General features: G+C 44.9%; 3 protein-coding genes across 4 annotated transcripts in view; 2 read left to right on the top strand and 1 right to left on the bottom strand.

The window, feature by feature from the left end:
- Positions 1 to 34463: 34463 nt before the first annotated feature.
- On the top strand, positions 34464 to 36291 carry LOC309540376 (ferritin heavy chain A-like). Its single transcript, XM_082237145.1, has 4 exons — positions 34464 to 34591; positions 35173 to 35319; positions 35453 to 35578; positions 36097 to 36291. Exons 1-4 carry the CDS (start codon positions 34490 to 34492, stop codon positions 36250 to 36252), a joined length of 531 nt encoding a protein of 176 aa, XP_082093271.1. The 5' UTR covers positions 34464 to 34489; the 3' UTR covers positions 36253 to 36291.
- Positions 36292 to 49951: 13660 nt separating this feature from the next.
- ADAMTS3 (ADAM metallopeptidase with thrombospondin type 1 motif 3) lies at positions 49952 to 192996 on the bottom strand. Its single transcript, XM_082236327.1, has 22 exons — positions 192411 to 192996; positions 187730 to 187757; positions 179931 to 180337; positions 150103 to 150259; positions 108012 to 108211; positions 103638 to 103721; positions 99814 to 99970; positions 98925 to 99030; positions 97763 to 97906; positions 96039 to 96171; positions 93997 to 94110; positions 91896 to 92041; positions 90464 to 90639; positions 89288 to 89421; positions 87362 to 87485; positions 85506 to 85586; positions 77729 to 77892; positions 75535 to 75700; positions 74000 to 74132; positions 72540 to 72747; positions 69430 to 69547; positions 49952 to 54516 (listed from the first exon to the last, which is right to left on the bottom strand). Exons 1-22 carry the CDS (start codon positions 192477 to 192479, stop codon positions 53951 to 53953), a joined length of 3615 nt encoding a protein of 1204 aa, XP_082092453.1. The 5' UTR covers positions 192480 to 192996; the 3' UTR covers positions 49952 to 53950.
- Positions 192997 to 272496: 79500 nt separating this feature from the next.
- The window catches only part of SUCLG1 (succinate-CoA ligase GDP/ADP-forming subunit alpha), a gene marked incomplete at its 5' end in the record, with an annotated part of 19997 nt that continues 4135 nt past the window's right edge, over positions 272497 to 288358 (top strand). Inside the window, 7 exons of one of the 2 annotated variants that reach the window (XM_082236603.1) lie at positions 272497 to 272649; positions 278249 to 278347; positions 280678 to 280794; positions 280991 to 281203; positions 283154 to 283211; positions 284817 to 284900; positions 286676 to 286827. In XM_082236603.1, coding sequence (XP_082092729.1) covers positions 272497 to 272649; positions 278249 to 278347; positions 280678 to 280794; positions 280991 to 281203; positions 283154 to 283211; positions 284817 to 284900; positions 286676 to 286827 — 876 coding nt within the window. Of the gene's footprint in view, positions 272650 to 278243; positions 278348 to 280677; positions 280795 to 280990; positions 281204 to 283153; positions 283212 to 284816; positions 284901 to 286675; positions 286828 to 288358 lie in introns of both variants that reach the window. The other variant, XM_082236604.1, reaches the window with a different exon arrangement.

The raw sequence follows: 288358 nt of genomic DNA, 5'->3' as shown, positions 1-288358 counted from the left end.
TCATTTAGAAGTTGCTGAAATAATTTTGGACATTGGGATGCAGAAAGGGGAGGTATGGGGGAGTCTGGGAAACGAGGTTTATGGGGAAAAAAGGTTATGAAATTATACATGTTTGTATGTCTTTTTATATGTTTGTATTGTTTAAAAACTTTTATAAAATCAATAAAAAAAATTATATATATAAAAAAAGTATACTGAGGTCCAGCGCCGAGGGCCTTCTGGCAGTTCCCTCACTGTGAGAAGTGAGGTTACAGGGAACCAGGCAGAGGGCCTTTGGAGTAGTGGCACCCGCCCTGTGGAACCCCCTCCCATTAGATGTCAAGGAAATAAATAACTATCTGACTTTTAGAAGGCATCTGAAGGCAGTCCTGTTTAGGGAGGTTTTTAATGTTTGAAGTTTATTCTGTTTTGAATGTTCTGTTGAAAGCTGCCCAGAGTGGGCGGGGTAGAATTAATAAATTATTATTATTATTATTATTATTATTATTAAATTTTGAAGGCCCTGTGTTGTCATTTCCTGAGTATTGTAGAATTGTAGTGTCGGATTAAATTATGCAGGAATCTTTTGCCCAATGAGGGGCTCAAACCTACGACCTTGAGATTAAGAGTCTCATGCACTACTAGAAAACTGCCTCTTCTCCTAAAAGAAATGACACTACCTTCAAGAAAATTTCCCTCAGTCTATACACTGCCTGCCTACATGCCAAACATTTACAACACACATACGACCTCCTCAAAGAATCCAAGGAACAGCTGCTCCTTGAGGGTGCTGTGAATTATACCCCAGACAGAGGGCCTTCTCGGTAGTGGCGCCCGCCTTGTGGAACGCCCTCCCTTCAGATGTGAAGGAAATAAGCATCTATCCTATCTTTAAAAGACATCTGAAGGCAGCCCTGTTCAGGGAATTTTTAAAATTTAATGCTGTACTGTTTTAAACACTTGATTGGGAGCCGCCCAGAGTGGCTGGGGAAACTCAGCCAGATGGGCAGGGTATAAATAATAAATTATTATTATATTATTATTATATGTGAAGGGCAGATTGCAGCTCCCAAGATTCTTTGAGAGAAGTCATGTGTTTTTAATGTACAGTGCACATGCAGCCATTGTTCACAACAATGCCTTTCAAATGAGCATGCCACGGCACACAAAAAATCCCACCAGCGGAACAAGAATCCTGCTAGGCAGGGGTGCTAGTGTTTAGGGAAGTTTTAAATGTTTGATTGCTTTATTATCATGGCTAGGCAACCTAAGGCCCGGGGGCTGGATCCGGCCCAATCATCTTCTAAATCCAGCCCGTGGACGGTCCAGGAATCAGCATGTTTTTACATGAGTAGAATGTGTCCTTTTATTTAAAATGCATCTCTGGGTTATTTGTGGGGCACAGGAATTTGTTCCTTCCCAAGAAAACATATAGCCCAGCCCCCCACAAGGTCTGAGGAACAGTGGAGCAGCCCCCTGCTGAAAAAGTTTGCTGACCCCTGCTTTTTATTATTATTATTATTATTATTATTATTATTATTATTATTATTATTATTATTATTATGTTGGGAGCCGCTCAGAGAGGCTGGGGAAACCCAACCAGATGGGTGAGGTATGAATGAATGGATAAATAAAGACTGATGAATGCTGCTTGCATGGTACTGAATTAAACCCGAGCTACAGAGGAAGCTGCAGACATGGTCCAGTGTTCAGTAATAGCCTCCCCATTAAGCCAACATGTTCTGCTATGACTTATTGTACTGCCCATTAGGTGCCAGATTTGCTAATGATGCTTGTTTGCTAAAAGCCTCACAAGGCTGTTTTTTTTTTGTATGTTTGTTTGCTTGTTTGCTTCCTTGCTTTTGAGGTTGAGGGAGAGCAACTGTGGTGCTCATTATGAACAATTTGCTTGTAATGTGAGCACCTGCTGTAGCTGCTGGATGTACCTGCTCCTCTGAGGTTCTTACAAGCTGAAGATCTTTAATGAAGGATGACAGTGAATTTGGGAGGTGGGGAAATCTGCCAAGTGTCAGCAGGAATATGCTTCTCCGTGCTAGTTGCTGGAATCATAAGCAGGGAGAGAGACCTCACATTCATCTTCTGCTTGCAGGTGTCCCATTGGGGCTTCTAGTTGGCCGTTGTGAGAACAAGATGCTGGACTATGTATGATGGGCCTGATCCAGATGGATTATTATTTTTTAAGCTCCTAATATTTTAATAATGATTTTATTATTTATACCCTGCCCATCTGTCTGAGTTGTTCCAGCAGCTCTGGGTGGCTTCCAACACATAAAAACACAATAAAACCATAGCTGTCAACCGTCCCTTATTTGGCGGGACAGTCCCTTATCCCAGCACCGTGTCCCGCTGCTGTCCCTTATTGATGATGTCCCTTAAATTTGCCGGGTTTCAAAGGAAGCAGCTCCTCTCCCTCCCTCCCTGCCAGCCAGGGAGGAGGGAGGCTTCAACTGTGTTGCTTGGCTGCGTTGCTCACCCAATAAGGAGTCTAAGAACGACTGGGAGGTGGAACTTGCACGCCTTGTGCTGATCAAATCGGCTGGATTGCCTGGGAACTCGCCTTTGCTCAGCTCTTCCCAGCGGAGAGGTGACGGTGGTTTTCCTTGCTGCATCCCCTTTGCCGGGTTGCTGCGCTGTGGGAACCACCGCTTGAGGCTTCGTTTGGCTACTGACTGGGCTTTCTGCCTTTGGCTCGGAGGGGCTCAGAAGTTGAACATACCTGTGCTCGCAAAATCCCTTATTTTGGCTGCTGATCCCTTATTTTCGAGGCTGCTGGTCCCTTATTTTCAAATCTGTAAGTTGAGAGCTATGAATAAAACACCAAACATTTAAAAACTTCCTGATGTCTTCTAAAAGTTGTGCAGTTAGTTATGTCATTGACATCTAATGGGAGGGTATTCCACAGGGTGGGTGCTACCACTGAGAAGGCCCTCTGCCTGGTTCCCTGTAACTTCACTTCTTGCAGTGAGGGAACCACCTGAAGGCTTTCGGAGGTGGATCTCAGTGTCTGGGCTGAATGATGGGGATGAAGACGTTTCTTCAGAAATAAGAGGCTGAGGCCGTTTAATACCAACACTTTGAACCGTACTCAGAAACGTACTGGGAGTCAGTGAAGATATTTCAGGACCAGTGTTATATGGTCCCGGTGGCTGCTCCCAGTCACCAGTCTAGATGCCGCTTTCTGTATTAGTTGTTTCTGAGTCACCTTCAAAGGTAGCCCCACACAGAGCACATTGCAGTAGTTCAAGTGGGAGATAACCAGAGCATGTACCACTCTTGTGAGACAGGGAGCAGGCAAGTAGGGTCTCAGTCGGTGTACCAGGTGGAGTTGGTAAACAGCTGCCCTGGACACAGAATTGACCTTGATTCTGTATCATTCCTTTCATTCATTTTTCTATTGAAATGAAAGCTGGACATCTTGTCCTCTCTAGGGGTTATTGAAGAATGATACGAGAGCCATGCCACCAGCCACACAGCCCTCCCCAAAGGAACACAATGCTAAAGGAGTGCCAGAATGCACCCAAGAGGTGCTGGAACTCAGTTCTGGTGAGTTCCAGCTGAAAAAAAGCTCTATCACTGCCATCCTAACCATGTCTACTCAGATGTAAATCCCCTTGCATTTAATGGCGCTTACTTTCAGGTAATTAGGATGCAGGTCGCACTGTGGGTTAAACCACAGAGCCTAGGACTTGCTGATCAGAAGGTCAACGGTTCGAATCCCCGCAACGGGGTGAGCTCCCATTGCTCGGTCCCTGCTCCTGCTAACCTAGCAGTTCGAAAGCACATCAAAGTGCAAGTAGATCAATAGATACCACTCTGCCGGGAAGGTAAACAACGTTTCTGTGCGCTGCTCTGGTTCTCCAGAAGTGGCTTAGTCATGATAGACACATGACCTGGAAGCTGTACGCCGGCTCCCTCAGCCAATAAAGCGAGATGAGCGCCGCAATCCCAGAGTCGGCTATGACTGCACCTAATGGTCAAGGGTCCCTTTACCTTTACCTTTACTCCCAGGTAAGTGGGGTTAGGTTTGCAGCCTAAATTCTGATCCATACAATAATTTAGATCAGTTCTTCCTGAAATGTGCAAATATCACATTTCTAAAGCATTCCTCTCAGGTGCCTTTTCATATAAGGATGGCTTTCTGTCTCAGCTTGTGAATGGAAAGTAAACAGAGTATGACCTGAATATATGCGGCATTATTTGTGGCTCACTGCTAAGTAAGACTGGTAATAACAGGCAAGCTGAAACTAGTCTGCCATTACTGATCTCCACGCTGAGAAGCCCTTGCTCAGCCCCTAAGTAACCCCGGCATATTCTGGGAAAGCACATTCGGAAAACCACTGGGTGATTAATTATCACAGTTTGAAATAGTGGTGGCTATAATTAGGATAACAGCAAAATACCCTCATTGCAACAGGCCAGAAAGCAGGGACTCTGTGAAGAGGGAATGGAGATGAAAGAGGGCATCGTTTTCCTTTTTGCCCTGTATTCACCATATGCAACACTGTTTCTGTCCTGCTGCAGTTCTTCTTCTGCCAGACACTACATGACTGTTCTCACTGTCTGCTGTGGTGAAATTATGTAGCTTACCAAAATAATAACCAGTTGCCTAGTATTTATGGACTGAAAGCAACAACAACCTGACCATATTCACTGGGTTGATAGCCATTATTGGGATCTTCCACTCAAAGAGCAGGCTCCTTGCTTCATAAGAGCTATAGCTCAGTGGTAAAGCATCTGTAAAAGATCTTGGGTTCAATCCTGGTTTCCCAAAGTAGGGCTGGGAGAAACCCCTGTCTGTAACCCTGGAGAGTCACTGCCAGTCTGTGTAGGCAATACTAAGCTAGATTGAGCAATGGTCTGAGTTGATATAAGGCAACTTCCTAACTTCCAAAGTTATGCCCCAATACAGTTGGTGGCATGGTTGGGATGAGTCACATGGCTTTTGGAGGAGCTCTCAACATATAACCCCACAGCCTCACTTGCCCTTTGACACCTCAAAAAGACTTGCAGTGAACCAGGTCTGGAGTTTGTGTTTGGAGGGGATGACAGAAGAGATTGCTTGGAGTATAGAATGTCAAGGTTAAGTGGGGATTGAAGGGAGCATAGAAAGACAGTTGGGCTGGTGGCGAGGATTTGGTCTAGGGCAGTGGTTCCCAGTATACCTGAAGGAGTATCCCCACCCCCATCATTCAGCCCAGACACTGAGGTCCAGCTCTGAGGGCCTTCTGGTGGTTCCCTCACTGTGAGAAGTGAGGTTACAGGGAACCAGGCAGAGGGCCTTCTCGGTGGTGGCACCCACCCTCCCACCAGATGTCAAGGAAATAAACAACTATCTGACTTTTAGAAGACATCTGAAGGCAGCCCTGTTTAGGGAAGTTTTAAATGCTTGAATGTTTAGACTTCCGGGGAGGCGCCTCCGGCAATGGCTGGATTCCTCTGATGGGGAGGAATCAGCTCAGTGGAAATTTGGGTCTGGCTGCCACGGCGAAGGCGGAGACCCGTTAAAAATCACAGGCGGGAGAAGCCTGTGAGCGTGGGATTCGGCGGGCACCTTTTGCGCCTCCCCCACTCGCAGGGAAACCCGGTTTCGGGGATCCGGAGCGACGTGGGGTGAGCGGCGCGGTGCTTCGAATCATCTGCTTCTTTCACAGAGCGAAGCCACAACGCTGTTGTTGGAGAGCGCTGACTTTTGCCTGTGGACAATTTGACTCTAAAGTAACTACCCATGAGTAGAGCTTAATCGGGAAAATTTGATTTTTTAAAACGTCTAATTTGGCATCGAAACGGGGAAGGTTCAATACAGGAAGTCCGCCTTCCCCTTTTGTAAATAGACTGAAGCAATTGAGGCTGCAAGCTGAAGTCTTGGAAAGCCTTTTGCAAAAGACCAAATTTCCATAAGTAAATAATATAATCCCCCCCTTGGAGGCAGGAGAAGAGGGGGGAGGGAAGTTGTGAACTGAGTTTGCCTGCGGAAGAGACCAAGAGAGGTAAAACACCGCCGCTCGGACCCTGGGAACGGACTGCTAGAAGGTCCAACGTTTTGGTGGGACATTTATTGACAGCGCTTGGATCGTTCATTGACAGCTAGCATAAGAGAAGATACATTGTTTCTACTGTTTCCAGCAGTGAAAGTAACTGAAAATCAAAATTAGTTTTGGGTTGTTTGAACTGTGCCTATAAGAGGATATTATTTATCAATACAAATAGAAACTGTTTCCCTCTAGTGGAAGCTCTTGAAACTGGCGACTACATAAGATCTGGGCTGGGAAATTTCTACTTGTAAGATAAAAACCACAAGACTGTGAGTTGACCTTGAATCTATTGAGTGTTATGGCAGATGGGAAAGACGGAATGTCGCCAGAAGAGGCCTTAGTGGTTGTATTAGTGAAAATAAATGATTCGCTGGAACAGCTTCACAAGAAAATGGATGTGACAAATATGAAAATGGATGCTGCAAATATTAAAACTGATTTAATGGTAGAAAGTCTAAATAACCTGGAACAAAAGGTGTATACCAATACAGAAACCACCCAGAAATTGATACAGGAATCTATCCTGATACGGCAAACTGAGGATGAAGTTAAGGAGAAAACCCTTGCTGCTGAAGTTAAAGTAATTCAACTGGAGAGAGAGAGAGTCCCATCCATACAAGGACGGTTTGAGGAATACAAGCTGACATTTGATATGACTGAACTTAAAGAGAAACAGATGAAATTGAGGATCAGAGCCTTACCTGAGGAAAAGGAAACCTTGATAGAGTTTCAGGAGGAGATGGGACTAACATTGGTTGAGAAAGAGAGGTATTTGGGGGTTAGTACGACCGCCAGAAATGTGAATTTATTCAAGGGCAACTGTGAAGGACGTTGGCTTGAAGAGAAGGGGGATTTGGAAATAGGGTTAAATTGGAAGTTGTTATTGTTGGGCCAAGTTGCTGTGGTGGGGATGAGGGTTGCTGTGATGTCGGGGATGTTGCTTTTGTTTCAAACATTGCAAGTTTTGGATGGGAGGGACTGTTCCAGGAGGTGGCAGAGGGACGTCTCTAGATCTGTTTGGCAGGGCAGGAAGTCACGAGTAAAATTTAAGATATCAACGGATGCTAAAGAAGGAGGTGGACTTGCCCTGCCAGACCCCTAAATTTTGTTGTGAATCATCTGCTTTTTGCTGGCTGAAAGAATCGGCAGAATCCGAGACCAGGGAGAAGAGCTGGTGGAAGAAGACTAGAAGTTTAAAGACTATTTATAGAAATACTGCAAAATTAATGAATGTTAGAACAAAGTTGGAATGAAGTTATATGGCTTTAGCAGAAATGTTATAAGGAATTAAGTATAAATAGATCAATTGAGCATTAAAGGGAATAAAATAAGGTTAGAATGTGTTAAGATAATTATAGGATAGAAAACAGAGGAAGATGGAAAGGAATTGCTGATATAATTAATTGATGTGGAATACAAAAAGGGAGGTGTGAGGAAGTCGTGGAAATAAGCGAATGAAAGATACGACATTGAAATTGTTTAAAATGGTCTTTGTTTTGTTTTATTTGTCTTATGTGTTAGTGTTTTGTCGTGTTTTTGCATTGTACTGTGTTGTTTTTTATTTGTAGTGTTTAAATTTTTGGAAACTCAATAAATATTATTTTTTTAAAAATGCTTGAATGTTTAAATGTTTTAAATGAATGTTTACATGTTTTAAATGTACATGCACATGAAAGCTCATACCAATAACTAACTTAGTTGGTCTCTAAGGTGCTACTGGAAGGAATTCTTTTATTTTGTTTCGACTACGGCAGACCAACATGGCTACCTACCTGTAACTGTGACAAGAGTAGTTCTCTTCCTCAAGCCCACAACTCTCCCACCCTGAATTTCTTCTATTTCTGTACACTGAGAGAGTCATGCCCTCCAGCCAGACCTTGGTTGCTGAGGAAACCTCCAGCATGTATTCACAACAGCCTGAGATGATGACAGGCCCTGTCTCAAAATATTCTTAACGGGTTGCAGGGTGGCGACAACACCCCAACTTTAACTGCCTTCTTTTTTCTTTCAGTTTCAGAAGAAACTAAAAGCCACATCACCTCAGGAAGTGTCACCGGCAGGCCCTTCAGACGTACAGAGAGGCCCTGATCACTTCCAGCATTTGAGGCCCCTTAGGCAAAGCGTCTCTAGCTGTTTTTGGACTTCTTGTTGTTGTTGAGTCGTTTAGTTGTGTCCGACTCTTTGTGACCCCATGGACCAGAGCACGCCAGGCACTCCTGTCTTCCACTGCCTCCCGCAGTTTGGTCAGACTCATGTTTGTAGCTTCGAGAACACTGTCCAACCATCTCGTCCTCTGTCGTCCCCTTCTTCTTGTGCCCTCCATCTTTCCCAACATCAGGGTCTTTTCCAGGGAGTCTTCTCTTCTCATGAGGTGGCCAAAGTACTGGAGCCTCAGCTTCACGATCTGTCCTTCCAGTGAGCACTCAGGGCTGATTTCCTTAAGAATGGATTCGTTTGATATTCTTGCAGTCCATGGGACTCTCAAGAGTCTCCTCCAGCACCATAATTCAAAAGCATCAATTCTTCGGCGATCAGCCTTCTTGATGGTCCAGCTCTCGCTTCCATACATTACTACAGGGAAAACCATGGCTTTAACTATACGGACCTTTGTTGGCAAGGTGATGTCTCTGCTTTTTAAGATGCTGTCTAGGTTTGCCATCGTCTTTCTCCCAAGGAGCAGGCGTCTTTTAATTTCGTGACTGCTGTCACCATCTGCAGTGATCATGGAGTGCAAGAACGTAAAATCTCTCACTGCCTCCATTTCTTCCCCTTCTATTTGCCAGGAGGTGATGGGACCAGTGGGCATGATCTTCGTTTTTTTGACATTGAGCTTCAGACCATATTTTGAGCTCTCCTCTTTCACCCTCATTAAAAGGTTCTTTAATTCCTCCTCACTTTCTGCCATCAAGGTTGTGTCATCTGAGGTTGTTGATATTTCTTCCGGTGATCTTAATTCTGGCTTGGGATTCATCCAGCTCAGCCTTTCACATGATGAATTCTGCATATAAATTAAATAAGCAGGGAGACAATATACAGCCTTGCCGTACTCCTTTCCCAATTTGGAACCAATCAGTTGTTCCATATCCAGTTCTAACTGTAGCTTCTTGTCCCACATAGAGATTTCTCAGGAGACAGATGAGGTGATCAGGCACTCCCACTTCTTTAAGAACTTGCCATAGTTTGCTGTGGTCGACACAGTCAAAGGCTTTTGCATAGTCAATGAAGCAGAAGTAGATGTCTTTCTGGAACTCTCTAGCTTTCTCCATAATCCAGCACATGTTTGCAGTTTGGTCCCTGGTTCCTCTGCCCCTTCGAAATCCAGCTTGCACTTCTGGGAGTTCTCGGTCCACATACTGCTTAAGCCTGCCTTGTAGAATTTTAAGCATAACCTTGCTAGCGTGTGAAATGAGTGCAATTGTGCGGTAGTTGGAGCATTCTTTGACACTGCCCTTCTTTGGGATTGGGATGTAGACTGATCTTCTCCAATCTTCTGGCCACTGCTGAGTTTTCCAAATTTGCTGGCATATTGAGTGTAGCACCTTAACAGCATCATCGTTTAAAATTTTAAATAGATCAGCTGGAATATCATCACTTCTACTGGCCTTGTTATTAGCAGTGCTTTCTAAGGCCCATTTGACTTCACTCTCCAAGATGTCTGGCTCAAGGTCAGCAACCATACTACCTGGGGTGTACGAGACATCCATATCTTTCTGGTATAATTCCTCTGTGTATTCTTGCCACCTCTTCTTGATGTCTTCTGCTTCTGTTAGGTCCTTTCCACTTTTGTCTTTCATTATGGTAATCTTTGTACGAAATGTTCCTTTCATATCTCCAATTTTCTTGAACAGATCTCTGGTTTTTCCCATTCTATTGTTTTCCTTTATTTCTTTGTATTGCTCGTTTAAGAAGGCCTTCTTGTCTCTCCTTGCTATTTTTTGGAACTCTGCATTCAATTTCCTGTATTTTTCACTATCTCCCTCGCATTTTGCTTGCCTTCTCTCTCCCACTATTTGTAAGGCTTCGTTGGACAGCCACTTTGCTTTCTTGCATTTCCTTTTCATTGGGATGGTTTTAGTTGCTGCCTCCTGTATAATGTTACGAGCCTCCATTCATAATTCTTCAAGCACTCTGTCCACCAAATCTAAATCCTTAAACCTGTTCCTCACTTCCACTGTGTATTCATAAGGGATTTGACTTAGATTGTATCTTACCGGCCCAGTGGTTTTTCCTACTTTCTTCAGTTTAAGCTTGAATTTTGCTATAAGAAAATGATGATCTGAGCCACAGTCAGCTCCAGGTCTTGTTTTTGCTGACTGTATAGAGCTTCTCCATCTTTGGCTGCAGAGTATATAATCAATCTGATTTTGATGCTGCCCATCTGGTGATGTCCATGTGTAGAGTCGTCTCTTGTGTTGTTGGAAAAGCGTGTTTGTGATAACCAGCTTGTTCTCTTGGCAGAACTCTATTAGCCTTTGCCCTGCTTCGTTTTGATCTCCAAGGCCAAACTTGCCAGTTGTTCCTTTTATCTCTTGACTCCCTACTTTAGCATTCCAATCCCCTATAATGAGAAGAACATCCTTCTTTGGTGTCATTTCTATAAGGTGTTGTAAGTCTTCATAGAATGTTTTTGGACTACAACTCCCATAATCCCTAGCTAGCAGGACCAATGGTCAGGGATGATGGGTATTGTAGTCCAAAACAGCTGGAGACCCAGTTCTGGAAACCCTGGTTTATTTCATTAGCTGATCTGCAAGGAGCTGCTCATCACAGTCTATTATTTTGCCCCCAGAACCAATATATTGTTTATTAATATTTGTGGGCATTTGTAACTCTTTAACATGACAAAATCTATTTCCACCAGGGACGTAGTGGAGTTTAAAGACCCATGACTCTTTCTGCAGCATGGTCCCAGTTTCTAGTCCTAGAGCTGCTCAGTCACCATGAAAGGGGAGATTTTCAGCCACTGAGAAGACATCATTTCACCCTTTGTGTGGATCTGATCTGAGTCAATCTGAGTGAAAGGAAGTGAGTCAGCCATGGAGGTTGGGTCCGAGGGTCAGAAGGCACTCAGGAAGCATAGCCGTCAATGTTTTCCTTTTTTAAAGGGAAATTCCCTTATTCCGAATAGGATTCCTCGCAAGAAAAGGGGAAAGTTGACAGCTATGCAGGAAGAACACTGAGGAGCTGTTCTCTATGCTCCAAAGCTAAGCATTTAGGAAGAATGAAAACACAGGGTGCTTTAGTTTCAAGAGAAAGATGTGCAAGTTCTGTTGCATTCAGTGGAACTTTGTGAAAAAATCAACTTAAGCCACCCCCTTTAAAAAGATACTGGAGCACTTCAAATAATTTGCACATTTATGTGTGCAGAAAATCAAAGATCTAGTCAAAAGGCAACACATGGAGATCTGGGTTGATCATTGCAATGCATCCCTAATTGTCAGTATTATGCAAATATAGGATTATTGTATAATCTTAGAAGGGGTGTGGCTGTGACTAGGATGAAAAGACCTTGCATTTCTGAATTTGCCACTACACTATCACAGTTAATAAAAAGACTATGTCTTTTACCAAATCACATCTCTTGCTTGCTAAAATTTGCCACTCTAAGCTGAGGGAGGGTCTTACCCTTTGGTCTGATGCACATAAAAACAAGTTGTGAAATGAATTAAATGCCAAAACAATGAATTTGAGGTCCCAGTCCTCCCCACAACCACCACCAATTGTCCCTAGTCATAGGGGAGCACAGCATCTATGTTTCTCAGCGATTTCACCTTCTGAGTTCTGGCACCAGTCCAGGCACATTTGCGAAGTGTTTTGCAATTTAAGCAGGCTTGCTCTCCTGCTGGGAATGTATGCTGAACTAAAATGTATTTGATACGCTGAATTCTCTGGGAACAAAAGAAACACACTGTGCTTGCAGCCCATAAACACATGAAAATATAGTACAGCGACAGAGAACTGTTGAGCTCTTTCAAATTCAGGAAAGTAACAATTGCCATCCAAGAGGCAAAAATCAATGCCAGATAATATCCATACCGGGTACTCCTACCACATACAGTAATCTCTTTGTTATGTAGCTGAGTCAGTTGCCATTTGCGATATGTCAGTTTGGAAGGTAATAATGTTAAAGTCTTTTGTCTTTTAGCTCAGATCCCTTCATTTTAAAATAACATTTTCCTCCTTATTCCAGTTATTGCCATATTTAATCTCCCCAAAGGTTTTAATTCACTGGAGTTTTGGGTGTACTAAATGCTTTTTGGTATTGTCCCTTCCACTGCTTTTTTCTGGGTGTATTCAAAAGTATGCAGTACCAGCAAGTTCTTCTCCCTACAAATGTTAAAAGTGTGGCGCTTGCTATAACAACTTCATGGTGCGTATTGGCACCCTTTTCTACTAAAAAGAAAAGGAAAGAAAAAAAGCACTGGTCCATTCTGTGCCCTGAAATATTAAGCTTCACTTCTGTACACAGTTACTATGGAGTAAGCGCAACTGAGCACAGTGGGACTTATTTCTGAGTAAGCATGAGGATGATGAAGAAACTCATCTACAATGACAAGCTGTCTTTATATGTACATGTACAAGTGCTTTTGTGAAAGTGCACATGCTTGTTGATTTGTACAGTTCAGGCTCTACACTCGTTGCATGTTACTTTTAAATATCTGTACATTTGTACAGCTCAGATATTGAATTCAAAGTCACAGCAACTGCTCCTTTATTCAGTGGCATAGTGTGGGTTGCTGGTGCCCAGGGCAAGGCAAGTGTTGAGCACCCCTGGTGGACTGGGCAGCTGGAGTAGGGGTGCATGCCAGGGGGGGGGTGTGTGGAGCCCTCATGGAGGGTGAACGGAGCCCCCTTCCAACAGGGTCCTCTCTCACTGCCTCCATCCACCTGCCCACTAGACCAACTCACCTGCCACCACACCTCAGCTGTCAGCCACTTCGTGCCTGTTGTGGGGGCACCTGATTGCACCCCCTCAAAAATGTCTGCTGAGGGCCATGGCTCCCTGCCCCCCATGCTATGCCTCTGCATTTCTTGAAAGCACCCTGTGAATGCTTACTTAATGTGTGCTTACAAGATGTGCTATTTGCAGCTGTAATGAAGAGAATGTAAATAGGTTTTCACTCCCCACTCTGCAGTACTGGCATTGCAGGGTCTTTCCAGATTACTGCTATACTAGCTGGAAATACCATCCTTTTTATTCTGTATCTTGCTGAAAATAAGATACAGAATTCTGCCTCTTCAGAGTGGATCCAGGTGTCATTATAACTATGTCAAAATCTTAGGAAGCTAATATTCTTGTCCCTACCCTCCAATAAAGTCTGTATTAGACAGTCTAATAAGCAATGCCATTAAGGGAATGAAAAGACAAATCAATCAAATTGATCAGGGAATTAGAAAGTACATTCCAATTTCATTTATAATTCTAAATGTCACAGTAAGAAGTAATTACTAGTTTCTGCCTAGGATGAGATCTGCCAAGCAGCGGAAATGAACACAAAGAGCATTGCAAGGCTGGTTGAAAACAGATCATAGTTTTGTTATTCCTGTTTTACACACACACACACACACACACACACACACACACATACACACACTCCTCCTTCCGTTCTGGATATATCCAAAATGGCAAGTGTTTTCCATTCCCCACATTTTACTATTGGCAGTTATGTGGAAGAGAGTTTGTGGCACTGCCCAAATCTACAATCTATAAACAGCTTCAGCCCATTGGAAGTTGGTCTGTGTCACAGGATTTGGGCAGCATTTGGGCACGAAGAAGGCGGGTGAAGCAAAGCAAGCAGTGCTGTCAGTGCCAGCAAAGGAGAGCCTTATAGATTCTACGTCAAGCATTTGTAGTTTCAGAGCCTTGCTTTTCCTTTTTTCCAGTTTTCCCTGTTCACTGGTGATGGAGGGACTCCAGAGTGGCACATGACATTTGGAACAGTTTCTTGCCAAATCTACTGGAATCAAGGCTTACTATATTTTTCTGTGTAAAAGACGCCCCCATATATGACTCCTAATTTTTTAAACCCAAAATTAAGAAATTAAGTTGTTTAGCTTTTTTTTGTGGCGTGGGGGAAGTCACTTCCGCCAATCGCTCACACGCCTGCCCGCCATTGCAGATCGCTTGTCACAGCCTCTGCCGCCCGCACACCTCGCTGCAGCTGCCAATTGTCTGCCCACTCGCTGCCACCAACAGCCCACCCGCCCACTTGCTGCAGCTGCCAATCACCTGCCAGCCTCACCACAGCCACCAATCACCTGCCCAATTGCTGCAGCCACAGGCAATCGCCTGCCCACCTTGCCACAGCCACAGCCACCAATCACCTGCCCAATTGCCGCTGCCAGTCTCCTGCTTGCTGCTGCCACTAATTACACGTCCCCCACTGCATTCACTATCTGTGTATAAGACAACATCCATTTTTTGTCCTTTTTTTAAATAGCAAAAAGCATTGTCTTATACACAGAAAAATATAGTACCTATTGTGTGCAGCCTTGTCATAGTGATCCTACCAAACACAGATATCCTGGAAGTGTTGCAGGATCTTGCTTTGATCTTGGGCCCAAACAAATGTGGTGGAATAAAAGATGGGTCTTTTAACTTTCTCAACAAACTTTATCACAGCTGCTGTGGGGTGGCTGCTAATTTGACTGGAGCAGATTGGCTGGGGGAAAGCGTTTAACCCTTCCCTTTACTTCTTAACAAACTCAGCCAGCAAACACATAAATCTGTCAGAAGTATTCACTGTAGATAAATTTCTTTAAAAAATATAAAATACTATTAAACACCCCCTACCTTTTACAGCAGGCAATATAAAATGAAATATGCAGCATCCATCACAGAGTTCAGGGGTCCACTGGAAAGAAAAACACATCGCCAGGGGGGAAACTATAAAAATGATTCATCTCAACCACATACATTTAAAAGCTTTCGGTGGGGAAGTGGCAAGCTCCTGGATGTTAACATCAATCGTAAAATCATACCAAATTAAACTTACCACTTTTACACGGGCCTCTAAGTGTCCTCAGTTTGTGTGCCATTTCTTCTTATAATGCAAAACTAATGTAACAAATAATTCTCCTTTTGCATACCAATCATCTGTATCTGCTCCCACCTTGTCTCTCCAGACTCTTGCAGTGGCTACTTAGTGAGTAAGTGACTGATCAGTTCCCTGCTACAGAGAACAGACTCTTTATCTGTGAAAAGGTTTAGAAGGGCTAATTGCAGGGATGGCATCACTGTGCTTTTCAAAACAGCATTTCAAAACAACTTGATACATGGGCAACCCTCTCCAATGTATCGTTTATCTTGCCGGTAGCCCAGCAAGGAAGCAAAACAGGAAACTAGTATGTAGTACAGTGGTACCTTGGGTTACAGATGCTTCAGGTTACAGACTCCACTAACCCAGAAATAGTACTTCGGGTTAAGAACTTTGCTTCAGGATGAGAACAGAAATCGTGTGGTGGCAGCAGGAGGCCCCATTAGCTAAAGTGGTACCTCAGGTTAAGAACAGTTTCAGGTTAAGAATGGACCTCCAGAACGAATTAAGTTCTTAACCCGAGGTACCACTGTACATCAATTTGGGAAGGCATATAACATAATTGGCAGTGAAAATGCTATTCTCTGGTGATATAAAAACTTTGCTGTCGTTTTTAAGAAGAGAGAGAAAGAACAGTGGCAAGAAAACTGATGAGCTATGCGGAGTTGGGTAAATTGACATATAGACTGTGTGAAAAGGACAATTGTGACTTCAAGGACGAATGGGAACTTTTTACAAATTATCTAAAAAGACAACAAAATGACTTGGACTCCTTGGCAGGTTTTGAATAATCATCCACAAATTTATTAGCTGAACACATGACAGATAAGGCAAGGATATGTGCAATTTTATAACATGCAGAGAACAATATGTGCAAAGAAATCAGGGAGGGGAGCTGAGGGAAGTCCTTGGTGGGGCGGAGAGGGAGGAATGGGGGGGAGGGGAAAATAATGCAATTGATTATTTGGATTGATAATTTGGTATGTTGAAAGTGTTTAATAAATTTTTTTTTAAAAAAAAAACAGTTTCAGGTTAAGAACGGACCTCCAGAATGAATTAAGTTCTTAACCAGAGGTAAGGTAAAGGTAAAGGGACCCCTGACCATTAGGTCCAGTTGTGACCGACTCTGGGGTTGCAGCGCTCATCTCGCTTCATTGGCCGAGGGAACCGGTGTACAGCTTCCAGGTCATATGGCCAGCATGACTAAGCGGCTTCTGGTGAACCAGAGCAGCACACGGAAACGCCGTTTACCTTCCCACCGAAGCGGTACCTATTTATCTACTTGCACTTTGACGTGCTTTCGAACTGCTAGGTAGGCAGGAGCTGGGACCGAGTAACAGGAGCTCATCCCGTCGCAGGGATTCGAATTGCCGACCTTCTGATCGGCAAGTCCTAGGCTCTGTGGTTTAACCCACCACGCCACCCGCATCCCTAACCAGAGGTACCACTGTATTATTATGAAGGTGATTTTCTGTTCCATCCTTCCTTCCAAAGGAGCCCAGGGCAGGAAAGTAACAAAACCATACAATTAAAACAAAGTTTAAAAAAGCATATTGAAGACTCTATTAAATCCCACCTGGACTACCATAATGTGCTCTACATTGGGTTGCCTTTGAAGATGGTCTGGGGGCTATACCTAATGCAGGGCTAGCCCTATAATGAGGCAGAGTGAGACAGTTGCCTCAGGCGGCAGACGTAGGGAGGGGACAGAGCTATGAATGCCATGTGGCCCTCACTGTACCCTCTACGCTAGCCTGATGCCCTCAAGTGCAGTGGAAGACAGTGTGCTGTCAGCAGTATTGGAGTAAGATTCAAGTACTGGTCCCGTTGGCTCTTGTTAGGCGCCATTTTGTCCTTTGCCTCAGGCAGCAAAATGTACTGAGATGGCTGTCATGCCCTCCAACATTTCTTCAATGAAAACAGGGATGTCCCAGTCCATAATGAGAATTTCACTATTTATACCCCACAAATCTTACTGAGTTGCCCCAGACACTTTGGGCAGCTTCCAACATATATAAAAACATAATAAAACATTAAAAAACCTTCCCTATACAAGATTGCCTTCAGACAGCTCAGCTCCATACCCTCCAACATTTCTCTGATGAAAATAGGGACATTCTAAGGAAAAGCGGGACATTCTGGGATCAAATCAGAAACCGGGATGGCCTCTGTAAAAATAGGGGATGGTTCCCTAGAAAATAGGGACACTTGGAACATCTGTAATAATAACCCCCATTTTACATTGAGTGTTTTTGGGGGAGTGTGTGTGGCTTAAGCATCCCTCTCTGAGCTGAACAAAGTGGGGTGTAGTAGCTCTCAGCTCCTAGATTCCTACATAGTACTGAAATCTATAAAGGCAATTTGCCTAAGGTAAGGCCGTCGTCGCAGAATCCACTTTTACAGTGGAGGAGTACATCAATGTACCCAGGTGGCTGCCTGCCAGCAGAACAAAACGGCAGTATAATGAATGATGCTCTTGACACCTGAGGACTTCAAGGACTAGCAATGTTCAAAAATTGATGTTTAGCCACCAACAAATCTTGTACATGACAAATTAATGCTAACAGCAATTGGAGAGGTATTAGTTTTATGGCAGTGTTGACTGCTCACTGACTGATTCACTAAGACCAAAAATAATGTTGTGGAGAGTATGTATTGGGAAAGGAGGATATCCCAGGGGTTTCAGCTCCACTTATGCATTATTATTATTATTATTATTATTATTATTATTATTATTAGTTGTTGTTGTTGTTGTTTTACCTTTTCTGCTAATGATTTCTAGAGAGCTATGAAAAAAACATGTCTTGGCAAGCACAGACAGAAAGAAACTCAGGAGAGAAAAGCTTTTCTCCCTCTCCTAATACTAGAACTCACAGATGTCCAAGGAAAATGAATGTTTGGAGACAGAGGACAGGCAAAGGGAAGCAAAATGTAAACAGTTATGTGACCCCTCCTAGCCAAGGAGGTGAATAACTATATAACCATGGGCATAACCAAGGGGGTCAGGGGGGCAGCTGCCTCCCCAAAATCAAGTAAATAAATAAAAATACTTAACTAACTATCCAATTGTGTCACAGATAACTCAATTCTGCCTCCTCCATAATGCCTGCCCACCCCCTAAAATAAATCCTGGCTACTCCCATGTATACAACCTTTAGAAGACATCTGAGCACCATGAGTACAGGTTGGTGGAAAAGGTGGGGAGATGCAGCAGGGTCCTTCTTAAATCCATATACCGCAGCTGCACTATACATTTAAAGCAGTATCGTATAACTATAAACACCTCCCCTTAAAGAAACCTGAAAACTGTAGTCTATTAAGGTTGCTGAAAGTTATTAGGCCTGGAAACGATGCCTTATGAGGAACGGCTAAGGGAGCTGGGCATGTTTAGCCTGGAGAAGAGGAGGTTAAGGGGTGATATGATAGCCATGTTCAAATATATAAAAGGATGTCACATAGAGGAGGGAGAAAGGTTGTTTTCTGCTGCTCCAGAGAAGCGGACACGGAGCAATGGATCCAAACTACAAGAAAGAAGATTCCACCTAAACATTAGGAAGAACTTCCTGACAGTAAGAGCTGTTCGACAGTGGAATTTGCTGCCAAGGAGTGTGGTGGAGTCTCCTACTTTGGAGGTCTTTAAGCAGAGGCTTGACAACCATATGTCAGGAGTGCTCTGATGGTGTTTCCTGCTTGGCAGGGGGTCGGACTCGATGGCCCTTGTGGTCTCTTCCAACTCTATGATTCTATGATTCTATGATTAGGAAACCTCTATCCCCCTCACAGAGGTGCTAAACCACTCTGAATATTGTATCTCTCCATGGCGAATATGATATTCCTGCTACTTGGGCTTCCGAAACAGCAGTCAAGCTACAGACCATTTACACTAGCAGACTCTTACAATGTTGGAGGGTATCATAGGACGTCCCTTTTTTCACTCCAGAGAAATGGTGGAGGGTATGGAGTTATGTGACCCCCGAGCCAAGGAGATAAATAACTATACAACCTTTAGAATACATCTGAAGGCATCCCTGTATAGGGAAGGTTTTTTTAAAAAAAGTTTAATCTTTTATTACATTTTTATATATGTTGGAAGTCACCCAGAGTGGCTGGGGTAAGCCAGTCAGATGGGTGGGGTATATTAATTATTATTATTATTATTATTATTATTATTATTATTATTATTATTAGTACCCCACCCATCTGGCTGGGCTTCCCCAGCCACTCTGGGCGGCTTCCAACAAAGATTCAAAAATAGATTAAAATGTCACACATTAAAAGCTTCCCTAAACAGGGCTGCCTTCAGATGTCTTCTAAAAGTCTGGTACTTGTTTTTCTCTTTGACATCTGGTGGGAGGGCGTTCCACAGGGAGGGTGCCACCACCGAGAAGGCCCTCTGCCTGGTTCCCTGTAACTTGGCTTCTCATAGTGAGGGAACCGCCAGAAGGCCCTTGGTTCTTCTTATTATTGACTAGAACATCCTTATTTTCATCGGAGAAATGTTGAGGCGCGTGTTACTATGCATGTGCATGGAAGAGGGTCTCAAATTAGGGCTCCTTGCACATTGGTATCTCAGCTCCTGTGCCAGCAGTACTGTAGTACCTTGTCAGGCTGGAGGAATCCTCTTCCTGTAGCTTCCAAAGAGGAGGAAGGCAGTCTTGGATTACAGCAGGGCTTTGAGGAAGATAACAGTTCAGAAACGGACAAACAGCAGAGTTATGAGGTGTTAGGAGGAGGAGGGAAGGCAGGGCAGCTAGCTTATCTATCGCTGGACAGCCTAACCAACCCTCCTCCCAAAACGCGTCGTTTGTTACGTGTGCAAGAACAAAGGGCACAGAGGCAGTTGACCACGGACAGACGCCATAGAGGCAAGTGTTGTTGATAAAATGGAGTAGGGGAAGCGCAGTGCGAGCAACACCATCATTGAGGAATGACTGAATTCTTTCAATGTGATAACTGAAATAAAATCGTAAGTGTCAGAGCCCTGACAGTAAGTAAGAACTTTCTTGTTTCCTCCCTGCTTCGTGGTGCCATTGGGAGAGGGAGAGTATTCCGCACGCCTGACATTCAGTCAGTTTTGTGCTTCGGCTCCACACTTTTGACACCTGGCCCACACCATAACATGGGGGGGGGGAGAGGTATTGGCCTCTAGAAGCCAGAGAAGAAGAATTTGTATTTGATATCCTGCTTTATCACTACCTGAAGGAGTCTCAAAGCGGCTAACATTCTCCTTTCCCTTCCTCCCCCACAACAAACACTCTGTGAGGTGAGTGGGGCTGAGAGACTTCAGAGAAGTGTGACTTGCCCAAGGTCACCCAGCAGCTGCATGTGGAGGAGCGGAGACGCGAATCCGCTTCACCAGATTACGAGACTACCGCTCTTAACCACTACACCACACTGGCTCTGAGGTGGAGCTAGCTGATCTGGCACCTGGAGGCGGGGCTACCTGCCCGCGGGGGTGGGGCTAGTCACCTGCAGTGAGTGGTGAGTGTCCTAGGGGGTGCCGCCCGTGGCGAGAGTCCCAAGGGGGCGGCGCGCCGATGTCACCCCCCTGAGGGATGACATCTGGGGCAAACGCCCCCACCACACACCCCTTCCTCTGCCACTGCTAGAAGCAAGGCTGCTTCTATAGTGGCTTCTCAACAAATAGGAAGTGCTGCTGGTTTCCTCCCACCCCTAGGGAGGAAATGGTGGGGGCTGCCCTCTGGGGTCTCCTGTGCTCTGTACCCGCCTGGCACTGTTCCCCACTCCCCACCCCATGACGACCTTTGAGTGCAACGCAACTTCAACTGCCACGTAATGTTGATTTGATTTCTCTCCCCGCCCCCCCCATTCCTGATGTAGATAATAAATAATAATAATAATAATAAATTTTTATTTATATCCCGCCCTCCCCAGCTGAAACCGGGCTCAGAGCGGCTAACAACAGTTAAATGATACAACATTCTAAAATCATTTCATTATAAAATCATTTCAAATCAGATCAATGGCAACCATTGGGCTAGAGTTCTGTGAGGATTGCCAAAGGAGGGGGTCAGGCTGTGCCTTGGCCAAAGGTCTGGCAGAACAGCTCTGTCTTGCAGGCCCTGCAGAAAGATGCCAAGTCCCACAGGGCCCTAGTCTCTTGTGATCTTTCCTCACCCATTTTTCCCCCTCCCCATGGGTGGGGGTAGGCATTTTGTGGTTTGCCTCAGGTGGCAAAATGTCTTGGGCTGGCTCTTCCATTAGGCTTATTGGCTGGGGCAGATGGGAAGCTGCTCTGACAACTCATTTTGCATTCAGGAGGTTTGTAGAAACTGATTGTGTTTTGTTGAACACAAATCGCCTGAGTGATATTCATGGGCATATGATTGCTTCATGCAACGAGAACAAAAATAAAAAATAAAAATAAAAAATCTCTATAATTGAGGGAATTGAAAACAGACCTAGCGGTTTTCAGAAAATTATAACTGCCTCATTTTGAATCAGATCTATCATGGAAAGCGTCAAAACAAAAAATAAAGAAGAATGGATTATAAATTGCTTTTATTGCTTTACAGCTTAATAGGGCTGGTTTGTTCCTTGCAAAGCGTTGCTACTTACATTGTAGAGCAGGCATGATGCAGCATTAAAGAATGCTTAGTTCATCAATCATACAGCTTTTAAGCAATTAACTGAGGGATTAGGCGATTGTATTCAAATCAATGCACATATAACCAAAGCCTTAATATAGATGTTGAATGTGCCCTTAACAGATCGCCTCATTCTTTAAAAATTGCACTTCCCATGTAATCAACCCAAATTTTAGATGAAGGGTTCCCAAATGGCATCCTCCAGATATTGTTGGACGATGGTACTCATCATTCTTAACCATTGGCCTTTATGTCTAAGCCTGATAGAGATCCTATTTCAAAGTATCTGGAGGGTACCATGTTCTTTCAGATGATAAACCTACTGATTAAAACTTGAAGTCTCAGTTAATTTTAATCATTCTTTTTTTAAAAATAGTTTTCTTATCCTCAAAAGGTAAGCACAGGTAGCCATGAATATCTGTCTGTCTGTCTATGTCAAATATGGAAAACATTAGGTAAAGGTAAAGGGGCCCCTGACCATTAGGTCCAGTCGTGACCGACTCTGGGGTTGTGGCGCTCATCTCACTTTATTGGCCAAAGGAGCCGGCGTACAGTTTCCGGGTCATGTGGCCAGCATGACTAAGCCGCTTCTGGTGAACCAGAGCAGCGCATGAAAATGCCGTTTACCTTCCCACCGGAGCAGTACCTATTTATCTACTTGCACTTTGATGTGCCTTTGAACTGCTAGGTTGGCAGGAGCTGGGACCAAGAAACAGGAGCTCACCCCATCGCAGGGATTTGAACCGCTGACCTTCTGATCAGCAAGTCCTAGGCTCTGTGGTTTAACCCTCAGTGCCACCTGCGTCCATTTTCTGTCAAAAACCCATCTGCCTACTCAATTTTGGCTGGTTCCCTATGCTTTCAGTGTTCCAAGTTCTTACTTCACTGTAAGACTCCTGTACATCAGTTTCAAACAAAGTTGCACAGCATCGTGGATTTCAAGTATCATATTTTGCCAGTTTTCTTTCCTCTTGTTGGAAGTACAATAGCAGGGATCCTTCAGTGTATGACTTAATAGTGTTGTAGGCTTGCAGTGGCTAGAACATAATTAAGACTTGAGTGTCTGAATGTGATTAAGACCCGTGTGCATTAAGGTGTGTGCTAGATGCTTTTTAATCCTCTGGAATTAGCATGTGTGAAAGGCCAATTAAGCTAGGCAAACTTTCTAAACTGTATATTAGATTCCCTTGGAATCAGCATTGTTGGAAACTAATTAGACTAGTTTCCTTGGTGGGGCTAATGAGCTATTAGCAAAGCAATGAATCAAAGGAAACTCTGTGTGAGGAAACAATGAGGTGGGGCCCCCTTCACTCCACAGATAAAGGAGTGTGGGATAGATGTGCTGGGAGGAGGATATTATTTGACAAGTGGAGAGTAGGAGGCAGAGAAAAATGACAGGTGTCTGTGTTTATGGGGGAAGCCTCTTGGGGTACAAATGTTGTGTACTCCTTCATTGTAGGCATAGATAGAGGTGCACAAAGTTGTTGAACTTTTTACCTTTTTTCTTTTTAGGAAAATCACAAAAAACCCCCAAGACATTCAACATAGGCTGCCTTGGTTTCCCTGGACATTTTAGCTGCTTTGCGAATATTGTACCCAGATGCCATTTTCGACAGACAAATCCTATCTATGTCCAGGAAATTTCAGACGTATGACAACCATATATCATAAAGACACCACAGTCTCTGCTGTGCCACATTTTTCAAAAATGAAACACAGACCCTGGGTCAAGTGTGCCTGAAATTCCCTGGAATCTCGAGGAAGATGGTTGCGTTTTGACAGCTGAGGGAGTGTCAGTATATGGAAACATCACAGCTGCAGACACCCAGATTGTTGACATCACATGATGTGCCTATCCTCTGCTACCATTTGTTGGTTTGCAAGCCCCCTCCATAGAGGTTGGCCCCTCTCACTGTCCTCGGAGCTTGCTTACCGGTAACCTCCTCTGGCTGATATCCAGACAGACCAGGGAGATTTTGATAGGCGACATTTTCCCAAGCATGGGCAAAATGCACAACCCCTCCCTCTTGCTTCCGCAGGGGAAAGAAAATAAGTCAGAAATCTATTTACATGATGTTTATTTCTGACATTACAGCACTAGAGAAAAACACGTCCTTTCAGTTCAGTTCTTCCAGCAAGTCTGACAAACTTCCTGAACATGTGCAGTCGGAAGGTTTCAAATTACACTCTACACAAAGAAGAATTTCCCAGGACGTTCACAGGCTGGATAAGTCTTTGTGAGAACAGGATGTGCTACTCAAAGGGCCATTGGCCTGATCCTGAAGGTTCTTTTTATGCTCTTATTTGTAAGTGTGTGGTTTGCGAGGGTAAATCTTTCCCAGTGCGGAAGGGTTAATATATAGTGAGAGCTGTAATAATATGCTCGAGTGATTTGCAAGCACATCCATCAAACACAAGGATTATGAAAGGGCTGTCAGACAGTTTGGATCAGTAGAGCTCATTAAGAGCATGTTGAATTGGATTGGAAGGAGTGGTGCCTGTAAGTGACTGGCTGCGAAGCTTGGGAAAACTGGGCCGACCTTGTGACTCCATCACTAGCATCAAGCTTGCCTCTGCATTCCTGCAAACTCATTCCTGTTTCTATGTCAGAAAATGAACGGCCTGCTATGGAGACACCAAATCTTCAGGATTCTTCTTTTTTTCCCAATTTTTTTTTCATTTTATAACACAAATAAAGAACACAAACAAAAAAACAAAACAAAAAAGTACAAACAAATTATTGTCATATCCTTATTTTTCTAAACATTGTTAAGTGGGCTTCCCCAGGTCGCACCTATCTGATTTTCATTTTACTTCATCTTTAGCAGTTTACTTATATCATAGTTTCTAACCATCTTTTTTTAACACACTTAAAATAACTTCACATTTTATCACTTACAAATAATGCTATTTTAAAATACCCTATCTTCTACTTCTAACCCTACAGCCTATATCAACTTCCAAAGCTATTCAAAGATTTAAATATTAACATATATTTTTTCAAATATTCCTTAAACTTCTTCCAGTCTAAATCTTCAAGATTCTCAAAGAGAATGGACCTTGTACGAAAGAAAGATTTGTACTCCACTCATCGGGAAAGGAGGAGCGTGACATGAAGAGCTGTAGGAGTGCAACCAAGTGTTAATACCTTGCCCCTGCAATTGAGGGGGCTGGGGTCGCATGACGTAAGCATGCATGTGTCAGCTGACGTCACTCACACATGCTGATGTGTGCTGACATGTCGTGCGCACACCCTGCAGCTTGGGCACATGATGTTAGCATGCCCTGTGTGCATGGTCACCATGGAATTTTGAGGGGGCCAGCCCCTCTCCTTGAAAATGTTTGGGTGCCCTAGGCCCCCTGTTCCCCCCCCTGATGTTGCCCCTAAGTGAAACCATCTCTGGGTTAATGCATCTTATTAATTTCCTTTCAAGAAGCTAACATCAAAGTAAAATTTACAGCATTTTTTTTTTAGTCAATAAATAAATTAATTAACAGAGGGCCTTCCCGGTAGTGGCGCTCACCCTGTGGAACGCCCTCCCATCAGATGTCAGGGAAATAAGCAACTATCTGACTTTTAGAAGACTTCTGAAGGCAGCCCTGTTTAGGGAAGTTTTGAATGTTTGATGCTTCATTGTGCTTTTAATATTCTGTTGGGAGCCACCCAGAGTGGCTGGGGAAACCCAGCCAGATGGGCGGGGTATAAATAAATAAAATGTTGTTGTTGTTGTTGTTGTTGTTGTTGTTGTTGTTGTTGTTGTTTAATAAAATAACCAGTTAATACTACTAGGGCAGGCATAGGCAAACTCGGCCCTCCAGATGTTTTGGGACTACAACTCCCATCATTCCTAGCTAACAGGACCAGTGGTCAGGGAAGATGGGAGATGTAGTCCCAAAACATCTGGAGGACCGAGTTTGCCTATGCCTGTACTAAGGGCTGCCACCACTGCTCAACTCCCATCAACTCATGTAAAGAGGAATCTTGCCTCTGACAGATGAGGTAGAACATAGCCTTTTCGGCTAGTCGCCAATCCCATCCTCCATTCATTTGTGCAATTATTTTAAAAGCCATCCAGGTTTGTGACCAGAAGGTTAATTCACAGGATCTCTACTTCCCCTCCTCACAGCTTGGAGAATACCTCCTTAATGACCATTCCTACAGAGACATGTGTATTTTGATTTTGGAGCTGCCTGGTATCAAGCAGTAACAAGCAACCTGCCTCTCACTTCCAGCTGAGCCTTTGCACATTAGCTTTGCTCGGCACACTCCCCCCTTGGGGAGCAGGCGATTTGCACTGCAACAATTTTTTCCTCCACGCCGGCTTCTCAGTTTGCAGGGGCTCCAAGCAGTCAAATTGGTTTGAGCCATCGCAGGTGCAAATGCAAACACTGATTGCCTCCCTCTAAGGGGAAAGGAGCCAGAGTGTGTCCCAAATTAAGCGGCAGGAACCAGTGCAGCCAGGGACCGGTAGGACCGGAAGAGAAGCAGGTGCATCACAGGGCATGTTAGCAATAAAAATCAGTGGCAAAATGCCCTTTTTGAATGCGTGTTTCTTTTTATTTAAAGCACTACACTGAGTTTGTGAGCTGATTGCTCCCACTCACTCCCATTTGCTGATTGCCTTCATGCTTTTATATCTCTTTTTCAGATGTATTCCAGGGCACATGAGTAAATAGTAGGAAGGGCAATCTGTAAAGGTATTGCATAGTGCTAGGGTGGGAGAACTCATGCCCAGGGGCTGAATCATAGCTGTCAACTTTTCCCTTTTCTTGCAAGGAATCCTATTCGGAATAAGGGAATTTCCCTTTAAAAAAGGAAAACATTGACAGCTATGGGCTGAATGTGGCCCTCCAGACTTTTCTGTCTGGCCCCCAAGGCTCTCCCTGAACCCCGTCCTTCACTAGACCTGCTTCTTTCCCTCCTTGTTTTTTTAATTCTATTTTATTAAGTTTCAACGTTTTTAACATATACAGTCAAGATGCAAATATTATAAAGGCAATGCTTATGCCTTTGCACTGCCCTCACCCCTTCCCAAAAGAACTTGGGAACAATCCCTGCTGTGGCCTAAGCAGGAGAAAATTGTGCTGATATATTATAAGATGCATAACAGTAGGCAAAATTGCACACAAAAATGTATCTATTACTATAAAAGCAGAAAAAAATGAGAATTAATTTTCATGAGGACTATCCTCCTCTGGTGGTTCCCTCACTGCAAGAAGTGAGGTTACAGGGCACCAGGCAGAGGGTCTTCTTGGTAGTGGCGCCCACCCTAAGCAACACCCTCCCATCAGATGTCAAGGACATAAAGAGTTACACAACTTTTAGAAGACATCTGAAGGCAGCACTTTATGGGAAGGTTTTTTATGTTTCACATTTTTACTGTTTCTGCATGTGCTGTAAGTCGCCCAGAGTGGCTGGAGAAACCCAGCTAGATGCGTGGTATATAAATAATAAAATTGTTGTTGTTGTTGTTGTTTAGTCGTTTAGTCGTGTCCGACTCTTCGAGACCCCATGGACCAGGCCCTCCTGTCTTCCACTGCCTCCCGCAGTTTAGTTAAACTCATGCTAGTAGTTTCAAGAACACTGTCCAACCATCTCGTTCTCTGTCGTCCCCTTCTCCTTGAGCCCTCCATCTTTCCCAACATCAGGGTCTTTCCCAGGGAGTCTTCTCTTCTCATGAGGTGGCCAAAGTATTGGAGGCTCAGCTTCACGATCTGTCCTTCAGGGCTGATTTCCTTCAGAATGGAGAGGTTTGATCTTCTTGCAGTCCATGGGACTCTCAAGAGTCTCCTCCAGCACCATAATTCAAAAGCATCAATTTTTCGGTGATCAGTCTTTTTTATGGTCCAGCTCTCACTTCCATACATCACTACTGGGAAAACCATAGCTTTAAGTATACGGACCTTTGTTGGCAAGGTGATGTCTCTGCTTGATTAAACAAAATGTTAACTGAAGTGGCAACCTGGTGAACTGAAACCAAGAGGAACTAAAATTGATGGATTTGACCATTCCTACTTGTACCTGCCCGAGAAGCAAATTGATGTGCTATTTATTCTGCCAGAACATCATGAGAACATTAATATCTATTCTACAATCCATTTTCTTCTCCCCCACTTAGCCAATCCCTTCAATTAGGGGCACTGCTGGAAATTTAATTAAAATCTCTTTGAGGTGAGAGGGGGTGTCTGTTTCATTTTCCTACCAAGATGCTCTAATGAGCACTTCAAGATGTTGCCTCCTAGAGATTAGTTCTACTGCCCCTCTTCCTTTGCTTTACTAAGAAGGGAAAATAGATATTGATACAGAAGTGTTTAGCCACAGACTACTTAATGAGCAAAGGAGCCATGGTTAATTGTTGTGCAGATGTCTGTGGTGTCAAGTGTGCCATGAATCCCCACAGCAATGATAAAGGTAATGAAATGTGGGTTGGAAAGAAATGCAATCGGTCTTTCTTTGGAAAACAACAACACACAAAAACCCTCATAGGGTGAAATTCAATATAACTTTAAGTGGAGGGTGTGAGTGAGTGAGTGGAATGAGGCCTTCTTGTGCAACAGGGTTTTGCTCTTCACCTGCATGCCACACAGTTTTCCCCTTGAACAAGAGGAGATCATTCACCTCAGAGCTTGGCCAGAATCATAAAATGATGGGCACCAGCAGAGTTGTGTATTTATGTCCCAGCTTGCTGGCTTCCTGGGCGCATCACTTGGGCCATTTCGGGAGCTTATAACGTAGCAGGGGAATGGCAACGAACAATAAAAGCACACTGTGAAACAGTTGGCCGAGCCAGCGGAGTGAAATACGTCGACAGAGGCAGAGAGCATACTGTATTTGTCTTCGGTCAAAACGTTTCCGTTAATCCGATTAGCAATATTTCACAGGATTATCTCTCTTCTCCGCCCCACCACTCTCCCCACACAACCCCACTGTGCCCTGACCTTTACATTAAGCCTGAGCAATCGGATATCGGAAGCATCTGCAAGATCTCTTGCTGCAGCGACAGTGACTAGGACTGGTCGCGTGGGAGACAGACAAATAACATCTGACAAAGTGATAATTCAATCCGTTGCAGGTAAAAGGAGAGCAGCAAAGGAAATCAACTTCCCTTTCCCTCTGAGGCAAAGAGCTGTAAAGCAGGGCCCCTTGGGTAAAATGAAAGAAGAAAGGGAAGCCGTGGGTGGAATGTTATAGACGCAAATGCTTTTTCTGACAGGCAAGAACTCTATGCATCACCCTTGCTGCTCCCCATATTGTTATGATTTGTAGAAGTCAGTTGGCCCATAACCTGCTAGACATGGGCCCAACATTGTGTTGTTGTTATTGTTTTTTTAAAAAAAACCTATCCTTTTTTGAGGTGCTCTCCAGGGAAAAAGGATGAGCTTAAAGCAGTATTCCTTCAGCCGCTGTACATTTGCCTGATCAACAAGTTGGATCCTCCTAACAGAGTGTCCATGTTGTGCTAGGCCCTAGAACTCTTACCCAACCGGCTTGCGGGCGGGGCTTGCCCCGCTCCAAGCTGGTGGTGCCACAGTTATGCCACTGGCCTTTAGGCAATCAGCAGCGTGGCAAGGTTGGGGGTATTTATTTGGCAGCGTGACGTAGGGACCGCATTTTGCTTCACGCTGCCGAGCACCCGCCCACCCACCCGTTAATTAGGTCGTGTTTGACCTTGCTTTGGACTTTGGTTGGTTGCCTGTTTTGGACCGGGGGCCGGGTAGGAATTTTTTCCAGTGTGGCAGATTGGCTGTGGCCACTTGGTTTTTGCCTACCTCTTAGCAATCATCACAACTTTGTAAGGTTTGGTGGTTAGGCATTAGTTTTGGGGAATGTGGGGAGGGGAGGTGCGGCCATCACCAGCCCCTTCAATTAATAGGGTATTCTGTTAAAGGAATCCGGGGGTCTTGATCTCGTCTGAAGCCCGGAGATGGGCTAGGGCCATGCCAGGACCCCTGGGAACCCCAGGGGTGAGCACCAGTCAATATACATTGATGGAGCTTCCCCTGCTGGTTGTTTACTCTTCCAGGCTTCCTGCGGGGGGGGGGCAGGAGCCAGTTATAGTTTTGATACCAATACCTAAGTCGATACCAGTCACATTTGTGTATTTAATAAAGTTGTGGCCAAAATTTGCCCATTAACAGTTTAACTAAATTCTGTCTCCACTGTGTCTTTATTTCCATCGGGGGTGGGTTTTGGGGCTCAGAGCACAAAAGGCAACACATGGGCTAATACCGTATTGGCAATATTTATGAAACACTATCACTTGTTTCTTAATTAATAAACAAAAGCCATATAATACGCACAAGAAGTCACAAACTAATAGAAGTCAAATAAATATTCCATCAACAGGAATGCTTCGAATGGTGTGTAATCACAAAGAAACACTGAAGTTGAGGCAAAAACCCTTTCTATATCAAAGTTTGGTTGAGAATGAACTGGAGCCGGGTGGTGCTGTTAGCACAGCAGCAACAAACAGCAAACAGAACAGTTCTTCTGGGATAATGAACTGTTTCAATGATATTTCTTCATCAGTAAGTTAATACAGTGGTACCACAGGTTAAGAACTTAATTCATTCTGGTGGTCCATTCTTAACCTGAAACTGTTCTCAACCTGAGGTACCACTTTAGCTAATGGAGCCTCCCACTGCCGCACGATTTCTGTTCTCATCCTGAAGCAAAGTTCTTAACCTGAGGTACTATTTCTGGGTTCTGGGCTCCAGTAGGTTCTGGGCGTCATGCGCTTCTCCCAGTCAAATGGGTATTTTGGGGATTCCCAGCAATTCTTCACATTTGCAAACGTGTCCCTGGATCCAAAAACGTTGGATAGCCCCGAACTGTGTGATTATGTCTTTCTCCAGCTCCACATCATTCTGTAAAGCACTTTGAAGCCTTTGGCACATGGGTAGGCAAACTAAGGCCCAGGGGCTGGATCCGGCCCAATCGCCTTCTCAATCCGGCCCGCGGACAGTCCAGGAATCAGCATGTTTTTACATGAGTAGAATGTGTCCTTTTATTTAAAATGCATCTCTGGGTTATTTGTGGGGCATAGGAATTTGTTCATTCCCCCCCCCTCAAAATATAGTCTGGCCCCCCACAAGGTCTGAGGGACAGTGGACTGGCCCCCTGCTGAAAAAGTTTGCTGACCCCTGCTTTGGCACATCTAGAAGTCTGAAAGTTGCAGTTGTGCTTAAGTCGCTGACAGCAATTTCTACAAGCAACAGAAACGCATTAAAAGTTCATCTGAGCATAGAGAAACTATCTCCTCCTCTCCCTCCCCGCACCCACCCTCTTCCAGCATTTTTAATTTATGAGTTCCCCCAACAATAAATTCCAATTTCAGTTTGAAAGGCTGCCTGTAATGTAAAGATACCGAACAATATTGCTTTGGGATGGTGCAACACAATTACTCTTCCTTCCTTTTCGTTATTATTTTTCTAAACTATTGATTTTACTGTACTTTCTTTGACTGTGTTGGTTTGTAATTATTATGTTTTTTTAAAAAATTAATAATTTAACTGTCTACCTACAACAAAGTTCTTTGACCACTTTGTTTTCAAGCTGGGTTCCTATGTCTTTAAGAAAACAGCTGGTGCAATTTCACCCATCAACACACCCACATAGCTGGAAAGATTTCACTTGCAGAATTTCTGCTAATGAAACATCCGATGAAGTCACAGGTGAAAATTTCTGGAAGGCGATTCTGGCCATTACAGGAGTGCCAACTTGGCCCCGTGACCATGGGAGCCTGGAGCTGTGGGTGCCATACAGCATGCATGGCCCTGGCACTGAAATTTGTGGGTACTCAGCCTCATTTTATGGGGAATTTTGTGGGTGCTCGGGCACACAGGGCCCCAGGGAGTTGGCACCTATGCTGGCCAATGTGAAGTTCAGTGAACATTGTGGAATTGCTATGCCCTATTGACAATCGTATGCTCAATCTCTTTCAGTACAATCTATATCTATATATCTGCTCAGAAGAAAATTCCAGTTTTTCAGTGGGTTTACTCTCAGGTATAGCAGTGCTCTGCCTCCATGTTTGGAGACACTAATGCAGGCATCCCCAAACTCAGCCCTCCAGATGTTTTGGGACTAGAACTCCCATCATCACTAGCTAACAGGACAAGTGGTCTGGGATGATGGGAATTGTAGTCCCAAAACATCTGGAGGGCCAAGCTTGGGGATGCCTGGACTAAAGATTTTGAATCCCAGTTGCTCCAATTCACAGGAGGGAGAGTGCTCTTGCATTTGAATCCTGCTTGTGAGTTTCCTACAGGCATTTGGCTGGTCACTGTGAGAACAGGATACTGGCCTGATCCAGCAGGCTCTTTGCATGTTCTCATGCTCTTACAGTTTTATTAATGGCACTTCAATCTCACTGTTCCTCTACAGAGGTATATATATTCAGATTTCCACACTTTATCCTTACAATAACCCCGTGAGGTACGGTAGGTTCACCTGAGACATTTTCTCCTAAATGCACCCATTGATCAGAATGGCATAGTGTGGAAGGAGAATCCAGACAGGACCAACATAGGGTGACTGGGAGTAACCCATCCCTGGCATCAGATTTTGGGTACCAATAAAGGGCAGCAGATCGCCATTATTTTTACCACAATGCAGGGCTTTCTAGAAAGGCCAGTGATGTGCAGGATGTCATAAGCTAGTGCTGTGACATAAGAACATAACAAGAGTCCTGTTGGATCAGGCCCATGACCCATCTAGTCCTGTTCTCATAGTGGGCAGCCAGATGCCTGTTGGAAACCCATAAGCATGACCCCATCATCCCAAGCAACTGGTATACGGAAACATTACTGCTTCCATCCATAGAGGCACAGCATGGCCATGGTGGCTAGCAGCCATTGATGGCTTTGTCCTCCATGTTTTTCTTTATTCCTCTTTTAAAGCCATCCAAGTTGGTAGTCATCATTGCCTTCCATAGTTTAACTGCATGAGAAAGGACTTCGTTTTATTTGTCCTGGATCTTCCAACATTCCTTTTTATTGGATGTTCTTGCTCAAACTTTCCGAGCACAATTCAAAGTGTTGGTGTTGACCTTTAAAGCCCTAAACAGCCTCGGCCCTGTATACCTGAAGGAGTAATCTCCACTTCCACCGTCCAGCCTGGACACTGAGGTCCAGCTCCAAGGACCATCTGGCATGTCCCTCATTGTGAGATGTGAGGCTACAGGGACCAAGGCAGAGGGCCTTCTTGGTAGTGGCGCCCACCCTGTGGAACACCATCCCATTAGATATGAAACAGGCAAACAACTGTATGACTTTTAGAAGACATCTGAAGGCAGTCCAGTTCAGGGAAGCTTTTAATGGTTGATCTTTTCTGTGTTTTTAATATTTTGTTGGGAGCTGCCCAGAGTGACTGGGGCAACCCAGGCAGATGGGTGGCATATAAATAATAAAATTGCTTTTGCTGCTGCTGCTGCTGCTGCCGTTACTCTTCAAGTGCATGCTGAAACATTAAGAGGAAAACACAAGCCTGTCTATGTGTGCTTGTTCTATCTGTCACCTGACAATTCACTACCTCTGTGTGTGGGGGGGGGGGGAATAATACAAAATCCTAAAAGGGAGCTGCACCAATCCATGCATGGTGGTGTCACTTGTAGAGAATGGTGCTTTCACGGCTCATGTTCAATGGTAATCCACATGGGTGATGAATTGGTTTCCCCCTGTCCTGTTCCTTTATTGATCTCTGGTTTTGGCAAGGATGCATAGCTGTCAACTTTTCCCTTTTCTTGCGAGGGATCCTATTTGGAATAAGGGAATTTCCCTTAAAAAAAGGGAAACGTTGACAGCTATGCAAGGATGGGGAACCTTTGACCCTCCAGATGTTGTTGAACTCCAGTCTCCATCCGCCTAAGCTAGTGTGGCCAATAGACAGGGGCGGTGGCAGCAGTAGTCCCACAACATCAGAAGGGCAACAGATTCCTCATCCCTGCATGAGAGGAAAGGTAATAATGTATGGGTTGCATGAATAAATTCCTATGTCCAAACCCCAGCATCTCCTGAATGGGCTAAGAAAGACTCCTGTGGTCCTCCAGATGTTGTTGGACTCCAGGAACATCTAGTGGGTGCCATGATAGCTACCCATGCTTTTGTCTCGCTACACCACACTGGCCCTCAAGGCTGAGTACAATACTTTACCTTATGTATCTCTTACTGAATCTGAGGTTATGATGAATAATTGTGAAATTTGCACACACACCCCAGTTCGATTTTCTATATGCTCGCCTTTCACTTGCGCAGGAGAATGAAGAAGGTGACAGATTTGCTCTTATGCATGAATTCACTCCCAGCTCTGCATATCTCTTCAAAGTTCATAGTCTAGTCCTATGCATGCCTACTCAGAAGCAAGTCCCATTGAGTTCAGTGGAATTGTTCCTGTGTAGGCATGCCCTAGGATTGTGCTGTGAGTCTTTGCTCTTTCCTACACATTCGTGCTTCTTCCTTAAACTCCTGCAGCTGTGATGGAAACAACCCACAAAGTAGTGCAAAAAAAACCTGATTAAGTATCCCCCCTCTCTCTCTTTAAAAAAAAGGGACGAAAATGGTCAAATAAGCCTTGATTACTAGGTGGAGACCAAATTGTCATCAGCTGCTAGCTTTGTCCCATTCTGCTGAGTCATTCTCCCACCCCCAGAGCCAACTGGCATTTCTATTGGATGATTCTGCTGCTAATCACAAACAAGTTACTTGCCCCAAATGGTATAAAAACCACTAGGGCTGCACGTTTTTCTACACCACCAGCAGTGTAGGGCTTGTAGTGTTGTTTGGTCTAAGTTTATTTTGCTAGGATACAGAGATGTCTTCTCAGGTGTGCCAGAACTTCCATGCTGACTGTGAAGCTACCTTGAACCAGCTGGTGAATCTGGAGTTGAATGCTAGCTATGTTTATCTGTCTATGGTAAGTGACTTTTGGCTATCTAATGGGAAGAACCTGGCTGCAACTTGTTTGTGTAATTTTAGATTTACCCCAGTCTTAGGTATGTTTGTTAAGCTTCAAGTCTCATGTAGCTTATTGGGTTGTGTGCAATAGGTGGGAGTATGTGCATCTGATAAACTGTAATAGTTACAGGGTTTGGAAGACCCTTGATGCTTTACCATGTATTTCAACTCCAGACCTGTTAGAACCATTAGTGAAATAACCATGCTGAATTGTTATTAGCATTCTGCACTGTAAGAATGTAGTTATTATGGTAACTAGGAAGCTTTTCCAGTACACTGTAAGGGGTTTTAGTTTGCTTTTACTACTTCTACGTGAAGGGTGCTTGTGGAGAAGCTCAGGTCTGGGGGCTGAAGGTGGTCAACCAACTCTCTATCTGTACTACTGCTACAGTAGGCCATCTATTCAAGTAGTATCTTTTCAGATGTTGTGTCAATGCAAAGTGGAGTACATGGACACATCTGGGGTGGGAAGGGATATGCCTGCATATTGGCGACATGTCCTCATTTGACTATGACCTTTATTTTTCCTTCCCCTTCCAGTCCTACCACTTTGACAGGGATGATGTTGCCTTGTGTCACATGGCCAAGTTCCTGAAGGAGCAGTCCGAAGAAAAGTGGGAGCGTGCAGACAAGTTCCTGAAATACCAGAACAAGAGAGGGGGGCGCATCTTGCTGAAGGACCTCAAGGTAAGTGAACGTGGAAGATCTTTAGCTGGGCTTCATTTGGGAGGAGAGTGTGTGTTGTGATTTGATGGTGCTGTTTGCATGTAGCAAGACACAGGCTGGTGTTCTGAGTCTCTGTATCTGATTTTTGGCACAGAAGCCAGAGAAGGACGAGTGGGGCAACAGCTTGGATGCCCTGCAGTCGGCCCTGCAGCTGGAGAAAAGGATGAACCAGGCCTTGCTGGATCTGCACAAGCTGGCAACAGAGAAGGGAGACCCTCATGTAAGTTCTCAACAATGCTACATTCTCCAGAGCCTTCCTCATGCTTCATAGGATTAGGAGGGTTAGTTAGCTCTGAACTACCTGTAAAAATGCCCATCCCACGTGCAAGGTTTGTTTCCTTCCATAAAACCAGTACCAATGCCTAGTATATCTTTAATTTCTCTGTGGCATTCAAAAACTGGAAGGGTGTAGCCTTGTTGTAGCCCTTCCATGGTTTGACACAATTGGTGGCTGTTGGTTTTGGTTCAGCTTATCTAGAGAAGGTTAAAGCTACATGCCTTATTCCCCTTGTGACCCAGTTCTTAAACAAGATGTATACAAAAGTTTTAATCCACTGGTAGGAAATCTGTGACCCTCCAGATGTGGTTGGATTGCAGCTATCACAAACTCTCTAATCACTGCTCAGGCAGGCTGGTTTGATCTGAAATCCAACATCTGGAGGGTGGCAGATTCTCTTTGTCCATAGCTTATGGTGAATAATATGTGCAGTTGACCAGTGCTTGTCTTTCACCTTTCAGCTGTGTGACTTCCTGGAGTCTGAGTTCCTGGAGGAAGAGGTGAAGGTCATCAAGCAGCTGGGAGACCACCTCACGAACCTGAGGCGCCTGGGACTGCCCCAGAATGGCACAGGGGAGTACCTGTTTGACAAGCTCAGTTTGAAGAGCAGCAGCTGAATCCTCTCATCACTTTAGAAAAAGAGAAAAATTTGTAGTCAATTTGTGTAGTGTAATGTTCAAGAATAAAATAAATTATTGGCATGAATCTGTAGTCGTGTGGTGTTCTGGTTAGGGATGAGAACTTTTGTTAGAAGCTCTTTGGCAAAATGGAGTGGGGCAACCCAAATGCACTCAGGCCAGGGTGTGGTCTGAAGGTACACAAGTCCACTACTACTTTGAAGTAAAGCAGATCTGGGTCTGGTACTTGGATGGGCAGCTACTTCAGAACCACATAGGATGCCTTGGTTTCTAGGATGGAAAAGAGGTTGGATATAAATGTGAAGAAATTACACTTACTGCCCTGTAGCCTTCTTGAAGATTTTATGGTTGGCCTAAAATGCATATGAACCATAGACATTTGGTTGGTCAGATAACTAGGGGCTGGACTAAATGGGCCTTGGGTCTGGTTCAGAAGGTCTCTCAAGTTCTTAAGCCACCTTGAGATTGGAAACTTCGATAGTAGTTGCATAAGATACTGAGAACTTTCATGGTGCAGCCAGCACACTTCAGTTCTCTTGTTTGCCTGAAGCAGTCTCCCCAATCAATCAGTGTTGCGTTGTTTTAGAAAACTAATGAACTTGCAGAATAAACCCAGTTGGTATTTACAGAATGCTTTATCCTCTACCCAAGAGTACTTACTCTCCATGAGAATATTCCCTTCGGAAGGCTAAATATTTAAATGTAGAAATACAAAAAGAAAATGGCACACATTCCCCATGCATCCTTTTACTGACAAGCTCATCACTTCAAGTTAAAAACAACTTAGCCCATGAGCAAAATGTTCCAGGAGCAGTTCAAAGCTCCCTTTGAAGCTTTGCTGTGGCATTCAAAGTTTTCTTTTAAACTTCGCCCTCCAATTATTGTTACCAGTTGGTCACTTCTGTCCTTCCTGGGTGTCCATGAATGGTAGTTTCCATCTGACTTTGAGAGCAAGAAAATAAAGTTGGACAGAATGACGTGTCTCCAGTTAACAATTTCCCACTGCAATATGGAGCAATTGATTGCTTGTGGGAAATGTTGATAGACCATCGAGTTCGACTGCATTAGCAAGAACGTCTGTAAATAGGAACTAGGTGGATTGATTTCCATGCCAGCAGGGCTAATCGCCTCCAAAGTGCAGCTCCTTTCCTTGATGTGGAAGGAAACTATATCATAGGAAGGGGCCTTACACCAAGTCAGATCATTGCTCTACCAAGCTCAGTGTTGTATACACCAACCGGCAGCATCTCTCCAGGGTTTCAGGCATGAGGTTTCTCCCAGCCCTGCCTGGAGATGTTGCCGACTGAACCTAGGACCTTCTGCATGCAAAACAGGATCTCTACCACTGAGTTCGTTTCCAGTTCTTTCATGCAGTTGCTGCAGAACGTGCTTGGGATCCATGGTAGAACATCTGCTTGGTATGGAGAAGACTCGTGGTGATGGAGGTGGTCCACGAGGGCAAATGGAGCACTGCTTCATCGGCCTCAGTCTGCTCACAGCCAGCTCCCACCCACCTGCCTCCACCCTCATATATTCCAACAGCTTGTTTGCAGGATTCCTTTAGGGTAGCCTGATGGCAGGCAACTCCCCACTTACACAGGGGTTGTTTCAGGCACTGGGTTCTCAGCATTGTGGACCTCCTTCAGTGGTCCTTCCCTGTTGGAATTCATGTGGTTGACAATCTTTCGATTTTGCCAGGCACTATTAGGAAGTTTTCTCTTCTACAATGAATTTCATCCATGATATGCTTCTTTTGCCATCCTGACATACACCACGAAAAACCTGGGTGATATAGAAAGCTGAAATAAATAATTGTTCAGTCTCTGACATGTCCACACACTCCATCATTTCTCCAATGAAAATAGGGATGTCCTATTTATTTATTTATTTATTTATGTGTTTATTAATTATTATATTACATTATTAAATAAATAAATAAATAAATAAATAAATAATACCCCACCCATCTGTCTGGGTTGGCCCAGCCACTCTAGGCAGCTTGCAACATATATAAAAAACAGTATACAACATTTTTTTTTAAAAAAAACCAATGCCTTCAGACATCTTCTAAAGGTTGTATATTTACTTACCTCCTTGGGTCAGGGGTCGCATAGCTCCATACCCTCCAACATTTCTCCAATGAAAATAGGGACGTTCTAAGGAAAAGTGCGCCATTCCAGGATCAAATCCGCAATTGGGATGCCTTCTGTAAATCCAGGTCAGTCCCAAGAAAATGGGGATACATGGGGGGTCTGCATGTCCAGGGAGCGCTAAGAGATATCCTTGTCTGAGGCCCTGGAGAACTGCTTCCTGTCAGTGTAGACAATACTGAGCTGGAAGGACCAGAGGTCTGACACAGAATTCCTATATCTCTGTGGCAACAAAATGCACATCTGTTATGTGAAACTGCCTTATCCTGGGCCAGATCATTTATACTGCATCTGATTTGTATGCAGAAAACCCCAGGTTTGATCCCTAGCATCTCCTGGTGGGTCTGGGAATGTCTCCTACCTGGAACCCTGGAGAACCATGGACGGTTGCTCTCTTGAACTAAGTGCCTTAGAAAATGGAGCTGTGAGGGTGCAGGTTGATGGTGCTTGAGTAAAAGACACCAGGAGAGACCACCAGATACCCACAGGCATGCTAGTCTTAGGGATGTGGGTGGTGCTGTGGACTCAACCATTGAGCCTCTTGAGCTTGCCGATCAGAGGGTCAGCGGTTTGAATCCCCACAATGGGGTGAGCTCCAATTGCTCTGTCCCAGCTCCTGCCAACCTAGCAGTTCAAAATCACACCAGTGCAAGTACACAAATAGGTACCACTGCGGCAGGAAGGTAAATGGCATTTCCATGCGCTCTGCCTTCCATCATGGTGTTCCATTGTGCAAGAAGCGGTTTAGTCCTGCTGGCCACATGATCCAGAAAGCTGTCTGTGGACAAACACCGGCTCCCTTGGCCAGAAAGTAAGTGCCACAACCCCATAGTTGCCCTTGACTGGACAGCTGAGGCTCCAATACTTTGGCCACATCATGAGAAGAGAAGACTCCCTGGAAAAGACCCTGATGCTGGGAAAGATGGAGGGCACAAGGAGAAGGGACGACAGAGGACGAGATGGTGGGACAGTGTTCTCGAAGCTACGAACATGAGTTTGACAAAACTGTGGGAGGCAGTGGAAGACAGGAGTGCCTGGCGTGCTCTCGTCCATGGGGTCATGAAGAGTCAGACACAACTAAACGACTAAACAACAACAACAAACCGTCCAGGGGTCCTTTACCTTTTACCTTTACCTAGTCTTAGTAAGGTCTTTGTAGCACTGGACCTTTGATTCATCTCTTGATTAGCTTAAGGATAGGCTGAGATATCAAATAGCTGGACCAGCCAGCAAAATGCTCCTGTAAAATTTACAAGCCGAACACAAAAGCACGCCCCCCCCCCCTCGACAAAACCTAGTCCCCTGAAAGATGCAGGGAAGCTCTGCATGCCTGGTTTGAGTCAGATCTATATAACTTGCCTCAGGAAATCTGGAATCAATTCCATCTCCAGCTTTCAGCAAATATTGGAGAAAGTCTCTTTGCCTGAATACCAGGTGCTGCTGCTTTTTGCCTACAGCAGATACGTTTTCTAAGCTTATTAACAAAGACATTTAGATGGAGACTTGGCGCAGTTTTAGAGAGTCAGACTCTGCCCTTCTATCCATTCCTTGGAGTATTCCCCACTTTCACTCTTATATGAGAAAATGTTTTAGAATTAAAACAACCATGCTGTTGAAGAATTTCTTTTAAAAAAAAATTAACTTTTTAATAGGACAACTGTTTTGAGTACAGTGGTACCTCTGGTTACGAGCTTAATTCGTTCTGGAGGTCTGTTCTTAAGCTGAAACCATTCTTATCTTGAGGCGTGCTTTCTCTAATGGCACTTCCCACTGCGCGCACCTCTGGCGCACAACTTCTGCTTGTATCCTGGGGCAAAGTTCACAACCAGGAGCAACTACTTCCGGATTAGCGGAGCTCGTAACCCAAAGCGTGTGTAACCAGAAGCATTCGTAATCAGAGGTACCACTGTACAGGGAATTTTTAAAAATGCAATCCAAGAGTAGGGCTGTCAAAGAATTCAGACATAAAACAGGAACGGCAGCAGAAGTTGCTGTCATTCACTTATTCACTTATAAATTATTATTATTATTATTATTATTGGAAGTTTTTTAAATGTTTGATATTATTTTATTGTGTTTTTAATATTCTGTTGGGAGCCGCCCAGAGTGTCTGGGGAAACCCAGCCAGATGGGCGGGGTATAAATAAATTGCTGTTGTTGTTGTTCTTGTTGTTTTTATCTGTCTGGACATCAGTCCAGCAAATTTGATTGGTATTTGCTGTTCCTGCTTTTAGCCCACAAATTATATATAATTGATTGTGGTATATGTAATTGATTATGGTTTTCTTCTTCCACATTTGCATTGTGTTTCCTTTGCCTTGTCATGAATGGGGTGGAATAGCAATAACATACTTAATGTGCATAATGGATTTCACAAGTTATATCATTTTGCCAGTGGGGACAGCAGGGGTTGGACTAGATGACCCTTGGGGTCCCTTCCAACTTCTACGAGTCTATGAATAATGTAATTTTTGCTAGAAGATGAAGTGCAGTTGAATGAAAGCAATGCTGCATGTGACAAATACAGGGCAGAACAGCCTTATCTCACTGTGTGTGAGCATACCAGCCAGTCAACACACCTGCCTCTGACTGTTGGGCCAGGCTGGGAAATCATATCCAATGAGGATGTCATTTTAGGGTGTACCATTTTAAGGAGCAAAACTTGATATTTGCAAATTTCTTCAGTGAGCAGTCTTAAATATATATTTTTGAGTGTGAGGAATTCTAATCTGCCATTATTTTTTTGTGATTGGATAACATTTAGCTGGGTAAGTCTGCATTTGAAGAAGAAGCAAATAAACTGCTTTCAGGAAACCAAAGACTTGTGATTTTATCTGCTGAAAATGTCAGATAATGCTAAACAACAACAACAAATATTAAGATATACTATGACTGCAAGTACTTGGCAATCATTTTTAATGATTTCTGTGCAATTTTGCAGACCTTTTACTTACCAAGAAAAACCAAATCATACTGTATTCACTTAACCAAAATATATTTTGAATTCCCAAGTCATGTTACACCTTTTTAGTGCCCCTCATTTTTGGAACTGGAAAGTTGAAAACATGCCCTAATAACCACAGCACCTTGGAAAGGGCCACGCCTCAGTTGCAAAGCATTTCCTTTGAATGCAGAAGGATCAATCCCTGCTATCTCTAGGTAGCACTGAAACTGACCCCTGTCTAATCCCCTGGAGAGCTACTGCCACACAGTGTAGACCAAGGTTTCCCAAACTTGGGTCTCCAGCTGGTTTTTGGACTACAGTTCCCATCATCCCAGACCACTGGTCCTGCTAGCTAGAGCCGATGGGAGTTGTAGTCTGTAGAGTCATCACACCGCTGCCTCATGCTTAGTGTGTAATCAATCCCAATCCCAAGATCTTCTGTGCTGTGCCAGGGCACAAATATGTTCAATTTGTCTTTCTTCAGCTGAATTGTGGGTGTACAGGCCGAGAGAAAACAAGGCAATTATTTCCTTTAGAATTATTTCTTGTCCAACACCAGCAACTATGCCTAATTAGAAACTGGCTTGTATTTCAGCCTGCAGGTGAGCCCAGTTATCTTCCATCTCCAGGTTCTTGGCTCCAAAAACTATATATTTAGATAAGTGCTTTGTCAAATATCTCTTTTCTATCTCTCCTGCCCCCTCCACAAGTCATTCTCCACCATTTAGTGAGAAGCAAGTTTGGAGCCCAACAAGGGCCAAATGGAGAGGGCAGAAATATATGAGATTCTCAAGGGCGAGAATCAACCCTCAATTTACATTACTTTCAAGATAGTTGAGAGGTTTTAGCTGGTACCTTTTTGTATGACCATAAAGGAGACCAATAGATTCTAAATATTATTTTCTGTTGTATTTGTCTTAATTTAAGATCCATTGGCACCTCTGGTATCAAGGCTAAAATACTTTCCCACTGTCTGGGTAGCATTGGAGAGGCCTCTCTGAAACCTATTCTTGTACAGTGTTCTGTGCTTAACTAAATTCTGGGAGAAAGTGCTGGTCTGTCTGCATAACTATGACTGTGCAAAAAAAGTTTAATCTTTCAGCAGAGAATATTCTTTTGAACTATATACCTATTGTATGGAAACTAACACTAGGGTGAGAAAAATGGATTCTGCGTTCCACTGTCAAACAGCTCTTCCTGTTAGAAAGTTCTTCCTGACGTTTGGTCATAATCTCCTTTCTTGCAACTTGAAGCCATTGGTTTGGGTCCTAGCTTCTGGAGAGGGAGAAAACAATCAGATCAGAGCATTCCAATAACTGTTTTACGATTCCTGGGCAGATCAGAACCCATAATTTCCTGTATTATACCCACCATTTTTGACCAAAATTGCCTGCAGCTCCAGGTCCTTTTATACCTCAAGCAGTACAGAGCTTTGACTATAAGTTATGTGGCATTAGATACTATTGAAATATAACTTTGAAATAGTTTTCTTTTAGATCTGCCTTTAGTAATACCACTAAAACGTTTTTGAACAGCTAGCCCCAGTCTTCTTCTATGATTGATTTAAGTTCAGAAGGTCTCATTCCCATTTTTTCTCGAATAGGAGAGAATTGTGTGTGTGTGTGTATGTGTGCGTGTGCGTGCAATTACTTTTCCTTTATCAGATTTTTCATGTTAAACAGCAATTGTTCATCTGAAATAAAATATGTTTAATTTCCATTGCTGAATTGAAAAAAAATAATGAAACGATGCGCTTGATTTGTTACTTCTTTGGCACCTTCATAGGATATATTGTGACTTTGCTCATACTATCTTCCCAATTGAGTCCTTTCCAGATATCCTTGTTGATAGTCTGTCGTCTTTGCATTGTTATACCGCCATTTACCGTATTTTTTATTTTTTATTTTAAGATTTAAGCTAAAGGGGATAAAGTTGAAGTTAGCTTTGGAGAACAATTACCCCAAATCTTTAGTATTGATTTAGTGGAGGAAAGCAGATAATTTACAAGCTTCTTTGGTTTGAACCAAAGTCATTCCCATAATTGAGACTTGTACAATTCTGTTTCTCAGTGGAGTATATGGCATGCAACCATTACACAAAATAAAAGCATAAAAATAAAACAACAATAAACACTCATTAACAAAATTGTGTCAAATTGTATATACTACAATCACTACAGATATGAAATGATGCACATAGTCTAATGTGTATTGCTTAGATTGGTGACAATGAGCAAAAGGTATTTTGTAACAATAGCAGTTAGAATTTATAGACATTTATAGGAAGGGGAGAGGAACAGGGTGATGGGGAAACAATTAAAAGATATTTCATGCATGCCAGACGATGTTGTAAACTGTGGGTACTGTTCTACCATATCTCTCATTATTTGTGTAATCAATAAAGTCACACCGACTACATTAATATTGTTGTGTTCTTTTTGGCCTGTGGTTGCTTTTAAAGACTTGTGCTTTTCTGCTGATAGCACTTGATTATGGCTCCTTCCAAACGATTCTAATGCCGCTGCTATTTTTGAGGCCTTATAAAATCTCTTTATAACTCCCACTCCATAAAGCATATTTTCTGATTTAGATTTTTGTTAGCTGTTCTGCTCTGACCATATTTTTCCTCTTATCATTTTCTACAACTGAGGAAATTTAACGGATGGAAACGTTGACATCAGGAATAATATGTTTGGGGGCCACTGTTTTCCCCTCATCTATGATAGCTGGCATTTCCTCCACTTTTACAGAACTAAGCTCTTAATAATCATTTAAGATAGCATTCTTTTATTGTTTGTAGGTTGGGATGCTGCCACAAGCCCAGATAGCTTATAGATGTGCTTTATTATCGTGACCCTTAAGCATTTCTGTATCTGTTGTTTATTCTGGTTGATCATGAAACATTTCAATTTTGTGTCTCAGGGCTGTTTGAAAAACCCTTTGCCAGTGGCCGTGTCTTGTTCCTTTAGACCTTCAGAAATCCAAGGTTTAAGGAGCAGAGCAGGCTACTTCAAAGCACAGAGCTAGGAGGGATAAGTCATTTTCATTGCATGGAAACAGCTTCCTCCTCTTTGAACAAAGTATGCTCTCACTGCACATTAGCCTTGGCTCCAGGAGCAGAACAACTGGAAGCCCAATTTAAGCTAACCCTAACCCTTTGAAGCCCTGTTCTTACCTGTGAGTGTGAATTACTGTTAGGACCCTTATTAGTGAGGCCAATGTCACGTAAACAGGAATACAAGAACTAGTTAAAGGGGAAATGTATGGGCCCTACATTCTATATTATGCACTGCAATTGGATGAAAGGTAGTGAAGTACTGGAGTGGCAGAAGGTGGTTGAGTAGAGGATAAACAATTAAGACAATATATATTTGCCTATACAGTGGTACCTCTGGATGTGAACGGGATCCGTTCCGGAGCCCCGTTCGCATCCAGAATCGAACGCAACCCATGTCCACGTGTCTGCACATGCGCGGGTCGCGATTCGCCACTTCTGCGTGTGCGCGTGATGTCATTTTGACCATCTGTGCATGTGCAAGCAGAGAAACCCAGAAGTAACGCACTCATAGAATCATAGAATCATAGAATCATAGAGTTGGAAGAGACCACAAGGGCCATTGAGTCCAACCCCCTGCCAAGCAGGAAACACCATCAGAGCACTCCTGACATATGGTTGTCAAGCCTCTGCTTAAAGACCTCCAAAGTAGGAGACTCCACCACACTCCTTGGCAGCAAATTCCACTGTCGAACAGCTCTCACAACCTGTTGTGCTGCAGCGCACAACCTAAAAATACTTATCCCAAAGCTACTTCAACCGGAGGTATGACTGTACAGTGGTACCTCGGGTTACAGACGCTTCAGGTTACAGACTCCGCTAACCCAGAAATAGTACCTCGGGTTAAGAACTTTGCTTCAGGATGAGAACAGAAATCGTGTGGTGGCAGCTGGAGGCCCCATTAGCTAAAGTGGTACCTCAGGTTAAGAAGAGTTTCAGGTTAAGAACGGACCTCCAGAACGAATTAAGTTCTTAACCTGAGGTACCGCTGTATAGTGTGTGCCCTGATGAAAATGTTCTTGCAGACTCTTTGAACTCTGCCTGGTAATGCATTACTGAATGAAGTCTGAAATTTGGTGTGAGCCTCTGTACTTGAGAAATTCCACTCCCGCACTTGACATATATGGTGTGTGCAGCTTTCACCAAACTGCCTTGTTGGCTGAATGGCGAGGCCTGGGGAGCCATGTTTGGCCTGTGGGTCAGGAGTCTCTCACCCTGTCCTAGAAAAACATACCCTCCAACATTTCTGGTGGAGTATGACTAGCTTGCAGCAGTCTTACTGCTCCCATTTTGTTCAGAGTATATCTCTCTCTCATTTTTAAAATAATAATAATAAGTGTTTATCTTTCCAGGTCCTGTATGTTTGCATCTTAGCGCTCATTTAACTCACACAATTTCAACAGGCTGGTTGAAATCCCACAAGTTAAGTGCAAACAAGGCAGAGAGCTTAAAAACTCTTTTCACACTGTGAAAACTCAGCACAAGAAGAGCTTTTAAGCTATCTGCCTTGATTGGGGCTCAAGGGCTCAGCTCTGCAAGGCTAGGTGTGTTTGCACATGCTTGGTTCCAAGGGAGCGCTTTGAGTATACATGCTTTTGCATATACATCATCCCTGGAATGTAAGCCCTATGCAAGATGTGGCTGTGCTTTAAAACAGGATGAACAAAACAAACAAAAACAAAACAAAACAGGATAAACAAAATTGTCTGGAGTCCCCCCACCCCCACCCTGTGCAGAATAGTTGCAGAGGAAAACTACAGAAATGATATGTTCCATCTTCAGTTAAATTTTAAAGGAATGTAACTATCCACAGTCTGCCGCAAATTGTAGGAGTTCTGAATCCATGTTCTTTCACGGCACCATTCCAAAGAAAATCAAAGCATCTCATTTGAAAGGCACTTGTCTTTGTACTGGTTCTGTGTCCCCGCATCCTGTCAGTTCATTTGTCCATCAGAGCAATGTCCCATATTTGCACCAACCACATATCAAATTATGTCTGTATTCAGAGTCCTCCAATTCTTCATCATGGTAAGTTGAGTTGCAGTCATTAAATGTGTTATGAGTTATTGGGCAGTATTATCCTCAACAGGGTACTACTTCTTTACAGCCCATTCAAAGGTACCAAGCCTTTTCGGGAGTCAGTCTGCCGCTAACATGGACAATATCTGCACCTGCACCATTTTTCAATTAAGCATCTCCATCCACATTCTGCTGCATCTATCACAAGTGCCCCCTCCCTTTTGAAATGCACAATTAGAATTGGATTGGAGCAACTTGCATTTAAAGCATGGGTAGGCAAACTAAGGCCCGGGGGTCGGATCCAGCCCAATCGCCTTCTCAACCTGGCCCGTGGATGGTCCAGGAATCAGCATGTTTTTACATGAGTAGAATGTGTGCTTTTATTTAAAATGCATCTCTGGGTTATTTGTGGGGCATAGGAATTCATTCAATTTTTTCTTCTTCAAAATATAGTCTGCTGCCCCCCCCCACAGGGTCTGAGGGATAGTGGACCAGCCCCCTGCTGAAAAAGTTTGCTGACCCCTGATTAAAGTATAAGGAGGAGATTTGCAGGAGAATATAAATTCAAGGAGATTATACCAGAGATGGTCTTAGCCAAGCTTGCAGTTCAGATGCTAAGCTGGACAACTGGCGTGCCAAATACTGTCCAGTTACATTTATAACTATCTTTTCACTGCTCTCAATCAACAAGGCAGATGGCATTTGTGAGTTGTTTTTCCCTTGCGTCTTCTCCAGTTCACATGCACCTTAATCAATCAAAATAACTGATTACAGACCATGGAGCCAGCACCACTTCAAAATCACAAGCCAAGATGCCTATCCTGTCATTTTTGCAATAGCATATAATAGGACTGCCACTCAGGCTCCCAGCCTATTGTTGCCTGCTTTCTTTGCTTGTTTTGGGCGGTATGCCATTCCATTAGACGTGAATTCGGGCTCAGAGGACTCTGGGAAGAATCCAGTATGAACATCAGAAGCTGCCTGACAGTGAGACTCAGTGGTTCGCCTAGTTCCAGTATTCAAAATGACAAACTGATGTGGAAATGGGGTGGGTGGAACTGACGATTGGAAAAATGACAAAATGGAGAGAAACTGATTTGTCCATCTACCTGCACGGCAATACACCTGGGAGCAAGGAAGCTTCCAGCAGCGGATTTGTGGGGGAGTGCTTCCGCGCAGTTGTAGAAGGGAGGTGATGACACGGCTACGGAATGGTGGATGCTGATAATTAATAGGGAAGGAACTTGAGGAGGTTGGCTGTAGAATCACACCAACATGCATGTTTGGGTGGGATTTCTGTGCAAGAAGCATCTCTGCTCATGTTGATGTACGAAATGCATCATTACTTTATTCCTCTATGAATTTCATGTGTGTCCGGAATGCCAGTTGCACTAGACCAGCAACATTGCTAGTAAAGATTCCTACTTTAAAATGTGACATTTGGGAACATCCTGGTGGATAACACAGTTTTTGAGGCATCAAATCAAAACTGTTCCGTGAGTGAAATCTACAAATATTGTAGAGGAGTTTCCACATCTTCCATGTTTAATTCATCTCTGTTCTGTGGGTTGTATCTATTGAAGTTGGCCCATTAGTTTTTCTGACACTACAAGCAGGAACTGAGTGGAGCAAGCTGGGGAAAATTAGTCTACTGTTGTTTTGTGTTACTGGACTTTACAGTCCAGGAGGAGAGGAAGTATAAGGACTTCTGCCTGTTCAGTGGGACTTCCAGTCCCTCTCCTCTCCCTGTGTGCTCTCCATGTGCCCCTAGATCTGTTCTGGAGTTTTCCCCAACCCTCAAGGGGAAGATATGGTGCCCATGTTCCACGAAAACTGTCCTGTATAGGAAGATGGGTAAGTTACCCCCTGTGAGTCTGACAGCCCTTAATTGGTTTGAGTTGTGTGTGTGTTAACTGGCATGGCTTTACTTCTAAATAAGTCAATGTAAAAAGTTTCCCTCCCCTCCACCAAGGTAAAAGGAAAAACTGCCTTTGAAAACAAAATCAGCAACCACACTGATATCAGGCATCTGACAGACAGCCACGGACGGGGTGTGCTCTTGCATTCCTACAGCTTCTAAAATGATAAAGAAAGTCTAAAATAATTCTAAAGCACCCTGAGAAAGAGGCAAACAAAAATAACTGGAAGCCTCTGGGCTGCATCAATAGGAGTATAGCATCTAGATCAAGGGAAGTAATAGTGCCACTGTATTCTGCTCTGGTCAGACCTCACCTGGAGTACTGTGTCCAGTTCTGGGCACCACAATTCAAGAAGGACACTGACAAACTGGAACGTGTCCAGAGGAGGGCAACCAAAATGGTCAAAGGCCTGGAAACGATGCCTTATGAGGAACGGCTAAGGGAGCTGGGCATGTTTAGCCTGGAGAAGAGGAGGTTAAGGGGTGATATGATAGCCATGTTCAAATATATAAAAGGATGTCACATAGAGGAGGGAGAAAGGTTGTTTTCTGCTGCTCCAGAGAAGCGGACACGGAGCAATGGATCCAAACTACAAGAAAGAAGTGTTAAGTTGTGGGTTGACATAGCAGCCGGCACAGCGATTTCTTCAAGTAGCTCTTTTATTCTGGTAAGCTGGAAATAAACTGCCTGCGAACAGCTCAGCCGGCCTGTATTTATAGTCAGCCGGCTGTCAACATTGTAACAATAACAGCTCAGAGTTCCCGCCTAAAATAACGGACGCGGACCTGAGTGAAAACTATCTACAGACCTGAGTGAAAACTATATACAGTATCCCCCTGTTGGCCCAGGGTGAAACTACACTACATAACACCAATAACGGACGCGGACCTGAGTGAAAACTATCTACAGACCTGAGTGAAAACTATATACAGTATCCCCCTGTTGGCCCAGGGTGAAACTACACTACATAACAAGAAGATTCCACCTAAACATTAGGAAGAACTTCCTGACAGTAAGAGCTGTTCGACAGTGGAATTTGCTGCCAAGGAGTGTGGTGGAGTCTCCTACTTTGGAGGTCTTTAAGCAGAGGCTTGACAACCATATGTCAGGAGTGATCTGATGGTGTTTCCTGCTTGGCAGGGGGTTGGACTCGATGGCCCTTGTGGTCTCTTCCAACTCTATGATTCTATGATTCTCTTTTACCGGGGAAGAAACATTTCAAGAAATTGAAAGGGCATATTTGAACACAGAGCTAATAGAAAGGCATTGGAAGGACATGCTATAAACCTTCAAATAGATTCAGATATGACATTTCAAAAGCAAAATGCAAAATGTTGGTGGGATGGGCCCTCTCTGTCCTTGCTCGGTAATTTAAATAGGAAAGAGCTCAGCTGACACACGTCTACATTTTTTAAGGTATGTCCTCTGCAGTGGGGCCCTTACGTGCATATAAACATGCTTAGACTGCAACAGCACTTTGCAGCTGTGGGTGAAATTCAATTTGAAACACTTTACACCAGAGGAAACGGTGCTGCCATCTTAAGCGCAAGTTTTCAGGACATGAAACACTGGCACAGAAAACCACCACAACCAACTTTTAATAAATAGCTTTACTTTTCATTCCTATATACAAGTACCTTACAGCGAAACCCTGCACACACACGCACACACACAAAGAGAGAGAGAAGTTGCCTGACAAGTTTGATAGTGACCCAAATGGCTGGCAATTTGTCCCAGTTGGATGCATATATGGTGGTGCAGCTGGTCAATGCACTCTCTCAGCTTGAAGTCGATGAAAAAGTCAAGTGCTTTTCCAGCGCTTGCCACTCCTACACCATGTTCCTGTCCTAGTTTGGAGCCGCTCTTTGGCTTTGACGAACAGGCAATTTAGCAGATTCTTATTTTTATTTTTTTAAAAGTAAACTTAAGTCACCTTCTTTTCAGGGGCATTACCATACTTTTACTGCACACCAGGGGAGTGCCATAAGCAAGACCTTCTCATGCACAAGACTTATTGAAAAGAAAGGCAGTCAGGCAAGCATGGGTCCATCTGCTCAAATACTCTATACTTTGACCAACAGCAGTGCCCCATGGTCTCTTGTAAGGGCATTTCTGAACTCTGGTCCTGGAGATGCCAAGAACCGAACTTGGAGCCGTGTGCACACAGATCGTTTTTCTTACTTAGTGATTAATTTTGTATCCCTTCATTCCCCCCCCCCCCCGGAATTCAAGGTAGCATATTCAGGGTCCCCAGACAATTACTTTTGGAAGGACCGACCAGACTACTAAGCTTGGAGCCTAGAACAATAGGCAGGTAGGATCGTAGAATGCAACAACTGATTGGCCTGCAGGAGAAGACCAATCAGGCTCCAGGAGGGAAGCAGAATCAGCCAAACAGATGGGACTCATTGTGTAAACAATGTATATAAAGGCCTGAGGTTTGGGGGGAAATTCAATCACTGTTTTACAAGCTGCAATAAAGAGCATGAAATCATTGCAGGACTCTGAGTATATTTCAGGGAGAGCATCTGCTTCACCCATAGAAAGCCCCAGCTTCATTTCCTGATATCTCCAAGTTGGGTTGGGAGAGAAAGCTGCCTGAAACCCAAGAGAGATCCTGCCAATCAGGGCATATAATATTGAGCTAGATGGACTAATGGTTTCACTTGAGATAAGGCAGATTCCTATGTCCCTGTGCTCAGCTTCAGGTAGGTGGCTATTATCATGTCTCCAGGCAGGAGCCATGTGCTCCGTCAGTAAATCCTTACATCCTCCTTCTCTCATAGCAAGTGAACCCCAAATTCTAGCATTCATTTCATCGAGGATATGCCCATGATTATCTTCACCTTTTCCACCAATTTCTTCTCAGGTTCCATTTAAATTTGCAGCTTTGGTGATGTCCCTGTGATGGGCCAAACCATCCTGGACCTTGTCTAGACAAGGCAGTGCCAATGCCACTTGTGACCAGCCACACTGTAAATCGTGGTCATTTGCAATCTCAGTTGCACAATCTAATGTTGGGATTGGTGTGCACAGCCCATGTGCAACTGATGCTGCATTGGGGTACAGGCAAAAGAAGAAGGCACTGTGAGTCCAGGCCTCACTAACCCCCTTAAGTATAGGCTGGGGTGTTAGGTTGCATGTTTGTTTCCTACCCACCAGAGGCACGGAGAATTGCTTTCCCTTTCCTTGCCAAGACAGTTCAGCGACCCCACATACCTAAAGTGGTGCGAATGAATCAACTTAGAACATGCACTTTTTGATGCCTTTCATCTCACCAAGCTATGGATTGCATGACTGAGATGATCACCCCAATGCCCTTGGAAGGATATAAATGTAGGATATTATCTTTCTCTGTAATCCTGCTTGCTGGGGGTCCTAAAGGCTGTGGGTAGACCTTTCAGGCCACTGCTAGCCTCTTGGCAGCTCTGCCTCCAGACCAGCTGTTATATACTGAGCTGAATCCTAGAACAATAGGATCCAGAATGCAGCAGTCTGATTGGTCCACAGGAGCCACCCAATCCAACTCCAGGTAGAAGTGAATCAGTGACCTGATTGGCCTGCAGGAGCAGCCAATCAGGCTTCTGGAGGAAGTGAATCCGCAACCTGATTGGCCTACAGGAGCAGCCCGGAATTAGCCAATCACGCGGGGCCCATTGTGTAAATAATGTCTATATAGCTAGACATTTTGGGGAAAATTTCATTCATTGCTACTACGAGCTGAATAAAGAGAATGAAATTCACACTCGACTCCGAGTATATTTCACCAGCCTAGCTGGAAGGCTGGCCTTTCAGGTCTTCAGACTTAACCTCTCCTCCCGGCACACTTTCCCTCAGTTGATACTGTGCCCACATCAGAATGTTGGGAGATACTCTAGAGTAAGTCTGAGGCAGCACAAGGAAATCATGCTGGGAAATGGAGATCTAGAAAGCCTTCGCGGATGTCCAAAGCCATTTGGCGGCCTGGATTGGTGTGCAGCACTGTTTGTATCCAGGTCTTTGGATCCCAGCAAAAAACAAACATGCTCATGGCTTGTAAATAAGGCAGAACTGAACGGCAGGCACCTAAACATGATCCTGAAATGCAAAGTCCATAAACAAATGGCTGAATAACACAAAACTCTGAAAAAATAACACTGTTTTCCCTCCCTCTCTATTCATTAAATGCACTATGACCTGGTTTGCACATTGTGCTAAAACAAAGCATAGCTTAGCATGAGCACATGAGAAAGCAGGCTCCAGGAGAGGAGACTGTGGCTGCTTTGATCCTTTCTGTTTGCTGTGCTGTTGTTATGTGGGACCTGAACCCAGGCGTTGTAATTGAAGGGTTAATTATGTTGCCACTGTTAAAGCCACCTAGCTTAGGGGCGGGGTAGAAGTGTTGCTTAGCAACCAGGCAGCAAGACATGATGGTTCCAAAGGCAGCATGTGCCCTGATTGGCTGTGTAACTCTGAAGGAGTTTTCCCTCTGTATGTTTGACTGAATGTCTCCTGACTATGTATAAACTTTTCTGTTCGTTCCCCCTCAAGTTATACACTGAGGTTGATTCCAGTGTCCTTGCTAAAGTTTTCTGAGGATTCTTCCTCTTTGTGCACTCTGCCTGCATTATTTAACTGGCTTTGCTAACAGGCTTGTGGGTCTGCTCACTCCAGGTTAACCACAAGCTAAAACCAAACTATGGCCTGCGTGTCTTTTTTATGCCTCATGGTTTGTACGGGAGAGCTAAGCCACAAGCCTGGCTTCAGATGACACACTAAGCCAGGGATGGGGAATCTGTGGCCCTCCAGATGTTGTTGGACTTCAACTCCCACCATCCCCAGCCAGCATGGCGCAGAGGCAGGGATGATGGGAGTTGTATTCCAGTAACCTCTGGAGCCTCGCAGGACCCTGTACTAAACTAACCCATGGCTAAGTAACAGAATGAGTGGGGAGGAGCAACACAGCTGAAAAGCCCTCTGGGAGCCTGTATCTTCATGTGGCCATGCTCAGCCACGCTTTGGCTCAGCATGATGTGCCAACCAAGCCTATGTACATGACAAAGGTGAACCATACTCTAGCATTTGTTTCTAGAGATAAATTAGCAATACAATTCATATGGAGGTCAAATGTTCCACAGTAAAAAATACGCTGTAGACCTGTAAACTTTGGTGCCTTTGCTTGGTTGCCCCCTCTCGCCCCTCAAAAGCAACATTTAATTTCTTTCCTTCCTTTATTTTTAATCAATCATACTTTCCACCCTCAAAAGCAGCCGACGTGCAACGTTAGGTGGTCTGGGTGGCAGAGAATGGCCAACCCACTCAGCTACTTGCTTCTTCTTCTTCGTCTTCGTGATTTTTGGTGCTTCCCTTCAAAGTTTTTGGGGTGGCCAGATGTTGGGAGGAGGAGGAGGAAGAAGAGGACAAACTGAGTGAAGGATGGATGTCACTGGAAAGTGAGCCAGCACTTTTTTCCCTCCACCTCCTTTTCTGCGGTTGACTTGTTGAAAGTTTTGTGTTGGAAGGGTTTGCATGCATCACCGTACTCCAAACAAAGCAAGGAGACACATTCTCCACTTTAGGTATCTCCCACCCCCCTTTTTTACTTCTAAGTTTCATCTTTCCACAGTGGAAGGCCTCAGAGGTTGCCGCCTGTCTGCTTGCTTCTCATTTTTCTTTGAGGGTCTATTTGGAGACAGGACGCCAGCTGAACTGCTGTTCTGTGTCACAGCTGGACCGATATCTAACAAGGCTGTGGATGTGTGGATGGCAAGGTGCCCACTCATGGTTGGCAGTTGTAACGGTGTCGCAACTGGCCCAGAAGTCTTGTTCCTCGCTTGGCTTTGAACTCTCCGCTGAGGTGGGCTGGCAACCCTGGCCCTTCCGTAGGCATTGGGGATCAGGGCATGCCTGTCTTCTTCTGCCAAGGACATCCTGCCCAAAGAACCGCGCCTCTCAGAGCGAGGAGGGACTGAAGACGTTGGAGAAGCCAAAGTCTTGGGGAGGTTGATCATCACGCCCTCTTCGGTCTCGGCAGCTTCGCTAAGGTAAGGTGGCGGGAGGGTGCTGCTACGTTTGCTGCAAGATTCACAGCAGAGCTTCTTGTAGCCCGGGATGGAGCAGTACCGGGATAGCACTTCCATTTGGCAGAAGATAGATTTGTCGCCCAGGCATGGTTCGTCTGAAAGACAGAACCCAACAAGAGTCAAGAACATAAGGACACCAGAAGAGCTTGCTGGAGTTCATTCGTTCATTCATTCATTTATTCATTCTCTCTTATTGTTTTTCACAAACTGCATATTTTAATTTGGATTTAGGTGCACTTCAGCAGAAAACCGTACTGCAAAATTCGGAAAAGTCTAAAAAACTGAAACATACCTGCGTTCTGATTTATTAGCCTAGGAATTGCAAATTGGGTTTGTTTGCTTTAAAATGCAAAATCCCTGAGTAACCTTAACACCAGGCTCCTTGGAAGAATTGTGTGCATGTGTATCTAATTTCCTTATGTAAAAAAAAATATTATTCAACATCCACATTTGCATATACAGCATGATCTCATCTTAGAGTTCGGTTCCAAGCGTTCTGCGTATACGCAAAAACGTATATACCCAAACCCTTGGAAACATCCTGTCCCTGTGCAAACATCCTGGGGCTTCTATGATCTCACAGGAACAACCCACAACTGGGTTTTCCCAGCTCAAAAAGAGCTTTTAAGCTCTCTACCTTCCTCAACTCCTCTCTTTTGCACACAAACACCCAATTCAGATTTAATCTCAAGAAGGGAAAGCAACGTCTTCTCAAACTCAATAAAAAAAGGACCTCCCATGGACTGTGTGGCTACTTCAGTACTTTCTATACCTCTCAGTGCATCCTACTTCCCTCTGATATTCCTCTGCTTGCTTGCATGCAGCTAATAATAATAATAATAATAATAATAATAATAATAATAATAATAATTTATTATTTATACCCCACCCATCTGGCTGGCTTTCCCCAGCCACTCTAGGCAGCTTCCAACACAATATTAAAATACAGTAGTGCATCAAACATTAAAAGCTTCCCTAAACAGGGCTGCCTTCAGATGTCATCTAAAAGCCTGGTAGTTGTTTTTCTCTTTGACATCTGGTGGGACGGCATTCCACAGGGCGGGTGCCACTACCGAGAAGGCCCTCTGCCTGGTTCCCTGTAACTTGGCTTCTTGGACCAGAAGTGCACAAAATTGCTTGTGCTCCGTTTCTGGGGAACAGAATCCAGATGTATTAGAAAACTGGGTCTTGGCAGCAGGTGATAGATAAGAATCGGGGAGGAGTTTCAGTGGTGCTATCAGGGCAGGACTTTGGGACAGAAGACCAGAATGAGTCTCAGCAGAATGAGCAGGAGAACAGCTGAATGCAGCCAGACTTGGGTACCACATTTGAAGTAAGTGAAATAAAGATTGTGCACAGTTGGGTGAGAAGACCAATAAATCTGAAGTCTAAAATTACCTAAAGGAGCTTATTCCTCTCCTGGCAGCCTGCTGGTAGCTCTTTCAAAAAGCTGATTTTACCCCTTACTTAACAACAGGATTTTTTTGTTTTTTGTTTAATCAAGTGCTCTAAGCATCCACCATGGGAGCCCCAGTTCTTGAAGCATCTACAGAAGGTGAGATTAGAGGTGCATTTAAAAATAAATCCCACCTGAATACACGCTTGTTTGCTTGGAAATAACATTTACAATTATGTCTGCTGCTGTTGTGCTCAGAGACCCGTTTCATATTTGAGGATTATCCCGTTCTGCAGACACTTTCATGTTCATCTCAAATGCCCAGGTCTATCTTGCTTCAAGAGCTGTGCCCTCTCTTCTTGCTAGAACCTTATATTCACTAACCTGGGAGTAAATTCCACTGAACTCAGTATGGCTTATTAAGTATAAGTGATTTAATTCACACAGAAATGAAAAAAGTTATTAATGAAGGTTTAAAATGGAAAATAGCTAAATCTGGAAATTAGCAAATACCCTTAGCTGTCTTTCATTTATTTCATGAGGATGTTCCAATTAGGGATGGTTGAATATGTCAATTTTTGTTTTCCTCCAGTTCTCATTTTTCAACACTTATATTAAGCTCTTCTGCACAGGTTTGCAATTTTAATGTCATGGGGAAAATCCACCAGTATTTCAGTGCAAATTTCTTCTTTGTTTGTATGCAATTTTGCCTAATACACACATTTTTGCGAGGCAAGTTCACATGATATAGTGCATTTTCATATGCTATTTTCACCAAATTTTATGCACACTTTACTCTAGTACCTGCATTTTTAGGCACACCATTTAGTCATAGAACTGCATTGCAAAATTTGTAGAAATGTGAAGTTTGAAGGATTGCTGTGTTTTGGTTTGCATACCCTTTCAGAATATGTTAGGTAGCTTCAACCTCAAATGAGTACAGAATCAAAATTCTCCCCCATCCTTAGCAAATGTCACGGGCTGGTTGGATAGAGAAATGGTGAAGGGCACCAGTTGGGGAACCCCCAAGGCAAGAAGGCTCAGAGCCCGAGGATTGGTGGTGGGACGACAATGAGTGGTCAGAGGGAGAAGAGGGAGCAGACTGGGAAATGGAAGTGTCAGGAGCTGAAGAGCTAACAGGGTTTGCTTAGTGAGAAGGGAGAGTCTGTGGCAGAGAGCAGTCCAGAATCAGAGGCAGGGGAGGAGGGGAACCAAGAAGCAGAGATAAGTCAGGTTGCTGAAGAAGTCAGGGAGTCTCCATCTTCTGCTGCCACCAACTGTCTTTCCCCCTGGTCTCTCAGAACCAGAAGAGGTATGAAGAGGGCACAGCAAAAACAGACAAGGTGAAGAAGTCTCAGGTTGCTGGGGAAGAGGAGGAGGGAGGAGGAGACTTAGGGAGCGGTGGGAAGGAGGGGAACTTCAGTCCTCGCTACTGCCTCCTTGGGGCAAGACCTACTGGGAAGAGTTCCCGCCCTCACTAGAAGAAGAAGAAGAGTTTGGATTTGATATCCCGCTTTATCACTACCCGAAGGAGTCTCAAAGCAGCTAACATTCTCCTTTCTCTTCCTCCCCCACAACAAACACTCTGTGAGGTGAGTGAGGCTGAGAGACTTCAGAGAAGTGTGACTGGCCCAAGGTCACCCAGCAGCTGCATGTGGAGGAGTGGGGAATCGAACCCATTTCACCAGATTATGAGTCTACCGCTCTTAACCACTACACCACACTAGGCCTGCTTGAGCTGTTTTGTTTCCTTGAATAAAGAGTTAACTTCGCTGACACCTTGAGAGTTATTCCTGACCTGTTCCCGACTCCCGCCTTGGCAGTGTATCATTTTGCCATTTCCTGGAAAGCAGGTGGATGTCTTCCCATAAATATAGTCTTTAAAAACTTTGCTCCTGGGGCTTTCAAGACATGACGGGTTTGTCTCAACACTGCCATTCTCTGCTGTTTTACTCCGTTGTTTTATTACAGCTATATGCTTTCATTGTTTTATTGATTTTACATGGAGCATCCTTACACTGAAGGGTGGAATGTCAATATATAAAAGCAAGCCAATGGTAAATAAGGTAAGAAATGGCTGAAAACCATAGCTGATATCATAACTAATATTAACTAGCAATTATTTAATGGTTGAATAATTAAAAATAACAATGAAGTTGCCTACAGCTTTACAAATCAGAAAATTTTCAAGGCCACCAATCTAAGATGAAGAGTTCAAATCCATGTTCAGCCACCAAACTCATGGGTTGATCTTAGGTCAGTCACTCCCTCTTTGCCTAACTTACCTTTCAGGGTTGCTGTGAAGATAAAATGAGCTTCATATTCCCCCCTCCATCCAGTTATAATGCTTTATTGCATTTCCAAACATTTTATTGCTTCTCTTTGCAAGTTGTATCCATGGAATTATAGAGTTGGAAGGGACCCCAAGGATCATCTAGTCCAACCCCCCAGCAATCTTTTTGCCCAATGTGGGACTCGAACCCACAACCCTAGATTAAGAATCTCAAATTCTACCAAGCTATCCCATCTGAGGGTTTCAGCACAAATATAATTATAGATAAAACGTATTTGTGTGTGTTTGCGTTTCTTCTTTTTTAAAATCGCTGGAAATAATAATAATAATAATAATAATAATAATAATAATAATAATAATACCTTTATTGTCAATGTACAACCTGTGTGCAATGAAATTAACTGAACCTCCCTCCCCTCCACACAAACACTCAATCTCATTGCACTCTGTGTGCTTGTCGCACAACACACCAACCCCGAAAGTCAGTTGCACTATATTATTTTCCGTTCAGCAGCCTAACAGCCCATGGATATAAACTGTTTTTTAGCCTGTTGGTACGACTGATTATACTTCTATATCTCCTGCCCGAGGATAGAAGATTAAAGAGGTGCACTCCACTTAGAGTTGTTTTATACAGGCAACGACTGATTTATGTACATATGATTGGCAGAGCCGTAGCTAGGTGATCTTGCGCCCCTGGCAGAAATGTCCAGATTGCACCCCCTAGCCATGGAAAAGGAATGTGGCATGGAAAAAAATAGAGGAAAACAGGGCCCCTGCATATCATATAAAGACTCTTTGTTTAAAACCTTTTATTATGAGGCAATAATCAATATTTTTATTTATAAACATATTTATGGGCATATTTCAAAGCTGATTTTGCGTGTCTCCCTCTTGCTTGCATCCCTGGCAGGAGCCTTCCTCACCACCCCCTGGCTATGGCGATGGTGATTGGTGCATGACTGTGCATGGGCACACAGGTGAACTTAAAGATCACCTGGAAGTGAACTGAAAATGTCCCTAAATGGGCAGAATGGAGGACTTCCGGGTTAGCGCGATCGGCAAATGGCGGATTCCCTCCGAGCTCCGGAGGGAATCGGCTTCGTGGAGGATGGGTCCTGCCGCCGCGGCGATGCGGGGACCCTCAGAAACCACAGGCGCGGAAGCCTCTGGACCTGGTGACTCGGCGGGCACCATTTGCGCCCTCCCCGACCCACGAAGAAGCCTTTTTAAAGGCTCCGGAGCGGGTGACGGAGAGTGGCGTGGTGCTGTGAGTGGACCGCTTCTTCCACGGAGTGAAGCCGTGAGCCATGGCCGGAGAGCGCTAACTTCTTCCTTGAATATTTGGGCTACAAAAGTAGCAACCCGTGAGTAGTACGGAAATTGGACTTAAAATTCTTCTTTTAAATTCGGCACGACTGGGGGATGCGTTAAAAGGAAGTCCGCCCCCCGTTTTGTAGACAATTCAAAGCAAGAACTGGATAACTAAGGTCGAGAGACCACTTCTCTCTTTGTGAGATAAGAGTTATTAATTCCACGATTTGGCACTATAAGTATACGGCTGGAGGATAAGAACTGATTTTAAGGAGCTGAGGCGCAACCCCCCGGGATCCGGGAGTGATCTGAGAGAGAGCCTGCTGAGGAGGTATATAGAGTTTGACAGCTGTCAAATGAGCTGTCAAAGTTACAAGAATTCGCCTTTTGTTGTTTCTGCTGGTTACTTTTGATACATTTGATTTGAAGCCGTTGAAAACAAAGGGAAAAAAAGAACAAAGTAACTAGATTGTTGGAGAAAGAATATTAAGTAACCAGAACCCCTCTAGAGGGGGTTCTGAGACATTACAATGGCTGCAGATGGAAAACTACAGGCTGAACTGGAAAGAATGTTCTTTCTCGTGGGAAAATTACAAGATCAGAGTGTAGCTCTGGCTACAGATGTTTTGACTTTGAAATCGAAAGTAAATAATTTTGTTGACGGCGCCAAGGACTTGACTCAAGAAAATTCTGCAGTTGAACAAAAAGAGATATGTGCAGACTCAGAGGAGTGGGAAGGAGGAGTGGAAATGTTGCAGGTGAAAATGGACAACAAGAGGCCTGTAAAAATGGATTACAAAGAAAACAAGACTTGGATGATTAAAATTTGGTTCGAACTTGAGAATGAAGATTGGAGGAATCTCCCCACGGGGAGATTGGAAGACCTACGGATTACAAATTTGATCAAGGTGAAAGTTGGAGCTTTTGGGACACTTGGGACATTTGGATTTAAAAGGAACAAGAAACATGATTCGGGCTCCACTTTTGAACATGGAGGTCTGGTTGGAAGAAACGTAGATCCCACTGGGACAGAGCTTCTCTGAGATTTGATGTTTATTATAAAAGACTACCAACAAAACCGGCAGAGAGGGACTGAAAGAGACTTAAGGGCCTTGGACGTGAGGGATCCGGGCTGAGAGTTGATGGATTGATGTATAATTTTTGAGGATCGAAACCGGGAAAGGGGGGGGGGCGAGAGTTTTGGAATCCAAAGGGTGTAAAATTATAGGCTGTATTCTGTTATCTTGTTTTGTAAATAATATAAAAATTGGGAAATTTGTGGAAGGGAAATAGGGTCGTCCTTAGAAAAGTATGTAAAGGATGTGTATTTTGGTTTAATTGAGGATGATAAGTTAAATTTGGTTAACTAAGAAGAATTAAGTAAAATATTAATAAGGTAAAGGTGGGAGATAAGAACTTGCTGAGCAAACTATTGGAGTTGGGATGCAGGAGGGGGAGGTGTGGGGAAGTCAGGGAAAGTGGTTAAGAAATTAGGGACTAGAAATTATATGTGTTTGTCTTTGTGTTTGTATGTTTGTGTTGTGTATTGTCTGTGTTTGTGTAAACTTCGAAAACCCAATAAAATTTTTATTAAAAATAAATAAATAAATAAATAAAAATGGGCAGAATGGAAGCAGGGCGGGAATGTAACCTCTGTGCAAAACGAAGATTGCCTGTATATTAAGTATAGAAAAAAGTATTCAATAAATAAATCAGTAATTTACAGGCCTGCATACCTGGGACTAAGCCTCATTGAACTCAGTTGGATGCACTTTTGAGTAGATAGTATTTGATGGCATGGTTAACTTACCTGCGAGAATTGGGCCCTTTCCTAAGCCTACCTGCTTATAAAGCGTGTTCTCCCTCATGGAGAGCATGTGTTGTGGTGGGGGCTAGCAAGACACCCCACTGTTGCTGGGCAGAAAAGAGTTTGGTCATCTTTAAACAGGGGCTGGCTGTTACTGGGGAGATTTATATGTTGCCATTTCTTGACTGTCAGCCCTAGTTGCGTGTTGAGTCCCACAATGCCAACCCCCCCCCCCCAAATTCACACTTCACACATCAATTTTTCTTTAAGGTTTTTGGCATAATTTTGGCCACAACTTTATTCAAAATACAAAAAATGTGAGTGGTTGCTTAGGCATTGGTTATGACTATATGTCCTTGCCCTCAGGGACAGAGCTGGCCTTCCGGACACCAATGGAAGCCAGCATGGGAAACAAGTATTGGGTGAGAAAATGAAGCTGGGCATCAGTCCCTCACTTCTCACCCCCATGTTCCTGTGGGGCTTGCACGGCCCAAGTCCGATGGCAGGGACAAGGACGAAAAGAATGGCAAGCCCCTGGATTCCTTTAACGAAATTCCCTTTCCGCATCATTTGGAGGGGTAGGCACTTACCCCTCCAAGCACCAATTTAACCAATGCCTAACCGCCAACCTTACAAGTTGTGACGATTTGCTACGCAGTAGGCAAAAACCAAATGGCACCAGCCAATCAGCCAGATGGCAAAATTCCTACCAGGCCCCCGCTCCAAGGCGGACGACCCCATGACAGGCATAGCAAGGTCAAGCGATCAAGAAAAAAACCACCCTATTAAAGGGAGGGAGGGCGGGTGATCCGGTGCAAAACGGCCAAGAGGACGTCCAACGTCTGGCCCCTGTATTTAAAGACTCTGACCCCTCCTCCAAATTGGCAACAATCAAAACTCCCCAGCAACCCAATTTTAACCACTTAAGGGCTTGGGTTCCTCACCAAATCTGCCCAGTAACGGCAGGGTGGCTTGTTCCCCCAACGGCAACATGTGCTCTCTGTTAGGGAGAACACGCTTTGTTAAATGCCCTGCACACAGCGTTGAGCTTCCTCTTTTTGCTGCGTGCTTTGAATCACCCTCCCTCCCTCCCTCCCTCCCTCCCTCCCTCCCTCCCTCCCTAATGTTAGGCTGTTTGCTTGACCTTGCTATGCCTGTCATGGGGTCATCTGCTTTTGGGGCAGGGGCCCGGTAGGAATTTTGTCCATTTGGCTGATTGGCTGGTGCCACTTGGTTTTTGCCTACTGTGTAGCAAATCATCACAACTTGTAAGGTTGCAGTTAGGCATTGGTTTTGGGAATTGGTTGGTGGAGGGGTATGGATTTGGCTGTGTCTGCCCCTCCAAAATGCTGCTGCTGCAAGGGTTTTCCATTAAAGTAACCCAGGGGCTCGCCATGCTTTTGTCCGAACCCCTGGCAAGGGGCTAGGGCCACACAAGAGCCCCTGGGAGCATTTGGGGAGAGAGGAGGCATGGTTCCCAGTCTCGTCTCTCTCCCCGGGTGACTTACCCTTTCTGACTTTGGGGTGTGTGTGAATGTCAGACTGTCCCCATGCGGGGTCAGATAGTCACAACCAATGCCTAAGCAACCACTCACACTGCTGTAATTTTAATAAAGTTGTGGCAAAAATTATGCCAAAAACCTTAAACAAAAATCAAGTGTCATTGTGTTTTATTTGGGTTGTATTGGGGACCCCGACACACAAGACATTGTAGTAGAAATTACTTCCAAAATTGTGTGTGTGTCAGAGGCACTGAAACTTGAATTGCAGAACATTTGGCATACGAAAAAGCATTACGGAATTATAAACACAAAGATGTACAGAATGGATAGTTACTGTCTTTATCTAGTTCAAAGTCTGCCTTTTTATAGGAAACAACAAATATTCGCTCTTGGTCCTGCGTTTCTATTTATAATGAAGTTTTATAGAACAGCTGTATGCACTGCAACCTTTTCCGACGAGTAGAATTCATCTTTATACTGTGATCTCAGCCGCCCACGGCTGACTAACATATGGATGCAAACTCTCGTCCCTCCCAAAATGGTGCCAAGGTTGCATTTGCTAAAAAAAGTTACTGAAAAGTTTTCAATGCATAAATGAGCTTATCTTTTCTCACACTGCATGCAAGAGTTCCCAGTGCGGACACCGGTTCTAACTGTGACTTAGACACTCTGCCTAAGCAACATACCTGATGGTGTTTCATGCATGAGACAAAACACCTGGATGGTCCCATCCTCACCCTCAATTTGTCCCTGGGCAAAATCCTGGGGCAAACGAGACAGGAGTTTGGAAGGTCTGCAATATGATCTCTGTAGGGTTACAGCAAAGACTAGGGGTGTTCATCCATTAGTATTTATCTGCTTCTAGAGCTTCAAGAGCTTGGACGCGGGTGGCGCTATGGGTTAAACCACAGAGCCTAGGACTTGCCGATCAGAAGGTCGGCAGTTCGAATCCCCGTGACAGGGTGAGCTCCCGTTGCTTGGTCCCAGCTCCTCCCAACCTAGCAGTTCAAAAGCACATCCAATGCAAGTAGGTAAATAGGTACCACTCCGGTGGGAAGGTAAAAGGCATTTCCGTGCGCTGCTCTGGTTCGCCAGAAGCGGCTTAGTCATGCTGGCCACATGACCTGGAAGCTGTACGCCGGCTCCCTCAGCCAATAAAGCGAGATGAGCACCACAACCCCAGAGTCGGTCACGATTGGACCTAATGGCCAGGGGTCCCTTTACCTTTACTTAATATACAGGGCAAAATAATCATGGTGTTCTCTCCCTTCAGCTCCAAGAGAGAACAGAAAGTGAAAAGTACAAAAACACAATGGAGCAGAAAAGATAAGGTTAACTTCCCTTCTCAGGCTTTCCAAGTCTAGAAAGTAAACACAGACATGTGATGTAACAATCACACATCCAGCAGTGGAGGAGTAAAATGCTAACAGGGACACCGTGACAGAAGCCAGAGTGCACGGAAATGCCGTTTACCTTCCCACCGCAGTGGTACCTATTTATCTACTTGCACCGGTGTGATTTCAAACTGCTAGGTTGGTGTGATTTCAAACTGCTACGCTGGCTCCCTCAGCCAATAAAGTGAGATGAGCGCCGCAACCCCAGAGTCGGTCACGACTGGACCTAATGGTCAGGGGTCCCTTTACCTTTACCTAGAGCTTCAAGAAGTTGCCTGATCTGTTTCAGAGCCACTCTGTGTCTTTCCAATTTGTCTCATTATTTGGGATGGGATTAGATCTATTGAAAACAAAGCCCGCTTTCACTTTCCCATTCAACAATATTGGAAATCTAAAAACAGATAGAACTCTTTTCTCTTTTCACAGAAGCAGATAAAACTTGCAGGCATAAGAGTCCGTCCCGAGTGGATTAAGCCTGACAAATTGTAGGCAGATTAATCCAGGGGTGTTCATGCAGAGCACCTTTACTTTTTTACTTTTTATTTTTTTAAGGATAAAGTATTTTATTTTCTGATGGAACTGGATATACTTTGCGGGAATACTCACCTCTTCAAAGGAGACTGAGCCTGCTAAGTTTCAGAAGAATAGCTGGGTGGGTTTCTCACAAGGGTAAACTTTAATATTGGAGGGAGGGAAAATCATAATTCTAGTAGGTCGGGTGGGAAATGGAGCATGGGACCCCAAGAAAGATGGGAGTGGTGAAAGTGTTACCATCCATTAAGGATCATGATTCCTAAGAGTCATGGGGAGGGGGCTTCTGCTTGTATTTTGGGGGACACAACTTCTTTTCCCTGGGAGAGATCTATCCATTAGCTTACGTTGGAGAAGGGGTGTAGGAGGAAGAAAAAGTGTGGCTTCCCAGGAGAGACTGAGGTGAGAGAATTATCAGCCTTCCAGCAAGGATCCTATCACCCAAAGGCTCATAACTGCATTTTTAGCCTGTTTGAAGCCCTTCACATGCATGAAACCATGTGAAACCATGGAATTACCCACTCAAATCTCATGATAACAACCATTTCTGCTACACACAAGAACAGATTGCTGTGCTCCACAAACACAAAACAGCTATAGGAATTTCAGCAGAAGTGCAACAAATCCGAGGCTGAAAACCTCTAAGATTATATCTAAACTACAGCAGCTACTACCCTTGAAGCACAAATCTTTGCACTGGGTTTCCAATATGCGGAGGGGAGCCAGAGATGTTTTGCCAAATGTCACCCTTATGTTATAGTTTTTGAACACTTTGTCACTTTGGCCTGATCTGCAACTTGCAACAGAATGAGGTGGTTGTAGAAAAATCCTAAAATGATAGGGGAGGGAGGCTGTACCACTTCTGACTGTGAGTCAGAAATGCCATTTTTTAAAAAACTGTTCCTAGGTTTAAAAAATCCTATCGCCTCAGGCTTCTGCTTCTCTGCTGTATGTGTAGACTGACCAGATTTTAGTTGCCCAGTGCAGCAAATGCAATTCTAAACTGCAGAGGTACCTTGGTACTTGAACGGCTTGGCTCCCGAACAAATCATTCCCAAACGCCGCAAACCCAGAAGTGTTCCAGTTTGTGAACATTTGTCGGAAGCTGAAAGTGTGACACGCCTTCCGTGCCTTCTGATTGAGTGCAGGAAGTTCCAGCAGCCAATCAGAAGCCGCGCCTTGGTTTTCGAACAGTTTTGGGAGTCAAACAGACTCCCAGAACAGATTAAGTTCGAAAACCAAGGTCCCGCTGTATTCACAAAGGTCCCCAAAGTCACTCCTTGTTTATTACCTGTTCAATAAACTATCGCATGCATTTCACGGTGGGGCTGATCGATCCAAGTATAGCAGTGCAAAGTTTTGTTTCATTTTCTAAAAAAAAAAGTCTACTTTTGAGCACATCAGTACCAACTCTGAGTTGCGTACTCACAGGTTCTCGTGGTTGGGGTTATTTTGGCCTTTTAGATGGACTACACATAATCTAGACATCCATTTCTTATTCACCAGGTTCCCACGGTAGAACACCTTCCCCTTCTTACATTTGGTCGTGAGCCTCATTGTAGCCGAGGGAGGAAGAGGCAAAAGTGGTCTCGCAAAACTGTCCATGACACCTTGGGATGAACCTGGAAAAAAATCCTGTGGTGTTGTACTGCCTGCCCCTTCTTTACTCTGAGCCAAAAATGAATATGGCTCCCTTATAATATTGTATTGGAAGCACTGTTCTTTCCGTTAGGGCTTGAGAGATAAGGCAAAATGCCATTTTATACCAATGAAAACCTCCATGTGCTTCCACCCTCAGCTAACAGATACGTCTTTGCTTCCCTCTAGTGTCTCTAGTGATTACAACAGGCCTCAGACTTTGAAAAGTTTCATGTGAAAGATGCTGTAGTTTACAAGCTGGTACAGTGGTACCTCGGGTTACATACGCTTCAGCTTACATACACTTCAGGTTACAGAGTCCGCTAACCCAGAAATAGTACCTCGGGTTAAGAACTTTGCTTCTGGATGAGAATAGAAATCGTGTGGAGGCAGCGGGAGGCCCCATTAGCTAAAGTAGTGCTTCAGGTTAAGAACAGTTTCAGGTTAAGAACAGACCTCCGGAACGAATTAAGTATGTAACCAGAGGTACCACTGTAATTTCTCAGTTAAATTGTTGCAACTCACCTAAGTGTGACTGGCTTTGGGAGTGGTTTGGAAGCTGCAGATGGAAGCTCACCTCCCCAATGTAACACTGGTGTTGATTGCTCTGGCTGCCAAAATGCTACCGAGCTAAATTTAAACTGCTTGTTTTGATCGCAGTTAGGCTTCCACACTGCAGCATTTTCTCTTTTTCCCTATTGCCAGGCCAATGGCAAAGAGGTTGGAGAAAATGAAATTAGCAATGCGGGAATACAGTGTTATAAATTAGCCAGGCGCATTTTGCAACTGGTCCAATTGTGACCACGTAGAGATCTCTGGATGCCAGGCTGGCGAATGGGGAAAGCAAAATGTCACTTAGAGAAGGATCTGAAATATTTCCCTCAAAGCTTGAGTTTGTTTTATTCTGGATTGCTTTATTTGCCGTTTTAATGTGTTGTAAAGGAATTTTCTAAAGGGAATCAGCCCTGAGTGCTTACTGGAAGGACAGATCCTGAAGCTGAGGCTCCAATACTTTGGCCATCTCATGAGAAGAGAAGGCTCACTGGGAAAGACCCTGATGTTGGGAAAGATGGAGGGCACAAGGAGAAGGGAACAACAGAGGACGAGATGGTTGGGCAGTGTTCTCAAAGCTACCAGCATGAGTTTGACCAAACTGCAGGAGGCAGTGGAAGACAGGAGTGCCTGGCATGCTCTGGTCCATGGGGTCACGAAGAGTCGGACACAACTAAACGACTAAACAACAACAACAACAATGTGCTGTAAACTGCTTTGAGATTTGTTCTTTAAAATATACAGTGGCACCTCTGGTTGCGAACGGGATCCGTTCCAGAGTCCCGTTTGCAACATGAGCAGAATGCAACCTGCATGTGCGGGTCACGATTCGCCGCTTCTGCGCATGCACGTGACATCATTTTGAGCGTCTGTGCATGCACGAGCAGCGAAACCCGGAAGTAACCCTTTCCAGTACTTCCGGGTTGCCGCGGGATGCAACCTGAAAAGATTTAACCTGAAGCAAACATAACAAGTGGTATAGAAATGAAATGAATAATACTAATATAAAGTCCTAGGCAGCTTGGGAAATAGATACCCGAAAGACTGCCTGCTCTCTTATACATCTGCCCAGACTTTAATATCACCAGGGGATATCCTTCTCACCACGCCATGGTTCTCTGAGCTAAAATACTTGGCAACTTGTGAAAGGACCTTCTCAATAGTGGAACCCTTCTGAAATGCCATCCTCACCCCAGGAACATGCAACACCCACACTAATGGAGTTTGATGCCTAGTGGACCATTTGGTACAGCATCCTTTCTCACAGCGACCAAACAGATGTTCTGGGGCAAGCCCCCAAGTAGGACCAGAGAGCAACAGCACTTTCCCTTCAGGTACCAAGGAATTGGCATTCAGAAGCATACAGCCTCTGACTGTGGAGTGCCAGCATCTCATTCATTTATTCATTTTTACAAGAAGAGCACTGTGCACCAGGCTTTTAGACCAGCAGAATTTTCTGATAAACAGGTATTTCATGTTGCTTCTATCTCTTTCTGTTACATCACATGCCACTCGCAGGGTGTGCAAATTCATCCGGACTGGGATGCATGCATTCATCATTACCTATCATGGTTGTTAAAATTATTGGACTCAGCTGATATGGCGAAGCTGATGTGTTTCATCAGAGGAAAAAATCTTTGTCAATATTTACTAAAGATCGGAAACTTTTCGTGTGAAAAATAAACTTATGATATCTGGGTTTGAGGATTGAAGAAAATAATTGGTTTATAGAAAGTAGAGTTGTTGGGGTGGATGTCTTGAATTATTTTTTACGTATAGCCGACAGATGAAGAATTGGAAGTTCTCTTTTTTCTTTATTTCTCAGTCTACTTTCTTTTTCTCCTTTTGGTTCATGTTTTTATTTAGATTAGTTTTTTATCTTTGATAAAAAAGATATTGGATGTTTGATATTAACCTTGGTATATTTTATTTCAAACTTTAGTAAAATTTATTGGGGTAAAAAAGGCCTGGGAAGCAAGCAATTCAGGGTTGTTGTTGTTTTAACCCTTCCCTGCCACTGTTTTCCCAGTGAGAATATCTCCCCTAGCAAGCTGGCTATATGCTCTGTGTTCCAAATCAGGGATAGTGGACAGAGTGACCTCTGGATGTTGTCAGACTTCAGTTCCCATCAGGCTGAGCCATCCTAGCCAGTGTCCATCAGTGATGCAAGTTGTAGTCCAACAACATCTGGCAGGCCCCCACCAATCACTTTTGTTCTAAATTACCGTATTTTTTGCACCATAACACTCACTTTTTTCCTCCTAAAAAGTAAGGGGAAATGTCTGTGTGTGCTATGGAGGGAATGCCTACGGGTGGCATGCCTACGGATTTTCCTCCTCTAAAAACTACGGGCGTGTTATGGTCGGGTGCGTGTTATAGAGTGAAAAATACGGTAATGGGAAATCCACCTGTGGAATTTTCATAGCATGGTACACAGAAATGGGAAGATTTGTTCTGCATCAAACCAGAAGCAACTCTCAGAGTGTTCCCCTGGCTTTGCACCAAATTCCAGATGTTGCCAGAATTCCAGAAACTGGAACGATCCAATCCTGATGCAGTTAGAGGACAACATTTTGCTTACCATTGCAGGGGGCGAGCTTGCAAACCCTCACGGATTCTGGCTTCTCTCCATTGCATTGGTCACCGGTGCGGCATAAGACTTGCCTGGACTCTGTTCCTTCACCGCAGGTCACAGAACACTATGGGCAAAAAGCAACAAGGAACTATGGATAAGAGAAACTATGGAGACTTCAGCACACATACCCTTAACCAAATGAGGAAGGGAGTTGCACAGGTGGCTGCATTGCTGCTGCTGGAGCTGGAAGGATGAAACTCTCTTTGAATAGGCCAAAATCTGACCAAATTTGGGACTGCCCCTTTCCTCCTTTCCCAATAAATGACACATTGCTACCTCCAGCTGCTCCACAGGTAAAGCCAGATTGTGGCACTGATGCAATGCTGTCTCTTGCCACCTTGTCCTGGTTGAACCAAAACCATTTGCCAAAATATGGACATGCATGACATTGCAAGCAGACCTTTAAAGGAAGGAGAAACATGCTTTATGAGTGCTCTGTTAACTCAGCATTACCCATCAACCATTCCTTTGCCAGCAACCTCAACTTTCCCAATTCTCCTTCTACCCTGTGGTTAGCTAGTGTTCAGTTGGAAACTACAATTCCTGGCCTGTGCTATGCTGCAAAACAGCCATGCATGTTGATGGGCTCTATAACCACATTACCCCTGAGCCAAAATCTGTTCCTCAGTTTCTCAAAAGTTTTCCTCCTCTGCAAAAGAAGCTCCCATTTTACTGCCTCATTCTCAGGACACTTGAGATTTTGTTTAGAATTTTGGTGAGCATGGAGTTTAGAGCTTAGCTTGTTGTTGCAAGACAGCTGAAGTTTTCTTTCAAGGGAACATTTCCCTCAAAATATTCTGCAGCCTCCCTGGCTGTCTGTGCTTCCTGATTTGAAAAAGCTCCATGGATGGAGGTACCTATGATGCCTTCTCCTGGGCTTTGATTAAAGGCATCTGGGAAGGCTGAGATAAGAAAGAAAGAAAGAAAGAAAGAAAGAAAGAAAGAAAGAAAGAAAGAAAGAAAGAAAGAAAGAAAGAAAAGAAAGAGAAAGAGGAAGGAAGGAAGGAAGGAAGGAAGGAAGGAAGGAAGGAAGGAAGGAGGAAGGATACATGTGAACATCTCTCAACCATCTTGAAAGTAAGACTAATGTGACAAAAGCCCTGGACTCCACTGATGAGAATGTCACTGAATTTTCCTGCCCTTCTGTTAATTTTCAAATGCAATTTCTTTTCCCGTTAACTGGTGGACAATGGTAAAAGAAACCTACACAGGATAGATGTTTGGCACAGCACTAAAATCCATAGCTGGTAAAAACAGCAGCAGTAAACACTACAGTTCTGCTTTGCTTCCATCCAGAAGCAGGTATCCATTCTCACAATTATTAAAATGTGATCTAGATAGCACTAAGAGAATATCCTTGAAGTTTAGAGGCTTGCTCATAATTTATTTTAAATATTTTCTCCTGCCTTTCCTTGCCACACAATAGTGTTGAAAGGGGTACTTTCCCCTTTCTTTTGAAAAAAAAAGAATGATATATAGCCATACAAACAATACTCATCAACTAGGAAATGAAATCAAACAACAGACTTTGAAATTAGCACGTTAATTGGGTGCATGTCCAGATTTTGTCTGAGTCTGGAAATATGTCAAAGTGATGGATGATTCTAGTTTATTATATATAGTATTTTAGCAAGAGGCAGCCCTGTATCAACTGTGCCTTTGGCTGAAGCATGCTCACATTTTCAATGCCAACAAGTTTCAAACTGCTTAACCACCATTGTTGCAAGACCAGAAGCCCTTGGAGGTTTTAGACATGAAGGTTGTTAGAAGCTCCTTCTTGTACGATGGCTTTTATCCATGATGGCTAAATGAAACTTTTCTGTTGAGAGGGATATTTTTCTTTATTTCATTTATCTCTATTTAAAGGGGATTCTCTGCTTGTGGACATCCCACTGTGGCATCTGGCTGATTACCCTGAGAAACAGGATGTTGGACCTAGTTGGGTCTTTGGTCTGATTCAAGAAGACTCGTGTGTGTGTGTGTGTGTGTGTGTGTGTAATTAGACAAATATAATCCCCTCTATTTCCAGTGTTCAAGCTGTGAGTGGGTGGGGGTTGTTAGAATTCCTGCTCCGTGGCTGCAGTCATGGGATTGTTGTCTTTCACATGACGGTATATGTTTTGACTCCACAGAATGGGAAGTGACGGAGACAGGATGTTTGTGTTACTGTGTTCTGTGAAGTGGGACTATTGTCCTTTCCCCCCCCTTCTCTTTGCTGTCTGATGCTAGAGAGAGAGGGAGCCATGTTGCAGTGTTCTGTGTGTGTTTATATGTAAATAAAGTAGATTAGCCAAAATGCTGAGTTGCTGAGGTCTGTTATGCAACTGTGCAAACTCTGCAGATCCCTAAGTGTGCCGGTGTCAGTTGGCATCGGTCGCTGTGATGTTCAGGTAGAAGAAAGCTTTTGAAGCTCCTGAAAGATCGACCAGGAGGGAGAGAGCATGCCAGTTGGGCATGTGTCTCTGCCAGGGTCCTACTCGAGTGTAGGCTGAACTCCTGACAGGGGCTACTGGTTTGTTTTTGTTTTTATTAGTCATTTTGTGCTTTTTACCTTGTATTTTTATGTTGTGAACCACCTTGAAATCTATGGATGAAGGGCAGTATACAAAATTAATTAAGAATAATTAAGAATAATTCCTTATTTGGGGGAAGAAAACACCCACAACCCACACAAAGGAGTGCTGTATCACCAGGATATTTGGGGGAGGGGGTCATGAGGCTTTAAGTTAGGAGGGGGAAATCCCTCAGCTGGAGGGTCCCTGCCCCAAAGAACAGCCCAGTGATGGCAAAGCAAGATCAATGGACTGAATTTTATGGGAATGCAAAACTGAGGGGGAAGGAAGAAGTGCAGTGGAATGGCTGGGACCTTGCACTGATGCACTCTATGCTACAACATTTTTTTTGGAGGGCCTGCTTGTCAATAACCTCTCTCCGTTCTGACAAAATGGAGTATACTGTAGGTGTCCTGGGCTTTTTAACCCAGAGATGGGTTTTTTTGTTTTTGGCTACCTGCGCCCATAATGGTTGATGAAACACAGAAGACCCGATTTGCTTACTGGACTCCAGGGCCAGGTTTTCCACTGAGCAGGGCACGGTGTCCTGTTGCATGGCCGACGGCTCTCAGGGCGATCTCCGCTGCAATACTTGAAATGAATGGAGCGATTTGCACCATCGTGGAGAGGCTGGATGCAGCGCACGGTTCGGATCTGATAACCAGAGGTCCCACAGGTTTTGGTGCAATGCTCCCATTCTTCTGATAACCAGCTGAGATGGGGCAGAGAGAAGAGCATTAAATAGGAATACACTAACTAGTGCAAAACACCAACTCCACCCAGGATTGATCTGCATGCGGCACAAATACTATCGCTGTTGGCTTTCACTGTTGTAAGGAAACTAGGAAATCTAGCTTGCATCACCTGTAAAGATCTTCAGGCAACAACTTTAGACTTGGCACTTTTAGAAAACCTTCTTGCAAAAATGATTGGTCATGATTAGAACATTTTTGCCAGGTGTCCATCAATAGAATGGACCATATGGTGCACCTTCCTTCATGGAGGGGGGGGGGTTAAACAGAGGTCAGATGGCCACCTGTCAAGGATGCTATAGTTGTGATTCCTTTATTGCAGGGAGTTGGACTAGACAAGCCTTGGTTACCTTTCAACTCTACGATTCCATGACCCATATACTGTGGTACCTCATGTTAAGTACTTAATTCGTTCCGGAGGTCCATACTTAACCTGAAACTGTTCTTAACCTGAAGCACCACTTTAGCTAATGGGGCCTCCTGCTGCCGCCGTGCCGCCGGAGCACGGTTTCTGTTCTCATCCTGAAGCAAAGTTCTTAATCCAAAGCATTATTTCTGGGTTAGCGGAGTCTGTAACCTGAAGCGTATGTAACCTGAGGTACCATTGTATGTATTTTTGTTTCTTTAATGTATTCTGCTCTTTTTTAATTTCTTAAGTTGTTTCAGTTTTAATTGAGCTTTTGGACACTGAATGGATATGTTTTTGTATGAGTTTGCTGCATAGAAATCTAATAATGATAGTAGTCAATGTGTATATAACTGGATCCTACTCAGAGTAGACTCCTTGGAATTAATGAACATGGTTCTCTTAGGCCCAGTAATTTCAACAGGTCTACTCTGAGCAGGATTTAACAGGCAGGATGACAAGTTCTTTCTATCACATAGATAAAGGCAGCAAACTTTCAGCCCAAGTATGCAGAAACTTGAGGATGTGCAGGAGAGGCAGAAGGCTGCAAAGTGTTAATCTTCGATTCCAAAACAAAGCCTTCAAGACAGCTGGATTATAGCTTTGGGGTTAGCACTTGATGTATTTCCTGTCGTCCGTAATATGCTGCCTTGGTAAGTTGTGGGAAATCAACTAGCAGGACCTGAATCACTGAATCTGGCTGCCTGTTGTTTCACTGAGGAGAGACTCTATGCCTCCTTGGATGAAGCTTTTTTGACTGCACACTGCTGCTGCCAATACATCACTGAACAGGAGCAGATGCTTACAATGGCTGCGTACATTCCTGAAGGTTGCACATCCTGCGAATGGGCTTGGGTTTTTTGCTGGCTTCACAGAAGCTGCGGTGTACCATTTTGCTATCACTCTTCCTGCGGCACCCATACTTAGTGTCTTGGAAACCTGGGGATGGAAAACAAACAACAATTAAGGAAAGAAAGGGGAAAAACCCACATATACAATGGAAACACAATCAGCTCTCCAGTTTCATTCCAAGTGCAGAATTCGGTGCAGTTTTTAATTTATTACAAACTGTTTTGGGCTTTGCAAACTACTTTGGACTGAATCCAACAGAATCACAAGTGGAACCATTCCCCCTCCCTCTCTCCCCCTTGTGTGCCCCCAACTCTTTTGTGGATGGTTGGGAGAAACTCCCAGAGTAGTGTGGGTGGGGACACACAGAGGGAGCAGAAGGAAGGGAGATTCCATTGTGTCAGTGGAAGTTGTTAGAATCATAGAATCATAGAATCATAGAGTTGGAAGAGACCACAAGGGCCATCGAGTCCAACCCCCTGCCAAGCAGGAAATGAGTGTTCTACTCACTCATTGGTTGTGGCATGCATGCTCTGCACCCAGGTGCGGGGCCAGCTGCCCACAGGGCAGGGCGAACAGGGGCAGGACGCTCCATGGGACCTCTGAAGAGTCTACCTACCTTCTCCCACTTAGCCACCCCACAGCTGAGGGGGAGGCAACAGGTGGACTGTTTGGGACAGCGTGGAGCCTGTAGGCCCTCAAGCCACCGTGTCACTCCTAGGAGAGACGCGTGGCTCTGGTGCGCTGCAGACCCCGTGCCGCCTGGCATTTTGTCACCCCCCTCAGTGGTGACACCCAGGGCATCCGCCCCCACCGCACCCCCCTTCCTCCACCCCTGTATGTACTGGCACTAAAAAGACACATTGTGATGGCCTGGGAATCCGATTCAGAGGCTGAACCGGAGGAATCCCAGCCTGCACAGGAGTCCCCACCTCCAGGGCCGGCTGAACTGGGGCAGGGCCTTGATTCTGAAGTGGCTGCACCTGTGCCGGATCCTCAGGAGCAGGCACCAGGTGAATCCACTCTGGCTCCGGAGGTGGTTGTAGACTCAGTGCCTACAGGTGAGTCTCCCCCTGGGTCCAGTAACCCTTCAGCCTCTCCTGAACTGCAGAGGCTCAGGGCAGAGAGGCGAAGGGAACTGGTTTCTCCCAGGAGGAGTGCTCGCCTTAAGGCCAGGAGAGGTGGGTCTCCTGGGGGCCGGGACCGCCCCTGGCCTCAGAGAAGATAAAGACCAGTCAGCCTGGTCCCAGGTTGTGGGAGCAACGTCGTTGATGAGCTGTTTCGGCCAGCATCCAGTCCTGTTTCCCCAGAGTTCCTGTCCTTGCCCGGCTTCTCGCTGTGGACCCTGCTTTGCCCGAGGAGGACTCTCTGGTGACCCTCAACTCAGGTCCTGGACCTCGCCCCATGGTAACCTCCCCCCTGGACCAGCACACACATACAGTTCTCCTATATATTCTTCTACTCCCTCCCACCAGACGATATTATGACTTGCCTCCTCCACAAGGCTTGGAACATTGGGACCAACTCTTCAAAGCCCACTCAAATGTATCCAGGTCCTCTTGAAGTACATTGTTGCTGTTGACGTTGGGGACCGAGTCCTCGTGGATTATGTATTTGTATGTCAGGCTCGACTGTGTGACATTGTCCCGAGGAATGATCTGTCAAAAGGTTGAGCAAATGGGACATAATGTCAGTAGTTGGAAACATGGGCACTTCTTTCTTTTAGGAATTTTCTTTTCAGAGCCACAAGAGAGGAAGATACAGTATTTGCTGTACCTTAGCAGGTGATAAAAAACAACAATACCCAACTCAAAAGTTGATGGTTGCCTTGCTATTGTGGCTGGTAGTGTTGAGGGCAGCCTTTCTCAACCTGATGCCCTCCTGATATTAGTGGACTATAGCCTCCATCATCCCTGGTCATGGTTGTGCTGGCTGAGGCTGATGGGGATATGTGTTATGAGTTTTGAGGAGATGTCTTGTTTGGGCTGGTCAGATCAGATTGAGAGGTGGGACCAGGATGAGGAGTTGGAGTCTGATGACTCTGGGGAGGGACCCAGTGGCCTGGAACAAGGTATGTTAGGGTCTTGTTAGATATCTGAGCTGCCTGGAGATGATGGGGACTCAGCCAATGAGAAACATGATCTTGGAGAGGGTCCTAGTGGGCTGTCACTCTTTCATTCCATTGCCAGTCCAGCCCACAACCCTGGCACCAGCACCTGAGCTGAAGGAGCTTTCCCACAGGGGAAGCACCCTGTGCCAAGTCTGACTCTGAGCTGGTGCTGTTTCATCCTGAACAGACAGCTCAGGCCCCGCCACCAGAAGCCGTTCCATTCCCATTCTCTTGTGCAGTCCAAAGATGCTCAGTGTTTGCCACACTAAAGCCCTTTCCACTTCACTCTTTTCTAATCAGAGTTAGAGGGCATTGCCAACTGTTGAATGGACTTCTTAGCTAGCTTAGCCATGCCTTGCACCTGTGGTGACTTTGACCTCTCCTTTGCCTATGCACTGATTTGATCATTAACATTTCTGGTAGGAACCACAATCTGCATAGAAGTCCTTCATCTGATGGGAGCCAGGATAATATGTACCATGTGGAGGTCACCAGACTGAGTTCCAGGCTGGCTCCAGGCTGATGGGGCAGCCAGACCATTAAAAACATCCAGCTACAATCCAGGAGGGGAAAGTCACAAATAAGGGTGGCCACAGAGCCTATCTAAATATCACACCCATAACTTCAAAGAAGGTACCTATAACCTATGCTTTCCCTACTGAGCATTCAGAAGTTTTCATGCAGACAGGCAATGGTGGCTGGAGGAGACTGCAGAGCTTCTGACTGCTTCTCTTCATGCACTGTTAAGGAAATATAATCTTTACTGTACTAATTCTAACTGCTCCCTTCCTTTTCAGTCCTTACAGATTATTAGCCGTTTTCAGATCCCCCATAAAAGTGAACGGAGAAGACAGAGCTTCATTTTACACAGAGTAGATCAGAACCCGAATCAAAGATTGAAGCAATACCAGATTTACGTATAAGCTAAACAAGCTATAGCTTAGGGCCCCCACTCTCTTGGGGGCCCAATTTTTTTAAAAAAAACAACAACCTGGGATGTACATTTCCAAAATATAAGATAAAAAACAAATAAAATGGCTTTAGATACCTATTAGGTTCATAGATTACCATATAGCATATATCCAACACAAAAAACAGCAACAATTTCTTGTTGACAAAGGACAGCTGGACATAGAAAGGGCCCCATTACCTTCAATAGCTTAGGGCCTCATCAAACCTAAACATAGCTGCCAACGTTTCCCCTTTTTAAAGGGAATTTCCCATATTCCGAATAGGATTCTTCGCAAGAAAAGGAAAAAGTTGATAGCTATGAACCTAAATCCGACCCTGGATTGAAGTGTAGAGCACAAGGTGACTCAGAAATAGACTGGAATATATGAAGGGCACAGAGACAGATACAAGGCGCATCTTAGGTCCCATTCATGTTCACCCCAACTGTGTATGACTGATGGGTTGCCTCTAGTTTGGAAACTCACAATTTGGGCAGATCTCCTCTGTCATAACCACGTGGCTATGTCCTTGTTGGTTTTGTGAGTAGATTTCTCAAGTTGATACTGCCTGGCCTGGAACAGGCCCTGTTGGTCACACCAGAAACAGAAAATGGATCATGACTTACCAACACAACAATAGCATCATACAATGGCCCATCCGTCTGAAGGGTTTCTATGTCATCTTCTATGTGGTACTCCCACTCTAAGCCGAGATCAATGAAGGAACGAGAGCCAGATCCCTCTCCTTTGCCATTCAAAATATAGTGACCCGTTGCCTGGTTCTTAACAGCTGGAAGGAATAAAAGCAGAAATGGTGGCTGATTAATCATTGCAATTAAATTGGGTGGGTGGCCATGTCTTCCTTAAAGACAATACAAAAGGCACTCGGACCTTCATTTTGCATTGTATTGATGCCGTGAAATTTAGGTTCTCGTTTAGCGATCTCGATAGGGCATTAATGTGTTCTGTTTTACAGAATGCAATCTATTTGATGACATCCTCTGTTTAAAGGGCTGCCCATTCACAATCCATTTAAAGAACCTTAAGAAGGGAGATCAGGGACCTTGAAGTTGCCAAGCCACAGTTTATCTAGGGTCACCTGTCAAGTCTTCCCCACTATGCATTTTTATTTCAATTATAATAAATATAATAAATGAAATTTAGCCTTCACACAATCTGTGCAAATCTGTGTTCTCTTTCCTCCTCCTCCTTTTGGTGACACAGTTCATCTTTTCATTAGCAATGAATAAGTGGCCACCCAAGACCCAGAGCTTCTCAGCCCATTATCTAGGGCTTCTTTTTAGCTTTAGTTCACCCCCCCCCCACTGTGTTCCATGCACAATATGAAAGTAGCTGTAGCCTCTGCAGAGATGGTTTCTCTACAGCTAATTTGGAAGAACAAAGCTGATTAAACAAAATAAAATAGCAAGGGCAGGTTGGGAGAAAATGAATGAAAGCACATGCAACTAGAGGCTGGGGGGCGGAGTTGGCTTTGGAGTTATTTGAAGATAATCCAGAGATCAAAGAAAAAGTGGTGTTCACTGACGCTAACTACGGTAATACCGTACTGGCCCGAATATAAGCCACACCTTTTTTTCCTTCCAAATTCCAACTGTGAAAAGTTAAAGTGTGGCTTATATTCAGAGCCGCACACCAGTGCTGGCGTTCAGGGTGGTAGTGCTGGGTGGTGGGCCGCACCCGCAAACAAGCCTTGAATTTTATTTGCGGGTGCGGCTTATAGTCGGGCCAATACGGTATTACTACATGGCACCGATGGTGGCTAAGCTTTTTAAGAGCACAAGAGAAGCCTGTTGGATCAGGCCAGTGGTCCATCAAGTCTTGCAACCTGTTCTCACAGTGACCAACCAGATACCTGCAGGAAACCTGCAAGGAAGACCAAAGCACCAGAGCACTCTTCCCTCCTGCAGTTTTCAGCAGCTTACTGCCTTCAGTCAGGCACACAGAGCACAGCCATTGTGGCTAGTAGCTATTGATAAGCCATTTGTCTCACACTCTTTGAAAGCCATCCATGTTGGTAGCCATCACAAGAAGAGTTTGGATCTGATATCCTGCTTCACCACTACCTGAAGGAGTCTCAAAGCGGCTAACATTCTCCTTTCCCTTCCTCCCCCACAACAAACACTCTGTGAGGTGAGTGGGGCTGAGAGACTTCAAAAAGTTTGACTAGCCCAAGGTCACCCAGCAGCTGCATGTGGAGGAGCGGGAAAGCAAACCCGGTTCACCAGATTACGAGTCCACTGCTCTTAACCACTACACCACACTGGCTCTCTTGTGGGGGGGGGTGTCCCATGGTTCAACATACCTTTCAGGCTGAGGGCCAAATGCCAAGCGTAAAACCAAAGTGTGTCTTACTCTTTTTCACATTTAATCGTAAATGTTAGACAGAATTAATAGTTATTCCCCCTCTTTCTCCTGTTTGAAAAAACAATTTCACCATTAATTTCCACCCCTTTCCCCATTAAGCCTTTAAAAACTCATTTCACTATTAATTCCCCTATCCCCCCCGTCACTCCACACTAAATTCATTTCATTATTACTCCTTGTTCATTTCATTCCACTATTAATATTCACCCCATTACTCCTTAATAACTTAATTTCATTATTAATTTCCACTCCCTGCCCCCATGACTCTCCAGTTAAATTTGTTTCATTATTATTTTCAAGTGCATTCCCCCCTTAACTCCTTTTCCATTTCACAAATTTAAACCCCATTGCCCAAGTTCCCCATTAATTTGATTAATGTTCCTTATTGCATTTACAAGTTCTAATGTTTATTATGATTAACCATTATGATCATAGCTCAGTTGGCAGAGCATGAGACTCTTAATATCAGGGTTGTGGGTTTTGCCCTACATAGGGCAAAAATGGTTGGATTAGATGACCCTCAGGGTCCCTTCCAACTCTGCAATTCTATTATTCTATGTTTTTCTAAATAGCTATTACATTGCCTGCCCTCTTTCTGCTGCCCCTGTCAGCACTTGGGTGTGAAAGAATAGCCCAACCTGGTAATAATATACTGTAATGAATATTGGAAGACGGGAGCTGCAGTCCGAGATAGGGAAAGAGGTGGTAATGAAACACCTAGATCCTTTAAATGAGGTGAAATTATTGCCATCTTCAAATATATTAAGGGCTGTCAGATGTAGGAAGCTAGTTTTACGCTGCTCCAATGGGCAGGACCCAAACCAATGGATTCAATTTACAAGAAAGGAGATGCTGAAGAAATATTAGGAAGGACTTTCTGACAGTAAGAGCTGTTTGACAGTGGAATGGACTGCCTTGAAAGGTGGTAGACTCTCCTTCCTTGGTGGCTTCTAAGCAGAGGTTATGTGGCCATCTGTCATGGATGCTTTAGTTGAGATTACTGCATTGCAGAGGGTTAGACTGCATGACCCTCACAGTCCCTTCCAACTCTACAATTCCATGATCGGGAGCATTCTGTAGCTTTTGGAGATCAGATCAGATCTCTTTTACAGTGAAGCTATAGGAAAGAAAGATGCAGATTGCTGAGTGGAGGGTGGGTCCCACTGTTAGAATTCCTGCTCCATGATTGCAGTCATGGGATTTTTGTCTTTCACATGACGGTTGTATGTTTTGACTCCACAGAGTGGGATGTGACGGAAACAGGATGTTTGTGTTACTGTGTTCCACAAAATGGAACTATTGTCTTTTGTTTTTTCTCTTTGCTGTCTGATGCATGAGAAAGAGGGAGCCATGTTGCAGTGCTCTGTGTGTGTTCATATGTAAATAAAGTAGATTAGCCAAAATGCTGAGTTCTGTCACGCGAACTGCACAGACTCTGTGGATCCCTAAGTGTGCCGGTATCGGTTGGCATCGGTCGCTGTGATGTTCAGGCTGAAGAAAGCTTTTGAAGCTCCCGAACGAATGACCAGGAGGGAGGGAACATGCCAGTCGGGCATGTGTCTCTGCCAGGGTCCTACTCGAGTGTAGGCCGAGCTCCTGACACCCACCAGCTCCAGTCTCGATTCCACCAAGCTCACCTCCTGCCTTCTTCCTTGCAACCAGACCATGGGGTGATCCTGGCTGACAGCTTCATCCTCCTTAACCTCATGACGCCCTTGCAGAACTTATCAGGGAAGAGGCTGGAGACAACACTAGATTTAGTTGCTTCTGCCCATCACTGGCTCTCTGGTTCCCCGCTGTCCTCCCTGTCAGTACCAACTGGTACCAGCCACCACTGCTGATGCAGAAATGCTTTCAATGTGCATAAGGTGGTGGGACGACTCTGAGGGCACTTTTCAGCAGTTTGGGGGCACGCACAGCGATGTTTGCAGCAGTTATTTTGTAGCAATGTAACTGGGGAAAGTGGCCCATTGGGAAACAGGCTGATAAAAATAACAAAATCTGCTGCTGCAAAAAATAGAAATAGAAATGGAGGTGTCCTCAGGGACTATGGTAAACCTTTGAGGAGAGGCTTATTCAGATTGACTGCATCCCAAGTGTTTAAGCGCTTCAAATGCATTATTGCAGCATTCATTACAACAAGCTTTATGACAGGCCAGGAGGACTTCCATTCCCATATTGCAAATGTGCAGATTAAGGCTGAAAGAATAGTAGCTTGGTCTGCCCACCTAGGGATTTGAACCGGAGACTTCCAGGCTCACAGCTCACCATTATATAAGCCAATGCAAATTTATTCAGAAGTCCGGCTGAATTAAATGCCACTGATTTGCAAACTTGCATACGATTGCGATCTATGCCAGATCCCTAGCATGGAACACCCTATTTCCTGCTGCTCATTTGGATCAACCAGTTGATTGTCCACCTCTGCAGACTTGATCAAGTCAAGGGTAACCAAACCAGGAGAGATACATCACATCCATAAAAAGGTAAAGGTAAAGGACCTGTGACAGTTAAGTCCAGTCGCAAACGACTCTGGGATTGTGGCTCTCATCTTGCTTTACAGGCCGAGGGAGCCGACATTTGTCCACAGACAGTTTTTCCGGGTCATGTGACCAGCATGGCTGAGCAGCTTCTGGTGAAACCAGAGCAGTGCACAGAAACACTGTTTACCATCCCACCGGAGCGGTACCTATTTAACTACTTGCACTTTGACGCGCTTTCGAACTGCTAGGTTGTCAGGAGCTTGGACCGAGGAATGGGAGCTCACCCTATCACGGGGATTCAAACCGCCGACCTTCTGATCAGCAAGTCCTAGGCTCTGCGGTTTAACCCAAGGCAGCACCTGCATCCCTATCACATCCATACCAAACATTTGAAGTACAATTAGGACACATTTAAGCTATATGCCTTCACTAAAAAAATTCCTGGGTTCTATAGTTTGTGAAGGATTCTGGGAACTGTAGCTCTGTGAGGTATAAGCTACAGTTTCCAGTTTTTTGGGGTGTGTGTGAATGCATGTTCTTTAAATGAATAGCGTGCATCTCTGGGGGCTTAATGGGTTCTGGAAAGGTGCTGGCATGAAGTCTTTCTACCACCCTGTCACCCCTACTTCCTGAGGGATCAGCTTTCCTGGCCCCTCAGTTTTCTTACAGCTTCATGACTTCTGCATGACAAATTGATATAGCTCCTCATTCATCTCCAATTCTGTTGAATAATGATATTATAAAATGGCTAAGCTATTTATTTTGTCGTCTCTTCCTTACATGCTTTCTAGATGAGGCCCACCACTTAGTTTAATCGCCTCCCATCTGTAGATCCTTTGATTGCTCATCCTCCTAAAATATGCCATTACAGTTAATATTAGCAAATCAACAGTGGACTGAGAGAGAACATCAGCTTTAAAAGAGCTCATATAATGACTATCTGCACCAAAGGAGCATCTTATTGATTTCTCAAGGACCAGCTATTATTTCTTTGAGGGGTTTAGATTGCAGATGGCCGGCAAATCATCTGAAATTATTGGACTTGGGAAAAGGAACTGATTCCTCCTGACTGATATTTTTAAATGCATGGCAACGTTCTGAGACACAAATGTTGGGAAGGTGAATGATATGCTTTTCTAAAGCTCAAAAGCACTAGCTGCAACTGCACAATATTACCGACGCCTCAGAATGTAAACTTTTGAATCGAAACATGGGGGGGGGGAGATGGCAGCATGATTCTGTTGATCAAATACTACCTTAAGTGATATAATTCTGCAAAGCTAAATTGTGTCTGCATACTCAATACATCAGACAGAAATGGATTTGAAAAAGCACAGTTTAAAATAATAACAAGAACACCCACAACAAAATCGGTAGCAAATGAAGCACCACCTTGTAAATGCATAGCCATGTGTTAAGAGAGACCAAACTACTTTGGGTAGCAGTTCCTCCAGTCTTTCATTTGCATAAACTTTGCTTAAAAACCTCCAAGGAAGAAGAGTCCACAACCTCCTGAGGAAGTCCGTTTCACTGTCAAACAGCTCTTACTGTCAGAAAGCTCTTCCTGATGTATAGTTGTTGTCTCCTTTCTAGCATAGTTAGTGACTTATGTGAAGCAGAAATTGACAGGACCAGGCCAAGCTCAACCAAATGTTTTTAAGAGAGCCAGTGTGGTGTAGTGGTTAAGAGCGGTAGTCACGTAATCTGGGTAACCGGGTTCGCTTCCCCGCTCCTCCACATGCAGCTGCTGGGTGACCTTGGGCCAGTCACACTTCTTTGAAGTCTCTCAGCCCCACTCACCTCAGAGAGTGTTTGTTGTGGGGGAGGAAGGGAAAGGAGATTGTTAGCCGCTTTGAGACTCCTGAAGGGGAGTGAAAGGCGGGATATCAAATCCAAACTCTTCTTCTTCTTCTTCTTCTTCTTCTAAGCTTCAGTTTTTGGCCAGATTCACTTGCCTCCTCAAAGGAAGTGCCTTGGCATGACCTACATAGCAGGAAAGCTGGGTTCATGATGGAATATAAACTCAGCAGGGAGCTGCATCCATTTCTAGCTCTCCGATTCAGGTTACTAAACATCTTTGCCTCATTCACACATTACATTCCTTTGGTCTACTATTTAAGCATCTTAGATGTACACCCAGACAGACGGGATGCAGCAACTGTGATAAAGCAAAGGAGGTTTGGGTCTGTTCAGCGCATGGAGGTTGAAAGATTCAGAACAGACTGGAAAGAAGTGCTTCTAAACACTTTGCATCATTAAATGATAGATGTTTGCTCCCACAAGAAGTGGCGATGACTACCAACTTGGATGGTTATGAAACAGGACCAGACAATGGCTACTAGCCTCAATAGGGTTGTTCAACATCCACTGTTGAAGACAGTAGGCCTAAGAATACCAGTAGCTGGAAAACACAAATGAGGAGAACACCCAGGTCCTTCTTGTGAGCTTCCCATGGGCATCTGGTTGGTTATTGTCAGGGATTGGTCTGAATATGAGGACTGGGGAATATGTTCTATGGAAGACCAGCTTCTCTCTGATGGAGAACTGGAGGGGGAAGAGCTGCCCCCCCCATCCACACTGTGTTCAGAAGCAGAGAGAGAGAAGCTGCACAGTTTAGGGAGGAGTTACCCACTCGAGATAATGACAAGGGAACCAGAAAGGAGAGGGCAGCGACTTGGGAGTGTGGGGGACCCCTCACCACCACCACAGACTCGGAGGTCCAAACGTATCAGAGAGCAAAGGAGTCAGAGGGAGGGAGGAACTTCTCGCTGGCGCCCAAAATGCTGCGGAAGTTGGGAGGAAGATTTAGAGTAGCCAACTGCCCTCCAGTTGTCTAAATTACCCACACACTGCCCTCCACACTGTAGTCAGTGTGGTGTAATGGTTAAGAGCAGTAGTCTCGTAATCTGGTGAACCGGGTTCGCGTTTCTGCTCCTTCACATGCAGCTGCTGGGTGACCTTGGACTAGTCACACTTCTCTGAAGTCTCCCAGCCTCACTCACCTCACAGAGTGTTTGTTGTGGGGGAGGAAGGGAAAGGAGAATGTTAGCTGCTTTGAGACTCCTTAGGGTAGTGATAAAGCGGGATATCAAATCCAAACTCCTCTTTTTCTCCTCCTCCTCCTTGCAGAGAGCTGTGTATTTGTACTTGTAACATGATGCTGCAATAATGATGCTATAAATCTCTCAACCGCTTGTTAATTCTTATCTGTGAAGTTACCAAAGGGAGATGAGTACTCTTCATGCCTGACAATTATTGTGAGAACAGGATTCTGGATCCAGCAGGTATCTTCTTATGTTCCTAACTCTTCCCTATGCTGAATTGAGTTCCACGGGTTATAAAAGTGATAATGAAACACAATGTCACAATGTCAAGTGAATTGCTCCACAACCTGAACCACAGGAGGTACCACTCAGACTCCCCAAGTGGCCAGGGTAACATCTGCAATGGTCCTCCTGGGCATCTTCTGGAAAGTGGGGTTAGGTCTATTAGAGTTGTTGGCAGCATGGTCAAACCTAAGCAGAGAAGCACTTACCAAGAATGTGAGGGGTAGCCTCGTCTTCTTGGACAGACACATGTCTAGCACCTGGAGGGATGTCAAACATCTTAAGGTAGCCTTTGGCATGTGCAGCAAGGCATTGGGAGGAGGCAGAAGAGAAACAAAAGGAGAGAGAGAAAAATAATTGCTAGGGTTAGTAGGTTGCAAGAAGAGGTTGGCCCCATTTGCAGAAGAGGTGCATCCATAAACCCATGAACAGTCAACTTAAGGACCAGTAGGTTTGCAATATTGGCGATTAGGCAGCCTTGCATTTCCCATATTTTCATGAAAGAGGAGGGGAAAGGCAATCTTATTGCAAGCCACTTACTTCATTTTGTTCTCTGGCAAACCAAAGCAATCTGGGTAATTTAGACAAAGCATTTTTGTTTCCTATGTTTTGTGGAATGAAAATAGCAGGGCACAGGGATCATTTACCCCTGTTAACCATCTGTCAGTTAGATCCTTTTCCAGAATAATAAATACATATTGTTAAAAATTCATTTCTTCCCCAGTGGCTGAGATCAGGCCAATGGACCATTTTGTGGAAGCACAGAAACTGCTATCGCAAGCCAAATTCATCACCCTAAGAATTTCAGCTTACTGTTTGACATACTTCAGTGAATATAGTTCATGGTCAGAATATTGTCAGCTTTCAAGAAGCTCCCACTGGAAGCATAAAATGATTTGCCTGAGTTTGCTTTTCCTGTAAGTGACTGGTCAGCAATTAGAAGTAATACAAGAAGAAAAAATGGTTCTGCGGCGGCTATGGATGCCCAAATTTCTGCAAAGAGTCAAAACTTACCCAGAATATTTTTAGATTCTCTGTTTTCAGAGACAGAAACATCACGAGCTCCTTTAGGCAAAGTGAACGCGCCTCTTGTCTTCCCTTAAACAGAATGTCTTTTGTTAGTAATTTAGGGCATGGAAGTCTTGAGTTTTCATTGACTGAGTCTTCATATGAGCACTTTTTTTTTAATCAATCAGGCATGAATCAGTTCTGTTCAAAATTCAGTTTGAAATATTTTTGCACACATTGCAGCAGTTCTTTTTTACTTAAAAGCATCAAGTCAATGAAAATTAAGACTGTGAAAAATCAATTGGATACTTGCAGATTTCATTTTCCAGAACCTTGAGTTCATTTTGGCACCTCTTGCTTAATTGTTTCCCTGTTGGAAGAGGTTGATTAGATTTTTTTCTTGCAATGCCAAACATAAATGGAATCTAATGATAAATAATTGTGAAACATGATTGTGGAATGGAAATTAATGCTTCAAACACTGCCCAAGGGACAAAGATCATTCTCAAACACCAGCTAACAGGATTTTCTGCATTTGCTAGCTTTGCAAATGCTTCAACTGGTGTCCTGAACTTACCGCAAAATGTCTTGGATATATTCAAAATGAATAAATAAAAATAATTGAAGCATGGCATGCTGTTGTACTGTGGATCATTCAAAAGCTCAGTTTAAAGGTCTGCAAATCAGTTTGAAATTTCCATTTCCAGTTGACTTCAAATGGTTGCACGAAATGACTCCAAATAGTTGTGCAGACTGGAATCAGTTTAACACTGATGTTGGACTTCAATAGCTTCAGTCTGGATGGCCAGTAGGTAGGATGGTAGCTAAAACAACATCTAAAGGGTTACAGGCTGGCTGCCCTGCTGTGACCTGTATTAAACCAATTCCAGTCCACACGGATATTTGAAGACAGTTCATGTGAACATTTGCAATCATGGTCAAAGCACTTCATGTTGAGATTTAGGCTTTTAGCACCTTTTCTTCTCTGCAGAGGTGAGGGACAGCAAAGGAAACTAATGGTAATATGGAAGAGTAATGGAGGTAGAGGTATCCCTACCAGGTTTCTTAGGGATTCTAGTGAAGGTCCCTTTGATCGTCCGGCAGTGAGAGTTATCTCCCCCGCATACTCCACACTTGTCTTCAGCTTTGTTGGACCCGATTTCCTTGTCGCAGCCCACTTTCTGCAAAAAAAGACGGTCACCGTATCATCAGAGCAGAGAATCAGAGGAAGCAATGTTTGGAAATGATCAGAATCCAATGCAAAGGTCAAATTTGCAACTCCTAATATTTCCCCCCCCCAGTGAAAGTGCAGGTGTTATGTATGCTCCACAACAGCAGGTTTTGATACCAAGCATCTAATACAGTTTCTGGCAGATCTTTGCATTTATCACCCAAAAAGAAGAGGAAGTGGGGAGCAAGTCTCTGGTTCAGTGGTTGGGAACCTTCAGCCATGAAGTCTAATTAGGCCCACCCTTTGGCCCATGAGGCTATTTCAATCAAGACATGCTGACCTGCTTTGCAGGTGTGATGGGCAAAAATGTGGCTGGGCTAAAAAGGGGTTTGCAGGCCCAAGACACTTTGCACTGGGCTTTCAAAGCACCAGCTAATGGCTTTGCAAGCACCAGCAGGGGATGTCATTGTGATGTCAGGTGATTGAAAGGTGAGGGGCTCTACCCACCTATCAAACCTGGCCCTTGAGGGGTGGGGAGATAAGGATTCAGGCCCCCAGCTGGATTCAGTTCTCCATGCCTGCTCTAGTTTATATGGCCAAGTAAACTTCAAGGACTCAAAAGCAATTTTGGCAGTTCAGGAGTTACTCTGCACAACTTACAGCATCCATTCATGACTTGCAGAAGCCAGGCAAATTCTGGCCCTACAGAATATACTTATGCAGATTGTGGAATTCCACATTTCCTGGTAAAGAATTTTTGGAATCTGTGCAGAATTTTTGTGTCATTTTCTTCAATGGGTTACATCTCAGGCTTAACCATTGGAAGTTTTAAGCAGAGAAGCTGGCAAAATTCTTCCAGCTCAGGGCCTCAGTGAGTTTCAGGTACTTGGTAATGCTTGCTTCAGAGAAGAACTGAGCATCAGAAGCTCCCATGTTCTTCTCCAGATCAGATTAAAATCCAAGCTGGAGGAGATTTCCTGCCTATCCCTCTTTGAAAAGCACCTGACCAAAACTGGGTGCTTCAGGGGACCACCTTATCCCAGAACAAAATTTTCTGGGGTCAGCTCTTCAAAGCACTTCCGTTGCTTCTCTGCTGCTTTGCTAAGGGGCTGCTTTGCAGAGCTACCCCCAGAAAAATGTGAGGAGCTGAGCTTTAGACCCCCATCCCCAGAAATGTCAGGAGCAACTCTTCAATGCAAAGCTGTAACAAAGAAACACACAGGGGGGAAAACATTGCTGGCAACTGAACATGAGACCTTATCTCATAAAATAATGTTGTCCTTCACCCTCTCCAATTAGAAGTCACACCATGTTTATGTGAAAACAGCTGCACGGATGTTACTAGCCCAGAGATGGAAAGAAGAAAGAGTCCCTACCAGAGAGGAATGACAAACTAAGCTGATGGACTACACCAAAATGGCAAGGCTGACTGGAAAGCTCAAGAACCAAGAGGACAAAAACTTTTTTAAAGAATGGGAGAAAATTATAATTTATTTAGGAGACCACTGTAAGCAGATGAGAACATTAGCAGGATTTTAATCTCACTTGTAACGTAACAGACACTATGGATAATGTGGATGGATACAAAATATAGATTACGAATTATGGAGGGGATGGGGGGAAGTCTCGAGATTCAGAGAAATCTCTTTGTATGGATATGTATTTGGTATTATATTTGTAAAATCAAATTAAAACTATTTAAAAAAGAATAAGTCACGCCATGTATATTTGACTGAACACATCTTGCAAGGTCTTTTGTGAACAGCTCTAGCTAAAAAGAGCAACTGGGATGGTCAGGAAGACCTCACTCACCACACATTCCCCACGCACACAGATGCTGAAGGGGTCTTTGTATGAACAGCGAGTCCCATCATGGGTGAGTTGTTTCATGTAGGCAACATCTCCTGTCTCTCTGGATTGGCAGTAGAGTTGGCATCTTTTGGTAGCTACATGGGGTAGAAATGTGGACAAAATATGTGTCCAAACCCATGAACAATTGTTGGATTACACAAGCAGCACAGACCACATTCACATCAATCCTTCAAACCACTTTAAACCATCACAGCTTTCCTCAAAGAATTATGGGAGATGCAGTTTGTTGATGGTGTTGAGAGTTGTTAGGAGACCCTTATTCTCCTCCCAGAGCTACAATTCCCAGGGTGGTTTAACAACAATCCCACTGGCTCTGATTCAATTTGGGACCCAAAATCATGCCCAGGTCAGATCAAGGCCCAATCAGGATTACTGAAATGAGCCCTGGACCAAACCAGAAGGCACCTAATATAAATGCAGTAATACCTTGGAAGTCCAACGGAATCTATTCCAGAAGTCTGTTTGACTTCCAAAACATTCAAAAACCAAAGCACGGCTTCCGATTGGCTGCAGGAAGCTCCTGAAGCCAATCGGAAGCCGTGGAAGCCCCATTGGACGCTTGGCTTCCAAAACAACATTTGAAAACTGGAACACTCACTTCCGGATTTCAATCATTTGGGAGCCAAATGTCCGAGAACTAGGCTGTTCGAAAACCAAGGTAAGACTGTATCGAACAGCCCTAATATAAATACAATAAATGACTAAAGCTACCTTTCTAGCTGTCTCTCTGTCATCTCCCTATTCTCAGCTTCCTGAGCACGCTTAATTGTCAGAGAAGCTATGATGGGTCACAATGAAAGGCCAAGCTCATCATTAATCAAAGGAGATCAATCTGTGCTACACTAGAGACTCTGTCGAGTTGATAGAATAAAGATCTAACAAAATTTCTTCCCTAGTTATATTTAACCAGTCACTGCGTTTTGTAATAGTTCTGGTTATTAGAGCTCAAGAGAAGAATTCATTATTGAGAAGTGACTTTTTGATGACTTCCCTACTGGAGGGCAAAGGGTTGGTGGAGGGGAATGAGCATTGATAATCTGCTATTTGTTCTTCTTTCCCAACTCCATTGCAGCGTTTGAAACAGCTCTTTGCAGAAGAGGACCGGCCATCACTTACCATCAGGATGTTCATAAGGCAGCCAGTGGTGTTTACTGCTCTGGTACTCAAAATGTGAGTTGCGTTGTTGACACTGCTGGGCACGGAAGTCTTCATGATGCTTTGGGCATTCCTCCATGTTGCACAGCTGGTACTCAAAGTTGACACCAGCACAGTCCTGACCCCCATTAAGAGGCCTTAATGGGGAGAAACGAGGCCCAGTTAGAATGCTTGAAGGTACCTTTTATCATATGTGATGGACTTGTAAGGTGATAAAAGATTTCTGAGAGATGATATATAATGAAATGGGGGAAAACATGTTTAAAATAACTTTTGTGAAGAAACCAGAAGCTTTCTTATGAGGAATTTCAGGTACCAATATTCCAAAGGAACAGGAAAAAAAAACTTTTTATGTATGGAACAACAGCTGCCCAGATGTTACTAGCCCAGAGATGGAAAGAAGACAAGGTCCCTACCAGAGAGTAATGGCAAACCAAGTTGATTGACTGTGCTGAAATGGCAAAACTGACTAGAAAACTCAGAAACCAAGAGGACAAAAACTTTATAAAAGAATGGGATTTTTTTAATAAGTTATTTAAGAGACCACTGTAAGCAGATGGAAACAATGGCATGATTTTGAATTCACTTGTAGTGTAACAATTACCAAGGATAATATGGATTGATATAAAAGTTAGAGTATGGAAGAATATGCAGTTCTAAATTTCAAAATGGGACCCTATGGAGGCGGTGGGGGGAAGTCCTGAGACTCGGAGGAATCTCTGTATATGGATATATATTTGGATTTTTATAACAGTGGTGCCTCGCAAGACGAAAAGAATCCGTTCTGTGATTGTCTTTGTCTAGCGTTTTTTTCGTCTTGCGAAGCAAGCCCATTGAAGGATTAGCGGATTAGCGCTATTAGCGCTATTAGCGCTATTAGCGGCTTTTAGTGGCTTTTAGCGGCTTATCTGCTGATCGGATCAGCTGATAAGCGGCTTAGCGGCTTAGGAAGGGGGGGGGGAACCAGCAGGAACTCGCAAGACATTGTCGTCTTGCGAAGCAAGCCCATAGGAAATTCGTTTTGCGAAGCACCTCCAAAACGGAAAACTCTTTCGTCTAGCGAGTTTTTCGTCTCGCGAGGCATTCGTCTTGCGGGGCACCACTGAACTTTGTATTTGTGAAACCAAATAACAATATTTCAAAGAGAGAGAGAAAAGAATGCTTGGGGGTGGGTCTAAGCTGGATTGGATCCCAGACCCCCACTCTCTCCCCTTCCAGTCCACAAACCCCATTGATCCATCTCTACACTTGTCTGACTTTTGACCTAGGCAGTCCTGAGTTGTTGTTTTCATTTGAGCCACTGGATATAGTGTTCCTCAGAGGGCACCCTCCTTATATCCACCCCAAGATGTTGTGCGCGCAACAGGTCACGAGAGAAGCACCGCCGACTCACGCAGGATTGTTGCACAGTCTCGTTCTGAAGCGAACGCCAGTTCCGCATGTCCGAGAGCAGGAGCCAAATTTCGTCCAGGCTCCCCAGCTGCCATCTTGCTTCAGCTGGTTGGTGTTTTTCCACATACAGTGACCTTTGTAGCACCACTAAGGGTAAAATGAGAAATGACACACACACACAAAAATTAGACCCTCTGGAGTCCCTGATCTCTTCACCTGAACTTTAATTGTTAACATAAGAAGAGAGTTGCTGGATCAGGTCAGTGACTCATCTAGTCCAGAATTCTGTTCTGACAGTGGCCAGCCAGATGTCTGTTCTGATAGTGGCCAGCCAGATGTCTGTTCTGACAGTGGCCAGCCAGATGTCCGTGAGAAACCTGCAAGCAGATCTGAGCACAAGAGTGGAAATAATGACACAAGACACAATTATTAAGGTTAATGGGCTAAAAATGGCCACAACTTTATTGGTTACAGGTGAAGAACTGTATTGGCTTAGGCATTGGTCCTAACTGACTATATCTGACTTCAGCCCATCTGCTTGAAGTCCGGGAAGGGTTAACCAGCAGTAGGGGGAGTCCTGCTGATGCACATCAGCTAGGAACTCCCCCAGGGTCACCAATAGGGGGCGTGCCTTAGGCCCTCACCTCCCCAGGCTTCGGACAGGGCCACGCCCCCCGGAATCCTTTACCGGACTACCCTTTGATATTTGGGGGAGGTGATGGCACTACCTGCCCTCTTCCATCTACAGAGCAATACCAATGCCTAACAGCCAATACCCAGAAAGTTGTGACAATTTGCTACAAGGTAGGTGAAAACCAAGTGGCTGGTGCCAATTTGCCAAGTGGAAAAATTCCTACCAGGCCTCTCAACGGCGACCGACCAAGGTCCATAGCAAGGTCAAGGAACGAAAACCTTATAGGGCGGGAGGGTGGAAAAAGCAGGAACAGCTGGCAGGCGGCAAAGAGGGAGATTCCCAGCCGCGTCCTGCGTTAAATAGGGCAGGCCACACCCCCTGGCCAGGAGATGACGCGGTTGGGAATCCCACCCCCCAATCGCGCAGGGGCTGGTTCCAGCAGCTGCGTGCGTGTCGGGGCCGTAACGCCCGCAACCTCACCTCCTCCGTAGGGTGGAAGTGGCTTTATCACAAGCTCTCTCCTTCATGATTTTGTATAAGCCTCTATATTTTCATGTATCAATGAAATTGCTTCACTGTGTATTTTAATTATGTGTGGGGGTTTTCCTGTTAGTATAATTGAGTTTGTATTTAATTAATAATTTATTAACAGTCAATTAATTACCCCAGCCCATGCCTTCATGGTAGGATCTCTGTCGGTGGTCTCCCATGGTTCAAATACATGGGTCATACTCATTAGGAGCCATGCATTCATTAGGTAAAGGTAAAGGGAACCCTGACAATTAAGTCCAGTTGGGAATGACTCTGGAGTTGCGGTGCTCATCTCGCATTACAGGCCGAGAGAGCCGGCGTTTGTCCGCTTCTGCAGACAGTTTTTCCGGCTCATGTGGCCAGCATGACTAAGCCGCTTATGGCGAACCAGAGCAGCGCATGGAAACGCCATTTACCTTCCCGCCAGAGTGGTACCTATTTGTCTACTTGCACTTTGATGTGCTTTTGAACTGCTAGGTTGGCAGGAGCTGGGACTGAACAACAGGAGCTCACCCCGTCGCGGGGATTCGAACTGCTGACCTTTCGATCGGCAAGCCCAAGTGGCACAGTGGTTTAACCCACAGCACCACTGTGCATTCATTACTGGGGGCCTAATTCTGTAAAAAAAAAACCCACACAGTTGGAATTAGACAGATCTGCTCCCATTGGTAAAGATCTTATTTATTTGTTTATTTGTTATTTATTTATTTATTTATTTATTTATTTATTTATTTATTTCAGCAAGCATTTTAAGAAAGCCTTTCTGATTTGGTGGTTCTTTGAAACAGATTTTATCCATTGTATCGCTTCTGTAACCTCACCGTAAGCCACTGAAAGCTGCTGTGGTGTATAAGGAGTTGGAAATAAATAAAATCACCTCTGTATCTCTCTGCCTTGAAATGTATTGGGACATATAAACTTGAAGATACATACTCACTTTACTGGGTGCACATTCTGTTCCGTCCAGAGGGGGTCCCTTCTTTGTCTTGCAGAAGTAGGGGTTGTCCGGATGGCTGCACCACAACTGTTTACACGGGTCGAAAGTTCGGAACTAGAAAAAGGGAGATGCCTGGATAAGTTTTCGATCTCACAGAATTATTATTGTTTTATATAATTTTTTATTAGTTTTTTAACATACCATTTTCAACAATAATTAACCATACTTTTACATCTTAGTCAAATTTTTTTTACTTCCATCAGTCCGGTCGGAAAATTTTCCAATCTAATCTCTTAGTATGCATTTCTTATTTTCCCTATTACATTTCAAACTCATAACCAATATCTCTATCTTTTTCTACTTTGTAACACTTCGTATATTTCTCCTTACAAAACTTCTTGTAGTCCTACTAGCATAATTTGTTGATTACAGTTGCTCTTCAAATAATTCATATACTTCTTCCAATCTTCTGTAAATCTCTGGTCCCGCAGGTTTCGAATGCTTCCTGTCATTTTGTCCACTTCTGCATAGTCCATTAATTTCGTCTGCCATTCTTCTTTCATCGGAATTTCTTCTTGCTTCCATTTCTGGGCTATGATCTCACATAATTATAGTATTGTAGAGTTGGAAGGGACCCCAAGGGTGATCTTGTTCAATCCCCTGCAGTTCAGGAACCACAACTAAAGTATTAACCTAGTGAATGAACGCACAACTTCTATTTAAAAACAGAGGAAAGCCCACCACCTGGGGGGGGGGGAGTCTGTTCCACTATAAAGCAGTACTTATTGTCAGAAAGTTCTTCCTAATTTTTAGTTGGAATCTCCTTTCTTGTAATTTGAGTTAATTGATTTCAGTGCTGCCCTCTGGAGCTGCAGAAAGCAAGCTTGCCCCATCTTCCATATGAAAGCCCTTCAGAAATGAAAGATGGCTATCATATCACTTCTCTTTTCTTTTTTAAAAATTTTTTACTGGAATTTTATTTACAACATAACATAAACCCCCAATACACAAACCCACCCTCATTAAACATGAACATAACATACAGTGAGTATAACATACAACAGTACAAACAACCAAATAAAAGACTTCCTTAATCCTGTACCTGGCCTCCTTATTTACTTCTTAAAAACTGTTTCCTTTATGAATAATTATTAAGATTTTTCTAATTATAACTTAAATATCCACAAAGTCTCCTGCAGACATTAATCGAAACAAGTCCAGGTATGTATTTTAGGGCACTTTTTTGGGAAGTATTCTCTGCATTTTCCCCATGCTTTTTGAAACTCTTGTTTAGTGTGATCTCTAATTGTCTCTGTTAATCTAGCCAGCTCAATATACTCTAGCAGTTTGTCTTGCCATTCCTTTTTTTGCTGGCACAGTTTCTTTTTTTCCAGTTTTTAGCCATTAGGATCATTGCCACTTCTGTGGCATAGAGGAATATTTTCTGATCTTCTCTTGCTGTACCTGTGTCCGTTATCCCTAGCAGAAAAGCTCCTGTATTTTTCATAAAGTTATACTTAAACATTTTTTTAAGCTCGTCATATACTGTGTTCCTTCAGATATTTGAAGAAGATTCATATCACTTCTCAGTCTTCTCTTCTTCAGGCTAAACCCACCTAACTTCCTCAACCATTCCTCTTAAGATTTGCTTTCCAAACCCTGTATCATCCTGCTTGCCCTGCTCTGGGCACATTCCAGCTTATCAATGGTTCGCCCCATTCTCTCCTTTGGGAGGAAATATGAGATCTAGATTGAATAAATACACGAAGAATCATGACCGACTTGGGCTTACCTTTCATGATCCATAATATAATGAAATACAACAACAGAGAAAGCTGCCTTACACTGAGTCAGACCATTGGTCCATCCAACTCAACATTGTCTTCACTGACTTACAAAGACACTCAAGGGTTTCATACAGGTTTCCAAGTCTACCTGGATGCCATTGGGGATTGAACTGAGTTCTGCATGCAAAACTGGGATCTTTCAATAGTTCAATGGTTTGGTCCGGTTTTACTTTCTAGAATTCGCTTTGGACATACCGCTGTGCACATTTTGTAGCCCACTCCAAAATCGAAACGGCACTGTTCATCCATGGAATAATTGATCCCTGGCAGGTCAGGAAGTTTGGGCCAGTCGTGTTCAAAGGGATCATCGAGGAGGCAGTCGTAGGAGCTATTGCAGAAACGAAGAAGAGAGTCATCTGGTGGATATGCATAAGCCACAGCTTATAACAGAGGGCCTTTTCAGTGGTGGCACCCACCCTGTGGAATGCCCTCCCATCAAATGTCAAGGAAATAAACAACTATCTGACTTTTAGAAGACATCTGAAAGCAGCCCTGTTTAGGGAAATTTTTTATGTCTGATGTTTTATCATGTTTTTAATGTTCTGTTGGGAGCTGCCCAGAGTGGCTGGGGTATAAATATATTATTATTATTATTATTATTATTATTATTATTATTATTATTATTATTATTAAATTAATATTTACTCCCACTGAGTTTAAGTAAGGAGGGCATTCCTTATCCACAGCCCATCTTTCAATCTGTTTAGAAGTTCTCAACCTGTGGGTCCCCAGATGTTGTTGGACTACAACTCCCATCATCCCTGAGCTCTGGCCTTGCTGGATAGGGGTGATGGAAGTTGTAGTCCGACAACATTTAGAGACCCACAGGTTGAGAAAGGCTGGAGGGCATCAAGTAAGAGATAACAGAGATTCTTTCTGCCTATGAACACATGGTGACCAACACCAGAGGGCACTGCAGGGCCGATAAACTTTTGAGCAAGCATATTCAGTTCAAATGCACTGGGATTGCAGAACTTGAGTTTATCAGTGCTGGCAACAGCAGTTCTTGAATTAAAGATACTGGTGGTTCTTGCCCTGCAAAGAGTAAACATTCCCCTGTTTGCCTTATTGTGTTTGGGATCTCTTAGGCTGATTTGCAAGAGGGCTGGTAGGCCCTTCAGATTGTTTGCTCTCTCCCAATTGCTGTTTCCAGTCAGCCACCCCATTCCCCAGTTCACTAAGCCCCCTAACTCTGAGACTGATAGTAACAGAAGGGCATGTCTGCGACAACTGATGTTACTGAAGCACACATTTCTTAATGTTCATGTAAAATACAAGGGAGGAGGGAGGAGAATAAAGGTTCATTGGTGGTGGTGGAGAAGGGGATCAGTTCCCAAAGACAAAAGAATCCCAATTGATTGAGCTCATAATAAACCAGGGGTGGCTAATCTGTAGTCCTGCAGTTGTTGCTGAACTACAACTCCCATGAGCCCCAGTCAGCATGCCTAACATCGGGGATGATGTGAGATGCAGTTCAGCAACATCTGGAAAGCCACAGTTAAGCCACCCCTGGAATATCAAACAAGGCATTTTCCATGAGGGGCGGCCCCACCACTATCCACCCCAAAACATCAGTAACAACTGTTGCATCAGGTGCTTTGCTATTGACCTTTAAAAATGCATTAACTGCTTCTCAAAATTTGAATAATGAATCTCCATATCTGTGCACCAATATCCTTTGCTGTGTGTCACTATGAAGGAGGAGAGGGCCAGGGTTGTTCTTCTTGGTCCTGCTGTTGACCTGCCTTCTGCAACCCATTGTTTCCTCCTGATTCAGTTCTTAAAGCTTCCAAGCCAGATCTGAGACTTTGCCTGGACACTAGCCAAACTTTGGCTTTCCCCATGTGCGCTCCCTAGTCTTGCTCCAGGTATTTAGTGCCTGTTCATACAGCATATGCTGACCACCGGTTGGTCCTTACTGTATGTATCTTTTGACTTCTTGGCCACTGCATCGGGACCAGTGGTATCGATGGAATGCTGCTTGCACCAGGGGAGCCATGACACTCCCCATTGCTGTCTCATCCCCACACCGGTTCCCTTGTCCGTCATGCTCCATTCCCAACCTGAAATCAGAGATCAGCATGATGGAATTAATTGGGGCCAAGAGTGGAGGAGGTTGAAACCATATTTCACACAAAAAATGACTTAGATCAGCTTCTCTTTTACTCTGATAAATTTTACCAGGCTGGTCTAGGTAGCTCAGGGATGGAGAGCCCTGTGGCTTTTCAGATTCTGCAGGACAAATATTCTCATCATCCTTGACCATTGGTCATACTGAGTTGGGCTGATGGGAGCCGGAGCTCAACAATACCAGTAGGACTACACATCTCAACCCTTCCCAAGCTCCTTCAATTCCAGGTTTTCTAGAAGGGAAAGCATGACAGCCATTGCAGTCTGAATTTCACAGACCCAGGTCCATCATTAGGACTCCATTGCAATTGAAAACCAGGGTCTGTGTTGGACTGCTTTTGACAGACATTTGGAAGGCTGGTCTAGGATCCTTCTCCCTGAACACTGGTGGGTGGTTCATTAGGGTGCAAGAAGCATTGTCCTACAAGTCTCAGTCTGCCTCAGCTGCTAACCCTCAGGGGTGAGGAACATTTCTGACCTTGCAGATCATTTTTTTCTTTCTCCCCCTTCTTCCCAAGAGGACTAACTTTGACAAGTGGATGGCCGGATGTCATTGTGACATCAGATGACTGATAGGTGGGCATCCTGGTAGGTAGGAGGGTCTGCTTCACCATCACATTCTCCGCAAGGAACATGATGGTGAAGCAGCACCCAGCAGGAATATAACCCTCCCATCAATGATGCCAGCTAATGGGCAGTTTGGTGTGGTTGGAGGGAAATGCCCTTACTAGCCAACTTGGACACCCTGGTGGGCCAAGACTGGCCAGTAGGCCAGAGATTCCCTAGCATAAGGACATAAGAAGGACCCTATTGGATCTCATCCAGTCCTGCATCTTTCTTCTCCTAGTGGCCAACCAGATTTCCATGGGAAGCCCACAACGATGACCCGAGTGCTCCTTGCACTTGTGATTCCCAACAAGTGGAATTCAGAGGCATACTACTGGGACTTACACGTGGCCAGTTTCATGGGCGACCACAAAAGCTGAAGAAAATCCATCTTCATGGTTAAGAGTGCAGCTTCTGACAGGATGGCACATGCCTGTTACTGGAGCATAGCCTGTCAAAAATGTAAAAGATTTGGATTTTAAAAATAAAACAAAGCACTGTTTGTTAGCCCTCCGTGGCTACAGCTACATCGTCAAGCCTTAACCTACTGACAGAACAGAATTGTCAACAGTGCAGAAGGAGACATTTCTTTACAGTTCTGTGCAAAAGAAAAAGAGAGATTTCTGGTTGCATCATATGAAAATAGCTAGCTGCCTTATAATGTGTGTATGTAGCTTAGAATTGTGGCAGTGACTCTCCATGGTTTCTAGCAGGGATCGTGCCCAGCCCTACGCAGAGATTGAACCTAGGACCTTCAGCATGCAAAGCCTTCCCCAAACCCTTTATTTACCTTTCTACTGCACACTTTCTTCCCTTACTCCATCTCCTTCTGAGTAGGAAGGAACCTTAAAGAAAAATGGCTACTAGAAACCAGGGGGTGTGATTGCCATTCACCATCAGAGTAACATGAAGCCAGGAGAGATTCAGGAAACCTTTACAACCCATTCCTAGCTTCTAAATACGTTCTTTTAATAACTGTTAGAAGTTTTCTAGTTTTATTTCATAAACCTAGTGGAGTAATAATAATAATTGGGAGAGAAATTGCTGAACACATTCCCCAGCAGGGATAGATTGAGTTACTAAACTTTGACCAACTCTGAATAAAGAGAGAAGAAATGACTTGTGAATTCTGGCTGGATTCCACTTGCCCGAATCAAGTAAGTTGAATCTTGAAAACAGCCAACACAGCAAATTACTTGTTGAAAAAGAAAAAGAAAAGTCTTGGTTGCGCTACCTTGCATTCCAGCTGGTCCAAAATCTTGCCTGGTTAGGAATATGGCATGATCGTGGTGCTCCGAGTGGCTGGAGTCTGCTTTCTGTTGCTGATATGCCCAGCGGCAAACATTCTCCAGGCTCCGGGATGGATTTCCTCGTTCAATAAGGCTGATGGACTGAGTAAGAATGTGATATATGTTAGATGGATCTGATCACAAGAGGAGAGATTGCTGCTGGTCAGGCCAGGCACCAGCACTCAGCATGGCAGACCAAATGATGTGGCTCTGGAGAGCCCTGCAGTGGTGATATTCTGGACCCCTTGTCATTTCATTCTATTCTAGAAAAAAATAAGATGGCACCAACTGCAGGTGATAGCTCAGTTTGCAAGAGTGGGGTGCTGATAATGCCAAGGTTGCAGGTTCGATCCCTGTATGGGACAGCTGCATATTCAGGTTGGACAAGATGATCCTTCCAAATCCATGATTCTATGAATATATGAATCTATTCTATGATTCTATGCTTCACCTGGCACATGGCCTCATGGTGAGGGGCTGCACGTGATTGCCCCACCCCACTACTCTACAGGTGTGGGGAACTTCAAGGACTGAATCTGGACCTTTATGCCTCTCTGTTTGCACCTTGGATCTCTCCCCAGGACACACCCCTTATCCTTGAGCCACACTCCTCACTGACCCCAAGTGTTTTTGCCTTGATGGAACGTGTCCTTGAAATCTGATAAAGCTTTTTGCTCCCCTGGATGGAGGTTGGAGAGCAGTGTATGAAGAAACTAGGCTACTGTTGCCTCACAAGCTGAGGAGACCTGGACAAATCATCATCATCATCATCATCATCATCATCATCATCATCATCATATTTATACCCCGCCCATCAGGCTGGCTTTCCCCAGACACTCTGGGCGGCTTTCAGCACATCTAAAAACATAAGACATCAAACATTAAAAACTTCCTGAAACAGGTCTGCCTTCAGATGCTTTCTAAAAGTTGTGTAGTTCTTTATCTCCTTGATATCTGATGGGAGGGCGTTTTACAGGGAGGGCACCAATACTGAGAAGGCCCTCTGCCTGGTTCCCTGTAACTTCACATCTCGCAGTGAGGAAACCGCCAGAAGGCCCTTGGAGGTGGACCTCAGTGTCCGGGCTGAACAATGAGGGTGGAGGCACTCCTTCAGGTGTACTGAAGGTATACACAGATGCCCTTTTCAGTGGCAGCCCTGTCAGGTCAGAACATCTGCCCTCAGTTGCATAAATGAAAGACGGAACTCTGTGTATAGTTAAAATATAATAAAATACTACTGGTAGTATTTTGGATCTTCTGCTATAAACACTCTCTTTTTTCTGGCTCAAGGCAGTCAGATCTGCTTGTTGTAGCTGCATATTAGAAACTTTGCAGAAGACATTATCTCCGATGTTTATATTCTTCATCCCAGTAATCAATTGGGGGCTATCCTTTTCTCTGCGGGAGAAGCCATGTGCAGAACAAATGCTAAATGAGTGAGACAGTCTCAGAACCAGGACAATTGTGGCTGCACAGCTGGGCTTTGCTTACATTCCCAACTGCTGGGGGAGAAGAGGCAACCCTCTTGGAACATAAATCTGAGGCCAATGACATGCACAGAGCAGCCAGCATTTCTGCCAGGGGTGCTTGAAGCAGCAGTGTTGTGCACTCAGATGAAAAGGCAATAAATATTTATTAGTGCTCTAGGTTATTGATGAAGTGGTCCTTCCACCCACCCAAGAAGAATATTTATTAGCACTTAAGGATATTAATGAAGCAGTCCTTTCACCCACCCAAGAAGCATTATACTGTCCAACTAAGTGGTAAAATAATGATATATACAAATGACTGCTGTGTACAGCCGTTTATAGCTATAGAACCAAGTCTGCTTTTTCTTTGTCTTTTTGGAGAAAGAGGAGCAGTAGCGTCATAAAGAGAACCCTGGCAGCCAAACTACAGATTATGCAGAAGGGGTGGCAAAATTATGAACTTCAGTGTTGAGGGGTGTATGTTAGAGAGAGAGACCAGTCCCTCTAATATCAAGCAAAAGTGGTGAGTGCCAACAGAATTGTAGCCAAAATAAAGCTGAGAAACTGGAGTGAGGTGTCAGTATGCTGGAAGGATTCCTAAGGTTCACAAAAGTACAATCTAGATTATCTAGATATCAATATTGATATAGATGAGATGATCTACAGAGCCAAGCTATACCTCTAACTCATGGGTAGGCAGACTAAGTCCCCGGGGCCGCATCCGGCCCAATCACCTTCTAAATCCGGGAATCCGGTCCAGGAATCAGCATGTTTTTACATGAGTAGAATGTGTGCTTTTATTTAAAATGCATCTCTGGGTTATTTATGGGGCATGCCTGGTGTTTTCACGTGAGTAGAATGTGTGCTTTTGTTTAAAATGCATCTCTGGGTTATTTGTGGGACATAGGAATTTGTTCATCCCCCCCTCCCAAAAAAATACAGTCCGGCCCCCCACAAGATCTGAGGGACAGTGGACTGGCCCCCTGCTGAAAAAGTTTGCTGACCCCTGAGTCTGACCTGTCTCCCCAGGCCACAGTCTTCACTTATCCTGCTTATTTGAATGTTTTTGCCTACATGGAATGTGCTTTTGAATTCTGCTAATGCCTCTCAGCCTCCCAGATGGAGGGGAATATCTGTAGAAAGTAGCCTTCAGGACATAGGTAGAATTCACCTTTGCTGCCCCACCCACTTTTGCCCCTGGCTCCGCCCATCACTGACTCATGGCCCCTGGAAGGGAATGCATCCTTAAGGCTGAAAAGGTTTCCCCACCCATGACTTAAAGGATGATAATTTGAAGGTATCGCTGGGTTTTCAGAAGCTGACTGCCACTAGATGGCAAAAGAGACTTGGTCTGCTCAGTTTACTCTCCTGCCAAAATCCTCCTAAAGAGAAGTGACAGGATGCAGGCCAGGGCTGTGATTTTGTGGGGTGCAAGATGGGGCGGGGATCTCAATCAAAAACCGAGTGGAGAATTCAGATTCTGGAGACTCTCAGCTTTCAACTTTAAAATCAAGTTTCTAGTCCTTGTGATTGAATTTTTTTATTTGTAAAAGTGTTTGCAGAATGCCAACTGAAGTCTCAGGAGCCAAAAGAGGTGGTTTGGGTGGAATTTCTAGTGACCTGGTACATAGAATCATAGAATCATAGAGTTGGAAGAGACCACAAGGGCCATCGAGTCCAACCCCCTGCCAAGCAGGAAAATGCAAGGAGGTTTCAATGTTAAGCTACTTTAGCAGTCCAAATGACTACTGAAGTTAAAAATTTGCAAAGCAATTGCTGGGTAAATCATGCAAAGTAAGAGGAATCGCAATGAAGTGTTTTATTTGCATCATTCCGGTGGTTGCAGATTTCAGCTACTTCTGTGCACAGGATTTGGGCTTCCTTGAGTGCAGAACTTTCCCTTCAAAAAATTAACAAGAAGCCACATGGAATAATCCCAGACTCTATTTGTTCAACCAAAACAGAAAAATACAAGGCAAAGGATAATAATGAAAAGATCTGTTAGATTCTAGAATGTTGCTCCATTTGCTTTCTTCTTCCAGGCTCAGAATTAAAGCAAACATGATAAGGACACAGACCTTGCTTATCACCTGAGGATTAAGGCAGGATTTGAACCAGCCCACAGAGGTGGCCGTTGCTGCAGCAGCAACTCTGTCTCCTCATTACTCTTCTTCATACACACACAACAAAGAATCCATGTGATGTCTTCGTACAGGAAGCACACATAGTAACAGCTCACCTTCCAAAAGCAATTTGGATGAGAATGGAGACAGAAGGGACCATTCACTTGGTTTTCTTACCTTGGTGTAGCCCAACATCATCATGCGAACCAGAACAACGTTTATGTGGACTCCCAGGGATTCATCCTGGTAAATTTCATTCACCTAAAAGAGAGAGGCAGAGAAGGTAAAATCTGAACAGTCACAAATCCAAAGTTTGATTCAGTCGACAATTAAAAGGACAACCCAATTTCTACTTTCCAAAACAGTGAGTGTTGGAACAGTGAGATTTTGCAACTGTGTCAAAGGGAGGATAAATGCATCAAGCTGGACATGTTGCTTCTTAAAATCTGCACTCCAAATGAGTATTCCTTCTCCTTAGTTTATATCAGTGGTTCCCAAAGTGCTTCCTTCTGGGGGGATGACCTAGGGGGGCACTAAGAGGCAAAGGGGGCGGCAAGGGATGCGGAAGTGAAAATAACTTTTCAGGCATTGGAAAGCTGACATCACTGGATCAAGTTCATCTATTTTGTTAAATTAATTAAACTATTTAGTTTTAATTGGATTTTGAATCAATGTGCAATTACCATATTGGCCTGAATACAAGGCACACTCCCCCCCCCAAAAAAAAAAAAATTCCGACCGTGAAAAGTTAAAGTGTGGCTTAAATTTGCGACCTTACAAAAATTGACTTTTACGATATCACTGTTGGGTTTTCTTCTACATTGGCCATTTACAGGTGTGAGCCCTTGCAGAATTTTAAGGCAGCAGCTTATATTCAGGTATTGTCTTTTTTTACACCCCCCCCCTTGAATTTTAAAGGTGCGGCTTATTTGGGGATGCGGCTTATATTCAGGCCAATACTGTAATTGCTACTGCAATTAATATTTTATTATATTATTATCTTCCTTAGTGGGTCATGCAGAATGCTATTCTGAATAAATGCCTTTTGTGGTGTATGGGGGATGAGCGTATGGAACCAAGGGGGCGGAAAGTCAAAAAAAATCAGGAATCATTGGTTTATATGAACTTTTCATGATCCCTTGTCCTTGCCACTAGCATCACATGTTCTGAGTTTTCCTTGTGCCTTTGCATAGTACTTGGGATTACACCAAAATATTTCAGGTATCTGGAAGAACCAAGACCCCTGCTGTCTCCTGTGTCCCACTAATAGGGTTTTGGGGAGGGAAATTCAATTTAGTTCACTAATTCACACTTTCTTTCTTTTCTATTCTATCCATATTTTATTGTTGAAAGGGCATTGTCAGATGAACCTTTGATCACATTTGATGAAACTTCTTCAGATCCCTCTGTGTCAGTTCTGCTATGGTGAAGCATTTTGTTTCAGGTACCAGAATTTAGGGGGATACATAAAGTCAAGAAGCTACATCTGAGCCAGTGCAACAAGACTGTTTACATTTTGTCCACCACCTCCCTAGCATAGGGAGGGTATCATTTGGTGCCTCGCTTCAGGCATCAAAATGTCTTGGGCCAGCTCCACCATTCATTTTCTCATTGCTTTGGGATCCTCTTACATTGCCAGCTTTCATTTCATCCCTGTTCCAGCTGCTGAAGAGACAAGCCATTTAAACAAAACAAAAAACAAAACTGAGCAATGACTTATCTCTTCAGCAGCAAGAACAGAGGCTATGAAAATGATCTGAAAAGATCCTGCTAATTCGCACTTTCTGTAAAAACATGGGGCTAGATTCAGTTTTACAAGCAATTTTACTTTTCCTAGATTTCTTGGAGGCTATCCATTTCTCTCAGGCTCACAGATTGCCAAAGCCTTTTAAATGCTTCAGCTGAGTGTGGTTTTGAAAGGCTCATGAAAAATTGACACAGGTCATCTTCTCAAAGATGCAGACACATTGATCTCCCTCCTTCGCTTACAAAGCACTTTTCGGGGGTTGTGAGGGCACAGGAAGGGGAATAGAGTTGTAAATGAGGCTGCCTGTTGGCAAGAAAGAAAGACCTGTGCCCTAAGGGACAGATGGCACCGAAGCATTTATACAGGGCCAGCTCTATCATTAGGCAAAGTGAGGCAATTGCCTCTTGCACCACATGCTTGTGAGCAGAGGCTGAAGCCCCCCTGGTGTTGCTCCAAAGCGCCCTGGCCTTTTTCCTCTGCATGCTAATACCCTGCCCTTGTCCCCCCAAAATAGCCTGCTGCCTCAGGTACAGTGCAGGATGCCAGTCCAAACTGCTTCTGTTGCCTCAGGCAACAAAATGGCTTGTGCTGGATCTGCATCTTTGGAACACAGATTAAATTTTTGCTAGTTTTTATTTTATTTTTATCCATGTTATACTTAATATGATGTTTATTTAAGGTGCAGTCAAATATGGGGACTATTGTGCTAGTTTTCCTGCTTATAATGCTAGCAGGTCTTTTCTGTTTTCTGAGGTATTATGGCACTGTGGCATTTTGAGGGATATATTGCCATGCCGTGCTAAATTTCATTCACACTAGCAGGCATGATGTGAAACGACAAATGATGTCTTTGGACAAGAGAAACCAGAGGAGAACACTTCAATCTCCCAGGACATTCAATACAAGATTTTGAAGCAGCTGTCTTATTACAAAAGAATTTAAGAAATAGACTTGAAAAAGAACTGAGAGCCAGTGTGGTGTAGTGGTTAAGAGCGGTAGTCACGTAATCTGGGGAACCGGGTTCGTGTCTCCGCTCCTCCACATGCAGCTGCTGGGTGACCTTGGGCCAGTCACACTTCTTTGAAGTCTCTCAGCCCCACTCACCTCACAGAGTGTTTGTTGTGGGGGAGGAAGGGAAAGGAGATTGTTAGCCGCTTTGAGACTCCTGAAGGGGAGTGAAAGGCGGGATATCAAATCCAAATCCAAACTTGCTGAATTACAACTTATTACCAAACTGAAAACTATGGAAAGACCAGGTCTAAACAGAGATACAGTGGTTCCTCGCAAGACGAAAAGAATCCGTTCTGTGATTCTCTTCGTCTAGCGGTTTTTTCGTCTTGCGAAGCAAGCCCATTGACAGATTAGAGGATTAGCGCTATTAGCACTATTAGCGGCTTTTAGCTGCTTATCAGCTTATCGGATCAACTGATAAACGGCTTAGCGGCTTAGAAAAAGGGGGGAAGGAAAAAAACCCCGTAGGAACTTGCAAGACATTTTCGTCTTGCGAAGCAAGCCCATAGGAGATTCGTTTTGCGAAGCACCTCCAAAACGGAAAACTCTTTTGTCTAGCGAGTTTTCCGTCTTGCGAGGCATTCGTCTTGCGGGGCACCACTGTATTGGATTCTTGTCTCATTACACATGCTAAATCTATTTTTGGTCATCTGCATACTATCCCTTGCTTTTTCCTGTAGGACTAATTGCAGTCGTAACAGTCATCAACAGGTTTACCATACCCATTGAGCCAATCACCCATCTTCCACTACCCTTCTGAGAAATACCCCACCCCACCCTCTCACTATATATAAGGGTCTAGTGACTTCTGTTTCAGTGTATCTGAAGAAGTGTGCATGCACATGAAAGCTTATACCAGAACAAACTTAGTTGGTCTATAAGGTGCTACTGGACAATTATTATTTTATTATTATTATTTTGTGTTCGGACAACGTCACTATTCCCCAACTTTCTGCAGGTTCAGGTTCCTGATGCACCCATGAAAATGGCAGGAAATAACTGTATACTAGTATACCGCCCCAAATGTTGACACTTTACTTCTGTTGTTTTCCTGGATTAAGGGGTTTTCTTTTCTGGAAGCAATTAACATGGACATGACTGCTAAACCTCCACTATATTCTGCTAGATTTCCAGAAGTGGTATTAAGGTCATGTGAAAGCTCAAATATAGTGCCTAAATTAACAGTTAGGCAAATGCTGGGGGGGGGAGGAATAAACCGTCGTGTGAATGCACCCTCAGTAAAGGTAAAGGACCCCTAGACAGTTAAGTCCAGTCAAAGGCGACTATGGGGTTGTGGCAGTCATCTTGCTTTCAGGCTGAGGGAGCCAGCGTTTGTCCACAGACAGCTTTCCGGGTCATGTGGCCTGCATGACCAAGCCGCTTCTGGTGCAATGGAACATAGTGATGGAAACCAGAGCGCAAAGAAATGCCATTTACCTTCCTGCTAAAGAAGTTCCTATTTATCTACATTCGTCTTGCGGGGCACCACTGTACTTGCACTGTCATGCTTTTGAACTGCTAGGTTGGCAGGAGCTGGGACAGAGCAACAGGAGCTCACCCCATCACAGGGATTTCAACCGCCAACCTTCAGATTGGCAAGCCCAAGAGGCTCAGTGGTTTAGACCACAGTGTCACCCCCATCCCTTAGTACCTTGACTTCATCCCCCTCCCCATATCTATGCTTCAGAATACACCTGCAAAATGCCCCACCAGTTGAGGAGAGAGGGAGTTAGTCCTGAGTACTGGATGAAAAAACATGCTTCCCAGAACAACTACAGAGGGAGAGAACTCACTATATTCATCAGGGTGAGGAGGTAGTTCTGAACGTGTTCTTTGCCATGGAATCGGACGACGGAATCATCCACTCCCAGAAGCACCTCGATGTTGTAGTGATTGTCGCCGGCATTCCGGCGCTGCCTCAGCGTCTCGTTCAGCCGTTGCTCTACGCTTGCATACATAGAGTCGAGACTGGGACGCCCCCCAAGGCCAGATTCTAAGGGGAAATAAAAGCACAGGTTCCATTGTTATAATTCATTTCCTACTTTGCCTAGAATTTCCCGGGGGTTTCAAGTGCCCCTTGACATCCTTTAGTTACAGAAGCCGTACCATAAATTACAGATAGACCCCGACCATCCTTCCTGCAAGCTCAGCTAGAAAACAATGTTGGAAACTCATATGACGTTGCTGAATGCCTTCCAGTGGAAGGACCATATCTCAGTGGTAGAGAATCTGTTTTTCAATCCCTGGAATTTGCAGGTAGGTCTGTGAATGCCCCAAGCATGAAACGGTAGAGAGCTGCTGCCACTCAGTATAGATGGATCATTTCAAGAAACATAATTTTGTCCTGTGCAGTTTTGGATTCTACAACACTGTTCTAACCTGAGCTCTTGTGGCCACTGTTTTCTCTGCTTGCCTGGACATCACTGTGGTTGCAGGATGGGCACCTCTATAGGGTCTCTATTAAGTTCTGAATGTGTTCTGCAGCTTCCAGGGCACTGGGAACCATGGGAAATGTTCTTTCCTATGATTCCCAGCATCACAGAACGATTCCAAGCAGCATCTTTGAATGCTTCAATCACCTAAGGCCTAACAAGCTATCATTGTAGCCTTCACCTCCAATTTTTTTGGGGGGAGGGGAGTAATGGGGGAGTACAGGGGTGCCAACTTGAATAAAATATTAGGCGGCCCAGGTAAGTCCCACCGCACATAACTGATCACATGATGCAGCATGCACACACCATTTAAATGGCAATTCCTGTCAACTTGGCGGGGCACCCTCAAATATTGTATTGTGGGAGTGAAGGGTCCTTGGCCCCTAGGAGTTGGCTCCTATGGGGAAGTAACCCACCTAGTCATTAAAAAAAAAAATAGCGCCAAGATTGTCCATTCCCAGAATTAGTCACTTGTGAATTGGATGGCCATTTTATTTTTCAGGGAATCAATATTCACCGCTGATTCCACATTCCCTTTTAAAATAATAAACCCACTACATGTGGTGTAGTGGTTAGAGTATTCGGCTAGGACCTCGGAGACCAGGGTTCAAATCCCCACTCAGCCAAATGAAGTTCACCGGGTGAAATTGGGGCAGCCAAGGACTCTCAGCCAAACTTACCTCACAGAGTTGTTGTGAGGATTAAAAGGGGAAGAAGCACGAATGCCACCTTGAGCATGTTTGAGGAAAAGGTGGGTTGTGTGTGCAGAAAATTAATAATAACTAGTAGAGGGAATTTAACCAAAGTTCTGAAACTTGCACAACTCCTTCCAGTGAGCAGCTGCAGTGCCTTGCTCAGTAGTGGAGAATATTCTCTCTCTCTCTCTCTCTCTCTCTCTCTCTCTCCTAAAATTCATCTCAGTAGCTCAACAACACATAAGTAACCCTCCTTCCTTCCCCACATCAAACAGTGAGACTTCCCTCGCGCTGTGAGCCCTTGCGGGTGAGAAACCCTGCCTAGCAAACAAGCTCTACAATTTGACCTCCGCTTCTTTGCAGGGCTCAAGAATGCAAAGGCTGTGATAGCACACAAGTGGGAAATTCATACCCCTGGCTCCCATTTCTAAAAATTGCTCCTCCTGGCAAGGGTGGGTGGTTTTCTTTCGGGTTTTCTTTTTTTCTTTTTTGGAGCGCCACGTCCAATGGAAATATACAGTCATGTCATCATATCATTATGCCCGTTGCATGAATGGAATAGTCTGAATCGGCAGGTCAGCAGAGGGGGGGGGGAAGGGCCGTCTGCTCCGCACAGGGCCCATGGGCTTGGCTGTCATTTCCCTCTTTAAATAAGTGGTTTTGTGGTCAGGAGTAAGTGGAGAATCTTCCTTTCTGTGTGTGAAAGGGGCAGGGAGAAACACTTTCTTTCCCCAAATATCCAGCTCATTCCTGGACTGTGGATTTGTAGGTTAAAAAGCATAATCGTTGTCTGCTTTTTCCCCTGCATGAAATATTCAGGATCTTAATTTACATCCTCGGCAAATGGACAGGTACAGCCATCTGCTTACAGGAGGGGGGGGGAGGTTTAGCCTATGGCAAAAGCACCAAGCAGTTCCATAGCAGGGTTCACCAGACTTTATGCACAGTTAAACAATGGAGGAAGAGATGGCCAACAACCTGTTGTTGTTTAGTCGTGTCAGACTCTTCATGACCCCATGGACCAGAGCACGCCAGGCACTCCTGTCTTCCACTGCCTCCTGCAGTTTGGTCAAACTCATGCTGGTAGCTTCGAGAACACTGTCCAACCATCTCATCCTCAGTCATCCCCTTCTCCTTGTGCCCTCAATCTTTCCCAACATCAGGGTCTTTTCCAGGGAGTCTTCTCTTCTCATGAGGTGGCCAAAGTCTTGGAGCCTCGGTTTCAGGATCTGTCCCTTCAGTGAGCACTCAGGGCTGATTTCCTTCAGAATGGATCGGTTTGCTCTTCTTACAGTCCATGGGACTCTCAAGAGTCTCCTCCAGCACCATAATTCAAAAGCATCAATTCTTTGGCGATCTGCCTTCTTTATGGTCCAGCTCTCACTTCCATACATCACTACTGGGAAAACCATAGCTCTAGATGGTTTTAAAAGAGGGTTGTTTTTCATGAGCCATCCTCAAGTAGCAAGTTCTGCCTGCCAGCCACCCACAGAACAATTGGCAAATCAGATGCAATATTCTTTGGGATAAAGAGAATGCAAACACCCGGCAGAAGGTAGGATCCTGTCTTCCCAATCTGCTTGCTAACCTGCAACCTTCTGAAAGCCAAGCAGATGCTCTGCTGTGGAGCTGCTGCCAAAAGCTATTTTTTAAAGTTTCCGTTACCTGTAGCAAATCTGTTTGAAGCAGACATGCTAATCTCATGTAATCTCGTTCTGAAATTAGCCGGGTCATTCTCATCTATGTGTCTTGCAGCCTGGCTTCCTTGGCTTTACACTGGTGTGGCACGTAACACCACTGCCAGCCACATTTTTTTCTGCGAAGAAACTGTGCTGATTTAAAGACGATCCTTAAGAGGTCACTCAACTCATCTTTAAAAATCCAGTTCCTTTACTGGGGTGGCAACACACACCCACACCAGCTTTTAACCTTTTTGATGTTTTACAATTTCAGTTATAGTAAGCGATTAAAGGAACCTTGTTTAAAACAAGGATGGGGCAGCCTATGACCCTCCAGATTTTGTTTATTCATTCCTTTCTTGCTTTAAAAATATATAAACTGCATGTTCAAAAGACGATAGATTTCAGACGGATATACGCAGGAATTTAAAGTTTGCAAAACAACAGGAGAGACTGGAGGAGGTGGTTTATTGTTTTGGGTGTATGTGTGTTGTTCTTGTTTGTATTTTGTGTTTGTATTTTGTGTTTTTATGTTGTGAGCTGCCCTGAAATCTATGGATGAAGCATACAAACTTAATAAATCATCATAATAAAATAACTGTACAATGAAACAGAGGGGGGAAACTATTCAATCCACTGAAAGCACCACAGTTTTAAATGCCAGGGCAAATTAACAAGGGTTTAACCTATTGCTGGGCTCCATCTCCCATCAGCCCCCGCCAGCATGGCCAATGGTGAGGGATGATGGGAGTTGTAGTCTGAAAGACAAAGCAGAAAACAGTACGTCCAGAGACCCACAGATTCCCCATTCCTGATTTAAGGGGAAAACTGAATTCAATACAAAAATACACTTGGCACACATACACTCTCTTAAAACTGAATTATGACCATGTATCAAAGTACAGCGGTACCTTGGGTTAAGTATATAATTCATTCCGGAGGTCCATTCTTAACCTGAAACTGTTCTTAACCTGAAGCACCACTTTAGCTAATGGGGCCTCCTGCTGCCGCCGTGCTGCTGCAGCACGATTTCTGTTCTCATCCTGAAGCAAAGTTCTTAACCCGAGGTACTATTTCTGGGTTAGCGGAGTCTGTAACCTGAAGCATATGTAACCTGAAGTGTATGTAACCCGAGGCACCACTGTACTGAATTAAAGCCTGTAATTCTATATAAGAAAAATAAGGTCAGAGGGTATATGTTTCGGACTTCTGAGGCTAAGCACTGTCATGTATTCGATATTTACAAGACTTAAAACCTGCAAGTTGTTGTAACATCAGTAGCCGACGGTGTGATGGGATGAATACACTCACCTGATCACCCAACAGCTGAGTCAACGCTGCTTACTAGGAGGTGATAGAGAGGCTGGTGGAGTGCAAAAGCATCATAAGCACCAGATTGCCTCTGCCATTGCATCTGCACCGCACTGACCTCTCCGATGCGTCACCTCCCAGTATGCAGCAGAGACTCGGCTCTCAGGAAGTCAGGCAAGAGCCACCACCCTTTCACTAAGAATCCATGGAGGTCACGTTGATGATTCTCTTAACTGTGCAATGTGCTCGGTTCCAGATGATGAATCTCTAGCACTCTACCAACCAAATGGCATCTACATTTAAGGTCCCATCTCATAGAGGAACCCCAATTTTTCCTGCTAATTTTCCTTCTGGGAACTGGTAGAAAATTAGCTTTCACGTAACTGATCTTAACTAGCATCCTTTTGTGCATGGGAGCACAAAAGGGCAAACACAAATCTGCCGCTCATCCCTAAGCAGAGTAAAAGTGCATGGGAACTCATGGCTAAAGGTTTTAGATGGGGGTGGGTAACCTATAGACCTCCACCACCCCTTACCAATGGTTAGCTGGCTGGGTCTGATATGAACTGGGAGTCTCCCAGCATTTGGAGGGCCACAGATTAAGCACCCCTGTTAGATTGTGCTCCCACATTCAGTAAAGGCTATTTTTAGTTATAAACCATTTTTAAAAAATAGTGACCAATGCTCAGGATATGTATTAATTGCAAAATGTAAAGCTTGACTGAAACCCACCTTCCTTCTCAGGGATTGAAACCAATCGTTTAAATAAACCTACCCTGCCTTTTCCTCGGTTAAACAAGGATTGTCCTGTTAGCTAATAGGCCTAGAAAATGAAGTATTTCAACAAACAGTGCACTCTTCAGTTCATTCCCTGCTATGCACACACCTACACACACCCTGTAGTTATTAACCTAACCCGCTTTGAATCCTTGGATTTAAGCCAATGCAGTTCCACTTAGGTCAGTGGGGCAAGACCATCTTAGGCAGAAGCATTTCAGCTTAACTAGTTTGTGAATCAAACTGATGACCTAATGAGGTTAGTGGAGGACTAACAAGCTCAGTGGGGTCTGCAAGTTATCAGCACTTGCAGACTTTAGGCCAAGGGCCATAGCTTAGTGCTACAGCAACTGCCTTGCAGACAGAAGGTCCCAGGTTCGATCCCTGGTGTCTTCAGGTAGGGCTATAATCATAGAATTGTAGAGTTGGAAGGGACCCTGAGGGTCATGTAGCTCAATGCAGGAATCTCAGCTAAAGCATCCATGGCAGATGGCCACCCACCCTCTGCTCAGGAACCTCCAAGGAAGGAGAGTCAACCACTTTCCAATGGAGTCCATTCAACTGTCAAGCAGTTCTTACTGTCAGAAAGTTCTACCTGATTTTCAGTTGGAATCTCCCTTCTTGTAACTTGAAGCCACTGGTCCATGTCCTACCCTCCAGAGCAAGAGAAAACAAGCTTGCCCCATCTTCCATGTGACAGCCCTTGAAATATTTGAAGACGGTTATTATATCTCCTCTCAGTCTCTTCTTAAGACTAAACATACCCAGCTCCTTCAACCATTCCTCATAAGGCTTGGTTTCCAGACCCTTGATCATCTTGGTCACCCTCCTCTGTGCACATTCCAGCTTGTCAATATCCTACTTAATTTGTGGTGCCCAGAACTGGACACAGTATTCCAGATGTGCTCTGACTTGCTCCCTGACCCTGCCTCTTTCTTGTGCTCCAGTTACAACTTGCTGTGTTGTCCTGACTTCTCAGTGACTCGCAACTCCTGCCTCACCTAAGACATTTGCCTGTTGTCCATCCTTGTCAGTGGGTACCCTGAAAGGGGCAGGTGATTTGGAGGAATAAAGAGTCAACCGTTGGGCATAAAGAACACCATGGATGGGGGGGGGAATTCAATTCAGTTCTCATTTAAAGGAGAAGCTACCTAGTTTACTTTTTCTGAAATAATGCACAAACTGAAAGGTAGGAATCCTTCAAAATGTACATATTGCTGATTTTTTGCAATAAAGTTACCCAGCCAAATCACGTATACAAAAATGCACATTTTTGTAAAGGGTGCATTTGCAAAAATACTTTCTGGTAGGGAAAAGTGCTTTGCAAAAGGGTGTATATTGCGAGAATATGCTTACAAAAATGTGTAGATGAGAATAAATTATTCAGGTCACCAATGTCCCTTTGGATATAGATAATTATTTTGAGACACAGATTGAAAATAACCTTTGGCCTGTGTGTGCCTTGAACGGGCATCATAGCTTGCCACAGAGAGCTGTTTTATGTTAAAACTGTATTTTGCAGGCCTCAGAATAAGAAATAAATGAGCTCTCTCATAAAAAAAGGAGGTGCATACATTTGTATGCCAAGAGTGAATGGAGCCAAAAAGTACTGTAAATCTGTTTACTAAAAAGAACTTTCTTCCACAAGTAACTTAAAGGAGGGGGGGGTCAAACACTGCTTTCCATATAACACAAACATGGAAGCAGCTGAAAGGACGAAATGTTAAAACCCATACAAACTCACACATTGCAGTCTAAACAGCATGGCGGAGAAAATGTAAGCCCACCATAGTTTTTAAGAAATGAAGTTAAAGGGGATTCTATCAAAGAAATAATGTGTGTGTGGGGGGGACACATACAAAGGTGAGTTTCTGGTTTCCATATATTTGTCACACTCTCGCGTGACCAAGAAATAGCGTAAGGGCAGAGCTATGTAGATTTTGGGGCAGGACTGAACTGAAAGCAGGGGGCTTCTCAGGGGCTTCCCTTCAGCTCCATAGGACAAAGTATGAGATATAAGGAAAGCTATGTTGCTGTCTAAGGCACAACAAGATCCCAACATCACCACTTCCATTTACCGGACTGCTAACGGAATCTTAAATCCACACAGGCAATTGGTTACTACCCTCCAACATGCCACAGGGCAGCATGGTAGGCCATGAAAGCAGGAGGGACATTTTAGTGATTCTTTCTCAACCAGTAGGAAGTACCATTTCATCCAAAAATGTCACTTGAAAGAGTATAGCATCATTCTGGTGTATTTCTGGCCCAAACAAATATGGCGCCCACCAGCCAAATGGAGGCTGGAGGATCACCGTGGAGTCCTGTTCTAGCTGAAATTAATTCCAAGCTCAGAATGCAAAAGGCAGGTTAGCCCCCGCTTTGACTTTTAATAATGGGTAGGCAAACTAAGGTCCGGGGGCCGGATCCAGCCCAATTGCCTTCTAAATCCAGCCCGCAGACAGTCCAGGAATCAGCATGTTTTTACATAAGTAGAATGTGTGCTTTTATTTAAAATGCATCTCTGGGTTATTTGTGGGGCATAGGAATTTGTTCATATTTTTTTTCAAAATATAGTCCCCCCCCAAAGGTCTGAGGGACAGTGGACCGGCCCCCTGCTGAAAAAGTTTGCTGACCCCTGCTTTTGACCTTCTCACACCAATTTACCCATTAGAATAATAGTAGAATCATAGAATTGTAGAGTTAGTCCAACACCCTGCAATGTAAGAATCTCAGCTAAAGCATCCATTTCAGATGGCCATCCAACCTCTGCCTAAAATCCTCCAAGGAACTAGAGTCCACCACCTCTCGAGGGGGGGGTGTTCTACTGTCAAACAGCTCTTACTGTCAGAAAGTGCTTCCTGATGTTTAGTCGAAATCTCCTTGTAACTTGAAGCCCTTGGTTTGAGTCCCCCCCCCTCCAGAGCAGGATAAAACAGGCTTGTTCCCTCTTCCACATGACACCCCTTGAGATATTTGAAGTTGGCTATCGTATCTTCTCTCAGTCTCTTCTTTTCCAGTCTAAACATACCCAGCTCCTTCAACCACTCCTCATAAGGCCTGGCCTTGATTATCTTGGTTGCCCTCCTCTGCACACATTTGATAAATGTTGAACTGGTCCCGGCTCTCTGTACTCAAGTTTTATTGTGGGTGTATTGTGCAACACCTCCTGGACACAAGAATAGTACATCGGTGGGAGATTCATCCCACGATGCTTCACCAACAATAGCACATTATTGCTGCGCAGAGGGGCTGTTAGACTGGGCATGGTGCGTGCTCAAATTTGGTGGGGCATTTTTTTGAGTGGGCAGGAGCCAAATTGAGCTTTCAGCTGGAAATGGTGGATTTGCATCCAGTGAAATAATTGCTTTCATTGCAGCAATTTCCACAAGTGCAATGGAACTTCTCCCTCCACACAGCCCTCTGGCCTTTGGAGATATATAGTTGGAAGCAACCCTCTACTAAAATGCTTGTGAATGCAACCCAGGGGTATTGCTGCAGCACATGGAATAAAAACCATTCTCTCAATGACCTTGAAGCAATCCCCCTCCATCTCCAGCACACGCCTGTTCACTGTAAACCTACTGGAAAGGGTGTGGAATGTGGGTAATGGCAGCAGCAAAGGCTAAGACCCAAGCTGTTTTTAGAAAGAAGTGAGGGACACAGAATATTTGCCAGTTCCATGCTAAAGAATGCTTATGAGATCATTCCTCAAACTGCTTTTTCTTCCACACACCTGACATATTGGTTCGGCCTTTACGTTTGCTGGAAGCTCCGTTGGCATTTTTGTATTTTATGGCTCTTAAAGGAGAACAGCTGGTACCATCGATAGCTTGCTGCAGAAGTGCATGAAAGATTCATAATGCAATGTGTTTCATCAAGTGAAACATACACACTTATGCCTACACCATATGACTCTGATGTCCCTGCCTAATTATTCTTAAGAGCCACGAGATACTGTTTAAATGTTGCATCCAACTAAATTATACTTGGAGCAGAGCCACAGAAATTAATGGAGCTAAGCTAGTTGTGTCCATTATTTTTAATGCATCTACTTTAAGTAGAACTAACACTGGGCATAGCTCCATCAAACAAGGAATACTAAAAAGGGGCTTCATGCCTGCGGCAAACACTGCCAACATTGATGCTGCAGTTTTTACCTGCCACAATTAAGGACCAGATGCTTCCCATTTCTTCTAAGCAAAGGAAATTATTTTCAAGACATGGGGCCTGCTCTGGATGCTACTTAAAAAGGATGGGAGCTGATCTCAAGGGCAGTTACAGCCTCCTGGATTCCCAGACTCCAGGGCTTCCAAGCCCTTTCAGTCATCTTGTTGCAGCAATCCTCCTAAATTGAAATAAATGTGGTATTGTCTTTCCATCCTGGCAGCTGGAGACTTCCGATTGCTGCTCTTGGTTCTCAGGAGCTTGGCAAGTGGTAGGTTTTCTTGCAATTGACCAGACACTGTTTCTGTCTCATGGCAGAAATTTCTGGATCCGAACAACAGCATGAATTGTGGATGAATATGCCCGGTGACTTTGGTTAAATGATCTTGTTCATTCCCCCTTCTGCCCTTCAAGTGAGATCTGCAGGGAACTGGGGGTCCTGTAAGTGAGAAGATGGGTAATGGCAAGCAAGCTTCACGAAAGGAAACTTGACTGACATTATTAATCTTATCCTGTCGTAGGCCACTGTCAGGGAACTGACATCGGAGCGAGAGGCGAAGGGGAGGCTCCCAGATGATGCTGGTGAAGGACCCAGCAGCAGGGGGAGAAACAGCTCAGTAGAGGGGGAAGCCAATCAGCGCAACACCAGGGATAAAGGGGGGCAGACGGGGGAATTGGAGAGAGGGCTCCAGGACTCTTCACTGGACATCAGTGAGGAGAGCCCAGGTCCTCCGCTACCCAACCCTACCCTGCGCAGAAGACTCCCGCGCAGTGAGAGGAGGAGGAGACTAGGTGTCAAACAACTTTTATGCTGGAAGAGGTTCAAGAAACGCCCACTGATGGATTCTGCCAGTGACTGAGACAGTCACGATGAGAAGGGGCTGTGCAGTCAGTAAGGTTTAACAAGGCAAATTAACCGAGAAAGGCACCAGTTTACGCACGAGTAACTCATACCTATTACAGCCACCATTTCTGAAATGCTCTCCCTGTAAGGTCTGAATCAAAGTTGAATACTCTCCAATATTTCTCCAATGAAAATGTTGTTGTTGTTGTTTAGTCGTTTAGTCGTGCCTGACTCTTCGTGACCCCATGGACCAGAGCATGCCAGGCACTCCTGTCTTCTACCTCCTCCCGCAGTTTGGTCAGACTCATGTTTGTAGCTTCGAGATGTTCTATTGCATCCTCACCATCCTCATCCTCCTCATAATTTTATTATTTATATGCTGCCCATCAGATTGGTTCGCCCCAACCACTCTGGGTGGCTTCCAACATATATAAAAACCTAATAAAACAATAAACATTTTTAAACTTCCCTATACAGGGCTGCCTTCACATGGCTGGGGGGTTGGATAACTCCATACCCTCCAAAATTTCTCCAATTAAAATAGGGACATCCTAAGGATGGTGCTGTGGGTTAAACCACAGAGCCAAGAACTTGCCGATCAGAAGGTCGGCAGTTCAAATCCCCGCGACTGGGTGAGCTCCCGTTGCTTGGTCCCTGCTCCTGCCAACCTAGCAGTTCGAAAGCACGTCAAAGTGCAAGTAGATAAATAGCTACCACTCCGGTGGGAAGGTAAACAGTGTTTCCATGCACTGCTCTGCTTTGCCAGAAATGGCTTAGTCAGCTGGCCACATGACCCGGAAGCTGTACGCTGGCTCCCTCGGCCAATAAAGTGAGATGAGCACTGCAACCCCAGAGTCGGCCACGACTGGACCTAATGGTCAGGGGTCCCTTTACCTTTAAGGAAAAGTAGGACATTCCAGGATCAAATCAGAAACCAGGATGGCTTCTGTAAATGTGGGACTGTCCCTGGAGGGTCTGAACTTGTGATTGGTAGTCTCAATCCCTCCCTCTCTCTCTCTCTCTCTCACACACACACACACTCACACACACACACACACACAGAGAGAGAGAGCGCATTTTCAAGCAAGTCAATCAATATAGATAGAGCAGATGCTTGGCATATTGCAGATGAGCCACTAATGCACTATGAATGAATTGGCTTACTCAACAGTGCTTTATCTGATGAACGTTTTTCTCTCCCTAGAATAAAACTTGGATTGCATTAACCTTTTCTCCAACCTTAACACCATTTTAATGTCATTGCTTTAACGGCATGGTCCAGTAAATTGTAAAGCTTTTATCAGCTTAGCTGAAGCGAAATGGGATTTGCCATTCTTCAGAGTAAGTAAGCTGGAGTGCCTCATCTTTTGCAAAAAAAAAAAAGGAGGGGGGGATTGTGTCAACTGCCTTTAACTGCTGAACTTTTTCTGTAGAAGAAATTTAGTGGTGCCCCAACCATTCCCAATTCAGAGGCCATTTAGCCTTTTCCAACCAAATCCTGGGTTTCATACTTATGTGAAGCGTTCTCCAACATTGTGGCCAGTGGCGTAGCGTGGGTTGTCAGCACCCGGGGCAAGGCAAATAATTTGCGCCCCCTAACCCGTGGATTTGCGCCCCTAACCCGTGGATTTGCGCCCCCTAACCTGTGGATTTGCGCCCCCTAACCCTAACCCCCATATGTTGCGCCCGGTGCAGCCGGCCCCCCTGCACCCCCCACGCTACGCCACTGATTGTGGCTACCAGGCTCTTTCCACTTCCTTGCTAGCAGGGATACTGTCCTTCAGAGGGACTCAAAGTGCCTCCACCAAGAAGCAGCCAAAGAAGAAACTTGCCCACATTTCTGTGGGGAGGATAGGCAGGGAGTGTGCCTGCTTGGCCATTGCTGGGCACTCAAGAGGACCTCGGGCAATCATTGTCCAAAGAAGCTGCTCCCTTGACCCATCTAACAGAAAGAGTGGGGGACAGAGAGAGAGAGAGAGAGAGAACGCCAGTGTGATCAACTGTGTTTGACCGAACAGGAGGGAGGATGTCTTGGAGGGTGTGATGCACAGTCAAGAGGCAGGAGAAGCATTTTAGAGGATGGAATGTTGGGAAGGAGCAGCTGGAGTTAAGATAGCACAAGGTATGGATCTCTCTCTGTGGCAGCACCTAGGCTAAAGAACTCCCCACCTAAAGCAGCCTGCTGGGTGGGGTGGAACTGCTAGGAGATGGGGCTCTGTTTCTTACCAGGAAGCAGGCAAGCACACCAGCAAGAGCACCAGATTGGCTCCACCAGCGTGTTTGCACCTTGCTGACCTCCCCACTGCCTAGACCTCCCAGTGAGTGACAGTGACCCACCTGCTGGGAAGCTAGTTTGGTAACTCTTCCCTACCCAACAAGACGCATCTGGTCCCAGCCCAGCCCATTACAGTGGTACCTCGGGTTACAGACACTTCAGGTTACAGACACTTCAGGTTACAGACTCCCCTAACCCAGAAATAGTACCTTGGGTTAAGAACTTTGCTTCAGGATGAGAAGAGAAATCGTGCTCTGCCGGCATGGTGGCAGCAGGAGGCCCCATTAGCTAAAATGGTGCTTCAGGTTAAGAACAGTTTCAGGTTAAGAATGGACCTCCAGAACGAATTAAGTTCTTAACCTGAGGTACCACTGTATGCAGGTGCCTCCACATGAAACAGAAGCAAAAGTAGACAGCAAAGTGACATAAAACTCTGCCTCGGTACCCTTTTATTGAAGTTAAAGGGCATGACAGGGGGCAAGGCAGAGACTTTCAAGGGCCAGATTGAGGGGCCTGGAGGGCCGCACTCAGCCCTGTGGCTTGAGGTTATGCAACCCTACTTTAAAGGTTTCAGAACCTCCCCACTTCAATTTCTGTAGAAAAACTGTGATGATGCCTTTGCCAATGCTCTCGACCACTGTTGAGCAATAGACAAAGGAAGTCTCCCACAAATCTTTCCAGAGGGTGATGATAACTTTCACAAGTCAAGAAGTGGATGTAACTTAAAATTTCACATTACCTAATTTCCCCCCAACCCGTATAACAGTACGTACAATGTTTCTTTGGAGTGAAAGGGGTGTTTTGAAGAAAACCCCCATTCTGTTCTTCCCATGGAGAAAGGATCATAACCTTCTGTTTAATGCGTCTTGGGGTTCTGGCACTTCTTTAAAAGGAGCCCTTTGGCAATTCCTATAGCAGCAGAAATGTTCCTAAAATATTCAAAAGCCCATTAGCATGCACACAAAAATCATGCCCTTAACATGACATCTCCAAACTGATTTCTGAAATTACGACAAGGAAAGTACATTAAGGAGTTCTCGGTCTCTCTCTCCTTCTGTGGTTTGTTCAAGGAAGACTGTCAAGACAATTTATTAAAACAAGTTTTAAAAATTATGGGTTATCATAAATAATTTTGAAAAGGAAAGGCAGGTGAGTTTGAGCGAAATCAACTTTGTACACTTTGCTCCAATATTAGCCAAACTTTGGAGAGGAATACTCATATGAAAGCGAGAGCTGGACCATAAAGAAGGCTGAACGCCGAAAAATTGATGCTTTTGAATTATGGTGCTGAAGGAGACTCTTGAGAGTCCCATGGACTGCAAGAAGATCAAACCTATCCATTCTGAAGGAAATCAGCCCTGAGTGCTCACTGGAAGGACAGATCCTGAAGCTGAGGCTCCAACACTTTGGCCACCTGATGAGAAGAGAAGACTCCCTGGAAAAGACCCTGATGTTGGGAAAGATGGAGGGCACAAGGAGAAGGGGACATCAGAGGACGAGATGGTTGGACAGTGTTCTCAAAGCTACGAACATGAGTTTGACCAAACTGCGGGAGGCAGTGGAAGACAGGAGTTCCTGGCATGCTCTGGTCCATGGGGTCACAAAAAGTCGGACACCACTAAACAACTAAACAACAACAACACATGCTTGCAAGTTTCCCGCTGGGGCATCTGGGTGGCTATTGTAAGAACAGGATGCTGGACTAGATGGGCGATTGGCCTGATCCAGCAGAGCTCCTCTTATGTATTTGAGTTACCTCCACACCATAGATCTAAAGTGCTCTTCTACCACTTTAACAGTTATGACTCCACTTCCCACAAGAATCCTGGGAGCTGTGGTTTGTTAAGGGTGCTGAGAATTGCAGCTCTGTGCAGTCAGCACCCTTAAAACACTCCAATTTCTAGAATTCTTTGGGAGATAAATCATGACTGTTGAAGTGATAGGAGAGTGCTTTAGACGTATGCTGTGGATATGACCTGCAGTGGCATAGCATGGGTTGCCAGTGCCCGGGGCCACATGGAGGGGGTGGGTGGGAGGGAAACAGACAGAGGAGATCACACCTAGGAGATCACAGATGCAGAGATAAGAAAAGAAGAGTTGTTCTGTTATCTGAAGAGGTCACATCCTGGTTCACATGGAAAAGCTCCTTTTAACTGAGCCCAGTGACAGAAGTGTGCAGCACTGGGTGTTGAAATTCGCATCCCTAACAAATTTTCACCAGGGACAACCACCCCTGTGGCCAGCCCCCATGTTACGCCACTGGCGATCTGTTCTTTACGGCTACTGAGGGCAGGGCATTTGTCCTTTTGGTTAGACATATTATCAAGAACATATAATAGCTGTTGTTCAGCAGGGGTGGGGCCACGTTCCCTTCTAGCAAATCGTCTCAGGGCCACATTCCATTGGTAGGTGGGGCCAGGGGCAAAAGTAGGTGTGGTTACAAATATAAATTTTTGGTTTATCCAGTAGGTTAGTTTCTGTCCAGGAGGCTAGTTTCTACCCACAGGCCACACCAGGCCACACCAGACATTTAAAGAAACAATAATACCACTTAAAACAATCATGGTTTCCCACAAAGAATCATGGGAACTGTAGTTTGCTAAGGGTGCTGAGAGGTGTTAAGAGGCCACTATAGCTCTTCCAGAGCTGCAATTCTCAGAGTGATCTAATAATAGTAATAGTAGTAGTAATTACAGTATACTCCACCCATCTGACTGGGTTGTATCAGCCACTCTGGGCAGCAATAATAAAATAAGAATAAAACATCAAACATTAAAACCTTCCCGATGCCAGGCTGCCTTCATATGTCTTCTAAAAGTTGTGTAGCTCTTTATTTCCTTGACAACTGAAGACGAGGGTGTTCCACAGGGCGGGCGCCACTACCAAGAAGGCCCTCTGCCTGGTTCCTTGTAACCTCCCTTCTCGCAGTGAGGGAACCACCAGAAGGCCCTCGGTGCTGGATCTCAGTGTCTGGGCTGAACGATGGGGGTGGAGATGCTCCTTCAGGTGTACTGGGCTGAGGCTGTTTAGGGCTTTAAAGGGCAGCACCAACACTTTGAATTGTGCTCGGAAATGTACTGGGAACCAGTGTGGATCTATAGGACCAATGTTATTTGGTCTCGGCAGCCACTCCCCATCATTCTATCTAGTAGGTATGTTCAGAATTTCAGGTTTAGGTGAGGACATGAGCCATTTCTGTATCCTCACCCCTTTATTAATTTTAAAAAGAAAAATTACAATCAACCAAAAAGAACCAAAGACTGCTACAATTTACAAAGGATAAATTAATTTCTCACAACATAACTTCCATTGTGATTTACAGTCACCCCGTCAAGTGTCCCAGTTTCCTTTTGTGTGACGCACTTTTCATTATCTCTTCAAACTTTTCCCAAGTTTTATTTTAGTAAAGTTTTCTATGTTCTTATAGGGGTCAGTCTAAGCCTGCCGGAGGATTCACATTGCTCTTCAAGATATTTTCTGCAAATGACCCACTCTCTAACAAAAGTTTGTTCTGTATTGTCTCTAATTCTTCCTGTCATTGTTGCTAATTCTGTGTATTCCAATAGTTTTGACTGCCAATCCAATTTAGTTGGGGTGGTTTCTCCTTTCCAATTTTTTTTTTCATTTTTTTTTCTCTGTTAGAATTCTTGCTGCAACTGTTGCATACATCGGAGGGATTAATCAAGGAGACGGTACTACCTTCCCGTCCTGAACCACAAAAGAGGGCTGAGCTGTACACCCCATGCCTGGGCCAGTCCCAAAATACCTCCACTCCTACAACTAAACACTATGATTGTGCCAGTAACTCTTTGACACCCCAGGAGGAAAGAGAGCTTATTGCCTCCTTTGGAGAGTTACCAGCGAGGGAACAACAAGAAATTATAAATAGGCTAGACTTACTTAAACTTCAGCTATTAAGTATCGCCTGCAATGGAGTTTCGACGAATAATACCCACTCTAATTTAGCGGTGCCATGCCCCATGGAGATGGAATCGACAATTCCCCAATACCCAGCATATAAGGTGCCTTCTGCACTGGATGGAAAGGTCTCACTGCTGGAGGCTGACTCTTCTCCTCCCCTTCATGCTGGTAACTCATCCCTGCTTCTAATAGACTTATCTGTTCCCTCCGTGATTAACCGATCAAAGAATGGAAAGAATGGAACTCAGGATAACACCCCCCTGGATAAATCGTTGTCCCTTCATTCCTCCATGCCGGACTTGGAATCAACATACATCAACATACATACCTGAGACGGTAGTGGCCACTCCAAGTCAGGCTTATCCAGCGCATTCTTGTCCACCAAATATCCAACAATTATGTGAGGAAGACACTACAGTGTCGAGAGTCACCACAGAGTGGACTGAAGACCCAGCAGGACATATAAATCAAATGATCACAAGTGCATTGGTTAGATCCCCAAAAAGGACGGCTCCAGAGGACTTGGCAGGAGCCTCTTCAGAGCCTAGTTGGGCCCGACAGCTAAAAACGCCAAATATTATCTCTACCCACCAGGATGCTAACTCTCTTCTGCCCCCCAAAATTCTGGCCCTCGTGATTTGATCGTGCCACAACCGGCTTGCGCTAGAGCAAAAGACTCCCCACAATTGGTGCGCACCAGAGCCAAAGATTCACCACACCAGGACGATAACTTTCAGCAAAGGAAAATAACGGACTTCTTTAAGGGAGCGTCCTGGCCGCATAAGAGCCCCCCACAAGAATTTAAATGACGGTTAGCTGGACAACCCAGAAAACCACCAATATCGATCCTCTGTTGGAACACAGCTGGCTGGCGTAGGAAAAAATGTGACCCAGATTTCCAGTCGTATATCAACTCGTTTCATATCATTCTATTGCAAGAAACTTGGGAGGAGGGTGAAATTGTCATAAACGGATTTGACCTATTATTCCTCCCAGCTTATCCCTCCCAGAAAGGAGGACAGCCGAAAGGTGGTCTAGTAATTGGTTTTTCACTGAAGCTACATTTCAAATTTCCATTAGTTTTGACTGTTCCCCCTTATGCTTTATCCGGGTTGATGTCCGGGGGGGGGGGGGGAGTATCACTGCTAATCTCCAATGTCTACGTCCCGCCAGGGGGTTCGTCCCTTGAACTGCATGATAGATGGGAAATATTAGAAGATCATTTAATATCATGCCGAGTCAAATATGCCAATAGCCAATCCTTAATTGGTGGTGACTTTAACGCACGTATAGCAGCAAATTGGGCCGACTTAACTAAAGCTAAATGGTGGACTGCTCCATGCCTCGAAAATTATGATTTGAGACATACCTTAGGGAGAGCCTCAAAAGACTCTAAAGTAAACGAGGCTGGAGTACTTCTTTACCATATGGCTATTCGTTTAAACTTAGTACCCCTGAATGGCTGCTGCCCTCCTGATATACCGGGGGAGTATACCCACCTAGGCATAAAATCAAACAGTGTACTAGATTACCTTTTAGCTTCGAGTGATCTGATTTCGAAAGCTCTCTCTTTTAAGATTGACAATATTCAGTATAGTGATCACCTTCCACTTGCTGCTACGTTTGCTCTAGACTGGCATGGGGGCGAGCGCAGTCATCCAACTCAATTAGATACTAACGCAGAAAACCCGGTAGAGGGTATTAATACGGCATTACGAGTGAAGGGTTTAAAGTGGTCTGTAACGCAGGCTCAAAAATATTCTGATTTTTTTCAGCAGGAGATCATACAAACCTATTCAGCCCTTGGCAAAACTTCATATGAACACGATCAAACTATTAATCTATTTGCCAATCTGTTGAATGACCTCATGTCATTCTTTACTGTCCCAACCCACCAGGCAAATTGGGCCCACTCCAAGACAGGTGCACCGTGGTTTAACCGAAATTGCAAGCAAGCCAAACAACTTCTCTGTGCTATTTATAATGATTACAAATCCTCAGGGGCGAGTATGCTTCCCAAGGAGTACTATCAGGCAAAATCAGCTTATAAATATGTGCAAAAAAAGGCCAAACAGGAATGGCAACTGAACTGCTGGCAAGCACTTATAGCTGCCTCAAGCACCCGTAATTCCTGAAAATTCTGGCTGTTGGTTAACAGAAAATCTAAAAGATACCCCTTAACAGTTATTCCTGCTCCAATTTGGGAATCCTTTCTAAGGAACTATTTTGCCTTACCAGACCCTAATATTAATACAATCGATGGAGTCTATGAGCAGCTCCTTATTTGGCCACCCACTGACCCGGAAGAAATCCGCGGACTCATTTCTAATCTTAAAATCGGAAAAGCCCCCGGTCCTGACCTAGTCCCGGCGGAAGCTATAAAACTTCATGCAGACTGGTGGGCGAAAATCCTGACCGCTACTTTTGATGCCGTAAATAACAGTGGGAAGGTGCCAAGAATATGGAAGGATGCGATTATTGTTCCAATTCATAAAAAAGGCTCGACAGATGATCCGGGAAATTACAGGAATATCAGTTTATTGTCATTAATTGGGAAAATATATGCACGGTTCTTGTTAACTAAGCTTACTAAGTGGGCCGAAGAGAACAACCTGATTGGGCCTGAACAGGCTGGTTTTAGACCGAATCAGTCAGCGGTTGATCAAGTCTTAGTTTTATACCACCTTGCCCGGAAATATTCCTCCAACTTTGTGCGGCCTTTATTGATTTAAAGGCCGCTTTTGACAGCATCCCCAGAGGATTACTTTGGGGAAAATTAGCCCGATGGGGAATAGACAAAAGACTTTTGTGGCTAATAACTAAATTGCATGACGGATCAGCCGCGAGGGTGAGTATCACTCCGGCCGGTGACCTCTCAAATCCAGTAACTATCAATAGAGGTGTTCGTCAAGGATGTATCCTTGCTCCGACCCTCTTTAATCTATTTATAAGTGATATGAGGGCGTCTCTGATAGAGTCTCAAGAAACGATCCACGCCCCCCGTCTTGCCCAATATCGTTGCCCCCTTCTACTCTACGCAGACGACGCAGTGATCCTATCCTTCTCAAGAGGGCATTAAAAATCTCAGAAGGGCATTAAAAATCTTCGATGCTTACTGCAAATCAAATTTTCTTACAATTAACCACGTTAAGTCCAAAGTCCTAATTTTCACCAAGAGTCGAAAAACCTATAATTGGAGAATAGACAGAAAAGCTATTGACCAAGTCTTTAAATTTCAGTACTTGGGAGTCTTTCTCCAACACAACATGGGCTGGAAGGTCCATATTGCATATGTATTAAACAGAGCTAAAGGCCTTTCCTATGCGTTATTGCGTTTTTTCTTTTCTGATGGGGCTTTCCATATTCCATCAGTGTTAAAAGTTTTCAAGGCAAAGGTGATTGCAACAATAGCATATGCAATCCCATTATGGGGGTCCTTTGTTAACCTAACCCATTTGGAGGAAATCCAAAACCAGCTTTTAAGAAGGTTGCTAAAATTACCCAGGTGTGTAAGCAATACTGCTATACGACTGGAAATAAATGTTACATCTCCAGAAACCACATTATGGAAATGCATCCTCTGTTACTGGTTGGCATTATGGCATAAACTTCCAAATCTCCACTTGTTACAGTGTCTCTGGAGAGATGACTTCCCTAGCCCCTGGGCAAAAATAATACATGGGAAACTTGTGTCCCTAGGAATATCTCCATCTGAACTATTAAAATTGGATTTAATTTCTGCCAAAAGAATTATAACTCATAAATTAGAGGAGATGGATTTACAATTTAATATTGCGACAGGTGGTGGCACCTGTTCGCCGACAAACCTTGGCTTAACACCACCAATGAAACTTCCATCTTACTTAACTACCTTATCTGTGGTGATGCACAGGTATGCCTTTATAAAGGCTAGATTCAATGTTTTCCCATCAAACGTGTTGGGTAACAGACTCTCCAATGGACAGATCTCACTCCTCTGTGACTGTAAAAGTGGATCTATAGAATCGTTATATCATATAATCTTCTGTTGTCCATTACATTTGGCTTCACGGTCCAAGTTTCTGGCCCCATATTTATCGAGAATTGCTGACGGTCCTCAGGAAGCCCAAATAATATACTTATTAAACGACAAAGATACAAGTAGATCCCTTGCAGTCGCTAGATACCTGATAAATGTTTTATTTCAAAAGAGGAGAAATGGATCACTGTATGTCTCTGACAGCTTAGCTAAACTTAAGAACCATCAATAAGTGCCAGAACTAAGACGTATACCCCCCAAAAATCTGATGGATCTGAACTGCGGTTTACATAGAGGGAGCTTATTGTGTATAGTGTTTACTTAACTGAAGTAAAATTGGTTCTATATGGGTGTTTTAACTTGGAACTGTTTAAACTGTATTGTTTATGGGTAAAATCTGATGTATTGTTTTCGATATGGGCTAATGGCTGCAATAAATCTATCTATCTATTTATATAATGAACTGTATCCTCCTCATTTACCGATGGAAGACCAATGATTTAAGACAATGTGTCAGTTGTTTTTAAGAATGATTTCCCTGTGTGTGTTTCCTGGCTGGCATACAACCTAGCGCTAAGTAACCATCCTGTCAGTGCATGAATTTATGCTGGCAAAAAGGGACTTCCCCCATCCTCTGCCCAAGTGCCCCCTAAATATTTCCTGGGAGTTACCCCACTCTGCTGGGGCAGATTTGAGGAGGTCATGGGGAGAAAATGGGGAGAGTACCATTGCTCAAGCATAAATCTTTGTACTGACCAGACAGTTACTTAGTACTACATTGAATGCAAGATTGTGTCAGTTAGATAAAAAATGCAGAGGGGGGGAGAAAGGAGTAATCTCTAGAACAGATGAGCCTGCAAATGAACAAAATGTGCTCTTTAGCACAAATTAATTCTCTGTCAGGCTGCATTTTTGTAAAAAGCAGATTGCCACAAAGACGACGCCTCCTGTTCATTTTATTGCTTATTGTATTTATTACATTTTCTGGGCAGAGGAGTGTGCTCTGAAGTCAAACTGGAATGCCAGAGTAAATCTGGAGTTAGAAATTAATAATGTTAAAAAAGCAACCTTGTTTTCTGTCTTTAAACACACTCTCCATAGCAACTGGGAGAAATGCCTTTTCATCTCATCCCCTCAATTAAGGAATTGGTTTTTAATTAACAGAGCAGCTTTCTGAAATCACAAAGCCATATTGTGGGAGTGCGAGAATGTTCAGAGGTGCGTAGCAGTGTTCATCGTGGCTGAACACAGGGCGGTCATTACTCAGATTGCATCGGTGTCAGCACTGACAGAAAACTCACACTCACAAAAAACCCATGAACCTGTGGATGAATAATGCAGTGTGGTTCTGCACTGCATCGGTTTAATCATTATTTGCTTATTGTGTGTGTGTGTGTGTGTGTGTGCGTGTGTTTCTTTTCCATTTTCCTTTGAACATGCAAAGTATGAAATCAAACCGCGTTGGCCAAAGACTCAGTACTTTCCTGTATTGTTTTTAATATTCAGTTGGAAGCTGCCCAGAGTGGCTGGGGAAACCCAGCCAGATGGGCGGGGTATAAATAATAAATTATTATTATATTATTATTATTTGCAAGCACCAATAATCGGCTGGTTGGCAGTGCCTGTGAACCCTGCTTTCAACCCAACTGTATCTTTACCTGTCCACACCTGACATCACAGCTGACATAAGGTGTAAGGAAGGTAGGTATGGCTGGAATGAAATCATGGCTGTGTGTGTCCATGTATTGTTTGGGGAACTGAAAATTAGGTGGAGTGCAGTCCCTCCAAGTGCTCCTATTTTCCAAGGACAGTCCTGGATTGACGATTTGATCCTGGAATGTCCCGCTTTTCCTAAGGACATCCCTATTTTCATCGGAGAAATGTTGGAGGCTATGGAGTTATGTGACCCTCAAGACAGCTGAAGGCAGCCCTGTATAGGAAAGTTTTAAAAAAATGTTTAATGTTTTATTATACTTTTATCTATGTCTAAAGCTACCCAGAGTGGCTGGGGTAACACAATCAGATGGGTGGGGAATAATAATAATAATAATAATAATAATAATAATAATAAAAGATAAAGGCACCCCTGACCATTAGGTCCAGTCGTGGCCGACTCTGGGGTTGTGGCGCTCATCTCACTTTATTGGCCGAGGGAACCGGTGTACAGCTTCCGGGTCATGTGGCCAGCATGACTAAGCCGCTTCTGGCGAACCAGAGCAGTGCACGGAAACACTGTTTACCTTCCTGCTGGAGCGGTATCTATTTATCTACTTGCACTTTGACAGGCTTTTGAACTGCTAGGTTGGCAGGAGCAGGGACTGAGCAACGGGAGATCACCCCATTGTGGGGATTAGAACCACCAACCTTCTGATCAGCAAGTCCTAGGCTCTGTGGTTTAACCCACAGCACCACCCACGTCCCATAGAGGATGTCCCTATTTTCATTGGAGAAAGATTAGAGGATATGGAAGTGGGAGGGGCAGGAACATGTGTTGGCTTGCGCACACTGCAATAATGCTTCTGAATATCAGTTGCTGGAAACCAAAGAAGGAGAGAGAACTCCCCTGCTCATGGGTTTCTCACAGACATCTAGGTGGCTATTATGAGAACAGAATGCCAGACTAGATAGGTCATTGGCCTGGCCCAGCCAGCTCTTCTTATGTTCTTAAAGTTGTTAATCAGAACCAGTGAAGGTGGTGAAGGTCCTGTGCGAGTGCCTGGAGGCGGTTGGAGGATGGATGGCAGCTAATGGATTGAGGCTGAATCCTGACAAGACAGAAGTACTGTTTTGGGGGGACAGGAGGCGGACGGGTGTGGAGGACTCCCTGGTCCTGAATGGGGTAACTGTGCCACTGAAGGACCAAAATGTGAGTCATTTTGGACTCACAGCTGTCCATGGAGGTGCACCTCAATTCTGTGTCCAGGGCATCAGCTCCAACTGGTACACAGGCTGAGACCCTACCTGCCTGTGGACTGTCTTGCCAGAGTGGTGCATGCTCTAGTTATCTCCTGCTTGGACTACTGCAGTGTGCTCTATGTGGGGCTACCTTTGAAGGTGACCCAGAAACTACAACTAATCCAGAATGCGGCAGCTAGACTGGTGACTGGGGGCAGCCGCCGAGACCACATAACACCGGTCTTGAAAGACGTACATTGGCTCCCAGTACATTTCCGAGCACAATCCTTAGTTTTGGTGTTGACCTTTAAAGCCCTAAATGGCTTCGGCCCAGTATAGCTGAAGGAGCTTCTCTGCCCCCATCGTTCTGTCCGGACGCTGAGGTCCAGCACTGAGGGCCTTCTGGCGGTTCCCTCACTGCGAGAAGCAAAGCTACAGGGAACCAGGCAGAGGGCCTTCTTGGTAGTGGCGCCCGCCCTGTAGAACGCCCTCCCATCAGATGTCAAAGAGATAAACAACTACCTGACATTCAGAAGACATCTGAAGGCAGCCCTGTTCAGGGAAGTTTTTAATGTATGACATTTTAATGTATTTTTAATCTTTGTTGGAAGCCACCCAGAGTGGCTGGGGAAACCCAGCCAGATGGGCAGGGTAAAAATATATTATTATTATTATTATTATTATTATTATTATTATTATTATTATTATGTTCCCTACAAGCAGGTGTTGCCAGTTTAGAGATTTTTTTATTTCGTATGATTGTTATTTGTTTGCTTTTATTGATTGCTTTCCTTTTTTGCATTTGCATTTTCTGCTTCAACATGCTCTGGATGACTTTTGCAATGAGGAGTGAGTAACGGCTAATTCATCTCTCTTGATATATACATACACAAACATACGCACACACACTCACACACACGCACAGGGATTCCAGATGCCTTTTGTGGTAATAGTTTTTCAGAATGCTGGACGCACTTCGCATTTGAAACAAACAACCAAACATAAACAATGCATTTTAATTTGTCCACAGTGCTTGACAAGAAGCAAAAAGACCTTTCTCCTTTTTTAGCTCCCTCCCATGAGTTCTCTTTGTCTAATGGAACCCATTCCAGCATATTCAATCAGTTTATTAGGAGTTTCCCTGGGAATTTCAACTATTGTTCCTTGGAGCAATTGCTGGCCTCCTTCAATTGGATTCTTCCCCTCTTCTGTTCCCTATTAAAAAGCCATTTTTAACTAAGAGTAAATAACACATCTCCCACTTTGTTATTACACCATGTCAGCACCCTGGAACTAGTAGAGGTCTGGAGAGAGAGAAAATGGGGCAAAGCGTGTGTGTCTCACTCATGGTAGCTTGCTAAGGGAATTTTTTATTCCTTTGTTTGTTGCTTTTAAATCCCACCTTTTTCTCTCAAGGAGCTCAATGGGGTATCCATGGCTCCCCCCCCCATTTTATCCCAACAACCCTGTGAGGTAGGCTAGGCTGGGAGGCAGCAACTGGCCCAAGGAGTTTTTATGATGTTATTTTTTAGTGAATCGTGGTATTGGGGAATCATAGAATCATAGAGTTGGAAGAGACCACAAGGGCCATCGAGTCCAACCCCCTGCCAAGCAGGAAACACCATCAGAGCACTCCTGACATATGGTTGTCAAGCCTCTGCTTAAAGACCTCCAAAGTAGGAGACTCCACCACACTCCTTGGCAGCAAATTCCACTGTCGAACAGCTCTTACTGTCAGGAAGTTCTTCCTAATGTTTAGGGGAGTTGGAAGAGACCCCAAGGATCATTGAGTCCAACCCCCTGCAATGTAGGAATCTCAGCTAAAGCATGCATGACAGATGGTCAACCAACCTCCAAGGAAGATGAGCCCACGACCTTCTGAGGGACTTGGTTCCACTGTCAAACAGCTCTTGCTGTCAGAAAATCCTTTTCTGGTGGATGTTCAATCGGCATCTCCTTTCTTGTAACTTGAAGCCATTGGTTCGAGTCCTCTCCTCCAGAACAGGAGATAACAAGAAAGCTCCATCTCCCATGTGACAGCCCTTGAGATATTTAAAGATGACTATCATATCTTCTCTCTGTCTCCTCTTGTCCAGGCTAAACATACCTAACTCCCACAACTGTTCCTCATAAGGCTTCTTTTCCAGACCCTTGATCATCTTGGTTGCCCTCATCTGCACATGTTCCAGCTTGTCAATATCCTTCTTAAATGTTGGTACCAAAACTGGACACAGTTCTCCGGGTGTGGCCTGACCAAGGCAAAGTAGAGCAGTACAGCAGGGACACAGGCGGTGCTGTGGTCTAAACCCCAGAGCCTAGGGCTTGCCAATCAGAAGGTCGGCGGTTTGAATCCCCATGACGGGGTGAGCTCCCATTGTTCGGTCCCAGCTCCTGCCAACCTAGCAGTTTGAAAGCACAAAGTGCAAGTAGATAAATAGGTACCACTCCGGCGGGAAGGTAAACGGCGTGCGTTGCTCTGGTTTGCCAGAAGCAGCTTAGTCATGCTGGCCACATGACCGGAAGCTGTACGCCAGCTCCATTGGCCAATAAAGTGAGATGAGCGCCGCAACCCCAGAGTTGGCCACGACTGGACCTAATGGTCAGGGGTAACTTTACTTTTTATTACTTCCCTTGATTTGGACACTATTGATGCAGCCTAGAATAGCAGTCACCTTTTTTTGCTGCTGCATCACACTGTTGGCTCATGTGAAGCTTGTGATCTACTACATCCTTTTCACGTGTACTTCTGGCAAGCCAGGTTAAAATAAAAATTGCAGCTAGGTGGCAGAGGACCCAACATCACAGCAAAGAAAATACAATGCAAATGGAGGTGCAGAGAACTACCCAAATTACGTAGCATTTGGGGACTGAATGGCGGCAGCAAATGCCAATTGTGTTTGCTGGACTGATTTCTGTTCTGGACATGAGATGAATAAGCCTGCACCTGCAAGTTCTGCTCCTGTTTCTATCTTCTATTTTTGTTGGAATTCTCCAGCACTCTTCATTGAAATATACTAAGGGGCGAAGGACAGCAAAATGTCTACGGCTGATTTCTAAGGTCTTTGCACTGCATTATGTTCCACATACCTCCTACCAAAGGGGGATTCTTACCACTCCAGAGATTGCTTTTTATTCATTCCTAAGAACAGGAAGCTGAAATGCCACAAGTGCGGGAAATTGATTTCTTGCTGACCTTAGTCAACGAAACTGTTTCACCGAGGGCTCGCCATGCCCATAATCCCTGCGACATGGAAGCGATATATAGTCTTTAAGGTGCCACAAGGCTATTTGTTATTCTTGCAGCAACAGAACTGGAGACACCCACACCACACCATTTAAAGCAGGATACACCACTGTAAATAATCATGGCTTCCCACAGAGAATTCTGGGAGCTGTAATTTGTTAAGGGCTAGCGATTGATTGTTAAACCACTCTGAGAACCATAGTGCCATGATGGGAATAGGCAGTCTCCTAACAACTCTCAGCGCCCTTAGCAAACTACCCTTCCCAGGATTCTTTGGGGCAGAGGTTTCCAACTTTTTGAATCAATGGCTTCCCTGACCAACTACAGTGGTACCTCGGGGTACAAACTCAATTCGTTCCGGAGGTTCGTACTTAACCCGAAACCGTTCTTAACCTGAGGCGCGCTTTCGCTATAGGGCCTGCCACTGCGCCGTTCTCATCCTGGGGCAAAGTTCTCAACTTGAGGTACTACTTCCAGGTTAGCGGAGTTTGTAACCCGGAGTGTTTGTAACCTGAAGCGTTTGTAACCCGAGGTACCCCTGTGCACTCTTTCTGCAGCACCCCTGTGGGGGCTCAGGAACCCATTATGTCACACCTTGCCTGCCAAGCTGGAAGTCTCTCACCCTTTTTTCAAACACCCTTCCTTGTGGAGTCTTCCCTCAGCCTCCTTTCCTCTTTCCATTCCTTGGGAGTCCTCCGGGCAGTTGCTGCTGCTGTCCCTGGTCTCTGAGCTTTCATCCCCACCACAGCCCCAAAGAGAGCTTGTAGCCAGGGCTGCATTTGCGTGGCGAGTTCCCACCTCCCCCCAGTGGAAATAAAGACACATGATACAATTATTTAGGTTAATGGGCTAAAAATGGCCACAACTTTTTTGGTTACAGGTGATGAGCGATATTGGCTTAGGCATTGGTCCTAACCGACTATCCGGCTTCAGCCTGTTTGCTTGAAGTCCAGGAAGGGTTAACCACCAGTAGGGGGAGTCCTGCTGATGCACATCAACTAGGAACTCCCCTGGGGTCACGGATAGGGGGCGTGCCTTAGGCTCTCACCTCCATAGGCTTTGTACAGGGCCATGCCGCACGGAATCCTTTAACCAGACTACCCTTTGATATGCAGGGCAGGTGATGGCGCTATGTCCCCTCTTCCATCTACATAACAATACCCCTACCAATGCCTAACCGCCAATGCCAAGGAAGTTGTGACAATTTGCTACGAGGTAGGCGTAGTGGCTGGTGCCAATTTGCCAAGTGGAAAAAATCCCTACCAGGCCCCTTAATGGCGACCAACTGAGGTCCATAGCAAGGTCAAGGGAAAAACCTAAGGGGCAGGAGGGTGGGAAACCCGATGAGCTGAGGCGGCAAAAGAGGGAGATCCCCGGCCGCACCGGTGTAATATAGTGAAAGCCATGCCCCCCCAGGCCAGCCGATTGGCTGGCCAGGGGATGACGCGGCCAGGGATTCCCTCAATCGCACGGAGCCTGTGCGCATCTGGAGAGGGCGTGAAGCCCGCAACTCCACCTCCTCTCAAGTTCGGAAGTGGCTTTGCCTGCAGAGCTCTTAGCCAGGGCTGCTTCAATGAGCAGCTGTGCAAGCCTTTGGGAGGCAGAGATGTCAGAGGGCCTCAGAGGAGGGAGGGAAGGAAAGAGGGACAGAGGCCAGTGTTGCCCACAGCACCCCGGTTCATCATTCAGGGCACCCCAGGGTGCCACTGCACCCTGGCTGAAAGCCACTGCTCTGGGGGAAGGCCATGAGTGCTCAAAAGTGCTTTAAATGTATGGTGTGAATGAGGCCACTGCTTACCCCTCTGAGAAAAGCAACACAAATCAACACCACTATAAACAAAAGGAGACTGATATCTTTTATCTCTGGAAAGACGCAATGAGCACTTCCTCTTCCAACCAAGATTGCATCACTAAGCCTTCTGGGTGCTTTCTCGGGAGAAGTAGCACATAACACAAACATGTGCATACTCACATACTTTAAATACTTGAAAAATAGGCAATGAGAAATCCTTGATAACAAGAGCTCTTTCAGCAGAGAGAAAGAGAGAGACGGAGAGAGGTGGGTCATGGTCTGAGATCTGGCTGATGCACTCTGGTAGAATTTACGCACATCAACAAGCTTTTGACAGCATGCACGGCAGAACTGGAGTCCTCTGGGAACCATTCCCCAAATGCACATCATGTTCTCACATGAGTCATTTCCGGGAGATTTTGCAGGGCCTTTGATTACCATGTGCTGTGATATCACACTCGAGAGGAATATCTCCCCTACACATGGGCATACGGGCAGGGGGTCGCGATGATGGGGACCTCTGACGAAATAATTCCCGGAGACAGCTGACATTGATGGTGGACCAGGCAGGAAATGAATTCCCACAGAGGAATACATGCAGGGAAGATTACAGAGAAAGGAAGTATCTGCATGGCTTCCACCCAAAGGATACGTGAGTAGGAGATGAAAAGTGAGATGCTCAAATAGGAACTGGGAAGCTGCCTTATATTGAGTCAGACCTATTGCTCCATATCTTTCAGAATTGTCAGTAACTCTCCAGGGTTTCACAAAGGAAGTATTTTCCAGATTCTAATTCATATTCCCCCACATTGGACACTGGAACACCGAACATTGGAAACTGCCTTAAACTGGGCCAAACCATTCTCCATCTAGCTCCATATTGCCTCTATAGGATTTCAGACAGGGTTCTGATCCAGCCCTCCCTGGAGATGCTGGGGACTGAACTTGGGTTCTTCCACATGGAAAGAAGTTGCTCTAAAACTGAGAAACATCCAGTGGCAGGGAACCCCTTATGCATGTCAGTACTGGCCCTGACTTGGTGGAACGCTCTGTCACAAGAGACTAGGGCCCTGCGGGACTTGACATCTTTCCGCAGGGCCTGCAAGACAGAGCTGTTCCGCCTGGCCTTTGGTTTGGACTCAGTCTGACCCTTATGTTTCCCTCCCCTTATGGTTTTGATCTATGGGTTACTTTTAAAATGAGGCTGCATTTTAAATTGCATTTTAACCTGTATTTTAAATTGGGGTTTTTATTCTTTTCTTATTCCCCCCTATTAGGTTTTTACTGCAGTTTTTACTGTTGTTAGCCGCCCTGAGCCCGGCTCTGGCCGGAGAGGGCAGGGTATAAAGAAAATTTATTATGATTATTATGATTAGGAGTATATCGGGGAGTTGCAAGGTCACACAGTCTATTCCCATCCCACATTGACAAAACATACCTACTGCAGGGCGCACACTTGGTGAAAATGAGACCCTGGTGCACAGAGCTTAATCCACATGAAAGGGGATCCTGATTAGCCCAATATCCCTCTCGTGAGGAGGAGCTCTGCCTGCATACATGTGAAAAGGATCTAGGAGTCTTGGTTGACCACAAACTTGACATGAGCCAACAGTGTGACGCGGCAGCTAAAAAAGCCAATGCAATTCTGGGCTGCATCAATAGGAGTATAGCATCTAGATCAAGGGAAGTAATAGTGCCACTGTATTCTGCTCTGGTCAGACCTCACCTGGAGTACTGTGTCCAGTTCTGGGCACCACAGTTCAAGAAGGACACTGACAAACTGGAACGTGTCCAGAGGAGGGCAACCAAAATGGTCAAAGGCCTGGAAACGATGCCTTATGAGGAACGGCTAAGGGAGCTGGGCATGTTTAGCCTGGAGAAGAGGAGGTTAAGGGGTGATATGATAGCCATGTTCAAATATATAAAAGGATGTCACATAGAGGAGGGAGAAAGGTTGTTTTCTGCTGCTCCAGAGAAGCGGACACGGAGCAATGGATCCAAACTACAAGAAAGAAGATTCCACCTAAATATTAGGAAGAACTTCCTGACAGTAAGAGCTGTTCGACAGTGGAATTTGCTGCCAAGGAGTGTGGTGGAGTCTCCTTCTTTGGAGGTCTTTAACCAGAGGCTTGACAACTATATGTCAGGAGTGCTCTGATGGTGTTTCCTGCTTGGCAGGGGGTTGGACTCGATGGCCCTTGTGGTCTCTTCCAGCTCTATGATTCTATGATTCTATAGCTCAGTGGTAGAGCACCTGCTTTGCATGCAGAAGGTTCAATCCCCACCATGGTCAGGTAGTAGTGGGAGAGACGCCTCCTTCCTGAAACCCTGGAGAGCTGCTGCCAGTTAGTGTTTACAATACTGAGCTAGATGGACCAGTGGTTAGACGTGGTATATAAGCCTAGGTGGTGCAATGGTTCAGTGCATCTGGCTGTTAACCAGAAAGTTGGTGCTTCAAGCCCACCCAGGGACAGCTGTTTGCAAGGGGTTGGACTAGATGACCCTCAGGGTCCCTTCCAACTCTACAGTTCTATGATTCTATGAGTTCATGGCTGCAAGGCACCCATAATTCCTGGATTTAGTAAGTGTTAGAATTTAATGTTTGGAGAATTAGACTGGAAATCAGACTCTTTAACAGCTGGATTCAGCTTCCTGTGTCAGGAAATCACCTGAGAGATAGGCCATTAACAGAGAACAAAGACACGGAGATGGGCCATCAATACAGCAGAGACTCTGCCATCCAGTAGATGGGTGAAGCCAGTGGTGTAGCGTGGGTTGCCAGAACCCAGGGAATCAGTAGATGGGAGCGAAACAGACAGAATATACATGTGCATTCAACTGCCTAATGGCGTCGGTGTCACCCAGGAGACAAGAAGAGTTGTTCTGTTGTCTGGATAGGTCACTTCCTGGTTTTTGTTAGGAAGAAGTTTTGGGGTTTCAGTTTGCTGTGGCATGGTTGAGGGAGAATGGTGTCAGTTTGTTCAACGCAGCAAGCTGCTGAGAGAGGCTAAAGCACAAAGTGTGATGCCTGTTTGAATCAGAGGCTGTAGCAATGGAAGAAATGGGACCCTCTTGATGTGATATTGGGAGCCCCTCCATCAAAGGCTTAGGTTGCATATGTGTGAAAATAAACCATATATCATAAGACACCACAGTCTCTGCTGCACCTCATTTCCAAAGCAAACATGAACACAGGATAAATGCCTGGACCCCTGAATCTCACACCACTCAGAGATTGGGGTGGTTATGTAACAATACAGGCTTGAATAAGAATGGAATATCACAAGAAAGACTTTAGAAAAGGTTGCAGCCAGTTATTCCCCTCTCCTTATTCCAATACAGTGACTCAAAGAAGCACAGAATTTCTTAAACCCTTCTGTAGCTATAAGAAGAAGAAATGCAAACTTCAGCTGAAATTAAATGATTACTATTATTATTTTTAAATCCCGCACTTTGACAAAGTTCCAGTCCTTACAGGGAAGGGAAATATGCAGTCAACTGCTTTAGTGATCCTGTCATCTTCACTGGCGACACAAAGCCTGCTTTTGGATGCCTTCTGCTGTATGCAAATATTTGCATGTGGAAAAATTAAAGTGAGAAACCGCAAAATACTACCCAGCTTGTGGAAATGAAGCCTCTTCTTTCTGGCACCAGATTAGTTTCTGCCCACAAATCACTCTGCCTTGGAAAGAGCAAAGTCCCAAATATTCCAGTGATCTGAGGGTGTGTGTTTGTGTGTACATACACTAGAGATGAATTATTTAGGTTTCTGATTTTTTAATACAGATACATGTCATTTTCCCATGTGTTCATACTTCTGTGCCACCCCACTTATGTGTTATTCTCTGAAATACTTTTAAAAACTATCCCTTCAAAAAATCTTTCTTCAATGGGCATTTGGTCACAAAACAGAATAAGTTCAAATATGTATCTCAGTGTACGCATTTCTAAAAAAATATTCTTGCCCTAAAATACATATTTTTTAATGTGAAATTTTGGTACTTTTTTAGCTGAAAACTACCACAACATTCAGAGAATTGCAAAAACAAAAGGCTAAATTACCTTAGGACCAATGAAATTCCATCACTCTAGAGGGTTGGCCCTTTAAGTACCATAATTCTCAAAAAAGGGGGTGCAGTCTAGGAAAGGCAGACCAGAGACAGAGGCTCAAAAGACCTCAGTCTACCTGTATTCCTTGCCCTGTACAGGTAGGTGCCTCTGTAACACCAGAAAAAGGGCAGTCCCCCTTCAACCTCTCTCCATCCTAAGCCCACATATGTTTGGGTGAATGAGTGTTTCGCAAAAGCAGCAGGCAAAGGCATGAAAGTCACACAATTGTACTGTGTTCCTCTTCCAGAACCCTAACAATTTTCTTAAAAAATAAATAAATAAAGCGGAGTAATAATTTTGCATCCTTATTTGCTGAAGCTAAATGGATGCTGAAGGAAATCGAGAGCACAGTCTGGCTAGGTCGCCTGAAACCGCCCCATCCCTCGCATTGCACTTTCTAGGCAAATACTTTCCGCAACTTCCAAGAACAAGGTAGCCCAGTGTGACCTTTGAGAGACTCTCTGCTCTGATTTAAGGCAGGCACTTCCTTCTTGGACCTCGGTTTTGTTTGCCAGTTGGTTTGTGTGTCCAGGTTCAACAGACCTGGAAAATCTCTTTGCAAAGCAGAATGCCTCTATGTGCCCGCAGGAGAAAGCGGGAGAGTCGTACACATTCTCAGCAATTCTCCTCTCACAGAGAACTTGGCCTGCCACAGATATGCTCCCTGCTTATGACTCACTACCCCTGTTTGTTTGGAACACTTCCCTATTTATTTATGAAACAGGGCTGCCCAGTACTTTTGGCTCTGGCTCCCGGCCTGCAGGGAAGGAAATTTCCCTCGAGGACTCTTGTTCCCTTACGTGCGGCGTCAGGCAGACATGCGGAGAGGCCGTTTTGCTTCAGGCGCTGTGCTCTCCTCCGTTCTCCCTTGCCAGGATGAACTTGCCTGGCTTTCTAGCCCTGGTCAGAGCCCAGGGGATCTTTCCAGTGAAAGCTACTGTGTGCTTACAGTGGTACCAACATTCCCTCTTCCTCTTTCTCTGGAGGGCTTACAGTTTTATTATTCCCTTTAGATCAGGGGCCACCTGCACAGACCCTCCAAGTATATCCCTATTTTCCAGGGACAATCCCAGATTCACAGAAGCCATCCCAGTTTCTGATTTGATCCCATAATGTCCCACTTTTCCTTTGTTTAGTCGTTTAGTCGTGTCTGATTCTTTGTGACCCCATGGACCAGAGCACGCCAGGCACTCCTGTCTTCCACTGCCTCCCGCAGTTTGGTCAAACTCATGCTGGTAGCTTCGAGAACACTGTCCAACCATCTTGTCCTCTGTTGTCCCCTTCTCCTAGTGCCCTCCATCTTCCCCAACATCAGGATCTTTTCCAGGGAGTCTTCTCTTCTCATGAGGTGGCCAAAGTATTGGAGCCTCACCTTCAGGATCTGTCCTTCCAGTGAGCACTCAGGGCTGATTTCCTTAAGAATGGGTAGGTTGGATCTTCTTGCAGTCCATGGGACTCTCAAGAGTCTCCTCCAGCACCATAATTCAAAAGCATCAATTCTTCATCGGCCTTCTTTATGGTCCAGCTCTCACTTTTCCTTAGGACATCCCTATTTTCAGTGGAGAAATATTGAGGGTATGGAGCTATGCAACCCCCGACCCAAGGAGATAAGTACCCGGTAACTAAAAACTTTTAGAAGTCACCTGAAGGCAGCCGTGTATAGGGAAGGTTTTTTATGTTTAATGTTTTATTATGTTTTTGTATATGTTGAAAACTGCCCAGAGTGGCTGGGGCAACCCAATCAGATGGGCGGCATATTGGTGGTGGTGACGATGGTGGAATAAAAGGTAAAGGTAAAGGGACCCCTGACCATTAGGTCCAGTCATGGCCGACTCTGGGGTTGCGGCGCTCATCTCGCTTTACTGGCCGAGGGAGCACGTGTACAGCTTCCGGGTCATGTGGCCAGCATGACTAAGCCGCTTGTGGTGAACCAGAGCAGCGCACAGAAACGCTGTTTACCTTCCTGCCGGAGCGGTACCTATTTATCTACTTGCACTTTGACGTGCTTTCGAAATGCTAGGTTGGCAGGAGCAAGGACCGAGGAACGGGAGCTCACCCCGTCGTGGGGATTCGAACTGCTGAGCTTCTGATCGGCAAGTCCTAGGCTCTGTGGTTTAACCCACAGCGCCACCCGCGTCCCACGTTATGTATTTTTAAAAAGCACTATTGTATATCTATATTTTCCATTTTCTCTTTATTTGCAGATACAGTGGTGCCCCGCAAGATGAATGCATCACAAGACAGAAAACTCGCTAGACGAAAGAGTTTTCCATTTTGGAGGTGCTTCGCAAAACGAATTTCCTATGGGCTTGCTTCGCAAGACGACAATGTCTTGCGAGTTCCTGCTGGTTTTTTTTCTTCCTCCCCCCCCCTTTTTCTAAGCCGCTAAGCCGCTTAACAGCTGATCCGATCAGCAGATAAGCCGCTAAAAGCCGCTAATAGCGCTAATCCGCTAATAGCGCTAATCCGCTAATCCGTCAATGGGCTTGCTTCGCAAGACGAAAAAACCGCTAGACGAAGAGAATCACAGAACGGATTCTTTTCGTCTTGCGAGGCACCACTGTATGGTTCAAGCCTTGAAATAAAATTATTTGTCAGCATAACTTTAGTGAAAATAATTTATATACTTACTTAGTTATAAGACTTCAGGGTAAAAAAAGGGGGGCACATTATCTACTTGGCCTGGGCCTCTGGCTCTGCAAGGCCCTGGGGATGACACCTGGAGTGGACCACATCCACCGCACCCCCCTTCCTCCACCAGTGGAAAGAGGAGGCTTGGCCTGGCAAGACACAGTTAGTGGAGGGGGTTGCTGCCCCCCCCGGCTACACACAGACCCACCTCTCTCTATAGCAACGTGCAAGGAGCTCTATGTTCGTGGTAGTGAGGGGGGGCTCCCGTGATATGCACACTAGACTTGGGAGGGGAGGCAGAGGCTGCTGGAAAGGCGCCCCCAGTCGTCCTGCAGGGTCCTCCCAGCCTTCGCTGCTGGCCGCGAGGTCCACTTGGAAACCTCTCCTTAGCTGGCGCTGGAGAGATGATGAGGGAGAACAGCCAGCCCTGGCCTCGCCAAGGCCGTGTCTGCACACTGGAGGAAGGGATGCTCCTGCTGCTGTTTCCTCCAGAAAAGAAAACCACTGCAGTCACTTGAATCATGCATTCTTATTGTTTTGAGAAACATGATATCGGTTGAGGCTGTTTGGTGGCTTTTTATTTTCAAATCATTATATATATATATATATATATATATATATAGAGCAAGGTTTCCCTGGACATTTAAAATCATATTTAAATCTCTCTCACTCACCCCCCCCCAGGCTTTTCCTGGACATTTTGCCAATTCAGCAAAAAGCCACCCAGATGCCATTTTGTCAATCCAATTCCTGGACGTGTCCGGGAAAACCAGGACGTATGGCAGCCCTATATTCCGCCCTTCATCCAAATATCTCAGGGCCAGCTCTGTCCATAGCTGTCAACTTTCAGATTTGAAAATAAGGGATCAGCAGCCTCACCTGTCTACGGGATATCTAACAATCCGGGATAGCAGCGGGAAGCAGCAGGAAATGGCGCTGGAATAAGGGAATTTCCCGCAAAAAAAAAGGAAAGGTTGACAGTTATTGCTCTGTCTGGCACCATTATTATTCATTTCTCAACGAAACACATTTTCGACTAGTCTTTTGGAGGGGGCTGGCCTGAGGTAGGCAGCTGTAAATGGCTTGGGAGCTGATCTGCTATGGTGTTGAGCTGCCTTGTTGATACCGTACATTTCTGTTTGATGTTTGAAGTGGCTTTTGGTGGAGATTTGATTGCTGTAGTAATCCACAGCTTTGCATAGTAAGCAGAGGGCTGTTCTGCTCCACTCTGGTGCTGAGCTGAGAGGAAAAAGACTTCAGCAGAGCCATGGATTAAGAGAAGAGTGGGTTGGTGGGGTTTCAATCTATTTCTTTCTTTCTCTCTCTCTCTCTCTCTCTCTCTCTCTCTCTCTCTCTCTGCATGTGTGTGTGTGTGAGAGAGAGAGAGAGAGAGACAGAGAGACAGAGAGAGAGAGAAAGAAACAGAGAGAGAAAATGTATATCTGTCTGCTTTTGTCTCTCTGTTTCTCCCTCTCTTTATCTGCAAGCAAACTCTGGCTATGCCCATTTTCGCTTTGGCCACATCCATCCCTAGCAAGTGGCCCCTGGAGGGTTGTGTAACAGCAAATGTGGCCCTTGGGCCCCCCAAAAGTAAATAACACCATGCCTGATTAAAAACAAACAAGCTTGCATTAGTTGAACACACAACAATCCATACAGCTGCTTTCCCTTGCAAAATGTAAAGCAGGATTTCCCAAACTCAGATCTCCAGCTGGCTTTGGACTACAACTCCCATCATCCCTTGCTAGCAGGACCAGTGGTCAGGGATGGTGGGAACTGGAGACCCAAGTTTGGGAAACTCTGATGTAAAGGATCCAGATGACTCAGAGCTATTTGAAGCAATCAGTATTGCTGCAGCACTGAGAGTGGTATTCCCTGCTAGTCCTACTGAGAGTAGACCCACTGAAGTTAACCGAAAAGAATAAGCTAGATTCATTAGTTTTAATGGGGCTTGGTTGAGGAGGACTTAGGCGAATGCCACCCCTCCCCCAAGTCCAACCTGGTTACAATCTCCACCCCTCCCCAACTCCACCTTAATCAGCATTATAATTCCAAAGTGTGCTCAATCTGTTCTCCGCAATGATAAGAATGAGGTGGGAAGCTCACATCTGCTGGATGTAATCAACCTTCAGGTCTGTAAATGGATTGGCAAGATGCCTCCCACACACTCTCCCTCAGGTGACTTGGCTTCCTTAATTACAATGCCCGTTGCGGCAACCCAGAGCTAAGCCAATCGCACAGCACTCCACCTTTATAAATAACAATCTTCTTAGACTGGATTTGTCCTCTAGACTCCTCAAGAGCCCAATGTAAGTTAAGTGTCTAATGACCAGGAGGGAGGGAGGAAAGAGAAGTTTAAGTCCTAAGAGCCATGGAAGTGTCTTTGATTTGCAAAAGCCCTGTGGTCATGGGCAGGTGGCTCTGAGAACTGTAAAGGTAAAGGTAAAGGTACCCCTGCCCGAACGGGCCAGTCTTGACAGACTCTGGGGTTTGTGCGCCCATCTCACTCTATCGGCCAGGGGCCAGCGCTGTCCGGAGACACTTCCGGGTCACGTGGCCAGCGTGACAAAGCTGCATCTGGCAAGCCAGCGCAGCACACGGAACGCTGTTTACCTTCCCGCTGGTAAGCGGTACCTATTTATCTACTTGCACCCGGGGGTGCTTTCGAACTGCTAGGTTGGCAGGTGCTGGGACCGAGCAGCGGGAGCGCACCCCGCCGCGGGGATTCGAACCGCCGACCTTACGATCGGCAAGCCCTAGGCGCTGAGGCTTTTACCCTCAGCGCCACCCGCGTCCCTTTCTGAGAACTGTACATGTATTCAATTGCCCTAAAGCAAAAGAGCTCCACTGTTACTCAAAGCAGACCCTCCAAGTGTCCCTATTTCCAGGTACAGATAGGTAGCCGTGTTGGTCTGCCATAGTCAAAATAAAAAAATTCCTTCCAGTAGCACCTTAAAGACCAACTAAGTTAGTTCTTGGTATGAGCTTTCGTGTGCATGCACACTTCTTCAGATCTGAAGAAGTGTGCATGCACACAAAAGCTCATACCAAGAACTAACTTAGTTGGTCTTTAAGGTGCTACGGGAAGGAATTTTTTTATTTTGCCTATTTCCAGGGACAGTCTTGGATTTACAGATGCCGTCCCGGTTTCTGATTTGATCCCAGAATATCCCACTTTTCTTTAGGGCATCCCTATTTTCATTGGAGAAATGTTGGAGAGCATGATTGTTGTTGTTCAGTCGTTTAGTCTGGTCCAACTCTTCATGACCCCATGGACCAGAGCACACCAGGCACTCCTGTCTTCCACGGCCTCCTGCAGTTTGGTCAAACTCATGTTAGCAGCTTCGAGAAGACTGTCCAGCCATCCTGTCCTCTGTTGTCCCCTTCTCCTTGTGCCCTCAATCTTTCTCAACATCACGGTCTTTTCCAGGGAGCCTTCTCTTCTCATGAGGTGGCCAAAGTATTGGAGCCTCAGCTTCGGGATCGGTCCTTCCAGTGAACACTCTGGGCTGATTTCCATAAGAATGGATAGGTTTGATCTTCTTGCAGTCCATGATAGCAAGTCCCTATTGTCATTGGAGAATATGGAGTTGTGCAACCCCCACCCCCCTTGCGTCAAAGAGATAAGTAACTACTGTATACAACCTTTAGAAGACATCTGAAGGCAGTCCTGTATAAAGAAGGTTTTTTAAAAAATGTTTTATTATGTTTTTATATATGTTTGAAGCTGCCAAAAGGCAGGACTGCAACAATACTCTACCCATGAAATTCCTGGTATCCAGGAAAATGATTTTCCTCTGAAGGAAAAGCATAGCCATTGTGGCTAAAAGCCTTACCCTCCATGAATTCGTCTAATCCTCTTTTAAAGCCATCAAAAGTGGATGCCCATACTTCAGTGAAGGCCAGGAGAAAGCCTCATGTGGTTAACTTCTCCCACTAGGGTAGGAGAGTCCCGTTCAGAAAATGTAGGCAGCCAGGGAGGCTGCAAAGTGCTGAAGAAAGATTTTATTGAAATAAAAGGGTGCACACCATGCTTGGCTATTTTGCAACAATAAAATAAGCTCCAAGCACCACATCCACCAAAATTCCAAATAAATGCTAAGGTGCCCTGAAAATGAGCCACATCATAGTAATATTTCTATTAATACATTAATAATAATAATGTTTCCGTATCCAACACATCTATACAATGGAGCCACTTTAGTAAGCTAGGGAGTAATTAAATATAGAAGAGAGTCATTTGTTATATTCTTTACATCCATTGGAATGCACTCTTGAGAGCTTCCAACCATCTTTGAGAGAATTCATTGTTTGTTTACGAACCACTTGGCTTCTCAAGCATCCATATAATTTTTGAAAAGAGGGAGGGGGAAAAGATATTGCTGAATAGTCTGGACAATCATTGTTTTAAGGTGGGTCAACCGCATTCCGCTTGCCTACAGACATATCCAGACAAAACAATTACTCCAAAAGAGTGATGTGCTCAGACAGTAGATAATGTTAAAATCTCAGTTTTATCCCCTAGTTTATCTATAAGTGGAAATAGAAATGAAATATAGGGCATTAAGAAAAGTTGGTGAGTGAAAGAAGCTGAATGGGTCTCTGTGCTTGCACAGAGTACTTCAGGTGTTGCTAAACTTCTTCAGCCTGTGGGCACATTTTTGAAATTTGAGTGAGTGCCATGGACACCAACTGCTCTCCACACTTCATCCTGCCTTCTGCATAAGCCCTCTTCCCAAGACTGTATATGCTCACATTTTGCTTTCTCATGGGATCTGGGTAAAAGCATTAAGCAGATCTTTGAAAACTGCATGGAGATAAAAAAGGACATGAGAAAGAGCATCACTTTCCCAACTTTCTCCTTCGTGTACTTTTCATGGGAAGGAAGGTAAGTGCCCTCAACACCTCCTGACTGCGATGGCAGTGATGGGCAGGTAAGAGATGTTACAGGCACCAGGGAAAGACCTCAAGTCATCCACTACACCCACAGGGATCACAGTGGTGACCACATTGGTAATCTCTGGGGCACACATATGAGATCCGTCTTTTGCTCTTTCTCACGCCCTTCATCCTACACACTGGATTCTCATGGGACAATTGGCCATAGTCAAGCCAGGCCCAGGGTCCCCCTTGGTAGAATGAGTAGTAGGGCCCCCAAACTCAGCATGGTTGGCTTGCCTCAATTTTTAGTAAGCGAGTTAAGGAGGGGGCATAGCACCATTTGATGTAAGCAAGATATTACCTCCAAAGATGTACCCCACCTAAGACCATTAAGTCCAGAGTCTAAAATTACATAACTGCACTGCTGATTGGCCATGAACTACAAGTCCCTGTAATCATATTGTGATGTATCATAGACCATGGACTCAAATAATTTCACAGTTCAGCTTTTAAAAACAACAGCTATTTCCTGAGGTCTTAAGGGGAAATTCCCCTTGGTGGTTCAGTGCATAGCTGGTATCACATTATCTATCCCCATCACCGCTATCAAAAAAACTCCCCAACCAATATGGGTAGCCAAGTTAGAGCCTTTGAAATGCTGCTGAACTCACATCAGCCCCAGCCAGCATGGCCAATGGTCAGAGATGATGGGAGTTGTAGTCCATTGACTTCGGGAGAGCACACAACTTACATTATCCTCAGTGTTGTTGGACGCAACTCCCACCACCTGTGACTATTGGCCATGCTGGCTGGGGGTGATGGGAATTGCAGTCCAACAACATCTGGCAGGTACCACATAGTCTACCACTGCAAAAGAACATCACAAGAAGCCCCAAAGCAGGGTTTGAAGGTGACAGCTCTTCTCCACAGAAGGCCACCAGCAACCGGTATTCCACAACACACTATTGCTTAAACATGGAAGCTCCATTTAGCAGATGAAGCTATCATCCTTGAGTTTAACACATCATTTTCTTTCTCGTTAAACGTCAGTATCATAGGCCAATGCTGAATTTGTCAAAAGTTTTCAGTGCACACAATTTATTCAGCATCACCTTCAACAGTCGCATGCAACTCAATCCTACTTGAACCAAACTCAACAAGTAGTTTGTATCACTGTGTGAATCCAGTCCTAAAAGAGTATTTTAGGTTTTTAATCAAATCAATGCTCAGGACCTGCAAAAAAGAATCCAATCAACAACAACCAAATTAAAATATTGCTGCTGATCTTCTACAATGTTGTTTTTATTAAATTTCCACAGTTAATATAAAAAACCCTCAAATTTTGACCTACTTATTCAAAGCTATCCACCTGTCTCCCTGCAAAAAGATAAAACAAAGAAATGTTCATGGTGACAGTGGCCATGTACAGACATAACACTAAACCTTGATGTTAGGAATGAGCCTAGCTCACACTGTGTCCAGGGCAGCTGTTTACCAGCTCCATCTGGTACACTGACTGAGACTCTACCTGTTTGCGCACTGTCTCACCAGAGTGGTACATGCTCTGGTTATCTCCCGCTTGGACTACTGCAATGCACTCTACATGGGGCTACCTTTGAAGGTGACACAGAAGCTACAATTAATCCTACAATTAATCCAGAATGTGGCTGCTAGACTGGTGACTGGGAGCGGCCACCAGGAACATAAAACACCAGTCCTAAAAGATCTACATTGGTTCCCAGTATGTTTCCAAGCACAATTCGAAATGCTGTTCATAAGATTGTGTTTCCACATTTGATTAACCAGAAGTTGTGGCATTGCCCAAACCCTGATAAACTGTGGTTAATCTGAATTATGGTTTGTCTGAAATAAGTCAGTTTCACACAGCTGGCTTGCTTTAACAAAATATACCTAAGATTAGCCACAGTTCTGAGTTCTGATACAATCCTAAACTATAGTTAATATAGGAAATGTCAGTTTCACATAATGGTTTAGGAAGCTGGTTTGCTTCAACACAATATACTTAAGATTAGCCATAATTTAAAGTTCTGGTGGAATGCTAAACTATGGTCAATCAAAACTGGAAAATGAAAGCTTCTAACATCCTTTGGGGATGGGGTGTGGAAACATGCAAGGCAACAGGGATGCTAGTCTTTTGTGATCAGCTCAAATCCAGCCAGCGAGTTCAAGTAAGCATAGACATGAGAAATACCTTCACTGAGGATGTCAGGGAGTATGTCTCCTGGATCTTGCGCAATGGCCGACCTCCTATAGACCATGTGACTCCTCCCTCTCTCTTCATCCATTTGTTTCCCTTTCTCCAACGGCTCAATAAAATATTCATCTTCACCCACTTTGATCATTCCAGCCTAGGCAGAAAGAGGAAAAGAAGTAAGAAGACACCGATATGTGAAGAATCCGTCTTCCAGATTTGTCATGATAATAAATTGTCGTTGGGATCATTCAATGGGATCACTGAATGTAGTACAGTCATACCTCTTGTTACGTTCAGTTCAGGTTACGTGTTTTCAGGTTGCATCCTGCAGCGATCCAGAAGTACCAGAAAGGGTTACTTCCGGGTTTCGCCACTTGTGCATGCACAGACGCGCAAAATGGTGTTACGTGCATGTGCAGAAACGGCGAATCGTGACCCGCGCATGCGTAGATGTGGGTTGCGTTCCTTTCAGGTTGTGAACAGCGCTCCGGAATGGATCACGTTCGCAACCAGAGATACCACTGTACAAAACAAGGGTGGAGGACCTAACCTTATGCTTGGATGAGAGGTACAGAAATCTTGTTTGAATTGCTCTACAGAGCAGTGTGGAAATGTTAAGGGACAAATACAAGTTGGAGTGTGTGCATCTACAAACCAGCAATCAACTGTCTCCCTGTAATGGGTGCAGATGCAGCAGGACTCCAGTTGGAGTCAGGCTACCCCTGAACTACTGGGTCTGGGCAATTGGGAAACAGGCATCGCTCAGTGGCAGAACTTCTGCCTTGCATGTAGAAAGTCTCAGGTTCAATCCCCAGCTTTTCCAGGTAGGGTTGGGACAGAAATCCTGAAATCCTGTAGGGGCAAAATGGAACTAGATGGACCAGTGGTTTGGCCCAGTTTAAGGCAGTTTCCGGGGACGCGGCTGGTGCTGTGGGTTAAACCACAGAGCCTAGGGCTTGCTGATCAGAAGGTCGGCGGTTCAAATCTTCGTGACGGGGTGAGCTCCCATTGCTTGGTCCCTGCTTCTGCCAACCTAGCAGTTCGAAAGCACATCAAAAGTGCAAGTAGATAAATAGGTAACGCTCTGGTGGGAAGGTAAACGGCGTTTCCGTGTGCTGCTCTGGTTCGCCAGAAGTGGCTTAGTCATGCTGTCCACATGACTCGGAAGCTGTACGCCGGCTCCCTCAGCCAATAAAGCGAGATGAGCGCTGCAACCCCAGAGTCGTCCATGACTAGACCTAATGGTCAGGGGTCCCTTTACCTTTACCTTTACCTTTGCCTTTACCTTTAAGGCAGTTTCCAATGTCCAGTGTTCAGGTGCCCAATGTACTAAGTGCTATGGGAGAATATGAATTTGAATCTGGATCTTCCCACTCCTGATCCATCATGAAAACCACACTGTCTTGAAAAGTTGGGGGGGACGGGACACAGCAGCAACAGCTCCATGGCAGAGGGGAGCTAATAAATTAAACAGCAATGAGAAATTGCAGAGAGACATTGCAGAATCATGTGGGATCTATTCCCTAGTTGGAATGCTTAGGACCGGCATTTAAAAGTTATTCAACACAACTTCAAAGTTGTGGTTACTTAGAACACCTCTGCCCCGAAGCCATTCAAAATTTGGCCATGGTGAGAGAAGGCAGTGGGGGAAGGGGCAGTAAAAGGAGAAGCACATCCTAGCCAGGTAAAAACCACTCAAGGAAAGCAGGGCCATTAGAGGGTTTGGCTGGGTAAGGGAAGTGGTCCAAGAGCCAGATAAAGAGGCTTGGAGGGCCACATTCAATTCCCCAGCCCTGGTCTATAGGATTGGAGGAATAGCTCCTCAACTACTGCTGTAAGGGAGAACATGTAAGCTTTTGGGGCTGATGAGCCTTTGCCTTTGGCTGTATTACTGTTATCTATTTACCATAGAGTAGTAGATAAATAGATACCGCTCTGGTGGGAAGGTAAATGGCGTTTCCGTGCGCTGCTCTGGTTTCGCCAGAAGCGGCTTAGTCATGCTGGCCACATGACCCGGAAAAAACTGTCTGCAGACAAATGTCGGCTCCCTCGGCCAGTAAAGCGAGATGAGCGCCACAACCCCAGAGTCGTTCATGACTGAACTTAACTGTCAGGGGTCCTTTACCTTTTATTAAGCCTCGTTGAATTCAATGGGACTTACTTTTGAGTAGACATGCTGTCTATCCACCCCCACTTTGTACTCCTTTCCAGGGCCGGATTTAGGTTTGATGAGGCCCTAAGCTACTGAAGGTAATGGGGCCCTTTAAATGTGATATTTTAGGGAACAGGCTAGCAGGTGGGGGCCATTACTTACATCATAGAAGCCTACACAACACAAAACACTGTTGCTGTATGTAGGTTTTATTTTATTTTATTTTTATCTTATATTTTGGAAATGTACATCCAGGGGTTTTTTTTTTCCTTTAATTTTTTGGGGGGCCCTAAGCTATAGCTTGTTTAGCTTATACGTAAATCCGGCACTGCTCCTTTCAAGGAAAGAAGTCAGGGATTGGAATATTTCGTATAATTATCTGTTTTGATTATTCTTGCTCCTTGAAAAGTTGTGTGCGGGGTTTTTTTTAGGCTAATACGCAGCTCCATCAAAACACGCAAGACATTCTCAAGGCAGGAATCAACGGGTAGTGGTTCTCCAGGATCACTGGCACAGAGATTTCCCAAATCTGCTACACAAGATCCTTTTCATTGGGATATGGCAGAACTGAAGTGCAATGCAGAGCAACCACTCTGCCTCTGAATGTCCCCTTTCCTCAACAATAACCATTGGGATATTTAAGTTCAAATAAGTCCATTTCAGGATCACACCCTCATTTTTCCCTTTCCGTATGGCCAAGAAGCATTATTAGGTTGGCAACCTAGCAGCCTCCTGGCAAGTGAATGGATTGCTTTCTTGCCATTTGAAATGGGGGGGGGAGAGAGAGAGAGAGTTTGTGCCTACAGTTGCTATGCTCATGACATAAGATTCTATCTTGGCACTCCCACGTTTGTTTAAATATCCCATTTTCAATGCTTTCAGCTTGGAAGTATTCAAAGGAAAGAAAATAAAAGAAAGGAGGCCCAAAACAGCCTTTCCCCCCAGCAGGTTCCTCTTCCATTTTTCTATTTTACAGCGAAAGATGGGGTGGGTGGTAAGATAGGTGATGACATTATTCATGAAAGGTTCACAGGGGGGAATATTTTCAAAAACAAGTTGTTGGTGTTGGGTAAATAGAGAAGTGATGGGTAATTTTTGGTTTCTATCAGTTCCTCATTTTTCCAATATTGAGTTCAGTTCTCCAAATACAGTCATACCTCAGGTTACAGCCGCTTGAGGTTGCGTTTTTTTGGGTTGCAGACCGCTGAAACCCGGAAGTACCAGAACAGGTTACTTCTGGGTTTTGGTGGTTGCACATGCACAGAAGCACTAAATCACGCTTTGTTCATGCGCAGAAGCACCAAATCTCAACCCGCAAGTGCGCAGACGTGTAGACACGGGTTGCGAACGCTGCGGGTTGCGAACGTGCATCCCGCACGGATCACGTTCACAACTCAAGCATCCACTGTATCCTCATTTGTTTGTATGAATGTTTAGGAAGGTGGACAAGATGATAAAGGGTCTAGAAGCCAAGCTTCATGAGGAATGGTTTAGAGAACTGAGTATGTTTAGCCTGGATAAGACTTAGCCTGGATGAGACTCAGAGGAGATATGATAGCTATCTTCAAATATCTGAAGGCCTGTCACATGGCAGATAGAGAAAGCTTGTTTTCTCCTGCTCTGGAGGGGAGGGCCCAATCCAATGCATTCAAAGGAGACTCCAACTAAACATTAGGAAGAACTTTCTGATGGTAAGAACTGGCTCCTTCAGAAGGTAGTGGAGTCTTTTTCATTGGGAGTTTTTAATCAAAGGTTGGATGGCCCTATCTATCGTGCATGCTTTAGTTGAGATCCCGGCATTGCAGGGGGTGACCCTCAGGGTACCTTCCAACTCTACAATTCTACGATTCTATGATTTCATGACCGATATCTATCTGCTTGTCTATCTATCATCTATCCATCTATCTCTCATGTATCTATCCCAGGTGAAAATTCACCAGCAGGTGAATTTCTCCTAATATGCACTTTTTTTTTTTGGTATGCAATTTTGCATCATAGACACATTCTTGTACAGCTGTGTCCTCTATTATAATGCATTTCTGCAAATTACTATCACTAGCATATACATTTATATGCAGGTTTTCCTCCAGCATAAGCATTTTTGTACATATTACTGGACTTGATATGTATGCATTTTTGCCTAATATAAACTTTTGTTTGTTTGTTTTTGCAAAGGAAAATAAGATGCATCTTTGTTAGGTTATAGTCACTAATATATGCATCCATAAGGCACACTTTACCCCAGTGTATGCATTTATGCTATATGGCTGGAGGACTGCTTTGCAAAATTCAGACAGTGTGAATTGCGAAAGATGACTGTGCTTCAGTTCACATATTGTTTCACGAAGTGCAAATGAGGTAAGTCCACATTTAAATGAAAACTTAATTGAATTTCTCTGCCATTCCTAACCATATGGCATTTCTGGATGCACAGTTCAACACTCGTTTTTTTATTGCTTTGCAGTTCTACTCTCTTAAGGTCAAAAGGTGCACAGGAATTCAGGTGTGGTGTTACCAGCACCAGGCAACGTGGTAATACAATCTCTCCCCTGACTGGATAAGCAATCACTTACTCTACTCAGTTTAGCTGGGGGGAAAAGAATTGGCTTCCTTCCTAATTGCCTCTTTACTGTGAAGTCAGTCAGGGCCTACTCTTGTTTCAACATAATAATCAATGTGTAGAGTTGCCTCTAGGCAGGATCCCTCCCTCTGCAGTGCTTTCTCGCCTTCTAAAATGTCCCCTGCCCAGATTTTCAGTGACCTGATGCTCTAAAACTTTGTCCTTATCTTACCCCACTAATGCTGCAATCCTGAACACACTTTATAGGGAATAGGTCTCATCAAGCTCAACATGAATTATTGCTGCATGAACGTGCATTGGAATGTTCTGTTAAGTGCCACTGAATTTAGCAATATTTCCTTCAGAGTAAACATGCCGAGGGCTCTGCATATACTGAGATACCAGGGAGAAATTCTTTGAACCAACAAAAAAAGCTGCCTTATGGTGAAACCCATACCCACTTCATTCCAGACTCTCTCTCTCTCTCTCTCTCTCTCTCTCTCTCTCTCTGTGTGTGTGTGTGTGTTTGTGTGTGTGTGTGTGTGTGTGGTGGATTGAGCAAAGGTGGTAATCTCCATTGTCTCTGCAATCCAAGCCACCTTTCTACTGGACTGCAGTGGTGACTTAAAGGTAAAGGGACCCCTGACCGTTAGGTCCACTCGTGGACGACTCTGGGGTTGTGTTGCTCATCTCGCTTTACTGGCCGAGGGAGCCGGCGTTTGCAGACAGCTTCCGGGTCATGTGGCCAGCATGACTAAGCCGCTTTTGGTGAACCAGAGCAGCGCACGGAAACACTGTTTACCTTCCCACCGGAATGGTACTTGTTTATCTACTTGCACTTTGATGTGTTTATGAACTGCTAGGTGGTGACTTAGAATTGCCATATTTCAAACAGTAAAAACCAGGACACCCCAAAAGTTGCTGAGCTTCTTTTAAGAAGACACCTAAATTGTTGATTGTTCCCCCCCCAAAAAAAAGCCAAAAAAAGCCACTTTTGACTACCACCTGCAGAACTGATGCCAAGGTCACTCTACAAATGCAGGCCTCTTTCTTTTGAAGGTCTGCTTGGACTTTTGGAAGATCAGAGCCGATAGCGAGCCCCTTTGAAATATATTACACAAACCAAACCAGAGTTATCTTTTGACGTTTGCCCTTCTCTGAATTTTGCAACGCAGTGCTCCAACGAATGTGTACAAAAATGAATATGTTGGGGAAAACGTTTGCATTAAAATTGCAGCTATTCTTAAAAAATAACAGAAAAATACATCATATTCATCATATTAAGAAATATTGCTTGCAAAAAAATGTACATATTGAAACTGCGCATGGAAATGTCTTTGTTGTGAGAACTTAAACACTGGTGAATTTTCTGTAGAAATGTGGAGAATTGAATTTAAGGCTGGAAACTTGAGAATGTGAAACTGACAGAGTCATCCATCCCCACCTGGCATGCAAGGTGGGTTGGAGATGAGGGCAATTTTGTTAAGAAGCAGAAATCCACTAAGACACGAAGTCAAATGCCCAGCTGTGCTCACCTCTCGGATACATCTGGGTGTGAGTTTCAAGGGAGGGAGAATTGCTATGGCCACAGCAGCCAAGAAGCTTGCGGTTACCTGGAAAAGACTCGCTGGTATTTTAAGTTCCAAATATATCCAACACCCAGGGTGTACCGGTTTCTGAAACCCTGAGACTGAATGGGGAATCTGCTGTCATGCTCTACATGTTTCTATTTGCATTTGGATGCTCACATTCCTTAACACAAACAGAAATAGCAGGCATCCAAAACCAAACACTCAGCCCGGTATTAAAAGCCCTAACAATCAAGTGCCACATTCAAGAAGCTGTACTTCACCATAGAGCAGTGGTGGGGGAGAATTCCGGGCTGGTTTGCATTTTCATGTGAAATGACCTAATTTGCAGTTCCTGATATAATACGTGGAGTGCAGCTGTCCTTGGATGTTCATGCTTCTCCAAAGTGTGTGGTGCAGTTCTCCAACCAAAGAAAAGGTGCATATTAGGACAAAATGAGAATAAAATGAATCTATTGGTGAAAACAAGAGCAATACTGGGGAGAACTGCTTGCATAAAAAAGTGGATATTTGGCCAAATTGCCCACACATTGGAGACATGCACTCTGATGAATTTTCAGGATGGTGGTGGTGTTGATGATTTTAAAAACAATTGGATGCGCAAGTGGGTCAAAGTGCACTATTCCTATTCCTCATCACCCCAGCAGCTTTCAGACAGAGCAGAATAAATGGGGCTCAGTCACTGATCTTGAGGTCAATTCTGCAGAATTCTCTCCTGGCTGGGATTAGAAACCTGTTGAATTTCAGGTCCTCCACAAGGGTCATCTAGTCCAACCTCCTGCAATGGAGGAATCTTTTCTCCGATGTGTGGGTCGAACCCATAACCCTTAGATTAAGAGTCTCATGTTCTATGGACTGAGCCATCCGGCTTGATGAAGACCTTTCTAGTCCAGCAGGCAATTTTAAGGAAGCGCTTTGCTTTCGTTATTAATTTCAGTTGATCTTATCCAATGTGTGTGTTAAAAAATAAAAATAAATGGGTATACCACTTCAAAGCTTTAGTGCATATTAATAGCTTAAGAGAAATTAACAAACAAGCAAACGGGGCCAGGGATTTGTCGCTGATCTTGTTCTCAATGAAGAGAGGAAGTATAAACATTTTCCTGGGGTTTGTCCACCCCTTGGGCTCTTTTGTTTGAAGCCATGGCAAAGTCTGGAAGACGCTACGTGGCTAATCTACAGTTAAGCCAGCCTTTTCTGCTGCAGGAGTGGATGGAACCCTGCCTTGATCCATGTTAATGAAATTAAACAGCCTTCTCCACTAAGCCCTATGGCACTGAGGAGCTATTAATTAAGAACAACCATCTGTTGCTTTGTTCCAATGCTAGGCTGAGGAGAGGAGGCGGAGGAGGCTAATTATTTGATTATATGTGCTGACTCCACAAATGTGCTATTTAGATAGAGATGCAGCGTCACGGGGCATTATCTGGATTGGCGCTGTACGGCCCAAAGGGCAAATTCAAAAGCATGAATGCCGTATTGGTCCGGATATGTCACACTCCCCCCCCCCAATTCCAACTGTGAAAAAGCTTATATTCGGAGCCTATTCAGATCAAACCTATCTATTCTTAAGGAAATCAGCTCTGAGTGCTCACTGGAAGGACAGATCCTGAAGCTGAGGCTCCAATACTTTGGCCACCTCATGAGAAGAGAAGACTCCCTGGAAAAGACCCTGATGTTGGGGGAGACTGAGGGCACAAGGAGAAGGGGATGACAGAGGACGAGATGGTTGGACAGTGTTCTTGAAGCTACCAGTTTGAGTTTGACCAAACTGCGGGAGGCAGTGGAAGACAGGAGTGCCTGGCGTGCTCTGGTCCATGGGGTGATGAAGAGTCGGACACAACTAAACGACTAAACAACAACATATTCGGAGCCAAGCAGTGGCACTGGCTCAGAGAGCGGGGTGCCAAGCGCCAACCGCCCCCTGTTCAGGTTGGTAGTGATGGGAGGCAGGCCACACCCGCAAGTAAGCCTTGAATTTTAAAGGTGTGGCTTATTTGTGGGTGAGGCTTATAGTCGGGCCAATATGGTGTGTGAACACTGTAGCTTATGCTGATACCTGTGAGAAAGTTTTAGCTCAACTTTTGTTCAATGTCCTAATGTGGCATTCACACAGCAGGCCGCATAGGTCAGCCAGGGCCACATCCTGCCAGGCCTCCTCTGCCCCTCAAGTTTGAGATGGCTGAGCCCTGTCCCAGTGGTCATTGGGGAGGTTGTAGAGGCCTCAGCCCCAGAGAGTTGTTGTGCCTGCTGTTGTTGTTTAGTCGTTTAGTCATGTCCGACTCTTCATGACCCCATGGACCAGAGCACGCCAGGCACTCCTGTTGTGCCTGCTAGGAAAGGACAAATACATTTAGGTTTCACTTTGTTTCTCATTTTCCCAATCTTAAATTCAGTTCTCCACATTTCAAAATCACTTAATTTTTATTTTTATTTTTTTTAATGCACCTGGGGGGGGGCCTGAATCCTCACACAAATCCATGAGCATTTTTGTGTGATTTTCCATCATCCATCAATTTATTTGTATGCCGCCTTTCCATAGAAAACCATGATCAAGGTGGCTCTCAACATGAAAAAAATACATAATTGCAAACATAACGTGTGTAGCCATGATCAAGAAATAAAACATCAAAAAGTACACAAGCAAATTAAACAATTTCTACATATAGCATAATAAGATCTGAAATGAAGATGCAAAAATTAATAGCGTTAACAGCAACAACCCCCCACCCTCAAGCAAACCCTGCTAAACATTCCAACATCCCAGCCCAAGAGTGTGTTTAGGAGCTTCAGCTTTTGTAGCTGGAGTCAGTCAAGGCCCTGCCCTCTCTGGGAAAAGGTCTGCAAGGCTGGAAGCCAAGGTGCAGATTTGTGGAGCACAAATGTCAATAAATGTCTATGCTTGTCCTCAAACAGTAGCATATACATAGCACTTCCTGCTTCAACTATTTCTCCTAATTTATACAGTGGTACATCTGGATGCGAACGGGATTCATTCCAGAGCCCCATTCGCATCCTGAAGTGAATGTAACACGTTACTGCATTTCTGCGTGGGTGCGGATTGCGTTTCGCCGCTTCTGCGCATGCACTGACGTCATTTTGAGTGTCTGCACATGCGCGAGCAGCAAAACCCGGAAGTAACACTCTCTGTTACTTCTGGGTCGCCATGGAGCGCAATGTGAAAATATTCATCCTGAAGCTACTTCAACCCGAGGTATGACGGTATATATTTGTGTATGCAATAAATATGTGTATGTCTATAGATTTGCTTCATGTGCACATTTTTCCTGTATTTCGGTTTGCATATTGTTTCAGAAAGAGCAAAATTAAGCAGGATCCTCTTTAAATATGATCTGGATCCGGTTTCTCCTCCATCCTTAAAGTGCCCCTCCCCAAAGGTATTACCACCTTACAGCTTTCGCAGCTTTACGGGCATTCCGTTCTGAAAGAGATCCTGCAGCTTCCCACGGAATCTTTTCTATTCCAGCTGCCATTCTCATTATTCAAATGGGCACATTTGCAAGGGCATCACACACACACACACACACACTGCTTTGGACAATTGCAAGCGGCTGATGGGAGCTGTGCTTTGCCATTCGCGAAATAGAAGCGCCACTGAAATAAGGATCAAGAGTTCTGTGTTTCATCTGTCTAATAGCCGAGCGCCAGCCAAGCAGACAGTCTCCGCTTGCCAAGACAAACACAGGAGACCTGGCTGGAGGGAGGTGCACATGGGTTGTGGGGGAGAGGAGAGGGGGTGCAGTTTGTGGAGACAACCCTCCAGTCTTTAACTTCTTAAAGAGTTGACATAAAACGTGCTTTTATAGCTACGATGTTGCCATGTCTTTAAAAAACACATCTCCAGGCACCGAAGAGACACAGCCACCTTTCACCCTCTCTGTTAGTTTAAGGTGTGTTGGGTTCAATGACTGTGCAAAACTTGCGTCACAAAATACCTGCCACATGCTTTTTTAAGTCCGGGGATGAAAAACGTTCAGAACCGCACACCAAACACTGGCCAATTTACTGGGAAAGCAGGGGGAATGAAAACTAAGAGGAGCCAATGATGCCCACATCGCTTTCCCCTTTGGCTGCTCCCGCCCGACATCCAAACACATCTGCAGTAAAAGTTATTATGGATTTCCTGCTTCCATAGCTACGGGGATAAGGTGTCCGTGGAACTTGGGGTTGGTGATTTTCAGTGGGATCCATACTTCTGAGACCGCGACTCGGTGGTAGAGCACTTGCCTTAATGGCAGAAAGTTCTGTTTTCAATCCCTGGCAGCTCCAAGGCTGGAAAAGGCACCCTGTCTGGAACCCTAGAGAACCACTGCCAGTCCGTTTGGACAATTCCAAGCTAGATGGACCGAGAGTCTGACTCAGCATAAAGCAGTTCCCTGGGCTCCTATGTTCTTTCAAGAGCTGGAAGTTTCTCCACATAACAAATTAGAGAATCACGAAGGGGGATTTTTACTGTGTTTAGAAATTGTTTCATCATCACCTTCAGAAAAGTCAGTTGCGTATTTTCGTAACGGTTCTCTTTCTTGCATGCAAGGTTGTTGACCCTGTGGGCGGAAGGTGTGGAAAAGGCAAATGCCATGCTAGGGATCATTAGGAAAGGAATTGCAAGCAAAGCTGCCAGTATCATTGTGCTATTATACAGATCTACACGGAGACCACATTTGAAATATTGTGTACAGTTATGGTCACCTCACAGTTTTCTGTGTCACTATGCCATTTTCTTATGGTCACTATGGTTTTGAGATGGTCACTATGGACCATAAAGAAAGCTGATTGCCGAAGACTTGATGCTTTTGAATTATGGTGCTGGAGGAGACTCTTGAGAGTCCCATGGACTGCAAGAAGATCAAACCGATCCATTCTGAAGGAAATCAGCCCTGAGTGCTCACTGGAAGTTCAGATCCTGAAGCTGAGGCTCCAATATTTTGGCCACCTCATGAGAAGAGAAGACTCCCGGGAAAAGACCCTGATGCTGGGAAACATTGAGGGCACAAGGAGAAGGGGACGACAGAGGAGAAGATGGTTGGGCAGTCTTCTTGAAGCTACTAACATGAGTTTGGGCAAACTGCAGGAGGCAGTGGAAGACAGGAGTGCCTGGTGTGCTCTGGTTCATGGGGTCACGAAGAGTCGGACACGACTAAATGACTAAACAACAAAAATGGTCGCCTTGCATTGAAATGGATATGGAAGAGTTGGCAAAAGTTTAGAAAAGGACAATCGGCATAAGGTTGAAGTGTTAGGTGTCAGGAACATGGCCCCCCAGAGTGAGTGGAAGAGTCAGCCTCAGAAAATGAGCTAAGCGACCAAGGAGCCAACTCTGAAGCTGAGACCTGTTTGTCAGAGTTTAGAGAGGACAGCCCGACCCCCCCCCTCCTTCCCAGGGAGAAGCTGTTAGCTCCCAAGGAGAGGAGGAGTTGGAAGTTGGCCCGAGTGTTGCCAGGCAACTAGCAGATAAGCCAGTGTCTTAGGCTGTGTCTTCTGGGAGTGGTGACGAAACGGGCCAGCTGTTCAGTCCCCGCACTAGGATACTGGAGAAGCTCAGAGAACAATGGAAGGGAAGGAGAAGAAAGGCGGGATTTTGGCGTTCTTTCTGTTGGAGGAGGGACAATGAGTCAGACTGAGCAACTACTGTTAATGAGAGCACGTGAAGGCCAGCTCTGGATTTGTTTTTTCTTCTTGTTGTAAATAAACTTGTACAAAACTGACGGAGAGTCATTGCAGCTTATCAGGCTGCTTGCCTGCCAGAGATCGTTATATTAGGGACTTCTTGGTTCAAGAAAAGGCAAGTAAGAGGCAACATTATGGTGCTTTATAAAATTATGCATGGAGAAAGTGGATAGAGAAAGGGTTTTCTTCCTCTCTCATAACACTAGATTTCATGGGCATCAATAAAGCTGAATGTTGGAAGATTCAGAACAGATGAAATAAAGTACTTTTTCATGCAGCTCATAGTCAAATGATGGAGGCAGTGATGGTCACCAACCTGGACAGCTTTTAACTCTTGGAGGAGAGGTTTATCAATGGCTTGGCAATCCCACACAGTGAAGGAGAAGAGAACTTGTCCTTCTAGTCCTGGAGAAACAGGAGATTGCTTCTCCTTCTTGGGGCAACATCAGCACCAAACACTGGGTTGGACTGGTCTTGCCTGCAATTCCTAAGTACTGCAGGCTATTTCAGTATGCTGCAAGCAGTGACCTCAGTCACAGAGGATTCAAGAAGCAGATGCCACCTTTTGGCAACAAAAGCAAAAATCCAGAAGGAAAATTACTTGTCAATCTGCCCAGTACTGTGTTGTTTCTAGGTTTCTCTCTTTTTTTGCAAAAAAAGGAGGGGGGGGGAGTATCGCCAAGGACATAAGGTGCGATTCAACAACAGTTCCAAAACACATAACTAAAGAACATCTAATGACCGCCCACTTTGTGTTTGTTAAATTAATCACCCGCCACACTCTCCAACCCAACATCTATTTGCAGTTCAGCTTTACAGTGGTACCTCGGGTTAAGAACTTAATTTGTTCTGGAGGTCCGTTCTTAACCTGAAACTGTTCTTAATCTGAGGTACCACTTTAACTAATGGGGCCTCCCGCTGCCACTGCATTGCCACCACACGATTTCTGTTCTCATCCTGAAGCAAAGTTCTTAACCCGAGGAACTATTTCTGGGTTAGTGCAGTCTGTAACCTGAAGTGTCTGTAACCTGAGGTACCACTGTATTGTTATCTCCCTGCCACCCCCCAAAAAGTGGGGCCTACCTTCATGAGGGGACACAGGTGGCGCTGTGGGTTAAACCACAGAGCCTAGGACTTGCCGATCAGAAGGTCGGCAGTTTGAATCCCTGCAACGGGGTGAGCTCCCGTTACTCGGTCTCAGCTCCTGCCAACCTAGCAGTTTGAAAGCACGTCAAAGTGCAAGTAGATAAATAGGTACCGCTCCAGTGGGAAGGTAAATGGTGTTTCCGTGTGCTGCTCTGGTTTGCCAGAAGCGGCTTAGTCATGCTGGCCACATGACCCGGAAGCTGTCTGCCGGCTCCCTCGGCCAATAAAGCGAGATGAGCGCTGCAACCCCAGAGTCGGCCATGACTGGACCTAATGGTCAGGGGTCCCTTTACCTTTAAGTTCTCTGGTAAGTGGCCATATAGTAGGGATATGGAATGTGGTCCCTCCTGATGCTGCTAGACTCCAACTCCTATCAGTCCCAGCCAGCATGGGCAATGGTCAGGGATGCTGGGAGTTTGGAGCCAACAACTTTCAGAGGGCCAAAGCTTCAGTATCCCTGGGTATAGGTGTGCAGCCTCAGACCATGTTAAGAACAGCATGTACAGGAAAAAGGCAGGTCCTTTGGGTGTGTGGTGTCTCTATTGCAAAGGCTGGGCAATACAAGAACCACTTGGACAGATTCCCTCTCCCACCCACCTTTGTACATGGTAAAGTTCTGGTGCACAGAGAGCTACCATCAGACATCGAGCACAGGCTGTGCAGGTCTGGTCAAAAGAAGAGCCAGGAAAGTCTTGCCTTAGCTCAGTGGTAGAGCATCCAGCTCGCATGCAGAAGGTCCCAAGTTCAATTCCTAACATATCCAGGCAAGACTGTAAAGAACTCCTGCATGGAATTCCGGAGAGCCACTGCCTGCCAGTGCAGACAATATAAATCTGGGTTTGACTCTGTATGTAGCAGTTTCCTGTGTCCCTCGGACAGGTGGCACAATCCCTTTCTCCCTGCCTCTTCCCTATAAACTGCAGCTGCACACATGGGAGGGACAATCAGTTCATTAGCCAGATGATAAAATAATAATAATAATAATAATAATAATAATAATAATAATAATAATAATAATTAGCTATTGCCAATCCACAGTGACCATGATCTGGGTCGCTGTAATGCATTCTAGATTTTTGGGGTATTAAACTGTTTGACCCACCCTGGTAACACCATGCGTATGGTAAGCTATAAATGCAAATAAATAAATATTGAGACCTTCTCTCTCTTCCCACACCTCAATAGATCACCCCCAACTAGGAATGGAAATACTGTAGCTGTCAATTTTCGTTTCCCTTGGTTTCGGTTTTTTAGTTCTGCACATCAATTCATTTTGTTGTGGTTTTTTTTTGTTTTGTTTAAAAGGCCCTCATAAAAATCTATCCGAATATAATGTGAATTTCTGCATAAAATTGTGCCCAATGTACAGATTCTTGCAAAGCAATATTTCCCAGTGTGCACATTATTTACATTATTATGTAAAGCATTTTGTATGTTTATTTCCATGAACATATGTGCATTTTATGCACACTCTTTATGTGTTTTTGTACTCATTGCTGGACTGGAGATCTGCGGTGCATAACTTGAAGAGGTGAGGATTTTGAAGGGCGCCTGTGTTTCAGTTTTCGTATTGTTTTGCAAAGTGCTGATTAGGTAGGTCCAGCTAAACGTCAATAAATAGTACGTGAGGCTGCTGGTTCCTATGCAAAGCCAAGGGAAGCAAAAGCTTCATCCTGCGCTGAAGAGCCAAGGCAGGTATGAGAAGATGCAGAGCTTGTTGCTTTAGAAAGCCATCAGTCTTCTCAACACCCATTTTCCTAATCCACAGCCAGGGGATGCTCTCCAAATTGGAGGCGGACGGCTGCAATATTTAATCCTGCTTGTTTCACATAATTGAGGGCTTGTTACCTTCTGGCAACAACCAATTTCCAGGGATAGAATTGTCAAGGCAATTTCCCTCCACCATAGTTACTGTATACTGTAGGTGTAAGGCAACAGAGATTTTTATAATAATAATAATAATAATAATAATAATAATAATAATAATAATAATAATAATACAGTGTATTTGAAAATGAGTCATGGCAAGAAGCAGTGCTCTAGGTTTTTAGAACAGTCCAAGCCACAGGCAACAGATGATGCAGAAATTCAGGAAAATATTTTTTTAAAAACTGGGTGCTGCAAAGAAAGAATCTGGAGAGGGCTAATGTTTCGATTATGATTGCATTTATTTCTACTCAGCACTTTTATTTCAAGACAAATAGAACTCACCATGCAGTGACTTACAGTAAGTCACCAGGTGAGTCGGAGCAGCCAGTTCCCCAAGATTCTGGCCAGGTCAAATAAATGCATCCCCTCTTCCCTCATTCTCTTAGATTCAGGCAGAATCTAAGGGCATCTAAAGGCAGAATCTAATGGCTAGGGCAGTTTGGAAGGGTCCTTGTGGAATGGTAGAGGCCTGACTGGAAAGCTTAAAGCCCGTAACTGCTACATGGGAGAAGGAAAGGAAACATGAACTGGACCCACCCCGCAGCTTGAGCAATCACAACTAGGAGGTAGGTGCAGTCTAAAAAAATAAAGAGTAGACTCTCCCATGGAGGCCAGCTTCCATTTTGACTTGAAATGTTTGTTTGGGGCTTCTCAAAAGTACGTAAAGGCAAGAAGCAGACAGAGAGGTCACCAGTTTGAAATGGCACCCACCTGAGAGGTGCCACAACTGTGCTCCAGCTCACTCTGGTACTCTGAAAGCAAAAGCCCTGTTTATATTGTGTAATCAGCATGCATAGACAAAATCAGTTCCTGTATTCACAAAGGAACTTGCCTGATGGAAAAGACCGCTGCTTCATAGAATCATAGAATTCCAGAGTTGGATGTTTGGGATGTGAAAGACAGAGCAGTCAAGTACAACATCCCTAGAGTGGACGTAAAAAGGGGATGTCTTGACCAGCCAGTAGGAACTTCCTGTTTCCTCCTAGGCTGGGTGGGACAGACTTCCTCTACATGTGACCAGAGGTGGGCATGGCCTCACCTATGCAGGTAACAAAATACCTCAGCAGAGGCCGCCATCTCTTTTTCTCTCTGACTAGATTCATCGAAGAAGCAACATCTGCTTAGCCTAAGATTCTCTCTTAGCTTTCACCCAAGAGAAGACAAAGGAGCTGCGATAGTTTCCAGGTACAGTGGTACCTCGAGTTAAGAACTTAATTCATTCTGGAGGTCCATTCTTAACCTGAAACTGTTCTTAACCTGAAGTACTACTTTAGCTAATGGGGCCTCCTGCTGCCACTGCACGATTTCTGTTCTCATCCTGAAGCAAAGTTCTTAACCCGAGGTAATATTTCCGGGTCAGCAGAGTCTGTAACCTGAAGCGTCTGTAACCTGAAGCATCTGTAACCCAAGGTACCTCTGTATATTACTTTTGTAACTTAAGTCTGCCTTCTGGGATTCATCTGTGAACAGAATGTGAGTGAGTAAACGCTTTTTAAACTTTTATAGAAGACCGTGTCATGTGTATCTTTTTATGAGGGACTAAAGGGGAAATTACCAAGGAAATTTATTTTAGAGGCTTTAGTGAGCCTGAGCAAACGTATCCACTGTACAAGTTTAAAATGGGGAATGTTACTCTGCTAAATTAACACAAGTTGGAAAGGAGATAATCAAACAATATATCCTCTCCTGCATCCCTGAACATTCCCACAGGATGGAAACCATTGGATCATCTAGTCCAATCCCCTGCAATGCAGAGAATCTTTCATCCAGCTCAGTATTGCCTATACTGAGTGGCAGTCTCTCTCCAGGATTTCAGGCAGGTGACAGTCCCAGTCCTACCTGGAGATGCTGAGAATTTGACCTTGGACTTTCTGCACAGAAGAAAGATGCTGCACCATTGATCTATGGCCCTTCCCTCAAGGGCTTTCATGAAACAATATAGGGAGAAGAGAATGTGAAGAAACATCATTATGCATACTAAAACTTCAGTTACAGCTGGGAAAGGTTAAGATGATAGCCTAGAGCAGGTGAAGTCATAACGCCCTCCAGACATTGCTGGACTACAACTCCCATCATCCCTGACCATTGGTCATAGGTGCCTGGGACTGCTGGGAGTTGAAGTCCAAGAGCATTTGGAGAGCCACAGGTTCCCCACCCTCAATTTGGGATTAGATAGATACAGTGCTGGATTTACGGAGAAGCTAAACAAGCTATAGCTTAGGGCCCCACTCTCTTGGGTCCCCCCAAAAAAATTAAAGGAAAAAAACCTGGATGTACATTTCCAAAATATAAGATAAAAAACAAATAAAGCAAAACCTACATACAGCAACAGTGTTTTGTGTTGTGTAGACTACTATGATGTAAGTAATGGCCCCTACCTGCTAGCCAGCTCCCTAAAATATCACTGGTTTGCTCATTTCTATATATAGTGGTTCCGCTCCTTCCTCCTGGGCCGTGTTCAGAAAGTGGTGGGGGGGGGATGAGTGTTCAGACTCCTGGGCTCTCATTTGTGGGGTGCCTCAGGGTTCTGTCCTCTCCCCCATGCTTTTCAACATTTACATGCAGCCACTGGGAGAGATCATCAGGAGGTTTGGGCTGGGTGTTCATCAGTATGTGGATGATACCCAGCTCTACCTCTCTTTTAAATCAGAACCAGTGAAGGCGGTGAAGGTCCTGTGTGAGTGTCTGGAGGCGGTTGGAGGATGGATGGCGGCTAACAGATTGAGGTTGAATCCTGACAAGATAGAAGTACTGTTTTTTGGGGACTGGAGGCGGGCAGGTGTGGAGGATTCCCTGGTCCTGAATGGGGTAACTGTGCCCCTGAAGGACCAGGTGCGCAGCCTGGGAGTCATTTTGGACTCACAGCTGTCCATGGAGGCACAGGTCAAATCTGTGTCCAGGGCAGCTGTTTACCAGCTCCATCTGGTACGTAGGCTGAGACCCTATCTGCCTGCGGACTGTCTCGCCAGAGTGGTGCATGCTCTGGTTATCTCCCGCTTGGACTACTGCAATGCACTCTACGTGGGGCTACCTTTGAAGGTGACTCGGAAACTACAACTAATCCAGAATGCGGCAGCTAGACTGGTGACTGGGGGCGGCCGCCGAGACCATATAACACCGGTCTTGAAAGACGTACATTGGCTCCCAGTACGTTTCCGAGCACAATTCAAAGTGTTGGTGCTGACCTTTAAAGCCCTAAACGGCCTCGGTCCAGTATACCTGAAGGAGCGTCTCCACCCCCATCATTCTGCCCGGACGCTGAGGTCCAGCGCCGAGGGCCTTCTGGCAGTTCCCTCATTGCGAGAAGCAAAGCTACAGGGAACCAGGCAGAGGGCCTTCTCGGTAGTGGCGCCCGCCCTGTGGAATGTCCTTCCAGCAGATGTCAAAGTGATAAACAACTACCTGACATTCAGAAGACATCTTAAGGCAGCCCTGTTCAGGGAAGTTTTTAATGTGTGATATTTTATTGTATTTTTGGTTTTTATGGAAGCCGCCCAGAGTGGCTGGGGAGGCCCAGCCAGATGGGCGGGGTAGAAATAATAAATTATTATTATTATTATTATTATTATTATTATTATTATTATTATTATTGGGTGCCTACATTCTGAATGGACTGGTTGAATGGCAACATGTGCAAATGTCTTTAGATACCTATTAGGTCCATAAATTACCATATAGCATATATTCAACACAAAAAACAGTGACAATTTCTGGTTATTGACAAAGGGCAGCTAGACTTATAAAGGGCTCCATTACCTATAGTAGCTTAGGGCCTCATCAAACCTAATTCCGGCCCTGGATAGTTAGATAGATAGATAGATAGATAGATAGATAGATAGATAGACAGACCTGCTTACCCCAATGTCTCTGGAGCCAAAAATGATGGTGTGTCATCACACATCATCATTTCCCAAAAGCAATTTAGGTTTCAATTTGTGGCGTGCAAGACAGCCAGCAGCAGTAGCAGCAGTTGAGCTGCTGGCTTGCTGATTCATTAAGAACCAAAAAGGTCACCATCTCGCTTGGAACCTCCTTCCTTGAGCATCTGGTTTACTGGAAGTTTAGTGGGTGTGCAGGGAATGAGGACACTGGACTGGACACTGCAGGAAATACTGGACTGTCCTGTATGATGGAGGACACCAGGCCAGTCTTAGTTTCTTGCCCTTCCTCTGATTGCAAAATGTATCGGAAGCCAGTTGCTGTTTTCACCCTCTCTAGAAGTGCAATCCAGCTGCTTTGACTTGGCTCAAGGGCTGCCGGTGACGTTCCAAGCCGTTCAACTTGGTGTGTGTCAAATCAGTTTTTCCTATGACCAAACAAGTCCTGGAAGGACAGGAAGAGGGAAATACACCCCCCACCCCACCCCCGTTTTGGAAAATCTATTATTTTTGAAGGTTGACTGGGGTCGGGTGAATCACACTTCTCCCCACCCCCAAATTATAAAAAAGAGAGATGAACTGTATAACAGGAGGAAAAAAATATGAATGCAAAGTTTTAATCTGCGCAATAGTACACAGCGGAAAGAAGGGGACTCTGATTTCATAGCACATTCCACCCAGTTGCAATGTATTTAATAACAACAAGCTCAGTTTTCACTGGGTTGGCAAAATGGCACAGAAGGAACCCCAAGCTTTGCAGAAGTACGAAAATTATTTAGTTGAGGGGTGGGGAGTAAATGCAAGTAATCTAGCAAGGACTGAGCATGCTCAGAGGACACAGAGTGCTCATTGATCAGTGATCTATCTGGCTATTGTCTACTTTGTGGCTGGTGACCACCCAGAGGTTGATGGTCCACAACTCTCACCATTCCTGGTCAATGGTCAATGATTGAGAATGGTGGAAGTTGGCGTCCTAGAGCAGCGGTTCTCAACCTGTGGGTCCCCAGATGTTGTTGGACTACAACTCCCATCATCCCTGAGCTCTGGCATTGCTAGCTAGGGATGATGGGAGTTGTAGTCCAACAACATCTGGGGACCTACAGGTTGAGAACCTCTGTCCTAGAGCATCACAGCCTACTAAACTGATGGTGAAGAATAGATGTTTCCTTAATGAAGGGATGGTGACCTGTCTCCCTCCAGAGGTGTAGGAGGGTGTCTAGAGTTGAGCCTCCTGAAGAAAGGGGGAAAAACACATATGCTGCTCTGCCTACTTTTGCCTCTGGCCCCGCCAACCAAACATGTGGCCCCCAAAAGGTTACCCAGATGGGAATGTGGCCTTTGACCTCTAAAAGGTACCTTACCTCTGCCTTAAAACATTAACTTATATAAGTCCTTCTGATTAACCATCTTCAAATATCTCAAGGGCTGTCACATGGAAGAGGGGACACGCTTGTTTTCTCCTGCTCTGGAGGGTAGGGCTCAAACCAATGGCTTCAAGTTACGAGAAAGGAAATTCCAACAAAACATCAGGAAGAACTTTCTGAAAGTAATAGCTGTTTGATGGTTGGACAGTCTCCCTTGGGAGGTTGTGGACTCTCCTTCATTGGAGGGTTTTATGCAGAGCGTGGGTGGGTCAGGGATGCTTTAGCTGAGATTCCTGCATTGCAAGGGGTTGGACTAGATGATGTTCAGGGTCCCTTCCAACTCTACAGTTCTATGGTTCTATGATAGGGTGCTTCTCTCCAGCACAGACTGTAAGCTCTGGGAGTCACCATGGAAAGGGCAAGTCTTCAGCAATTTCTTAAGAGAACGTTTGGAGGGAGGAGGGAGGAGAGAGAGCTTTTGAAGACGAAGGGGGAAAGGGAGGTGATTTTGGCATGTGGAACCAGGGATCAGTTTCAAGCGTAGGAAGAATCAGGCATGGCAACAAAGCAAAGGAAGGCCAGAGAGGGCCAAGAACAAGAGACTGCACCAAAATCAAGGAGAACTCTCCTTCTCAGCTGAAAAAGGAAGCAGGTTTCTACCCAGAGAGAACAGTTTACATGGGACAGAAAAACCACAATGCCTCCAAGCTGAACGGAAGGAGGAATTGGAGGTGCAGCGGGGAGAGATGTTTAGTCTGATCTGTGAACTTCTTGTGGCAGGCAAATTCCTGGTTGAAACCCAATCCAATGGATTAAATGCAGTGAAAAAAATGTTTCAGTTTATTTACTTGTTTATAAGATTTCTTGCCTATATTTCTGCTTAGGGTCCTAGGTTTGGTAACAGTGGCAGTTATGAAAATGGAGATAACCATTACAATGGCAGATGGACAGGACCGGAAAAGAGAAGACTGATAGCCATCTTCAAGTGTCTAAAGGGCTGTCACAGGGAAGATGGAGCAAGTTTCTTTTTTCCTGCTCCGGAGGGTAGGATTCGAACCAATGGATTCAAGTTACAAGAAAGGAGATTCTGACTAAACATCACAAAAACTTTCTAACAGTAAGAACTGTTTGAGAGTGCAACGGTCTCCCTTGGGAGGTGATGGACTCTCCTTCCTTGGAGATTTTTAAGCAGAGGTTGGATGGTCATCTTTCATGGATGCTTTATCTGAGATTCCGACATTGCAGGGGGTTGGACCAGTTGATCCTTGGGATCCCTTCTAACTCTAAGATTCTATGACTGCCCTCCAATGGAATAGAACAGTATTAATTTGGCAAAAGAAGTGAGTAAAACAAAGCACCTTAACAGTCAAAGACGCTGGGTGCATCTCTTTGGGGAGGGAGTTCCACAACGTAGGGGCTGTCAGGAGCTCAGCCTACTCTCGAGTAGGCCCCTGGCAAAGACACATGCCCGACTGGCATGTTCTCTCCCTCCTGGTCTTTCATTTGGGAGCTTCAAAAGCTTTCTTTAGCCTGAACATCACAGCGACCAATGCCAACAGACACTGGCACACTTAGGGATCTGCAGAGTCTTCGCAGTTGCGTAACAGACCTCAGCAACTCAGCATTTTGGCTAATCTACTTTACATATAAACACACACGGAGCACTGCAACATGGCTCCCTCTCTGTCTAGCATCAGACAGCAAAGAGAAAAAGAACAAAGGACAATAGTCCCACTTCGTGGAACACAGTAACACAGACATCCTGTCTCCGTCACTTGTGGAGTCAAAACATATACCGTCATGTGAAAGACAACAATCCCATGACTGCAATCATGGAGCAGGAATTCTAACAGGGGCTTCCACAGAGAAATGCCTCTGCTTCCATCGACCACCATTCCCTGCACATCTGAGAGTAGCCCAACTATGAAGAAAGGTCCCTCTGCCAATGTTTACACCAGCAGTCGCTAGTTCTGATTGAAACTGGTAGGACAGAAGACCAACAATGGGTGGAGCCAAGGTCAATGACAAGACTAGCCTAGTAATTTTAAGTTTGCCCTCATCTTCCTCCTGCTGAGTTGTATAGGAGCAACACCTGAGACCAAGGAGGAAGAAACCGACTGCTAGACCCTGGACTGGTTGTAACAAAGAAGGCTGGAGCAGGCTGGCTGCAGGCTGACTGATGTTTTTGGTCCCAATGGCCCATTCACTCTAATAGATCAGTCTCCACTGCTTAGAAACCCAAGAAGGGAAAGAGATGGTCTTTCAGATATTTGGGGTCGATTCACAAGTCCACTTGGGCAAAGGATGGTTGAAAAGAGATCCACTTTTTGTTTTTCCCAGTTCATTTTCAAGGCGGTTGGATGCAAGCCTAATTTTCTGAAGTGGGGTGAAAAAAAGAAAAAAAGAAACACCCCCAGGAGATTTCTCAGTGGGGGAGGGGGAGGGCTCAGGGCAGATATACATGTTTAGAAGGATATTTCATGTATCCCTACTGCATGTACACCGCTTCTGGATCAGGAGTCATACATGTTCGCACTAGATGCAGAAGGAAATCCAAAAAGAGAGAAGCTCAGCAAAGCAGACTTGGATGAAAGGCACGTGACCCCAGAAGTGAAGGATGGGCAAATATATCAATTTTTGTTTCTCTCCATTCTTCATTTTTCCAGACTTAGCTCCAGTTCTCCACATCAGCTTTCAGAATGAATTTTCTCCCAACAAACACATTTTGGGGATGCAATTTTGCCTAATGTGCACATTTTTGCAAAGCAGTTCTACACGCAGCACAGAAACCAAGTGGGCTGAAAGAGGAGGGAACCAATATTGAAATTTAGTAGGCTCCTGAAGATAGGATAGACCTCTTTTTTCCTCTTCTGCTTGTCCCCACTGAGTTAGCTTCATGGGGGCGGGGGGGGGGGGAGAGAGACTAGTAACTTAATTATTGTCAGCATTATTCACTTAGGAAACAAAATGACCCGTCAGCACACTTAGTCTAATTAATTTGAAAGGGACTATAACACTGCATTGCAGACTCTCCAAAAGTGCCACCAGAAAGCAATTTATTATCAAACAACAAGGCTGAGGAAGCCTCATGCAGAGAGTGGGTGAAAGAAGAGCTCCAGGCTTCTCTTTCTCTAGCCAGGCCACATGCAGGGCCATCTTTACCCAGGGGTGCAAGGGGTGTGGGGCACCTGGGTGCCGAATTCTGGAGGGCACCAGGCACCTGCCGCTGAAGCCGCCGAAGCTCTTAACTGTCTACCTGTTATGAACTGTCTACCTGTTATGTATTTTTTGCACCATAACACTCACTTTTTCCTCCTAAAAAGTAAGGGGAAATGTCTGTGCGTGTTATGGAGGGAATGCCTACGGGTGGCACGCCGACAGATTTTCCTCCTCTAAAAACTACATGCGTGTTATGGTCGGGTGCGTGTTATAGAGCGAAAAATACGGTAATTTTGATCAAGCTAGAAAAACAAAATACATATATACCTAGGTATTATCGACATGTATACCTACTGTTTCACTAAAGGACTTTCGACTTTGTGTGCTCATTTACCAAAGACGCACCGCACCAGTGGTGGCGCTTGTCCTTCACAACGATGGCGCTTGTCAGACTTGGGGCCACCGGGCAGATCTTTGCACACTGGCAGCGTGTATGCTCAAGATTCCACTGGCCACATGCCAGCATTGGCACTTGCTTTGTACCAAAAGTGGTTTTAGAATCATAGCGTTTGAAGGGACCACTGGGGTCATCTAGTCCAACCCCCTGCAACAAAGGGATCTTTCGCCCAACATGGAGCTTGAACCCACAACCCTGAGTTTGAGAATCTCATGCCCTACCCACTAAGCCAGTCATAGACAAACTTGGCCCTCCAGATGTTTTGGGACTACAACTCCCATCATCCCTAGCTAACAGGACCAGTGGTCAGGGATGATGGGAATTGTAGTCTCAAAGCATCTGGAGGGCTAAGTTTGCCTATGCCTGCACTAAGCTATCCTCTTGCCCAGCTGGAATGTGTCCTTGAACTGCAAACAGGCCTTTTGTTTCCTTGGCTGGGGGAGAGGGAGAAAGGTCTGTGAGCGCATGTAGATTGCACAAAATTACACTTGTCCCCACCCGCTTTTGCCTCTGGCCACACCCACCATTGGCATGTGGCCCTCAGAAGCCTGCCCAGACAGGAGAGTGGCCCTCAGGTTGGAAAACTTTCCGCAGTGAGCTGAAACTGAACAGGACGAAGCGAGCTTAAACTTTGAAATGACAGTGGTGAGCTAAGCTGTCTCAGCAAACACTTTGAGGCAGAAACTAGGGGGAGAGGAAGACTTAACAAGACATTCATTTCAAAAAGATGGATTCGAGTAACAATAAACTATTCATCAAGATGCTTCTGGGGAGCTGAGTGGATTCTGAATCGATTCTGGAATGACCACAGGATTCAATTAACATATTGATTCGTTGGCTCTTTATCGGATCAATATTGGGCCACCAGCTAGCAGACGTCAGCCGAAAGATAGGAAGGAGAGTCTTCGTCTAAAGCCAGTTCTGCAATTCTTGCCCCCACCTTCCTTCTAAAATGTCAGTTGCACATACTCTGGGTAATAACTGAGTTCTAGCAGAACACAACACACACACAAACACAAATCTGGGATTCAGCAGCAACTTAATGCCAGGAAAGCTGTTATCACTGGGACACTGTTGGCATGTCTTCTGCGTTTTTCATTTTTATGAAATGGACCCATGAGAGACTGACTTTCTCTTTCTTTCTTTCTTTCTCTCTCTCTCTTTCTCTCTCTCTCTCTCTCTCTAGCAGAAATAATATCCTGACCAACTGCCCCTGTATAGAGCTGTAGGATCACTTAGATCAGCCTTTCTCAACCTTGGGTCCCGAGATGTTGTTGAACTACAACTCCCATCACCCCTAGCTAGCAAGGCCAGAGCTTAGGGATGATGGGAGTTGTAGTCCAACAACATCTGGGGACCCACAGGTTGAGAACCGATGACTTAGATGATCCAGGGAAATTCTGCTCAGGGCCCAATGCCTTACAGAATATCATACAGTGGTGACCTGAGAAGGGCCATTTTCTGCTGTTGCCCGTTCCCTCTGCCACACCTAAAGCAGCAGATATCAGTTGCTCCAGTCATCTGGCAAAGACGTACTGTGGCACCCAACCTTCCCCTGACCTATAAGACCCTTGTTTATGTGGATGAAACCCCTGAATCTCTGTTTCACTTGCCTCCCCATGCCTTTACAGGTTTTTATGCTGTTGTTTAATTAGTATGTTTTCCGTTTGCTTTAATGGATGTTGCCTTTATAACATACACGGCATATGCTGCTTTGAGGTTTTCGAACCGCGAAGTGGCTTTGAAATGCTTTTAAGGAAACAAATACCTGATCTTTCTGCAATTGGGGGCACTGGGCAGTTTTTTGCACCCGATTGCAGAAAGATCAGGTATTTGTTTTGTTAAAAGCATTTGCTAAAGACGGCCCTGAAAACAACAATAAATAACAGTTAAACTATGGAGCTTGCTCTCACAGGAGGTAGTGAGGGCTTCCAACTTGGCTGGCTTTTAAAGAGGATTAGAAATAGCCCTGTTCTCCTAGATGGCAGTGGCTACAAGACACAAAGGCCATGTTTTGCCTGTGCTGTCAGGGGCAGTATGCCTCTGAATACCAGTTGCTTGGAGTTACAAATGGTGAGAGTCAGAGGTACTGTCTTGCACCCAAGATTGGGGGGCAGCATGAGGCGTGCTCTCGTGACGTAATACGGACAATGCAGGATTTTGCATCATCGGGAGGAAGCCAAGCGCAAAGCCTGGCGTGGTGTGGCTTCTTCTCTCATGCTCAGGAGGAGCCAACCATTGAACCTAAGCATGCTCAGCCTCCTCCGCTCCTCAACATAGAAGGTGCCAAAGACCCCTCTGCCCCTAGGAGTTGGCACGCCTGGTGAGAGTGCTGTCGCTCCTGGGTTTTTGCTGATGGGTTTTCCAGAAGCATATGGATGCCCATTCTAGGAACAGGACACTGGGCCGGATGGGGTCTTTGACCTAATCTAGGAGGACTCTTCTTAAGTTCTTTTCCAGTGCACAAATTGCTATGCCCCCAATCTGCAGTTTGTGCATTGCTGGGCAACAACGTCATGAATGGCCCTTGATTGGGCTCCAAACAATAAGAGATGAAAAAGCATGCAGAATTAACATGTTTTGATCATCTGTGGTTTCATTATTTCAGATGGTTCGACTAATTGCATGTTTTTCTGGTGCCTTTATTGTTCCTCTCACTGTCTTGTCATTTGACCTTCATTTTCTCTCACCTCAGCTGCCCTCTGTTTTGCGTCCGCTTTAAAGACAGGACTGACTTTCTACATTACGAGATTCCCAAATGCTTAGACCCTGCCAAGGGTCCATCTCTCGTTCCAAGATATTGCTCAAGCAGAGCAACCCATGTACATCCCCAGCAACAATGTCCGTGTTTGGTTTTGAAGGGACTTGCACAAATCAGCTTTGCAAATTGAGCTTGCAAAGCATTTTCCTGGTTGCAACACACAGTCAGGGATTTCACAGGCGAGCCATGGCTTGATATTGCTATCCAGCAATGCACACCTATGGGAAAAAAGCTACCGTATGTGGCCTCTAAGGATTCAGTCCAGGTGGCCATTATAACCAAGGCTGACCTGAAAAGTAAAGGAATTATGTAGCTACCTTGCTCATTGTCCACAGTTGCCATTCTAAAAATGCAAAATCCGAGAGAGAGAGAATATTGAAACTGAAGGTCTGGGAGGACTCCAGGTTCCCTGATAGTATCAGCACCTGCCTCCCTGTCAGGGAACTGCCATCGGAGCCAGAGGGAGAGGGAGGGCTCCAGAGGGGTTCCGGAGAGCGTCCCGGGAGGGAGAGAAGCAGCACATCTTCTGGGGAAGGAAATCAGTGTAGCACCAGTGGAGAAGGGGGGCAGATGGGGGAATCAGTGAGGAGGCTCCACGACTCCTTGCCGGGGACCAGTGGGGAGAGCACGGGTCCTCCGCTGCCCACACCCTCCCTGCGCAGAAGGCTTCCGAGCAGGGAGACTAGGCGAAGACTAGGCGTCAAAGAGCTTCTTTGCTGGAAGAAGTTCAAGAAACGCCCACTGACGGATTCTGCCAGCGATTGAGACAGCCACGGGAGAGTGGCTATCCAGACAGAAAGAGTTCACCCAGCCAGGTGTGGCGACGATTTACGCACGAGGAACCCCTAGAACCATTACACTCCCCATCAGCTAATTCTCAGGTCCTTTTGAAACTTATCCCTAGGGATGAGGGAGGAATTGCACTCATTCTGAAATTAATGCACCCATTCTGAAACTAAACATGCACTGGAACAAAGCGGTCCTTCAGAATTTGCATTCAAATGCTGATGAATTTTCATGAGGTTGTTTTTTAAATAAATAAATAAATAAACACCAGTTAATTGGGCATGATATTCAGCTTTGCACTAGGTACCGCAGGACAGAGAAAGGGCATTCCAAGACTGAACACCAAATGTTAATAAAAAAAAAACACATCGACACTCAACTTCAATGACAAATATTATTATCACTTTAAAATGGAGAACAACAATAATGCAAATGCATTACTGTTTCAGAAGTACTAGCAGGGACAAGACTGACAAATTTGGATGCAATGAAACCTCATGGAACCATTCAGACTAACTGCACATTTTACTATCATTATCTGTCTTTTGTGACAGCTTTTCCAGGACGGCTGTGTGCTGGATTCACCAGAGGCCCGAATACTGAGCCGAAATGGACTATTTGCATTGAGCCAGGCATCATTCGAATTGAGTTTAAACATCCTTGGTTCACAAAGGAGCCATGATCCACACAGTGCAGGATTGGATCCTTCTGCTTAAGAGCTGTTGGACTTGAGAATCAGCTCTAGTATGGAGCTAAGGCAACCCCACCCAACCTTATCGAAACCCAGTGGTTCAACTCTATGTTAAAATAGGGTTTAAAAAACCTTTAGCCCTGCCCTCTTTCTTCAGGGATGGATCCGGTGCAAGGTGAAAGTCCCCTGGGTGACACTGAGTGAATTGACCCAATTCACATATCAGGTGTCCATGCACAGATCTGCTTTCCTGATATGGGCCACCATAACCATTCAAGTTTTCTAAATATCCACTCACATGGTCTCCTGCTTATTTATTTACACACCCACCCCAATGAGCTCAAGGATTTTCCCACTCCATTTCATTCTCACAATAAGCCTCTGACATAAGCTACACTGCAAAACAGTCACTGGCTCAAAGCTTGTGCAGGATTTGAACTTCCATCTCTCCAGTCCTAACCAAACACTCTAACCACTACACCACACCAGTTCCCCACCACCACCAGAATCTCTTCCAGGAGACCTGACAGATTCCAGCACTAAATCAACCAAGAGGAAAGCTGTCATTTTGACGTGAACTGAGATTTTGAATCAAAGCTACATCCATCTCCCATGGCGCACTGCAAAGGACACAGAATGGTGCAGACAAATTTAATTGTCTTATCCCATAATGAAGCACGGCTGCTGAAGGTGAGTAGGCATCGTCCCTTGAGTTTTGTTTGCATGGCAGACCAAACGTAAAAGTGATATGCGAGTGATTCTGAACTCTTTAGATACAGTGGTGGAGAAACTATGGACCTCTACTACAAATCCCATCCTTGCTGCTGGGAGTTGGAGTCCAAAAACATCTGAGGAGAGGGGAGGGTTGGGTTCACCACCCCTGCTTTGGAAGAAGGGCAGAGAAGAGGGGAGGGGCCCTTGACCTCTAGCCTCACCAGTGAAAAGGATCCTGGGTAGTGAGAGAAGGAAATACATTTACCCAAACACTGAAGAGCAACTGTCATGTTCACTGAAGCAAGGAAGCTTCGTGTATTCAAATGCAAACAGCTAAGCATGAAAAGAGTTCCAACACAGAAAAACATTCCCCCATCCCATTTGGAAAATATTCCAAATTTGTATATTTATTTCTTGCCCGTCCTTCACCCTAAGGTCCCAGTGCAGTATTTCTCAAACGTGGGTCCCCAGGTGTTGTTGGACTACAATTCCCATCATCCCTAGCTAGCAGGAAGAGTGGTTATGGATGATGGGAGCTGTGGTCCAACAACATCAAAATGGAATATTAAAAGTAATTTAGAACAACTTAACAACCATAGAAATAAGGTGGGTTCTAAAAAAGGAAACATCACAAGTGTTAAAAACCAAGGTAAAGAAGTGTGTCTTCAGCATTTGGCAGAAGCTGTAAATTTAAGGTGCTGGGCGCATCTCTGTGGGGAGGGAGTTCCACAGCTTAGGGGCCACCACGGAGAAGGCTCTCACAGGGGATGCCACCCCCTGAGTCTCTGAGGGTGGGGGAACTACCAAGAGGGCCCCCTCTGCTGATCTCAGCACCTGAGAAGGTCTGTGGGGAAGGAAGCATCCTTTAAGCTATTATGAGTTACTGATTATGTTTGTGACAGAAACAACCACAAATATTGACACTATCAGTAACCAAAAAGAATATCTTACCAGACCATCACAGTTGCTAATAGCAACTGAAGCACTTGGGATATCCACAAGATCTCCAATGTAAGCACAGTTGGTCGATAATGATTCTTTTTTCCATATTCTTTCGGTGACAGTCCCACTCTGACCCAGGCTAGCGCCGTCTGTTCCGTTTCTTGTTTCCACAGAGTCTTCGTACCACTCCACCACTGCCCCAGGAGCTATTAGATGAGTGTTAGGCCTCAGTCTAAGATGGAACTCCCTTCCAAATGCAGATACATTGAAATATAGTTGCTTGGGGCTTGCCGATACATCTCTCACGGCTCTTCTTGAACGGCTTGCGGAAACTCTATGGGAGATGTAACTTCCATCCGCTCTGGTGCTGATTGGGGTTGCTAAGACATACTGCTTTAGCTTGTGTTCTGATGTTTCTGTTAAAAGAAAAAGAAAAAAAGGCAGCATTTATATCAATGTCAAATGGAGCAGACACAGCCATCAATATTTCCCTTCATAGCATCATAAGAAGAACACTTTTGGATCAGTTCAAAGACTTTGAATCATGGAACCATTGAATTGTAGACTTGGAAGGTACCCCATGGGTTATCTAGTCCAACCCCCTGCAGCAATAACAACAACAACAACAACAACAACAACAACAACAACAACAACAACAATAATAATAATATATTATTTATACCCTGTCCATCTGGCTAAGTCTCCCCAGCCACTCTGGGTGGCTTCCAACAAAATATTAAAATACAATAGTCTATTAAACATTAAAAACTTCCCTAAACAGGGCTGCCTTCAGATGTCTTTTAAAGATAAGATAGCTGCTTATTTCCTTCACATCTGAAGGGAGGGTGTTCCACAGGGCGGGCACCACTACCGCGAAGGCCCTCTGCCTGGTTCCCTGTAACCTCTCTTCTCACAATGAGGGAACCACCAGAAGGCCCTCGGAGCTGGATCTCAGTGTCCAGGCTGAAAGATGGCGGTGGAGACGCTCCTTTAGGTATACAGGACCAACGATGACGCAGGAATCTCAGCTAAAAGCATCTATGACATCTAGTCCATCAGCCTTTACCCACTACAGCGAATTCACTACCTATAGAAAAACCTCAATCAAGCACAAAGTGAAGCTATGGGACTCATTTCCACAGCAGGCAGCAACGGCCACCAACCTAAATGCTGGGAAACTCAGAAGAAGTGTGTGTTCTTGTTCTTGAATTCCGCTTGCTGGTTTCCCCATGGCGTCTGGGTGGCCACTGTGAAGGGGTGCCAAATTTTGCTGTTGCACAGGGTGCTGCTGAAATTTGAGACCCCCAGGTCCGCCACTGCCACAAACACAATAGCTTTCAAATGACACAGTTAGCACAAACAAGAGTGATCTGATGTGCCAGCACTGAATGCATTTTTTTAAAAAAAAAAAAAAAACTCACTGAATGAATAGTAGCAGAGGGAGTCCCCTGTATAGACATTTCCCTTTAGGGTGATGGTTAGTTTCAGCCTTTCAGCTACAGTTCAAAAACAGCTTTTTGGAAGTCCTGTAACCATCTCCCCACATTTCAGCATGCGGGGAGAAGGGAAGAAAGCGAGCTCTTCAAGGAGCAGAACCAGCTACGTATGAGGAGGTGAGAATAAAATAGGAGAGAAGGAGACGCCTGCAGGATTGTCTGCAGTCAGCAGAGAGCTTCCCAGGATCCATAAACACAGAAATGGAAGGCTGTTGCCCCCACCCCCCTTTAAGTAGTCAAAGGCAATTAAAATTAAATGTGGCATGCTTAAACTCTGAAGACATCCAGGCTTCTCAGCTGTCGTCCTTTGTCCCTTTTCCAGAGTCTGCAGCCTATGGAAATGCAATTCCATCCATTGGTGGTGGAAAACAGTATTTCCCCCTCTCTTCATTCTCTCCCACACATCAGTCCCAGCACATCCTCTTTAGCTAATTAGGAGCTCTGCTAATAGCCAATAATAGTAAAAAGGGGGAAGAAGAAGATAAGAGTGAAAATGCTTATGCACAAGTTTTTAAACTTGGAAGCAGCCATTGATTCCAGTGGAAGAGCCAAATAAGTACTCCAGAGTGCAGCATAAGGGATTTTAAAATTGTCCTGATTTTGTTTCTCAGACTTCTCATTTCTGCTACAGTTGCAAAATGGTTATGTAGTAAGGTTTTGCTCAAGAAAGCACATCATATTCTCATAAGGAAGCATTCCAAAACATATAATTAAGCAAAAGGAAGGCATTTTTTTTAAGTGTTACAACTTTTTAGCAGAATTCCCAGAGGGAGCAAAAAAAAAAAAAGTCAAGAAATCAGGTCTGCTGGACCACCCAAGTCGATCCCATCTACCTTACTGGAGTTAACTTGCATGTGTGATCTCATTCACGTTATTAGAGCTCATTGCAACTCATGGTCTCTCATAACACGAGAACTTGTGGACATCAATAAAGCTGGATGCTGAAAGATTCAGGACAGATAAAATGAAGCACCTCTACATTCGTTGCAGAGTTAGACTGTGGAACTCCATCCCACAGGATAGCCACCAACTAAGATGGCTACAAAAGAGGATTGGACAAATTCATAGAGAAGAGAGAGTTATTGGAGGTTCTAGCCATGATGGCAAGAAGAAGAAGAAGAAGAAGAAGAAGAAGAAGAAGAAGAAGAAGAAGTTGTTTTATTTATATCCCACCCTCCCCAGCCAAGACCGGGCTCAGGGCGGCTAATGTCAGGTATAAAAACAATTGATTAAAATACAACATAAAAACAAGATTAAAATACAACATTAAAATGCAGCCTCATTTCAGTAGAAACTCAAATCAAAAAATTTTGAGGGATGAAAACGTCAAATCTTCACCAAGGCCAACTATCCAGACTGGTCCTACATGGGCCAGAAAAAAACCAGGGAGGTCCCCAAATAGGAGTTCCATCACAGAAAGAGAAAGGAAAAAGGGAAGAAGGGAAGGGGATCAAGTTGATTCCAAGTCAAAGACCAGGCGGAACAACTCTGTCTTACAGGCCCTGCTGAAAGAAATCAGATCCCGCAGGGCCTTGGTCTCATGAGACAGAGCGTTCCACCAGGCCGGAGCCAGTGTTGAAAAGGCCCTGGCTCTGGTTGAGACTAATCTGACTTCCTTAGGGCTTTGGACCTCTAGGGTGTCGCTATTTATGGACCTTAAGGTCCTCCGCAGGGCATACCAGGAGAGGCGGTCCGATAGTTACGAGGGTCCTAGGCCGTGAAGGGCTTTAAAGGTCACAACCATCACCTATGGCTCTGCTCCACCTCCACAGCTGGAGCCAGCAACGTTGCTGGAAACTGCAAGAAAGGGAAAGGATCTTGTCCTTGGGTCCTGCTTGCAGGTTCCCCACAGGGATCCGGATGGTCACTGTGAGAACAGGATGTTGGATGAGATGGGGCCATTGGCTGGATCCATCAGGCTCTTCTCCAGTTCTTGTTCCACCACTTTGGCTACCAACTTGATGCCAACTTGAATAAAACATTGGAGGGCAAGGAAGCCCTGCCCTGCACAACCAATCACACAATGTGGTGCACAGACACATAAGGCTATCCTATGCATCCTTTTCTTGGCAGTAAGTCCCAATAAAATAAGCAGGATGTACTGCTGATGTAAGGGACGCGGGTGGCGCTGTGGTCTAAACCACTGAGCCTCTTGGGCTTGCCGATCAGAAGGTCAGCAGTTCAAATCCCCGTGACGGGGTGAGCTCCCATTGCTCGGTCCCAGCTCCTGCCAACCTAGCAGTTCGAAAGCACGTCAAAGTGCAAGTAGATAAATAGGTACCACTCTGGCGGGAAGGTAAACGGCGTTTCCGTGCGCTGCTCTGGTTCACCAGAAGTGGCTTAGTCATGCTGGCCTCATGACCTGGAAGCTGTCTGCTGACAAATGCCAGCTCCCTCGGCCTATAGAGCGAGATGAGCGCGCAACCCCAGAGTCAGGGGTACCTTTACCTTTTTACTCCTAATGTAAACATGCTAAACATGTAATGGCATTTTTTTATTCCAAATTACTTTTTCTTTCTTTCATTTTTTCTCACTCTTTTATATATATATATATATGAAATTCTTTTAAAAAATATTAAAAAATGTAAGCATGTTTAGATTGGACGAGAGAGAGAGAGGCAGAGAGAGAAAATCTATGAAATCTAATAGCCTAATAATCCTGGAAGTACATTTCCCTGTTCAGCCAGAGATGACAACTCCCAAGGGGCCACTTAAAATTCCCCCGTTGATTCAGAACTTAAAAGGGTCTCATTTATCACCCCAGTATGTCTGGTTCGGCCTACAGGGAGTCATCAAGGAAGCTTCGCAAGGCCTCTCCTAAAGGCAGCTGGCCAGTGTCATCTCGCGAAGTTCGAAAGCCAAGATCTTGTCAGAAACTCGTCAGTGTTATCAGAATTCTATCACCTCCCAGCTCCACATGCCAGGCAGAATGAGAGAGCCGAGAGCCGAGAAGGCTGAGCCAAAAGGGCTTTGCAACATAAACTACCCTGCACACATCCAAGATTGTTTCTTCCCTAGCCGCAAAAGCTAAAAATACGTGGGTTTTTTTTATTGTTAGCAATATGTCATCGGATGATGCATGAGACTTTCTCTTTGCTTTAAATTATATATGAGCATGAAAGATGTAGCTCCATAATTCAGCCTATATATATATATTGGGATATATATAATTCTTCAGTTTGGATGCCTAGAAGTCTACTTTTGCCATGCAAATCCCTGCCTCCCAGATGGCAAGGTGCCATAATCACATTCGCTGGATGACTGTAGGCCAGTGGTGACTGGTATTGCTAGGGCGAGAAGCATAGAGACCAACAGGAAGAGAAGGCAGATACAAGGCCAGTCAGAGACACTCCCTGACTGTGGATAAGAAGGCAGAGAAGTGAGGACTGAGTGAGGTCGATGCTGTAGTGCCCCAATCACCCTAATGGTGCAGATGCTGTAAGCTCCTTGGGGCAGGGGACCATAGCCCTGCTTATGTATTGCCGAGCATATTGGTGCTTCAAAAAAACCACAACCATTTAGCAGTAAGAGTGTCACATTGATGGAGCCTGTGTAGACAGGTGCCTCGCAAAGGGGAGCACACACATTAGGTCAGTGGACCACGGAGACCAGTCTAGTCCTCTAAATGTTATCCTGGTGTCTCCTTCCCAAAGCCCAGGAAGCTTCTGACCAGCTTAAAGAGGCACGATATTCATGCGCGCGACATCAGGGCATCAGTACATCTTGTGTGTGACATCACCCCCCACGCCATTGCCCTCACAATCTGGTGCCTCTGGCCCTAATTTTGCCTCTACGAAATATTTCACTGCAAGCCACTGACATTAAGCCACAGACTATGTGTGCTTTCAGGAAAAGGGGAAAAATATATATGCCTATTTGTTTACAGGGACTTGTTGTGGGTGATTAGCAATGGAGGAGAAAATTGGTTCAGTTAGAATGTGAGTGCGAATCTACTTAATTTGCACTTTCCTCCCAAATTTGCACTTCTCTGAATTTTGCGATGCAGCTTGCCAGTCAAATAACCAGCACAAAATTGTCTACATTGTGGGAAAGAATGAATTAAGATGCAAATACGGACAAAGGAAATGCATTATATTGGGAACATCGCATTTAAAAATGTGTATCTCAAATGAAGTTGCATGCAAAAATGTGTATGCTAAGAGAAATTTGTGCAAATGCGGAGAAATGCCACAGGATCATAATGGGGAAAAAATGGCAATTTTCATTCCTGTTTGCATCAGAATTATTTAACACCCCTATCCATGGCATATAACCTCTGAATATAATGGCCCAAATTTAGCTGTTGTGACTTGCAGCCAAGGAAGGACTATGTTTTGTCCAGTTCCCTTTTAAGACAGCTGGACTGTGTTTCTGTCAATTGCCCATCCTTGTCATAGGACCATAACGCTTCAGAAAACTGGTCCTTTTTGCTCCGAGGCCACCTAAGAATATGAGGAGCTGAGCTGTCAAACTGGAGAAGAGCTCAGAGCGAAAGGTCACAGAAAGAGATCGCAAAAGCTTTGAGGCAGCCTTTTGAAGTGTTCGGGATGCGAGCTTTTGCCTGCTAGAAGAGCCACCGAACAGGTTTAAACCTCTGTATTAAGGGGTCAAAAGCACCAGAGATTTAGCTTTCAAGGACTGGCTGACTTGGCAACTCATTTCGCCCCTCCCCCTCCCCACTGCCCCAAGACGATACGGTTTCCAGTTGGCAAGCGCTGAATGAATACGAATCTGAAAAATCCACAGACATTTCAGGAGCATTTTCTTCCCTGCTACGAGGAAAACAAGATGCCAGATTCACACATGGAGGGAAATTAAGAAACGGTTACGAGAGCCTCTGTTACAAGCCCATAGGCATTTCGTTAGCTCGTCTGGCCACACACAGCTCTGCAATAGTGTTGACAGCTGCCAAGGCTGGAAGTGAGAGCCCCAGTTCTGAGCACAGCTGCCTTGTGTCAGGAGCCACCAGAGCTACATGTTTTGAGCGTTTCCCTAGACGAAGAAGGACCCCAAGGCACTGGACTCAGTCCGCCTGCCCATAATTACATAAGAACATCAGAAGAGATTGTAGGGTCAGGCCAAAGGTTGACCAGCCCAGCATTCAGGTTTAAATACAGGTATCTCTCTATTATTATTATTATTATTATTATTATTATTATTATTATTATTATCATCATACCCCACCCATCTGACAGGGTTGCCTCAGTCACTCTGGGCAGCTCCCAACACACATAAAAACATAGTTATTTATCTCCTTGACATCAGCTGGGAGGGTGTTCCACAGGGTGGGTGCCACTGCCAAGAAGGCCCTTTGTCTGGTTCCCTGTAACCTCACTTCTCACAGTGAGGGAACCGCCAGAAGGCCCTCGGAGGTGGACCTCAGTGTCCGGGCTGAGCTATGGGGGTGGAGAATTTGTAAAGGTTTCATTGTGATAAGATGGCCAATCATTTCCTGTATATGTATAATATTCCACAATCAGTTCTGTCACCTTTTTTAAAAGAGATCGATAATTTTGGCATCTCTAAAGTCTGCTGGGATTTCTTCTCTTTCCCAGATTTTTTCGATGAGCTTGTGAAGTTGTTGTGTAAGTTCAATTCCGCCCGCTTTGAAGATTTCGACAGGTATCCCATCAGGTCAACTGGCTTTGTTGTTTTTCATTTGGTTAATAGCTGTACACAACAGCCTTTACCAAAGGTGTCATGGACTTTGAAGACACTCGAACTCAGGACGCAAGGGAGAAACGTTCTAAAAGGAAGGCACGCTTGGCAAATCCACACCATGATCAACTCCCACCCGGAAACCAATGTCCCCACTGTGGAAGGACGTGTGGATCCAAAATTGGCCTCCACAGTCACTTATAGACTCATTGTTAAAACCATGTTTATGGAAGACAATCTTACTCGGCCACAAGTGATTGCCAAAGAAGAAGAGGAAGAAGATGTATAACATTCCCCCCCCCCGATTTTCTCACCTGCCTTCCATCCATCCATAGTAGACTGACACAGTTCCAACATGTATCACTATTATTTGCCAACTGGAGTGAATATCAACTACATGGCAATTTATTTATTTTATATATTAAGAAAATGGTCTCACAGGGTGCTAAAGCCATATTAGTGGTAAATAGTTCTATCTTGTGTTTAATATTTTGAGTTTGTGTTTTAATATTTTGTTGGAAGCTGTCCAGAGTGGCTGAGGCAACTCAGTCAGATGGATAGCATATAAATAATAAAGTAGTAGCAATAGTAGTTAGTAGTAGTAGTAGTATTTTATATACAAACTACAAACAAGAGACAACTGAATGGTCTTACCTGTTTGAATAACGTCTTCTTTAGCAGCCTGGAAAAATAAACAATAATTTGTTTTATTCATTAACTATACTCAGATACAGATCAACTTTTGGCACTCAGGCACTCCATGCTGTTTACATACAAAACAATTATTGAACCAATATTAAATGACAGAATAGTGGCAAAACAGCGAAACCAAATCAACAGTCCAACAATCAAATCACCAGCAGGGTGTAGTGCGGTTAGACTACTGGACCATAATCTGGGGGACCAGAGTTCAACCCACCCCCCAACTCAGCCAAGAGGCTCACTAGGGCCAATCACTGCCTCTCAGGATAAAATGAGGAAGGGGGAGAACCAGGCACACCACCTTGGTCTCCTTGGAGGAAAGGCAGGAGATAAATCTAACACATAAATAGAACTTCAAAAAAGGAGTTCCATAATCGGGGTCTTGAAGGGGCTGTTACAGAAAAGGCCCTGTTGCTTGCGGGAGCACCAGTCTAGCCTATTTCGATGGTGGGAACCTCAAAAGAACCTCAGAGTAAGCTGCAATGGAAGCAGCCCTTCAGATGTCTTAACCCCAAGCCACTTAGGGGATGGAAAATGTGTTCCTCTCTAGTTGTTGCTGGACTTCAGCTTCCATTAGCCCCCAGCCAGCACAGCCAATGAGACAGGGAGGATGGGAGTTGTAGTTCAACAAGATCTGGAAGTACACACATCCCACACCCCTGCTTTATTAGGCAAGAAGAAGCACTTTGAATTGGACCAGGAAACTTTTTTTGCAGGTGAGTGGGTGGGAGGATGTGAATGCTAATTTGCTTCTGATCATGATGAAGATAGTCAGTGTACGTTTCTGGGAAAGTAACAAAGCAAGGGCACCTAGATGCTGGAATAAGTAAGAACCATCTAGCTCAGTGTTGTGATTCCAGCAGGGGCCAAGCAAATCTCACCAAGCAGAGAGAAGAAGAAAAAAGGTGATAGAATCACAGAATTGTAGAGTTAGAAGGGAACATGAGGGGCCTTCTAGCCCAACCCCCTGAAATGCGTGAATCGTTTGCCTGATGCGGGACTCAAACCCACAACCCTGAGATTAAAAGTCTCTTGCTCTCCTGACTGAGCTATTTGTTGCCTGTTTTCACCCCTAGCCAGTGGAGGCTTCTCCCCACCAGCCTCAGTCTGTCCTCATCTAGCCCTCACCTGTCTCAGTCCAGGGGATGTTCATCAGCTTCCTCTTCCCCAGTCTCAGTTTCGCACCCATGGAACTCACCAAAAAGGATGGTGGGAACCAGACCAGAATTAGGTGGCTCTACCCATCTCTGTCTCTTGCTCCACCAACCACCGGCTTTGGCGCCATCTACTGTTGGCCTCCCAGACTTCTGCCCTACCAGTTCCCAATCACCAATGTCCCTAGCAATTTGTATTCAGAAGTATACTATTTTTGTCCACTGAGGAGTCATGCTTCAGAGCAGTTGCTATGTTTGCAAAGGACAAACTAGCCAGCTTATCCTACACTGTTTTACCTCTTCCTGCCTTCCGCAACGTCCCCCCCCCACTGCCCCACATCCAGGAACGGTGCTGCCCTTAAGTGAATAAACAGCTGTCCCCCAATGCACTAATAAGACTCCATAAATAATAAGTTTCACATAAACAGCTTGAGCTAATAAACCCAGATTTCTGAATGGGCCATTCTGCAACGCTGCAGTGCTACGCCAAAAAATTAGAGTCTGGTGGCTGAAGAAATACTTTAAGAGCTAATTAAACCCACGATTCCTGAGGGATGGAGGGTGTAGGGGGAACAAGCAAACATGAATCCTGACAACTCTCCAGGGACACAAAGCCAAAGAAACCGAGACAAGTGGCAGTCTCTCTTTTTTTTCTGCCCTAGAACTGAGCTAGCAGAGAAAGGAAGTACAGTTAGATCTCTGAGCGAACAGGTTTTGCAGGTGCGGAGAGTGCTTCAAAAAGCCTGCAAAACCTATTTGATCAAAGCAAATTTGAAAGTCTGTTGCATCTCATACCTATTTGCATTCACAGCAACCAACATGCAGCAGAAGAAGCCCAAGTTCAGGAACGTATGTGGGCCCACAAAGAAAATTAACAGCAACCAGCAAAAGTACAGTCTGGGACAGCACCTACATCTCGCCCCCAGGATTGCGGGTGCTTGCCGCCATAACATGCACTTGCGATATCACACATCAGCACATAGTGTGCGCGATGTCACACATGATGTGGAACGCCGTGTTGCATTTTCGGAGAGGGGATCCCTTCCAGCTCTACATTTCTATGATTCTGTGATCTGGCTGGTGACTGTGATAATAGGATGCTGAACTAGATAGACCTTGGAACTGATATAACAGGGCTGTTCTGATGTTCTTAAGTATCAGCTGTAACTGAAAAGAGCCTGTGAGAAAATTGCAAGGATTCTCAGATGAGTGGGAAGAGGAGCCCTTTGACTCGAATTAGCTTTTTTCAATAATTAAAAAAAATAAAACCATTCCATGAAAGATGGGAAGAGGAAATGAAGAATCAGGTTGCAAAGGTTCATGCATGCTTCCCAAGCACAAAGAATAGGAATGCGTTGAATGCGTTTTACAATGGAACCAACCTGGGCCGCCCAGGAGCATCTCACCTTTGAGTGAGGATGCTCTCTGACCTCTGGTGGCTTCTCTAGTAAGCTAAGGATACAAACATCTCCCAAGAAATGATGACTCCTTTGGACCATTTCCCTCATGGGGAAAACAAATCCTGTGCCAGCCTTGGGGCAGGTGGGATGACCTGTTTGCTCAGGTCTGTATATCTCTGTGCCATGAGCAATGTCTCCAAGTTTTATTTTGTTTTTTAAAAATATTTTTATTAGCAATCTCAACATAAAAAATTATCAAACCATATAATCACATACATTATTCCCCTTCCATCCCTCCTCTCCCCCACCAAAGACTTCCCTCCACTCCTCTCTCTGATTTCTCAGCACGTGTTATTCTCTGCATGTTATAAAATTTTAGATATCCTTACATTATCTATCTAACATGTTATCAGCCAATAAATTTGTGCATGTTTATACAAAACCTGCCAAGGAGTCCAGTTCATTTGGTTGCCTTTTTAAATATAATTTGGAAAAAAGCTCCCATTTTTCCTTAAAGCCACAGTTGTCCTTATCCCACAATTTATATGTCAGTTTAGCCAACTCTGCATAACTCGTCAGTTTTTCTTGCCGCTGTTATTTCATTGGGATTTCCTCATTCTTCCATGGCAATGTCTTCAAGTTTTGTTACACTGGGGGAATCAATTATTTTATTATTTGTGCAAACACTGGAGTGCATCTCCACTGTGTCATACTTAGAGTACTGAAGTTCCATTGGCTTCAATGGGTCTACCCAGAGTATGAGTACTGCACATCAAGATCCAACCTGGTGTATGCGCCATTTATTTTTATTTTTTTTAAAGATAAGCAGTCTCATGGATTTCAGCTGGGCTACTCTAAGCACAACTAACATTGCACACCAAACCATGACTGCTCAGACATAAGTCCTATTGAATTCAATGGGGAAGTCTCTCACATACCTGAGGTTAGGATCCTTGCCTAAATTGGGTCACAGACCTTTGGTAAGCTGCTATTTATTTATTGGAATGAACTGTATTTGCCACTTGATTGCAAAAAGGAAAACAAAAAACCCTCTAAGCAGTTAGAAAATTGCCAGTGAAAGAGTGTTAAAAACAGGTATTAAAACATCCAGAAATATAATTAAAACCAACAATAGACTAAAAAGGCTTGTGTTTTAATCTCAGCTTCCACGTGTCCGGGTAGGCTTGTCTAAGCAAAAGCGTTTTAAACAGGAGCTGAAAAGAGTACAAAAAGGGATTCTGCCTGCTGTCAATAGGCATGGAGTTCCTAAGGTCAGGCGCTGCCACGCTAAAAGATCTTCAGCCTTGGTCTCTACTTGACGGATCCCAAAGGCATCATAACTCCCTAACAGAGGGAAAGTATTCAATGGGGGGGGGGGTTCTCTTGCGCAAGCCACAGTGAAGAGAACGGGAGCCACGGAGGGGCTCGTGTAAGAGAAGCCCCCCTCCCACCTGCGGAATTGCACACGGAATGAACGCTTTCACACGCTCGCCCCAGAGAGACGAATAAGAACATCTCCATCACCCGCTGACTTTGTTCCCCAGGCTAGAGGACAGCAGTTAATCTGCACAGCAGCCTCTTCACCTTGGGCTGCTGAGGAAGAGCTGCTAAGAATCTTGCAATTTAATACTCACAAGCCAATCCGTTACACACACACACACACACACACACACACACACGGAAAGGAAAAGAGAGAGAAAGCCGTGTTAGCAGAAGAGAAAGTTGGAAACAAACAAAGTTCTTCTATTACACTACAAATTAGAACCTTAAGGCAATTCTGGACTGCTTTGCCAAGCAGTAATTCCATGCAGGAGGCAGGGATATCATCACACAATCAAAACGTTTTTCTTTTTCTTTTATTTTTTTGAAGGCGGTGGGGGGGGGGAGGTGGCTGAAGAAAGTGGGTTTATAAAAAGCCACCAGGAAGAACGGAGTTTGGAAAGAAACAACAAAGTCTTCCCACCATCACCTTCAATCAATCAAGTAATAAATAAATGATAGTAATTAGTAGTAGATGGAGGTGGTGATGGAAGGGATGTGCGTTGTTCCGCAGGCTTCTCGGGATATTCATGGACTTACTTGTTCGTCAGCTGAAGTCTTCAACTGCACCAGAGCCGCTGCTGTGAAGCACAATGACAAGAGAATCATCCCGAAGTGAGTTTCTCGAAAGGGAAAAAAAAAAAGGATGGATGGTGGATGATGGATATAGGACAGCCTATATATGCACTTTTTAAAAATAAAATAAAATAAATAAATGTAAGTAAAATGTTGCGGGGTGGGGTGCGGAATGAAAAATTGCACTTCTGATAGGAAAAAAAAGAAACGGGCAATTTTAATGTATTTATTTCAAGGAGCCGGAGGGAGAATTCCCTGATGGTCCTCTTTGGCGCTTTGCACAGCCCGCAGCGCGCGCGCTCCCGTCCCGGCTGGCAGCCTGCGCTCTCTTGCAAAGCAGCTCCTTCGCCGCGCAGGAGGAGGAGAGGCAGAGCCGTGGCGAGGGGCGGAGAAAGCCAAGGAGAGCGGAGGAGGCGGGGGAGAAGGGTGGGCGACTGCTGCCTGAAGGCACGGACCAGCCCTCTTTGAAGATCCCCTTCCTTCCCCTCTCCCGCTGCGCGGGGTCTCTTCCTAGGCGGCCGGGAAAGGGCGAGAGCGCACAGCCTCCTCTTTCGCCAGTTCCTCTCATTGTAACCTGCTGGGCGCGCTAATAAAGCCACCGCTCGGGAGTCCGCCCCTCTTGGCCACGCTCCACCTCTCCAGCCAGAGACATCCAGGAGTCCCTTCGACGCTCTGGCGAGGCGGGAAGCGCCTTTGGCTGCGCTCCGACGTGAGCGCGGGCACCAGCGCTCCGGACAGCTGAGCTGCGCCGGGCGCAAGCTGGCGGAAAGAGCGCGGGCCGGCCGGTGCCTGAGAGCGCACGGCGAGGAGACCCGTGAAGCAGCAGATGGAGGGCGACGCTTTATCCCAAGTTTCACCTTTGGAGCTTACCTTGACTGGTAGCTGCCCTCCGGGTTTCAGCCAAGGGGCATTCTCCGGCAGCTGTGCCTGGAGATATCAGGGATTGAGCCTCAGCTATCTGCAAAAGCTGACGGTTCAACGCTGAAACCTGGATCTGAAACCTTGGAGAATCTCTGCCAGTTAGTGTAGAGGTGGATAGACCAGTGCTTGCAGTATGTCCGTTGGTTGTGTTTCTTCAGGCCCGGTTTTTAGGTTGCTGGATCAGGCCATTGTCCCTTCTAGTCCAGCATCCTGTTCTCACAGTGACCTCCCAGATGCCTCTGAGAAGCCCTCAAGCAGAACCTGAATGCAAGAGCCCTCTTCCCTCCTGTGATTTCATCATTGGCTCCCAGTATGTTTCCCAGCACAATTCAAAGTGTTGGTGCTGACCTTTAAAGCCCTAAACGGCCTCGGTCCTGTATACCTGAAGAAGCATCTCCACCCCCATTGTTCAGCTGAGATCCAGCGCTGAGGGCCTTCTGGCGGTTCCCTCATTGCAAGAAGTGAGGTTACAGGGAACCAGGCAGAGGGCCTTCTCGGTAGTGGCGCCCGCCCTGTGGAACACCCTCCCTTCAGATGTGAAGGAAATAAGCAGCTATCTTATCTTTAAAAGACATCTGAAGGCAGCCCTGTTTAGGGAAGTTTTTAATATTTAATGCTGTATTGTTTTTAACACTCGATTGGGAGCCGTCCAGAGTGGCTGGGGAAACTCAGCCAGATGGGTGGGGGTATAAATTATTATTATTATTATTATTATTATTATTATTATTATTATCATCATCATCAACTGGACTTGTAGACATTAGCAAATGCAGACTTGCACAGACTTGCAGACATTTGCAAAGGGCCACACACAGATGTTAACCTCTGCTCTCTTGTACAGAATGGCAGTGGGGTTAGTTTCACCAGTTCACATTTCCTGCAAATAAGACTGTAAGGAGAGGCCGCTGGATCAGGCCAATGGCCCACCTAGTTCAGTATCCTGTTCTCACAGTGGCCAGCCAGATGCCTCTGGGAAACTGCTAGCAGGATCGGAACACAAAACCATTCTCTACTGTCCTCTGTGGTTTCCAGCAATCAGAAACATTGCTGTCTCTGGCAGTGGAGATATCTGTCCCAAATCTCCCGACATTCAGCTTCATTGAATTTCAGTGGTATGGGAGAGGAGGAAAAAATTTCCCCACTTCCTCCACGCCATGCATCATATTATAAGTGATGTCAGTCTCCTCTCACCTTTCTCTAAGCTAAAAAGTCCCAAATGCTGCGGTCCCCATTCACTCTCCCTACCCTAACCTTATCAATTTCCCTGGAGATCAGATAGAGAGAGAAAGGTAAAGGATTGTGGCGCAGAGAAATGGCAGGATAGCAGGCTGGACTTACAAGGCGGTATGAGAGGCATCAGCTGGAAGTGTTTTCTTCTGGATAGCTGGTGTGGTTAGATTTGGAGCTGAATCAGCAGAACTTATGAATGACGGAAATGCACATTAATGGAAAAGGGGGCATTTCTGGTTTTGACTACGCTCTTTGATAAGTCTCGGAGAGTGCTGCAGCTGCAAATGGGTCTCAAAACATTTAAGAGGCTTCTACAGACACATGGGAAGCTGACATTTGACAGGCCTCTAAAAATGCAGCTCCCGCTCTTGAGTGGGCATGAAATTGCCACCCACCTTTTCCCTTGGGAAAGAAGACTCAGGTGGTATCATCCTGGGGTGGAGTTGTGACTGGTCCATCTCTCAGTGTGGACCAATTTTTGAAGAAGAGGGGAGCAGGTTTTTAAGCAACCCCCAATCTTCTGAGTCTCTCTCCCCTCTCTATGCTGCATGGGCCTTGACTAGCTGCCCATTTGGCAGGTGAGTAGAATTTTTTTTGGGGGGGGGGGCCTAAGTGGCCTTGGAACTCCTCTTTTTCACCTACTTTGAATTGTCAGGACTTTTGTGTCTGCAGCGGCATTGGGTTTCGTTGGGTTTCATTCTGGGAAGGAATAAAAAGTCCATAGATGGAGTAAAGAACTGGGATCACTGGGATTCCCTTTATGCCTGGCATGAACATTGGGTTGAATGATGAGCTGGTGGGGCCACTGTGCACTTGCCAACTTACATAACTGAGGTTGGTGGATGGATGGTGGCTAACAGATTGACATAAGTACTGAACAAGACATAAATACTGGTCAGACCTCACCTGGAGTACTGTGTCCAGTTCTGGGCACCACAGTTCAAGAAGGACACTGACAAACTGGAACGTGTCCAGAGGAGGGCAACCAAAATGGTCAAAGGCCTGGAAACGATGCCTTATGAGGAACGGCTAAGGGAGCTGGGCATGTTTAGCCTGGAGAAGAGGAGGTTAAGGGGTGATATGATAGCCATGTTCAAATATATAAAAGGATGTCACATGGAGGAGGGAGAAAGGTTGTTTTCTGCTGCTCCAGAGAAGCGGACACGGAGCAATGGATCCAAACTACAAGAAAGAAGATTCCACCTAAACATTAGGAAGAACTTCCTGACAGTAAGAGCTGTTCGACAGTGGAATTTGCTGCCAAGGAGTGTGGTGGAGTCTCCTACTTTGGAGGTCTTTAAGCAGAGGCTTGACAACCATATGTCAGGAGTGCTCTGATGGTGTTTCCTGCTTGGCAGGGGGTTGGACTCGATGGCCCTTGTGGTCTCTTCCAACTCTATGATTCTATGATTCTATTCTATGATTCTACTGTTTTGGGGGACAGGAGGCAGGTGGGTGTGGAGGACTCCCTGCTCCTGAATGGGGTAACTGTGCCCCTGAAGGACCAGGTGCGCAGCCTGGGAGTCATTTTGGACTCATAGCTGTCCATGGAGGCGCAGGTCAGTTCTGTGTCCAGGGCAGCTGTCTACCAGCTCCATCTGCAATGCAGGCTGAGACCCTACCTGCCCGCGGACTGTCTCGCCAGAGTGGTGCATGCTCTGGTTATCTCCCGCTTGGACTACTGCAACACACTCTACGTGGGGCTACCTTCGAAGGTGACCCAGAAACTACAACTAATCCAGAATGCAGCAGATAGACTGGTGACTGGGAGTGGCCGATGAGACCACATAACACTGGTCTTGAAAGACCTACATTGGCTCCCAGTATGTTTCCGAGCACAATTCAAAGTGTTGGTGCTGATCTTTAAAGCCCTAAATGGCCTCGGCCCAGTATACCCAAAGGAGCATCTCCACCCCCATCGTTCTGCCCAGACACTGAGGTCTAGCACCAAGGGTCTTCTGCCGGTTCCCTCATTGTGAGAAGTGAGGTTACAGGGAACCAGGCAGAGGGCCTTCTTGGTAGTGGCACCTGCCCTGTGGAATGCCCTCCCATCAGATGTCAAGGAAATAAACTATCTGACTTTTAGAAGACGTCTGAAGGCAGCCCTGTTTAGGGAAGTTTTTAATAACTCATGTTTTATTGTATTTTTAATATTTTGTGAGGAGCCACCCAGAGTGGGTGGGGTATAAATGACTAATAATAATAATAATAATAATTGGAGCAACGAGAAAGAATTCCTCCTAATCCTTTTCTGTGGAGCCAAGAAGTAGAGAGTAACAAGGTTCCTGCTGTTTTAGGGAGCTTTCCTGCCCAAAAAATATTATGGTTTAACTAGTTTTACTTTGGTTTGCAGATCCTCTAGGCTGCTATAAATATAACCTTTCCCCCTTCACAATTCTTCATCTCGAGTCTTCTTTGTACACCCTTTTCTGTGAAACTCTGGGCAAAGTTTGCTTCCTGCTGGTTTATAACTGCAGTGGGCACTCCAGCACAGAATGAACCAAGGCTGGGTGGAATATTGGGCAGTCGAAGTTCCCCTTTCACACACTTGAATCAGCCTCTGATCGGGGAGGAGGGTTGCAAGTCTCCAGGAATGCAAGTCTGAACACGGCAGAATTCACGCAGAAGGCATTTTCCATTTGTTTAACAGCTCTCAGATTGGAGGGAAAAGAAGCATATCTCAGAAAAATAGAAAGCTAACATATACCCTTATCAGATCATCTAGTCCAATATTATAAACATTGGCTGTTGCAGATCTCCAGGTTTTTAGTTAGGAAGAGTCTTTCCTATCTGGAGATACCAAGGATTGAACCTGCGGCTTTTGACACATCCTGCATGTTTTCTATCGCTGAGCTACAGCCCTTCAGCCCCAGGGCAGATATAAACATTTCAGAATACAACCTATATTTTGTGTGTGCGTGCACAGACAGGTGTGCATGCTATCTAATTGTTTTTCTTATTTTAAATATTTGTTACCAGCTCTTCATTGCAACAGGAATCCCAGAGCCGGTCATAAAATTTCAGACCAACCAAGTATCCCAGGCATCACCACCACAACTCATTTCTATAGCACTCTCGGTTTTGGCAAGGGCATTATACAATCTGTGCATCATGCATCTTTGCAACAAGCCTCTGAGGGAAGCCATTCATATGCCCATTTTACATGCCAGCAAACTGATCCTAAAGTCACTTTTATAGGTGACATGGTCTGATAATGTGCTGAATTAGGCATGCTTCAGCCTATTGGAGGGATACAGGTTTCCCTGTGGGTTAATCCACAGATAAGAAGGTTGGCGGTTCGAATCCCTGTGACAGGGTGAGCTCTCGTTGCTCGGTCCCTGCTCTTGCCAACCTAGCAGTTCAAAAGCACGTCAAAGTGCAAGTAGATAAATAGGTACCACTCCGGCAGGAAGGTAAACAGCGTTTCCGTGCGCTGCTCTGATTCGCCAGAAGCGGCTTAGTCATGCTGGCCACATGACCCGGAAGCTGTACGCCTGCTCCCTCGGCCAGTAAAGCAAGATGAGCGCCGCAACCCCGGAGTTGGTCATGACTGGACCTAATGGTCAGGGGTCCCTTTACCCTTTACCTTTAAGCCTATTGGAATCTATTAAGGTCAGGGATGGATTTTGGTCCTACAGTGCCCTGAGCAAGGGCCAAATCTGGTGCCATCCCCCTCCTCTTGCCTTCCATTCTGTGCATGCTTTCAAGTGTGCTACATCATAGTTTTGCACCCCCTTGACTTGGTGCCCTGTGCAGTAGAACTGTTTGCACCACCCAAAAGTAAGGCTCCATTAACTGTACCTAGGGGTTGGAGAATGTCACATGGACAAGGAAGAATTGCTGAGATTGCTGCACTGCAGAGGGTTGGACTAGATGACCCTTGGGGTCCCTTCCAGCACTACAATTCTATTATTCTAATTAAACGAGGCATGAGGGGTTCACAAGCCACATTAAGCCAAGGTATGGATTGGCCCACATATGGGCTTCAAATAATTGCCTTTGCAAACATGCTCCGAACTCTATTTGAGGAAAGCAGTTTCTGGGCATTTTGCACAGAAAATACAGCATGCAGGAAAAAGTTTAACTGAACACACATGTGCACACATGCATACATGCAGCAGCTCAATTCCAGACTCCAGGTTTTTTGGGGGGTGGGGAAGGGGGCATGCGTTTACAGTTCATGATCGCAAATAATCTCCTTCTAGGATGGACATTCTTAATGAAACAACATCTTTTCCATACATTAGAATCCGTGGAGAATATTGTATTACACGAGCCAAAGTTAATTGTTTTAAAAGACGCCCTCAATTCCACAAGAGCATGAAATGGAGAAATTCGGTGGCTTTATTATTTCAGAGTGCCGGAGAGCAGAATTTATGGCAGAGATTTAACAGCAAGACCCGTGAAAGTGAAGTTCTGAGTCCAACGTAGAATGTAGTCAGGAGAGGGAGAAGACTGTAAAATAGTTATTTCACTCCAGCTATGCAAAAGTCAATGTAGAGCAAATGAGCTGAAGTGCAGCTAGCTACAGTATTTATAAAATTGTTCAGATTTCTAGGACATTGGTGACCTTAAAAAATAGGTTGTTAAAATAAATGCCCAGAATATTAATGCAACTGCTAAAAGTTTTCATGGGACATTCTTGCCCCACTTTGGAATTTTGAGAACTGCTAGTTTCTCATATGCACCTCAGCAGAGCACAGAGATCGTGGCTCTGTGATTTGCCATTTCAATGAGTTAGCCCAGCTGCGAAGAAACATGAAAATCTTCTCATCAAGAAGCTGACTTATTTATTCACGGTGCACCATACAGTAATATCAGTGCAGCAGCTCCTGGGGGTCAAGCACTTTCAGGCCCCCTCAATATTTTGGGGGTCAGGGCTGGGGGCCCCAGTGTCCGAAAAGTGTGGAAGAGAATCCATTGAAGTGGCCTAGGACCCATGTACCTGCAGGACCGCCTCTCCTGGTATGCCCCGGAGAGGACCTTAAGGTCCACAAATAACAACATTTTGGAGGTCCCAAGTCGCAAGGTGGTTAGATGGGTCTCAACTAGGGCCAGGGCTTTTTCAGTACTGGCCCCGACTTGGTGGAACGCTCTGTCACAAGAGACTAGGGCCCTGTGGGATTTGACATCTTTCCGCAGGGCCTGCAAGACAGAGCTGTTCCGCCTGGCCTTTGGTTTGGACTCAGTCTGACCCTTATGTTTCCCTCCCCTTATGGTCTTGATTTATCGGCTACTTTTAAAATGAGGCTGCATTTTAACCTGTATTTTAAATTTCTTTTTCTTTTTCCTTTCCCCCTATTATGTTTTTTACTGTGATTTTATTGGTGTTAACCGCCCTGAGCCCGGCTCTGGGCGGGGAGGGTGGGGTATAAATAAAATTTATTTTTATTTTTATTATTTTTATTATTATATGACCACCATGTTCTGCTCTGTTTCTAGCTCCTCCCGATGTCCTGGTGTCACACGCACAACGTTGACCCCCCACAATTGCCCTTGCAAGCTGGTGCCTCTGAGCCATATCTGCAATGCCAGAAACCTACCAAAGAATCTTGGGAAATGACATTTGGTGCAAATGCCCAGATTTGCCATTCTAGGAATGCCAAGCATCACTTAACGGAACTACAGTCCCCCAAGGAGAGAGAACAAAGGTCAGACCCAAAATCTGTGGTGCAGATACGCCCTTCATCTCAGATTTGTTCTTCAGCCACAATCCTACTTGCATTTTCTATGGCTCTTTTACTACGCAGCAGCCCAGCCAGCCTCTACATGTATCTAGGCAGCCAACCAAACAGAGAATGAAGGCGAAGGAGCCAAAAAAACATTCCCTGAGCAATTAAAAAGTACAATAGGAATGGGTGGAAAAAAGCTGGTTCAGAATCAACAGTAAGCAGCCAATTTGGCCCGCTGTACAGTAGGAAATGCCTTTTTCAGAAGAAGTGGGATAAAACGCTACCTTCCGTGTGGTTGCCCTGGAATGTGTAATTCCTGTCGGGATTTCATCCGAAAAGGCCTACTCACACAGTGAACTTGCACCTCTCTCTCCCTTTCCTAACCCCCCTCCCCGCCCATTTCCTTGATTTCATTATGAAAGGTTGTGGCGTATGTGTAAAAATAACCCGCCTCTGCTTGCCAAGATCCTCCAATTTTGTAAGCATTTTTAACGCAGAGTCAGAGCAGAAGCCCAGGAGATAGTGCTATTCCCGTAAACTGCTAATGGATCAAAGGGCGTTTTAAAAAGAGACAGCTGAAATGTGCAGGCTGCTTAAAAGTCTTCTGTTATGAGATGATGTACATATGTTTGACCAGCGGAGAGGTAAGCATACTAGGGAGAGCTATTTTTGCTCCGGATACATTATGCATTGTGGGCTCCCATCCAGCAAATATTTATGCAAGCACTTAATGGCTAGGATAAGCGCAGTCGCAAGAAGGGCCACTCGTTGTGAAACAATGCATGAGCAAAACACAGCTTTCATTCCATATCGACACTTTTCCGAATTTTGGGGTGTTGTTCTCCCACCCAAAAATGTGGACGCAAGAACGTTCTGACGGCAAGAGCTGTTGAACAGTGGAACGGACTACCTTGGAAAGGGGTAAATGCTCATTCTTTGGAGGTTTTTAAACAGAGGTTGGACGGACGTCTATCAAGGAATCTTTAGCTGTGATTCCTGCATTGCAAAGGGTTGGAAAAGATTAGCCTTAGGGACCCTACCAATTCTGCAATTCTATGTTTCTGTGTAATGCATGCATTGAGGAAAAGTGTGTGTGTGGATATATATGCAAACATAAGACACACACACAAACACATATACACACAAACACTTGCACAATTGCTTGCAAAAATGTGCATCAAAACCGCAAACAAAAATGTATATTTTAGGGGAAATACGAGCTAAAATTTTCATGGGGACTTTTTTTTTTTTTAAATGGAAACTGATATGGAAATGGGAATAACAGGCCCTTAGGGCTGGGAAAATGAGAAAGTGAGAACAAGCAAAACTGACAGATTCATTCACCCCTACAAGCAAGCATAATGAGAAAATAATAATATAAGAAGTCTGCTGCATCTGGCCAATGGCCCGTGTAGTCTAGCTTCCTGTTCTCACAGAGGACCAATGCGCCATGAGTAATGGTGAACACTGAAACGTCATGCTACATAAGGGCACAACTGACAGAAGCTGTGCTGCCCTAAAAGCATAGATGCTTTTCATGGAGTAGAAGGCTGACAATCATCACTAGCAGTTAATGATGACTCTAATAATAATAATAATAATAATAATAATAATAATAATAATAATAATAATAATAATATTGCCCTACAACCGGAGATCTCAGAAATCAGGGGTGGAGGACCTGTCGTCCTTAAGGTGTAGCTGAATTCCATCCCTCCTCATTCCTGGTCATTGGCCATGCTGGATGGGGCTGATGGAACCAAAGGCAGTCTTCCAAGCATCTTTATTTGGTCCTCAGGACTCGCTTCCCCGCCAGACACACACCTATGCACCAAGCAATACCCCCATTGCACCATCCTCAAGGGTTTTTGCCTGGCTGGAATGTGCCCTTGAGCTCTGACCATGCCTTTTGCTTCCTTGGCTGAAGGATGAGAAAGCAATGTGTGATTGCATGTAGAAACTAGTCCACTGTGAATAGGTAAAAGTTACATCCATTGCTCTTTCCACCTTTGCGCACTGGCATGTGGCACCTGGAACAGCGCCCACCATGGGGGCAAGCCGGTTAGATGGACCCTTATCATCAGAGCAGGGATGAGGGGGAATTTTTGTTCCACTTTGCATTTTAATGGAAACCTTCTGGATTTGGACTTCCGGGGCTGATATTCCGCATGAAATGAAGCTGCCCTTTGGGGGGCAGGAATCTGAATTTTCTGATGCAGTTCTTCAAACCCCTGCAAAAAATCTGTATGGAAAACATGTATATTATGGGAAAGTGAACAGAAAGTTGCTTAAATTGGTGAAAACAATATGCAAAGATACATTAAATGAGAAATACTGCTTCCAAATATGTGTATATTAGGCGAAGTATTTAATTCATTGAAAAAGGTGCATGGATTTTATATGGGTTTTTTGATTTCTTGACTGCATTTATATCCCTTTTCCTCAGTGTAGAAATAATAATAATACTTTATTTATACCCCACCGATCTGGCTGGGTTTCCCCAGCTACTCTGGGAGGCTCCCAACAGAATAGTAAAACCACGATAAAACATCAAACATTTAAAACTTACCTAAACAGGGCTGCCTTCGGATGTCTTCTAAAATTCAGATAGTTGTTTATTTCCTTGACATCTGATGGGAGGGCATTCTACAGGGTGGGTGCCACTACCAAGAAGACCATCTGCCTGGTTCCCTGTAACCTCACTTCTCGCAATGAGGGAACCACCAGAAGGCCCTCGGTGCTGGACCTCAGTGTCCGGGCAGAATGATAGGGGTGGAGACACTCCTTCAGATATACTGGGCTGAGGCCAGTGTGGTGTCCACGGTTCTCCCTCTCTTCATTTGAACCCTACAACAACCCTTTAAGGTAGCTTAGGCTGAGAGGCAGTGACTGGCTCAAGGTCAATAGGTGAACTTCATTAACTGGGTAGGGATTTGAACCCAGGTCTCCCAGGTCCTAGTCTGACACTCTAAGCACTATGTCACTCTGGCATTTGAAGTTTTGTTCTTAAGAGAGAGAGAAATGTTGCAAATTGATGAGGAAGCATCTCTACCCCCACCATTCAGCCTGGACGCTGAGATCCAGTGTCAAGGTCCTTCTGGCGGTTCCCACACTGCGAGAAGTGAAGCTACAGGGCCTTCTCAGTAGTGGCACCCACCCTGTGGAATGCTCTTCCATCAGATGTTAAGGAGATGAGTAATTACAGTGGTACCTCGGGTTACATACGCTTCAGGTTACATACGCTTCAGGTTACAGACTCCGCTAACCCAGAAATAGTCCCTCGGGTTAAGAACTTTGCTTTAGGATGAGAAGAGAAATTGTGCTCAGGCAGCGCAGCGGCAGCAGGAGGCCCCATTAGCTAAAGTGGTGCTTCAAGTTAAGAACAGTTTCAGGTTAAGAACGGACCTCCGGAATGAATTAAGTACTTAACCCGAGGTACCACTGTATATAACATTTAGGAAACATCTGAAGGCAGCCCTGTAAAGGGAAGCTTTTTTAAGGTTTACTGTTTTGTTATGTTTTTATATGTGCTGGAAGCCACCCAGAGTAGCTGGGGAAGCTTAGTACCTCTGGTGGTAGACTCAACATGCTCCTTCTGGCGTAGTGTGTCCATTTTTTGTCCCCACCCTGCACTCAGCTCTCACCTGTGGCTCCTAGATGCTGTTGGCATGTGACAGCAGCCACACCCCAGGAAATATCTTCAACTGGCCAGCTAAACCAGGTGAGGGTAGCTGATGGGTTTCAAACCCTCAGTGAGTTAGGGACTTCCTGTGCATGCAAAGTGGATTGATCAGACGAGACCAATAGTGGGTCCAACAGTCAAGAAGGTCGTTTTTGCATGTGATGTAGAAGGAAATGATAGGCAGATGGAACTCATTGCACCCAGGAGGGTAGCCCATCTAGAAGGAAAACTCTTATTCTAAACTTCTCCTGCCTTGCAGGACAACTTCAAGAGAAGAAAAGGCTAAGGAGCAAACCCTACACAAATGCAGAGTGGACTTCCTAAGCCAGTTGAATGGCGTATTGTAAATCTTATTCTGGAAACTCCTGCAGGCAAGCTAGTACCAAACACATTCCTCTGCTTTCCTTTGACCACATCAGCAAGGCTGAGAGGTGAGGGTCTTGTCAACTGGGCAGCCCAGTCCATACACACTGCCCTGGCTTGCACCCTTTGGAAGTCACTTAGATCCTGTTAACTCATTGGTTTGACTTCACCCTTGGAGGTGCACTCTATTGTCTCTCGAGACAGAGGGATGCCAGCAGATTCAGAGATGGCTTTGTTGGAGTGCAGTTTAATGCTAAAAGAAAAAAGAAAAACCCACCACATTCATCTTTGATTAAAGAAGCTGGCCATAGCAATTGCATCAGCAGAGTTAGGGTACCTCTTGAGCAATCGCACCATTCTGACAGCTTGTTCAGAATAGTGCGAAAAATTGCCCATTCATTCCGAGGGAAATTGTTCAGCTCCAGATTTAGGAAGGGATCAAGGTTTAGTGAATTATCATTGCTTGCCTGTGTCCCGCATTTCATTCAAGAGAGAAGTAAGAACATCTGTCCACTTCCCAAGATCAATACACCTATCCCCTCTCTTAATTCGGAACAGCTGCTAAACAAATACATACACCGCACACATGCAGAACAGAGACCCGAGTTCCTGTTGAAATAATAACCTTCCTGATGAAAGATTAGAGCAGTGCATTTAAAGACCCAGAACATGGATTTCTCATGCCATGTTTGAGGTTGCAACTGGGGGAGTAATAACTAATGTTGTGTACACACACACACCAATCTGCCCTGGAAACCCATCTTGGGCCAAGACAAGAATGCCCTGGGTTTAGTCCTGAATTAGTTCAGGGGTGGAGCTAATGTTTAATAAGGTTTAAAAAAGAGAACACAAAACCCTAATTAATTATATGGTCAGGAGGGGCACAGGGGAAGGAAATTGGGGAGGGGGGTTCGATTCTGCAGGGTGCTGTTTTGCAAGCAGCTTCTGTGCAGAGAAGGTGCACATGCGCCCTGCAAGATTGGTGCTTCTGCGCAACAGCTCAGGGACCTGGATCCTGTGGAGCACTGCTTCACAAAGGAGCACCCCACATCCCATGGGATCGATGTCCCTGCTCAACAGCTGTGGCACAGAGGTGACAATCTTACAGGAGCTGGGTGTCCACAGGAAGGAGAGTCAGGTGGTGTTGGAGTGGAAGGACATCAGGTTGGAAAGAATTGTCCATAACTGAAGGCACCTGTTCTAGGAAGCTACAGCCAGCTGTCAGGTGGGTCTACGCCTTTTTGTGGGTTTTCCTGCCTGATGCCCCACTCCCTGGCAGCTCAAGATCACTCTGCTCCACCCACCCCATGAAGATCTGGGGCTGTCTCAGCCCAACTCAAATCAACACCCAGATGTCCTTAAATTGGCTCAGTTCGGTTTGGAGATCAGCCAAATTTGGTGCACAGCGCTCCTAATACCCACATTTATTAAAAGCGAGATTTGTAACAAAATGTTACAGTATAAGCGACTTCTATTCTGCTATGCACTCCCCCCCCCCACACACTATGGATTTCCCTTCCCGCAATCCCTCCCAAGGATTATCTATAGCTAATAAAATGTGTTGGAAGGCTCACAGCTGAATCAATTCCAAGTAGCATATTGTGAATTAAGGTTTCTTAGCCACTTTGGAGTTCTGTAGTTAACTCACTTGGACCATCTTGGTAGGCTTCAAAATGTAGGTTAGAAATAATATGGTTGAAGAAATGTGTTGTCCTAGTTCAGGATGAACCAGGATGGTTAGACCAGTCCTTTGTAAGACAATGGCTGTAACTGACCAATGAAGCACCACCATTTACATGTCCAAAGAGTGGGTTCTGTTGCCATAGGGATAAATAGATGGGCCTTTTCTCATTTCACTCATCTGCATGCCACATCATCCTAGTATGGAGAATAATCATTTAAGGTAGGCTATATGTGTGTCATTTTTGGCTGATGCTGGAAGCTGGAGATACAGAGGCATGTCTTGCTCGGTGCTCGACCCAAAGCTGTGACTTGAGACTGCATTGGAATCTTAATGGGGAGCCAAGATGTACTGGAGTGTTAATGCACAAGATGCTCAGGCTGTATATACAATGGAACCTTGGTTGCTGAATGGCTCAGTTGTTGAATAAATCGGCTCCCGAATGCCACAAACCCATAAGTAGGTGTTCTGATTTGTTAATGTTTTTCGGAAGCCGAACGTCTAATGCGGCTTTTGCTTGAGTGCAGGAAGCTCCTGAAGCCAATTGGAAGCCGTGCCTTGGTTTTTGAACAGTCACAGGAGTGGAACGGACTCCTGGAATGGATTAAGTTCGAGAGCCAAGATCAATGGCAAGGGAAATAGATGGATTATGCAGAAGTGGCCAAATTGTCGTACAAATTGCATGACAAGGACAACTGTGACTTCAGAGAGGAATGGGAACCTTTCACAAATTACTTTAAAAAACCCCCAAAATGAACTGGACTCCTTGGCAGGTTTTGAGTAAACATACACAAATTTATTGTTGTTAAAATAATAGATAGATAGATAGATAGATAGATAGATAGATAGATAGATAGATATTTGGAGGAAAAATGGGGGAAAATATAATGAAGATGATTTGTTATGTGTAAACATTCAATAAAAAAATTATAAATTCAATTAAAAATATATTTTAAAAGTTCGAGAGCCAAGGTACCAATGTATGTGTAAATAAAACCATATATCCTAAAGACACTGCAGTCTCTGCTGACCTTCATACTAAGGAACCTGGATAGCTTGGTTGGTTAGAGCGTAGTTCTGATAATGCCAAGGTTGCAGGTTGCAGATTCCTGTATTGGAAAGCTGCATATTCCTGTATTTCAGGGGGTTGGACCAGATCATCCTCAGGGTCCCTTCCAACTCCTCAATTCCATGATTCTCTTATTCTAACCCTGGGTGATCGCTGGGACCCCTGGAGTCTCTCACCGCTCAGAGATTGGGGTGCAACAATATAGGTTACAGGGAAGAAAGAAGGGCAAAAACCTAGGATGGGGACAAGGCCACGGATAGCTTCGAAAGCAAGGACAAATATGTTGGCAGGCTGCTCTTTCGCCCAGCCTTTGGCATGACTTTGGCTTTGCATAGCTCTTTGCAACTTTCTTCCATAAATGAGGCTGTGCCCATCGAGCCATGTTACCCTTTTTTGGGTTGCTCTCGTAAAAATTCCCCTGTCCGTTGACCAGAGATGCATGGCATCCTGTTCTCCGGGCTCTCTAAATACTCACAGACGTTTATGAGCAAATAGCTATATCGCATCGTGGTCGTCATCGTGCAAGCTGACATACCTGGACAAGAAGGGCATTCGTCTGCAGGGGAAAGCAGCACGAATCCAGCATTGCAAGCCTTAGCTCCATGGACCTCATCTCAATAAACCTTAAAGACTGCGAGCAAATTTCAAATATAGCAAAACACCTGCTTTTACGCAGGGGTGCAGAACTTTGAGGCTGAATGTGGCTCTCTGTCTGGTTCCCAGGAGACAACGCCCGCATGCCTGAACCACACCCCCTCACTCTGTGCCCTCCTTGAGAGCTTTTGCCTGGCTGGAATATGTCAATGCCTCTTAATTTCCTGGACAGAAGGTGAAGAGGTGTGTGTATGTGTGTCAAAACTTGTGTGTTTTAGTCTGGATGGCATGTCAAACTGGCCTGCCCACTTTTGCCTAGGTCCCCAACTCACAACATAGCATGTGGCCTCTGGAATGCACCTTTTATGGAATGAAGCTTTCAGGCTGAGAATGATTCCTTCTCCAGGCTCAAATTGGACCTTCCGGGTTAATCAAAGCTGAAATACATCATAAAGGACTGTTCATCTTTCCTCCAAGATAATCCAGATCGATTCTAAGAAAGCACAGTATTTATTGATGAAATTAGTTCTGCCATTATCTGCTGAGTTTTGTAAGTTCGGCCGCAATCGGTATCTAGCAAACGGAATTTATTTTGTACAATTTCTGTTGACCTTTTCCAGGGGTCGGCAAACCTTTTCAGCAGGGGGCCGGTCCACTGTCCCTCAGATCTTGTGGGGGGCTGGACTATATTTTAGAAAAAAGAATAATGAATGGATTCCTATTCCCTGCAAATAACCCAGAGATGCATTTTAAATAAAAGGACACATTCTACTCATGTAAAAACACGCTGATTCCCGGACCGTCAGTGGGCTGGATTTAGAAGGCGATTAGGCCAGATCCAGCCCCCGGGCCCTAGTTTCCCTACCCATGACCTATTTAAACCCCTCCCCTCAAAAAACCTTTATGCAACAGTATATATCAAGATCATTATGCAGCTACAAATACTTTATAATGTTTTGGGTGGATGTTGGTGGATCACATTAGCCTTTATGTGACAGGGGTTTGCTACTCGAAGTGATCCAAAGGCAAAAAAAGGGTGCAAATGAAGAAACAAACTTCAGTTCTCAATACACTCGGTGAACAAAGGAATTAGTATTTGTGTGTGTATTGGGAAGGGGGTTGAAATAGAGGAAGTTGAATGCAATGATGTATCATGGATGATAGCATGACTGGCATGATAGCGCTCTGTCCTGCAACATTTTGTTGCAGCTCCCAGTAATCATACAGGAGTAGGGTTGCCATATTTCAAAAAGTGGAAATCCGGACACAGCATCCCGGGTATGTCTGGGAAATTCCAGACATATGGCAACCATATACAGGAGCTCTCTGCTACATTTGCTTTTGGGCTTCCCAACCAGTGCACATTCAGTACATGCCCAGGGAAGCAAACAAGACTTCCAAAAGCATCTTTGCAAAGCTTTGCTGGTGGTCTCTTTAAGATCATAGAATCAGAGAGCTGGAAGGGGTTCCTGGGGGTCATCTAGTCTAACCCCCTGCAACGCAGGAATCTCAGCCACCAAATTAGAACCCATACTGGCCCCTGCTTAGCTTTGCAAATGGGCTAGCGGTTTTATTGCTGCACCACTGATATCTCCCCAGCTCAGATGTTAAGTACTTCCATTGTAGCTTTCATTCCTATTATTTTGCTGTCTCAGCAGAGCCTAAAGTAGAAATTCAATGTGTGTGCTAATCCAGGGAGCATGCTGAGACAGCATGGAATGGTATCCTTGAGCAGGGAGGGGAGACAGAGAATCTCCAATACCACAGAGATATTGGTCTGAATGCCTAAGCCTCCTCTAGGCAATTTCAGTGTGACTCACACCTTTCCATTGGCCGGTAAGGACACACGCTTGAGGTGGCTTGAGTAGATTACATAGTGCTTGGGGGGACCAAAACAGTGCTCTTTCCACAGCGTCACATACAAATCTCAGAGAAATGCAAGGAAGCAAGAAAAGAAGGCAGCCTTTCCAAGCTGGCCAGGATTTCTCCACATGCCAAGAGCTTGCTTTGCACAAAATCTCCCCCAGTACTGTCTGATTTCAGCAGCCCTGTGGCATCAAGCTTCCTGTAAAGACATTGGCAATAGCTCAGTTGGTACAGCATAGGTCACAGAATCATCGAGTTGGAAGGGACCATGAGGGTCATCTAGTCCAACCCCCTGCAATAATAATAGTAGTAGTAGTAGTAGTAGTAATAATAATAATAATAATAATAATAATAATAATAATTTTATTTATATCCCGCCCTCCCCAGCCGAAGCCGGGCTCAGGGCGGCTAACAACAATAAAATAGTACAAGATTCTAAAAACATTTCATTATAAAAATTAATTAAAATCAAATTGTTGGCAACCATTAAGCTAAAGTTCTGTGGAGATTGCCAAAGGAGGGAGTCAGGCTGCTCCCTGACCAAAGACCTGGTGGAACAGCTCTGTCTTACAGGCCCTGCGGAAAGATGTCAAGTCCCACAGGGCCCTAGTCTCTTGTGACAGAGCATTCCACCAGATTGGAGCCACAGCCAAAAAAGCCCTGGCTCTAGTTGAGGCCAGCCTAACCTCTCTGTGGCCTGGGACCTTCAGGATGTTTTTATTTGAAGACCGTAAGTTCCTCTGTGGGGCATACCAGGAGAGGCGGTCCCGTAGGTACGAGGGTCCTAGGCTGTATAAGGCTTTAAAGGTTAAAACCAGCACCTTAAACCTGATCCTGTACTCCACCAGGAGCCAGTGCAGCTGGTATAGTACTGGGTGAATGTGATCTCGCAGTGAAGACACCATAAGGAGTCTCGCCACAGCATTCTGCACCCACTGGAGTTTCAATGCAGGAATATGCAGCTGTCCCATACAGGGATTGAATCTGAAACCTTGGTGTTATCAGCGCCATGCTCTAAGACTCTTAATCTCAGGGTTGTGGGTTTGAATCCCACATTGGGCAAACGATTCTTGCAAGGTATGTCATTATTATTATTAAGAAGATCAAACCTATCCATTCTGAAGGAAATCAGCCCTGAGTGCTCACTGGAAGGACAGATCGTGAAGCTGAGGCTCCAATACTTTGGCCACCTCGTGAGAAGAGAAGACTCCCTGGAAAAGACCCTGATGTTGGGAAAGATGGAGGGCACAAGGAGAAAGGGATGACAGAAGATGAGATGGTTGGACAGTTTTCTTGAAGCTACCAGCATGAGTTTGACCAAGCTGTGGGAAGCAGTGGAAGACAGGAGTGCCTGGCGTGCTCTGGTCCATGGAGTCACGAAGAGTCGGACACGACTAAACAACTAAACAACAACATTATTATTATTAATTTAATTTCTATACCGCCCTATACCCGAAGGTCTCAGGGTGGTTCACATAAAATATCAAATACATAAAATCAAAACAAAACCAACAACGCTATAAAAAACCCACCAGCCAGCATTTTTTAAAAGGGTGTAGGATGTAGATCAAGTCAGGCAAAGGCCTGGTTGAGAAGGAACGTTTTTGCCTGGTACCTAAAGGTGTATAGTGAAGGTGCCAGGCGAACGTCCCTGGGGAGAGCATTCCACAGACAGGGAGCCACTGCAGAGAAGCCCCTGTTCTCGTGTTGCCACCCTCCAGACCTCTCACAGAGGAGTCACACCATGAAGGGCCTCAGCAGATGATCTCAGGTGCCAAGGTAGGTCCTGAGCCATTTGAGGCCTTATAGGTCAAAACCAGCACTTTGAATTGGGCCTGGAAACTAATCGGTAGCCAGTGCAGTTGGACCAGGATCTGTGTAATATGCTCAAACCTTCTTGCTCAGGTTAGCAGCCTGGGTGCCGAACAGTGGCGTAGCGTGGGTTGTCAGCACCCAGGGCAAGGCAAGTAATTTGCGCCCCCTAACCCGTGGATTTGCGCCCCCTAACCCTAACCCCCAGATGTTGCACCCGGTGCGGCCGGCCCCCCCTGCACCCCCCACGCTACGCCACTGGTGCCGAATTCTGCACCAGCTGAAGTTTCCGAACCGTCTTCAAAGGCAACCCTATGTATAATGCATTGCAGTAATCTAACCTTGAGGTTACCATAGACAACAGTAGTTAGGCTATCCCTGTCCAGACAGAGGCGTAGCTGGGCCACCAGCTGAAGCTGATGGAAGGCATTCCATCTGATGAACACCCTGAACAGTCACGTTTCCTGATGAGTTTCTGTCATAAGCAGAGTTGGTTGGGTATGACTGAAGATCTGTTGAATCCAGAATTCTGTCTGTAGCTGTAGCACTTTCCAGGTTCAGTGTGATATCACCCAAGTTCTAGCATGATGAGAAAGGAAGAAAAATCTCCCTCCCGCCTTCATACTAGTCATAACATTATCATCTTTTAGAAAAATTCTCCTTAGGGATTAGTTTTTATGATCATTATATTTTCCAACACGTCTCTATCTATTGGCTTCCCAGCGTGTTTTAATAACAAACTAGTGTCCAGAATGCGCATCTTGGAGAGGAATTGATGGATGAACAAATCAACCAAGATGGTTAGAGCAACTATAATGGTGAGATCAATATGGTTCAATCTCCAATCCTGCTATTCCGCTGCCTGACTATCCACACATTACACGTTCTGCTCAACACATCCATCAAGGAGATATGGAGCAAGTGAGTTCATTGAGGAATTAAAAAAGAAAGGCATCCCTAAGAATCATGTCTTATTCCTAGCTATCTGTGCCATCGTCTGCATAGAATCAAAGAACTGTAGAGTTTGAAGGGACCACAAGGGTTTTAGCAAGGCAGGAATATTTTGCCCAGCAAGGGGGTCCAACCCCCCACTGGTGTTAAGGGTCTCATGCTCTAGCCATAGTGGTGAGGGTTCATGGCAGGATATGCGTGTGTGTGTGTGTGTGCATGTGTGTCAAAGAGTGACTATTATTTCTGCAACAGGATCCATGACCAGCCACCATGAAAATGTTGTGTTGATTGGAGCTAATCAGAGTGAAAGAGGCAAGTCAGCTGGTGAGGTTTGGTTCCTAGGGTTACTCTGGAGAAGGCACTCTGGGCGGCTTCCAACAAAGATTAAAAATACATTAAAATGTCATACATTAAAAGCTTTCCTGAACAGGGCTGCCTTAAGATGTCTTCTAAATGTCAGGTAGTTATTTATCGCTTTGACATCTGATGGGAGGGCGTTCCACAGGGCGGGTGCCACTACCAAGAAGGCCCTCTGCCTGTTTCCCTGTAGCTTTGCTTCTCGCAGTGAGGGAACCACCAGAAGGCCCTTGGCGCTGGACCTCAGTGTCTGGGCAGAATGATGGGGGTGGGGAGAATGTAATTAGGTATCCTTAATTAATTACTTTGAATGTGATGTTTAGGGCAATGGTGGTCAGTGGGTCTGGTGGGTAGGAAAGTTGGAGGGGGAAATAAATAAATCCCAAGACTGGAGGGTTTTGCAATTATATATTTTTTTAAAAAAACACAAAACAGAAAATATTTCAAAAGTCATGATCCAATCTCCCCCATCCCCTACTTTTTGGGCAAAAAGGACTTAAAGTAAGGTTACCAGATTTTTCCCAATGAATCCAGGGACACTTTTCAACTTCCTACTAAACAGATAGATTTTGTCAGGGGACTGATTTGTAAATCTGGGGACTTTCCCCCGGGAAACGAGGATGTCTGGTAACCTTAACTTAAAGGTTTTCAATGTGTTCTGTAACCACAACATCAAGGGAGATGGAGGAGGGAGAGAGAAAGAGATTATCTCACCTTTAGGTCACCAAACCCAATGATCTATATACAGGAGAGTTGCCTATATTATCCCTTCTGTCTTTTGCAAAGGGGGTTTTATTCCTCTAAGCAGATGCCCTCACATGCGGTCGCCACAGACGAGACAGAGACATGAATTCGCCACTCGGACACTGTTTACATTGGCCCTCGCATCCCACCCACCCCAATGAAACCAGCTCCACAGGAAAGTCTAATATTTGAACTTTTCACTCTTATTTCATTTTATTAGACAGCAGTGAAAAGTTGGCTTGTGAGCAAGGTCTGAGGTCTCTCTTTTTTATACCCTGAAAATATTGCCAGAGGTTTCTCCTCTCCTCCCACCCCCCTCCTTTCTTTCAGGGCACAGGCTTTTCTTGAGGTGGATAATTAGTATTTTATTGAAGGCAAAATAGCAAACAGAGGCTGGAAACTGAAGGGGCTTTTGGAGAGGGGTGTGCGAGTTGTGAACCAAGGACCACCCAGAATGATTCCATCATATATTTCTGAAGACCCTTCCCTTCCGTTCAAATGTGTGTGCGTTCTCGCGCGCCTGTGAGTTCGGCATGACTCAAAACCAGACGCTGGGATTATTCCCAGCAGTATTTCAGCGAGAGAAGCTGGGATGGGAACCTGCTTTCTTTAGCTGCTTTCACACCTCATCAAAGAGGCACCGGGGCTGACGAATCTGCCAATACTGACACTTCGGATATTAGACGGATTGCATTGAGGCTGTTGTGCCACCTTACTATTCCTGATTTAAATCAGCTGGGCTTTAAAAAGAAAAGAAAAGAAAAGAGAAAAAAACACGGCACTGCTATCTGGGCCCTTTTCACACAGATCAAATTACAGATAGGTAGCCGTGTTGGTCTGCCATAGTCAAAATAAAAAAATTCCTTCCAGTAGCACCTTAAAGACCAACTAAGTTAGTTCTTGGTATGAGCTTTCGTGTGTGTATCTGAAGAAGTGTGCATGCACACGAAAGCTCATACCAAGAACTAACTTAGTTGGTCTTTAAGGTGCTACTGGAAGGAATTTTTTCATGAAGATCAAAGTTGGCCACTAGAAGCACTTTCACATACCTTCCAACATTTCTCCAATGAAAATAGGGATGTCCTCATTCCTCATCCATCATCATCATCATCAATATTCCACCCATCTGACTGGGGTCCCTCAGCCACTCTGGGTGGCTTCCAACATGTATAAAAACATAATGAAACATTAATATTTTAAAACAAACAAACAACTTTTCCTATACAGGGCTGTCTTCAGATGCCTTCCAAAGATGGTATAGTGACTTATCTCCTTGGCTCGGGGGGTCACATAACTCCATACCCTCCCACAGTCCTCCAGTGAAAATAGGGAAATCCTAAACAGGACCGGATTTAGGTTTGATGAGGCCCTAAGCTACTGAAGGTAATGGGGCCCTTTATATGTCCAGCTGTCCTTTGTCAACAACAGATTGTCGCTGTTTTTTGTGTTGAATATATGCTATATGGTAATCAATGGACCTACAGTGGTACCTTGGGTTACAGACACTTCAGGTTACATACTCTTCAGGTTATAGACTCTGCTAACCCAGAAATAGTACCTCGGGTTAGGTACTAACTTTGCTTTAGGATGAGAACAGAAATTGTGCTCCGGCAGCGCGGCAGCAGCAGGAGACCCCATTAGCTAAAGTGGTGCTTCAGGTTAAGAACAGTTTCAGGTTAAGAACAGACCTCCAGAACGAATTAAGTTCTTAACCCGAGGTACCACTGTACTAGGTATCTAAAGCCATTTGCACACAACAAATAGGAGCCTACACAACACAAACCACTGTTGCTGTATGTGTGTAGGTTTTATTTTATTTGTTTTTTATCTTATATTTTGGAAATGTACATCCAGTTGTTTTTCCTTTAAAAAAAATTGGGGGGCCCAAGAGAGTGGGGCCCTAAGCTATAGCTTGTTTCGCTTATACATGAATCTGGCACTGATCCTGAGGAAAAACAGAACGTTCTGGGATCAAATCAGAAACCAGGACGGCTTCTGCAAATCCAGGACCGTCCCTGGATAATAGGGACACTTGGAGGGTCTGCGTTTGGGCAGAGGGGTGGCACATAAAGGGTGAGGGATGAATCAGAAGAATGGATACAGAACCTGCTTTGTGAACATATGATGCAGTTTCTGGCATGGGCCAATCCTGCACACACACTGCTAATCATGGAGGAGCAGTCAAGAGCCAGGAGCCGGGGCCAAGCCCCATTGCTAATTGCCCATGTCCTTGCATGCCCTGGCTTGAATCATCTGCGCTGTGCACTGAGTGGGCATCAAGACCTTCATAAAACGTGGACAGGTGTTTCCTCTCTTGGATGCTAATGCAAAGCTCAGCAGTCGCTTTCTGAACCAACAGATGTTTAATTTTTTTCCAAATTAAAAAAAAACACCTTCCAGTTTTTTCCCCCATGTGTCTTTCCACATTTCAGAAAAGCACGTGGTTTGAAGAAAATGTAATATTCCAGGCTGAACGATGTGATGGCGAGTCTCAGCCTCCCCTGTCCATGGAAAGAGCCCCCTGCTGGAGACAGGAGGGTATTGCAGTTGCAGAAGCAACAGCGTTTTTAATTTTTGTAATAATAAAAAAATTCCTTCCAGTAGCACCTTAAAGACCAACTAAGTTAGTTCTTGGTATGAGCTTTCGTGTGCATGCACACTTCTTCAGGTCTTTAAGGTGCTACTGGAAGGAATTTTTTTATTTTGACTATGGCAGACCAACACGGCTACCTATCTGTAACTTTAATTTTTGTAATTCTTTATTCCATTTCTGTCCCACCTTTTCTCCAAGAAGCTCAAGGTGGCACACATGGTTCTCCCCCCTCCTTATTTAACCCCCAAAGGTGAGGTAGGTTAGGCTGAGAGGCAGTGACTGGACCAAGGGTCATTTGGTGAGTTTCATGGCCGAGTGTAGATTTGAACCCTGGTCTCCCGGGTGCCAGTCTGACACTCAAACCACTACACCACATAACTAGCAATGGGCCTGTAGAACCAGGAGACACTTGCTTAAGGGACCGTTGATGGCTAATGGACACAAGCTATTGCACACGCCTCACTTCCCATGAGAAAGAAGTCTCGCTATGTTCTGTCACTATAGTCAGATACCAGCTGCTGGAAATCGCAGGCAGGGAGAAAGCTCTTAGTCTTGCTTGGTCTTGCTTGGAGACTTCAAGCAGGCATCTTGATGGGCCACTAACCAGATCCAGGAGACTATTTTGTGTTCTTAATTCTAACTTCTGCAACTTCTGGGCAAGACTGAGTGTGGTGTGTGAAAATTTAGGATTGCATTATCTTCCGCAACTACAGTCATACCTCAGAAGTCGAACGGAATCCGTTTCGGAGGTCAGTTAGACTTCCAAAACATGTGGAAACCGAGGCACGGCTTCTGATTGGCTGCAGGAAGCTCCTGCAGCCAATCAGAAGCCACAGAACCCACATCAGACATTCAGGTTCTGAAGAACTTTTGCAAACCAGAACACTCACTTCCGGGTTTGCGGCGTTCAGGAGCCAAAACGTTTGACTAGCAAGGCGTTTGACTTCTGAGGTACGACTGTAATGGAAATTCCATAGCGACTGCTATAGCTGCATCTCAAGCATGTGTCAGTCACTGGTCATGCAGCAACAGGTAACATGTAGGAAGTGCAGGACAGATTTAACTTCCTTCCGCAGGGCCTGTAATACAGAGATATTCCACCTGCCTTTCAATTTGAACTTAGCCTGATCTTTTATTCCCCTTCCTTCCATCCCGCTCCCCTTTTTATGAAGATTACCCGCTCTGGGATCCCACAGCTAATTCTCCCCTGGTCTCCTCACTGGTCCAGAGGCTCTTCTTATGTTCTTATGTTAACGCCGGAAATATACTGCCAGCCACTCTTGGGAAAACTGCGCTAAACGCATCAAAACTCTGGTTCAGTATAAGGCAACTTTTTATGCCTGCTTAACAAGTCTTCGAAGAAAGCTGTCCGCTGTAAAGAAGGACATGTTGTTGTTGTTTAGTCGTTTAGTCGTGTCCAACTCTTCGTGACCCCATGGACCAGAGCACGCCAGGCACTTCTGTCCTCCACTGCCTCCCGCAGTTTGATCAAACTCATGCTAGTAGCTTCAAGAACACAAAAAGAAGGACATAGGGCTATTTTAAACTGCACTGTGGAAACACAACAGTGCCAGTATTATTGCAGAATAATACAGTTGTTGTTGTTATTGTTGTTGTTGTTTTTGTTGTATTATTATTGCAGATCCTGGTAAGAATCAGACAAGGGAGTAACTCAGACAAGGGAGTAACTAGGAGACCCAATTCTTGCTCTGTCTGGCATTGCTGCGCTACAGCAAGAGCTGTCCAGCATTCATCGCAGACTCCAGCACCTGACTTAGTTATGTGATTGCTTAAACATTGGAGAATGCTACTCCTTTATGTAATGCCATTCCCCGCTGGCGTAACAGGGCAGAGGGGCGCTTTTATTTATTTATTTGTTCAGTCGCCTGGCATGGGACTCCTCCGTGGCTTCAGTCCACATGCTGGGCATTCCGCATGGATGGTATTTGACTTCTGGCAAGCGGAGGGTCTGCCTCCAATAGCTATTCTGCAATGTGCCACCGCTCGGACAGGTCCACATTTTCTAGGGAAGGGCTTTTTTGTTTGCTTCCTATTCTGGAGGTGTCCTCTTGATCTTCGGAAAGGTCGCCCAAAGGCCAATGTCTTTGAAGGGCACCACCATCTTCGAAAGGTGTTGCGTAATCCGGGTCAACCCAGAATGGGAATGGGGACAAACAGGGAGGAGGAAAGGAAAGGGGCGCTTTAGGACAATGGATCAGGCGAATGACCCATGAGGTCCAGCACCCTGTTGTCACAATGGCCAAGCAGAAGCCCGTGGGAAACCTTCAAGCACTACCCAAATACAAGAGTCCTTTCCCTTCCTGTGGTTTCCAGCAACTGGTATTCATAAGTATTGCTGCCTTCAGAGCACATATGGGCTCCTCATAACAGAGGGTCCTGGTTGCTCGCGGGACCCAAGAGCTCACCTGACAGGGTTAAAATGGGGAGGGGGGAGCAGGAAGTCCTGGCCACTCCCCTGGGATCACACCAGGCAGTTTTAGCCAATAGCCAGTAGGTGGTGTGATCCCAGGGGCTTTAAAAATGGCAGCATGATGCAAGCAGGGGCACTTGCTTCGCACTGCTGAAGACCCGCCCACTCTCCCTAGTTTAGGCAGAGTCGCTTGGCCTTGCTTTGGTTTGGGTCGCCTGTTTTGGAACAAGGGCTGGGTAGGAATTTTTCCATTTGGCAGATTGGCTTTGGCCATTTGGTTTTCGCCTACCCCTTAGCAAATCGTCACAACTTGTAAGGTGGCGGTTAGGCATTGGCTCAGTTGGATTGTGGGGAGGGGAGGTGCGGCCATCACCTGCCCCTCCAGGAACTGGGTATTCTGTTAAAGGAATCTGGGGGTCCTGGATCTCATCCAAAGTCCGCTTGAGGGGCTAGGGCCATGCCAGGACCACAGGAACCCCAGGGTGAGCTTAGGTTGATCCTCATCGACCTTGCTCCCTCGTTTGGTTTACCCCATTGGACAATCACCCTGAGAGGTGGAGTCAGTTATAGTGGGGAGTCAATGCCTAAGCCAATACCGCTCATGTGATTGTATTTCAATAAAATTGTGGCCAAAATTTGTCCCAAAACTTAAACTAATATAAGTGTCCGTGTGTAATTATTTTGGGGGCGGGTCTTGGGGCCTTGAGGCACAACCACCATGGCTAGTAGCCATCATTTGCCCTCTCCTCCATTATTTTCTCCAATCGTCTCTAAAGCCATCTACAGTTGGTGGGCATCACTTCCTCCTGTGAAAGAGTTCCATAGATTAACTATGCACTGCATGAAGAAGCAGCTACTACTGTGGCCCGTGTTTTGTTAGCCCCAACTAAAGAAGAATGGCAACTCAAGTTGACAGAATATGCACAACTCGCAGACGTAACATATAGAATAAGAGAACATGAAGAACGTACATTTAGAGAAGATTGGAAAACGCTGAATATATGGGAAATAATTGTGTACAGCTGAAAACGCTGGCAGTGTTAAGATGAATTCAACAGTGTAAACAAGTTTTGATGGATGCAATAATGGAATACTGGATGGTATAGGGGTTTTTTTGTAAAATATGCAGGGATTTATGATACGTAAAATGAATCATGGAAAGAGAAGAAGAGAAGTCACTGATATCTTAGGGATGTAAAATGAATATTTTAAATCATAAAACATTATATATATAAGAAGGAATGCTTCTAGGCCATTGAGGTTGTGCCAATGATACTTATATCCTTGAGACTATCAACTCTTTATTTTATTATTTTATTTATTATATTTCAATATCACTCTTCATCCAAGGATCACAGGGTGCTTTGCAAACCTTCCATTTCCCCATGATTTGTCTATGCAGGAAGCATGGTCTATGCAAAATTGTGGAGCTCAGCTTAAGACCTCAGCTTATATGGAAGGTCCTGGCATTGGGGCCTCACCTGAACAGAGAACATGAATTAGAGCATATCCACCACACAACCATGGCTGTGCATGGCAGAGGAAGTGATGGGCAAGCTGTCTTTCAAGGAAGCTCTTCCACTATTACTGACTTCCTTGTTGAGGAGCTCCTGATAAGCATCAAGGAACTCATTGGTTGTTAGTTGGCATCCATGGGTCTCAAGAAACATTGCAGTGTGCCTCCAAGGGTGGAGTCAAACTGCTGTGTTAGCAGCACTGAAGTGACCTCCTTGGGACACAAGCCTGGGCAGTGTGGCTGGAGGTCCTGGGCTACTCAGAAAACAACACCCTCTCTCTGCTTCACTGATGTGGTCCAAAGGAAAGCAGAGCAATACACTGGGCATCAGATGGGCTGCAGGTGTTGCCAGGAGGAGGCATAAAAGGTGCCATCCAACCACCTTAGGGACCTCACTTTGCATTTGTCCAGGGTTTATGCCTTAGCCATTTCTTCTCCTAGAGATATCTTTCAAGGCAGCAGAGGTTTAGGATCAGAGCTTTCCTTCTCCTAGATGGGCTACCTTCCCAGGTTGATGGGCCCCATCTGCTCCTCACTTCCCCTACAGCTCATGCAGAAATTGCCTTCTTGACCATTGGTCCCACAATTGGTCTTGTCTGCCCATTCTGTCAGGGCCTGTCTTCGCTTGCAGGGGGAGTCACTAACTGACCAATCTATTTATCAAAGTATATATTGAGAGAAAACAGGTTTAGCAGTAAAGGTAAAGGTAAAGGGCCCCTGGACGGTTAAGTCCAGTCAAAGGCAGTGCTGAGATTGCGGCACTCATTTCACTTTCAGGCTGAGGGAGCCAGCATTTGTCCACAGACAGCTTTCTGGGTCATGTGGCCAGCATGGCTAAACCGCTTCTGGTGCAATGGGAATACCATGACAGAAACCAGAGCACACGGAAATGCCATAGTGGTACCTATTTATCTACTTGCACTGGCGTGCTTTCGAACTTCTAGGTAGGCAGGAGCCGGGACAGAGCAATGGGAGCTCACCTTATTGCGCGGTTTCGAACCACCAACCTTCTGATCAGCAAGCCCAAGAGGCTCAGTGGTTTTGACCACAGTGCTACCCGCATCCCTTTTAGCAGTGAATCATTTGGGAGAAAACATGTTGAAATACATATTTAATGCATATGGATTTAAATGGGATTTCCTTCTTCTGATTAATGTAGAAAGGGGAGGAGTGGAAATGGAATAGACAAAGGCTACAGTCCTAGCTGACCTGGGAGTAAGCCTCCTTGAATTCAACTGGGTTTCCTTCTGAGTAGGACTGCAGCCTGAGCTAGACCATTCCTAACCATATGTTACTATGTTCCATGCATTCTTATGAGAACACCGGTTTTACAGGAATGTAATGTTGCAGTGCAAAATTGCCGTCGATAATATTGCTGACTGGCAGCTCTTTGCCACTGTCCAGATCTTTGCCCTGTAAGAAACTGCTCTTCTTTCTGAATTCTGGATGGGAAACGGAGGACTAACCTCACAAGGTGAAACCTCAGCTACTTTAGGATTTCACAGCTGGGAAAGAATGGAGAAGTCAGCAAAAAGAAAAAGAAAAGAGTTTTTTCAAATACTTGTAACCATTACCAGACTCTGTCTGCTTTTCCAGTCAAAAAATTCTCAAGCGAGACATGCTTGGGCAGGAGACTGAGCGAGAGAAGGAGAGAACTTCCAAACGCATCACTTCTCTTTTATAGTGATTTGAACCATGGTGGGTTAATGGAACCTCCATCTGTGGATGCAGTCTACCCCCAAATGCCTGTTGCTGGGGGTAAGCAACAGGGATGGGTGATTAACATCCACAGTCAACATCCATAGGCTTCTGCATAGCTAACAGAACACTGTGTTTATAAATTGCATTTCTAGCCCACCTGGAGATCAAGGTGGTGCACCTGGTTCTCTGCATCCTAATTCAATACCTACAACAACCCGGTGAGGCTGAGAGGCAGTAACCGGCCTGAGGTTACCAGTGAGCTTCATGACTAAATGGGGATCTGAACCCTGGTCTCCGAGGTCCTAGTCTGCCACTCTAACCACTACAACACACTGTCTCTTCCGAGAAGCCAAGGACCTTAAATTTCCCATCCTCAGTCAAGTCAGTCCCAATTCTAATTGTGCTCTTGCACAAGAAGCTGCCGTTCCCTGAGTCAAACTACAATCAGAGAACTGTAGAGTTGGAAGGGATTCTGAGCAACATCTAGTCCAACCCGCCCGCTGCAGCATAGACAATATTGAGCTCAATAGACCAGCCTGGACAGTTCCTTTGGTTAGAGCATGGTGCTGATCGTGCCAAATTTGCAGCTTCGCTGTTTGGATTCTACCATACAGGGACATGCTTGGTTTTACCACATCCCTTGCCCGTCTGGCCCCTTGCTGACCCTTAACGAGGCAATAAAAAGCGGAATGCCTGAGCAGAAACCACGTCGCTCATCCCAATGGCATTTGTGGACGCCGTCCTCGGTCAAAGTGAGGCCACATGCTATGACTTCATCCATTCTTCGATAAGCACGAGAAACAGGAGCAGCAACAGCACCCGACCCACAACCATTTTTGTCTATAAATCTGAGTTTGCACCCGGGGAAGGCTTCTCAGAACTTGTAAAGGCTGATCCTCCGACTGGATGCTCTTCGTGACAATAGACTTTGTTGTTTAAAAATAATTTCTTCCCCCCGGGGCAGTAATTCTCACCCGGTCTGTCTGCACCAGCAGTGGGTGCCTTTGCCAACGGGTGTTGTCATGCCCAGAGACTCCCCTTGGGGCATCTCCAACAATCAAGGAGAGTTTGCATTTGATACCCATTCTTTCTTATGCCCTCATTAGGTTACCTGGGTCCAACCTCTCTCTTTTTTTTGGGTCTGGTCTTTCTATAGATTCTGACTCAGCCACTAATGATATGTAACAGTGGCTTTGCTAATGAGCATCTGCTCCCTAGAAGTGCTGTGTTTATAGTACCATTCTACTCTGGCGATAAGCTCTTTGCCATGAGATCACCAGTAAACTATTCCTTTTCTCTCTCTCTTTTAGTCTCTTTCCAGCACATGGCGATCTATACAATGAGTGGCACATAAACACATTTGCATATCATGTAGGGATGCTTGGGAATTCAGCTCATGTTATTTACAATGCAAACTGTGTGGACCGGAACATGATAATTATACTCTGAATTTCTCAGAATCTGTCAAGTATAATTTGCTAAGTGTATTTTAGCGTATCCATTCTGAAGGAAATCAGCCCTGGATGCTCACTGGAAGGACAGATCCTGAAGCTGAGGCTCCAATAATTTGGTCACCTCATGAGAAGAGAAGACTCCCTGGAAAAGACCCTGATGCTGGGAAAGATGGAGGGCACAAGGAGAAGGGGATGACAGAGGACGAGATGGTTGGACAGTGTTCTCAAAGCTACAAACATGGGTCTGGCCAAACTGCAGGAGGCGGTGGAGGACAGGAGTGGCTGGCATGCTCTGGTCCATGGGGTCTTGAAGAGTCGGACACGACTAAACGACAACATTTTAGCATAGGAGGTGTACATTAGAAATGTACGCATAGGAGGAGGAGTTTAAAGTCTGTACTTAGTGGTAATATATATATATTAAAAGTAAGTTTATATGAAAGTATGTATAAAATAAATATATATTCAAAGTACTATTACAGTAAGAATTTTCATACATCCCCCCCCCAATAAAACACCACAGATTCATTCAAAAACAGGATGGAATAGATTTAGGAATTAGCATGTATGAAATTTGCATGGATTGATCTGCTCATGATGAATGTTTGATAAATATGTCAGCTGAGGCAACCACTTCCAGAGGGTAGCCATGTTACTGTCCATTTTTCAGCAAATAAGTTTTGTAGTAGTACACATTACTAATGGCAAAAGGTTTTTTTTGCTGTAAGTTCCCTCATCAGATGCATGAACTAATGCATGTCTAATCTCAGCTGAGAGGTATGCACAATGCATTTCTGGACATGTTCCCAATCTCAATTGTTCTCATCATTCCCAGAATCCCTGGACAATGTTGTACATCTTTTCTATAATATGCACAGAGGTTGGGATCCTAGGAACTGCATTTCCCAGGGTCCCCAGCATGCCTGACCCCTACAATGAGTATATAGAGGAACACCCATTGCCATCTTATGGCAGTGTCATTCCTGAAGTTTTCTCATTTGTCCTTCCCATCTTTGAGAGGCTATTCTAGGGATGGGAAAATATTCCAACTTCACTTTCTCTCTGTTTCTGTTTTTTCCTCAGTCCTAAATTAAGTTCTGCACATATCCATATCAGTTTGCAATTCATAAAAAAAAGTTTTCATGAAAATTCATCAACATTTTCATGTGAATTCCTCCTGCTATACATATTTTAAATGGCATTCTGCGTAATATAAACAATTCCCTCTGATGCATGCATGCTGAGGCACAGCTTACCCAAGCATATGCACTTTTGTACCCATTACTTGGCTGAAGAGCAAATTGCAAATTTCAGAGAAGCAAGAATTTCAAAGGATTGCTGCATTTCAATCTACTTCTTGTTTTGGAAATTTGGTAGGCTTGAGTGGGTGAGATCTCCCAGAAGTGCCACTGCAGATTACAGCTTCAGTCACTGCAGATTACAGCTTCAGTTTAAAATTTGAGTAGTTTAAAACTGCTTTAATAATCATAATAAAATGAACAAATCTTTGCAAACCATAGAATGTTTTCTACCAACATCATGAGGATTATCAATTGATATGGGAGCTTTGTAATATGAAGTGGCACAGAATTGTCTCTCCGATGTCCCCTGATTCCTACCTAGACCTTGGAAGATGCTTGGCTGTGGGGGTCATGTTCCAGCTTGAGCTGCCTACTGTTCCATCTACTGACCCAGTGGGTCAAGAAGAAGGGACCCAATCCTGACTTGCAGTCAGGACTTCCTGATGAGCAACTGATGCAATGGTTGTTACTGCATTACTACTGCACTAATCCTGTAAGAGGTGACAGTTGCATAAACAGTTAGATACACCTCCTTTGGGGAAACTCATGGGATCCTGCTAACCTATGTTTACCAGACGTCCCCGTTTCCCTGGGACAGTCCCCGGATTTACAAATCTGTCCCCGGACAAAATCCGTCCCCGGAATGTCCCCAGATTTCATTTAATGTCCCTGGATTTGTATTTTAAATGTTGTAGATTTATTAGCAGGGAATGAATGTTGCGTGATTAGTTCAATGGCACAAGACACATCATATGGGGACTTTGAGCGAGGCAAAATGGCAGGTGCCACGGCAGCGAGCAGCTCCTGAAGCCAGCCAGAACCAACTGCGCTACCAGGCTGGCTCTGGGCTGCTGAGACTGCTGCTGCCACTGCTGAGGGAGAACCAGGGATGCCCGGCGTGTCAACTGGAGGAACCGCTGACACCCCATCCCCCTGTGACACAAATCGAGCCAAGAGCAAGAGCACCTGGCCACCCGGCCAACTGTCCAGCCGCGCTCCAGAGCCAGGAAAACCCCGGAGCCATGCAGGGAGATGGAGGAGAGGAGAAGGAGAAGGAAGAGAGAGGAAGAGGAAGGAGAAAAAAGAGGGGAGCCCCGACCTTGCAGCATCGCTGCCACTGAGGAGGAGAGGTAGCAGAGCACCGGGAGGGCAAGGACATGTGGCCAAGCCCAGACTCGAGCCTACTCCACGGCGGCTAGCACTCCAAGAGAGCAGGCCAGGGCCCAGTGGAAGGTCGCATAATAGAGGAGACCATAGAAGAGAAGATATTACTTCTTAATTTTTTAAAAAAATAACTCCCCCCCTCTATTTTTTTTAAAAGTGTTCCCAGAATCTTTGAAAAAAATCTGGTAACCTATGCTTATCTCTGAGAGTCTGCAATTATTTCACCCTGGGTTGGTGTCAGAGTCATCTATCCAGTTGTCCACAGGTGAGCATTCACACCCCAGGTCTTCTCTGCCTCACAATAAGTTGCACTGCACTCTTTTTAATGCACTTCTATCTTCCAATTCTCATTTTTCTGGTTACTTTAAAAAAACAACACACAGATTGAAATAATAGCATTGGGGGGCTGGTTGGTATTTTTTTTACAAATTTTTCTACGTCTCCTCCTTTTTTGCAGGGTTGTTGGGTGTGTGTGTCTTTATTTAGCTGCAGTTATCTTTTGTCTGCAACACTTACTGTTCTGGATCGCTTGGGTGGTCCAAGTCCCAGACGGACAGTGCGGAAGCCAATTTGGATGAGGAGGTAGGAAAATATTATTACTGTATTGACACACAAATGGCTGCTATTGTGGATATTACAATGGTATTCTGCTCAGAGCCTAGCAGGCAAAAGAGGAATGTGGCACCTCCAGTTTTCCTCCACAATTATCCAAAACTATATTGGACTCAGATTTCATCTGCTAGTGAAATGAGATTTTTTGCCATAAAAAACAAAACTATTATCCTTGTTCACTCGTGGTACTGGGCTAAGTTCAAGGTGCTGTCTTTACTGTAAAAAGCCCTACTGGTGTAGGACCTGGAGACATAGAAGATCATCTCACACCTTATACACCCAATTGATCACTGCACCCTGTAGTTGCCGTATTACTGGGAGGTCCACAAAAAAACAGGAATCAGATCTTTGGTGTTATGGCACCTGCAGTTTGGAATATACTCCAGCGAAAGTTGAAGAAGAAGAAGAAGAAGAAGAGTTTGGATTTGATATCCCGCCTTTCACTCCCTTTAAGGAGTCTCAAAGTGGCTAACATTCTCCTTTCCCTTCCTCCCCCACAACAAACACCCTGTGAGGTGAGTGGGGCTGAGAGACTTCAAAGAAGTGTGACTGGCCCAAGGTCACCCAGCAGCTGCATGTGGAGGAGCAGAGACGCGAACCAGGTTCACCAGATTACGGGACTACCGCTCTTAACCACTACACCACACTGGCTCTCTGTCTAATGTCCCTGGATTAAGAACACAAGAGCATGAGAACAGCCTGCTAGATCAGGCCAATGGTCCATCTAGCCTAGCATCATGTTCTTACAATGGCCATCCAGATGCCTGTGGGAAACTTGCAAGCAGGACTGGAGCACAACAGCACCTTCCGCTTCCGTGGTTTCCAGCAACCAGTGGTGTAGCGTGGGTTGTCAGCACCCGGGGCAAGGCAAGTAATTTGCGCCCCTTAACCCGTGGATTTGCGCCCCCTAACCCTAACCCCAGATGTTGTGCCCGGTGCGGCCAGCCCCCCCTGCACCCCCCACGCTACGCCACTGCCAGCAACTGATATTCAGAAGTGGCCCTACCTCCAACTGTGGGGGCAGAACATAGCCATCATGCCTAAAGATAAAGGTAAAGGGACCCCTGACCATTAGGTCCAGTCGCTGATGACTTTGGAGTTGTGGTGCTCATCTCGCTTTACTGGCCGAGGGAGCTGGCGAACAGCTTCTGGGTCATGTGGCCAGCATGACTAAGCCGCTTCTGGCGAACCAGAGCAGCGCACGGAAATGCCATTTACCCTCCCGCCAGAGCAATATCTATTTATCTACTTGTACTTTGATGTGCTTTCAAACTGCTAGGTTGGCAGGAGCAGGGACCAAGCAATGGGAGCTCACCCCGTCGCAAGGATTCGAACCGCCGACCTTCTGATCGGCAAGCCCTAGGCTCTGTGGTTTAACCCACAGCGCCACCCGTGCTCCACATAGCCATCATGCCTAGCAGCCATCAATGAGACAGGTGCTGACCCTGGCCCACCCCACTTTCACTTTCCCCCAGGATAATGAGGAACCATTAATGAGTACTCCTTGGGTTTGGTCAGTCAACCAGCTACAAATTCACCTAACAGTTACCTCATTCAACCCACATTTTGCTATCTTCCTTGTGAGAATACCATGGAGGACTTTGTCAAAAGCCTTTCTGAAATCAAGATACACTACAGTGGTACCTCGGGTTACATATGCTTCAGGTTACATGCGTTTCAGGTTACAGACTCCGCTAACCCAGAAATAGTACCTCGGGTTAAGAACTTTGCTTCAGAATGAGAACAGAAATCGCTCAGCAGCGGCACGGCAGCAGCAGGAGGCCCCATTAGCTAATGTGGTGCTTCAGGTTAAGAACAGTTTCAGGTTAAGAATGGACCTCTGGAACGAATTAAGGACATAACCAGAGGTACCACTGTATATCCACAGAATCACCCTGATCCACCAAGCTTGTAAATCCATTGGAAAAAGAAATGAGATTTGTCTGGCATGGCTTAGAATCATAGAATCATAGAATCATAGAGTTGGAAGAGACCACAAGGGCCATCGAGTCCAACCCCCTGCCAAGCAGGAAACACCATCAGAGCACTCCTGACATATGGTTGTCAAGCCTCTGCTTAAAGACCTCCAAAGTAGGAGACTCCACCACACTCCTTGGCAGCAAATTCCACTGTCGAACAGCTCTTACTGTCAGGAAGTTCTTCCTAATGTCTAGGTGGAATCTTCTTTCTTGTAGTTTGGATCCATTGCTCCGTGTCCGCTTCTCTGGAGCAGCAGAAAACAACCTTTCTCCCTCCTCTATGTGACATCCTTTTATATATTTGAACATGGCTATCATATCACCCCTTAACCTCCTCTTCTGCAGGCTAAACATGCCCAGCTCCCTTAGCCCTTAGCTTGTTTTTGAGAAACCCGTGATGGATCTTTGTAATCACAGCATCCTTTTCTAAGTCTTCACAGACTGAATCTTTTCTCATTTATTCTAGGCCCTTTCCTGGTATTGACCGGTCAGTAAGCTACCTGGGTCTTCTTTCCCCCCTTTTTGAAGATGGGGACAACATTTGCTCTACTCCAGTCTGCAGTGACCTCAGAATTCTCGAACATTATAGACAGAAACTCCTTAGTGGGTGCTGATCTCCATTGTTCCTACTCATGGATCCCGAAAATGGTGACATTAGAATGTTTGAGGCAAGGATATCTTCTGTATGTATAGCTCTTATTTGATCAAGCACTGTGTTTGTCTCAAAAAGTTACCTTGCAGCTGGGCTGCCAACTGACTAGAAGAATGGCTTGGCCTGCTCTTGAATTTTAAAGTAAGTAAAATGAAAGTGAAAATCAGTAGAATAAGCTTTCACAGCATGCAATGGAGATAAACATCACCTGTTAATGTCTGCACGTAGGGATGGAATCAGAATCCAATTTAAACTGATTCATACATTCATTTTTCCCCACATGAGACTGCCTCTTGCACTGAGTGGCCACTTAGGTTCAAGCCATCTGTGCATTGTCATTTTTTCTTTAAAGCGCAACTAAATACATCCAAAATTGTATGGGGGGGAAATACATGTATTTTACGTATAACTTGAGGCTTTGCCCACTCCACATTAACCCCTAGAGTTTCCTCTTCTCATCCTATGCAACTACTAAGATCAGTTTTTGCCTTCCCTACCTCATTTCTGCATGCAAATCCAGGATAGTGATGCGGCACTACAAATCCTCCAATGCAAGCTGCGTGATGACAGCCTTACATTTCAATGTGTATAGGAAGATATGTATAGAAAAGTCAACTCTCATGCAGTACTACTTTTCTGCAGCATAATTTATAAATATACATTATTTTTTTACATTACACATTGTTGTACATATCTGCTTTTGTACCTGGTTACTCTAGGAAACCTGAATCATGTAAATATCAGGGATATAATAGTGCATGAAATTTGCAAGCATTTTTCACAACTTCAGCAGAACTGGTAAAAAAAATTATTGCTTCTCACTGCAATCAAACTGTGAGAGGGGAATTAGGAAAAAAACCTGTGCAGATAAACACAACCTAAGATTTTCAGAAAAATCCATCCCTATCTGCTCCTCATGCTGCTATTAAGACACAGGAGCATGGGTAGATTCAGCAGTTGCTGACCCTTCCTGACACTTTTTGAAGAATTTTTAAATATTTTTTTTAATCCAGTTCATCCCATCTACCAGAGGAACCTTCAATTCCTTCTGATTTATTGCCAACTCCTCCCAGATAGAACAATGTGTGCAAAATTGTCTCCCAACTTTAATAAATTGCCTGCTCATTATAAACTAAGAACACACACACACACACACACACACACACACACACACACACACACACATTGAATTGGATATTTGTTTTGGGGAATCTGTGTTAGTCCATTGTGGCCAATGGTCAAACTTCCCTCCAACGAAAACATTGGGCCGCATGTTTTTCATTAAAATTAGCTGTGGGCCTCCAATGCAAACATTTAATGAGGCTTGCCAAAAACGAACACCTAAACAAGCTGGGGCTTGCATACCGGCCCTGATCCTGCAGGGAATTAGTGGGAAATAATTCTATTTATTTATCCCCTAATTTTGTTTATGAGCTGGCTTGCCTTGGTTGCAATGTTATTGTCAGCATTTTATACCTAAGGCAGCATGGAGCTCTTTGCTGTTTTCCCATGTTGCTTGAATTAGGAAAACTGGCAGCAAGCATATAAGCGTTATAAATGAAACAAAATAGAGGAATAGTTGGTGGTTTTCTTTCTGGGGTCAAGATCTCTCTTGCTGCTCTTAACTGAACTTATAATTTGAATGGTAGACTATCTGTCACACAACACACACACACACACACAAAATATATATATGTGAAACTCAGTCTTCTCCCAACTCATACAAATATTCCCCCCTCCCTCCCTTTTTCTTGGTCTTAGGTTGCCCACCTTGCCATTTCATACTGCCTATTCAGTACACCTCCTTTGGCCACTTTGTTTGCAAGTTCCCTACCTCCTCGAACCTTTTCCTAGTCCTCAACCTACTCCACAAAGCTACTCCTCTCTGTAAGGCCATTCTCAAAAGAACAAAACCTGTGTGTGTGTGTGAGAGAGAGAGAGAATGTGTGTTTGTGAGTGAGAATGTGTATAACCCCTACGCTTATAGGGTGAACTGCAAGCATCCTGACACTTTTGCTCCCTGAGAAGTTGGAATGTGTGTGAATGTTCCGTGTCATCACATCAGCTCAGCCAATTGGTGCCCAAAACTTTGCCACTATAAACTCAGCAAAAAATGAGTAGTCTGCATCCAGCCAGAGTTTTGGCTGTTAAATTCCAATATGCACACACATAGCAACTCCTTATCCCCTGGTGAAATATACTCAGAGTCGAGAGTGGATTTCATGCTCTTTATTCAGCTCATAGTGGTGAGGAGGGAATGTAAGTCCCCTCAAAGTATCTGCTTTATATACATTATTTACACAATGGGCTGTGATTGGCTAATTCCGGAATTCTCCTGTAGGCCAATCAGGTTGTGGATTCACTTCTATCTGGAGCTGGATTGGGTGGCTCCTGTCAACCAATCATACTGCTGCATTGTTCTAGGACCAATCAGACTGCTGCATTCTGAATCCTATTGTTCTAGGACCAATCAGACTGCTGCATTTTGGAGCCTATTGTTCTAGGACCAATCAGACTGCTGCAGTTTGGATCCTATTCAACTCAGTACATAACACCTGGTCAGCTCCTGATCAGCCAACTGTTAGAGAATCTCTTTTCCTAACCTGAGCTTTTTTGTTTCTTAATCCATGATGACGGCTCCCTCTCTCTGGTACCCACTTATCTCTCTCATTCACCTTCTACCACTTCTCTCATTCATATTGCCTGCCCACCTCTATCTCCTTCTGCATATGACCCAAGATAACGCTTTCTGAAATCTTTGTAATAATAATAATAATAATAATAATAATAATAATAATAATAATAATAATTTATTTATAGCCCACCCTTTCGGGTTCAAAAGCCGGGCTCAGGGCGGCAAACAACAAATTTAAAACACTTTAAAACTCTTAATTATAAAAGCAGCATAAAATACAGGATAAAAACATGAATAACAATAAAATTCAAAAATCAATTAGATAATCCCCAGGGCTAGCTGGCTGAATTGGTCCTACTTGGGCCAGCGAGGATGCCTTGGGAGAATTAGCTGTGGGGTCTCAGAGCGGGTGATCTTCATAAAAGGGGAGGGGGAGGGAAGAGAAGGTAAATAAAAGATCAGGCTGAATTCAAATTAAAGGCCAGGTGGAATAGCTCTGTCTTACAGACCCGATGGAAGGAGGTTAAATCCCGAAGGGCCCTAGTCTCATGGGACAGAGCCTTCCACCAGGTCGGGGCCATCACTGGAAAGGCCCTGGCCCTGGTGGAATATAGTCTGACTTCCTTAGGGCCCAGGACCTCTAAACTATGGTTATTCATGGACCTTAAGGTCCTCTGTGGGGCAGACCAAGAGAGGCGGTCCTGTAGATATGAGGGCCCTAAGCCACAAAGGGCTTTAAAGGTCAAGACCAGTACCTTGAACCTGACCCTATACTCCACCGGGAGCCAGCACAACTGGTAATGCACTGGGTGAATATGCTCCCATGGCAGGGACCCTGTGAGGAGCCTCACTGCAGCATTCTGCACCCACTGGAGTTTGTGGGACAGTTTCAAGCAGGGACATCCCAGCAGAAATGATTTGGCTTGTTTTTTCATAACACAGAGTTGCCTTCTATTCACTGACTGTAAAAAAGATCAGGAAAAGGCATTAAACAAAACCACATATAGTGATTTTATCTATTTGAAGGTTTAAACTGAAATAAAGCTAGATTTAAGCTCTGGTATCTTCTCTCTCTTACATCATGGAAGTCAGCTGATAGGAAGTATGTTCTGCATTATTTTATTAATACTATTGCTACAAATTTGTCATGGTCATTGCTAGAACAATAAACCTATGAATTGTATTAACTCGGTATCCTAGACACTGGGTTTAGGGCTGGCAGACTTCCAGGGCTGACCTGAAATCTTCAGGTTTCCCTCACTTCCTCCAGGTTTCAGGTGGAGATCTTGATATCTCTAGGTGAGTGAGAGTACCTATCTGTCTTTCTAGCTACTGTGATGGCAGTTTGCAAACTTTAAACACCTCTGATCCCTCCTCCCTGCTCCCAATTAACTTCCATCTCCAAGACTCGGTGGTTAGAGGGACACAGAGGAAGAAACAGAACTGGGCTGGACTGAAGAGGAGGAGGGGATTTGTGAGAACATTTTGAGTGTGCATGTGCAACTGGCACAAGATATAAGAATGCAGACACAACATGTTGTGCTTAATGACCATGGGGCCACACCTAGGTCTCAGGTTGGGGGCCTGAAATCTCAGGTTCTGGGATGCAACCTTGACTTGGCAATCCTAAATGCGGCCAACCAATGATTTGACACAGATAAAAGTGGGACTGCTTCACACATTCCTTAGTTAAACTATGGAATTTGCTTGCAGCAGAAGTAGGGATGGCCGTCAACTTGGGTGGATCGTGAGACAAATTCATGGATAAGGCTGTCAATGGCCACTAGCTACACTGTCTGTGTTCCATCTCCGTTAGGAATCACAAGTGATATTTATTCCATTTTATGCTCACATCTGCCCTGTGAGGTAGGATATGCCGAGAAGTAGCAAAAACTGGTCCGTGATCACCCAGGGAGTTTTGTGGCTGAGTAGGGATGCAAACTTGGATTTTCTGAATCAGACCTTCTAACCACTCAACCACACTGCCTCTCGGAAGTTCCCACTTCCTCTTTCGCTCCCTGCAATCCCCTCCCCCAACACTACCACCAGTGTTGAGAGAGAGAAGGGCTGAAACTGTAAAAGAAAGAGAAAAATCTGAGTGCTAGAGAATATTAAGTTTTATACCTATATGCATAAAGCATTTTTGCAGCTCTCGGACCAGAAGCATTCTGCTGCCAAACCCAATAAAACAGGGGGAAATCAGCTACGCAGAACCAGATGGCATTCCAGTCAAACCTCCGAAACCTTTGGGGTGGAAGACCTACTTCAGGTAACCTGGGGGAAGATACAGGTTTTGCACGCTGTGAATAAAACACCAGCACTCATAACAAATAACCTGAGGTGGGGATAGACAGAAAGGCAACCTAATATCTCCTCACAGATTCCTTCATGAGTGACTACTTGCTGATATGAAGATTGTCCTTCCCTTTCTCCTTGTGACTCCATAATAGCCACATGCCTTGCCTGAGAGCCAGTATGGTGTAGTGGTTAAGAGCGGTAGTCACCTAATCTGGGAAACCGGGTTTGCGTCTCCGCTCCTCCACATGCAGCTGCTGGGTGACCTTGGGCCAGTCACACTTCTGTGAAGTCTCTCAGCCCCACTCACCTCACAGAGTGTTTGTTGTGGGGGAGGAAGGGAAAGGAGAGTGTTAGCCGCTTTGAGACTCCTGAAGGGGAGTGAAAGGCGGGATATCAAATCCAAACTCTTCTTCTCTTCTTCTTCTATCCCCAGAATGGCTTTGTTTTCCCAAGAACCCAAAATATTCTTTCAACTGCTCTAGACTATTCATTTCTGCGCTGTGCTGCTACAGATACACCAAACTCAGATACTATGCACATATCACTTTAGTATAGACCAGTGGTTTTCAACTAGTGTGCCGTGGCACCCTGGAGTGCCTCGAATGATGGCCAGGGGTGCCAGGGGCAATACTGGCCTCTGTCCTTCCCTCCTTTGATACCCTCTCACATCTCTGCCTCTCAAAGGCTTGCGTGGCTGTTTGTTGCAGCAGCCCTGGATACAAGCTCCCCAGGAGAATGGTGCCTCTGGGGCTGGCCAGGGGGTGCTGGTTGCCAGGGGCTGGGGTGACCTCAGAGTAAGCAAGCAATTGGCCGAGGGAGCCTGCCCAGCCATTCCCCTCAGCCTTTGCTGTTGGGAATGGACAGACAAGTCTCAGGTCCCTCTGGGGCAATATGAGGAGGTACCTCTCTTTGGGGCAGGGGGGTGCAGCTCAGAGACCAGGGACAGCAGCAGCTGCTGCCCAGAGGACTCTCAAGGAGAGGAGGCTGAGGAAACACTCCCCAAAGGAGGGTGCTCAAAAAAGCATGTGTTATGTTTTCAGTGGTCTGTGTTTGCCTGAGCTTGAGTTCTAGACTAAAGATTCTGAGCCCCTATGTTCTGATTCGATGCATGATATCCAATCACAGAACATTTCAGGATTTGGGCGCCTGCCATTGGCCCTTAAACTCTGAGTTATGATTTGCAGCTTGGGAGTTTAGACAGCCAGTCACGTTGAGAGTGGGAGTGGCCCAGGTCTTTAGAAATGTATATAAGCAGTTGCTTTGCCCCTGTTGTCCAGTTCTGTTAGTTCAATAAAGGTTCTTGCTGTTATTCTTGTGTCCTGGGAACCCACCTACACTTCAGGTGAGAGCCTGCCAGCTCTGCAAGCAAGAGGTGACATAACTGGGCTCCTGAGCCCCACAGAAAGAAGAAGAAGAGGAGGAGGAGGAGGAGTTTGGATTTGATATCCCGCTTTATCACTACCCAAAGGAGTCTCAAAGCGGCTAACATTCTCCTTTCCCTTCTTCCCCCACAACAAACACTCTGTGAGGTGAGTGAGGCTGAGAGACTTCAGAGAAGTATGACCAGCCCAAGGTCACCCAGCAGCTGCATGTGGAGGAGGAGCGGAGACATGAACCCGGGTCACCAGATTACCAGTCTACCACTCTTAACCACTACACCACACAGAATTTAGTTGGTCAATGAGCCGTGGACTAAAAAAGGTTGAAAACCTCTGGAATAGACCAATTTGTTTTTGAACTTTCAACCTTGATTGAAGGAGCTCTTTCTGCATATCATAGAGTCATGGAGTTGGAAGGGACCCCACGAATCATCTAGTCCAACCCCTGCACCCCCACACCACTTTGCATAGGATTCTGGGAGATATTCTAGGGCCCCATCCTCACCATACACTATACATTCTTTGGCTTCTCCCAAAGAATCCTGGGAACTGTAGTTTGAGAGTGATGAGAATTTTTAGGAGACCCCTATTCTGCGATTCTCACAGCTCTGAATCAGTGGCCATCGCTGCCTCCTGAGGGAGCAAGTTCCATAGTTTAACTATGCACTGAGTGGAGAAGTATTTTCATTTATCTGTTCTGAATCTTCCAACATTCAAAGTGCCTCTCCAGTTGGCAGTAATGTGGTAACATTGGGTAAGCATTACAAAACAACAAAGAAAGCAGAATCCACACTAATACACTATCATTGTTGCAATAACATCTTGTAGACCCCTCTCCAGTAGCCCACAATCCCCTACCTTCATGGATTGACCAGTCAGAAGACACCCAAACTGCAATAATATTTGGACTTGCTTCTTAAAATCCACTGGGAAAATCATATCTGCTGCTATATCTCATATGTTTTTTTCCTGTATTTCAGACTTGACTGATTGCACACAGATGTCTTTCACGCCCTGTAGTAAAGTGGTGAATCAAGAACTCTCTCCTCTCTCAAAATTCACCCAAACAGCCAATAACCACAACCTTTACCATGAAAAAAACCCCAACACTTCAGATTTAAGCAAAAGGAATACCTTGCATTTTTTCCTTTTTAAATAAAAGAAAGTTGGAATCACTCAATGGACTTGACTTTCATTTTTACAAGGCCTTTTTTCCTTCTTCTTTCAAAGCATCCCAAGAACAGCTGCTTCGATGCACTGGAAAATGCTTTGGGGATCAGGGACCTGATCCGGCAAGGCCTTTCCATGAGCAGCTCCAAATCCAGTTTGCCGCCTCAGTAGCCTAGCCAAGCTTCCTTGACAACTCCGTTCATCAACCTGTTTTCGCTTGCTTTGCTCCTCTCCCTTTAAAGAGCAGCCGAAATGCGTAAATTGAGCAGCTAGGATATTTCCTTCCTAGCACTTATCTCCTTTCCTCTGCCCCCCATCAAAGCTTTATTCATTCATTTCCCAGAATGGTTTAACAATCAATCCCTCTTCCTGGGGAACCCTGAGAACACTAGCTCTGTGCGGAGAACAGGAGGTCTCCTAATAACTCTCAGCACCCCTTCTTCTTCTTCTTCTTCTTCTTCTTCTTCTTCTTCTTCTTCTTCTTCTTCTTCTTCTTTTTCGATCATTCGTAGCCAAGTAAGATTGCCTTCCATAAACATAGCTTTAAAAGTGAGTCCATAAGTGATTGTGGAGGCCAATTCTGGATCCACACGTCCTTCCACAGTGGGGACATAAGTTTCTGGGTGGGAGTTGATCACAGTGAGGGTTTTTCAAGTGTGCCTTCCTCTTAGCACATTTCTCCCTTTCGTCCTGAATTCAAGCTTCTTCAAAACCCATTACACCTTCTACTACAGGACCTAGGAGTCTTCAGGGAAAGCCATGACTGTATGATACTGCTTTGAACGTGTGGTACAGATGGTGCCTTGCTCACTTCCATCTCATTGGAGCATGCTCTGTTTGAAGCTACCCTTGAAAAGTGCTCAGAAAATTAATTTGGCTTAGAACAGCTTTCCCCAAATTTGAATCCCAGACGTTGTTGTACTACAAATCCATGATACCCAGGGGAATGTTTGGAGTTGTAGTCCAACAACATCTGAGGGCCCTGGAATCAGAAACGCTCTAAGCAGATTATCATCTAGTGTGACCCATTCAGACAATATTGCCTCAGTGATGTTCCAGGTTCACTGGCTGTCTAACAGTTTTCAGGCTCGATTCAAGGTGTTGCTCTTGACCTTAAAGCCCTGTGTCCCCCTCCCTGAGAGGTTCAGAGGGTGACAATGGGCTTTTTCTGTGGTGGCTCCCCGTTTGTGGAATGCTCACATGGCTAGATGACCCCCAGAGTCCCTCCCAACTCCACTTTGCCAAAAAAGGTCCGTATAGTTAAAGCTATGGTTTCCCCAGTAGTGATGTATGGAAGTGAGAGCTGGACCATAAAGAAGGCTGATCACCGAAGAATTGATGCTTTTGAATTATGGTGCTGGAGAAGACTCTTGAGAGTCCCATGGACTGCAAGAAGATCAAACCTATCCATTCTTAAGGAAATCAGCCTTGAGTGCTCACTCGAAGGACAGATCCTGAAGCTGAGGCTCCAATACTTTGGCCACCTCATGAGAAGAGAAGACTCCCTGGAAAAGATCTTGATGTTGGGAAAGATTGAGGGCACCAAGGAGAAGGGGATGAAAGAGGATGAGATTGTTGGACAATGTTCTTGAAGCTACCAGCATGAGTTTGACCAAACTGCGGGAGGCAGTGGAAGACAGGAGTGCCTGGCGTGCTCTGGTCCATGGGGTCACGAAGAGTCGGACACGGCTAAATGACTAAACAACAACATAAACATATGGAGGCCTACAGGCTTGATATACCTTCTCCCTCTCTCCCTTCCTTCCTAGTGGGCTGCAAGGAATATGCAAGTGGCTGTCTGCAAAAGTCTGAACTGATGGCTTGCAGAGTTAACATTAGACCAAGGGCCACATAAAGGGCCATGCTTTGTGGTAGCCACTTTTGACCATGTCCCATCACCTGAAGTCCACTATACTGAATGGCCATGCCAGAGAAGCAGATCACCTCTCCCTTGGTCACAGCCTTGTTACCCTTTCTCTCCTTCTTGCTGTGCGGCACAATTTATAAACAGCTTCTCTAAAAGGGAACACCAGAGCCATGCATAATGCATTCTTGATCTTGTGAGAGCCCTCTTTCCTCTGACATGGGTTGAAGTATGGTGCTGATAATGCCAAGGTTGCAAGTTCGATCCCCATGTGGGACAGCTGCAAATTCATGCATTGCAGGGGGTTGGACTAGATGACCCTCGGGGTCCCTTATGACTCTAAAATTGTATAAGATTCTATGTCTCCCCTCCTCCCCCCTCCCTTTTTTCATCTACTGCATTTTAATGAGATGAGCCAGTCACGTCTTGTATGGATTGCATTGCCGGTGAAACTGACAGAAGCCCAAAATGAATCAAGCAGTATATGATTTGTGTACTATGTGTATATATATATATATATGCTTTCGTAGATTTTCACGGGTACAGGAATGCAGGTTTTGGTGTCTTCGGGTGTCTTCCCGTGTAAGAATCGGGGTGTCTGGGCGACGTTTCGACGAGGTCTCACTCGTCATCTTCAGGCTGGTGCTTTCGGCTTCTTGTTACTGGAACAGAGCAGAATCTGGTGTTTGAGTTCCTATAAATACTGTTGAGGGGTGTGGTGTATAGCCTCCAACGTTCTGGGCAGAGAGGAAGTTCCTAGATTAGTGTGCCTTTTCTTCTTTTGTTCCTTAATTACTTGAGGGATATCTTGAGTGATTTCATGAGTGATATTCTGAATACCACTGGGTGGGTCATTAAGTGTAGATTAGTTGCTAAAGCTTTCGTGTCTTGACATCTGGAAATTAGCCCCGCCTGCCTGACATCTGAAAATTAGCCCTCCCCACAAAAACCGACACCAGAACCAGAGGCACACAGAACGCCGTCACCAATCAACCACACCAGACCCAAACCCAGACCCTCTCCACAGACATATTACAGACTCCATCCAGTAGCCAAACTATAGTGGCACCTCCGGATGCTGCACCCCCCTGCAATCCCTACACAGATCTGGCTGGCACAAGGCACAAAATTACAGCTCGCCCCTATACACGAAGCCAAGCCAGAGCACAACTAAATGCAGCACAGCCATCTTCTCAGAAAAACTCTTCACAAGCTCAAGAGGTCAAGACACGAAAGCTTTAGCAACTAATCTACACTTAATGACCCACCCAGTGGTATTCAGAATATCACTCATGAAATCACTCAAGATATCCCTCAAGTAATTAAGGAACAAAAGAAGAAAAGGCACACTAATCTAGGAACTTCCTCTCTGCCCAGAACGTTGGAGGCTATACACCACACCCCTCAACAGTATTTATAGGAACTCAAACACCAGATTCTGCTCTGTTCCAGTAACAAGAAGCCGAAAGCACCAGCCTGAAGATGACGAGTGAGACCTCGTCGAAACGTCGCCCAGACACCCCGATTCTTACACGGGAAGACACCCGAAGACACCAAAACCTGCATATATATATATATATATATGCACGCTTGTTCATGTTGTGAGGGTCACGCTTGTTCATGTTGTGAGGGTGTTTCTCTATCTCACATGTTGTGAGGGTGTTTCTCTATCTCGATGGCTTCCATGATTATAACCACAGCTCGCCCCTATACACGAAGCCAAGCCAGAGCACAACTAAATGCAGCACAGCCATCTTCTCAGAAAAACTCTTCACAAGCTCAAGAGGTCAAGACACGAAAGCTTTAGCAACTAATCTACACTTAATGACCCACCCAGTGGTATTCAGAATATCACTCATGAAATCACCCAAGATATCCCTCAAGTAATTAAGGAACAAAAGAAGAAAAGGCACACTAATCTAGGAACTTCCTCTCTGCCCAGAACGTTGGAGGCTATACACCACACCCCTCAACAGTATTTATAGGAACTCAAACACCAGACTCTGCTCTGTTCCAGTAACAAGAAGCCGAAAGCACCAGCCTGAAGATGACGAGTGAGACCTCGTCGAAACGTCGCACAGACACCCCGACTCTTACACGGGAAGACACCCGAAGACACCAAAACCTGCATTCCTGTACCCGTGATAATCTACGAAAGCAAATATGTATATATATATATATAGGTAAAGGTAAAGGTACCCCTGCCCAAACGGGCCAGTCTTGACAGACTCTGGGGTTTGTGCGCCCATCTCACATCTATTGGCCGGGGGCCAGCGCTGTCCGAAGACACTTCCGGGTCACGTGGCCAGCGTGACAACGCTGCTCTGGCAAGCCAGAGCCGCACACGGAACGCCGTTTACCTTCCCGCTGGTAAGCGGTACCTATTTATCTACTTGCCCCCGGGGGTGCTTTCGAACTGCTAGGTGGGCAGGCGCTGGGACCGAGCAACGGGAGCGCACCCCGCCGCGGGGATTCGAACCGCCGACCTTACGATCGGCAAGCCCTAGGCGCTGAGGCTTTAGCCCACAGCGCCACCCGCGTCCCGCCATATATATATATATATATATATATATATATATATATATATACACACATACACTAAATACCAAGGGATGGAAGTATAATAAAGTAAGAATTCTATAAAAGTTTTATGATTTTAATACTTTCTGCTAGTAAGTTCCATTTTTCTGGGGGCTCAGCCAATTTTCCTGGAATACAGTTTGTCTGACAGCTGAAATCGGGGTGGTTTATTATTGGTGTCTTGTTTTTTTAAAGACCCAAGTCTGTGGTGCAAAGAGTAATTCGCAGCGGCAGAATAAAAAGTGTTTGTGGAGGGGGAGCGTTGGGGCTTTAAAACCAACCCCCCTTTTCTGCCCCTGATGCCACTGCAGCCCGGTGAGAGACACAAGCGAAGCACAGTGTTGCAGTCTCGAGGTTCGAGTTTCTTCAAATCCATTTGCATGGCTAAGTAAGTAAGTGCATCCCATTGTATCAGCTCAAAGCTTGTGGATGCCTTCCAAAGAGCACAAGAGGAAGGGAATTATTACTGCAAGACTTATGAAGAGTCTGGTACGGTGGATGAAAGCAAAGTTGCGTGGGTAGACAGAGGACAGTAATTATAAAAATACTGATTTACTTTGCGGAGTTGTTCTGGGGATTATAACTAATACAAAACACACTGAATGCTTCAAATCAACATATAAATGCAATGAAAGTTTGGGGTCCCTTTGAACAATGTGGAACAAGACACAGGGGGCTGTTTTGAGGAGGTGACGAGATTTTCCACCCACGAACGTCCTTAACTTAATCTATTTTAGGTTCTAAGCCCAATTTGGGGCATTTATCCCTTCCCCCAGCAGCCCCTTCATCCACCCCTCATTTATTTATTTTTCATTTTATTTGATTATTGCCTTCATTTCCCACCTTTCCCACCTTTCAGGGTGGTGTACACAATTCTCCTTGTCTTCACAACAACCCCATGAGGTAGGTTAGGCTGAAAGGCGGTGATTGGCCCAAGGTCACCCAGTGAGCTTCATGACGAGTGGAGATTTGAACCCCGGTCCCCCGGGTCCTGGTATGATGCTCTAACCACTACACCACAAAATATTTGTGTCCCCCCCCCAAGTTGATGGGCATTGCCATTCAAATGGTATGTGCTGTGCCATGTCATGTGATCAATTATGTAGGGCGGCACTTACCTGTCGTCCCCTGCCAATATTTTATTCAAGTTGGCACCCCTGGGTGGGTGTTTTTATTTGTGTGTAGGGGGTGTTTTAAATTGTTCCTAAGTGTTATATGTACATTTGTATTTTGTATTTGTCTTTCGATTTTTTTTACTCTGAGGGCAAGTGAGGGAACAGTGATGGCTGCTGCCCTCACTTCCCTTCCTGGTAGCCTAAACGGGTGGCAATGTGGCCCATTTTGGAATGCTGGGCCTTGGCATCTGCCCAACATTTCCAACCCCTGGCATGGGACCAGGGTGAACCATCCTGAGATCGTGTTATGAAGGGTGGTATATAAATATGATGGTGATGATGATGATGATGATGATTTATTTATACCCCACCCATCTGTCTGGGTTTCCCCAGCCACTCTGGGAGGCTTCCAACAGAATATTAAAATACAATAGTCTATTAAACATTAAAAGCTTCCCCAAACAGGGCTGCCTTCAGATGTCTTCTAAAAGTCTGGTAGTTGTTTTTCTCTTTGGCATCTGGTGGGAGGGCGTTCCACAGGGCGGGTGCCACCACCGAGAAGGCCCTCTGCCTGGTTCCCTGTAACTTGGCTTCTCGCAGGGAAGGAACGGCCAGAAGGCCCTCGGTGCTGGACCTCAGTGTCCGGCAGGACGATGGGGGTGGAGACGCTCCTTCAGATATACTGGACCGAGGCCATTTAGGGCTTTAAAGGTCAGCACAATGATTTGAATTGTGCTCAGAAATATAAATATAAATATAAAATAGCACACAAGGCCATAGAGCAAGGGCCAGTGAGAGATTGGATCCAGGAAGAAGAGGTGTGGTCTGGGGAGCGTATGATGCTTGGTCCAAATCTGGAAAGCCAGACGAAAATTCCTGGAGGACCACAGTTGACCACAGGGGTTTCCCACTCCTCTTCTAATGTAAAAGGTAAAGGTAAAGGACCCCTGGACAGTTAAGTCCAGTCAAAGGTGACTATGGGGTGTAGCACTCATCTCGCTTTCAGGCTGAGGGAGCCGGCATTTGTCCACAGACAGCTTTCCGGGTCATGTGGCTAGCAGGACTAAACCGCTTCTGGCACAATGGAACATTGTAACGGAAACCAGAGCGCACAGAAATGCTGTTTACCTTCCCACCACAGTGGTGCCTATTTATCTACTTGCACTGGCGTGCTTTCAAACTGCTAGGTTAGCAGGAGCTGGGACAGAGCAATGGGAGCTCACCCAGTCGCGGGGATTCGAACCACCGACCTTCTGATCGGCAAGCCCAAGAGGCTCAGTGGTTTAGACCACAGCGCCACCTGTGTCCCACTTATCATCCCCTTATCGTCTAATGTTTCATCCAAGAAAGACCCTTCAAGTTCACTTCCCGTTTCACTCTGGCTAATCCAAATTGCATTAAATCACAAAGGCGCCATGGGATGAAATTGCCAGAAGAGCAGCGGGATCTGCCAGGTGAACAACAGCCCTCTCTGAATCGGGCTGAGCTAAGCCCCAGAAACGGATGCATGAGTCTGTGTGCACCGTGTAGGCTGATTTCGACGTGATGCACTAATTGTGGTGCCACCTGTGCTGGCTGTGTGTTAACCCTGTTATAAAAATATCACAAAATCATATTTTCCAGCTTTGCCATTGCTAATTCGTCAAGCAGCTGGGTTTCCACATAAAACTAAATGAGACCATTTCTTTGTACCTTGCCAGTCCTCCAAAATAATAATAATAATGTGTGTGTGTGTGTGTGTGTGTGTGTGTAAAATATCACATAGCTGAATGCATGAATGTAGTTAAATAGCGGGCAAGTAAGCCTTAGGAGGATGAATTATTTCATTCCCTCCAAGTGTCCCAGTTTTCCAGGGATAGTCATAGAATTACAGAAGCTATCCAGGTTTCAGTTTGACCCTGGAATGTCCTGTTTTCCCTTTTTCCTCTCCTCCACATCTCAGAGAACAATTAAAAGTGGTGCATGTGTTTCTGCAGGTGCAAAAATGTTTACAGTGCTTTTTTTTTCCTTAAAAAAATGTTTAGGGGTACTCTCATTTTGACTCAAGAAAATTACCATTTTGTAGTTCAAATCGGGAAAAATAAATACAGTAAGCAGACAAAAGTACAAAGATTCACAAAATGTTTAGGGGTATACGTCCCCCTGCATCCCCCCAGAAAAAAAGCACTACCTGTTTATAATGAAAATATCTGCATTGAATGAAGGAAATGGCGAAGCTGGCGTATGAAGCCCTTCCTGTAATTTTGAAGGAAAAGATCACCAATTCACTTCAAATTCTTTAATTGCAATGCTTCAGGAGCCAGCCCTAATACACTCCCTTTTAAAATGTTGTTTTCAGGAATGTGTGCAATTTCCCACCATAAACACATATTTGTACACGTTTTGGGTTGGAGAATGGCATGAAGAAACTTGGAGTACTGCTGCGAGAATATTACTGGAGAAGAATTGGAAGAAACAAGATTTACCAACTATCAAAGAATGGCAGATGAAGATGATGGACTACAGTGGTACCTTGGGTTAAGAACTTAATTCGTTCCGGAGGTCCGTACTTAACCTGAAACTGTTCTTAACCTGAAGCACCACTTTAGCTAATGGGGCCTCCTGCCGCCGCCACGCCGCTGGAGCACGATTTCTGTTCTCATCCTGAAGCAAAGTTATTAACCTGAAGCACTGTTTCTGGGTTAGCGGAGTCTGTAACCTGAAGCGTATGTAACCTGAGGTACCACTGTATATGGAACTTGCTGAACTGACTGGGAGACTCCCGGGATCAGAGAGAAGAGACGGTGGAAGAATCTTGGAAGAGGTTTAAAGAATATTTTTTAAAAAAAATGTTAATATTTAAATCTTAGAATAGCTTTGGAAGTGGATATCGGCTGTAGGGTTAGAAGTAGAAGATAGTGTATTTAAAAATAGTATTATTTATAAGGGATAATATGTGAAGATTTTTATTGTAAAAGTAAGTGTGAAAGAAAAGAAAATGGTTAAAAATTATGATATATGTAAACTGCTAAAGATGTGGTAAAATGAAAATCAGATAGCGGGGACTTGGGGAAGCTCACCTAACAAAGTTTAGAAAAAATAAGGACAAGAAAGGTCCATATAGTAAAAGCTATGGTTTTCCCAGTAGTGATATATGGAAGTGAAAGCTGGACCATAAAGAAGGCTGATCACCGAAGAATTGATGCTTTTGAATTATGGTGCTGGAGGAGACTTTTGAGAGTCCCATGGACTGCAAGAAGATCAAACCTATCCATTCTGAAGGAAATCAGCCCTGAGTGCTCACTGGAAGGACAGATCGTGAAGCTGAGGCTCCAATACTTTGGCCACCTCATGAGAAGACTCCCTGGGAAAGCCCCTGATGTTGGGAAAGACACAAGGAGAAGGGAACGACAGAGGACGAGATGGTTGGACAGTGTTCTCAAAGCTACCAGCATGAGTTTGACCAAACTGCGGGAGGCAGTAGAAGACAGGAGTGCCTGGCGTGCTCTGGTCCATGGGGTCACGAAGAGTCGGACACAACTAAACGACTAAACAACAACAACAAGGACAAGACAAGAATTTGTTTTTATTGATTGTTTTTCTGTGTGTGTTGTTTATTTGTGTTATAAAATGAATAAAGAAAATTGGAAAAAAAGAAAGAAATTCAGAGTACTGCATGGAGGAGACGAATATCAACGGCTACTAGACTGATGGCTACGCTCTTTCCTCCACAGTGGGAGAAAGCAATACTTCTGAAGACCAGCTGCTGGAAACCACAGGCGGGGAGAGGGCTCTTGTCTTGAATCCTGCTTGCGGGTTTCCACCAGGAATCTAGTTGGCCACTGTGAGAACAAGATGCTGGACTAGTTGCCTAATGGCCTGATCATGCAGGGTCTTCTTATGTTCTTTTGTCACTTTCAAAGGAAATCTGTTTCAGTTCACACATTCTTCCTGGAAGCCCAAATGTGGGCCAAGCCAAATTTCTCCCCCCAACCCTAACTGCAGATATCGAAACAACAGGTTTATAGCGAAAATGTGCATAATACACTCCAGTCGGCAAGCACACACCCAAGCCATGTGGTTACAGCTGTTCCCAAGAAAGGCTTGGGTGGAAGCCAGGGGAACAGATAGAAGTGAGAGCAGAAGAAAATAAGGCTGGGGAAGATCAAGGAGAGCTTCTGAACTCCTGCATGGAGACCCGTGATAATCAACTGGAATTACCCATGATTCATCTGGAGGTGTAGGAAGCAGCTGTCTGAGATAATACTAGAATCTGCATCTGCTAAAAGCAAGGGAGGGGAGCAACCCATCAAAGGAACACTTTGTAGTTGGGCTTGAATAGAAGACTGAAGAAGTTCTGTAGACTGGCAGACTCGGTTCTCAAAGTGCGAAGGGGGCCTCCCTAGGAAAGATGCCTTGGAAATGGCTAAAGGGAAGCTTGACCTCCTTCCTTCCTTCTAAGAATGGGCCTTAGCTGGGTTGGAGATCAGAGTGCTGGTCATCAGATCTCTTGGACCAGCAGCTATCTTCTAAAGTTCTTTGCTCCAGCTTCTTCAATGAATCGGCTATATTCCCTGCATTGCTGGAGCACCTCTCATAGAAGAAACTTCAGGACTGAGCTCAGGTTCCAGCATCTTTCTGGTAACATATGTATCTCACAACCTGGGACCTTCTACATACAAAGCAGAAGCTCTCTCTACCGCTGAGCCATGGCCCTTCTTCCTGGTTATAACTTAATCAATTGCTGTATCTTAATTGAGGATTAATGGGACGCGGGTGGCGCTGTGGGTAAAACCTCAGTGCCTAGGACTTGCTGATCGTAAGATCGGTGGTTCGAATCCCCACGGCGGGGTGAGCTCCCGTCGTTCGGTCCCAGCTCCTGCCCACCTAGCAGTTTGAAAGCACCCCTAAGTGCAAGTAGATAAATAGGTACCGCTTTCTAGTGGGAAGGTAAACGGCGTTTCCGTGTGGGGCGCTGGTGCTGGCTCGCCAGCTGCAGCTTCATCACGCTGGCCACGTGACCCGGAAGTGTCTTCGGACGGCGTCGGCTCCCGGCCTCTTGAGCGAGATGAGCGCGCAACCCTAGAGTCGGTCACGACTGGCCCGTACGGGCAGGGGTACCTTTACCTTTACCTTAATTGAGGATTAAGGGTGGGCAATGAAGAAGAGTGCCTTGGAAATATCCACACACAGATGGGATTGCATAGATCATACTGCAAGAGGTTTGGGGTCAATCTTGTTAGGCATAATTAGGACTTAATTACAGAAGAAAAGATCCCATTATCATTGACTGTGAGAGGATCATTTCAGCTGTACTTAAGGCTAGATGGTCAGAAGAGAAGAACAGAACTAGACTTGTAGGACAAACAAGTTGGAAATGTTGGGTAGTGTGTGTGATCTGAAATTGTCTGAATGGGGTCCTCTTATAACTTCTGCCATTTATGAATTTTTTTACAATGTACAGATTCAGTACATTTTGAAAATAATCTTCACAGAAATTAAATGGTTTTACAGCGGATGAGCTTGGGCAGAAGTTTGATGAGCTAGGAATAATTAAGCCTCGGACCATAAGCTCATCACCACCTGGAAAAAGGAAGAGAAATCTGTCCTCCCCACCCTAACCCAGCCTGTCTCCAATGCTTTTATGGATATAACATTACAGAATTAACGGCCTGGACAGGATTTGCAACTTCCGCTTAAAGCATTTGGAGTGGAACGAATTCTGGGTTGACTTCACCCCTTGGCCAGACGGTCCATTGTTTGCTCAGATGACATGCCCTATATGATCATGGCTTTAATCCTGAAACACTTCCAGGCCCTTTCTGCACCTGCAAAGTGACCCAGGGCTGGCTGGTTCCCACTCCATCACACACTCAGATGGAATGCTTTATTATTCTTTTATTTCATTTTAAAAAACAAACAAAAAAAAACATCTCCACTGCTGTTTGTCAAACAATGCCAAGGCAGTGTACGAAAGGGGAATGGCCATGGCTCAGTGGAAGGAAGAGTTGTGGCTCAGTGACAAAGCATCTGTCTTTGCATGCAGAAGGTCCCAGGTTCAATCCCCAGCAACTCAAGGTAGACCTAAGAGAGACTCCTTGCCTAATCCTGGAGAGCCACTGCCAGTCTGTGTAGGAGTGCTGAGCTAGGCAGAGTAACTGTCTGACACAGCATCAGGCAGCTTTCTAGGTTCTAGAGTGTCGGGGGGGGGAATCCATATAAATAAAACTAAAAAGCAACAAATGAGCATTAAAAAATAAAGCAAGAGAGACTATGCCGAAATGGCAAAATTAACTGGGAAGCTTAGAAACCAAGAGGACAAGAACTTTAAAAAAGAATGGGAAAAAATTTATAATTTACGTACTTACGAGACCACTGTAAGCAGGTCAAAACATTAGCAGAATTTTAATCACACTTGTAAAGTAACAGAAAGTATGGATAATTTGGATGGTTAAAATTTGGATAAGTATTGATATGCAGTTGTAAATATGATGATTAGGACCCATGGAAGGGATGGGGGAAGTCAAGAGATTCAGAGCAATCTCAAAATATGGATCTTCAATTATTTTTTATATATGTTTAGATTTGTTAAAAAACTATATATATATATATATATATAGAGAGAGAGAGAGAGAGAGAGAGAGAGAGAGCGCCAAAGTAGACCTAGTTAGGATCACACTGTTCATGGGTCTGATTTTGTTGTGGTTATTCTTCAGCTGTGTACACACCATACACTGAAAGCACATAGCTTCACCCTAAAAGTGCTGGGAACTGTTATGGGTGCTAGGAATTGTGGGCCTATGAGGGGTAAACTACAGTTCCCATAATTCTTTGGGAGAAGCAGTGCACTTTATCTGTACCCTGATTGTATGCAGAATTAATCACGCTTGCTGCTTTGATTGCATATTAGATGCAGAAAAGTAGGAGAATACGATATGAAACTATAGAAAGTGGGAGGGAATGGTGTCAACATCTGATAATCACCATTTTCTTTACAGTCCCCTTTTCATCATCACTGTGGAAGACAGAGGTTTGCAAGTCTTTGCCATGTCCTATGCAATTGAGTTGCAAGTTATCAGCAGCTACACTACTAGTGAGCACTGATCAGTAGGATGAATTTTACTTACATATTCTTGTGAAAAATATTGGGTATGTACCTTTCTTTATACACTTTGTTTTGTATATTCTGTTTTACTATACAATGTGTATGCAAGTAGCTCAATTCTGTTATCATTCATTGGTTGTATGCTTTGGACTGTATTTTCAGCTGATGAAGACTATCACGAAACAGTAGTATCATTCCGGAAACACTGTCTTTGAGACTTTTGGGATGTCTTCCACTGAAACTTTTGAAAAACTATTGAGAAAATTTTACTTTTTAGACTTTTGAGACGTCTTCTGTTGTAACCTCTGAATAACCATTGTGAGACTGACCTTTGACTTTTGACACCTATCTTGAACACATGGCTTGCCGTTCTGTGCCACTAGTTTATTACATTGTATATATGAACTCCTACTGATTTATTTCTACTTTTTGAATGATATCATTATTCTATTATATATGCTCTAACAGTTATTAGCCTACGTGTTGTGTCTATATTCTGTGATGGATGTCCTCAGCCTGGCAGACTTCCAGTCCTGTGTTGGCTTTTGGTTTACAAAGATCCCAAGAAACTCAAGATCAGTGTATCTGCCAGCCTCGCAACACTCTTCCTAACTCGACGAAGATGCTTCACGAAGTGTGCACAACAGGGCCTGGAAATCACATGTTTTAATGGACAGCCATCCAGGTGGTGAAAAGATGTGCGGAGAACCCAGTGCAGCTGCAGAAATTGCTTCCTGCTGGTATTGCTTTCTGAACTCCTTTTCGGTGGCTTGTTCCTGCATCTAACAAAGAATGTGGAAATCAGTTTCTAGGGGCAATTAATACATGCAGAAATAGTGCATGTAGCAAATTGTTCCTGGCCGTTATCATTTCAACCTACGGGTGGATAGGACTTCAATGGGTGGGTGGGTGTGCATCTGTCTGTTGATGATATTTGACCTCTTGCTGGCATCTATCTTTGTGTGGCAAGGCCCTGAACTCTCCCCCATTGTAGAATAAAGACACTTGACACCAGAATTTAGGTTAATGGGCTGAAAAGGGCCACAACTTTATTGGTTACAGAATGTGAGTGTTATTGGCTTAGGCACTGGAAACCACATGACTATATCTGACTCCTGCCGACCTGCAGGGAGTCTAAAAAGGGTTAACCATCAATAGGGCGAGGCCTGTTGATGCACATCAACTAGGAATTCCCCCAGGGTCACCGACAGGAGTCGTGCTATGGCACAGGAGTCGTGCTATGGCCCTGGCCCCCGTCTGGGCTTTGGACAGAGAACCCCCCCCCCGATTCCTTTAACAGAATACCCTTGAAATAGGAGGGGTAGGTGATGGCCGCCACCTCCCCTCCCTCCAACCGAATACTCCAACGCCTAACCACCAAACCTTACAAAGTTGTGACGATTTGCTACGAGGTAGGTGAAAAACCAAGTGGCTGGTGCCAATTTGCCAAGTGGGAAAAATTTCCTACCAGGCCCCTTCAACAGGCGACCGACCGAAGTCCATAGCAAGGTCAAAGGATAAGGAAGGGAGGGAAGGAGAACTGTGCAAGCAGAGGCGAGGTAAAAGAGAGTGAGAGCCTGGCCGCGGCTCATTTAAGTGGGCTAAGCCACGCCCCTCTCAGCCGACCGGACTGGCCAATATGAAATGGTGCAACCAGGAACTCCCTGTGACGCGGAGCTACCTATAAGAGTTTGGATTTGCTATCCCGCTTTGTTGTTGTTTAGTCATGTCCGACTCTTCGTGACCCCATGGACAGGCACTTCTGTCTTCCACTGCCTCCCACAGTTTGGTCAAACTCATGCTGGTAGCTTCGAGAACACCATCCTCTGTCGTCCCCTTTTCTTTGTACCCTCCATCTTTCCCAACATCAGGGTCTTTTCTAGGGAGTCTTCTCTTCTCATGAGGTGGCCAAAGTATTGGAGCCTCAGCTTCACAATCTGTCCTTCCAGTGAGCACCCAGGGCTGATTTCCTTCAGAATGGATAGGTTTGTTCTTCTTGCAGTCCATGGGACTCTCAAGAGTCTCCTCCAGCACCATAATTCAAAAGCATAAATTCTTCGGTGATCAGCCTTCTTTATGGTCCCACTTTATATCCCGCTTTATCACTACCCAAAGGAGTCTCAAAGCGGCTAACATTCTCCTTTCCATTCCTCCCCCACAACAAACACTCTGTGAGGTGAGTGGGGCTGAGAGACTTCAGAGAAGTGTGACTAGCCCAAGGTCACCCAGCAGCTGCATGTGGAGGAGCGGGGACACGAACCTGGTTCACCAGATTACAAGTCCACCGCTCTTAACCACTACACCACACTGGCTTTACCTAAGCCCCGCCTGCATTGGTTGGGCTCATGATCTGCCCACAACGTCGACTCCCTGCGAGGGGAATCTGCTTTCTCAGCAGGCATTAGAAGAGTGCTCCTTTGGGGCTAAAGTCAAACCACTGGAGAGTTGTAGCACCCACTGTGGCTGTAGACACTGGTGGAGGAAGAGGAGTGTCCCCCAGGATGCACTCCCTGCCCCTGAAGGCGGCGCGTCCCGCCCCCGCCTGCTCTCTGCCCCTGGTGCTGGAGCATGAAGCTTTGCCACTGGCTGTAGAGAACGATATAAGAGAGACATGCTTCATTGCAGGTGGGGCAGATGAAAGCACTCAGTTTTGTTGCCACTGGTGCACCATGGTGTTTCTTCTCTGTGCTTCTCCCAGCTGTCATTCCTCCTCTCGTCACTGCCATGGATACACGACCTGACTTCCTGTCCCTCGGCACTGTGGGATTCCCTCATGGCGGGGTTGATGTTGACAGTCTTCATGTCACATTGAGGAACCTGCCATCTTCCGTTCTGTGGACATGACCAAACCAGCATAGACAGGCAGAAGTGTGAACATGCTGGGATTAAAAAAAGTCCTTCCAGTAGCACCTTAAAGACCAACTAAGTTAGTTCTTGGTATGAGCTTTCGTGTGCATGCACACTTCTTCAGATACACTGAAACAGAAGTTGCCAGATCCTTCTATATAGTGAGAAGGTGGGGAGGGGTATTACTCAGAAGGGTGGTGGGAATGGGAGATTGGCAGATAGCTGAGATGAGCCTGTTGACGACTCTTAACGACTGTAATAGGTCTTACAGGAAAAGGCAAGGGGTGAGAAGGTGAGAAATGGAGAAGGTGAGAAATGCTGGGATTGTGGACTTGGGAGAGCACATCGTTTGAGACTCATTCCTGCCACGTGAGGCCCAAAATCTTCCTGGCACGGTGCATACAGAAGGCATTGAGGCATTGTTCCTGGCAAGCGTAAGTTTCCCACAAGTCACTTCCATGAAGCATCATGCTCAAGCATGCAAGCTTGGAAAACCTTCATCTTCTTGGGCATTAGCATCACATGCTCCCAAAACCTCTGGAGAAGGGAGCCATTGCTGAAGCTGCCTTGCTGATATGCTTGTGCAGCTCAGAGTTGATGGAGAGATTTCTGGTTATGGTTGAGCCCAGGTAGACAAAATTATCTACTATCACAAGTATGTAGTCTATCAATCTATCTACCTTGCATATTGTACATGGAGAGAATCTCTCTCTCTCTCTCTGCCCCTCTCTTCCTCTATTTGACTTGAAGAGCATCCTGGATAGCACATCAGACAAATGGGCCAAGTTCTGAGCCCTGCTGGATACTCTAATGTATCTCACTCCAAATACTCTATTCCCATAGTGACGAGTTACATTTGTCTTTGCAATACAGAAGCAGGAAGCTGAAGTCATTCAAACGGGTTGTTCCTGGATACATTTACAAAGGCCCATAGCTGTTCTTACAGTAAGAGAGCTTAAAAATTATCCCACCTTCTCCGAAATCTCTTAAAGATGTTCCAAGCGACCTGGGCAACCTTTGAATATTTACACCACTTCAAAAATATTATGAAGTTAATAGCAGGGAGCACAGCAACTCAAATTCACAGGGCTAAACACTAATTGTGATGTTAAATGCATTTTATTTTATTGCTCTTAGAGTGCATGTTTCAAATGGGTTTGGTTTTTTTAAAAAAACTTTTCTACGCTGGCATTCATTTCAAAATTTCTAAGGGGTAGTAGTTACAATTAGGAATAGAGGAGAAATTCAGTTAGGCTCACACTCAAAAGTGAAGTGTAATAATTTATGCTTTCAGAAGCATGCACCAAAGTGCAGGCATTGTTTAAAATTTGTACTTCTCTGAATTTTGCAATGCAGTTTTCCAGCCAATTGATGTGTACAGAAATATCTATACTAGGGTAAAGCATGCATAAAATTGCATATGTTAGTGAAAATAATTACCTCAAATGCATTATACTGGGGAAAATTGCTTTGGGGGAAAAATGTATATATTGGGCATGTGTACATGAGGAGGAATTTGCACTTAAGCAATGATGAACTTTCGTGAGAACTTAAAAATAATAATCTCAAACTGGTGTGGAGATGTGGAGAATGGAACTTAGGTTCAGTTGAACTTAGTCAGCCTGGGAAAGTAGCCCATCGAGGAGAAGGAAAACTCTGATCCTAAGCCTCTGCTGCCTTGTGGAATATCTTCAGGGGAAGAAAAGGCTAAGGATTGAACCAAACACAAATCTGGAATGGAGTCCCTAAAACAGTTGGATGGTGCCTTGTATGCCTCCTTCTGGCAGCTCCTCCAGTCAAGCTGGTGCCAAACATATTGTTCTGTTTTCCTTTGACCACATAGCAACGCCAGGAAGGGGTCTTGTTGCCTGAGCAGCCCAGGACCTCCATACACACTGCTTGCATCCTGGGGGGGTCACTTGTTGTTGTTATTTAGTTGTTTAGTCGTGTCCAACTCTTTGTGACCCCATGGACCACAGCACACCAGGCACTCCTGTCTTCTACTGCCTCCCACAGTTTGGTCAAACTCATGCTGGTAGCTTCAAGAACACTGTCCAACCATCTTGTCCTCTGTCATCCCCTTCTCCTTGTGCCCTCCAACTTTCCCAACATCAGGGTCTTTTCCAGGGAGTCTTCTCTTCTCATGAGGTGGCCAAGGTATTGGAGCCTCAGCTTCAGGATCTGTCCTTCCAGTGAGTTCTCAGGGTTGATTTCCTTAAGAATGGATAGGTTTGATCTTGCAGTCCATGGGACTCTCAAGAGTCTCCTCCAGCACCATAATTCAAAAGCATCAATTCTTCGGCAATCAGCCTTCTTTATGGTCCAGCTCTCACTTCCATACATCACTACTGGGAAAACCATAGCTTTAACTATACGTACCTTTGTTGGCAAGGTGATGTCTCTGCTTTTTAAGATGCTGACTATGCCGTGCAGGGAGGTCACTTAGATCTTGCTAACTCAGTGATTTGACTTCACCCCTGGAGGTGTACTCCACTGTCTTTTGAGACAGACAGATGCTAACAACAGTGCATGGCTCCTTTATGTTCAGGGTGTGCCTTTGGCTGAAACCATGACACTGGCAAAAACATTCTGGGCTGAATATGATCATGCTGAAATTAATGGACATGATTAATGGACATGATTAAAGCCGCAAACCAAATCCCACTACCTGGGAATGAGGCCCATGAAATTTAATAGGCTTTACTCTTGAGTAGACATGGTTAGGACTGGAACCTCAATCCTATCAATGTCGGTAGGTTGTGCAGAAGGCAACCTTCTCTGTCTTTTCCACAAATGAAAATGTCAATACAACTTTGGGAAACAAATGGGGCCCTAGGCATTGATGATAACATGCAAGATATTTGCTATCGGGCCTACATCAGAAAGAATACAGAATTAGGCCATCCGGCAAGATCTGCAAGCAGCTTCTTTCAAGATAAAGTGAAACGATTAACACATTTTGTGATACCATTTGCGAAACAGAGTGGTGTGTGTGTGTGTGTAAGTAAGGAGCCAAGTTCTTTTATTGCTTCTGTACATCCGGTATCTAAAATAGCTCACTGCTTTGAGCCTAAGAATAGCTCCTTCCTCCACCTCAGATCTCTTTCATTTCATCTTTTTCTCCTCCCTCTAAGACAGATGTGCTTAAACCGTTCTTAATATTGTGTAATGTTCTGCTTTAATGCCAATGTTGTGTTTTGATTGTTGTAAACAGCACTGGAACTTTAGGGTGAAAGGTGGGTAATACTAATTCTACAGACCCTCCAAGTGTCCCTATTTTCCAGGGACAGTCCTGGATTTAGAGAAGCCATCGCTGTTTCTGATTTGATCCTGGAATGTCCTGCTTCTCCTTGGAACTTCTCTATTTTCAGCAGAGAAAAATATTGGAGAGTATGGTAGGATCATAGCTGTCAACGTTTCCCTTTTTTAAAGGGAAATTCCCTTATTCCGAATAGGATTCCTCGCAAGAAAAAGGGAAAATTGACAGCTATGGGTAGGATGCCCATATTTTTATCAAAGAAATGTTGGAGGGTATGATACTAATACTAATAAACATTCCTGGCAGATGAAGGTGATAGACTACATGGGACTGGCAGAAATGACTGGCAGAATCCGAAACCAGGGAAGAGAGACGGCGGAAGAAGATTGGAAGAAATTTAAGGACTATCTTGGGAAATATTATAAAATTAGTGAATGTTAGATTGATGTTGGACTGAATAAGGGGTTACTAGCTGTAATGATTAAGATAACTGGGGGGAAAAGAAGAAAGAAAGGTGTAAAATTAAGTGAAAATGAAAGGTGAGGATTTGCTGAATGAATAATTGGAATTGGAATACAAAAAGGGGAGGTATGAGGAGGTCTGAGAAATAAGTTCAAAGAAAATAAGTGAATGAAATTATACGTGTTGTTAATTTTTGTATCTTTGTTTTTTGTCTTTTTTGTATAATTTTTGAAAAGTTAATAAATATATTTAAAAATAAATAAATACTAATAAACATTCCTCAGAAATGCCTGGACTGCCTGAATCCCAGATGGGGATGACAGAGTACCACTTATTCCTCTCCATAATGCACATGTGATGAAACCCCTGATTCTTCCACCCTTCTTCATCCATGTGTTTGCGATATGTCCAGCCAAACACCTCTACTCCCCCTGTGAGGGTCTGCAATGGACAAATGGGAGCCCATATTGTAATTTGCAAAATTAACATTAACAGCTGCCCCTCTGAAGGTCTGGATTTCAGTCAACCCTAATGGATCAGAGAGCAAACGAATTTACTGTGGATTTGCCTTTATCTTTGTGTGACACGTTTTGTTAAGTAGTACAGGAGTTCCCCTCTCCCTTCTGGTAGGTCACTGTGGCATCTGCCTCCTAGGTGGGTCATAAGGAAAGAGTTAAATGAGTGTGATGTGATTGGCCAGAGAGAAACTGATAGGAGGAATTAGAGTTAGAGTTGGTGTTGTGTGGAAGTCAGTTGAGAGAGGGGAGTTGGAGAAGGAAGAGGGAGGATAAGTCTGTGGGTTGGTCGAGTTGTGTGGTGAGAGAGTGAGAGGAACTGTTAGGTGCAGTCAGATAGATAGGTGGGATAATCATTTTGAAGTTGTTAGGAACGAATGGTCAGTAAAGAAACTAAGATTAAGAAACTGACAAGAAGAATTAACTGAAGCCTTAAACTTGTTGATGCTTATAAAAATAAACTTGATTATTTTTTAATGTTAAGGACTGTCTGGACACCGTGTGTACCCGAGGGAAACGGGTTGGTGGCAGCGAAGAGGCAATCACAATGGTGGCACAGGGGTCAATAAACCGTCAAACGTCCAGGGACCCTGTGTGATTGCCACAGTCACCAATAAGGATTAACAAGCATTTGGTAGATTTATAGTCCTTTTATTACAGCGTTATGTTGCAAGCACAAAAAGACCACCCTCCTCAAGGATATCAGTTGCTCACTCTGACCCCCCCCCCAAGAAAGAAGTGCGCCAACAGGAAGTTGCCCCTCCCCTGCGTTTCCTTTGTTCTCTGATATGCTCGGTCCTCCAAGTTTGGGGGGAGGGAGGGATCCCCCCCCACACTCTCGATTGATGTTTTGCCCAGCTGCTCCCTCCCTTCTGGTTGCTTAGCTACTATCTCATAGCTGGATAGCTCCTGTCTCAGCTGTGCAGCTGCTTCTGAGTCTGCCTGTCTCTCTGCTTCTGGAAACTCTGGAATATTTCCCCTCCTCTTCTGTTAGAAGCTGATCTTCCTGTGATTGCATTCCCTAATCTTCCAATCCAGAGCCACCTCCGACACATTTCCTGGTGAGGAAGACTGTTGAATTGCCTGTCAGGAAGGTCCATGCAATAATGCGATGGAGAGATCTTTTTTAAAAAAACTCAACTATTGTTACATTTAGTATTCCATTCTTCCTTTGTGGCAGAACCTGTTGTGATGAAGGGTGGGCTATAAAGAATATGCCAAATATATAAAATGGTGTGGGGTTGGGGGAATAGAATAAACTTGACTTGGCTAGGCTGAAAAGATGTTATTAAGGACTCCTTCAATAAATGTTCCCTGACCTCTGAATGAACCAACAGGACTTAAAAACCTTTGTGCTAGCCAAAGCAAATTATTGTAGCAAAGAAGACATTTAAATTATTCTTTCTTTCTTTCCTTCTGTCCCCCTATTTCCTAGTGCTGCCGAGGCCCCTTCTGCACCACACATTTAAAGCAGGATTATACAACTTATAAGGAGACATGGCTTGCCCCTAAGAATTCTGGGAAATGTAGTTTGTTAAAGTTCCCGAGAGTTCTTACGAGACCCCCTATTCTCCTTGCAGAACTGCAATTCCCAGAGTGCTTTAGCAATCAATCTCTCTCCCACGGGAAAGTCTGGAAAAGCCATTTCCCATTCCCAGGGAAATGACACTGTGGGCTGGGAGCAAGCCCTCCCCACACGCAAGGGGGTGGATAGATCCTGCGCCATCAGGGAGTCCTCGGCCCATCATCCCTAGGCTGTCCAATCCAGACGGTCTGGGGGAAATGGTGCAGGCTATTTAAACAGCCCGCGACCGAGGACTTGCCCCCTTTTTTCTTCCTCCCTCCCTCCCTTAGGTTAGGCTCTTTATTTCTTGACTTTGCTATGGACCTCGGTTGGTCGCCTAGGTTGTCCAAGGGGCCTGGTAGGAATATTTTTCCACTTGGCAAATTGGCACCGGCCATTTGGTTTTTTGCCTACCTCGTAGCAAATCATCACAACTTTGTAAGGTTTGATGGTTAGGCATTGGAGTATTCAGTTGGAGGGGAGGGGAGGTAGTGGCCATCACCTACCCCTCCTAATTCAAGTGTATTCCATTAAAGGAATCCGAGGGATGTGGTCTCTGTCCAAAGCCCCGACGGGGGGGGGGGGCTAGGGCCATGGCACGACCCCTAGCGGTGAGCCTGGGGGAGTTCCTAGTTGATGTGCATCAGCAGGGCTCCCCCTACTGGTGGTTAACCCTTCCAAGACTTTCTGCGGATGGGCAGGAGTCAGATATAGTTGTGTGGTTTCCAGTGCCTAAGCCAATAACACTCACATTCTGTAACCAATAAAGTTGTGGTCTTTTTTCACCCATTAACCTAAAATGCTGTCTCATGTGTCTTTATTCCACTTCCTGGGAGGGTTTGGGACTTTGCCACACAATGGTAGATTGCACAACAAGAACCAGAGCTGACGTGCAGCCGGAGCTAGCACAGCCATTGCCTTGGATTCCTTTGTGGTGCGACGTTTAAACTGTACCATCCACTAGTGCAAGGACTCTTGTGTACTGGTGGGCAGAGAATGTTAGGTTCAACCCTAATTAGGCAAGCAGTGCCAACCCAATTTCATGTGGCCTTGGGGAAAGAGTCTTTTCTGTGGCTGCTCCTATGTTGTGGAATTCACTCCCAGGAGAAGTTAGACTGGCTCCTTCTTTGTTATCCTTCTGCTGGCAGCCCAAGAACTCCCTGTTCAGGCAGGCTTTTGGAAAAGACGATGCAAATGTTGCATTCTCACTGGGCTGCTGTCAGAACAAACTGTGCCTTAATTGCTGGTTCTAAATGTGTTTTGGTGTATTTTAACAACTTTCTTTGCATTACTATGTATTTCATAATGATGTTACCTGGAATCCCAGCTCGGGAGAAAGGTGCGCTATAAAAACATTAACTAGATTGATTAAAGAAATAAATTAAATATAAGATTAAAAACCGGGTGTGGGGAGAAGATTGTTTGCACTTATATGGGACCAATAATCTCAGCTGCTTAGTCTCTTCAGAGTCTGGCTACATTTGATCATAGAAGGTTGGAAGTACAGTTGGAAGGGGCCAAAAAACATCTGGCCTAACCCCCTCCAATGATTGATTTGATGAGTTATGGTTTATTAAATGTTTTTGGAAAGCAGCAGACAGATAACCATCTTATTTTATTTATTTTATTAATTGTTGTAGTTACGATATTATGGCAAAAAGTTCTGGGATTTTTTCTTTCTTGATTGTAATTGTATACAAACCATTCATTTAATAACATTTCTTTTGAAAATTAAAAAGAAATGGGTGGGAGTGAGAGATGGGATCACCAGGAATTACTCTACCAATCCAGTTGAAGATGCAAAAATAAGAAAGCAAGAACAGCCTGCTTATTTTATTCTGCTGGATCTTTGCACAGCTTCTTTAAACAGAGCTCAAGGTGCATTTTTTCATCATCATCCCCACCCCTTGGTGAAAAACTGTATCTAAGGCCAACAAGTTTTTTCCTCGCTTGTGTGATGTCTAGCCATATTGAAGGGCAAAAGATGCAGCTGCAAGGAGAATAGGACAGGATCATGCCAACAGAGAACATAACATACTGCAGGAAAGCTGGTTGCTATTAGCCTCAAGGTGGAGAGCCAAATGTAACACCGTTGTCACCGGTTCACAAGCCTGACTGCTTGGAGAAACCAGTGACCGGACACCACCATTTATTATTATTGTTATATATATATAAAATAGAGCTTTGATTGTCCCATATTCAGGTCAACTTGTCCCCTCAGGGAACTGATCTTCCTCCAACACAGACTGTATGGAACAGTAGGAAGGAATCCTAGTCACTTTGAAGGTTCTGGGGAAACTAGATCGCAATAGACCACAGGTTGTGTCCTTGTTGGGATCTTTGCCGCGCAGCATGACTGGGACATAGAATCACAGAACTGCAGAGTTGGTAGGGACCCCGAGGGCCATCTAGTCCAACCCCCTGCAGTGTCGGAACCTCAGTATGTGGTCCCCTCATCTATTTTAAACCAAAGAAGACACTGCTTAGCTTTGCCAATGTGCCTGCAGTTTTACTGCTGCGCATAAGAACAAAAAGAAGAGAGTTTGGAAGGGAGGAGGTTTTTACAAACACTGACATGTGGATAGTGACATGTGGATTCTGAATTAAGCAGGATAGATCACATTATTCAGTGGTTAGAAGCTTTGATCTTGGAGAACTGGGATCAAATAGCATCCTCACTCTCTCCTTTACCATGGTACCTCAGGTTAAGAACTTAATTCGTTCTGGAGGTCCGTTCTTAACCTGAAACTGTTCTTAACCTCAAGCACCACTTTAGCTAATGGGGCCTCCCACTGCCGCCCCACTGCCGGAGCACGATTTCTGTTCTCATCCTGAAGCAAAGTTCTTAACCCGAGGTAATATTTCTGGGTTAGCGGAGTCTGTAACCTGAAGCATCTGTAACCTGAGGTACCACTGTATGGTGAAGCCTGCCTTTGCTCCAGATTGTCTTCTGTAAAATAATATACTGTATACAGTGGTACCTTGGTACTTGAATGGCTTGGCTCCCGAACAAATCGGCTCCCGAACGCCGCAAACCCAGAAGTGAGTGTTCCAGTTTGCAAATGTTTTTTGGAAGGCGAACACCTGACACTGTTTCTGCAGCTTCCGGTTGAGTGCAGGAAACTACTGCAGCCAATCAGAAACAGCGCCTTGGTTTTCAAACTGTTTCAGGAGTCAAATGGACTCCGGGAACAGATTAAGTTCAAGAACCAAGGTACCACTGTAGCTCCAAGGTGATTACAAAGATGAACTTGATAAGCATGATTATGCATTGTGCTACCAGAGAAAGTCCTACATTGCAGGGATAGGAAACCTCTTGCAGACAATGTGGGACTCCAACCCCCATCAGCTCCTGCCAGCAGGGCAATGGTCAGGGATAATGGGAGATGGAGTCCAAGAACATCTGGAGAGCCAAAGGTCCCCTTCCCTAGTTCAGTAGGCATAGCCCACTGGAGAACAGCCATAGCTCAGTGGTAGAGCATCTGCTTTGCGTCCAGAAGGTCCCAGATTCAACTCCTGACATCTCTAGGTAGAGCTAGGAGAAACTTCCTGCCTGAAACCCTGGAAAGCAGCTGCCGGTCAGTGCAGACAGAACTGAATTAGGTGTACCCAATGGTCTGGTTCTGATCCTATGCCCCTATTTTTATTCCACTTTAAAAACATCACTGCAGTTGCCACCGATTTTACCGATGGTAAAATCCTGGAGGGGCTTCCCATCATAAATCTGAGCAACTGAGATCATACCTTTTAAATATCCCCGGAAACAATTTAGCGTTTCTTTGCCCCACTCCCCTAGGAATAATGAAACCCATCTATAGATCAACTGACTTTCAGCTCTTTTAAATCGAACACTCTTTATAAGGCAGAGGAAGGGAGGGCTGCATGCCCTTGAATGATTTAATGCTAATGTTACAGACTACAAGCGTACTAATGAGGTCAAATTCTACAAACATGTGGAGACAATTTGAGAGGAAAACAGAAATTGCACTCCTGACTTCCACCAAGTGGAAGTCATTTAGACTTTGCTTGATTTTTTATTTTATTTTTTAAGAGATGTATTTGCTCAGGCTGATTATAGGCGGAAAGCAAAAGCCAAGCTGTGGATGAGATTGAGAGCTCAATGAGATATATTCCAAAGGCAGGGCTTGCAACTGACAGCTGACTGTCACACCAACACTCATTGAACAGCTGGAACTGGTTCTCACTATTTAGCTGACTACGTGTTTGTGATTCAGTCAAGAGGCAATGGAGTGCACCTCTGGGGGTGAGGTCAAATCGCTGTTACCAGCACCAAAGTGACCTCCCTGGGGTGCAAGTCTGGGCCAAGGGTCATCCAGACCAACTCCCTGCAATGCCAAAATCTCAACTAAAGCAGCCCTGACACACAGCCATCCAACTCCCATCAGACCAGAGCCAACCAGCATAGCCAGTGTTGAGGGATGAAGAGTCACAAGTATGAGAAACTTAGGAAGTGTCAGGAGCTCAGCCTACACTCGAGTAGGACCCTGGCAGAGACACATGCCTGACCGGCATGTTCTCTCCCTCCTGGTCGATCGTTTGGAAGATTCAAAAGCTTTCTTCTGCCCAAACATCACCGCGACCGATGCCAACCTATACCGGCACACTTAGAGATCCGCAGAGTCTTCGCAGTTTGCATAACAGACCTCAGCAACTCAACATTTTGGCTAATCTACTTTATTTACACATAAACACACACAGAGTAGTGCAACATGGCTCCCTCTCTCTCTAGCATCAGACAGCAAAGAGAAAAAGAACAAAGGACAATAGTCCCACTTCACGGAACACAGTAACACAAACTGTCTCCGTCACTTCCCACTCTGTGGAGTCAAAACATACACGTCATGTGAACGACAACAATCCCATGACTGCAATCATGGAGAAGGAATTCTAACAGGAAGTTGCACATCTGGGCAGCAGTTCTCTAGGGTTTCACAAAGAGTTGTTCCCAGCCCCAGTTGGAGATGCCAGGGACTGAACCCAGGAACTTTTGCGTGCAAGGCAGATCCCTACACCACTGAGCTATGGCCTGTCCTAGGTACTGGCAGTGGGGTACTTGCTGGAGTATGGGCTTTGGCAGCTCCCTGGTGTTGGCTTTCTCCTGCCACAGGTGCTGCTCCCTGTGGTTTCCGCCTGTTCACCTGCCACCTCTGGAAACTCCAGCAAAGGAATGAGCAAGGAGAAGGAGTGGGAACCTCAGCATCCCTTCTCCAGAGCAGAGGTGGATTTAAGGGAGTAAAACTGGTTCAGTCGCACTGAGGGCAGAGACTTGGAGGTGCCACAGGGCATGCAGCAATTATTATTTAGAACGGTGTGTGAGAAGCAGGGAGTGCCAAATTTTGGTGTTGCACAGGGCACCATGCAATCTGAGACCCCAAGGTCTGCCACTGCTCAGACCAAGAGGCCAGCAAAAGACTAGTAAGGTAAAGGTAAAGGGACCCCTGACCATTAGGTCCAGTCGTGGCCGACTCTGGGGTTGTGGTGCTTATCTCGCTTTACTGGCCGAGGGAGCTGGCGTACAGCTTCTGGGTCATGTGGCCAGCAAGACTGAGCTGCTTCTGGTGAACCAGAGCAGCACACGGAAACCTGTTTACCTTCCTGCCGGAGTGGTACCTATTTATCTACTTGCACTTTGACGTGCTTTTGAACTGCTAGGTTGGCAGGAGCAGGGACTGAGCAACAGGAGCTCACCCCGTCGCGGGGATTCAAACCGCCAACCTTCTGATTGGCAAGTCCTAGGCTCTGTGGTTTAACCCACAGAGCCACCCGCATCCCTAGTAGCTCACATCTAATCCCCAGCAACAGCTCTGCAAAAGGTTAGTGCCAGGGCTCATTTCAGGTGACATCTTCTGGTGCAATGCTGGCCTTGTGTGTGTTTCGGCAGCGCTGGCTCCTCATCAAAAAGTCCTTCTCAGAAGCTGCTTTCATAAGCAAGAGCCTCAGACTCGGCTTTCGAATCAAGAACAAAAGGCGTAAGAGCATCAAAACCTTCAACTCCTCACTCACAAAACACACAGAGAGCGATTTTAGAAAAAAACACAACCCAATTGTTTGCTTTAGACCCATTTTTCTCTGGGTCATCTGCAAAACTGTGCAGTCAAGTATTTGGTTGGTTTATCCAAGGAGACATAGCTGACCCTTTCTAAAGAAAGCACCGGCATGTGTCAACTGGTTCCTTCCCGAGGCTCTGCTCAGAGCACGGACACCTGCTGGAGGTTTGAATGGCCAGCTAAAGGATGAGATAGTGGCAGGTGCCTCCTGAGAGACCTTCTCTCTCCTGCTCTGCAAATATTCCAGTGGTGCGATGCCATTTCCTTGTGAAATCCCCTGCTACCCGTTGCCCATGTCAACGAAAGCACAGTACCCCGTTCTCTGCCTAGGCAGGATCACTGTTTTCGGAGCAAAGAGAGCGAGATGAGGCCAGATGCCCTTTTCGGCTGAAATACTGTACCACCGCGATACACAACATTCTTTCCCCTGTTTCTCCTGGAAGTTAACAGTGAAGCGGGTGCTTTATAGGTGAATAATTTCCAGTAAAGCTTCCCACAAGAATGTGCTGTTCGTGCAGAAGGAAAGGAGAGTGGAAGTGTGTGTGTGTGTGTGTGTGTGAGAGAGAGAGAGAGAGAGAGAGAGAGACTTGCATCTGATCTAAACAGCAGATATGCAGGTGATGGAAAACAGAAATCACACACAAACACACAATATTCAACAGACTCTCTGAGTAGCTGTAGTTTCTTTAGGAAACTGGGAATCGTAGGTCTGCAATGAGTAAACCTGAGTTCCCAGAATTCTTGGGAGTGAATGAAATTTGCTGATTTAGAACAAGCTTTTAGTGATAAGATATATATATATTTAAAAACCTGCTGTTTTCTGCCATGGATTGCTGCAATTGTAATTTTTAAATGTCAAATGTATTGTTTCATTAATGCATTGTGTACAGCGTCCTGGTTTGTGTGTGCTTCCTACAGCAAAATATACATCAGGAGGCTGAGTTTGGTCAGAATCAACTATACAGTTCCAGAATTAACACTGAATACATTACTTCTGGTAAATAAGCCACCCTAGCCACTAGAGGGCTGTGCAAATTTGTGTCCCCTGGCTTTTTAGACTCAGGTGGTGCTCAGAAGGTCGGCGGTTCGAATCCCCGCAACAGGGTGAGCACCCGTTGCTTGGTCCCTGCTCCTGCCAACCTAGCAGTTTGAAAGCACGTCACATTGCAAGTAGATAAACAGGTACCGCTCCGGCGGGAAGGTAAATGGCGTTTCCGTGCGCTGCTCTGGTTTGCCAGAAGCGGCTTAGTCATGCTGGCCACATGACCTGGAAGCTGTACGCCGGCTCTCTCGGCCAATAAAGCAAGATGAGCGCTGCAACCCCAGAGTCATCCGCAACTGGACCTAATGGTCAGGGGTCCCTTTACTTTTACCCATGTACTATCTGAAACCAAAGATGATTCCTGCATCGCTGGGAGTTGGGGTCCCAACTCTACCCTTCTATGAGAAGGAAAACAAACTCCTGTCTGCATCTCTACATAGGAACACAGAAAACTGGCTTATACCACTGCTCCATCTAGCTCAGTAGTGTTGTCAATGACTAGCATTTGCCCTGCAGGAGTCACTTCCAGCCCTAACTTGGAGATGAGCAGGGTTGAACCTTGGGTTTTCTGCATGCAAAGCAGATGTTCCGCAGTCTCTTTGGGATGCTTTCCTTTTCTGCGCTCACCTTTCGCTCAGCGCTGCCAGGGCCTGCATGATTTGACTGAATCTTGGCATGATGTACTGAGTTTAGTTAAACGCTGGTCCAGCAGCTCAGTAAGTAAACAAACCCAAGAGGCAGAAGGGATCCATTCTTCTCCCAGCTGGGCACCTTCCTACAAACACAGAGGGCTTTGCAAAGACAGCCAGTCCAACGAGACGGGATTGTGCGGACACCTGGCAATGTCCACTGGTCCTCTCTGCCCCCGAGAGGCAGATCAGTGAGGTTGGTTCTCCTCCATTCTTCCAAAGATCAGGTTAAAACCCTGGGCTGCATCAAAGGCTCATTGCAATGAAGTGGAAAAGCGGCGAGCGGATGTTGGAAAGGGTGGGTTAAAGTCTGAAAGAGCAGCGAGATCAGTGGCGTAGTGTGGGGGGTGCAGGGGGGCGGCCGCACCGGGCGCAACATCTGGGGGTTAGGGTTAGGGGGCGCAAATCCACAGGTTAGGGGGTGCAAATCCATGGGTTAGGGGGCACAAATTACTTGCCTTGCCCCGGGTGCTGACAACCCACGCTACGCCACTGAGCGAGATGAAATGAAGAGGCAGATAAAACATGCATTTGGCGTAAATTCATTGCTGCTGCTCACTGACAATCGGTAAAACAAGAGAGTCAGTGTAGTGTAGTGGTTAGCGTGTCAGACTAGGACCGGGAAAACCAGAGTTCGAATCCCCACTGAGCCAGGAAGCTCCCTGGGTGACCTTTAGCCAATTACTGCCTTTCAGTCTAACCTACCTTACAGGGTTGTCCTGGGGATTAAATCTCTAATTCTAATGAACAACCACCAGGGCTTATTTAATTTTCCAGAAGCTTGTGTGCCCCCTTGCAGACCAGGAGTTTATAACTGAAATCATAATTGATCTGACAACTGTTGGAAATAAAATATTACGTGAAATGACCCTCTGGCCTGTTGTGGCAGGGCTCTTCTGGCCATAGCTGTCAAAGTTTCCCATTTTTTAAAGGGAAATTCCCTTATTCCGAATAGGATTCCTCGCAAGAAAAGGGAAAAGTTGATAGCCATGCTTCTGACTATCTGGCTATGTATCCTATTTCCAGTTGCTGCCGGCCAGACTTTGCTAGGAAGTCTACAAGCAGGATATATGAATTTCTCCCCTCCAGTTTGTCTTCACCTCTGGATTTTCAAAAATACCGTATTTTTCGCTCTATAAGACGCACCAGACCACAAGACGCACCTAGCTTTTGGAGGAGGAAAACAAGAAAGAAAATATTCTGAATCTCAGAATCCAGAACAGCAAGAGGGATCGCTGCGCAGTGAAAGCAGCAATCCCTCTTGATGTCCTGGCTTCTGGGATAGCTGTGCAGCCTGCATTCGCTCCATAAGACGCACACACATTTCCCCTTACTTTTTAGGAGGGAAAAAGTGAGTCTTATAGAGCAAAAAATACGGTACATTGCTGCTGAACATGGAGGCTCCATTCAGCTGTCACAAACAACAGACTGATCCTCCATATATATTTTCCCCAATTCATCTTTGAAAGTAGTTTTCTTTTGCTTGAAAGTTGGGAGAAGAGAGGAAAGAGGCGAACTGATACTATGCCCTTCTGAAAAGTCACCCTGGAATCTCTTCTTTTGTTGCTTTCTAAACTGGGATGTTCTGCCCTCTCCTATTCCTCTGCCTTTTAAGCAGGAGTCCCCATGTTGCAAAGGGCAAAGTGAAATCATTTCTTTACGCAAGTGGATGCCCACCCTTTGAGAACAGTCCCAAAACTGAATCAGACCTTTACACAACAGAATACTAGCGACACCTGGTGGACTTTTGAGGCATGGTGGGAAATAGTGAGACACATTTCTAAAGACCTATCAACACTATAGGTTTAAAGTGGTTTAACAGACATCTCCTCCTTGGCCAAAACCCCCACAAACAAACCCAGGGAACAGATGCTCCAGAGCAGCGGTTCTCAACCTGTGGGTCCCCAGATGTTGTTGGACTACAACTCCCATCATCCCTGAGCCCTGGCCTTGCTAGCTAGGGGTGATGGGAGTTGTGGTTCAACAACATCTGGGGACCCACAGGTTGAGAAAGGCTGCTCTAGAGAAATCTGAGCACTCTCCTCATAATTAAATTCCAGGGTGTTTTTTGGGTTGTTGTTCTTTCTTTGGGGGGGGGCATGCCTGTTGCGCTAATATAGAAATCTCCTTATTTATGCCCTGGCTGCAGACCAGCACTCATAGGAGGCAGAGTTCTTCAGGAACTGCAGCTCAGAGGATGGGATAGTTCTGCTTCCTGGTCTGCTCCAAGTGGGTCCGTAGATGTTGGAGCTCACATCTCTTCCCCTGGGGAGTTGCTTGTGCCTTGATGATTGGTCCACGGGCTTCTCAGGGGGTCAAGAAAACTGGAGACCCCATTGCCTCAAAGGAGGCAATGACTTCTGAAGGTGGCACCAGCCCTTTAACTAGCCAGGAATAGGGCTGTGAAGGTATGTGGGGTGGTAAACAGCTCCCCCCCCCTATTTTTCTATCAGGTTTCTCCATCTCTAGCTAGGAGACATAACATGGAGGGAGAGGCTACAGTCAATGACCGCCTAACTGGCTCTGCTGCCGAGGGGACTTGCTGAGACAAGTTTGATGCTTGACCTCTAAGGCAAGGGCACTATCCATGGTCCTGAAATTGTAACATGATCTCCCTCCAAGGTGCCTCTGCTTCCCCCCAAATAATCTTGGAAACTGTAGTTTAAGGGTATGAAGAATTGTTAGGGCAGTGTTTCTCAAACTTGGGTCCCCAGCTGCTGTTGGACTACAATTCCCATCCTTCCTGATCACTGGTCCTGCTAGCTAGGGATGATGGGAGTTGTAGTCCAACAACACCTGGGGACCCTAGTTTGAGAAACACTGATTTAAGGAGTAGCCAGTACCTCTCAAGAACATTTTTTGCTATCACATTCTCCTTCATAACATTTATTATTTACATTTAGATCCCACCTTTCCTTCAAGGAGCTCAAGATGGTATAGATGGTTTTCCTCCTCCCTATTTTATCCTCACAACAACCCTGTGAGGTAGGTTAGGCTGAGAGGTTAGGCTGAAAAAACAAAGACCATGGCCACTGGTCCCATCACCTCCTGGCAAATAGAAGGGGATGAAATAGAGGCAGTGAGAGATTTTACTTTCTTGGGCTCCATGATCACTGCAAATGGTGACAGCAGTCATGAAATTAAAAGACGCCTGCTTCTTGGGAGAAAAGCGATGACAAACCTAGACAGCATCTTAAAAAGCAGAGACATCACCTTGGTGACAAAGGTCCGTATAGTTAAAGCTATGGTTTTCCCAGTAGTGATGTATGGAAATAAGAGCTGGACCATAAAGAAGGCTGATCGCTGAAGAACTGATGCTTTTGAATTATGGTGCTGGAGGAGACTCTTGAGAGTCCCATGGACTGCAAGAAGATCAAACCGATCCATTCTGAAGGAAATCAGCCCTGAGTGCTCACTGGAAGGACAGATCCTGAAGCTGAGGCTCCAATACTTTGGCTACCTCATGAGAAGAGAAGACTCCCTGGAAAAGACCCTGATGTTGGGAAAGATGGAGGGCACAAGGAGAAGGGGACAACAGAGGACAAGATGGTTGGACAGTGTTCTCGAAGCTACTAGCATGAGTTTGACCCAACTGCAGGAGGCAATGGAAGACAGGAGTGCCTGACGTGCTCTGCTCCATGGGGTCACAAAGAGTCGGACACGACTAAACAAGAAGAAGAAGATAGATAGATGCATAGAGATAGATACAGTGGTACCTTGGATTAAGTACTTAATTCGTTCCAGAGGTCCGTTCTTAACCTGAAACTGTTCTTAACCTGAAGCACCACTTTAGCTAATGGGGCCTCCTGCTGCCGCCGCGCCGCCAGAGCACGATTTCTGTTCTCATCCTGAAGCAAAGTTCTTAACCCGAGGTACTATTTCTGGGTTAGCGGAGTCTGTAACCTGAAGCGTATGTAACCTGAAGCATATGTAACCCGAGGTACCACTGTAGATGATTGATAGATACGTAGATGATAGATAGATAGATAGATAGATAGATAGATAGATAGATAGATGATAGATTTGTGGTGCCAGAGTTTGTGGGCGCAAGTCACCCATAATTCTTCGACTGTGTGAAGTTAAAATTTATCAATATTTGACTGAACTGTGCCACTGCAGCACATCTTTTAAGTTTCCATATTGCATATACCTTGCATCCCTTATAATTGCATCACCAAACTTGTTTTTTTCTTTTCTGGAATCACTACTGGGAATAAACATAATTAAAGGAGGTGGAAGGGTTATGCCCACATCCCTCCTAGAGAGCAGTTCTTGGCTTCAGAAGCCTTTGCACACTGCATGACTTTCTTCATCTTTGTGAAACAGACGCGAAAGGAGCAAATTCTAGGCTGCCTTTCAAGGCCTTTGGTTTATTTCTCGGTTTTCTTTGAGTTTATAGCCTTTGAAGACAGTGTTTACCTACAGCCCAGAAGCAATTCTTGGAGTGAATTTTTGTTTTCTTAAGTGTTTTACAGCCCTGGGCACCTTCCCAGCAAGGACAAACACTCCTTGGGGTTATCCACATCTGAGGATAAAGTATGTTAAGATGATAAGAAGTTGCATTAGGCCAAAGGCCCATCCAACCCAGAATGCTGTTCTCACAGCAGCCAACCAGATTCTTACAGGAATCCCACTAGCAGGACCTGAGAGCAAGAGCCTTCTTCCCTGCCACCGTTTGCAGCAAATGATATTCAGAAGAAATTTGCTGTCTCCGACCATTGAGGCAGAGTACAGCCATAATAGTTTGTATCCATTGATGGCCGAACCCTCCATGGATTTATCCAACCCTCTTTTAAAGCTATCCAAGTTGGTGGCCATCATTGTCTCTTGTGGGAACGAGTTCAAAAGTTTGAATATGTGCTGTGTGAAGAAGTACAGTGGTACCTCGGGTTACAGGCGCTTCAGGTTAGAGACACTTCAGGTTACAGACTCCGCTAACCCAGAAATAGTACCATGGGTTAAGAACTTTGCTTCAGTATGAGAACAGAAATCGCGCAGCAGCGGGAGGCCCCATTAGCTAAAGTGGTACCTCAGGTTAAGAACAGTTTCAGGTTAAGAACGGATCTCCAGAACGAATTAAGTTCTTAACCCGAGGTACCACTGTACATTCATTTATCTGTTCTGAATCTTCCAACATCGGCTTTATTTGATGTCCACGAGGCTCCCAGTACGTTTCCGAGCACAATTCAAAGTGCTGGTGTTGACCTTTAAAGCCCTAAACAGCCTCGGCCCAGTATACCTGAAGGAGCGTCTCCACCCCCATCGTTCAGTCCGGACACTGAGGTCCAGCGCCGAGCAGCTTCTGGCGGTTCCCTCACTGTGAGAACCAGACAGAGGGCCTTCTCGGTAGTGGCGCCCACGCTGTGGAACACCCTCCCATCAGATGTCAAGGAGATAAACAACTACAGTGGTACCTCGGGTTAAGTACTTAATTTGTTCTGGAGGTCCGTTCTTAGCCTGAAACTGTTCTTAACCTAAAGCACCACTTTAGCTAATGGGGCCTCCTGCTGCCACTGTGCCGCCAGAGCACAATTTCTGTTCTCATCCTGAAGCAAAGTTCTTAACCCGAGGTATTATTTCTGGGTTAGCGGAGTCTGTAACCTGAAGCGTCTGTAACCTGAAGCATGTGTAACCCGAGGTACCACTGTATCTGACTTTCAGAAGACCTCTGAAGGCAACCCAGTTTAAGCAAGTTTTTAATGTTTGATGTTTTATTGTGCTTTTAATATTCTGTTGGGAGCCACCCAGAGTGGCTGTGGAAACATAGCCAGATGGGCGGGATATAAATAATAAATTATTATTATAAATTATTATTATTACTATAAGAGAGGGAGAAAAATGTCTCTCTCCCCACTTACCATGCATAATTTTATATATGTCTGCTGTGCCCCACTTTATTCTCATTTTTTGCACTCTAAAAAGACCCAAACGCTGCCCTTTTCCAAAAAAATTCCAGCTCTAAAATACCCCATTTGAAGTCCTTTGTTTTATTAACTTGTTTTTGTTTCGTAAAAATTATATGCCGCTTGTTTGTGGGGGGGGGGACTTCAGAGTGGTTTACAAATAATATAAAACAGAATTATCACTAAAAAGTTACAACAATATTTTTTTTAAAAAAACAAAGAAATTTAAAACCACAATAAAATAGACTAAAACAAATTGATACTCATATAAACTTTCTAAACATATGGGTAGGCTTGTCTAAATAAGATTGTCTGCAGCGGACGCCGAAAAAAATAAAGTGAAGGCACCTGCCTGAGATCAATAGGCAGGGAGTGTTGATGCTGCCATATTAAGTGACCGAGTTCCTACAGATACGGTGCGGATGTTTTGCCCCTGTCCTGACTCTACCGCCAATAATAAGATTATAAATTATTAATATTAATTGTTATTAATATTATTATTAATATTAATTATTAATTATTATGGCATATTAAGGAAATCACTAATAAATGCAATAAAAAAAATCCTGCTCAGAGGTAAATTCTATTAGGGTTCATTGGACTTTGATCACTGGGTCTGGGACTTACAGCCACGCACCACACTCACATGCACGCTTACTCAGGAGTAAACCTACCCGGATACAAAGGGACTTAACTTCAGGCAAGCGTGCATGGGGTGTTCTGGCAGCAAGCAATGCCTGCAAACCTATGCACACTTACTTGGGAGTAAACCTCATTTGAACGCACTGGGATTCCCAAGGAAGCCTGCATATAAGCAGACTGCAGCGCTATGAAATCTTGTATTTAATTCCCAGCTGAGCAATATGCCTCCCTTAAGGGCACAGCGACCCACCCAACTACCATGAGTGCAACGGGGCTTCCCACATGCCTTTCAACGCGAGAACTACAGCCCCCACAACCCCTTGCGCCAGCGTGGAACGCTTCGGGAGGCCGGGGTCCTCCACTCCCATTGGCTTTCCCACCGCGGCTGCCCGTGGTCCCGCCTGCTTCCCTTGTACATTGCATCCTCTCCGATACAGCTTCTAGCCCGGGAAACCTTGCCCCGAAATAAGCAAACCAAGCCCGTACCGTGTTAGGCCACTTACCCACCTCTGTGGGTGGATATATGTATACACACAAACTTCCCTTGTCAGGCGCTTGCGTGGTGTGCCTGCAGAAGCCCCACTGGCGCATGCGCACCGGGTTGCGATGTCGTGACAGGAAGGGGCTGGCCTCGCAAGGCCCCCCCTTGTCATTGGCAGCCAGGGCGAAGGCGCCGGGGCGATGTCTTGCTGCGGGAGCGGCGCCGTGGGCGCGCGAGGCCTCGGCCGCCTCCTCCTGCTCCGTGAGTGAGGGTCGGCCGTCGGGGGGGGGCGGGGCCAGGCCGGTGGAGGTGGGGCCAACGGGAGGGGGGGTCTCGTCACGTGACGCTGAACTACTTTTCCTCTCCCCTAAATTTAACCCTTATCTCTGTCCTTTTCGGGGTGGGGGTTCCTCTCTTCTCCCCCCCCCTTTCTGTTCTGAAATGGAATTAAAGGTAAGGGAAGCAGGTATAGATATTGCACGTTCGGGGAACTTGCAACAATACAAATAATAATAATAATAGTAATTTATACCTCGCCCATCTAGAATCATAGAATCATAGAATCATAGAGTTGGAAGAGACCACAAGGGTCATCGAGTCCAACCCCCTGCCAAGCAGGAAACACCATCAGAGCACTCCTGACATATGGTTGTCAAGCCTCTGCTTAAAGACCTCCAAAGTAGGAGACTCCACCACACTCCTTGGCAGGAAATTACACTGTCAAACAGCTCTTACTGTCAGGAAGTTCTTCCTAATGTTTAGGTGGAATCTTCTTTCTTGTAGTTTGGATCCATTGCTCCGTGTCCGCTTCTCTGGAGCAGCAGAAAACAACCTTTCTCCCTCCTCTATGTGTCATCCTTTTATACATTTGAACATGGCTATCATATCACCCCTTAACCTCCTCTTCTCCAGGCTAAACATGCCCAGCTCCCTTAGCCGTTCCTCATAAGGCATCGTTTCCAGGCCTCTGACTGAGTTTCCCCAGCCATTCTGGGCGGCTTCCACCAAAAGATTAAAAACACATTAAAACATAAGTAATTAAAAACTTCCCTAAACAGGGCTCCCTTCAAATAATAATAATAATAGTAATAATAATAATAAATTTCATTTATACCCCGCCCTCCCCAGCCAAGACCGGGCTCAGGGCGGCTAACAACCGCTAATAAAAACAAGTTGATTAAAATACAATTTAAAAAGCAAGGTTAAAATACAACATTAAAACATTAAGATGCAGCCTCTTCACAGGAGGGGAAGGGAAAAAGAAAGAGGGGAAGGGGATCAAGTTGATTCCAAGCCAAAGGCCAGGTGGAACAACTCTGTCTTACAGGCCCTGCGGAAAGAAATCAGATCCCGCAGGGCCCTGGTCTCATGAGAAAAAGCGTTCCACCAGGCCGGAGCCAGTGTTGAAAAGGCCCTGGCTCTGGTTGAGGCTAATCTGAATTCCTTAGGGCCTGGGACCTATAGGGTGTTGTTATTTATGGATCTTAAGGTCCTCCGTAGGGCATTGCAGGAGATGAGTTAAGAGCTGTCCTTGGCGACAAATACATAAAACATGTAGGGCTGTATATGAATTCAATAAATGCCAATAATGATAATGTGGGGCGTTTGGGGGGGGGGGAACCTCAGTTACTTGATTTAGTGGGTGGTAGCTGCCTCCCCTCTAACTTCCTTAGGGCCCATGTCTGCATATCAAAGCCACAGCTCAGCAATACCTCAAGGATCACCTCTTTCTATATGAACCTACCGGGATCCTGAGATCATCTTCTGAGGCTCTCCTTCGTGTGCCTCTTCGAGAGGTCTGGAGGGTGGCAACACGAGAACAGGGCCTTTTCTGCAGTGGCTCCCCATCTGTGGAATGCTCTCCCTAGGGAAATTCACCTGGCACCTTCGTTGTACACCTTTTTACCAGGTCTTTGGGTGATATGATTGACATCCTATGCCCTTTTTAAAATGTGGCTCTTTTTGGTGTGTGTGTTATTGGATTATTGTTTTTATTTTTATTTTATATATTGTGATCTTTTCTGTGAACCGCCCTGAGACCTCCGGGTGTAGGGCGGTATATAAATTCAATAATCGATCAATCATAAATTCAATCAATCAATAAGCAAGCTATGGTGTGTGTATGGTAGCCAGGGTATTTTACCCCAGAGGGGCATCCTTAAGGCTCCCAGCCTCTGTGTGTATGCAAATACACATGGGTATTTGCGCCAAACTGAGTGTTTGACCTGGGTGGATTAAAACCTAGTTATGTGAATTTATACTTCCATTGGTGTAGAAGTTCAGCCATTTGGTCGCTCACTGGAGAAAAATGGTCTTGAGCATCTTGCACCCATCCTGGTCCGACTGCGCTGGCTTCCACTCAGCTTCTGGGCCCAATTCAAAGTGCTCGTTTAGACCTAGAAAGCCTAAAACAGCTCAGAACCACAGCACCTCAAGGACAGCCTCTCCCCATATGAACTGGCCTGGACCCTGTGATCATCCTCAGAGGTCTTTCTTCATTTGCCTCTTCCGCAGGAGGTCTGGAGGGCGGCTACATGAGAAGGCGACCTTTTCTGTGGTCCCTCCCTGTTTGCGGAAGACTTTCCCAAGGGAGGCGTGCCTGGTGCCATCATGACATTTAGGTTCTATCGATCTCAATAAAACACTAGTTTCTGGATTGGGCTGGGCTAATTTTGCCTGGGAATTTTACTTCCCGTGGCATAGCTAGGTGTGAGCCCCAGATCTTTTTTTTTTTTTTTGCTTCACCCCAGATCTCCGCCTTCTTCCCACCTTGTAAGAATTACTGTTATTAAACCTTTTTGCTTCCCTAGTCACTGGGCATGCTACAAAGCATAGTGGCACCTGCCATCTTAAGTTGATCTGCACCCTAAATTTTTCTCTGTAGATTTAAAATAAGTACTTAGGAAGATGGGACACGGGTGGTACTGTGGGTTAAACCACAAAGCCTAGGGCTTGCCGATCGGAAGGTTGGCGATTCGAATCCCCGCAAAGGGGTGAGCTCCCGTTGCTCGGTCCCTGCTCCTGCCAACCTAGCAGTTCAAAAGCACGTCAGAGTGCAAGTAGATAAATAGGTACCGCTCTGGCGGGAAGGTAAACGGCATTTCCGTGCGCTGCTCTGGTTCGCCAGAAGCGGCTTAGTCATGCTGGCCACATGACCCGGAAGCTGTACGCTGGCTCCCTCGGCCAGTAAAGCGAGATGAGTGCCGCAACCCCAGAGTCGTCCGCAACTGGACCTAATGGTCAGGGGTCCCTTTACCTTACTTAGGAAAATGTCAGATTTATGTCTGACATCAAGAATCACAAAACAGAGAAACCAGTAGGAGAACACTTCAATCTCCCAGGACATTCTATACAAGATCTCAAAGTAGCTGTTTTACTACAAAGGAATTTCAGAAATAGACTGGAAAGAGAAACTGCTGAATTGCAACTCATTACCAAACTTAAAACCATGGAGAGACCTGGTCTGAACAGAGACATTGGATTCTTATCTCATTATACATGACTAAGCCATTTCTCACCTTCTCACCCCTTGCCTTTTCCTGTAAGACCTATTACAGTCGTTAAGAGTCGTCAACAGACTCATCTCAGCTATCTGCCAATCTCCCATTCCCACCACCCTTCTGAGTAATACCCCTCCCCACCTTCTCACTATATAGAAGGATCTGGCAACTTCTGTTTCAGTGTATCTGAAGAAGTGTGCATGCACACGAAAGCTCATACCAAGAACTAACTTAGTTGGTCTTTAAGGTGCTACTGGAAGGAATTTTTTTATTGTAACACAGCTGGTTAACTTCAAATGTATGCAAGCACGTGTTTGTGGCATGCTTGTACTGCAAAATCTTCCACTCCCGTTGGGTTGTTTTGTTTGTTGCCTGGGCACTCATTGGTGCAGGTCTTAATTCCGCAGACCACACACTCAGTGCTACCCCGGAATTAAAAATACAGTAGTTAAACACTTTGCTGCTCCTTGAGATGTATTCCCCCCTCTTCCATTAAACTAAAGCAAAACAAAAAAAAACCCCCAGGTAAAATAAAAACCACAGGCCATGTGAGGTTTGGTGCATAGTTAAATTCTTACTGGAGGAAAGGCACTTCATCTCAACCATAATTGCTTTTTATGGCTTTATTGCTATAGTTTAACATTGAGAAAACCAAGAGTACACATTTGTAGTGGAACAATATAATGAAAGTTGAGTGGCGCCTTTCTGCATACTTTCATACTTTTCTTTTGTTCCTGGATGTATTCCTGGGTGCTGTTCACGTTTGCCTGGATGAAGAGTGTAGAATTTTTAAAAAGGTGTCTGTGTTTTGCACGTTTCCTTGTTCTCTCTCTCTCTCCTCCCCCCTCCCTCTTTTTGGAGTTTCATGAGACACCATCAGTTTTTCTCTTTTGATTGCATCCTTTGCTGTCCTTGCATGAGCAGAATGGACTTTTGCTTGTGAAACGGAACCTCACCTCCCTTTTCTCTTCTTGCATGTACACGGAATCTGCTGGGGGGGGGCGGAGGGATTTGGGGACCCTCTGGAGCAGATTTGAGGGGTGCACGGGGTTGAGGGTGGTGCAGAAGGGAGGATGATAAAATCCCATTGGCCAAGGGAACATTCACTCACGCAGCATTGGATTCCACCCAGTTTATATGCATCTATCTAGTTTGACCAACATGAGTTTTTACTGAATTCTTAGTAAACAGCTATAACTTGTGGTTGCAGCCCAAAAAACCCCTCCCCCTCTCCAGTCTCCTGGCATGTGCAGGGGTTGAACACTGCAGACACGTATCTGCTTAAACTAGAGCACAATGGACAATGCTGGTTTATAGCAATTGCTATAGTAATTAGTTTTGTGAGTCTCAGAACTTGTTTGGTGAAGTTAATATTTCAGGATGATGAGTGTATAGCGCCCACCCATTCTGGAGTTCATTGGGACTAGAATACTTGGATTTAAGCCCATTGATTAAATTGTGCCATCTTAAAACTAAAGCATTTCAGCTTTATTAGATTGTTGATCAGCCTAATTAGAGCTAATTGGAGCTTCAAGGGCTCTGACTGCTTTTTGAATGACAGGTACTTGCACTTGTGCAAAAGGAAGCGCATGGTTTCGAATGCTGCCCCTTACACAATTTTAGATTTCATTCTCTTGCTGTTGAAAATCCAAATTTGATGGGGGGGGGGGGAGGAAACAACATATGACTTGATGTTTAGAACACAAATTATTATTGGGGCCTGAATGAAGTTTATGATTTCTTCCTTATACTGCAAATGTTAGGGTCCAGTTAAAATGTGATTGCTAGAACCTATCCTCTAAGGTTTAAAGAACAAGGCAGAACTATTTGCAAAGGGGCTTTGAAGCAGCACCCAGCAGGATGGAAAGTCTCCATTCATCAGCTGATAAGTGAAGACTTTAGTCCCGCTCCCTGCCATGATCTCAGCAGGATTCAATCCCGCGCTGATGAGAATGGGTCAAATACTGCTGCTTTTGCTGCACATGTCAATTCCATGTGGTGAACTGACACAATCAGCCAGTGCAGAATTGAACACCGACCATCAGCTGATGTCACCCATCCTTCAGAGTGATGTCAGCTAATTGGCAGATGGACATGGTTTTGGAAAAATAGCATCGTGCTCTGAAAGTTACTTTGGTAATTGCTTTTGAAAGCTCCTATTCTTCCAATAAAATTGTTTGAGTTAATATTAAAGGTGCAATGATCTTTCTTTTTTCTTTTTAAAAAGCAGACTAACATGGTTGTCCTGTAATTTGTCAAAAAAAAGTATGATAAAGTTTAATTTTCTGAGTTGTGCATTTATCCTGCGTTCACAAAATAAGGCGATCGAGCTTTTTCTGTATTTTTTTCCCCTAGTGCAGAAAAATGGGGTACGGCATTGTTCCTATTTGGCCACACGAAAGAATCTCTACATCACTAAAGACACAAAGGTCGTTTGTCAGGGTTTTACCGGCAAACAGGTATGTGTTTGGCTGTACCTTTCTCATACTGTTGAAGAGTGGTTTTCAAACTGGATTTGAGGAGCCCTGGGGTTCCTTCGGTGAACTTTGCAATGGTCCATTAGCAAGATTTGGGATGGCAGACCAGCTTCCTTGAAAGATAGCTTGCTGCTGCTGCTGTTCGTCTTCCCCTGCAATGCACAGCTGGCATGAAGTTTCTGGTATATTCTAGGACATGTTCCCAGCTTGTACAGAGCACTGGCTGCAAATGGCATATTGTAGCTTATTGTGAATGTGCAGTTGTGCTGGCTGTTAAAGAGGAGATCTCAGTCACTTTGCACCTCCCCAGACTTTTTAGGTCTCCTTGGCAGTGAAGCCAAGGTTTCACTTCATGAGTTCTCTGAATCCAGGATTGTGGTTAAGGTCTCTCCTGAATCACAAACGGTAGCCAATGGTTTCAAGTCTTGTTTAAGAAGGAGACACCTTAACCACGATCCCAGGTTCAGAAGACGTGCTAAGTCAATCCTTGAGGTCCCATACACCCCCCTCTCAGCCTGGCGTCAAAATTGGGTGGTGCGACACCTCCTCTCACCTACTCAGAAGAAGGAGAGGCATTCGGCAGAGCCTGTGGAGGAGCTAAAAGGCTGCAAGCTCTTCTCTAGGAGCCAGCGTAGTTCTGCAGTCACATTGAGCCATGTGACGTATGAACCATACCAGTGCTTCCCCATAGGCCTAACCACTTACCTGCGCTCGGTAAGAACTGGGCACTCAGTAAGACGTTTGGGGGCACCAGGTCTTCTGATACACACATGGATTTGTTGTTTGGAATGCTGATGTTTGTGGGGATCCCTGGAGGTAGAATAGCATGAACATCATAAGAGGCCTGCTGGGTTACAGCGAAGGACCGCAGTAGCTAACTAGATGCTCCTGAGATCTTCCGAGTGTGAAGGCAGCATCGCTCCCTTTTCCCCAATGTGGGGCTCAGACCCTAATACTAAGAGTTTCCTGCTCTACTGACTGAGCTAGTGGATTGGGAGAAGACTTAGTCCAACTAATAGTAGTGCCCAAGGTCATGGAAGGTTAGTTTTATGTTGTATATGTGTTGTAATTAGAACTGGTTGACAGATCTAGTTCTGAAACCGTTGTTCAAGTTGTAAACGTCAGTACAAACTAGAGGAAACACATTTTTTTGTTCTCCTGCATACAGTTTGTATCTGCCTATACTGCAAATGCTGTCTTCTATTTATAGCTTCTCATGCCACACTTAATGTTTGGAATGCTGATCCATCATGGGTCAGAGAAATGAAGCTGTGCCTTAGTTCTAGAACGCAGTAGGGCATATTCCTTGTCTGTTAACTTGTGGATTTTTCTACTTCCGACTTTTCGGTTTTTAAGGAAAGCAGCAGAATTGACCTTGGGAGTATTTGGTTTAGTCCAGGAGCGAGGAGCTTGTGGTTCTGCAGTTACCATTGGACTTCCATTAGTCCCAGTCAGCATAATGGTCAGAAGTCATGGAATTGTAGTCCAAAAACATCAGGAGAGACACAGGTTCCTTACCCCTAGTTTAGTCCAAGGCCCAGACTTACTATACAGAATTTACTGTTTAGAACAATTGAATGCTATATCTCTGTTTGGACTGTGCCACTTAATATTGCAGGTTTGAGATGGCACATTTACATGCTTCCCAGGCTTGATAAAAATAGCCAAGCATTTAATTCAGCAAATCCTTACCCTCTGTCATTTATCTTTACTCAGTATCTTAACCTATTATAACCATGTGTTTATAACCATTGTCAATCCATATTTACATATTCTTGATAATCTTTTTACCAATACCACTTATTTTCCATCCGACATCATTAAATATCTGAACTGGAATACAAAAAGGGAGGTGTGAGGAGGTCAGGAAACTAGTAAATGAAGTATAAGATATGAAATTATTGATCTTTTTCTTTTCTTTTTTCTCTTTTTGTCAACTGTTTTCTATTTTGTATTTTTCATGTGTTCTGTGTTCTGTTTTTGTACTTTTGTAGTTCTTTTTTCTTTTTTAAAGTTATTCTTTGTTCTTATTTGTTAAGTTTAAACTTTGAAACTTTTTAATGTTTGTAAAATCTCAATAAATATTATTTAAAAAATAATAATAGCCAAGCATTTATTCCTCTGCACTTAGAAATCTAGCACCTCATGCTAGCAGCGTATGCTTGATTTTTTAAAAAAATTGGATCATGGTTACTGGCTCTCATGCAGCTCCCATTTCTTTCACTGGCCTTGTGCAGGAGAAGTCTAGCTTTGGATCACTTTTGTCCTCCTATCTTAACCTAGTTTTTGTTATGTTTGATTTTCTCTTGCAGGGTACCTTTCACAGTCAACAGGCGTTGGAATATGGCACCAATCTTGTAGGAGGGATTTCTCCTGGCAAAGGGGGCAAAACTCACTTGGGGCTTCCGGTCTTTAACTCCGTGAGGGAGGTAATAATATATTGCTACATGAGAACTGATCCCACATCGTGGCTACATCCAGGCTAGATCATCTAAATGTTTCACCAAATATTCGTGCAGTAGAAAGCAAATTTCAGCTTCTAATGCTGAGAATATTCTTTTGGCATGCCAAGCAACTTGAAAGATTGATGATTTCTTCTTCTTTTTTAATGTAATTGTATCTTAGGCTAAAGAGAAAACGGGTGCTTCTGCCTCTGCAATATATGTGCCGCCACCATTTGCTGCCGCCGCCATCAATGAAGCCATTGACGCAGAAATCCCCCTCGTTGTGTGCATTACAGAAGGTATTCCCCAGCAGGACATGGTGCGTGTCAAACACAGATTGCTTCGTCAGGACAAGACTCGGCTCGTTGGCCCAAATTGCCCAGGAGTGATCAACGTAAGGGCTCAAGTGAAGTTAAAACTAGTGGAGAGCTTCTTGAGAGAGTAGAAGCCTATATATTTTGGCTAAAGGCAAGCGTGTCGCCTGATTAACATACTTTCCTGTATTGTAGGCACCATCCTGGTGAGCTGTAGTGTTCTCTCAGTGTTATGTGACTCCACTTTCCAGCTTTCCTGACCATTTTTTAAAATATATATGTATATAATTTTTATTAAATTTTCTGTTTTACAATTTAGAATACTCATTTTTACATCCTTAAGATATCAATGGCTTCCCTTCTCTTTCCATGGTTCATTTTGCATATCATAAATCCCTGCGTATTTTACATAAACTAAACCATTCAGCATTCCATTATTACATTCATCAAAACTTATTTACACTGTTGAATTTATCTTAACGCTGCCAACATCTTAAAGTGTACACAATTCTCCCCCATATAGTCAATAAACCTTTTCCAATCTTCTCTAAACTTATGTTCTTCTTGTTCTCTAATTCTGCATGTTAAGTCTGCAAGCTGTGCATATTCCTCAGCTTAAGTTGCCATTTTTCTTTAGTTGGGACCTCACTTGTTTTCCATTTTTTGTTCTAACAAGACATGGGCCACAGTAGTGACATACTCAGCTTCCCTGACATTTGCCATGCTTGCTGCACGCTGATGGGATGTGTAGTCCAACAGCACTGAGAGGGCCACAGATTTCCCATCTTTGATCCAGCTAATGCAGTGCAGTATGTGGTGTCTTAGATTTGTAAACTCATGTTCAAAACCCCACTTGTCACTATCCCTTAACCCAGGCAGTATTATAGTGTTACTGTGAGATCAAAGCAGAATGTGTTTTTATATTCTGTTGGAAGCCGCCCAGAGTGACTGGGGTAACGCAATCAGATGGGCAGGGTATGTGGAAAACGAGTTAGGTCCCAGCTAAAGAAGAATGTCAACTTAAGCCAACAGAATACGCACAGCTTGCAGATTTAACATACAGTGGTACCTCAGGTTACAAATGCTTCAGGTTATGAACGCCTCAGGTTACAAACTCAGCTAACTCGGAAGTAGTATGTCGGGTTGCGAACTTTGCCCCAGGATGAGAACGGAAACTGCGTGCTGGCAGCGGGAGGCCCCATTAGTGAAAGCGCGCCTCAGGTTAAGAATGGTTTCGGGTTAAAGAACAGACCTCTGGAACGAATTAAGTTCGCAACCCGAGCTACCACTGTAAAGAATTAGAGAACAAGAACAACATACGTTTAGAGAAGATTGGAAAAGGTTTATTGAATATATGGGGGGGGGGATTGGGGACACCTGAAAACCTTGGCGGTGTTAAGATAAATTCAACAGTGTAAATAAGGTTTGATGGATGTATTAATGGAATACTGAATGGTTTAGTTTTTGTAAAATATGCAGGAATCTGATATGCAAAACGAACCATGGAAGGAGAAGAAAGGAAGTCATTGATATTGTAAGGATGTTAAAATGGGCATTTTAGTATAACAAAAAAATTAATAAGCAATTATATAGAAAAGATGGATGGGGTACAAATAAAATAATAATAAGAACTACTACTACTACTACAATGAAAAACCAACCTTTTCCAAACTTCGTTTTGGGGACCCCTGGAGCTTAATAATGAGAAGATCAGCTTTCTCGCACCGTGCCTTGCATGCTGCAGCTGATCTTTCTGGAGTCATGGGAACTGTGCTCTGTTCATGCAAGGCGTAGCAAACACTCCATAAGGATTGACAGCATACCCTCTTCCATCAGCATCTGGAGTGGCTACCTCTGCCCTGGAACATGCTCCACAATCCCGTGCATAGTACAAAGGACTTGCAGCAAGTTCAGAGGCCGCTTTGGGCAGGCTTGAGGCACTGGGAAGGAGTCTTATAGAGGAAGGTTGCGGTGGTGACTTCGGATAAGTGTATGAAATGATGCTGATCATGTTTTTTGGTTTTTTTTAGCCTGGAGAATGTAAAATTGGTATCATGCCTGGCCACATTCACAAGAAAGGAAGAATTGGTAAGATCTCAAAGATTTTTCTGGTGTGTTTTCGAAAAATAACAACAACAACAACAATCATAACAAAAACCTGCAATTGTATTTGCTCTAATACAATAGAGTGTGCAATTGGCTTAACACCCTAGCCTTCAAGATATTAGTCAATGTCGACGACATCTTCAATTTCATGAGAGGTTTATTTTTAAACCTCTTGTGAGCCTTGGAGACTTTTGAGTAACAACCAACTAACAAGTTTAAATAATAATAATAATGAAAATAAGAATGACACAGTGCTGAATTCATTGGATTGGACATACCCACCACCGTTTGATTTGGCAGGTCCTGTGCAGGAACTATAACAGAGGCAGGCTTGAAGCAGCAGACCCTGCTTCAGGGACAAATTCAAATAAAACACATGTGCCATCTTGCCATAGTCCTCCCATGCAGAACCCAAAGTCTTCGGAGGGGGAAATCGGAATGGCAGTCTTCTGAGTAAGGCCCAACTGAGCCCGGTCTTGAAATATCCAACCAAGTCTGCCCTTAGTTTGCAGCCTGTGTTAAGTGTGAACCCATGCCATGACATATGCACGCTTCAAAAGAGAGATAACCCCCAGGTTAAGGGAGCTGGGCATGTTTAGCCTGGAGAAGAGGAGGTTAAGGGGTGATATGATAGCCATGTTCAAATATATAAAAGGATGCCACATAGAGGAGGGAGAAAGGTTGTTTTCTGCTGCTCCAGAGAAGCGGACACGGAGCAATGGATCCAAACTACAAGAAAGAAGATTCCACCTAAACATTAGGAAGAACTACCTGACAGTAAGAGCTGTTCGACAGTGGAATTTGCTGCCAAGGAGTGTGGTGGAGTCTCCTACTTTGGAGGTCTTTAAGCAGAGGCTTGACAACCATATTTCAGGAGTGCTCTGATGGTGTTTCCTGCTTGGCAGGGGGTTGGACTCGATGGCCCTTGTGGTCTATTCCAACTCTATGATTCTATGATCTATGATTCTAGGTTGGCTTGAGTTCTCTCTCCCCAACCTACAGATTGGATTTTAGATTCCTCAAGTGGTGATGCGCTGTTATTTTCGCACATGCAGCAGAGGCAGGCACTTCATATAAAAACGATTTGCCATATGGGTGAGCATTATATCGAAACTCAAACGCCATGCCCTTTTAAATGGGCAGTTTCAAAGTCGACTGCTGTCCTCTTTTAAGTTTCAAACAGTGGTTGATAAGACAACGGGCTTTGCTGAGTTATTTTGGGGTTTGATTTCTTCAATGTCACAATCAGGACACCCTCCTGCACACTCTACACTTTTGAATAAGTAAACTCCAGACAACGGGAAATCTTTGCAAAGCTGCTCTTGGTGTGGGGCCTATACTTCAGGGGCTGCTGGTATAATGCTCCTACATTGCTGTTACGTTGCATTGTGTGGCTCAGGAATCTCTAGTGTAACTTACATGATCTTCAACTTATGGCAAGGATACTTTTTGAATGTTATGTGCTGATCATGAAATTAGAACTTACAAGGTTCAAAGGTCAGCTTGTTTACGTAAGTTGCTATATATAAATTTGTATATCTATCTATATATATTTTCTCTTTCTTTTCTCCTTTCCTCACCCTTCAGGTATTGTGTCGAGATCTGGCACTCTGACATACGAAGCTGTTCATCAGACAACTCAAGTTGGACTGGGACAATCCTTCTGTGTTGGTGGGTTTGAGAGAGGCTCAGTCAGTGTGTAAGAAAATACATATGATCTTAGAAACCACTTAAGAAATGCTAACTCACATCCCACTTTGCATTAAATGTGTGTTTTGCAGTAGTGCTAAACTAAATTGCCCCCCATGGCAACCTGTGAACAGGGTGGGGAGACACAACTGGGGAGGTTCAGTCTGATGACGGGCCGCAAATGGATGGATTATATGGCTGAGAGTTCAGTTTTGCAAGTGAGTGTGAAAGATCAGTCTCTGTTAGAAGAGGAGATGAGTGAATCTTCACTCTTTTATCCTGTATCTGTTTTGGCATCCCTTTGGTTCCACTCTGGTTGAATTCCAGAATTTCAGATTTAGGAAGTTCAGGCGGTAGTTTGCACATGTCTCCCAAATTGGTGTTATTGTGCAAATAAAAAGAGTTGCCTTCGGAAATTTATTTTCTAATTTACATTCGGCGTGTTGATTGAAATGAGGCAGAAAAGGAAGCAGGAATTCTCTCTCACTTGACTTAAAAAATTCTGGCAGTTTACCTCTGGAACAGTTAACTGAGTCTGACATTTTGTGTTCTGCTCTGGTAAATGTGCCCAGCACAAGAGAATTTCAACACCAGGGTGAGAATCCAGAAGAGGAGGATTTCATAAGTTCCCCAAGGTTTTATCTTATTTTAACTGCTACAAATGAAGGTGAGGCCTTAAGCCAAGTCTTAGATATTGCATTCCTCCTTCAAAGTTGTAGCCTGCTGAAGAATTGCCATGGTAGCCTTAGGCCTTGGGTACCAATTCCTGTGCTAAAAGAGGGTATTCATAAATACGATTTGTACTAAATGTGTAATGAAAAGGAAAGGAATGATACTTCAATCTTCTTTTAACTTAATCTGAGGGCTGTATTCTTCACAATTTTTGCTGGAAACAGATTGTGATTTTACATCATTTTCGTAATTCTGCATCTACCGTAACTGAATATATGGGGTTATGCCCAACTAACTTCTATGCAAAGTTGACCCATCAAAATTAACTGACCAAAGCAAATAATGTACCTTAATTTCAGTGGGTCTGCTCAGAATATGAGTAACATTGGCTACCATACAAAATGTTTCCCTCAGCTTTTTTGGTTGGTGCTTGCAGCCATTTTCCAACCTATGGGGCAGCATCCGTCAAAGTAGTTGCACTTGCACTCTGCTTCCAACCCCTGGAACAGGGGAAGGGAACAGAGTGGGAAGGGAAGTTCCTATACAGAGGCAAAGATCCTTGCTCTGGCAGGACTACTTCATTGGAGAATGCTCTGTATCACAAGGTACAAGTTGGGAACTGGCTTAAAGATCTGTGAAAAGGCAACTTAAAATCTCTGCATGTAAAGGTTGTGGTTTAGCCCTTTGGAGGCATAGATATTTACATGTAAAAGGCCCCAAATTCAATCCACAAGATCCCTTCTTAAAGGTTTGCAGGTCATAGGGTTAAGAATGACTTCTCTTGAGAACCTGTCAACATAGATGGTTTCAAGGCAGCTGCTTATATTTTATAACTCACTTTTTATTAGCCATATACCAACTTTTTGTTGTCCTTTTCTGAAACCAGAAATATTGGTAGGGGCAGAGCTGAACGACCCGATTGCCAGCTATCTAATAGCTGAAATGACGCTCCAAGACTGTTTGTTATCCTTAACTGAAAGTGGGCAACTCAAGTTGGTGGTCCTGAAAGTTCTGCAGCCCCTATTAGTGAAATTGGTCTCTGGAAGAATTGTCTGCTCTTAATAGGACTCTTTGAAACTTTTCAGGCATCGGAGGAGACCCATTCAATGGAACAAATTTTATTGACTGCCTGGATGTTTTCCTGAAGGATCCGCACACCGAAGGAATTATACTGATAGGCGAGATTGGCGGAAACGCAGAAGAAGATGCTGCTCAGTTCCTTAGGGAAAACAATTCTGTAAGCTTAAATGTTTTGAGAGTGTGTCTCCTGTGCACATTCTGCTTATTGAGGAAGGAGGAGGGATAACCGTTTTAAAAGTTCATCTGTTTGTATTCCACTCTTTTAAAGTCAATGGGTTGGGTCGAAAGGGTCCCCTTGGAAGGAATTTACACCCCTCACTAGAATGTTGCACGAGGAAGATGAAGGTAAATCCCAAAGATGTACTTATGTGACCTCCTAAGTATAAGAACTGAGGTTGCTTCTAGATGGCATGTATGTTGGAACATTCATCCTGATTCCTTTGCATAAAATTTGCAGAGAGGTTATGTGATGTCGCATTTAGCAGTGCATTTTCCTGTCCCTTCCCTTGCCCAATGTGGGTTTGTTGCACACAAGCACCAGATCAACTATAACTCTGCAACCTGCATGTGCAGTTGTATCCCACCGACAAAATAGCTGCCATCCAGAAGCATCACAAATCACTCTTCATCACTCAAACGAAAGTTGTCTATAATACAATTAAGTACACCAAGCTCAGCAGAGAGATTAATCAATAACCTTTTGAAAGCCTGGCATTTGCAGGGTAAAAGCATTAAGTGGTTGTTACATGCGGCTACATATTTGCTAACTCCTCACTGTTCCCCATTAAACATGATGGAAATAATGATGTAAGACTACCTCGCCAAATGGAAAGGAAGATTCACCTATAAATTTAGCCCATGGGCTCATTTCTGATGGTACCATTTTGCAGCAAATACTGCAGTTCCCCAAATTGCCTATGCAGGCAAATGGGCAATGAGTGAGTGAAATTTGCTCATGCAACCAGACAGCCCACAAACTTGGGAATGGTTCACAGAATTGAGAGTTGTGTGTGTGGATTACATATTTGTGACATACAGGTGGTATTCAGAAGCTAATTGGCATGACTTAACATATGTGTGGGGACGCGGGTGGCGCTGTGCTCTAAACCACTGAACCTAGGGCTTGCCGATCGGAAGGTCGGCAGCTTGAATCCCCGCAACAGGGTGAGCTCCTCTTGCTCGTGTCAGCATCGCCTTTGAGCCAGTGCCACCAACTGGACTCATCCACTTCAGCCCCGACTGGGCTAGGTGAGCTGGGTAGCACTTCCAGAGACCACCTTCTGCACAGGAACAGGTCAAAGTGCTGTGGACTCACAGCTTAGAGTTGTGAGCACCGGAATCACTTCCACAAGAAGACAGTCGTCGCACAGCAGAGTATAGCAGAGCATAAACGACACGGAGAGCAGCTCTGTAGAATATCTTCTTTATTCTATCTACAACTATAATGCACAACTATATACAGAGCTAAATGAGGTCTAAACAAAAAATGCTGAACTGCACTGAGTGTCTTCAGCTTCTCTTAGCAGCAACCTTATATATACACACGATCTCTCTCTAACACTCAGTCTCTCTCTATCCTACACTTTGATGTGAGGCTAGAGCGGAATAAGTAGAGAGCAGAAACCGCCCCCTCCTCTCTGGAGAATCAGCAGAGAACATCAGCAGATTCTTGGATATGGGAGGGGTGA

This window comes from Podarcis vaucheri (genome assembly GCF_965113315.1).
Source record: "Podarcis vaucheri genome assembly, chromosome: 9".
NCBI lineage: Eukaryota > Metazoa > Chordata > Lepidosauria > Squamata > Lacertidae > Podarcis > Podarcis vaucheri.
This window is presented reverse-complemented; position numbering and strand designations above follow the sequence as displayed.

Excerpts from the sequence above, each read along its gene's own strand:
- ADAMTS3 (XM_082236327.1), bottom strand. The coding sequence starts at position 192,479 with ATGATTCTCTTGTCATTGTGCTTCACAGCAGCGGCTCTGGTGCAGTTG. Across the intron at positions 150,260-179,930 it reads TTAGCAACTGTGATGGTCTG|GCTGGAATGATCAAAGTGGG; the intron begins GTAAGATATTCT and ends CTTTCTGCCTAG. Across the intron at positions 87,486-89,287 it reads GTGTGCGTGGGGAATGTGTG|AAAGTGGGCTGCGACAAGGA; the intron begins GTGAGTGAGGTC and ends CTTTTTTTGCAG.
- LOC309540376 (XM_082237145.1), top strand. The coding sequence starts at position 34,490 with ATGTCTTCTCAGGTGTGCCAGAACTTCCATGCTGACTGTGAAGCTACC. Across the intron at positions 34,592-35,172 it reads GCTATGTTTATCTGTCTATG|TCCTACCACTTTGACAGGGA; the intron begins GTAAGTGACTTT and ends TTCCCCTTCCAG. Across the intron at positions 35,579-36,096 it reads CAGAGAAGGGAGACCCTCAT|CTGTGTGACTTCCTGGAGTC; the intron begins GTAAGTTCTCAA and ends TTCACCTTTCAG.